At 34.7% G+C, this 288,358-nt stretch overlaps 3 protein-coding genes across 17 annotated transcripts; 2 read left to right on the top strand and 1 right to left on the bottom strand.

The window, feature by feature from the left end:
• Nucleotides 1-61,918: 61,918 nt before the first annotated feature.
• On the bottom strand, nt 61,919-224,882 carry NPY5R (neuropeptide Y receptor Y5). 12 transcript variants are annotated; one of them, XM_031941522.1, is made up of 10 exons: nt 224,744-224,882; nt 223,810-224,035; nt 218,967-219,036; nt 215,694-215,792; nt 185,241-185,298; nt 162,160-162,291; nt 84,176-85,493; nt 78,021-78,097; nt 76,238-76,353; nt 61,919-65,073 (listed from the first exon to the last, which is right to left on the bottom strand). In XM_031941522.1, the coding sequence occupies exons 8-10, from the start codon at nt 78,037-78,039 to the stop codon at nt 62,866-62,868; spliced, it is 2,343 nt and encodes a 780-aa protein (XP_031797382.1). In that variant the 5' UTR covers nt 78,040-78,097; nt 84,176-85,493; nt 162,160-162,291; nt 185,241-185,298; nt 215,694-215,792; nt 218,967-219,036; nt 223,810-224,035; nt 224,744-224,882; the 3' UTR covers nt 61,919-62,865. The 12 variants fall into 12 exon arrangements, 8 of the variants coding, with proteins under 8 accessions (XP_031797382.1, XP_031797384.1, XP_031797381.1 ...); XM_031941524.1 differs by lacking the exon at nt 224,744-224,882 and adding an exon at nt 211,393-211,418 and having other exon boundaries at nt 223,810-224,233; XM_031941521.1 differs by lacking the exon at nt 224,744-224,882 and having other exon boundaries at nt 223,810-224,233.
• Nucleotides 85,727-90,406, top strand: NPY1R (neuropeptide Y receptor Y1). The gene is made up of 6 exons (XM_012552131.3): nt 85,727-85,944; nt 86,149-86,230; nt 86,804-86,935; nt 87,698-87,834; nt 88,441-89,244; nt 89,367-90,406. Exons 5-6 carry the CDS (start codon nt 88,549-88,551, stop codon nt 89,811-89,813), a joined length of 1,143 nt encoding a protein of 380 aa, XP_012407585.1. The 5' UTR covers nt 85,727-85,944; nt 86,149-86,230; nt 86,804-86,935; nt 87,698-87,834; nt 88,441-88,548; the 3' UTR covers nt 89,814-90,406.
• Nucleotides 224,353-245,928, top strand: NAF1 (nuclear assembly factor 1 ribonucleoprotein). Of its 4 annotated transcripts, none has more exons than XM_031941531.1 (10): nt 224,353-224,518; nt 224,889-225,824; nt 229,321-229,468; nt 234,665-234,758; nt 234,867-234,872; nt 236,339-236,421; nt 236,738-236,895; nt 237,054-237,105; nt 237,642-238,455; nt 238,818-245,928. In XM_031941531.1, the coding sequence occupies exons 2-10, from the start codon at nt 225,319-225,321 to the stop codon at nt 239,228-239,230; spliced, it is 2,274 nt and encodes a 757-aa protein (XP_031797391.1). In that variant the 5' UTR covers nt 224,353-224,518; nt 224,889-225,318; the 3' UTR covers nt 239,231-245,928. The 4 variants fall into 4 exon arrangements, with proteins under 4 accessions (XP_031797391.1, XP_031797390.1, XP_031797392.1 ...); XM_031941530.1 differs by lacking the exon at nt 224,353-224,518 and adding an exon at nt 224,584-224,715; XM_031941532.1 differs by lacking the exons at nt 224,353-224,518; nt 234,867-234,872 and adding an exon at nt 224,585-224,715.
• The last annotated feature ends 42,430 nt before the right edge of the window (nt 245,929-288,358 follow it).

Below are 288,358 nucleotides of genomic sequence, written 5' to 3'. Positions count from 1 at the left end.
TTCCCCAAAACAGCCAGTCCTTCAGCAAAACACAAGATTTATGGTTTCCTAGGGCATATTTGTTTCCTCAATTTGGTGGTCACTCCTCATGTCCATCTCATTCCTCATGTGGCCACTATCTCTTCTTGTTCTAGTCTCAAAAATATCTAGTCATTTCTCTGTCCATTTCACAGTCTTCTCTCAAAGCAAAGCACAATCTAGACAGCATACAAGAAGTTTCAATAATAAAGAAGCTGACTTCAACCTTAGTTCTTTTAGAACAAAAAAGTGCTAAACCCAAGCTGCAGTCAATAATTAACCTGTGGAGCTTAATCTTATGGTGGAGAGTAGCCCCACAATTCTTCACCTTCATCTGTTCACACCAGACAATGAAGTTAAAACTAGAATATAGAATACCCAAGTCCTGGGCTCTATATACCCCCTTGGTACTAGGCTAGAAACTGATTGTGTATATATACACATATATATACACACATACAATGGCAAAATAAAGCAGTGGAGAGAGCCCTGACCCTGGAGTCAGGAAAACATGAATTCAAACCCAGCCTTGAATTCTGGCTATTTTAGAGTTCATTGTGATTTTTGGCTGTGTGATCCTTGATAAGTCAATTAACTTGTCTGCTCCAGCCTTCTCAACTGTAAAATGGGGATAATAATAGCACCTACCTCCCAGGCTTGCTGTGAGGATCAAATGAGACAAAATTTGTAAAGTACTTATGCCTTGGGCATATTAGGTGTTTGATAAATGCTTATTTCTTTTCTTCCTATTCCCTTGGTCCAAATTGCATTCTTAATACCCAGCTTGGACTCTAAATTCTGACACATTTTTATATAGAAAAAAACACTCTTATTTATTTTCTCTTGCATGAATGAACTTCTAAAAACCAACTTGGTACCATTTGAACAATAAATTTTGCCTCCACTTTGATCTGACCTGGACCTTAATCTTAGGACTCAGAAATTGCATTCATCCTTTCAGTGTGAACTGCTCTACCTGCTACTCATCATTACCTTTAGATGACCTGTCCTAATTATCTAATTATCTTGGCTTCCCTGCCCTTCCCAGCCTTATCAGACTGATCCAGTTCCACTCCCAATCCTTGCCTCTGCTAATCATAGTGTCTTATATATAGTGTCTATATATAGGTGCAATATTCTTATAGAACTATATTAAGTACTAAGTACATCTACTGAACTAGAGAACTATTAAGCACCATGCTAAACTAGATAACCATTGTCTTTATCAATTCCACTGACTTAACACTTTGTAAGACTCCTTGTTTCAAGTTCAGAGTTCTGGCCCATAACATCTCCCACTTTATTTTGTTTTACAACATAGGTGGTCATGCCCTCCCTGGCTTCTCAGGGAGGTGAGAACCCCAAAAAGGAGGTGATCATACCTTCCCTGACTCCTCAAAAAAAGGGTGAAAACATCAAAAAAGGAGGTGATCATGCCCTCCCTGACATCTCAGGAAGTGAGATGAAAACACCAAAGGAAAATGGGGGATCAAACCAGATTAGCGGGTTTCTGAATAAGTAACACTTTAATGAAAGATCATGAGCTAAAGCAGTAGCAGTATAGCTATTCAGGAAGGTATCAGTTGCCCTTCTGGGGATCCAATGTGCCAGTAATAATGCAAATTTAGAGGAGTACCTCCAGAGGGGGTGCTATACATGGAAATGAGATGTTCCTTTTTATCCTTCTGTACCATTTTCTTCTTAGGTATAGATATTATGAATATTGTTGAAAGGTAGTATTGCCTTTCCTGTTCTTCAAGGTGGTTCCTAAAGGCTCTTATAATAAATCAAAGTTATTATTCAATCCCACTCTTAAAATTCTGGATACAAGGACCTGGGTGGGAACGGGAAATAGAAGTAGGAACTCCATGATGGCAGGATGTTATAATGGAAAGAATGTAAGACTTGGGAATCACAAGAGAAATGGGTTTAAATCCTATTCTAATACTTTTTAATTGCACAAATATAGGCAAATTATTAAAAATCTCTGAACCCCAGGTCCCTCCTTTATAAAATAGGGAGAATAATATCTATAGGATAAGAGGGAGGAAGGAATAAGCATCTATATAATACATAATATGTGCCAGGAATTGTGCTTAATGTTTTTCAGATAAAACATTTGACATGACAACTTGCAAGATAAATATTGTTATTATTCCTATTCTACATTTGAGGAAACTGAGGAAAACAAAGGTTAAGTGATTTGCCAGGGTCACATTAGTAGTAATCATCTGAGGCTGGATCTGAGCTCAGTTCTTCCTGACTATCCATTGCACTACCTAGCTGCTTCCACGTTTTTGTAAATATCAAATAAGATAATATATGCATATACTCTACCAGGATATATAGTAGCAAATTAACAGGAATCAGGGAGTTATGTAAACCAAACAAAGGTTAAGTAACTTGTCAACATACCAGTTTCTTAAAAAACCAAGGGTTCCATATCCTCTTTTTTATTGTTTTCTGACTCTTCTTGTGCTGTTTTGGTCCATTATATCAGACACAGAAAAATAACTATTCAATTCAATTTGATTCAGTTCAAATAAAATAGCTTCTTTTGGCCTCTCAGAATATAAATTCCCTTAGAGCAAGGACTGTTTGTACTTCATCCCATTCCATCCTAATTTTTTTAGCAGATCACATTCTTAACCATCCCCACCCTGCCTCTGTTGAATTTTCAACTCCTTCCCATAGACTGATTCCTTTCCTACTGCTTTCAAATATGCACAATTTTTTTCCATTCTTAAAAAAACAAACAAAAATTTAGATGCTTTTTGTCCTCAAGTTATCCTATAGCTATTATTTCTTACTTAGTCAAACTTTAAGAAACATCTACCTCCTCTTATTGTCTCTTCTTTCTCTCCTTTCACTCCGACTGAGGTTCCCAGTTTATATGCTCTCTTCTAATTACATTAGCATAGGTGTGAATCTTGTAGAACTATATTAAGTACTAAGTATATTACTGAACTAGAGAACTATTAAGAACCATGCTAAACCAGATAACCATTGTCTTCATCAATTCCACTGACTTAACACTTTGTAAGAATCCTTGTTTCAAGTTCAAAGTTCTGGCCCATAACACAATATGGTATTCAACTGTGATATAAAATTAAAAACACCAGATTTGGAGTTAAAAGATCCAGGTTCAAATTCTAACTCTGCTATTTAGTGTCCCTCTGATGTCACTTAATAAGTCATTAATATTTATCATCCTTAATTCTCTTACCTATGAAATGAGAGTTTTGCAATACATAGTCATTGAGACATTTTTCAGCTCTCAAAATCATTTATGATCCTGAGAAAACCACCCAAACTCAGAAGACAATCAATCCAGGGTCTCTAAGTAGTAGCAAATAGCATGCTATTTTTCTAAACATGTGTAAATAAGTTTATTATGAGTGCTATGAATGCAGGATCAGAAATAACAACAGATCATTGTAGGTAAGTTGATAATTATTTCAGTTTAAAATGCCCTATCTTTCAGGGTCTGCTGAGCTAGAGGAAAGAAAAACCCTGTTCAGAATACTAAGGCAGAATACTAAATTAGATGACAGCATTGTTGAAAATTTTAAGGCAAATTTTATATGAATTATTTGTAATGAGGTAGTCAAGCAATGGGTGAATGTGCCTGATACTTGATACCAGAACTATCGCTGTAAAATTTCTATGGTTTTGCATCAAGCCAAGTATAGTTCAAGGCAATGGAATTTTTCCACTGGGTTTTTTTTTATCAATGCATATAAAATACCTCAACTAAAGTTCATCTGATGCTTTGTCTTAGTGTTAAGCTGCCTCTGAGTTCATGAAAGCTATGCAAGTAGAGAACATGTTGTAGGTATTCTACCAAACAGGAAAAGCTTCAGTCATGGTCCCGGTGATGGAGAGGATGTCTCTCATTCAATGATAAGCCTGACTAGCTTCAGTGAAATTCATCCCTCAGAGCATTTGTCACAAGGGGATTAAATTTGGGGAATCAAGAAGTCTAGCAATTTATCAAAACTCCAAGTCAATCATAGAGGGGATTGTAATCTATACTAGTGAGGGATTACACAGAAATAAATTCATTGCTCCCAAAAATTGCCTGTATTTATATGTTAGACAGCTGAATCAATTATTTTAATCTTTCCCTGACCCCTCCATATATAGGGTGTCTGGGGTCAGTGTAAATAATCTGGCTTTGAAACTAATATTGACCAAATTAAATGGATAATTACCAAAACCACATTTCATTTAATGCTTTTTTCCTCTTATGATTATTGGACTAGTCCTGTGATTCCTTTGATAGTTGCTGTATTGACAGAAGCAAATATGAACTTTACTGATAGGTATATAGTGTTTTAAGAGAGGTACCTTGGGGAAAGGGAAAGAAATGGAATGGAATAAGCAAGAGAAAGAAATGTGGCATAATGGATAAGATATTGGACATAGAGTCAGGAGACTTGGATTCACATCTCACCATTTGATGTTATGCAATTGTAGGCAAGTCATTTAATCTATCTATGGGAGATGCAAGATCTATCTCAAAAACAACCTGAATAATCTGCATAACATTAGTAAAATCTATATTTCAGAATTGCTATGAGGAAAGGGCTTTGCAAACCTCAAAATACAATACAAACATAATTAACATTTACAAAGTGGGGGATAGAGCCAAGACGGCAGAAAGTAGACAGGACATTGCCTGAGCTCTCCACAGCTTCTCTCAGAATCAACACTAGATCAAGCCTCTGAATGGATTTTGGAATGACAGAACCCACAAACATTTGGATGTGATAATTTTCCAGTTTAGGATATCTTTTTTTTTTAATTTAATAGCCTTTTATTTACAGGATATATACATGGGTAACTTTACAGCATTAACAATTGCCAAACCTCTTGTTCCAATTTTTCACCTCTTACCCCACCCTCCCCTAAATGGCAGGATGACCAGTAGATGTTAAATATATTAAAATATAACTTAGATACATAATAAGTATACATGACAGTTTAGGATATCTTGGAAGGACTTCAGGAAAGATAAGATTTGTCTCAAAAGGGGAGGGGAAAACATGACCCAGCACAGGCATGGTACAGGGAGGTCCAGCACAGGGAACATAGTAGAAGGCTCCTAGCCAAAGTACAGTAGTGTTGCAGTGTTGGCTATTGGTTAAGAAAGTCAGTAGACCATCAGACCTCCAATGCAACTACAGAAGGAAAATTGTGAGCCTCTGAACCCTAGCAGAATAGGCAGGACTTGGCCAGGCACACCCAACATAGTGGGGAAGCCTGAAGCACCACCAGTCCCAGCTCATTCAATAAGAAGCTCTTGTCACTATTCAGAGGAAGCTTAGGATAATCTCCCCTGTGCCCTGAGAGCAGACCTTAATCTTTAAAAATGAGCAAAAAAGCAAAATGAGCTCTGACCATAGAGAGATACTGTGGAGATCAGAAAGATCAGAAAACAAACCCAAAGGCAAAATTCTGTCAGGTAAAGCCTCAAAGGGGCATATAAACTGGTCTCCAGTTCAAAAAGCTCTCTTGGAAGAGTTTGAAAATAATCTAAAAGAAAAATGGGGAAAAGAAATGAGAGCATTACTGAAGAGTTATGACAGTTTTTTGGGAAAAGCCAACACCTTGGAAAAGGAAGCATTGAAATTGACTGAAAAAAACAATTCCTACAAGATGGCAGAGTAAAGTCAGGAAGCTACTTGAACTCTCCCAGTTTTCCTCGTCACATGAAACCCAGCCTCTGATCAGAACTGATGGAATGAAACCACTCTCCAGCTAAAGATAGAACAAAAAACTTCAAGAAAGATCTGTCTCACTGGGCTAAAAAGAGTGTTCAGCCCAGATCAGGTACTCTGAAAAAACTGGTGAGGCGGTCTTAATCATAGCAAATCTTCAACTAAGACGCTCAGTCCTAGCTCAGTGAAGGAATAAATCAGGGGGGCAGCTTCAAGTCCCAGATCAGAAGGCAAACTGGGGAATCAGGCTGTTTCTTGCATTGAACAGGCAAAGCTATCTCCTCCAAACACAAAGGACTTCTGTGCTCAAAGCCATGGCTCAGAACTGCACAGGAAGCTTGCGACAATGCCCCTTTTACCTCAGGAGCAGAGCTCCACCTTAAAAGTAAAAAAGAGGAAATACCAAAAGAAAAGGAAAGAAAATGATCAAGAAACAAAAAAGTACCTTGACCATAGAAAGCTACTATGGTGACAGGGCAGACCAAAACACAAACTCAGATGAGGACAGAATGTTCACAGAAGAAATCTCAAAGAGTGAATTCAATTGTCCTCAAGCCCAAAGAGACTTCTTGGAAATGCTCATAAAAGACTTCAAAAGGCAAATGACAGAGAGAGAAGAAAAAATGAGAAAAGAATTGAGAGGTGTGCACGAGAGAGTCAACAATTTGGAAAAGGAAGTTAAAATTGTCTGAAGAAAATAATTCTTTAAAAAGTAGAATAAATCAAATGGAAAAAGAGATACAAAAAATAATTGAAGAAAATCAAACATTAAAAACGACAACAGGGCAAATGGAAACTAATGACTATGTGAGACAGAAAGAATCTGTCAAACAAATTAAAAAGAATGAAAAAAATGGAAGAAAATGTAAAATACCTCAATGGCAAAACAGCTGATATAGAAAATAGATCCAGAAGAGAAAAGTTTAAAATTATTTGCTGACCTGAAGGCCATAACCAAAAAAGAAAAAAGAAAGAAAACAATTCCCTAAAACACAAAATTTGGGGTAATATATGTACTGAAGAAAACAGCTTCTTAAAAAATGAATTTAATGAAATGGAAAAAAACCCACTGAACAAAACAACTCTTTTAAAAGTACAATTGGCCAAATGCAAAAGAAGGTTAAAAAGCTAACTAAAGAAAATAATGCTCTAAAATTAGAACTGGACAAATGGAAGTGAATGTTTTAATGAGACATCAAGCATCAGTCAAATAAAATTTTAAAAATTGAAATGAATAGAAGAAAATATTAAATACTTCATTGGAAAAAAACTGACATGGAAAATAGATCTAGGAGAGAGAATCTAAGAATTATTGGACTATCTGAAAGTCATAATGAAAAATAGAGCCTACCCAAATCTTTCAAAAAATCATCAAGGAAAACTTCCTTGATGTCCTAAAACCAGGGGGTAAAATAGCTATTCAAAGAATCTACCAATCATCTTCTGGAAGAAACACCAAAATGAAAACTCAAAAGAATATTGTAGCTAAATTCCAGAATTATCTGATCAATAACAAAATACTGCAAGCAACCAAATAGAAACAATTCAAATACTGAGGAGTCCAAATCAGGATTATCCAAGACCTAGCAGCTTCCACATGAAAAAAATTGATATTTTGAAATATGATATTCTGGAGGGCAAAGTAACTTGAACTACAACCTAGAATCAACAGAAAAATTATGTATTATCTTTCAGGGGAAAAAGATGGACATTCAGTGAAATAGGAGATTTTCGATCATTTCTTATGAAAAGATCAGAGCTAAAAAGAAAATTTGATATCCAAAAGACTCAAAAGAAACATAAAAAAGTAGCACCTTGGATACCTTAGAATCAGCTGGAGTCAGGATAAGCAAAAGTTCTTAGTCTTTATTCTTGGTCTTTAGAGGAAGGATTGAATTGGATGGAAGTAGAATCTCTGTGACCTCCTTCTTCCTCATCTATCACCAAAGTGACTCTGGCTAGTCTTACTCCACCCCCTAGTCCCTCCTACAATTCTCTGCATACACCAATTATCAATCCAGCACAGGATAGTGGGAAGGGCCATTCCCCAAGCACATGCCCATAGAATATTGTCAACTGGTAATTAGCCTTAAGTGCTCAAACTGACCTCAGTGCATTGACTCAAGAGTTTCAGCCCTCTACAACTATTTACCTTTTATGTTTGTCTTTGGTGTTTTATAACTTCTCTGCTGATCTACTGACTTGCAACCAGGGAAGAGTAGCCAACACTGCTGATAGATTCCTCTCCATAGCTTCTCCACTACATGGAGCCCACACCACACTGGGACTCTACATTGAGTCTGTGTTCAGCCTGTTTGCACTTGGCTTACCTCACTTTGTGCCTAATTGAAACAGACCTTCTCTGGAGATCTTTGAAATTGTCTTCTGCTGGTAATTTGTTACACTCTTGATATTTGTGGATTCTGCCAGTCCAGAGCTAATTCAGAGGCTGAATTTGGTAATTAGTGCGAAGGTAGTAGGAGAAGGTCAAAAAGAAACATGTGTCTTCTCTGCCATCTTGGCTCTACCGCTGAAAATACATTTTTTTCCTTTTGTCTATAGCCACAGGACTTAGCTTAAAGCACAATAGCTGACACATATTAAGCACTTAAATGCTTATTGTCAAAGCTCTTGATTGCCAGGGAGCTTTGATTTACCTATCTTCCCACATTCAACTTTTAACTAAGCTTCACTGATGGAGCTATTGTAGAAGAAAAATAAAAATACAACATATTGCAAGCCTTAAAATGCTTTATAAATGGGAGGTATTATTGTGTTCAGTAAGAACAAACATTTAACAGACATTTTTAAGTGAAGCATACTAAATAGAGAGCTATAGAAGCCTGGCATACATGGGATCAAGACCTCATAAGACACATACTGGCTGTCAAATCCAGAATAAATCATTTAACTTCTCAGTGCATCCAGACAACTCTAAAACTGTAAGAATATAATTCTATATTACCTGGGATTTCCTAGAACAATGAAATCATAAAGCTGGAGCAAAAAACCTTAAACTATGAGTATGTTGTGCCTGATACTAGTAAATCAAAGACAGATACAACACAGGTATTGCTCTCAAGGAGTCTTCTATCAGAGAAGAAGGAAAAATATAGTATGTGACACACATTAGCATTTAATAATTGTTTATTTCCTGCTTGTATGCTTGAATATAAGAACTCAAACACAGTCAGTTTGCAACCAAATTTCCAAATTTTCAATATGCATTCAAGCATTATTTTTTTTCACCATGAAGAGATTTCTAAAGGGTATCTCATGGCTTTGCTCTTTTGATACTATCAGCCATGAGGATTTGTGAGAAATTATGGCAAAATATGGTTGCCCAGAGAAGTTTATCAATAATGTACATCAGTTTCATGAAGGTATGCTTGGGGTCTGGATAATGGACAATAATCTCCTGCTTTCTTAGTCATCAATTTAGTGAAAAAGGGCTGTGTGCTTGCTTCCATGCTTTTGAGCATGATATTTTCTGTGATGTTATCAGATGTCTTCAAAAAGGACAAAAATAGCACCAAGTTGTGCTGTACACACTAATGGTCATTTTTTTTTAAAACTTAAAGGCTACAAGCCAAGACCAAAGTAGAGAGAGTCAATGCATGACTTTTTGTTTTCAGGTGACTGTACACTCAATGCAACAACAAAGTATGACTTGATTCTCTGCTGGCTTGTGCTAATTTTGCCCTAACAATACCAAGAAAACATCACCATACCATCCATACATAGAAACATCAGTTAAAGTAAATGGAGAAATTTTGAGTGCTATGGATAAGTTCACTTCACAATTAATTCTTCAGAAATATAAACTAGATGTTGAGGCTGATACACTCATTATCAGTGCTACTCAGTGCTTGAGAGTCTCTGAAGGAAAGTGTGGGAGAGAAGAGGTATTAAGTTACCTGATTTATGGAGCTGTTATGAGATTTCATTATCTACCACCATCATGCTAGGAAACTGAATCACTTCCGTTTGAGTTGCCTTAAGAAGATTCTGAAGATCACCTGGCAAGGTAAGGTTCTGGATACTGAGATCCTTTTTTGAGCTAAACAACCAAGCATTCAAACTACATTGTAGAAAGCGCAACTCTGATGGGCTGGTCACATCACTTGAATGTCAAATGTACATTTGCCTAAAAGATTATTTTATGGAAAACTCATACCAGACAATAGCTCACATGGAGATCAGAAGAAGTTATAGAAGAACATTCGCAAGGTCTTTCTGAAAAACTTTGGAATTGATTATATAATGGGAAATTCTAGCACAGAACCACCAATATATCATACCTCTATCAAAGAATGTGCTATGCTCTATGAGCAAAACAGAATTGCTCAAAGGAAACAGGAGATGTGCAAATTTAGAGATATCTCCCATTCCAAATGCTTATGTGGACTAATTGTACCTCACTTATGGTAGAGGAGTTGGTCTGATCTTCTATTAGTCTGGTCAGCCAGTCAGAGACTGTAGTTTTTGATCCTGACACAGTATTGTCATTTTGGTTCTCTTTGAGAAGAAAGGGCAAAGATCTAGCAACCAATTTCCCCATTCTCACTCAGTCATAGCTAATCTAAGAGGTAAGTTCTATCCTCTGGGAATCTTCACCAGAAGTCATACTTAATATTTATGCTTAACTACATCTTCAAAGTATTAATTACCTTCTACAACTCACTCTCTAATTCAGATATTCATAATTTGGGATCCATAAACTCCCAAAAGTTCTATGGGTAGATTTCAAAGGGTTCATTAATCTGTTTTTAGAATTTTGATAGCTAAACTTCAGTATAATTAACTTCTCTGTAATTCTATATATTTGAATTTCAAAACATTATTTTGAGAAGAGGTCCCAGACTTCACCAGCCTACCATGAGGGTCTATGACATACACAAAAAGGTTGGTTAAAAACAATTGCTCTAGTCATACACTTTCTCCTGGGAATTTTATGTTTTTATTGATTTAATACCCCAGTGTCCAGCTTTCATTTTTTCCATATGCTCTCAACAATTGTTCTAGACTTCAACTGTTCCAGGGAACAGTTTACTAGCCAACAGTATTCGAGAATCAACAAGGAATTATCCCAATATTTCCTTTAGGTAATTTGTAAGTTGATCAGCCCTTAGGAATATTGAATTTTACCATCAGATAAGTTCAAAGAGGCTCAATGGAGAGAAAGTCCAGGTAATGATAATCCACTTTTATATGGGGCAAAGGAAGGGATGACATGAAGAAGATATTCCTTGAATTTGCCATAAAAAGATGAGCATTCCTAAATGGACATTTAGGGGAATGCATTCTAATAGCAATTCTAATATCTAACAATTCTAATAACAATAATTTTTATTTTTTATTTTTCCAACAATAGTATTTTATTTCCCTAAATATTATAGTGTTAAACATGTACAATTCTACTAAACATATTTCCATATTTGTCATGTTGTGCAAAAAAATCAGATCAAAAGGGGGAAAAAAAACATAAGAAAGCAAAAGTAAACAAAAAAGGTGAAAATATTATACTTTGATCCACATTCCACTATAGAAACTGTTTCTAGATACAGATTGAATTTTCCATTCTGAGCCTTTTGGAATTGTCTTGGATAACTTCATTGTTGAAAAGAGCCAAATCCATCACAGTTGATCACAATATAATATTGTTGTTGCTATGTACTATGTACTATGTACTCTAGGTCTGCTCACTTCACTTAGCATTGGTTCATGTAAGTCTTTCCAGGTTTTTCTGAAACCAGCCTGCTCATCATTTCTCATAGAACAATAATATTCTATAACATTCATATGCTGTAACTAATTCAGCCATTCTCCAACTGATGGGCATCTACCCAATTTCCAGATCCTTGCCACTACAAAAAGGGCTTCCACAAATATTTTTGCACATGTGGGTACTTTTTCCTCTTTTATGATTATTTTTGGGAATACAGATCCAGTAGAGACACTGTTGAATCGTAATATTGAAAAGTAATAACTAACATTTAAATAGTATCTACTAGGTGCCAGGCTTTGTGCTAAATACTTTACATATAACATTTCATTTGATCATCGTAACAACCATGGTGCTATTATGATCCCTATTTTATAGATAGAGAAACTATGGAAGGCAAAGCTTAATTTTCTTATCTGTAAAATGGTGATAATAATAGTGCCTATCTCCCAGATTTGTGTTCAAATGCTATAACACTTAAAGATTTGAAAATCTTAAAGCACTACATAATGCTTTTTATAATCATATATATACTACAACCATAATCCCAGATATTATTTTTTACTGGACCTTACCAACTACCCTATTACTGCTGCCTAATATCCTGCAAGTCTTATCATATATACTGATTCTATGTCCCTACTGTCCTCTGGTCTTATTATACCTATTTAAGTTAAGGAACTCTGGACTTAGCAACTTCCCACAACAGACCCCTTGCGATTTCTAATTCTTTCCTACAGCTAATTTTCATTTCATGTGCTGTTTCTTCCATTAGAATGTGAACTTTTTGAGAACAGGGGCTTGCTGACTTTTTCCATTTGTATCCCTCATGCTTTGCATGTACTAATAATTAATAATAAGTGAAAATTGAATCTGAGAGAAGTTAAGTGACCTACTTGGATTCATATGACTAATAAATTTCTAAGGCAGGATTAGCATTCTGGTCTTCCTGATTCTAAGTCCAACACGTCATCTCCCACACCACTTAACTATCTAGTAATACTTCAATTCATTAGAAAAGTGGGATCATTGACTTCTACCTCATTAAAATCCCGTGAGCTGTCAAGAAGCCCAAGAAGTGAAATGAATGAGGTAATCTTCAGTTATGACATTCTTCTTGCTCAGCCAAGTGCAAATGAATTCTGAGATAGCCCAGGACAAGGGGAAAAGGAAACACAGAGTAAGTAGATTTGGGGGGAAAGGCCAGGGTAACTAGATTTCGAGGGAAAGAACAAGAGATAATGGCATGGCAGGCAAGATCAAGAGAAAGATTTTTCTTTTAAAGAATAAAAGAGACTTTAGTATGTTTGTAGTCTGAAGGAAAGGAGACAATAGAAGTGTGGAATCTGAAGATACTTGAAGAAGGATGATAGATTTAGCAAAATCATGAGAGTTGGGTAGTAGAAGGAATTCAGTCCAATATGATTCAAGTCAATTCAACAAACATTTTTTAAAAACTTACAATGTGCCAGGCACTTACTTTTTTAGGTTCTAGAGATATAAAATGAAAATGAAATAATCTCAGCCCTCAAGGAATTTGAATTCTACTGGAGGGAGATACACTGGAGACTCTACTGGAGGGTACACACATAATCTGTGCAGATAGCACATTAAAAAGTATCTGTAAAGGTTAGACAATATATTTTCAGAAATTAGAGTGCTTTAATACCTTGGGACTTCAGGGGGGATCTTAAGTAGGACTTGATACTAAGTTATGCTTGGAAGAAAGGACATTAAGGAATCTAAGAAGGGAATAGAGACTGCCATTCAGATATTGAGGATAGATTATACCAAGGTTACACACACACACACACACACACACACACACACAATGGCAGATAGAATCTGTGGCAAGGGGAACTTCTCAGTAGACCAAAGTGACTAGTGTGGAAAGTCCATGACACATAGCTATGTGTCTGAATGGACTGAAGATCTTTAGTAGCCATTAACTTTAGAAAGAAAAGAGACTGAGACTGGAGGAAAGTCCTGGAGAATGAATGAGGATACTGTAAGACTTAGGAACAATAGAATAAAGGGATTGATGGAGCTATTTCAGACTCTTCTCGGTAGAATAGGGAGTGAGGTTAATTTCTGAGAGTGAGTTGGGGAGAGAATTGGGTTGGGATATTGAGAAGAATAAAGAAGGTAGGTTGTATGACTGAGAATCAATAAGAGATAAATAAAATGGCTGTTGCACATGGGAGTCCTACTGATATTAGACATCATGTGGGCCCACTTATCATAGTGTAGTGACTTTCCTACAGTTACACTTGGCCCCTTTGGGATGGAGCCAAGGAGACCCATGGTGGGAGTTACCCAGATTTTATGATAAATTTTCATAGTTTTGTTAGTTGTCGTCATCATTGTTATTATTCCTTTACTGTCTCTGGCTTAATTTCCCAATCCCCAAGTTCCCAACCCCCTTTCTTTGGCTCCCCCTGCTGGCTTTATCACACTGTATTGAAATTTGTTTCAAATTTGTTGTCTGCACTACTTTCTTCCAGAAGAAATTTGAGTCCTTAGTGAAATTTCACCCAATTTGTACTCTAGACATCTGTAGGAAAAATCAAGAACACAAGTACAAGCACACCAAAGACCCTCAACACCATATGCAGTTGGTTCAAGCAGTTGAACTAGTTTTTCCTACTTTGATCTAAAGTCCTTTAGTTGTTTGACTGTACTTAGAACCTCAATGTGTATAATTATTTTACTTTTATAAATTCAATATATAAAATCAGATACTATGAGTTGAATTTTAACTATTATGATACTACCCTACCCTTGCACCAAATCATTGCAAATAAAATGTAATAGTCATATAACTGCCTAAAATTTATACACAGAATCCTGGACTCAGTTTTAGGTCCCTGATCTTAGCCCCAATTTACCTCTTGAAACTTACCAGAAAAACTCATGCCATGCCTATATAAATGATAATAAAGGGGGGGGAAGATAATTTGCTTACAAAAAAAATACAAGATAAATAATAGGAAAGAATCACTTTCATAACACCTGAAAGAATCCTACTTTTAATCTCCAGTTTGAAAATATCAGTTTTCTCTACTTCCTCTGTATTTTCAGCATAACAGAAGAATAGCTTAGGAAATATAACCATTTCCTATTAAACTTTATAGTCTCTTTGATACACTGAGAGGATTTCTTAGTCACTCACTAGAAGTGGTAGTGGACCTGTCAGGGTGTGTTAGATTTCTCAGGGTGCACTAAAGGTTCGGTCTACCCTCAAGCGGCAATAAATAAATAAATAAATAAATAAATAAAAATAAAAATAAAAGAAAAAGAAAAAGAAAACTCTCTAGCTATTTTTCCTCCATCCCCTACTCTGTCTCTTTCTTCCTCCTATTCTACTCTGAATATCTCTCTTTCTACCTTCATGCCCTTTCATTTCTTCTGTTTTCCTCCTCATAATTTTTAAAGTAACTTCATTATCCTCCAAAAACATTTAGAATTTTAGGTGTTTTCATTTCCAAAAAAGATAATCCCCAGTCAAGGAAATAGTATAATTCCTTATATTTATACTCCTAAACCAGAAAAGTATCCATTCTAATCCTTTATAAAAGCATAGAACCATAGAATTTCAGTTGAAATAAATTTTAGAGGTCATGAAGTCCATCCTTTCTCTGAATCTAAGAATCCTCTTGATAATTACTGACATATATTCATTAAGCCTCTGACTGAACATTTCATGTGATGGGAATTTAACCATATAATTAAGCAACTCAATCCTTTGCTAGAAATCTCTAGCTATCTGTAAGTTTAAAATCTTATATTGGATATTACTGAGGTTGCTACTGCTCTTGCTGTTATTAATAATAATGCCCATTATTATTCATCATAAAAATTGAATAAAAATTCTCCTCGCTACAACTTCAATTTAATCAATCCTAGTTCTGACTTGTGAAATATCATGGCTCCATTCTCTGTAATATCCCCTCAAACATTTAGCAATACCTATAATATGTCTCCTCTTCTCTAGTTTAAGCATCATCATGAATCATTTTTGGTATGACATACTTTCTGAATTCTTCTCTATCCTAATCATCTTAGTTCAGACACCTCTAGCTTGTCAATGACCTTCTTAAAATACAATGTTGAGAGTTGAATAAAATATTTTAAGTCTAGTCTGAACAGCATAGAAAATTATCTCCAGATAGCCATATACATCTATCCATTAACACTTCTATTAATACAGTCTAAGAATACATTAGATGTGTCCAGAGCTATTAGACTATTGGGCCAGAATAAATCTGTGAACAATGAAAATGCCCACATTTAATTCACATAAATTACTTTCAAGTCAGGTTATCCTTGTCCAACTATGGCATGTTTTAATCCAGCCCTGGCATAATAGAAAAAAGCATCAAAGTTGGAGGCAAAACACCTAGATTTATAAACAAGTCCAACAATTTACTAACTTTATGATGGTATGAATCTTTTTTGTTTCTGTGTTTTAATCTGCAAAATGAATCTGATGGATAATGCAACCTACTGTAAGAAATCTTTTAGATCTCCATCTTAGATGCCTTAATATTGTAGGAATTTATTGAAGGAATTTATTATACAAGATAATGTTTGAAAGAAGCACACTAACATCCAGAATTATTAGGAAAAGCTTTGAGTAATACCCAAACAGAGAAGAGCCTTGAAAGAAGCTAAGGATTTTAAAAGGTAAAGGTGAAGAGGGTATGCATTCCAGAGATGGAGGACAGTTTGCAATGAATCTGGGCATTATGGAGATGGAAAGCTGAGTTCAGCAAATAGACTAGTTTGGCTAAAATATAGGGTATATAAAGAGTAATAATGGGAATTAAACCTGGAAAGGTCAGTTAGAACAAGATGGTTGAGAGATTTAAATAAATATAGATCATAGAGAGTCTGTATTTTATCCAATAGGAAATAAGATACCCTTTAAAATTTTTGAGCAAGGGAATGTCACAAAAGTATGCTTTTGGAAAATTAATTTGGCAGTTATGTGGAGGATGGCTTGGAGAAGGGAGAAACTGGGAAGAGAAAAGCCATTTGAGGCTGTTTGAGGCTGAGTAATCAAGATTCTGGCCTCCACTTCTTACTCAATGGACTATTCCAGCTCCTCCTGAAAAGCACTCTCATCTGTAACTTCCTCTGCTGTGTGACTGCGGGACTATTATTTCATGACATGCTTAGGTGATGGTTATTTCACTCCTTGGAGTTCTCTTAGTCAGAAGTCTTTTCATTTGAGAAATGCATCCCACTTGTGATCCCCTTTGCTAATTGAAGAACTCTATTACAGTAGTTCCCCAGTACATTCTTATTGTATGCCTATTTCTACTTCCCACTCTCTAAATTTTTCCACCTTCTCTCCAGAAGCCTTACCTGCAACAGAAAATCATGTCCTCCATCCAGATGTCTTTTATGTGTTGCTTAATTAGAATGTGTTTTGCCCTTTGTTTCTATTTTTATTTCTAGAAGTTTGCCCAATATCTGGCATATAGTAAGCATTTGATAAATGTTCTATCTATCTATCTTTCTGTTTGTCTATATATTTATCTTTCTGAAGTAGGATGGATAGTATATGTATGGAAAGAATGGAATGGATATAAAAAATGCAATGGGAGAACTGTTGAGACCATATCTAGTTAATATATAGGGGATAAGGAAGAAGGAAGAATAAAAGATGACTAACATTGTACAGCTCAATAACTAGAACAATTAAGAAAATAATTTTTTCTCAAGAGAAAAAAATTTTTTTAATTTAGTGAGAAAGAATCCCATTTTTAGGACTGAGTTTGAGTTAGCTATGGGATATTCAGGTAGATATGCCTAGCAAGCAGTTGGAAATATGGGACTAGTACTCAGGAGAGATGTCAGGGCTGGATATGGTGAGCAATGTGGCTGAGTCCTGGTAATATATGTGATAAATAGTATGTATTATGGTTCATCATACCAATCAATCAGTGGACTTATTAATATTTACATTAATTTCAATGGCACTAATTGCAGATTATTAAATGTAACTTCCATTCTTGCCTTACCATAAGACCTCCATAAAAAGGTCTTTCTCTGAGGCTCATAAACAGTAAAGCCCTCTGGCTACCCATCATCCATTTGCTATCCCTCCCTTTCATTACATGATCAACCTACCTCCTTTTCTGAACATACATCTCTTAGCTGATAACTTTTATATTAGTTACTGAGCTGAAGTCATCATTGACAACATACAACAAACTTATGCACACAAAATGTTTCTTAGTTAAACTTTGAATCACTGATCATTTTAATTCTCCACAAATCATCATCTGCAGCCATAGAACATCACCAGAAAAGTTTTAAAAAGATGTGTTTCATTTCAGGGTGTAGCTTGGGTTCATTGAAAATACTACATAATTTTGTTAAAGCAATCAAGTTCATTATCTTCTTCTTGTATACATCTCGTATATGTCTGTAATGTTCTGTTCAAAATATATGTGATAACTATCAACTTTATGTGGAGATCTGAAAAACAGGTTTGAATTTACATCCGAGTCAGACAAAAACAGTGAATTTTTTCCATCCATTTTTTCATCTGAGATGGGTGTTAGTTTAAAATTTGGTGTCATTATGCTTCTCAGGAGATTCTGGGGTGTATTAAATACAATAAGCACAGTTTATTTACAAAGACCATCTGGAAGACTTCTTCATTTATAGAGAATTCCTCTTCCATTTGCAATGGTTATTGTCTTTCATTTTCGAAGAGAACCAAAATGATTGAAATCACTAGGCTAGAGTCAAATAAATGTGTCCAACTATAGCTGATCAGACCAATATGAGCTTAGAATGCTTTGTCACAGATCAGACACAAATAGTCCCCGAACATTTAGGGTGGATTCTCTAACTCTGCACATCTTGCATTTCTTCTGAGCCAATTCAATTCTGCTTCACTCATACACCAAAGCACCTTCTCTGAGGAGGGCACACCATGCTGGGCAGTTCTGTGCCAGTGTCTCCCACATCATACAATAAACTCTAAAGTTATTAAGAAAAACCTTGAGAATGTCAAATGCCTTCAATGAGGACAAACATGGCATCAAAGTCAGCTATCCCATTGATAGTAAATTCTTCAACTTGAAAAGGCAAGCAAAAACTAAAGTGAAGGGAAATTTGGCGCATGATTTTTTGTTTGTAGATGATTGTGCCCTCAGAGCAGTCTCTGAAGCTGAAATGCAACAAAGTATGGAAGAAATTCTTTGCTGCTTGTGCTAATTTTGGTGTAACAATCAATACTAAGAAAAATCATCCAACACCACACCACCCATATCAGTTACAGCAAATGGAGAAATTCTGAATACTGTGAATTTGCAATGGACATCTTACATGACAGCAGGGCACAACTTTGGTGAGCATGCATTTTCCTGATTTGCATCTCATGATACTGAAAATTAGAGGACTGACATTATTTGGAGGAACATCTTTAATGCTATATTTTATACTGTGAACTCTTGTGTTCTTTTCATCTTCCAGTCAATTATGTGAAGATGTGTTAAATGCCACTGGTAAAAAGTCTTCCTGTTCCTTTCTCATATTTTCATAAAGGATACCTTTGAGATATATGTGTAAATTTATATATATAAATGCACACACACACATATGATTCTCATAAAGATTTTTAAAGGAATAAGAATGATAGAATATAGTTCATTTTGAATTATTTCTTTCAGTAGTAATACTTCCCATGATTTGTTATAAAGATCTTCTATTTCCTTGGTGGATTTTTTTTCAAATATATTGAAATTCAGATCTTCAGTGTCTTTAACTTTGTGTCATATGATCCTTTGTTAGATGCATATATGTGTATATGTATACATATATAGACATGCATACATACATATACATAGATATATGTGGGTATTTATTTTTGTATCAAACTTAATTTGATACAAAATTTGATACAGCTGATTTTCCTATCAATATTCTTTATAGTCTTATTTATTTCTTTACCTAGCACATAAGGAAATAAGATTTTGGAGTCTAAGTGTGATAGTTGCACTGTCATTGATGAAGAAAATAGTTTGTTATATAAATACTGCCAAATCCATTCAATTTTTTTTCTGTTTATTGTTCTCTATCCAGTTTCACCTTTAAGTGCTCTTAGGATGATAGGGCTTAACTGGATCTTATGCCAAGATTTCTGTAAGCTTGTTTTTCCTTCGTACTTCTCACTGTTTTATTAAGCAATACTACTCATAATCTTCTCCTATCCCTTATGAATATTTTAATATAGATTTTGTTTTTACTTCCATTCATAAGTACAGGTATTTATATATTAATAAAAGCGTTAGAAAAGACAAGATTAAAACAGGCACATAAGTTGAAATCAACCAAAACAAACTCCAAGATCACTAATATTATGTGTCTATGACTTCTGCTCCCCCTAATAAATTCTGTTATTTGTCATATATATATATAAATGTATATATATATATATATATATATATATAAAAGATATGTATATTGACTTAAACATACTTATACCCATACTGACCTCCTTTTGACAATTTAACTGGATGAACAATGAATTTGTTTTTTACTCTCATGATTGTAATCAACATATATCCTTTTAAGTCCATTTTCTCTTTTCTTAATCACTTTATGCAAGTCTTTCCATATTTGGCCTTTTTAAAAAACATAATGATATTCAATTACAGTTATAGATTATAATTAATTCAACCATTCATCAATTGGTAGATATTCAGTTCGTCTATAGTTTTTTGCTACAGCAAATAAAGCTGCTAGGAATATTTTTATCCAGATAGGACTTCTTTTTCTTCTTTCAATTATCTCCTTAAGAATATAATCATAGTAGTAGAACAATCGGGTCAAAGGGTATGTGAATTTTGGTAATTTAGCATATAATTCCACACTGTCTCCTTAAAAAGTTGGGCTAATTCACAAACTCAGCAGTATAATAACATGCTTGTTTTTACCCCAGCTGTTCTTGAATTGAATTTTGTCATCTTTTATTATTTTTGTCAATTTGATGGGGGAGGGGAAGTAGTAGAATTAAAGAGTTGTTTTAATGTGCATTTCTCTGATTATTATAGGAAAGTTGGAACATTTTTAAAATGTGATTCTTAATGGTTTGTGTTTTTTCCTTTCAAAAAATACTCCTTTGACCACCTAGCAATTGGGGAACACATCTTAATCTGTCAGTTTGCATTAATTCTTTATATATTTTATATGTCAGGAATGTCAGAAATGTTTGATATACATTTTTTTCCATTAGTTTATTTCTTTCCTTCTTATTCTGGATGCACTGTTTATAATTGTATGAAAGTGTTTTTTTTTTTAATTTTTGCATAATCAATTTTATCTCTTTAGCATCTCATAATTTCCTCTGAGTTACAATTCACTAAAGATGTATATCCATTCCAAAATTGTAAAAGATTTTACAATTATTTATTCTCCATGGTATTTTATTATTATTATTATGGTCATTGATCTTTAAGGAATTTGTTGTGGTTCCGTGGAGTAACATTTTGGTTTAATCCTCTTTTTCCCCACTAAAATGCTAACTCATATTTTTAACAACTTTTATTTGCTAACAACTCATTTTCCTCAATTTTTTTATCCTAGGTCTTATTTCATACTATTCTACACATCCAGCTATAGTTAACTGTAGAGGGCCAGAACTGTAGAGAAGTCCTTTAGATTTGATAAAGGTAAAGATATTTGAAAATATTTTCCAAATGGAAATTTTTTCCCTACTAAATGGAAAATTTTTCCAAATGAAAACTATCATCAACCACTATTATTGAATACTGAATGACTTTGGAATTAGCTTTTGCAAAAGGCTTGCTAATGGTTTTTAATAAATTCAACCTAATAAGACTACACACCTTTCAGTTTGGCTAAGATGACAGGAAAAAATAATGATAAATTTTGGAAGAGATGTGGGGAAAGTGGGCTATTAATACATTGTTGGTGGAGTTGTGAACTGATCCACAACCATTTTGGAGAGCAATTTGGAACTATCCCCCAAAGGCCATTAAACTATGCATACCCTTTAATTCTGCAGTGTCTCTACTGGGCTTGTGTCTCAAAAGAATTATAAAAAGGGAAAAGAACCCACACATGCAAAAATGTTTGTAGCAGCCCTTTTTAAAGTGGCAAGGAACTGGAAACTGAATAGATGCCCATTAATTGGGAAATAGTTAAATAAGTTATGGTATGTGAATGTTATGGAAAATTATTGTTCTATAAGAAATGATCAGCAGGATGATTTCAGAGAGGCCTGGAGAGACTTATATGAACTGATATTAAGTGAAATGTGCAGAAGTAGGAGAACACTGTTCACAGCAACAAGACTATGTGATGATCAACTCTGATGGACCTGACTCTTTTTCACCATAAGATGATTCAGACTAATTCCAATAGACTTGTGATGGAGAGAGCCATCTAGACCCAGAGATGGCTCCCCAGTCTACAGGGACTGAATGTAGATCACAACATAGTATTTTCATCTTTTTGTTGTTTTTTTTGCTTGCTTTTTTTCTTTTTCATTTTTTTCCCTTTTAGATCTGATTTTTTCTTGTCAGCATGGTAAATGTGTAAATATGTAGAGAGGAACTGCACATGTTTAATATATATAAGATTACTTGCTGTCTATAGGAAGGGGTTAGGGGAAGGGAGGGAGAAAATTTGGAACATAAACTTTTGCTAGGATGAATGTTGAAAACTATCTTTGCGTGCATTTTGAAAATAAGAAGCTATTATTTTAAATAAAAGAATGAATGAATGAATTCAACCTGAAATGATAAGGTAAAATAGCATTTATTTACTAAACTTATCCTGGGGGGGTATAGTAAATTTGATGGCAACTTACATTGTTTGAATTGAAAGTAATGTCAAGCTGTCTTATATATTTCATATATTATCAAAAGTTAAAACAAGCTCTCCATTGCCACACAAAATTTTAATGGATATGTTTTCTGATCTCAAACTATAGTTCCAGTATTAGTACTGGTCTTAAGATCACAATACAAATGCATTGAGAAATTTCCATATTTCAAAATTCATTTGTGCAATTTCAGAATTTCCACTTACCTTTCAATGGAAAATAATTAATCTGCTATGTAATCTGCAATGTACTATAAGGAAATGTTCAAGAGAATAATCTAATAGAATTTATCAAATGTCTTACAGGTGTTGAGTATACGCAATGAAAATAATATACTAATGAACTGATGTCAGCATTTGATAGTACCTATGTGTGAAAAGACATTTTTGAAGATGAAATGAGTAAAATCTCATTACAGATCAGTATTAACAACAGAACATTTGTAATTGATTTTGATGCTAAATAACATTCATTTTGAACCCCAATTAACTAAAATGTTATCCTTCCCCCAAAAAAAACTCTAAAGAATTCTTTTTCTTATTCACAGGCATTTTAAATGTAATTAGAAGTAGAGCAGCTAGGTGGCGCAGTGGATAAAGTATCAGGCTTGCAGTCAAGAAGACTCATTTTCTTTAGTTCAATTCTGACCTCACACACTCCTCATTTATAAAATGAATTGGAAAAGGAAATAGCAAACTACTCCACTATTTTTGCCAAGAAAATTTCAAATGACTCAAAATATTACAAAAAGTAAATGTTGAAAACTGTCTTTACATGTAATTGGAAAAAAATATGTTTGAGGAAAAAATAAAACACAACTCCAAATGGGATCATGAAGAGTAAGACATGACTCAACAACAACAACAACAATTTTTAAATTACATCAATAAAAATTAGGGAAATTTAGTACTTACATACAAATATAGTATTTACATAATGTACTTGATTTTGCCTCTCTGCCCACAAGACCCAAGCTATCTAACCCAAAAAGCCAGTGGAGAGCTGTTTATCGTAACTACAACACCAAGATAACAAAAAACTAAGCAAAATGAACAGGCTAAAACTAAGTCTTTTTATTTTCTATCTCCATGTTTGGGCAGAGATCATAGGCCTCAATTTTAGACCAGAATTTCATTTTGAGGTAGATATCCCCAACATCTTCTAGTGTTTAGCATATAAATTAATTTAAACTAGAAAAAAAGTAAGCTTAGGCATTTAGGTCATTGTTTTCTACTTGTTTTTATTACACAAAACTCTTATTTTAGTGCTATATTTAGTCTAGCAAAAAAAAATTTTAATGTCTCTACTGTAGCAGGGTATCGGAATGAAATTAATTCTTCCCAAGATGAAGGAGATAGATCCAACACAGAACTGAGAGTGGAAGTTGCATGTGTGCACAATTGATATTAGGAATTTACATAACCAGACAAGGTGACCTTTTAAAAAACAATTGTAGAATTTAATTCAACAAATATTTATTAAGTACCCATAATGTTCAAAGCACTATAGTTAGCATGGAGATATAAAGAAAAATAGGAATATTACATGCCTTCAAAGAGATATTATATTCTACCAGGAATATAGACTATTAACTCAGATAAGTTAAATAGAAAGCTACAATGTACAATCATCAATTAGGTTGTCATTATTCACCCATATGCTACTCTTTGTGATCCCGTTTGGGATTTTCTTGGAAAACATATTAGATTATCTTTTTTGGCTCATTTGGCTGATGAAAATCTGAGGCAAACAGAGTTCAATACTCTGCCAAGGATCACATAACTGGTAAGTGTCTGAAGTTGGATTTACATTTGCAAAAATGAATCTTCCTGACTTTAGATCTAGTATTCTATCCACTGGGTCACCCAGCTGCATTCATGAATTAGGAAATAATTACAATAGTACATATGAGAAATGTTAAGTCCCTGAACTAGAAGAGTATTTGTGTGCCTGAGGCAGCTAAGTGGTGACTGGAGGATTTGAAGTCAAGAAAAACTGTTCAAATCCAGTTTCAGGATATTTCATAATTATGTGACTGTGGCAAGTTATTTAATCTTTGTTTGCCTCAATTTATTTATCTGTAAAATAAGGATAATAATAGCACCTACCAGTCAGGGCGGTTGTAAGGACAAAATGAGATATTATTTGTAAAGTGTTTTATAAGCCTTAAAATACTAGGTTATTGCTAGCTATTATTATTTGGTGTAAAGAAAATATTTTTTGAAGGTAGAATAAACAAGATTTGACACCTGATTATATATATGAATGAGTGAAAGCAAAAAGGTAAAAAAATCAATTTGAGTTTGGAATCCTGTTAACTAGAGGGATGGATTTAACTGTGACAGAAAATTAAGAAATTTGGAGGGAGCAGGGGATAATATGTATGTTTTATTGTTGCTGCTGTTTTCCTTTATTTTGGTTGGAAGAGGAGGATGTGTTCCATTTTGGACATGCTGAATGAGATAGAAATGTCCAGGAGGAAGGTGGAAGTGTGAGTCTAGAATTCAGAATATAGATTCTGGTAGTATGTATAAATTTGACAATGCAGATGATAATTGAACCCACAAAGGCAGTTAAGAGTATAAAATGAAAGTTTGTAAAGAGAGATCAGGACCTAGGACAGAGCCCATATTTGTATATGAAAGGATGATTATCCCATAGCAGACTCTGCTAGGGAGTGATCAGACAGGTAGAGGAGACCCAAGAGAGAGCAGAGTCGTAGAAACATAAGCCTGCTTCACAAATTTCTTGATTACCACAATTTTATTACATAAATATTCTATGCATTGTAGGTATCCTCATAAGGATACCTGAAGTTAATTTTAATTATGAAGCTAGTCACTTTTCCCTAGTGGTACATTCATGGTGAAATTATAGATTAATATTGAGCAACCAAGGGAAAAGGCAAAGATTCTTGTTGGTTTAACTTGCAACTGCTATATTAAATAGTTTAGTTTTGCTGCAAAATAGTCTCTCTTTTAAATATGTCAGTGTTCTTACTCATGCTGTCAGTTGCCTATAGGCAGACTGAGGGTGGTAATTAGAATAATTGGAACAGACTCTATAATACTATATGTCATATATTACAGCTGAAAATTTATCATTGTTAAGTTGTAAAGTAATACTGTCATGCTTTGTATTTAGAAGTTTTGTTTTTCTTTGTTCTATTATTGTATGGTTTCCAGTTAAAGGTGAATTAGCCATTTTCTATTATGTTTTTATGAATGGTAGTATGTAGTGGGAAATCCTTGATTTTATTGACTGCCTCTCCCCAGAGCCATCTATTCAGTTTAACTATACCAGTTATACCTTCATTAATGACCTATTAGCAACAACTAGAGGTAAAGAAAAAAGGCCTGGGAGTAAACAAATGGCCTCTTTAGCAAATGTTTTAAGACAGCAATTACTTAAAAAGGAAAGAATGGACAATTCAGAGTAGTGGAATAATTGCTGAACTTGGTGTCAAATAGGCTTTCTATCCCATCTATGTAAATAACTGCATGATTTGAATCTTTCTAAGCCTTTGTTTCCTGTCCTATAAAATGTGGGAAGTTATACCTTAGTACAGGCATGAGATACTATTTGCCAGAGAAGGGAATGTATATAGACGGAAACAACTGGGTTACATGGAAATTCATGAATCCAGCATCTGATGCCAGAGCTCTTTATCCACTATTGTATTTATCTACTATTGTGTTTAGTTTTGTCTTCTTACCCCAAGATTGGTGCATTTGTAAGAAGCTCTATCTCCCTGTCTACCTTGGTTTTAAAGCACATAACCCATAATATCTTTGGACAATCTAATGGTTGGATCTTTATTATCTAGACAAAAACAACTTTCTGGGAATGGTTTTGCATGTAGCTTGATTTTCCTGAGCCAGACAGATTCAATAAGTGGTAGTAGTAAGGTGGACCAAAAGTGTGTCTATCTTCTTAAGCCCTTTCTTGCATGAGTACATCTATGTGTTTTCTATATTGCTCAGTAAACCCCATAGTTAGTTTACTTTATGGCAGATGTGACACTATCTGTATTCTTTGAAATTGTCTACCTGACTAGTATCTTAAAAGTTAAACTTCCATAGATCCAGCCCAGAGAGGACAATTTTCCTCCATTAGATTGTGAATTCCTTGAAGTTAGGACTGTTTCTTGTTTTTCTTTATATCCTCAGTGCTTTATCACAGAACCCAGCATATAATCGGTGCTTAATAAATGTTTGGCTTGATAATACTTTCAGCTGGCATTGGTGCTTTGCCAATGTGGAGGAGTGAATGGATAGAATTCTGGGCTTGGAGTCAGGAAATTCTTGACTCCTACCTTTGACACTTCCAAGCTATTTGATCTGGTAACACTGGATGATGATAATATTAAGATTATTTATCTTACAGGATTATTTTGAAGATCAAATGAGATAATACATATGAAGAATTCTGCAAAGCTCAAATAGTTATATAAATGTTAGTTTTCATTACATGATTTTTCCCCTCCATGTTTGAACAGCAAGATATGTTTTGTTTTGTTTTTCAAACTGTTTACTGTGAATGATCTTAAAATATTCAACATTCCTGACTACATTTTTAAAAAAATTTTCTTCTAAAGTAAGAATCTTTCAAAAAGGGAAAGACATTTAGTGGGAAATGATCTGCAATAAACAGTGGAAAAAATCAGTCTAATGCAAATAATGTGTTTTTGTGGAACTTGACTTTGGGGGAATCCTTGGATAACTGTATCCAAGATTCAGCCAAGTGTTACATAAGGGACTCCTCCAAAGTAAATGTTTCAAAAACAATATTCTTTCAGAAGTAGATTGAAAGATGTTTCCAGTGGGAAAGAAAATGGATAGAATGTTGAAAAGCTTCACCATGGGGAGTAATCTCCAGGCAAACACATATATCAAAAAAAACAAGCAAAAGGTTTTAAGAAGACAAAAGTTAAAGGCAGTCCCAAAGCAGTCTGGTGAAATGGAGAAGAGATTTGAAGGTAGAAGACCTGAGTTTGAATCCATGTCACTTAATTATTTTACCTTTATGAAACTTAGTTTCCCCAGAAAAAAAATGAAAGTGTTGGATTGAATAACCTCTAAGATCCTTTTCAGCCATGATGTAAGGAATCTAATAAAATCTAAATAAAATGAAACCTGCCTGAGGAAAAAAATATTCTATATCTTTGTATTTGCAAGTTTTTTTTTTCAAATTTGTCAAGAAACCTACACATTTATTTGTGTTATTAAAAAAAACCTTTCCTTTTTTTCCCCTTCATAAAACTGGGTCCTCTCTTCTAGCCTAAGCTGGAAGTATGGGGATTATTGATAAGACAAATCACATGACTGATGGACGTGAGAGCTTTGACTGCTCTAGTTCTGATCTGAGGCAATCTCCCTCTTTCTTAAACACACACATACACATTCCCTAGCTTTCCATATTAATGCCAAAGATGATGCAGGCAATCACATAATACACTATCTCTCACAACACTCAAGCTCAAGGGATCCACTAGCCTCAGGCTCTTTAGGAGCTTGAGAATGGTTCTGCAATACTATATTTTGTCTTTAAAAATAATTTTTCTTTAACGTGCATCAGAATTCAACAAAAGGAAGATTGTATTTGTGACAAAGCACATATTTTTATTATATTTAAAATTTTTAAGTCTTTTCTCACAAAAATAGGTAAGTTAAGCATTGTCTATGACAATATTGTTTAGGGGCAATGCTCTTTTCTAGCTATCATCATGGGGCAGCTAGGTGGCCTAGTGCTGGAACTAGAATTAGGAAGTTTGGTAGTAGAATGTTGTACTTAGTAAACATGTACCCTTAGCTTCAATTGGCTCATCTGTAAAATGGCATAATAATTATTCTTAACTCCCAAGATTGTTTTGACATTCAAATGAGGTAGGATGTATAATCATCCCATTACAACAATTTGTTCATTTCAACCTAGTAGAAATATAATATATTCAATCCTGTCCCTTCTCTTTGGATTTAAAGAGTTTATTTTAGATGAAAAGTTCTGAGTTCAGAAACAATTACTTAGAGCTACCATTAAGTACATTCCCAACATTTAGGTGGAGGTAAGGTTTCCCACCTAACTTTATATTTATGTCAATTTTTAGCTAACCTTTGGCTTCCTTTTGGTTGATACACAATTCAGTTTATTGGAATCATTTGAGTAATAGAACAGTAGATGAGATTATGGTGGCTGTAGAAAGATTGTTGTTGTTTGACCCCCATTCTCCAAGAGGATCATGATGTCAGGGAGGTGATATCATACATGTAAGTGAATTGGATTTAAGTGAGGGAGGACTGTGCAAGTTCACCAGCCTCACTTTCTCCTCCAGAGTCATCTCAGTTCAGTAGTAAGATATAAATCAAGATGAAAAAGACAAGCAGAAAGGAAGGGAAATTAATAAAGGGAGTAAGTTTTTTTTTCTTCTTTTTATTTATTTATTTATTTTAATAGCCTTTTATTTACAGGTTATATGCATGGGTAACTTTACAGCATTAACAATTGCCAAACCTCTTGTTCCAATTTTTCACCTCTTATCCCCCACCCCCTCCCCCAGATGGCAGGATGACCAGTAGATGTTAAATGTATTAAAATATAAATTAGATACACAATAAGTATACATGACCAAATCGTTATTTTGCTGTACAAAAAGAATCAGACTCTGAAATATTGTACAATTAGCTTGTGAAGGAAATCAGAAATGCAGGTAGGCATAAATATAGGGATTGGGAATTCAATGTAATGGTTTTTAGTCATCTCCCAGAGTTCTTTCTCTGGGCGTAGCTGGTTCAGTTCATTACTGCTCCATTGGACATGATTTGGTTGATCTCGTTGCTGAGGATGGCCTGGTCCATCAGAACTGGTCATCATATAGTATTGTTGTTGAAGTATATAATGATCTCCTGGTCCTGCTCATTTCAAGGGAGTAAGTTTTTCTTGAGAATTCCTTCAGCTTGGGTCTTCTTAGTTGGGGTCTTCTTCATTGAGATTCTGGGAGAGTCAATGACTCTACTCGATGTCTCTCTTCTCTGTTATAGGCCAGTCCTTCCTTTGCTTCTCAAAGATAAATTAGTAATTACATATTTGCTCCAATTTTTTGAAACTAGATCCTTGGTTTTTGTTCTGAAATAATTTTTCCTTTAGACAAATTCTTTAGGGGATAACTAATTTCTCACACAGTTTGATTTACTATAGGAGATATACAGGCAAAGGTCCCAATTGTTTGATTCACTCAAATGTAATTATTTTTAAATGCATGGAATAATAAGTAGTTCCCTGCCCTCACACGTGTAAGGTACTTTGCAAACCTTAAAACCTATATAAATATTATTATTATATTGGTTCTTTCTCCCAAATCCAAATTCTATGGACATTTCCATTACAGATGTAGCCAGGACTCAAAAGGACATGATTGCATTTTTCTGTATATCGGACATGTTCTGAATGTTACCAAAAACCTTCCCAATTTTTAGAAAGTATCTATCTATTGGGTTTCTCTACTCAGTCTTTGGGGAAATTTAAACCCAAATACTTTCAAAATCATTAGTAAAACCCAACCCTTTTGAGGATGAAGGAAGAATGAAAGTTCAGTTGATTAATAGAGAAAAATATATGGGAAAATTATGAGACAGCTCATTGGAATTATTGATAACAAGAGTTTCCCTTTTAGAACTGAAAGAACAAACTGTATGGTTAACTAAGAATCGGTATACATCCAGGTCAGGTCACTGTGAGTTCTGAGATTACTGTTTCTAAAAATCCTAAAAATGTTCAAATTTTTTGAAGTAAAATGTCAATAGTGATAGTAATAGACTCTAAGAGTTTAATGTAACCTAAAACATTATCTTGTACTCCCTTTTTACGATGGTAAAAAGAGAAATATAAGGAAATTGAGGACCAGAGAGGTTGTGATTTTCCCAATATGATACACTTGGCTCACTAGGATATGAAATCAGATCTTCCAGCTCCTAAAGAAAATAAATTTTGTATTGTTTAACTCCAGTGAAAATAGCAACAATAATGAGCAATTATTATTTTATGGCAAATTGGGCTTTCAAAATTACTTGTGTCAAAACAAATCTGTAAGGTAGCTAGTGCAAATATTTTATACCCATTTTATAGATAAGGCAATTGAGTCTCCGAGAGCACATAATTACACAACTAATGAGTATCTGAGGCAATATTATGAACCCAGAACTCCTGATTCCAAGTCTTGTACTTTTTCCACTATACTGTTACCTCTCAAATACCAGAAATAGAATTTTGAGCTAACAGAAATAGAATATTGAGCCCTTGATGTCACATCATATTTTACAGGTGAGAGGTACAATAATAACCATAACAATTTAATTTTATATTTATTAAATGACAACTACATGCTAGACATTGGAGATAAAAAGATAAAAATGAAACCTACCCTTAAGTTTGCTACTGGGCTTTGCAACTTGTATGTGGACAAGAATTGACAATATAATTTGAAGAGGGAGATAGCCTTAACAACTGAGGAATCAGGCAATCTAAAATTTTTTTTCACTTTTCTGGCTCAATAGAAGTCTTTCCATATTAAAAGAGATTTTATTCTTTTAGAAAGGAAGTGCTTACCCTTTTTTGTGCCATGAATGACCTCTTCAGAATAATCTTTTACAATTCATTAAATAAAATACACTTAAAAAGGAACCAATTATATTGAAATATAACTATCAAATATTTTTTTAAAAACCCAAATTCACATACATCAAGTTGAGAACTTTTATTTCAGGTCAATTTTATTTGCTATTATATACTATGGATATAACCCACATGTGTGTATAAACATATATGTGTGTGTGTATATGTGTGTGTATGTGTGTGTTTGTATATCTTTCTATCTGTAAGTCATTCTAATATAGTGTTGGTTTTGAAAATGCCAATTTGTCCAAGAAAATTGATATATTTGGGAATATTTCTACCACAACTTGAATTTCAAGGAGGCTTCTTTTTGATTTCTCCCTCAAGATACAGCTGGAATGCCGACAACTTCACTTTTTTGCAATAATTCACAAGCTACAATATTCCAATGATACCCATTCCATAAATAAATTCCAGGTCTTTCTCAAGATAAAGTGCCACATTGATTGTAGATCTTCTGCTGTCATCTGAGCTATGGGCTGAAAAGGGTTGGTCTTTTCCCTATGTTTGGGCCACCCAAAATTTAGAGGATTTTGCCAATCCTGAGCAGCTACCCAAAACTGTGGACAGCTGAAATCCATGGATTCTGTCACTATTTATTGTAGTATTTTTGAATTTCTTTACCTTTTAATATGTATAAAACTATGCTTTTCAAAAGTGTTCTCCTAATGAGTATTGTGTCCATCAGTGCACAATATTGTACCCCAATCCTATTTTTCATATAAGACTAGTGATTTTTATTGTATTGGTTTGCATAATGGGATTCTTTTGAGGGAATATATATGACCTATTATTATATAACTGACTGTATATGTATCTATATAGACATTAATGCAAACTATATAAATATATATATAATATATAAATTTCCAGCAAATATGTATATACATTTGCTGGAAATTTACACACAAACACACACACACTGAATGATTTGCCAATCATTGATATTCTGAATCAATGTTTTATTAGATATAAGGAAATCTTGGAATGAAAATTGCATTCATCTATGAATGCAGATCATCAATTTCTCTATTATTTAGAATTTTAAACAATTAGACAACATACTAAAATTTGGGGACTGCAATCAAAGCAGCAGGAAAATTACACCTCTAAATTCTTCCATCAATAAAAGAAAGAAAAGAAGGTCAATAAATTACGCTTGCAATGAAAAAAACTAGAAAACAAATTAACATCTCTCCTCATTAAATGTCAAAATAGAAATTCTGAAAAATAAAAGAACATATTAAGAAAATTGAAAGTTTAAAAATAATTGAACAAATAAAACTGAACTTTTTTTTTAAAAAAAAATGGATAAATCAAGTATTTTAATTTTTTTAAATAAAGAAGATCAAATAGCCTATATCAAAAGTGGAAAAGGTTAAGGCAAAATCAATGAAGGTAAATAAAAGAAATTTTAGGAGCTATTTTAATAAACTATATGCCAATGAAAATAACAATTTAAATAAAATAGATAAATATTTGCAAAAAAAGGGAAATTGTTCAGATTAACCAAAGAGGAAATAGAATATTTAAATAACCCCATTTTAGAAAAAAGAAATTGAACTAATCATAAATAAGTCAACTGAGGGAGGAAAAATTTCTCAGGACCAAAATGATATCAAAGTAAATTCTACCAAATGTTTATTTTTTAAGTATTTTAAAATAAAATTTATTTAATATTTTAAGGGAGCTTTTTACATTTAGTTTTTATTTTATTTTTCTCATTTATCTATAAGCAAGAAATTTTAAATACTCATTTTTTAAAAATGAGTTCCAAGTTTTTTCTCTCTCTCTTGCAGCTTCCCTCTTCTTGAGAAAACCATTTGATATAGATTACATCTGCAGTCATGAAGCCATTTTCATATGAACTATATTGCAGAAGAAAACAGACACCAAAAAAAAGAAAAAATTTATAAAACAAAATAATAGCAAAAGTTAAAAAAAATGTTTCATGTTTCAATTTGTATTCAGATACAGTCTCTTTCTCTGGAGGTGGTTAGCATTTTTTATTTTTCATACATAGACTTACAAAGTAACCAATTATATTGAAATGTAACTATCAAATATTTTTTTAAAAACCCAAGTTCACATCCCTCAGGTTAAGAACCTTTATTTTAGGTCAATTTATTAGCTATTATATACTATGCATGTAACCTACATGTATGTACTACATATATGGGTGTATAAAAACATATATATGTGTGTATGTGTATACATATGTATATCTATATCTTTCTACCTATCTGTAAGTCAATTCAGAAATGTTATGCATAATTTGATATTATATATAACATGAAATTGTATTTCTTTCTTTTCCAATGGGTAGGAGAGAGGTGGAAGGAAGGAAAGAATTTGGAACTGAAAAGGGAAATAAAATTGAATTTATAAAAAAGAATTCCTCTTTAGTTCAATCTGCCATGCTTTCAACTCCTGGTCTCTTGCATACAAACATCTGTGTAAGGAATGGTTTGACTCCCACTCTTACAGCTGTTAAAAGTTTTATGAGGTAGAAATTCTCTCTTTTTCTCCTCCTTTTTCTTTTTTTAAATAAAAAAAGGATTGAAGTATTAAGGCAAGAGACAAGAAGGTGAGACATTAAACTACAAGTAACTCTCTCACACATGCATTCATGAAACAGGAAGGAGTTGTCAATGCTGAAAGATGAGCATCCTGATTAACAGAGATCCTATTAAGTGTCTAGTCATCATTGGATCTTTGAATGGCTGTAAGTAAATGATACTTCTCCTTTGTCATAGAGTGGTGTTCTATTCAAAGAAGTCCTATCTGGGTATTTTCATGTAGGTCTCCTGTACCTGAGATTTGTAAACTTAAAATAAAAATTTATTTTGATAACTTCAAAAAATAGAAAAAAGAAAATCAATAGTAGAAAAAAAAAGTCATTAACATTCACATTTTACTTTACATTTGGTATCTCATTTGATCCTGAAAATAATCATAGGAAATATATTATTAGTCATTTTAGAGATGAGAAAATGGAAGCTTATTTAACTCCAAACTTACTGATTTACTTCCAGTCACCTAAAAAAATCTCAGATACCAATAAAAGTTTTCTTCAGGCAAACTATAGCATCAAAACTATTCAGGAATGTAGACAAAGTGGACAGAAGACATTCATCTTTTTTACTTGAATTACCTGGCTCATTCATTTGCAAGATCACCTAGAGAAAAGCTTGCAAATTTCTAAATTACATTGTTGCCTGGTACAAAGGACTGTGATTCAGTTCCCAAAATACAGAGATGAAAATGTAAGTTATAATTTTAGCCTGGAGACATTCTGCATGGTATCTTCTTGATGCTAAATCCAATATTCTATTTATAGTATTTCATTGTCTGCAGAAAAATAAAGGGATGTTTAACGAATTTAAAGCTTTCAGGTATTTGTACTAAAAAGAGAAGAACTTAATGAAAAAATTGACATGTAACATTCAAGAGAAATATAAGGTAGACATTAAAGACCAATTATAAAGGACCCAATAAAGTCAAACTGTTTACTTCATATATGGAAAAATGTTATCAGTACTCTTGTGACTATCACCATTATTTGGGTAGTTTGATAGAAAGACTTAGGCTGAGCTGTGTATGATAGAGTGATTCTAAAAAAAATAATAAAATTGTAGAGAGAGATAAAAAGAAGTAATTATTTCAGACAAATGAAGCATGAAAGGAAGAACTGATACAAAAGAAGCAACTGGGGTAAAAGGTTGGTGGTACAGGAACCTTACTTTCATTGGAAATGGATTAAAAAAGGAGCAACAAATACATTTAGGACATAAAATTTTTCTAAATTTAGAAAAAAACAAGGTAAGAGGATTGGATAAAGGGGAGACTTTCAGAAGGGTGTGTAGATTAAAAATTAGGAAGGGATAAGGGATAAACTCTTAGATTTAGGTAGAAAGTAAGGGGAGACAATAAGGGAAAGGCATTTACAGGGATGGATAGATTAAAGAATAGGAGGGCAAGATAGCAGGTAGAAGTAAATTTTATGAGGGAAAGGAATAGAGTAAATGGGGCAAGGATAGTGAGGAAAAATAGAATGGAAGGAAATATACAACAAGTAATTATAACTTAGGATGTGAATGACATGAGTTTATCCATAAAACAGAAATGAATATAATAGATTAAAATTTTAATTCAGCCATATGTTTATTTCAGACACAGAGATCAAAAAAAGAACAGGAGTAGAATTTAGCATGTTTTTAAAAAGCAAGGATATCAATCATGATCTCACACAAAGTAAAAGCTAAAAAAAAAAAAAATTTAAAAAATAGAGAAACATACTATGTGTCAGCGATATCACTCAATGTTGTTTTAGATTATTTAAAATAACTAGACAGCATAAAATACCTGAGAGTATATCTGCCAAAACAGACACAGAAACTACATGAACATAAACATAAAACATTCAGAACAAAGTCAGATTTAAATAATTGGAATAATATTCATTATTCATAATTAGGCAAAGCCTAAGTAATTAACTTTTGGCTATAGACAAATATAGGTATATGGCAGCTTTTTTTAGATCTGCCTCACCCTCCCTTTCCCAAATGGAACAAATCTAAAGATCTTTCTCCTCAATGTTAATTGGTGTGCATATAAGAATTTTTTTCCTTTCCCCCCAAAAAAAATTATTTTATTTTACCAAATACATATAAAGATAGTTTTCGACACTCATTTTTGTAAAAATCTTGTATTCTATTTTTTTTCTCCTTTTCTCCCTCCCTTACCTCATCCTCCCTCTCAGGACAGCAATCTGATATAAATTAAATATATCAAGTTCTTTTCAACATATTTCCATATTTGTCATGCTGTCCAAGAAAAATCAGACCATTAACAGGGGAAAAAACACAAGAACGAAAAAAAAAATAAACAAAAAGTTGAAAATCCACATTCAGTCTCCATAATTTAATCTCTGGATGCAATTGGCATTTTCCATTCCAAGTCTATTGGAGCTGCTTTGAATTATCACAATGTGGAAAAGATCCAAGTCAGAGTTGATTATCATATAATCTTATTGTTACTGTGAACAATGTTCTCCTGTTTCTGCTCACTTCATTCAGCATCAGTTCATGTAAATTTGTCTAGGCTTTTTTGAAATCAGCCTGCTTATCATGTCTTATAGAATAGTTACAATCATATTATTCCATTGCATTCATATACTTAACCATTTATCAACTGATGGGCATACACTCAATTTCCATTTCCTCAATGGGAGCCACCTGGCAGTGGCTGCTGGAGGTCTAACTCAGATCTGTGGAATGGATTTCTTCATGTGAGAAGATGATGATGATACAAGGAGACTGAGAGGCAGTTGCATTGTTGGACTTCTCTCCTCTTCCCTTTTGCTTCTAATTTATTTCATTCCCAATCCATAAGGAACATCTGCAAAGGTTGCTTTGCAACTCTTTCAAGTGTTATGGTTCACAGCTGTGGAGGTTCTCTTGGAGAATTGACCTGCCCCTTCACTTAAGCATGGTCCTTCACAATTATCTGTTTTTTGTTTGTTTGTTTGTTTGTTTTTGTTTTATGGGAGTGTGATTATTTTTCCCCCACAGCATGGTTAGTAAGTTTATGCATTACCTGTTATCTAAGGCCACATGCTAAGATATCTGAGTCCACATGCTAGGGAGTACAAACAGCACTATAGCAGGTATTGAAGTTTGTGAGAAATCATGGAGGCAAGCTTTCAAATGGAGAAGAGGATTTTAGTCTGAACACGCATTTAATTCTCTCAGCAGTCTTCTGGCTCGGCCCTTTGATGTGTTAGCCCATTTAATTAACCCGACTGAAAAAGTATTACCCCTTGTCTTCTCCCTTTCCTTCCCCTCCCACTCTCCCAGGGTTACAGAAGAAACTCTGGGGGGAGCCTACTCACAAACAGCTCTCAGGTACTGCAGCTTAGTTTCTTGTGATTCTGGTGCCATATGTTGCAATATGGGAGCCACCTGATTCCAAGCTCTGTGACCCCAGGCAAGTCATTTAACCCCAATTGCCTAAAGGGGACAGCTAGGTGTGAAGTAGATAGAGCACCAGCTTTGAAGTCAGGAGGACCTGAGTTCAAATTTAGCCTCAGACACTTACCACTTCCTAGCTATGTGACCCTATGCAAGTTACTTAATCTCATTTGTCTTGTTTCCTCCCCTCTCCTCCCACCCCCCTTTCCCCATCATCATGAACTGGCTGCAGGCATGGAGAGATTAGAGAATAGGGGTCAGTTTCCAGCAATAAGAATACAAACCTATGGAATTTTTAATACAGTCAGAAATAGTACCCAGTGAGTGTTATCAGGTAACATATATCTTTGGCCACAATAACATTTCCTCCCAACCCCCCCCCCCATAGAATTTAAGTTTTCTGGTAGTAGAAAACATTTCATTTTTGTTTTTGTGTCTCTACCATGTAGGGTAGCTGGGTGGTGCAACAGATAGTCAGGTCCAGAGTCAATAGGATTGGAATTCACATTTGGCCCAGATCACTTACTAGCTGGGTTATTTTGAGTAAATCAATTAACCCTGTTTTCCTCAGTTTCCTCTTCTATAAAATGATCTAGAGAAGGAAATGGCAAGCCACTTCAGTATCTTTGCCAAGAAAATCCCTAATGGGGTCACAGAGAGTCAGACACAAATAAATTCCTTGCATCTAGCAGTTTTGGAATATTCGTGGTGCTTAAATACTGACTAAAGTGAAATAAATTGAAGACCATTTTCCAAGGTGTAGAACAGTTGCTAAAGTTTCTAAACCGATGAAATAAAGATTGTAGTGTCCTTCTAGAAGTCCCTGTTTGGGTGCCAAAATGTAGTGTCCAGATTAGCTCTCTGGACCAGCCTTGATCTTAGTGGAGGAATGGAGGCAGGAGAGGGTCTTATTTCCAGTCCTCTCAGCTCTTAAATACCTCACTCAGTATGATTACATCATTACAGCACACTAAGTATGTGCAAACTAGAGAACCATTATTTCATCAATCACACTGGGTAAACACCATGCTCTAAGTATCCCTTGCTTCAAGTATAACACAGGTGGTCACACCCTCCTTGACTTCTCAAGAAAAGGTGAAAACACTAAAGGGAGGTGATCAAGTCCTCCCTGACTTCTCAGGAAGGGAGGTGGGCACCAAAGGGAAATGGGGAGCCAAACCAGATATTGTTAGTCGGTTTCCTCTGGGCTGAAGGGTCTTATCCTTACCCAGAATTCCCCCACTACCTGCGGCCTCAACACCTTGCCAGTATAAAAAAGTATAAAAAATATATTTAGGTATATATACATCAGTGTGTGTGTGTGTGTGTGTGTGTGTGTGTGTGTTTGTATTCTCTAATGTTACAATAAACAATAGCCAATAGCCAATAAACAGTGATCATGAAGTACCAACTGTATGCCAGGCTTTCTACTAAATCAGGGATACAAAATACCTGTGAGAAATAATTCATTTGGAACCCACCCTATTTCAATACGTTTTAATCAGTTTGATATGATTTCATAGGGATAGTGATTATAACTTCTGTATGTCAGGCCCCAAAGCTGTGAACTGTCAGTTGTTAAGTTCACTTGCTTGATCCCATGAAATGACTTGAGATTCTTCACCTATTTTTCCCTTGTTATGGTGACCAAATTCAGCATGGCTTTACATGGAAAGCTCCCCAATTAATTTTTGTACCACACTCTCTCTTGTCCAATATGAATAAGTGATCATCTATGACTGTCTTACCATCACTTAGTCAGTGGAGATGCCCCATGATTCACCCAATACAAGACCCCCCCCCCCATGACATTCAATTTTTAGCTGGTATATCAGTTTTGACCTAGAAAGCAAGATCTATCAATCAGGGGGATTCTATATTTTTATAGCTACTCTTAAATATTCAGGTATGAAATTTGGCATCAACCTTTATAAAAATAAGGACTTGGAAGAAGAAAGCATCTGAGACCATGAAGACCTCTTCATCAGAGAGGACCATGGATTTTTAATAAGATACCATTGGCCCAATGCTCTATTTCAATAGGTTTTCTTATAGGGTGGGCAAGTATAATTCCCACATAAGTAAATAAATAAATGAAAGTCCCAGTCCTCAAAAAGCTTACCAAAAAAATGGGAGAAGACAACACAAAAAAAGAAAGCTAAAAATAAGGGGGGTAAAAAGGGGAAGGTAACCAGCTTGGAGACATGGTGGAAAAATCAGAAATGTCAGCCAGGTAGGAAACAGGAGATATTATGAATAGAGCTGCCCCCTTTATTGAAGATTTTGGAAATCATGGATTTACTCTTCAATCAGAGGTACATATAGTAACAACAGGACTCACTGGATCTTGCAGGATGATGAAGTTTCCAGTAATGACATTCTTTTTCAAACATCATTATTGCTAACTTCCATTTCTAATTGAGCCCCCCCCCCCAAATATAAAGACTTAGGAAAAGAAAGAGAAGTAAAAAAAAAAGTAAATATAGACAAACAAAAAAAATGTATATTTGTATTAAACACACACTCTTTTATCATTATTTATCATTATTCTTTTATCATCATTTCTGATGCCTCTTTTATCATTAGACCAATTCTTTTTTTAAGATGTTATTTCCTTTGGTATTGTTTTTGTGCTTCTCTCACCAAATTGTTAATTCTTCCCTCCACCTTCATTATATTCTTGAATCAATCTCAATTCTTTCCCCATTTTCCCCTACCACTCTTATCTCTTTCTTTAACTCTTCCAGGAGTTCTTGGTGGTCTTGTATCCATTTAGTATTTTTCTCTAACCTTTGCTAATAGTTAATTTGACTTCATTGCTTCTGAGTTTGTGTCTTGATCTTTATTATTACCAGAATAGATTTTTAAGATCAAGTTCTTTTTGTTGTTGTTGTTGTTGTTTGCTCATTTCCCCAGATTATTTCTTGACTTTGAACTTTGTTAAAATTAGGCTCTGCTTACCTGAACATGGGAAATAATTGTCTCGGGCTTCAGGATTTTTTGTGCTGATGTTTTCAATGATTCCAAATTTTGGAATTTCATGAGTTTTTCAATGCTCCCAAGATGATGTGATCTGGGGAGAGCTGGGGCCATTGTTCTCCTGATTTTCATAATAATCTTTACCTAGGAAGGACCCCCTGTTTCCTTATAGCCAGAAATATCAGCACTCTGCTTAGCTTTGTAACTGAGACCAAGTCCCCCTATGCCCCTAGCTTTGACTGACCTCCAGTATTCCTCTTCTTCCTGTAACTGCAATCCAGAACTTTGGCTATATAGTTGCCAAACACAGACCCTGTGCCCCACATCTAATGTCAGCAAAATGGACCCCTGTAATCTCTTTCTGAGAAGTTGTTCAATTCCCATATTGTCCCTGGTCTGAGAGCTCCCAAAGTTGCTGTTATTTCTACCACAGCTGCCTCCAAGGCTTACCACTGGTATTCTTCCATGAGTTCTCTGGGTTAATACTCACCCTATTGTCACAGACTTCTCCTGCTTATCTCCTAAGTTGTCTTGAGTGGAAAAAAGATACCTCGCCTTGATCTTTTGTTAGCTCTGTCATTCTATAATTTGATTTGGGGGATTATTTTAAAGTTATTTGGAATCTTGGGAGAGTTAGGCTAAGCTGCTGCCTGTATTTCACCATCCTACTTATACTGTGATATCCCTAGGATAACAAAATCATAGATATAGTTCAAAAGCAAACTTTTTTGCACTTTCATAGTATGGTCAATATTGAAGTCAGATAGACCTGAGTTTGGCATTTATTAGTTACATATGATGCTAGATAAGACTCTCACTTTCTTCATGCCCTGGACAACTCTCAAGGCTATGAAAGAAATTTCTGAACTAGTCACATCGTAAACATATGAAATCATTGCTTGATCAGTGTGATGAAAGCATGAACAACAGAAATTCATATCTCACAAAGTATTTTGTAGCTCATTGTCTTTTGTTCACAACAACTTTTTGATATTATCCCATTTACATATGACAAAATTAAGGCTAAAAGTGGCAACAATATATTTAGTCACATAGTTTTAGAGATGAGACTTGAAATGGAAGGAAAGAAGGAAGGAGGGAACTAAGGAATGAAGGAAGGGAGGGAAGAAAGAAGGAGGAAGAACTACCATCTTCTTCTGTCTCTTCCCACATTAGTCTACTTTTCAATAGGGCGTGGGCCTTTGAAATATAAGGGACTTAAGCCTGGGCTGGGACATGATGAGGTCTGAAAAGGTGGAAGTCCTTTCTAAAAGAAAGATTGAGGAAGGACTCTCAAAAGACAAATAACTGCTATATGAGCCCAAGCTGGGACTATGTGTTTTAGTGAAAGGTACCACTGCTTTTGATCAAGACTTTCAAATGGAAACAGGGTTATCATGTTCAACCAACGGGCAAACTGCTATCTTTTCATTATCATGTTCTTTCAGGAATCAGGGAAGTGAGTGCTCTCTGGTAGAGACTTACTATTCTTTGAGGAAAATCATCAAAATAAGGGCAGGGGGCAGTCTGTGCAAGTTTCTAATCAGGATACAAATATAAAAAGAAAGGAAAGGATGCAGGAAAAGTACCAAAAGAAAACAGTCAGTGATGCAATTTGACTCCCTAGTTGGAAAGAGGCTAATCTAGAATGAGATCTGAGAAACCTAGGTCTTAGGAACTGAATGGAAGATTGGAAGCAACAGTCTTGTCAAAAAGTCCAAGTGTAAAATATAACTTTTCTGACCAGCCTCCCCTCCTCAAATCCCAAATTATCTTTAAAAGTTATAGCTTCTTATGTAGACATGTTAATGATAAAATTATGCAGAAAACCTGTCCGTGGAACTGTTTACTATGGAGATTTTGCTACCTACTCAGTAGGTAATGGTAACTTGGTTAGTTATATTCAAATGGACAAATAGTTATTCAACTCCTACTATGTGCAAAACACTGGAAGACAATGTGATAATGGGGTGGGGGGGATTGAATTTAGAACTCAAAGTCAATATTAAATCTGATCATTCCAATAGAGCAGTAATGAACTGAACCAGCTACACGCAGAGAAAGAACTCTGGGCAATGCCTATGAACCACTACATAGAATTCCCAATCCCTCTATTTTTGTCTGCCTGCATTTTTGATTTCCTTCACAGGCTAATTGTACACTATTTCAAAGTCCGATTCTTTTTATACAGCAAAATAACTGTTTGGACATGTATACTTATATTGTATTTAATTTATACTTTAACATTTAACATGTATTAGTCAATCTGCCATCTGGGGGAGGAGGTGGGGAAAAGGAGGGGAAAAATTGGAACAAAAGGTTTGGCGATTGTCAGTGCTGTAAAATTACCCATGCATATAACTTGTAAATAAAAAGCTATATTTAAAAAAAAAGACCTCCTGACACGAATAAAGTACTCTTTTCCATTAAAAAAATATTACATCTGATCTCTGACAATAATTGTGGCTGTGTACAAACTACAGAAAGTAAACCTTAGGTACCTTAGAGATCTAACAATATCCTGTAATTTACCAGGGGAAAAATGAGGTGCTACCACTTCAATATAGTATAGTCACAGGAGTCCTCAGGTTGGAGTGAGAGAAGTCAGGTTTATGTGAGTCATGGAGTTAAAGCTAAAAGAAAGAGAAATAGGAAAGAAAGAAGGAAGGAAGAAAGAAAGGAGGAAACAAACACATTCTCACTAGTATTAATTTTTTCCAAATATATGAAAAGATAATTTTAAACATTCATTTTTGTAAAATTATGTGCACCAAATTTTTTCTCCCTCCTTTCCTTCCCTTCCTTCAAAGACAAGGTTAAACATGTATAATCCATATTTGCCATGTTATGCAAGAAAAATCAGACCAGGGAAAAAAACCCACGAGAAAGAAAAAGCAAGCAAACAAAAAAAGTGAAAATACTTTGCTTTGATACACATTCAGTCTCCATAGTTCTCTCTCTAGATGTGAATGCATTTTGTATTCCAAGTCTATTGAAATTGTCTTGGACCATTCCATTGCTGAGAAAAGCTAAGTTTATCATAGTTGATCATCACATAATTTCACTGTTACTATCTATAATGTTCTCCTTGTTCTGTTCATTTCACTTAGCATCAGTTCATGTAAATCTTTCCAGGATTTTCTGAATCAAAATACTCATCATTTCTTATAAACAATAATACTGCATTACATTCATATACTATAACTTATTCAGCTATTCCCCAGTAGATGGATATCCACTCAATTTCCAGTTCCTTGTCACTACAAAAAGAGTTGCTACAAACCTTTTTGCACATGTGAGTCATTTTCCTTCTTTTATGATCTCTTTGGGATATAGACCCAGTAGTGACACTGCTGGATCAAAGGGTAAACAAACAAGCATTTATTAAGAGTTTACTATGTATCAGGCATTGTGCTAAGTGCTTTACAAATATTATTTCATTTGATCCTGATAATAATCCTGGGAAATAGGTTCTACTATTATCCCCATTTAACAGGTCTAGAAACTGATGCAAAGATTTTCTTGCCCAGTATTACACGACACAAGTTTCTGAGACTACTTTTCCACTTACATCTTGCTGAATACAGGTCTAGAGCTCTATCCACTGTGTTCTCCTTTTTCTGAGATGCCTACAAGGGTCAATTAGAGATTATTGAATCTAATTCCATTCTTTTAAGAATGAAGAAACATTGAAGCAGGTTAAGTAACCTTCCTAAGCTTAATCTGTTAATAAATATCTGAAATATGATTTGAACCCAGCTCTCCAGTACTCTTACTCTCCATTGACTATTCTAAAATATCTCACAAACTTTGATTTACTTTACTAAATAACTTAGATCAGCCAATAATCTCTCTAGACCAATCCATGAAAATATAAATCCTTTCCTCAAGTCCTTTCTAAACCCTGAGTTTTTCTAACATCATTTAGCTAGTAAGTGTCATTTAACTTTTATGTTTCTCAATGAGGGTGAAAAGTGAATACTTTGGAATCAGGTAGACTTGGTTCCAAATCTACCTTTGACACATCCTAGCTGTGTTCTCTCATCATTCATCTTGACCTATGTATTGGACTCTAATGGTTCTGGATAAGAAACTGAGGCTGATGACTCTACACAACTCTGTTTCACTTCAATTCAATTCATGTACAATTTGCAAACGAAGACATCATTTACCTGATGTTACTGGAGGATATCTCAAGAAGGACAAATAATAAACAGCAATGTCTTTCATCAAGTGCTGAATCTCTCAATGACCCTGGTAATTCTAAAATTACAAAAGTTACCAATCTGGAGTGTTTCTTTAACTGAGAGCTCCCTAAATGGATGAAATCACAATTCTAGGCTGTGAGGGGAGATGGGAACCTCAGTCTACTTATATATTAAATGAGAGTATACTACTACTACTATATCAAAGGTTTGCTCATAAGACAGTACCCTATAAATGTGAGGCAATACACTAATTGGGAAAGGGTTAAATAAATTGTGATACAATTTAATATAATGGGATATTACTTTACTATAATGAATAAATGACAAATAGGACAAACACAGAGAAGTATAGGAAATTTACATGAATTGATGTGGAATGAAATAAGCAGAGGTAAAAAAAAAAAGCAACGGTATCCACAATGACTATAATGTAAACAGAATAATCATTAAAGAAACTATAAGTAAATATTGCACAATTATAAAGAACAAACATGACTTGAAAGAAGAGAGGTATGAGATGACATCCCACATTCCTTTGCATATTGCAGTGAGCAGATCTAAGAAAACAATATGCACAATGGCTACAATGTAAATGAAGTATAATCACAAAAAAATAAGTAACTATTGCAATTAAAAAGCAGTCATTCCAAAAAAGAGAGCTGACAAGTCACCCCTTTGTAGAGGTGGGATGGCTACATGTGTTGTGAAATATTCATATTTTCTAACATTTTTAATATATATCAATATTTGGACTTTGATATATTTTATGTAATTTATAGATTATATATGGTATATATGTACATAAATGATTTTGTTTTCCTCTTCTTTATTTGTCTTTAAAAATACTATTTATTTTATGGGAAGACTCTCTGGGAAAAAAAGGGGGAGGAAGAGTAAGAGAAATTATGATTATGTGAAAAAATGTAGCATCAATGAAAACTTATTTATGATGTGAGATAATATAATTACAAAGATTAATAAGACAGTTTATATTCTACAATAAATGAGTATTCTGTAGAATGGTATATCATTGAAAGTGCGCAAGATGAATTGTTACCTGCTTTCTATAAAATGGAAACATCTAGAAGCAAAAGCTAAATTAAGGAAGGGAATAGTTTAAAACTCCTTAGCTTAGGAAACTTTCAGGCAGTTCTTATCCAAGCTGGCAGCTAAGAAAAAAGCCTAGAAGCTAAGGCTAGAAGAAACCACATCAATTCATTAACAAATTGAAATACAAGGCATCTTAATGGGTAGAGAGCCCTGAACGAGAGTTCAGAATACTAGTAAATCACTAAAGTGCTTTGAAGACATGTTTTTAAAGGATGGGATGGGGCATAAGACCTATGATTTCATTGGCTTAGGGAAGTCTCAGAGGAAATTACTCTACCAATATTGATGGATTGGCATTTTTTCTCTAACTCACATCTGGGGCATTGAGAGATTAAGTGACTTGCCCAAAGTCTCACAGTCAATATTTATAGGACATATAGGTTAAAATCAAGTTCTACTCTGAGGCCATCTCTCTACCTAGCACATCAGCTGATTTGATTCAAGATGTTAAAAGGCCATATAAATGTCAGTTATCATTATGTAACCAGACTCCTGACAGGAGATGAGAACTCAGCTAGGGAGAATCCTTTGCAAGCAATAAACATCTTTCCCACCCAGGCAGCTCATCTCTTCTCCTGCATGTAGCAGTCAAAAGAGACACAAAGGACATAAAACTGTGAACTGAGATATTCTGGACCTGCTGGAAGTATAGCAAATGCTTGGTACAAGTGTAAGTTGGAGGTAAGGTCAAGGAATAGAGACACTAGTCTGTGGAGCATAATGATGCTGGGATGCTAGCATACCACTACTCCTAAAGATGCCCATGAATCTGAATGTAGGGAGTGGAAGAAGCAAAGCTAGGTACGAGATAAGATCACCCTTACCCATCATCTGGTAGCTTTCTATTTTCACTGATTTTTCTTGCTAAGTACTAAACTCTGTTGTTTCTATGCTGTTAAAGGATGGAAGGTGCTATCAGCACCCTCTTAATTCAGCACAGTAGGGCAAAGCTCCAATCATCCCACCCTAGTTCTGATTCTGATCTTGGAGGACACACTCAACATTAGCTAACTGAATCTTGCCATGAATCCTTTACCAGAGTCAAGGTATGAAATGTAAATTTTACTTTCTTCCACCTAAAAATATTGTCACTTAATCGAGTATTTATTTAGTGCCTTCTATGAGATTAACTCTCTATTATCCAATTGTCTGATAATGACACTGTGTACGTGGTATGAAGCAAAGTCCTAGATACACCATAAATATTCCTTTCACATTTCATCCACAAAGATACTATCCATGAACTCATGGGGGTGGTGCAAATTATTACCTTTGCCTTTAAGAGTCATGGGCTTTCTTCAGTTTCTGCTATTTCATTCCAGATTATTGACTTTCAAATTTAACCTATTAAGTCCTGCGGATTTTTTTTTAGCTTCCAGTGTGTACCACCACATTAGCCTTTGTTATGTTTTTCTGTATCTTTAGAGAGTTCCTTCTGTCTGCTCTACATGAAGTCCTGAGATTTCAATTTACCAGCTGATAGGTGTTGAATTTATCCTAATATCATTCATTCTTTATGTGTCCTGCCCAGAGAAGCTATATGATTGTGAGCTCCTTGAGGATAGGGACTTTTCAATTTTAGTTATTGTATCCCCACAGTACTTAGCATATAGCGGGTGCTTTAAAAAAATCAAGTTGAAAATCCTCCTTTCCTTTCAAGTTGTGATCCTTTCCTAGGTTCTAATAGCATTTCCTACTGGAGACAGAGAGGCATAGTGTAAAGAATGAAATAAAGAGGAAGGTTTAAACCCTAGTACTTCCTATAGAATCTGGACAAGTCAATTCCTGCCTGTGGCCCTGTTTTTTCAAACGTAAAATAAATAAGTTGAATTACATGATCTCTAAGGTCCTTTTGGGCTTAAACGGTCTTTAACATGATGAGTCTAACAAGAAAAGCATATGCAGAATAACAATTACAATAATAATGATAAATGCCTTTAATGGACATAAACTCATGGATCACTTAAAATTTGAGCTGAACATCATTCTGCTGTCACAAACTATAATCTACAGATTATGCTTGCTTTATACTTTGAACTCATCAAAGAGAGGAGTTCTTAGGGAATATCTTTATCTACTAATTAATAGATATTTTGTAGGTTTTACAGACTCTGTAGATTTTTCCTTTCTTACTTTTGTGCCTCAAATCCAAGGAAGTCTTTTAATCTTAATATCCTGTTAAGTACTCAGTGCCAAGATGAGAAGAGATATCTATATTTTATAGGTCAAGACATCCTATTTAAAAGCTTATTTGTTAGTGTTTTTTTAAAGAATCAATTAAATGTACTTCTCAGATGATTCTGCAGTTATTAAAAATGTAGCAGCAATCTACCATTATGAAAAACAAGAGTTCAAGGATGGTTTTTAAATGAGATCAAGATTTCTTTCTTGCTTGCTTAGGATTTATGAGTCTTTGCAGAATCTACAAATTCATAGCCTCTTATGAAGCCTTTATTTCACCACACTTGTTGTTTTGATATTCTTTTATTTGCCAATTCTGCCCTTTTTACAACCCTCTCTCTCACACACCTTTTTCATCTTTATCCTTACTGTGGGGAGGAAAGAGGATAGAAACTAAACAATTGCTCTTCTTTCTCCATCCCATTTTCTCCATAATGGGTTGATCTACATCTTCTCTTCTTTCCTTGTTCATAGGATCATAGAGTCAGAGAAGGAAAGAATCTAAGATATCATGTAGAACTCAGGTCCAAAGAAATTAATTTGCTTGCCCAAGGTCACAAAGGAAAGGTTAGAATGCCTAAGAGTATTGAAAACAAATGATTGTTGCAGAAATCTCTGTATTTTGCAACTGGCTTTTTATAAAAAGCACTTTTTCAAATGAACAGCAATAACAAAAGAAGGCTCTTTACTTCAATTTAACAATTTAAGCACCTAATATATACTATGTACTGAAACAATGTTCAAAATTAAGCAGTTCTTGTGTTCAAATGACAGAAGCACAATTTGAATCCATGTTCTCTGACTGCTAATCTAGAGCTATTACCAATACACTATGTTATCACCACTTTTTTTGGTCTTTGGACTTGACTTTGGGGCATATTTAGACAAATGAAGGTGCTGAGATGTAACTGGAATAGAACCTTCCTTCCATTTCTGAGGAGTCATCAGTCTGTGACTTAGACTCATTAGAGAGGGCCATTATCAGTGAGACTCCAGACACTTCTTGGGCTTTGATCCTTAGAGGTGAAAGTAAACCCTTTAAGATTCCCAATTCTGCCCTCACTCTCAAATCCATAGTCATATCCTCCTAAGGTCATTTGGTTGTCCCTCTGCTGCTTAAGAGGAATATTAGCCTGGCCAACTTTCTTGGCAATTTTGTTGGCTGCCCCTTTCCTGGACATATCTTCAACATCATCTTTATCACTATTATAGATCTGATTATGTTTTATAGAACTGTTTATGTTCCCTGAGAGGGTACTGAGCTGATCTAGAGGGACCAGGGATTCAGTTTCTAGAACAAGCTCTTGCTTCCTATATTGAAAGGAGAATTCATTACACGGATACACATAATTAAATTTAATTAAATTCAATGAGGCAATAGATGGATACTGGGAAAGATGGTGCATGTGTCCCAATGTTTGGCACCTTTGTCCCTTTAAGGAACGAAAGAAAATATGGCTGGCATATACAAACCTGGCCATTAAATGGTGTACACCATTAAATCATGGTTGACTTCCTAAAAACTGACCTAAAATTGTCAACTTGCTCTTCATTTCTTTAAGTTTTTTCTTAGCTTCTTTGACCCTGGAACTTCTTTTGATAATTCTTCAGTATAGCTCTAGTTTTTGACTTGCATATTGAGTGGGGCTTTTTCTATCAATGCTCTTTATTTCCTCTGTTGATTAGCTTTTCATCTTCTGGTTTGTTTATTGTTTTTTTTTTTACATCATCTTTGTTTTCTCTACTTACTACCATCTTGTGCAGAATAATTTCTTGACCATCTTGTGCAAGTCAGGAAATTATTCTGAAGACCCTTGATACAAGCAGCTTCAATGCTCCAGAAAAACTAAGGTTGGGACATTTTCCACTGGGGTCATGATTGAGTGGGATGCAATCATTCAGGGCAGGAGAAGAGGGAGAAGGGCTTGCTTCTTAGAGGGAAGGGATGCTAAGAAATGAGAAAATGACAAATGTCAGGAGTATGCTGAAATCAGCTCACAGGCTTAGGAAAATTGATTGCTAAATTTTTAGTATGAGGATTTGCCTCTTAGAAATTGGCAAATACTACAAATCAGAGCATGATTTAATAATTTATTGATTGTCTAAACTTAAAAAAGTGATGAGGGAAATGTTAATACTTACTGGGTCTACTGCAAATTTATGCTAAATAACTTCATCTGGGTTCTTCCTATTACTAGGCAAAAACTTTGCTAATTAACTCATTATTCTACTTACCACAAAGGCTCTTCAAAACATTTCTCTGTCTCTGTCTCTCTGTCTTTCTTTCTTTTTCTGTCTCTTCTCTTTTTCCCTCCCTTTCTTTCCCTTCTCCTCCTCTTGTCTCTTGTTGTTCTTGTTGTTCTTCCTCCTCCTCCTTTTGTTCTCTTCCTCCTCCTCCTCCTGCTGTCCTCCTCCCCTTCCTCCTTTCTTTCCTCCTCTTCCTCCTCCTCTTCTTTCTCTTCCTCCTCCTCTTCCTCCCCCTCCCTTTCCTCCTCCTCCTCTTCTTTCTACTCCTGTCTTCTTTCTTTCTTTTTTTCTTTCTTTCTTTCTTTCTTCTTCTTTCTTCTTCTTCTTCTTTCTTCTTCTTCTTCTTCTTCTTCTTCTTCTTCTTCTTCTTCTTCTTCTTCTTCTTCTTCTTCTTCTTCTTCTTCTTCTCCTTCTGTCTCTCTCTGTCTGTCTGTCTCTGTGTCTCTGTCTCTCTCTCTCTCTCTCTCATTCTCTCTCTCTCTCCTTCCCTCCCTCCCTCTCCCTCTCTGTTCTCCTCCTACTTCTCTGAACACTTCTCTGTTTCATTTGCTAGATCTTTGCACTGATCATGTTCAATAACTGAGAGTATTCTTCTGGGATCTGTCACGAATACTCTGAATTGCCTGCATATAATGCATATAAAGAGATAAGAAGAGCTCGGATCCAATAAAATTTAGCACTATTTCTAAGGTATCATGTTAACCTCATTGAACACAGGATTTCCTGATTCCACAACACTGGTCCTTGCTAAACTCCACTGCATTGTTTCTCTCACAAAGACATATATTGGCTGTTTCTAAGTTATTAGAGATGTGGACTTTTCCACCTTAAGATGTGAATTATTTTGCAAGTGGTACAGAAAGATGATTGAAATCAACTCTGTGTATCTATTGATTACCAGACTTAAGGAAACAATATTGGGTCTCTTCTAAAAGGTATGTTGCTTCTTTAGACTTGGATTAGTTGCTTGGTAGAATGGGCCAAGTTACTAAAGATCTGATCAGCATTTTATTCTTCCTTTACTGAGCTAGGGAAAGATCCAACTTAAATGGTCTATAGTGACTTAGGTCCCTCCTCAAGGCATTTATCCCAAGCCTGGAGAGGATCTTTACATAAGAAAAGGCAAAAAACTTTTCTGATTTAAAATTTTCAGATCATTGTCGCAAATCATATATAGTTCAATAGATATAAATTTCATTAATATTCAGATATCTCTAATAAATTATGGGATCAGACAATCATGCATCAAGTACTGAAAGGGAATTTCAAGGCTTTTTAGGTTTCCCCTATCACATATCTGACAATACTGATCCAGTTTTTGCACGCAGATGACCAACTGGAGAGAAAACACAATTCCTAATGTCATGTCTTCCATTGTCAGTTCTAAAAATCATGTCTAAATTGACTTCTTTGCAAATTTCATACATTGGTTCTCATTCTGATCCCTTAGATCAAGCTAAACAAAGTTAATCACTCTAGTGAATGACAATATTTTTTCTCCCTTTCTTATTATTATAACATTTTATTGACAGAAAATATGCATGGGTAATTTTTTTTTTTACAACATTATCCCTTGCACTCACTTCTGTTCTGACTTTTCCCTTGCCTCCCTCCCCTTCCTCCCCTAGATGACAGGCAGTCTTATACATATTAAATATGTTGTAGTATATCTTAGATACAATATAAATATGTGCAGAACCATACAGTTCTCTTGTTGCACAAGAAGAATTGGATTCAGAAAGTAAAAATAATCTGGGAAGAAAAACAAAAATGCAAACAGTTCACACTCATTTCCCTGTGTTCCTTCTCTGGTTCTCTCTCTGATTCTGTAGCTGATTCTGTCCATCATTGATCAATTGGTACTGAATAAGATCTTATCTTTGTCGAAAAAATCCACTTCCATCAGAATACATCCTCATATAGTATTGTTGTCGAAGTGTATAATGATCTCCTGGTTCTGCTCATTTCACTTAGCATCAGCTCATGTTAGTCTTTCCAAGCCTTTCTGTATTCATCCTACTGGTCATTTCTTACAGAGCAATAATATTCCATAACATTCATATACCACAATTTACCCAACCATTCTCCAATTGATGGGCATTCATTCATTTTCCAGTTTCTAGACACTGCAAAAAGGGCTACCACAAACATTTTGGCACATACAGGTCACTTTCCCTTCTTTAATATCTCTTTGGGATATAAGCCCAGTAGTAGCACTGCTGGATCAAACGGTATGCACAGTTTGATAACTTTTGGGGCATAATTCCAGATTGCTCTCCAGAATGGTTGGATTTCTTCACAACTCCACCAACAATGCATCAGTGTCACAATTTTCCCACATCCCCTCTAAGATTCATCATTATTTTTTCCTGTCATCTTAGCCAATCTGACAGGTGTATAATGGTGTCTCAGAGTTATCTTAATTTGCAATTCTCTGATCAATGGTGATTTGGAACACTCTCTCATATGAGTAGAAATAGTTTTATCATCTGAAAATTGTCTGTTCATATTCTTTGACCATTTATTAATTGGAAAATGGCTTGATTTCTTATAAATTAGAGTCAATTCTCTATATATTTGGAAATGAGATCTTTATCAGAACCTTTAACTGTAAAAATATTTTTCCAGTTTGTTGCTTCCCTTCTAATCTTGTTTGCATTAATTTTGTTTGTACAAAGGCTTTTTAATTTGATATAATCAAAATTTTCTATTTTGTGATCAATAATGATCCCTAGTTCTTCTTTGGTCACAAATTACTTCCTCCTTCACATGTCTGAGGGGTAAACTATCCTATGTTCCTCTAATTTATTTGTAATCTCGTTCTTTATGCCTAAATCATGGACCCATTTTGATCTTATCTTAGTGTATGGTGTTAAATGTGGGTCCATGCCCAATTTCTGCCATACTAATTTCCAGTTTTCCCAGCAGTTTTTGTCAAATAGTGAATTCTTATCCCAAAAGTTGGGATCTTGGGGTTTGTCAAACACTAGATTGCTATAGTTATGGATTATTTTGTCTTGTGAACCTAACCTACTCCACTGATCAACTAATTTGTTTCTTAGCCAATACCAAATGGTTTTGGTGACCCCTGCTTTTTAATATAGTTTTAGTTCAGGTACAGCTAGGCCACCTTCATTTGATTTTTTTTCCATTAATTCCCTTGAAATTCTTGACCTTTTGTTCTTCCATATGAATTTTGTTGTTGTTTTTCCTAGGTCATTAAAATATTTTCTTGGGAGTCTGATTGGTATAGTACTAATTAAATAGATTAGTTTAGGTAGTATTGTCATCTTTATTATATTCACTCGGCCTCTCCAAGAGCACTTAATATTTTCCCAATTATTTAAATCTGACTTTATTTGTGTGGAAAGTGTTTTGTAATTTTGTTCATATAATTAATTCCTGACTTTTCTTTGGTAGAGAGATTCCCAAATATTTTATGCTATCAACAGTTATTTTGAATGTAAGTTCTCTTTGTAATTTTTGCTGTTGGATTTTGTTGGTGATGTTTAAAAATGCTGATGATTTATGTGGATTTATTTTGTATCCTGCAACTTTGTTAAAGTTGTGAATTATTTCTAAAAGCTTTTTAGTAGAATCTCTGGGGTTACCATCATCTCATCTGCAAAGAGTGATAATTTGGTTTCCTCATTACCTACTCTAATTCCTTTAATCTCTTTCTCGACTCTTATTGCCAAGGCTAGTGTTTCTAATATAATATTGAATAATAGTGGTGATAGTGTGCAACCTTGTTTCACTCCTGGTCTTACTGGGAAAGGTTCCAGTTTATCCCCATTACATATGAAGCTTACTGATGGTTTGAAATATATGCTCCTGACTAATTTAAGGAAAAGTCCATTTATTCCTATACTCTCAAGTGTTTTTATCAGAAATGGGTGTTGGATTTTATGAAATGCTTTTTCTGCATCTAGAGAGATGATCATATGGTTTTTGTTAACTTGGTTATCGATATAGTCAATTATGCTAATAGTTTTTCTAATATTGAACCAACCCTGCACTCCTGGTATAAATCCTACTTGGTTGTGGTATATTAGCCTGGGAATGATTTTCTGTAATCTTTTTACTAATATTTTATTTAAGATTTTTGCATCAATATTCATTAGGGAGATTGGCCTATAATTTTCTTTGTCTGTTTTCAACCTACCTGGTTTAGGTATCAGTGCCATATCTGTGTCGTAAAAGGAATTTCGTAGGACTCCTTCAATCCCTATTTTTCAAATAGTTTATATAGCACTGGAATTAATTGTTCTTTAAATGTTTGGTAGAATTCACATGTAAATCCATCTGGTCCTGGGGATTTTTTCTTAGGGAGCTGATTAATAGCTTATTCTATTTCTTTTTCTAAGATGGGACTGTTTAACCAATTTACTTCTTCCTCTGTTAATCTGGGCAAGCTATATTTTTGAAGGTATTCTTCCATTTAATTTACCGAATTTTATTGGCATAGAGTTGGGCAAAGTAACTCCTAATTATTACTCTAATTTCCTCTTCATTAGTGTCAAGTTCTCTCTTTTCATTTTTAAGACTAACAATTTGATTTTCCCCTTTCCTTTTTTTTAAAAATCAGATTTACTAAGGGTTTATCTATTTTGTTGGTTTTTTTCATAGAACCAACTCTTAGTTTTATTAATTAAGTCAGTAGTTTTTTTTTTTTTTTACTTTCAATTTTATTAATCCCTCCTTTTATTTTTATAATTTCAAGTTTAGTGCTTGACTGGGGTAGGGTTTAATTTGTTCCTTTTCTAGCATTTTTAGTTGTAAGCCCAATTCATTGACCTTCTCTTTCTCTATTTTATGCAAGTAAGCCTCTAAAGATATAAAATTTCCCCTTATTACCACTTTGGCTGCATCCCACACATTTTGGTATGACGTCTCATTATTGTCATTTTCTTCTGTGAAGTTATTAATTGTATCTATGATTTGCTGTTTCACCCAATCATTCTTTAGAATGAGATTATTTAGTTTCCAATGACTTTTTTGTCTATTTTACCTTGGCTTTTTATTGAATGTAATTTTCATTGTATCATGATCTGAAAAGGATGCATTTACTATTTCTGCCTTACTGCATTTGAATTTGAGGTTTTTATTTCCAAATATATGGTCAATTTTTGTATAGGTTCCATAAACTGCTGAGAAGAAAGTGTATTCCTTTCTGTCTCCATTTAGTTTTCTTCAAATATCTATCATATCTAATTTTTCTAGTATTCTATTTACCTCTTTGAATTCTTTCTTATTTATTTTGTGGTTTGATTTATCTAATTCTGAGAGTGCAAGACTGAGATCTCCCACTATTATAGTTTTGCTGTCTATTTCTTCTTGCAACTCTATTAATTTCTCTTTTAAGAATTTAGATGCTACACCATTTGATGCATATATGTCTAATATTGATATTGCTTCATAATCTATGCTACCCTTTAGCAAGATATAGTGCCCTTCCTTTTCTCTTTTAATTAGATCAATTTTTGTTTTTGTTTGATCTGAGATCAGGATGGCCACCCCTGCTTTTTTGACTTCACCTGAAGCATAGTAGTTTCTGCTCCAACCTTTTACCTTTACTCTGTATTTATCACCCTGCTTCAAGTGTGTTTCCTGTAAATAACATATTGTAGGATTCTGACTTATAATCCAGTCTGCTAACCACTTCCTCTTTATGGAGTTTACCCCATTCACATTTATGGTTAAAATTACTAATTCTGTACTACTTGCCATCTTGTTAGTCCCTCCTTATGCTTTTCTCCTTTCCTTCCTCCTTAACCCCCTCCCCAATATTAAACTTGTGAGCACCACTTGCTTCTTACAACCCTCCCTTTTTAGTATCCCTCCCCCACATTAGAGTTCCTCCCCTTTTCTTACCCCTTTTCCTCACAATTTCCATATTCCCTTGCACTTAGCTTACTCCTTCCCTTTTCACTTTTCTCCTCCCTCTTTTCAATGATGTGGAGAAGTTTCACCATAAATTGAATATGTCTAATATTTTTCTGTTTAAGCCAATTTTGATGAGAGTAAGATACACACTATGTTCATCCCCCTCCATTCTTTCTCTCAAATATAATAGGTTTCCTTTGCCTCTCTGTGAGATGTAGTATCCCCACTTTACCCTTTTTCTGGTACAATTTCCTTTCTACCTCTAGTTTCTAGAATAAATTATACATGTATTTTTTAATATATCTTTATAATAGAAATTTAGTTCCCAAGATTTCTTTTTACCTTTTTAGGTTTCTCTTGAGTCCTATACTTGGAGATCAAACTTTTTTTTAAGTTCCGGTTTTTTCACCAGAAATAGATGAAATTCACCTATTTCATTGAATGTCCATCTTCTTCCCTGGAAGAAAATGCTCATTTTGGCTGGGTACCAAGTTCCTTAGCCTTTCAGAATATCATATTCCAGACCCTTCAGTCCTTTAATGTGGATGCTGCTAGATCCTGAGTAATCCTTATTGTGGCTCCTCTATATTTGAATTGATTTTTTTCTAGAAGCTTGTATTATTTTTTCATTGGTCTGATAGTTCTGAAATTTAGCTCCTATCTTTCTTGGAGTTTTGATTTTAAGGTCTCTTTCAGTAGGTGATTGATGAATTCTTTCAATGTCTATTTTACCCTTTGTTTCTATGACAGCTGGGCAGTTCTCTTTGACAATTTCCTGGAAAATAGTGTCCAGGCTCTTTTTTCCATCATATTTTTCAGGAAGTCCAATAATTCTCAGATTATTTCTCCTAGATCTATTTTCCAGATCTGTTGTTTTCCCAAGAACGTATTTGACATTTTTTCCCATTGTTTCTTTTTTTTTTTTTTTTGGTTTTGCTTGACTGAATTGTGGTGTCTCCTTGAGTCATTCAATTCTATTTGTTCAATTCTCATTTTTAATAAATTATTTTCTTCACTCACTTTTTAAATATCTTTTTCTAATTGTCCAATTGAGTTTTTAAGTGAATTGTTTTGTTCTATGGAATTTTTTTCCATTTTGCCAATTGTTTTTTTGTTTTTTAGAGAGCTATTTTCTTTTTCCAATTCACTAATTCTGTTTTTCAAGGATTTGATTTCTTTATCCACTCTATCTTTAAATGAGTGGGATGACTTATCTAAACCCTCTTTCCAAGCTTCCCTTTCCTTTTTCCATTTTTCTTCTATCTCTCTTGTGAGAGTCTTTTAAATGTTTTCTATGAAAGTCTTGTGTGTTCAGGACCAGATCATATCCCCTTTTGGGGATTCATCTGGAGATAATCTGTTTTTATTCTCCTCAGGGGTTAAAGTCTGCTCTCTATCCATATAGAAGCTATCAATAATTAGAGCCCATTTTAATTTTTTGCTCATTTTGTCAAAGAAGAATCAAAGAAAACAAACTAACCAAAAAAGCAAATGCAGTCTGCTTTTTTTGGAGGAGGGTGGGGAGGGCAGGATGGTATTACCAAGCTTCCTCTACAAACTGCAGGAGGCAGCAGTGAGGCACTATCAGGACAGCAATGACTGCATTGAGTCTGTGCTCTGAGACTCTGAGAACATGCTGAGACACTCCAGGTGGGTGTGGCCAAGTTCTGAGAGACTCTAGCTTTTTTTTTTTTTTTTAATAGTCTTTACCCCCAGTGTTTATATCTTCTCTGCTTATTTACTGGCTTGCCACCAGGGCAAAGTAGCCACACTGTGGTAAAGTTCTCCCTGCAGAAATGGCTGGAATCACACCCAGTGGAATCACACTGGAATCACAGTGTGAGCTGCCTTCCATACTCTCACTGTCTGCTTGTATTCTGTGCCCTATCTAACTGTTCCCACATGTGAGTAAAAACAGACCTATTCTGGGGAATTTAGAGAATATCTTCTGTTAGTAATTATTTGAGGGTTTTTTCCGTCAAGCACTAATTCCAAGGCCTTGTCATGAAATAAAGTATTCTGAGAGCAAGATGGAGCTTAAATAGATGTGTGTGTCCTCTCCACCATCTTGGCCCAAATGACAATTCTTAAAAAAAAAAAAAAAAGTTAACATTTGTCACCTCTAAGAACAAAATGACCAAAGAGTCATTTGCAAGATTTTGCAACCACTTATTAATTGAAAACAAACAAACCAAATAGAGAGCTCATGAAAATTATCAAAACTGCAGCAAACTCTAAAAATAAAATAAAACCAAAGGACTAACAGTAGTTGTAAACAAACAAACAACAACAACAAAAAAAAACCTTTATTCTATTGGAAGAAGAAAACTAGACTCAGGTGTGAAGAATCCTTCTAGTAGGAAACCCAAGTTAGTGTGGGCAAATCTTAATAGTAGTTATGCAGGGCATTATAGCCCTGACAATGAGGGGTAATAGCAACAATGAGAGGGGTTTTCTTTAAGCATACTTCATGACTGGAACATGGATGGCACAAGTGCTTGTCCAAGCTCAGAGAGCACCTTCTGAAACAATTCTGGATTTCACTGTGGCTGTTCCTTCTTGGAGTGCACACAAAGGATTTTTGTTATGACAAACGCAGAAACAGCTTGCTTGCTGGGGTTTAGCTCTGGAAAGCAGAATGTCTCCTAATAGTAAAAAGAGAGGGATGGTCTTGGTATGCTGATCTTGACATGATGAATAGCTAGTACTGGTCTTTTAGCAACTCAATGGCTAGTATGTGTGCTAGAAAGTCCAAAGGATTGGAATTCAAGAAGATGCAATTATTAAACATCTTAGTCTGGCCAACACTAATAATGAGTCAATCACTTTATTTATCTGTGTCTCAGTTTCTTCATCTGAAAAATGAAATCCATTGGATCTAGTCTCTACAGTTCCTTCAAGTTCTGAAATTCTAAGATCCTTTGCATATGAAAGTGGAAAATCTGCTACAGCTAATGAATGTGGAAAATCCACTGAATATATAAATAGCTTCTCATTTTCAGAAACTTTGCCTCATATCAAAGGTCCTTAATCTGGGGTCCATGAATTTTAAAAATTAATAACATTTTTTGTTTCCCTTGAAATAAATAATTCTGCATTATACATTTTAAAACATTTTTTGAGAAAAGCTTCATAGATTTCACCAGATTGCCAAGGGGTTCAATAAAACAAAATTAAGAAGCTTTGGCTTAGGTTATTTTCTTCAGGGGTTAATGGTAAGTAGGCATTGAGCATAGAAATGAATTCTTCATAAAGAATCTGTTCACTTCTATTTGTCAAAAGAGACAGAGATAAAAACAGGAGACAGAAAGACAAAGACAGAGACAGAGACACACACAGAGAAAAAGACAGAGAGCTATACAGAAAGACACAGAGAGATACAAAGACAGAGAGACAAAAACAGAAAGTTTCCAAGTCACTGCCCCAAGGACAATGACTTGCTGGGAAATCTTGCCAAAATGAGAAAATCCTCAATGTGGCTGACATTTCTCCCTATGAGAGAAGCTGGGAAGAATAACTGGAGCTCCTGCATATTTTGCCTTACTTGCAGAAAGGGAAGATGAACTTGTTTTAAAGATCACCTGAGTTGGGAGGAGACGCTTGCATTCAGTGTGTTAGTATGTTTTTATTCCCTTTGCATATGGGATTGAAAAATTAAATATAGTAATGTCTTTGGACATTTTATTAATTGAAATAAGGCAGGGATAGGACCAAGGCTAGAGTTTTACTTGAAGTAGAATGAGGGCTAAACCATGATCTGATTAGGCAAACCTGCATCAACTCCTTGGATGGCATGAAGAGTTGTTTCCCATGGAACTGGGAGAGAGGAAGCTCTCTAAGAATCAGAGAAAGTTTGATGGTTGCTCCAAGTGTTGCCTCTAATAATGAGTGGTGCCAAAAAATAAATGTAAGCATTTGTTTTATAGTCTTTTGGTTAAATAAGTTTGAACATTGCTTTCCAGAATTCCCTTGTAATGTATTTATGATGTTGATTCTGAAAAGTTAAGAATGAATCCTCATCATTTTCCTTAATAACCTGTAATTATTCTACCATTTGTTATTAAACTTCTGTGTTTTAGTAATCTGTCTTTATAGACTCAATAATGAGTCTATAAAGTAATACTTCACAGAATCACAGAATCTAAGAATTGGAAGGGACCTAAGAGAACATCTAGTCCAACCAAGAGCTCTTAAACATATCCATCAGCTTTTTATGTAGACCTCTGATAAAAGGAAACTCATTACTTTCCAACTCTCCCAACTGAACTCATTTTTCTTTTTTGTAACTAATTATTTGGAAATTTTCTCTGACATCAAAACTTTAGTCTACTTCTGTGAAATCTTCACTCATTGCATTTATTCTTTCCTGTGAGGGACAAACAATATAGATCTAATAATGTTCAGCATCACAGTCCTCCAAATATTTGAAGATAACTAGTTTCTCTGCAGTCTTTCTCTTTCTACTTTAACCATCCCAAGATTTTTTGGCCAATCTTTATGTGATGGGAACTTGTGGCCCTTTATTCTCTTGCTTACCCTCATTTGAATTCTTTCCAATTTACTCATGTTCTTTCTAAAATATGGTGTCTTGTACCAAACAAAATATGATTTTATTCAGATATGATCTAACCAGGGCAGAGTAAAGCAGGATTATCTCTTCCTTTTTCTTGCTTCTTTTAATGGAGTCTAGATTAGGATGCATACTTTCTTAACTTTTCTGTCACACTTTTGTCTCATACAAGGTTTGCAGTCTATTAAAATCCCCAGCACAATGAAAATGAAATTATTTCTAGTTATTCTTTCTCCCTGTGATTCCCCACATTGTAGAGTTTTAAGAGTTTGAGCTTTCAGCCTTTCTTTCCATGAAGACTACCCAACTCCCTTGATCACTGTAAGGCCTTTTTCTGGACTTATGTATTTTTTCATCCAGTTCTTGATGATCTACAATTATAGGACACACTCATAGCATAGATAATACGTTTCTAGAGACTGGTGAAATTCAGGATATCAGGTGGGAAGTGATGAAGTGGATGCATTGAGTCCTTTCTTTAGATATTGAATATTTTAATTATCTATGGTATAGCTGTCTTTCTATAAGATTTCATCAACTCCTCAGTACCCCCCTACCCCTGACATGTCATGGGACCCCTCTCTACTTCTTATTGAAAGAGAGTAGCTAGAAAGATTGGGCAGTTCCTCTCATATACTTTTCTTAAGGCGGCTGCCAAGGACAGGCATCTCATTACTTCATATTCATTTGTGGGTTTCTATCACACCCTCAACCCCCCCTTTCCTCTTTTAAGCTTCTTTTTGTACATTGTTTTCCCCATTATATTATAAATTCCTTGAAAGTAGGGACTATCTTTTACCCTACGTTGTATCTTAGTGCTTATCACAGTACCTGGCACATAAACACATATTAAGTGTTTATTAAGTGTGAAATATCACAGTATTTCATTGTGAAAATGTAGATAATCTCCAAACTCCAATTTAGCTAATATTTAGATCTTCATACCTAATTAATCAGCTAAGAGTTTTTCAAAAGGAATAAAGCTGACTATTTGAATTTCACTTTTACATATTCCTCCTATACATTCTCCATGAAGATTTGGAGGAACAAAAATAAAAGTGGGTGCAAGAAAGAATAGAAAGGAAATAGCACAAACAATAACCCTTGAATAACTGGGTTTGATTAAACAACCATTTTGAACAAAATTGTAAGAAAATTTCTTCTTTAGCTGACTTTAACTGTTTTGTTCATTTGGCTTGAAAGAGTTGGGGAAAACATCTGAATATTCCTAGAGTTACCTAAAATCTCTCACTCTCTTCTCATTAATATTTGGATATTTAAAATTCTTAAGTATTACTGCTTATAGAAGTCAAGTGAATTTCTGATATTAAAAAGTTTTAGACCTCTGGACCACTCAATTTTGCTAGTCTGGTGGAACTTATCTATCATTCTCTATGAAATTACCTGCTTTGGGGTTTTCTGAAAGTGACCAATGTCATTTTTTTCAAAGGGCAATGAAATTTGCTGGAGTATTGGATAACATGGACCAAAGGAAGTCCTTTTGACTTAAAAAAAAAGTAATATTATGTTCCCAGGAAGAAAATCTACTTTTCCTATGCACACCTTAAAGACAGTATGAAATATACCTATGGCTCTCTATATATTGGGTTAGAAAGAAAAAGTGCTTGAGCTAACTTAAGTTCCAGATCCCTTTTGATGTTTGAATATCATGTGTTTAGTGCTTTGAACTACTTGATTCAGTATGAAATTGTAGTTGGTCCTAAGACTTTGGAGAATAAAAGGCACACATGAAACCATGACCTTCATTGCAGTAACATTTAATAGTATATTTCTGTACAGATATATAGCCAGAGAGTTTTAGTCCATCTTTAGGTTACATCATTAGAACATAAGGTCAAATTAACCATCTGACACAAATATAACTCTAGGGGGGGAAAACATTTTGTTTCCATTTAGGTGTTTCCACAGTGTCCCCTAACTCTCAATACAATGTACCTCACTTAAAGCATAACTCTAAGGGGGGGAAAACATTTTTTCCTTTTAGGAGTTTTCACAATGTCCCCAAACAGTCAATACAATGTACCATCTCTTAAAAGCACAACTCTAGGGATGGAAAACATTTTTTTTCCTTTTAGGAGTTTCCACAATATCCCCTAACAGTCCCCAAACAGGTAATACAATGTAGCATCTCTTAAAGAATGGACGTCTCATTTAGCTATGATTCAACTGTCAAGAGTTGAATAGTTTCTGCATTTTCACAGAATAGACACAAAAACACACAATCTTTAGTTGTTACATCAAGAAACACATAAACAAGAAGTCTTATTTAAACATCACAATAATAATAAATTTACGTTTTGTCCATTAAATATTTTGCAGGTTTTCTTTCTTCTCCAATCCTGGGATGATGACAATATTTAGCTGCTTGTGAGGTACAGATGAACTAATACACGATAGGACAACATTTTACAATGAAGTTGCAGTTTGATTGACATTCATGATTCTGTTACACAATATCTACATGAAATGGTCATATTATATAGCGGGTCAATAAATGATCTTTTACTCATTAGGCACCAATAAATTCATATCCAGAGCATCTTTTTCTCCTGCATAAATAAATCTGCATGCAATAAAATATATTTGTTGTAAAGCAGCCATAAATATATATATATATGTATATTTTAGAGAAGCGTAGCTTGTTCCTTATTCAATCTTTAGAATGGCATATTCTAAACATAGCAGATTTTAAACACAGCGCAGAAGAGCCATCAAATCTGCTTTTATGCCATTGTTAAGGAACCCATATAGAACAGGATTAAGGCAACAAGACAACATACCAAGCAAATGACAAATACAATACACCAATCGGAAATGCCTATTAGACAGAAGGCCAGCATTAAAATCAGTAACGACATGGAAAAGATGCAGAGGCATCCAGCTGACAGCAAACACAATTATCAGAATGGTTAAACGATAGACGACTCGGCGAGATCTCTTTCTGATCCTCGAGATGGAGCGGGATATGGTCAACATTTCCGGCTCTTCAAGCTGCTTTTCTTCAGGTTTAATCACAAAGCAGATGGGCACCCCAGGTATGATCTTACTGGCATTGGTCAGCTTGCATCTCTCAGGTTCTGCTGCTTCTTCTTCTTCTTCTTCAATCTCTTTGGGTGGTACCTCTGGAGGAGGAGGAGGATGTCGCAGAACAGGTACAACGCATGACTTCTTGTTGGACTTGCGGTGTTTTCGGCTTAGTGTATAGCTCCATCTTTGGAACTTGGGGAGTTGAATGTGGTGTCCACTGTTCTTGGCCGCGTAGCCTTGCATGTCTTCCAAATCATCATCTCCATTATTTGGGTCACTCAGCTCACCCAGCTCATTCATCTCCTCCATCTCCTCCATCTCATACATCCCATACATCGAACCCAACTCTTCAATCTCTTCAATTTCTTCAATGTCCATTTCCCTCATCCCCTTCTTTCCCCTCCTTCCCCTTTTCCAGCTTCTTCCCCTCCTTTCCTTCGTATCCCTCATCTCTCTCGGGTCCCGCATGTCTCTCCTGCCCCTCCTCTCTCTCGGGTCCCTCATGTCCCTCATCTCTCTCGGGTCCCTCATCTCTCTCATTTCCATCGTGTCACTCATGTCCTCTATATATTCCATGTCTCTCACATCCCTCACCTCTCTCGTTTCTATCATGTCTTCTATTTCCTCTGCATCTTTCACATCTCTCATATCCCTCACATTCCTCGGGGTGGTAATTTCTCTCATCTCAATCATTTCAGTCAAGTCCATCACCTGTTGGACGTCATCCATGTCTTCTAGTTCTTTCACTTCCAGCATTTCTCTCATTTTCCTCCGTCCTCTCCTGCCCATCCTCTCTCGCCTATCTCTCCTCTCTCTCAGCTCTCTCTTCAGCTCTCTCAATTCCATTATGTCTTTCATGTCCATGGTGCCTTCTAGGTCGTCTATATCATCCAGGTCATCATCGTAGTCATCTTCCCTGTCACTCGGATCCCTCATGTCTCGGCCCATCATCTCTTTGGTCTCCCTCATATCCTTCATCTCCAATGTCTCAACCATGTCCTTCTTCCCCTTCTTTTCTCTCTTCTCTCGTTCCTTCCTCTCCTTCTTCTCCTTCTTCTCCTTCTCCTTCTTCTCCTTCCTCTCCCTCTTCTCCTTCTCCTCGAGCCTCTTCTTCATCTCCCTAGTAGACATCTTGCAAGTAATGCTCCGGCAAACACTGGTATGACTCACAATCAAGCAAATCAAGGGCAGTATGTACTGAACCACCAGCAAACACAGAGAGAAGGCAATTCTATACGACTCTTTTGGCCAAGCCTCAATGCACACATACTTAGGGGCCGTGGTATTTGTACCATTATTCCCATTGGGTTCTACAAGCCTGTAGAAGATGGGAAGAGGGGAACAAATCACAAAGCCAATGGCCCAAGAAAGGCCAACCAAATAACAGCCTTGTCTGATGGTCAAACTTTTAGAAAGGGGATATTTTATCCTTTGGTACCTGACAATAGCAATTGAGATTAAGATTAAAGTTGAAACCAGCACCGATGTACATTGGAGGAAAGGCATAAGACGGCACATGAGTTCACCGAGCACCCACTGATCTAGCAAGAGGGCAGACAGCGTGAAAGGTGAACAAAATAGCACGACCAAGATATCAGAGAAGGCCAAGTTTCCAATGAAAAAGTTTACAATCGTCTTTTGTTTGCACTTTTTCATAAGGGCCATAAGGATAAGCATGTTTCCCATGAACCCAAGCAAACTTATGGTGGAATAAAGCCCAATCACAAAGACCTGCACATCATCGAGGCGAGTCTTATTACCACCACCACCCCAATCAGGATCATAGGATGCCGTGGCCATCTCGGTGCCGTTCTCACTTGTGAGAGTTCGATTATCATAGTCTTCAGATTCTAGATCCATGGCGTAGCCCTGCTTGAAACCAGAAAGATACTGATTAGTAAGGTGGGAAAAGAAAAAGTTTACGGGACTATAAAACTACATCCACAGAGTGAAACAAAACACTTTAGTTCAATTTTCCTGCCAGTACTTTGTTAAATTTGCAGGCAAATCACTGACCACTTTTAACTCATCCTCAGTGTAGTGCTACGTATGCCAAGAAAAATCATAGTAAGTTCAAGTCTTTCATCTTTTCTAATGTATGACACTATAGGATGCACCATTGTCTTTTGAAGTACACAGGAAATGACACTGAGTCTGTGTGTGTGTGCATATATGTAGGAAGATAGGACAAAAAAGAGATGATTTTTTCAGGCATTCATTAAGATAGTTCATTGGTCAACAGAACCAATATTTATAGGTCCCAGATAGATAAATTGAGTTTTAGAAAAATCAGTAGATATCTATTTAAATCAGGACCTAAGGGCTCAGATGTCACTTCCTTGCACACAATTAATGCTTAACAAATGTTTGTTGCACTGAATTCATGAAACTTTCTGTGATTCTCCCAAATCAGATATGATCTCTCTCCATCAAACCCACAGAACTTAGTGTTTCTCATGTGGCATTTATCACATTCTACATTGTATTATAGCTTTTTCATGTGCTTGTCTTCGACCCCTTACTAAAATATAATAAGCACTTTGAGGACAGGAACAGAGTCTTGTTCATCTTTGTTTCCCCCAGTGCTCAACAGTGTCTTGTGCAACAAATGGATGGATGGATGGGTGGATGGATGGATGGAATCACATAAAAATACCAATAACATAAACATTATCAGATTTAGGCTGTGTCAGTAATAAGGCCTGAAAAACAGATAGCAAGATGGCAAAAACCATTCAGTGACTGGTCTACTCAGTCCATCTTGATGAGTTATAATCACATCATGTGTTAGTATGATCCATAAACAATAGTTTTGTCATACAGTAGCCTTTTTGTTCTTTATATATCAATTTCAATCAGTCAAAAATTACTAAATTAATTAAATCTGAGGCCTTAGTAGGCCTTTAACAAATTCTGCATAATCCTGAACTGTATTCCTATACTTTTTATTTGAACTTGGTATAAGAAAAATAGCCCATAACAAAACTGGATACAAAATTAACATCAATATGAGATTCCAATACTGTTTTAAGATTCCAAATTAAGTTAATACTGGTACATTATTAAATATATATTCCTTGAATTTTGTATACATTGTTCATATGAATAATCCTGAGAAGTGGAGAACTAAAATTGCATAGAACATATCATTCCAATATGAATGAGAATTAGGGGGAGAAGGACAATTCTCTTTTTATAACACCACCACCTTGCTAGCCTCCATCTCCAAGGATCTCCACATTATTTACACTGAAGTCACTCAATAAACATTGAACAAACAAATGAATGACTGATTTGCTTTTACCACATTTTGATACATATAGCTAGCAAGAACATATTAAAAGAAGAGACTTCTGAGTCTACTAAAGTAAATGGTCTTGCTCAGATTATAAAGCAAGCCAGTGATGCATCCAAAAAGAGAACGAAATTCTTAGTCCAATAGTCTCCACTCCTAGGCCCTGGTGCATTGCATATCCATGAACAAATGACATAGACTTCTGTGTTGCACATATTACTTTGAAACTTCAGTGGATCCAGGATCTCATCATTGTGGATACTCCCTTCAATCGTGAAGATCGTAACCTATCCATGCCTTCTTATCCTGTATGATTCTTGTCCATATGGTGCACTGGATTGGAGGAACTGGGTTCAAACTCTAACTCTACCACTTACTACCTGTGTATTTTGGGCAAATCGATAGCACAGAGAAGGAGAACAGACAGGTAGACCCAATGGCTATCTTTAAGTAGTTGAAAGGCTAACACATACAAAAGATATAAAACTTTTAAAAATCATCATAATATTTAACAAAACAATTTCATGGCTTCAGGTTAAAAAACTTGTGGACTAGATAATTTCTGAGGTAACTTCTGTCTTAGAGATTCTATAATTTTATGAATTTATTTTCATAAAGATTTTAGAAAGAGAAAAAATTAGGCATATGGGTCAGCTCCTGATGTCTTCCTGACTATTGTTTGGGGAGGAAAGGTAATAATACTATTTGTGGGTTTTTTTTCATTGTTTGCTCTTTTTTATCCTATGAAATACCTTTAAAACTGAGCCAAGTACTACAAAATTCTTTGGCTTCCAGCATAGATTTCATCTGTATTATGTGTACCTGAATCTGGTCCACTCACTCTTCCTGAATTCATCTTCTTAGCAATCATTTCTCCTTCCTTATATAATCCTTCAAGTACTGGTGTATTTAGAGTTCCCTTATGGTGACCCCACTGTTATTGTTATTGATAGCAGATTACTAGAGAAACACTAACAGATCAGTTTCTTTTTCTACATGACATTGTCCTTCCCATTCCATCTATAAATGCTTCTGAGATGTCTATCTTAATTGGTTCTCACAACCAGCTTTCTGCAATCTTGTTTTCTTTTTCCCTGCTTTTCATTGTTTTATGATGTAATATTCCTCATAACCCTGGGCCTTACACTTGTAATGTTTTACAAATTAATTTGTATGCTAAATTGGTGTTTCCTTTGGCTACCATGTTTCTCCACTTGGCAAGGGCAAGGGGATCATAGATTTAGAGATTAAAAAGGAGTTGAACTAACCCAACTCACTCATTTTACAAATGAGGAAACTGAGGTCCAGAAAGTTTAGATAACTTATGCAAAGTCACATTGGTAATAAGAGGCTCAGATAATTTCTGGGCAGCTAGGGTCTCTTCACTAGAGTTGCTGTGTTAGATGAATTAAACTTTGTTAAGAAATGGTTATTATCAAAGTCTAATTTTTGCCTCTATTTCCTATTTTTCAGGGCCAAATGCTTGCTGGAATAGATCAAGTTAGAGCTATTAAAATTGCATGCACTGCCTTCTTGTCCTTTTTATCCCTTCACCAATCAAAATTTAATTTGGCATCAATTGTGACCTTTACTCCAATTGGTTGCTGATTTGACTGCATAAATGTAGCAGATTTTAAAATCATTCTTACATTTTGCAGTCTATGGGCTTTGGATTTTTCAATTTCTTAACCCTAAACCACATTTTCTAGCCTATTTTGCCACCATCCTCCCCTGTGCCTACCTTCCCACTGACTTTACCAAGTATCAAGGTATATGTGACTTGGTTTGGAGGGTCCTGTCAAGTTCTTCATAGAATTTCTCTACCTCTTCATCCTCTGCAACAGATGTTGGTGCAGGAGATGCAATTATCTTCACGGTGTTCTTGTTTACACTCATCATGAGCACTGCAAGGCAAGACGACCAAGTTTCCCATGAAATGGTGTTGCTTATGGCCTGTGATGCACAAAGAAACCAACTCCACCAACTCCTTTATTTTCCTCTCCAAGGAAAACCTGTAAATCAACCTTCCATTTAGCTGAAAATTCTTTACATTTCATGATTTCATTTATAGTGAAAATGTCAACATTAGTATTTCAGTTTTTCCAGCAGTACATCAACTCATTGGTTTTAAGATAAAGATCTCACAATTAGAGTATAAAAATTAATTAATGCTTATAAAAGAGTCTAAAATTGTGATTCTTAGCACTCGATTCATTCTCTACTATTCCACCATCATCACTGCAGAAAAAAAAAGGGGGTTATACAGACTGAAGACCATTTTTTTAAATTTCATGGATCAAGTTGTAGCCAAGGAATTCATTTCCTAATGACCAGCACTCCTGTGATGAGCCTCTGTGAAATCAGCTAATCTAAGTCTCTGTAATGGTCAGAATCCCAGTGGCAAATTGTCACATAGAACATAAGAGAAGTCATTTGGAGAGAAGGGGATCAAGAAAAGTTGGTTTGGGAACTTCTAATAGTAGAATTACATACCACTATTTCTACTGATTCTATGATGAGTAACTTTCTGGAAGTAAATTACAATCTCGTCAGAGACAAATTAACTCATAGATTCCTTGGATTCCATTTCAAACTAAGCAGTATATGTCATTGTCACTGCTTTAAATGTAAAAAAAAAAAAAGTTTGACTCATATCAAAAGAAATTTAAAATGCTAAATAGTCCTTAAATCTTATTTTTTAAAAGCTCTTTTCTATGGACCACATATGTTTAATATAATGTAATGAGTGGTAATTTGATTTTTGAAATAGTTCAAGTCCTGGTCATTAACAAAATAGAAAACTGGATATTTGTCCAAAATTATCTAATCAAACTCATTGAATAATTTCTATCTCTATACTTCATTTTTTTGACTAAATAAATCTGGCTTTAGTCTGCACATCAACTTTAAACATGTGTTTATACTTAATATGAAATGCCACGTGTGTCATGCTATTTATTTCTATAAAAAATTTTTCTAAAAAAAATTTAATTTGTAAAATGAAAGGTGGATTACTTCTGTGGAAGTATACTTCCATGAATTCACTATGCAACATACTACTCCCTTAAACTCTCTGGGCCTCAGTTTTCTCATCTGTAAAATGTTTGGGTTAGATAAAATGATTTGTTATTGTTATTTGTATATATTTGTATTATATACAATTCTTTGTATTGATAAAATGTTATCAAACTCTAAACATTCTGTGTTTCTATTAAACTTCATTTCCAAAATTCAGCTGACCTTCTAGACCTGAACTAATTTATGATCTTCCTGATGTTTAATTTTCACTTAAATTCTCTTTTTAACGATAATTGTTCCATTTCTCTTTTCTTAATTAACTATCTAGAATAAAAGTATATTATGTTTCTAGCTTTTAAAACATTAAAGAAATGAGCTATTATCTAGATGGTAGATTAGAAGTGGGGTAAATATTCTGCAGAAGCTGATAGACTTATAGACTGCTTGATTGTATGATTTGGTGATGTTCCTTATATAGACAGAGAAACATTAGTGGCTATTAAAAGATAGAGAAAATGTAAAGTGGCTGTAATAATAAACAACTTGGCTTAAAGCACAGGATTCAGACTACCATCAAAGAATATGATTCAGGAGGGAGTCCAACTTAAGGTCTTCTCTCCAGAAATGGTTAATTTTACTAACAGTTTAGAATTCTAGATAATTTTTGCTTTAGTTTGTAAACATAGCTGTTATCTATTATATAAAGGGGCTAAAATTCAATAGTTAATGTTTTCAATGAAATAATTTGAATAATGGAATGGTATTTATCTATTTAATCATTTTAGTAATATGAGGAGAAAAAGAGACAAACTATATACATAAATATGTATGTAAATATATATTATAAAACGCAAAAAAAAAAAAAAGCATTTTAGTTTTCCTGACTTCAAAAGCCAAAAAGAAGCCAAGCCAGAAGACCTGGACTGTAGTCTCAGGTGTACCACTTGCTAGGTTGGAATTTTGATAGTTAATCTGTCTGAACCTGAGTTTCTTCACTTATTAAAAAACAATCAGAATAATAGCCATTTCTTCCTACCTTACAGAATTTCTGAAAGGATTAAATGATAAATGTGTAACAATGCGCTTTGAAAATCACAAAGCATTTCACAAATGAAAACTATGATTATTGTTGTTGTTTCTCAGCCATCCCAAACTAGGCTGAAAACACCTATTCTGAAATAGTTGCAGAATTCAGATTATTTTTAGAAATTTAGAAATGTCAGGCTACGCTATTCATCTTCTCTTTTTCCCCCTGTCAGGATGGTGTAATAAAAAAAAGTGGACTTTGGAGAAGGAAGGTGTTCCAATTTGACATCTATAAGCTGTGTGACCTATGAGAAGTCACTTACCTCTATGATCCTCAGTTTCCACATCTGTAAAATGGGAATAATAATACTTACACTATATCACAGAATTGTTGTAAGGGAAGTACTTTGTATTCCTTAAAAATCTGCATTAATAAAATGTTAATTTTGAAAATTAAACAATTATTAAACAAATGATAGAATTTAAAATTTTCAAATATAAAGTATATGATCCAATATATTACCACATGCTTTCTGAAACATAATTATGGATCTGAACCAGATTTTATGTGACATTAACATTATGCTTTAAAATGTGTAAAACATTATAAAGTACAGTATCTGAATTACTTACTTTGATGAGTTTCCCAACTCTTTTTGTTATTTCCCACCTCCATATCTCAGATGGGGGTTCTAAGGGAAGAGTTTTAGGAAACCTGAAATGTTATATGAATGTAAGCTATTATGTTGCCCCTTTTTTGAGCCACTTCTGATTCAAAAATTAGGTGTGTCTTACAAAGTGAATGCAACACAAATTGTCATTTGGAATAATTTATTTTATATTAAATGGTGTAGGCAAAACAAAAACATTGAATTTATTTTATCAGTAGAAAAACAGATTTTGCTATGACCTTGGACAAATCCAATCTTAAATATGGTCCCTTCCTAGTCTAAATCCTAGAATCATATGATACTTGAAATTTTCCAAGATTTCCCTTTAAATACAAATATTAGGAAAAAGGGAAAATGAAGAGGCAGGAGTACCATTTACTTTTTAAAATAGGGAATGATGAATATTTTTCACTAAAATTTTGTTTTAGGGTCTCATTGTGTGCTGGAGGTGTAATGGACTTCTAAAGATTGTGCCAGTAGAACATAAGCTGAAAAGAATAAGTCTTTGTAAGCCCCAAAGGCTTCCAGAGTGAAAAGGATTGTATGGCTCTTGTCCAACAACCAGCCTAGCTAAATTGGAAGAGGCTCATCACCAGGAAGGACATAGGGTAATGAATTTCTCAGGCTACAACAACTTACAACACCTACTAAAGTCAAAAGGAGTGGCAATCTGCTCAGAGGTCATAGGGTGCACACTTCAGAAATCAGTTTTTTAAAGAATTAGAGTGAGCATAATATCCTGAATCACCATCAGCATTAATGCTGACTCACCCACACTCATTGCTATACAGTTTGAGTGTTTTTCCTTCATTTAGGTATTGGAAACCTATTGTATCCCCTTCAGTACGGGGATTATTCAAAGATTTTGTGTTTCATGGATGCTTTTATCAGTTTGGTGAAGCCTATGATCTCCTTATCAGAATAATATTTTTAAGTGCACAAAATAAAATACATAGGATTACAAAGGAAACCAATCATATTGAAACACAATTATCAAAATATTTTTAAAAACCAAGTTCAATGACTTTAATTTAAGAATAGCTGCCTTTATAAAAGGAAAACACATTGATCAAAGAGATCATTTCAGTTTTGAATTTGTAAACCCACTTCCAATATAATATAGCAAATGCTTATGGAATAATTCAAGAAATATAAAAACAAATGTATGCCTGTACATACATTTATATACATCTACATCTACATACATCTATTTATCTATTTCTCCATACACACACAATCAGCCTAATAACAAAAGAGCCAAATTCAATTTGAAAACTATTCCTTAAGTTAACAAATTTTAAAATTCACAGGACACTAGCAAAAAACCCATGATAAAGTTTTCAATATGGAGGGGGAGGGTGGGTTAAGCTTTTTTTTTTTTTTTTTAATCAGAGACTCCATTAGTAATTTATTGAAGTCTGTGGATCACTTCTAAGAGTATTTTTAAATGCATAAAATTAAATCCATAGGATTATAAACATAACCAATTCTACTAAAATACAATTACCAAAATATTAAAAAACAATTTCTTACATCCATATTAAGAATCCTCAATGTCAATTGAAAAGAGCAAATATTAAATTAATATTACTATTAAATCAAATTGATTCCCTTTATATCAATTAGTACCTAGAATTTTTTATTAATAATGGGAGATAGAATTAGACTATTCCAAATTATAAATCAATTTCCCCAGTTAAAATCAAGGATTTTCAAGCTCTATTAACTCATTACAGCCAATAACTTGATATCACAGAACCAACTGCTCTCTTTGAAGTCACTAATAATTTCCTTATCACAATAATATATTGACATATTTATATATATATATATATATATACATATTTAACATATGTATACATAAAATCAATTATTGTTATCACTCTGGGTCATAGACTCTAGAGTTAGAAGCAATCAAAAAGAAAATCTAGACAAACTCCTTCATTTTACAAATGAGGAAACTGAGATACAAAGTACAAAATGGCTTATTCAAGATTACTTTGGCACAATATATGCAAAATTACAATTATAGCTCATATTTGCATAATACTTTAGGTTTTACAAAGCTCTTTTCTCTAGACTCCATTAGCTAGATATTTTATCAAGGACTATTTTCCTTGATAAACAACCTAAGGAACCAAGAGCCGACATAACTTGTCCAGGGTCATACAGCTAGTATCTGGGACAAGTCTCCTGACCCCAAGGTCAGTATTTTTTTTCCCCCAATTCTTAAGCTTTTCATGATTATCCCAATTGGATATGAACTTTTGAAACCTCTCGTATCATATTCTTTGTTTTTTGATTGATCTGTTAAGCACTTCACATTTTATTTTATATTACCTTTTTTGTACTTCTTCATGACCCCTAATAGACTGTCAGCTCTTTGACAGGAGGTGCCATGATATTTCATCTTTGTATGCAAAACACATAGCTAGGCACTTTGAACATAATAAGTGCTTAATACATTTTTGGTGAATGCTCTAAATAAAGCAATTATAGTACCAAAAAAGACTCATATCAAGTCCTTTATGTTTTGGAAGGAGCATACTTAGATCCTGGGGATTATCTGTCCCAAAAGATAAAGAAACTAGAATACCACATATTCAACAATTTTACCTCTTCCTGGAAGACTTCCCTGATTAACCCCACCCAAATAATCAATTTTTTGAGTCTGTGTTTTTGCTCAATAGGAACTTTGTTTAACTTATAATTTTTTTCATGAAAGTCCTTTCATTAATCTTTTCATGAAAGTTTGTGATCTTAAAGTCCATCTTCTTGTAAATTGGAATTTTAAACAAGGGGAACTATCATAATGGAAAACAACAAATTTTTTATTTGCTCTTGTAATTTAGAAATATCTAAAGGTTTTTTTCCCCCCCTTAAATTTACCCCATGACTTGTTCCTCCTGAAAATTACAATTTAAAAACCAATATGGGAAAAAGTCATGCATTATTTTTTTTTTTTTACAGTCTTCTATATCACAATCCTATGATCACCAAAAAGTATCACAATTATTGGGGTGGGGGCATTTTTGCCATACATTAATACAACTATGATGAAACAAATATTTTGAAGTTAATTAAAATATTGTGATGAATATATGAACTTTTCTGTACAATTTGGGATTTAAACACATGAAATATCACTTCAACAATTTTTTGTCACATATACCAATACCTTTATGTATATTGACATACAATTTTCAATTTCCCTTCTCATTTATGCTTTTTATTCCCTACATTCACAATCACCAGCCTGAGAAAATAAAGTCAAGACAATCAGATGCTATCATTTTAATCTTCAGACAGTCTTCACATGCTAACTTAGTATCAGAACATTACTCAATTTACATAGACCCTTCAATACTGAGGAGGAAAAAAATCTCAGGCATAGAAAAAGATCAATACATAGTTGATGAATGAATGAAAGTGAAAGAAATATTTTAAAACCACCTTTAAACTGTGGCTTCCCACAGTTGTATTTCAATATTTATGAATGAATCTAAATATGATACTGAGATGAATGGGGTTTTCCTGATTAGAACCTGAAAAAGCTTCAAGTATATCATAAGAGAAGTTAGCACTGAGAAAAGAATCAGACTTGAATTTACTCAGAAACTCTGAGTAATTATCTTAATCACAGGAACCTGCTTATCAAATAAGCAGGTTCCTGTGATTAAGATAATTATTTGCTAAATATTATTTCATAAAAAATGTCAAACATGCAAAAGTAATCAAATATATTACATTCTTTTCTTTTTGATAATTACCCCATTAACAAAAACAAACAAACATTAGCATTTTATTTTATCCCCCAAATTGTACACAGACTTTTTTTAAAAGCTAAAACTGATGACATTTGAACTGGAATACATTTCTAAGATTAGAATTACCAACCCACCACCTCTTTTTCCTTCGTTTTGCTCTCCCCCATTTCTAAAAGTGCTCCCTTCCATATTTTAAGTGATATTTGAAATTTCAATCTAATTTTGAGGCGGCAGCATTTTCTGTTGGTAGACTACTCTCAGTGCGCCTTATTCTTACCGGCCCTTGCCAATTTCCTTTTAAAGAAATACTGAAAAGCTCTGAAGTTTTCGGTTCGGGTTCCCTTTTTCACAATTTGCTTGTGAATTTGGGGGCGCCCACTGTCAGCTGCTTTGTAAAGCAGGACAGACAATCTTTTAATCCTGATCCAGATGTTGGACAGGTTTTCAGCTGGAACCCCTGGAGGGTTGGAATCGCGACAGCGGATGGCATTTTCGGTTTTTATGGGGAGGGGGGCGACAGGGGGAGGTTAAATAAATTCAAGCTGTCATCGGAATAAGAGCTGGATGCAATTTTTAGGGTCATTTAGTCCAACTCGTTTATTTTATGATAGGGAAACTGAGGCTCAGGAAGTGTTAAATGACTTGCCCAGGATCATAGAAGTAGCAAAACCCATATCCTCTGGTTCTAGAGAGAGCGCTCTTGCCCCGCTGATGCCCCGCTGACCCTTTTACCGGGATTTTGCATTTAGACTGCAAAGAGGGGCTACTATCATCCAAGCGATTTCTGTCACACACACACCCCCCCCCCCCCCCCCCCCCCCCTTCCTTGCGGAAAAACTGCTACCTGCGCTAAAAATGTTCTGGGAACTCTGACGCTCCCGCCCCGCTATTGCATTTGGTGAGTTTGATAACTGGTGCGATCTTCCCACACTGAGAGATCTGCGAACTGGTTATTTCTCCAGTCTTTTCTCGCTTTTTCTTCATTTGCCTCCTCGGGCCGTCTCATCCCTCTATTTTTTGCCCAGTTCTCCCTCTAGCCTGGTCTTCCCTCCTGCCGAAGCCCAAACACCCGCCTCCGAACCGGCAGAGGGGTGGGAGCTCCTTCTGCCCCTCCCCGACCAGAAGCCGTTTTTCCCGCGGCTGCAATGCCTACTTGTTCCCTCAGTGGTTCCGAACTCCCAATTCTACCACCTTCCCGGAGCCCATCTCCCCAGCCTCCTGCCCGCCTGGAAGGTAAGTGGCTGGTTGGGACTCACAGGAGACTGTACCTCGAAGCGCCCCCAGCCGCTCGCGAGGTCTTCTAGTTGCCCGGGTACCGGATCCAGCTTGGCCAATGCGCCTTCGCTCCCGCGCTCTCCAGGAGCGGAGACAGCTGGAAAAGAAGCCGGAGAAATAGGTAGCGGGAGGGGAGGGGAAGGGGAAGGGGAAGGGGAGGAAGGAGAGGTGATAATGGTGATGGTAAGAAAGGGAGAAGGATGTGGGGAGAAAGTCGAGGAGCAGAGATTGATAAAGAGTAGGGGGGGAGGGGAGGGGTGAAGAAGGAGGATGGGAGGGGTAAGTGGGAGGATAGGAGGGGGGAGGAGGGAGGGGGAGGAACGAGCGGAGTGGAGAAGAGAGGACCAGGAGGAGGGAAGGAGGAGGCAGAGGGGAGGGGGGAAGACGAGAGGAAGGGGGCGGAGGGAGGAGGGAGGGGGCAGGCGGCAGGCGCACGATTTGGAAAGATGTCTCTGCGGGCACGATCCCGCTGCCCTGCCCGGGACCCCCAGGGACCCTCTGCGGGGGAGCCCGCTCTGTAGTAATCACTTCCCAAATCCCAGCACCCTGCGGCTGTAGCCGCTACGGCAGCCTCCTCCTGAAGGTTTGGGATTCTCGGGAGGAGGCTGATGACTCTGTCACCGAGGAGCCGATGCTCCCCTTATCCCGCTCGGGGGGTTTACAGGGTGCCACTGGGCAAGGGGAGTTCAAGTCCTTCAGGTATTCACGTCCCTAAGGCAACCTGCAGAGCACAGCGTTTGCCCTTGCATCGCTGCGTCAACTAGCTTAGCTAGTCTAACTTTTCGGGGCGCTAGCAGTAGGGAGCTCTTATGTGCCTTCCACATTCCCCCTGCCACCCCAGGGTCTGCATAAGATACCCTCAGAGTCCCGCGCCAAGATGGGATCCCCTGGTGCTTTTAGGTATCGAAAGCTAAAGCTTGTGATTAAGACGTTTTTTTTTTTTTTTTTTTTTTTTTTTTTTTTTTTCTTAATTTTAAAAGCGCATTAATAGAAGGATCCCGCTTTCCTGTCTAAACGGCCGGGATGTGGTTAGAACACGCAGGGATGGCGTGAGGGGGTACCTAAGTCAGAGTCTGGCGTGACTTCAGATCACCAAATTATTCTTAGGATTCCGAACACTAGTGTAGTCCGGCAGAAAGTGCAGCCGAGGTGTGATGGAAGCTTGCCGGGACTATTTCCAGTGCAAGTTTCGGGGTAGAAAAGGGGGCATAAAGAAAAGCTCAAAAATTAGAGTTGCGGGCTTCGCTGGGATCGGCCGGCTATGAACACTTGTCTCCGTGCGGTTTCGCTGTTGCAGCGAGTCATGACTTGACCCGGACTTTGGCGTAATGTTAACGTGCGTCTGTCTGCGCAAAAGGAAGAAAGGGGTTTCGGGTGGGCAGCCTTACAACTATAGGATTTAGACGTGGAAGGGGCTCTGGAGATCTTGTCTTCTACCCCGCTTTCTACACTTGAGGAAATTGAGGCTAGAAAAGTGAAGTGACTTAGTGTCCTCCCCCCAGCTAGCGGATATTAGAGTGGGAAGACCCCTAGTCCCAGGAAAAAAGTGAGGCTTGTTTTGCCCGTTAACTTTTCCCAAGTGATGGGCGCTGTCTGGTACTTAAGTTCTGAAGCATGCCATATGCCGCGTATATGTGCCCCTGGGACAAAGAGGTCATGCTGGCGAGTTGTCAAACCCCGGGAAGAATTTCCCCCGAGGGGAAAATGCAAAGTCCACCAATGTCTTTGGGGGTAACCCACACTGCTGCGGCAGCGCGTTCTTACCGAAGAGTCGTCGCAGCATAAGGAGTCTCTTGTTGCTTGGTTAAGTGGTTACCATTCCCCAGATCATCTATGGGGACCTGTTAGATAAAATCATGCAGAAAAATCCAACTTTATGACTTGGTATCGGATCAAACCAAAGGCATGGAAGTGAAGTTTTAAACACCTCTGACACTTCTGCCCCTCTTTTATAAAGTTTTATTTCTAATTAACCCCTTGTCTCCCACAGTTTTTAACTGTCATCCATTAGAACTGGAAGTGAGGGGAAGCTTGGTGGATTACATTGATAAAACCACCTGCAGCAAAGAGAAACAGAATACCGGTAGACTTGAACTAGATTAGACAAGGGATTCAGTTTGCAGCCCTCTGCCCCATCCCTGGTCTCAGTATACTGTTTTCCCTTTGATATAGAGTTTTTTTTGGGGGGGGTCTGGAATTTTATTGGAAATCTGTTTTTCCCTCCTCCATATCATCCTATGAAACAAGCATTCTTTAACATTCTTTTGGAATTTTTTTTAATCCTATAATGAAAAATTTCATCATAATCACCTAAAGAAAACATTTTCTATCATAGAAATTAGAATATTCAATCTATAAGGTAGCATTTCCCCTTCCTCATGCAACTTTTATTTTGCTTCTATAAACTTTTACAGATAAAGCAAATGTTATTAATTAATTCAAATCAAATAAATTAATATTTATTAAGTGCCTAATATGTGCCAAGCACTGTGCTAATTAGAGCATTAAAAGGAAAAGTTAACATAATGAAAATATAAATTAACTTACCCACTTTCCCCATCACAGAAACATATACTTTTGAATAAATGAAATGATCTAAATTGTGATTTCAAATTAAATCTTTAAAAAGATAGTATAATTTGTTTATTGAACTTAAGGAATCAAGACTATTAAGGATTCTTTTTCATAAAAACATGAGACTTGTGAATTGCAAAAATATACCAAATAACTTTTTTCTTTGCTTTCCAACCTCATATTTCCTTGAGAATTGCAAAAACAAAACAAAAACCCCAAACCTTTAGCATTTGTAGAATTCATTAAAAAAAAAAAGTTTATGTAGTTCAATTCAAATGAGATAGAGGTACAAAATTAACATTTATTTTTTTTCTATTCTCTATATCCATTCAAGTCTTAGAAATTTTTTATTTGAAAAATTAGTTTGAATCCTGTTTGTCCTGCAAGGTAGGTAGCCCTTTTTCCAGATGTTCTGATTTCTCCTGAGATAGGAAAGAAAGCTTGAAAGATCTTATTACTTTTGAAGGTAGCTTCAGACCCTTAAGGAAAGTAGAAAATATTCTCAGTATTTTGGATGCTATTCAACAAAACATACTCAAAATCTAAATTTGGATTAAATTTATAAGTAACTGGGCCCACAACTTTTATCAAATATTTTCTTTCATTTTAACACAACTTGAAGACAGAAAAATCCTCTTAGTTTAGGGAGATTATGTGATCAGAAAATAGACTGAACAATATAATACTATGAAAATTATTTGGTAGGCTCAGAACTATTTCTAGAGAGAGATTTGAGAATTATGAAAAGTATTGGATGGTAGAAACCTTTCCCAGTTTCAGCACTTACCAGCTCTATAACCTTAAGAAAGTTATTTAACTTCTTAAATTTTGTTTTTTCATATGTAAAATAAGGGTTAAAAGTCTTAAACTATTAACATAATATGAAATGTATTTTAAAAGGCATTATATAAATTAAATTTCTGCTGTTTTCCAATAATTTTATCATTACCAAATAATATCCTTAATACTTAAAAAAAAATTAGGAAAAGGTCAATGCAATAAATAATTCAAAGATGGTTTTTAACAAGGTATTTGCTATACTTACTCCTTGGAGATATAAAAATCTGTCTTATTGACATATATATGTAACCTCTAAAACTGACAACTATTGTAGTTTTATGGAAAAAATAGAATTTCCTTAAAGACCCTCTTATGCCTTATATGCTCAGAATTATTTTTCTAAGTAATCCAGTATCAAGTCTATAGCTCTAACTGGGCACTATAAATGTTGCACGATCTTACCCCATCTCCCCCAAATATAGTAACCCAGCAAAAAAAATAAACTCTCCATAATCACAATCTTTTTTAACAACATAAAAACTTTTAAAATAAAGCACTAAAGAATTCCCATATCTAATTTGCAAACCTTTTAATTCTGCAATCTCCTCCCAAAAAGGTATTGGTATTAGTATTATTGATATATTGGTATATATTATATAATATACATATACATAGATACATGTAAAAAGGAGATTGAGGAGAAAGGAAGAGTTCATCTATCTGTAAGCCTTTTAATTTATATTAGTTATTCTGCATATCTCTCTCCTTATATAAATATACATGCAGGCATTTCCTATACATTTTATATAAAAGCATATCAATATATACCTATGTATATGAGATGAATCCTTGTAATACTTTCTTCTCTAGTATTTGGGATTGGCACTAGACTAGTTATTTGATGAAGAAAAAGTTACTTATTGGCTTTGGATTTCTATGCTTTTCCCTTTTCCTCCTCTTTTTTGATTTGGCTAGGTATTTCTCTTAGATGCAATCCAAAATACCCCCCAAAAATTCCTGCTACTGAACAACAACAACAACAAAAAACTGTTTATTTTACAGATTTTTTTTATCAACTTCTTTAGTCCATTAATTTTTTAAGATTCAAATTTTCACATGTTTTTAAATTTTAAACCTTTCCTACAAGTCTAAAAATTTATGCTAGCCTAAAAATAACTTTACTATTTATATTGGCAAGAGAATTAAATATTTTTTTCATTCCTTTTTCTCTTTTTCTTTCTTTCTTTCTTTTTGAATGGAGTTTTAAAACATAGTTTTGAATAGAATTCAGTTAAAAAAAAATCCTGGGCAGAGATAAGTACTGTTGAAAAGATAAGCCAGAATTCAAAGCTTGATATTCTTTAAAACAATTTGTACTTCCAGAAATACATTGAGCATATATGTTTACTTATATCAGGCTTTGGTCACATATTGATATCAATTATTCAGTTCCCTTACTTTGCATTAGATTGTGCAGCTAATTAAAAACAAGCAGAAAACATGGTCCCTAGCTTTGAGAAGATGCAAGTGTCAAGGGGGAAAATAGAAGAAACATATACAATTAGAAAAGCTCAAAAGAAACAATGACAATATAGGAGAGATGTATTATAAACACAGGGAGAAATACTGCTGTAAAGACATTCAAAAATTGAGTAAGTAAAGCAAACAGGTCATTTTAATCTGGAATTTTGAAAATCTATATCTCCATAGTCATAACTGATTTGTTTTTGTTATTTTATTTGGAGGAGTAGTTTGGTACAGTAGAGAGAGCATTGGAATCAACAGACTTGAGTTTTGGGGTGGGCTCTGACTCCTATTAGAAGGTATGACTTTGAATGAATTGTTGGATCTTCCATAACTCAAGCTTCTTAATTTTTATATGGAGTTAATATTTGTACTTCCTATCTTCCAAAGTGGTAAGGATCACATAGGATAGGCTAAGTAATGTATATACAATGCTTTATAAATGTAGCCAAGTGCTATAAAAATGAAGATTTTTATTAGTACTTTTCTCTTTTCATTGAGCACTAAATTTGGAGTGATTAACTTGGAAGTTTCTTCCTGGCTAGTTCATTATGTGGACAAGGTTGATATCTCTTTGATAGGTAAAGGTAACTTTCTTTGCTGATTTGCTTCAGTAAGAAGGGTTAAGTATATATATATGTCTTTAATAGAAAAAAAGTAGCAAAATCAAGCACTTGGTTAGAGGTTAAATTTTGATATGTCCCATGCCATGTCTAGTCTCTTTCGGAACTCTTTTACTGGTACACAAAATAGTCCATCCCTTAATCAAAGATTTACTTTCTTTATATTCTTTAATTAGATATTCTAAGAGACAGTATCAATATCTTATCTACTGAGCTTTCATTAAGGGGACTGGAGCTAGACTAGTTATTTGATAAAGAAAAAAAAAGGCTGAGGCTACTGAATAAACTCAAGATCCTAATACTCTTGCCTACCATTCTGCAATTGAAAACTCTAATTCAGGCCCATAAAGAAGAGAATAGGAAATGACTAAAAATATGGTTGTGAGATATTAAAATATTTAGCCATATTTTTTTTTCTTGAAGTAAAGCCCTTTTCCATCATTTCAACTGTAAATAAAACCAACAAATAACTTTGGTCTTCCATATATATAAGGGAGATGCTTTTGAAGTTGAATATGTGAACATGAATAGGCTTAATGCATTATTTTGACTCAACTAACTTATTGGTTTATCTAGATAAGTAAAGTTAGTTAGAAAGTCAGTCAGAGCAGTTTTTGACTGAAATAACCCAATCAGTTCCAACAAAACCAGTCTAGAAAGACTCAGTGGCCATCTTCAGATATACTATCATAGAGCAGACTAGTTTCTGTTATCAATACTTTTTTCATTTGTGGTTTTCACTGTGTAGGTCCCTTAACTAATCATGCCCTTGTATTGAAACCTAACACCATAGCTGTCTTTCAGCAGAGATCCATCACTGAGATGTTAAAAAAAAGTTGAAGGGAGAAATAATAGATATGAGCATAATAACAAGCTTTCAATTAAAGTGGGCACAACCCATCATTAGGGTAAATAAAAATTAGTTAAACTGTTGCCCAAGAAAGGACATTTAGACATGTCCTTTAAAAAATGTCCAACAAAAGAAATTTTCACAGAGGATAGAATATTAAAACTTGAAGCTAATAGAAAAAGAGAAAAAAAAAGCCTTCTTAATTAAAGATATCAATGTCTACTTTGGCCTAATTCAGCTTAATTCTGTTGTACAAGGTTTAGTGGTCAGACTCTTATAAAGAATGCAAAGGAAATGCTCTCTAGGTTTTTGCAGAGATTTTTAAGAAGGTTTTTTCCTTCCCTTTGCAGAAGCACCGGGAGAGGCTTTTTATTCATTTTGTAGCTCCAGAATATATGTTCCTATACTCTTTGGGGCTCCAAAGTCTGATGAAGCTTTACCTGAATGTTTCTTCAGTTTTAAAGAAGTTAATAATCTTGCTCTAGAAACAGGGATCCTATTTAATAGACAGTTTCTTCTGAGCTCGAAGTATCTTTTTAGTGTTAACTCTCCCATACCAACTCATGGTATAGATATACTGTGTTATTCTGCATCAAATTATTGAATTATCCTTAATTTGCAAATGAGAAGTCTTAGATGATCTCTCTTAAGGATCATATAATCAATGGAAAATGGAAAATGGATTTAAAAATACTTCAAAAGATTCATTTTCTCATGGCATGAACAATCTTTTGATTGACTATATCAGTATCTCCATTTCCATCACAGAATTTCATTCAGAGAATATCATTTTTTGGTACTGGTTGTATTGCTTCCAAAGTTTAAGAATAAAACTTGTTATATATTTTTAGTTGTTTATATAACTAACAAATTCACTTTTAATGAAATGGCAAGAGAAGAGCAGCATTACAAGGATTTCTCTGTGCCTGTCAATAGCATTGGACTATCTTGAAAGTCAAATAATCACCAAACTGTCTTCCTGAATTCCAGATATTTATAGAAATATGGCAACATATCATATAAAATTTGCATTTTAGTAAATAAGTAAATTATTTTCCTTGAAACTTAAACATGAAAGCTGAAAACTATCAACAAAATATGATTGAAATATGCTTAACTTTTAATGATGGAAATTTGGGGAAAGATTGCTTCAAAATCTAGACTATGACTTAAAGAAATAAAGAATAAATAGAAGAGTAAAAGTTGAGTATCTGGTCTTAGAAAACTTAAGGGTCCCCAAATGTAGCCTGTATTTTCATCAGCTATGAAGGCTTTTCTGGCTACAATTAGGAATCTGTCATTTTTACCTGTTTAACCCTTGCCTGAATTTTACAAGTTTCCTTATGCTAGATTTATGCATTTTTATATTTACATTGCTGTTCTATACATAATTCTATTTTTCTGTTCCATGAAAGATTTGTCCAATTGCACATGCATTTGTTGGACCCTAGAAAGATTCTTGTAAAAAATTAAAAAGCCCACATACAAATATACACATATATGCCCATGCATGCATACACATCATTATCTCCATAAAAAAAAAAAAAAAAAAAAAAAGATTTACTTACTGAGAATCTTCAGTACATCAAAGATGGGAGCTTTTTCCAGGTGAGCACAAATTGAAGTTCCTCCATGCGTTATTAATGAATATCATAAGATGCTTTGGATAAGAAAGGTCATCACCCTGGGGTCATGAACCTTCTGCTGAAGAGCCTTTATGAATTCTGTTAGTTAGATAAGCTGGTCCCCTTAAGAGAGATCCAGAGTCCAGGACTGGGACCTCAAGCCTTTCTACCTTGGAAGGACCTGTCTGATTTTACACTACACTGATTTAGTCTTTGAAAAATATCTATATATGTATATTTATATATATATGTATATATATACACACACACAAGCTGTAAGACTTAAAGAGTTGTTCAGCTGATAGCTGGGCTTTAAAAAGACAAGTAGGATGTCTTTCTTAGCAATGCAAAGCTGTAAGAGTCCTATGTCTCTTGGAAACTTTTTTTTCCTGGTTTGAAGACAAAAGTGGAAACTTGATGTTAGAGAACCACCACAACGGGGAGAATTTTTACAATAGAGCCAGCCCTTCACTCTCAGAGCCTGGAAAACCACTCTGAGCTGCAATGTCTTTATCAGCCAGCCTTTTCTGACAATTCGGTTTCCTGGCAGTTTGTTTTAGTCATCGGGCATTAGGGCTTCATTTTCGGCATGACAGACACGCATATTCTGACTTTTCCTACAGCAGTCAAGACTTGTCAAAAGCCTGTGGTGCTTGCCCAGTGCTAACTCAGAAGACGACTCAGGCTGCCCTTAGCAGGGTCTTGCCGATTCAAGTGTCTTCAAAGTACAATCGGCTCGGTTCTCCTCAGTACTTCGTAACTGTATACCCCGGCAAGAGCGCGTTTTAACCCTTCCTGCCCGGGGAGGGACCCCTCCTATTTACAGTGCTACCCCTCCTCCCCAAAGTAAAGCACCTATGCTAAGGGACAAAATCAAGTTGGTCCCTCTCTTTGCAGCTAAGAATACGCCCTGGGGGTCAATTCGGCCTTCTGGTTCTAGTAAGGAAAAGAGAGATGTCTTGTCCTGGGTCCACTGCCCTTACTTTGCAAGGGTCCGTTTTTCTCGGCTAGGAAGTGGCGGTCACAGTGTGCGTGAGCGCCTTACTGACCTTGACCGAGAGGTAGCCTCGGAGAGCCAAAGGCGTTTGGGGCTCGACAGCCGAGGGGAAGTACGATATGCAGAGGTGCGATTGCAAGCAAAGAAATATGATTTACTATTATCCGTCTGATAATTCCCCTGGATTTTGCGGTCGGTAAACACTCTACTATGCGCATCAAGTTGACCAGCTCTTCATAATTTCGGCCACAAGGTGGCATCGACCTGCAAACAAAATGGAAATACAGTAGAATTGATTAAAATCCTAAATTTTCTTCCTAATAATTGCCTGGCTGTCTCTGAGTCAGGGGGATGTGGATGGTTTGTGCCCATTTCTCCTATGTGTATTCATGTATGTTCATAACTGACACCCTAGTTTCTCTTCTCAGTTGCACTTCTTCCAAAATTCCTAGGCAACCCTCCCCCTCCCAGACAAGTACTTTAAAGTGGGAGGGGGGGTTGTTGCGGGATCTTCCGCCACCACTCTGGTGCTTGCAGCATCCTGCGATACTTTGGCTAAGGAGGAGTTCAGCTTTAAGGGGGCGTTCCCAAACCTGTCCATCAATCTCCCTTAGGCTCCCGAACTGAAGAAATACCCCCGACTCCCTACTCCCTTCTCCAGTCCTCACCATCTTGTTCTCTTGGAAAGAGCTGGACAGATCTTCTTCAAGAGGAGGTAACTCTCCCATCTCCCTTCAAAGGGGATTGATGGAGAGCGGGGCAGACGGGCGGGATAAGCAAAGGCAAGAGAGAAAGGGGAGAGGAGAAAGCTGGCGATCTCTGGGGAACAGCCGTGGGGTAGCTAAAGTAGGATGAAGTTGGGAGCTGGGGTCTCTTAGAGGCTCGACCTAAGGGTTCTCTCTGCTTTTACTGCTTTTAGCTGCGCTTTTCTGACTCCCGGGCTCGGGGGTTCCCGACGCTGCTCTTGGTCCCTGCTGGGACCTGAGCTGTCCAGCTTGAAGGTTTGTGCAAGTTGTTTAAAACCTCTTCTTATCTCTGGGGGTGAAGGAGGGACTTGAGAGGTGAGAGAACTTAGGGCAGCCCTGCCAGGCGCGACTAAATGTGGCTCTTAGTTTGCACTTCACTTTGTCCCAATTTCTTTTTTATTTCTCTTAAAATCCCAGGGCAGCATCCCCTGATCGCTTTTGGGGAAACTGAGTCTGTGGTCTTTCCCCTTCTAAGCAACTTAGCAGATGTTTGAGTTGGGGGCGTGTGGAGGGCACTTTGGGAGCAAGTCCAGTCACCTGATTATCTATAGCTGACAGTTTGTTTGAGGAGAGTGAGGTTTACCTGAAAGCTAGACTTTCAGGGACTAGACAGAAGCATAGTCCCATTCATCTCCGACGACCCCACCCAGAAAAACTATGCCCTCCTGAATGGTCCAGGTTAGTTATTGGGGATGGGATGAAAATGGGTATGTTGTAACAGGGATATTTAGCCCAGTGGTGTTCCTTCCCAGATGAGCTAGTGGGCCAAAGGTGTTTTCAGGGTTAATCTTGGCTAGATAGAGAGAACTTAACTTTGCTTCTTTCCAGATCTGATACCTCTCCTCATTATCTTCTTGTCACTGGTGTCATCCCTGTCATCACACAGATACCTGAGCTCTCCAGAAATAACCAGAAAATAACCTCTCAGGTGCATTGTTACCTGTTTTTACCTTTTGATGGGTGAGTGAATTATTTGTGCTCAATGTGTTTGTTCTTCTTTTGGGGGCTGCTAAAGGGATCATGAAGAAAGAGAATAAAGTGAGGGGTTGGGAGGTTGGTATAATAAGATATTTTCCTTCGTTTTATGGATTGAAAATGAATTGAGATTTATTAGGTCTGGTTAGACAATTTAATTTGTGGGGTGTGCATACAGGCAATAGATCTGGAGTTTACAAAGTCTGAGGTTCCCAGATGGAGAAATATCATTTGTTAGATAAAGTTCAGTTGGTATTTTTTTTAAGTCCCCTCAAATTTCAACTCCAAAGGATCTTAACTGTCTGTTTATATATTTGGGGGTGTCGGTTGCTACAGTAAATACTTGTCTTTTTTGGTTGTTCAGAACCAACTGTCAGCTGAACTAATTCTCTCTCCTACAGTAAAGTAACAGAATATTATATAAAACTAATGAAGTAGCCCCAATTTTGCATCTTAATTCACTTTTACTATTTTTGTCTTTTCTTTTCCTAAACAAGTAAATGGTGAACTATCCAGCTTGGGTGTTCATCAAAAAGGACTCCTGTAAATTCAGGATGACTTAGCAACTTGTGATTATATATAATTTTATTTTTAAATTTTCCGAGGATTAATTACACCATGATGTTTAATTGATTTAAAGGCATGGTTTTTATAGAGCTTCCCCCCATTTCTCTACCCCATTCCCTATTTCTCTTGTTGTTGATATGCTATTTTCTAAAATGTATATGTTATGTTATTTTCTTTCAGGAATGTGAAATATGTCCCCCCCTCCCACTCTTTCTGCTTTTCCTGATAATTCTCTTTGAAATTATCCTGAGTTGAAGATTGACTTTTAACCCAATATCATTGTTGATTTAATCAGCAAGATGGACAAGTGCTAAAAGGTATGATATAGCAAAAATATTCTCATTGATAGATAACACTTTCATTCAATACAGAAAGAATTATTCACCACAGAACATGCCACATAAACTTTCCCTTTTACTGACAATCATAATAGGTAATAATATACTTTATTTCTTCCATTTTTGCCATCTTACCGGTAAGAGTTAAGATCATAGATTTAGGAAAATGGGATTAAACCTCCCTCACATTACAGATGAGGAAATGAAGCATCACACAAGTTTAGTGACTTGCCCAGATTATACAGAATATAAATGGTAGCAATGGGACTTGAATCCAGATCCCATGATCTATTGAACCAACCATTAAAGCAATCCAAACCTAATAAAAACCTCACAAACAAACAAAAAGAAAAGGTAGAGTTATGACCTATACAAAACAAAGAAAAAAAGGAGCACAAATAATTAGTATGCAAAAGGCAAACTCCTGTTTGAAAGAATATGGGTGCAAGTATTTATACAATCTTGGCTTGCTCAAACACTGACTCCGAAAAAAGAAAAAAAAAAAAAGCAGAAGTCACTCTTTGGCATGACTACCAACCCCAAAAATCTAAATTAGTAACAAATTTGCATACTTTCTCTTTACAGGTTATGCAAGATTATCGAGGAAAATGAAGAGCTTACAGCCAGTTTTTGTAAACATACTTTACATGAAGATTGAACTTCTATAAAGAAAGATAACCAATTAGCACCAAAATGAATTACACATTGTTTCCCTCTTTTTTCAACGAATCTTTTCTTAACCATACAGACACCCACCCCCCATATGCACCCATTGAAGAGAATAAATGCCGTGTACCAGTAACCATGGTATTTACAATGGCATTAGCTTATGGCATTGTCATACTCCTTGGGGTCTCTGGAAATCTGGCCTTGATAGGAATTATCCTAAAGCAAAAGGAGCTGAGAAATGTGACCAACATTCTGATTGTTAATCTGTCCCTTTCTGACCTTCTGGTATCATTTGTATGTCTGCCCTTCACTTTTGTCTATACCTTAATGGATCATTGGATCTTTGGTGAGGCCATGTGCAAGCTAAACCCTTTCGTGCAATGTGTCTCCATCACTGTCTCCATTTTCTCTCTGGTTCTCATTGCTTTGGAGCGCCATCAGCTTATAGTCAACCCTCGAGGATGGAGGCCCACAAATATCCATGCATTTTTAGCAATTGCCCTGATCTGGTTCCTCTCTGTGGCTGCCTCCCTGCCTTTTGTGATTTACCAGGTGCTGACTGATGAGCCATTCCACAATGTCACTGTCCCAACCTTCAAGGACAAGTACGTGTGTTTCGATCTTTTCCCTTCTAATGTGCACAGGCTATCTTACACCACTATTCTCTTGGTGCTGCAGTACTTTGGGCCTCTGGTGTTCATTCTTGTCTGCTACCTCAAGGTAATAAAATACTTTTATTCCCTAAACAAATATTTTAATCTCCATTTCCCCCTTAATTTCACTAAACAGTTCTTCTGCCTGAGTTGGAGAACATTGGTATGTTTTTGTTTTGTTTCCTACAGATCTATATTCGACTAAAGGAGAGGAACGACATGATGGACAGGATCAGAGAGAACAAGCATAGAGCCCAGGAAGCCCGCCGGATCAACGTGATGCTTTTCTCCATTGTGGTGGCCTTTGCCATCTGCTGGATGCCTCTGACCATCTTTAACACGGTGTTTGATTGGAACCACAAATTGATCTCCATCTGCCACCACAACCTGCTGTTCCTCCTGTGCCACCTGACGGCGATGATTTCCACCTGCGTCAACCCTGTCTTCTATGGGTTCCTTAACAAGAATTTCCAGAAAGATTTGCAGGCTCTCTTTCGTTTCTGTGATTTCAGGTCCCGTAACGAAGACTACGAGACCATCGCTATGTCCACCATGAATACCGATGACTCCAAGGCGTCTGATAGGCAAGCCTGTGGTGAGGCCTCCCAGGGTCCTGGGGAGGAAGAAGAAGTCTGAAGAGGATCTGAAGTGGGTGAGGGTTACAGAACCCAGGTGACAGCTGTTTTAACACCAAGCACAACCTGTCACACAATTCTGTAACCCTCTCCTCCTCTAGGATGTGTGGCTTTGCCTATATTGTCTTGATGGTTTAGTTGTGGCTGTAATTGAAGTAAGCTCAGTATGTGCAGATCTTGGATTTACTTGTGTCAGTTGTTTCTGTCCAAACTCTCAATACTTACGGTTGTATAACGTATTTGTGAAACAAATATAGGAATATATAAGACATAGATTACATTTACTTCAATGGAATATTTAACAAAAACTTGATTAACAACATATATATAGATATAGATATTAATAACATCATAATATTTTCATTAATGATTCTACACCCTGTAAAGGAGACAAGAAGGACCATCCTGAAAAGAGTTCATTGACTTTGAAATCATATAACGTAGACTACTGCAGAGGAGATGCAACACTGGCATCCAGAATGTGAGATTTTTTTTTTAGGAGAGAGATTATTTTTTGCCAGTTAAGACTGGTCTTAGTACCCATCTAAATATCCATGTCTTTAATACTAATTGATTAGATAGAATCTGATGCAACATTTCATGAAAAAGAAAACAAAATCATTTCTCAACTGTTAGCACAAAAAAATAGGACATAGACACATATTAAATGAAATCTTTCCATGACTCAAGATTATTTTGTAACATGACTACAAAAATTCTTCAGAATAATTAGAATAATATCTAAATTCTTATAATTACAAATAATATACAAACATATACATTTGAATGGAAGAGATCTCCTCCAGTAGAACCTGTTTGCTATTTGCTAAAAAGCCTGGAATGTTACAAAATGATAAGAAAGGGTGCCTATATTACATTGAAACACCAAGTATCATGTAACACTAAGAGACAAGTAAAGGACCCTTGGATACAGTAATTCAATCGAGGGTGTAAGATAATTACATAAAATAATTGAAATTCTTCATATCTTGTATGCACTTCTAAACAATATATTCTATTGAATGTTAAAATGACTATGTTAACAACTGACAAATATATATACCTATATACTCAATAGATGTACACCTATCAACATATACCTAATTGATGTATCTCTATGTTGGAATGATTATTAAAACTAAGAAATAAAGAACTTAAGAAACCAGCACATCAAGAAACCAAGAAACATTTACTTGGGAGAACACCACACATCCCAAGTTATTTCTATAGACAACCTGTAAAACATTGGAGTGTTTGGTTTGAAAATCTTGGACAATTCTAATAAAATTGATGTTGCATTGACTTAGTAGTTTGTCTCTTTTACTCTGGTGGCACTTTTTTTTCTTTCCCTAGGGGAACAAAAAGTTTTCTTTTTTTAAGAAACACACTGATCTCACCCATCACTATATTTTTATCTTTGAAAAAACCAAGTCTTTGTTTTATTATATAGAATTCACTTTCATGCTAAACAAGATAGCTATAGTAATTTGAAGAAACTATGTATCTCCTTGCATCATAATGACTGCAGAAACTTTCTTATCCCCATAGAAAATAATCAAAGTCTGGTCTTCAGATAAAATATTGGCTAATTTGAAATTAAAAACCTAATACTGACTTAGACATGTTGATTCTGGCAGAACATGTTAGCATTTTCCCCTATCAAAACTTAGAATTTGAAAGTACTTAATATAGTTCTAATTTAAAGTACGAATAAGGAACTCCTTTTTTTTTTTCCCCTTTGGTAACATTGCTACTTGAGTGTGGCACTTACAATGTGGCTATTTGTCAGTTCACTTAGTGGGGATGATCACTTCTAGGATTTGCATTCCAAGTTACAGGCAGCTAGCTCCTTAACTATGAACAATTAACTACCAAATACTTCTCTTTAAGTTCAAGCATTGCTGATTTAGCAGGTTAGAAAAGATTGAATATGGTTAATATTATTATCAGTTCACTTTTATGAGCTCATTTTACAATGGAAAGGCATTTCACTCACAGCAATCATCTGAAACAAGGAATAAATAAGAACAGTGACTTACCGGACTAAGGTGCCCTATAAGTTTAGTAAGTGGAAGAGTGAAGACACCTTATTTTTGATCTTTAAGTCTACTTTTCTTTCAACTACATAATGCTGAACACAGGTTATCAGAGGCAAAGAAGGAAAGATCAAACTTCAGAAATGCTCAATTACATTCACAGTGTCTTCCCACCTTAGGAGATTTAAATGAAAAAAATTGGGGAGATTCACATTCCTCTTACTTCAATATAATTAATAGATTGAATGGAATGATCACTGAAGTCCTTTATAATTTTTCAACTATATGATTCTAAAATAATAATTAATAATCATTCACAGTAGGTTTGAGATACATTCTTAATGGAAATACCTATTGTATAGTGCATATTAAAGTGTGCTGCATTTTCTTTTAAATGTCTGTTCTTTACACAACTATTTAGGCAAAACAGGAAAAATTAATACATTTATACTTTGTAATAGAGTTATCAAAATAAAAGTTTGTGTCTACATAAAAAGAGTAAGGGTCTAATTTATGCTGTTAAATAGAAAAGATTTTAAAGTTAAGACTACTGCTGCTTTGTGCTAATGAGATTTGGGGGCTCTCTGAATTCAAATTGGCTTTTCACTCAACTCCCTGCTGAATGAGCAAGGCATACTTGTCATCCTCAGTGGAAGGTCATTGGGTTCTATATGCTTTCCTGACTCGGGCTTTCTGGCAAAAACAAGGATTGATCCTTAAATTCTTTGGAGGAGGGTCATGTTTTATTCTGATACGTTTTTTATTCACTGGTGCATGCCATTCTCTTTGACCTCCTATGCCCAATAGCATGCCAAAGGAACAATTTCAAGCTCATGAACTGAGATCCAGTGAGTTTGGAAAAAAAAGAAAAACACCAAACAAGCAACTTATTTACATTTCTTGTTTGGCCAACAACATGCCTTAATAATGTTAAGAAATAGCTAGGGACTGGGACTTTATTCTTTTCATCTTATATGTGGACATAGATACAGACATTGCTTTTTCTTTTTTGGCTAACTTTATGATTACATCAGTTTGAGGAACTCTGTAGAAACTTCCTTCACAAATGCAGATGAGAAATTCCTTTTTAACTTATAATATTAGAAAGTTGCATGAGGCTACACAACCAGTTTATGTCAGATGCTAGTTCACATGAATCCTGGTTTCCTGACTCCAAAGCTGGTTCTTAATATCCTATACCATTTTGTCTCTTCTAATAGCTTAACCAAAAAAATAGCATAAGATTTTGTCTTGAAATGTTCATTCTCCCAGTTGCTTACTGAGAAAAGTTAGTTGTTAATTTCTGATTCTCCAAAGTAAAATGAGTACAATTCTAAATGAAACAAGGAGTTAGTCTTATGAAGTTCTAGGAAGCTTCTATTCCAATGGAGTTTGCTGTTGACTTCAATCCCAAAAAGTCAGTGAAATCTGTCAATCAACCAATTATTCAATCAATAAGCATTTATTAAACATGTACTATGTGCCAGGCACTGTGCCAAGTGTTGGGAATACAAAGATAGAAGTCAAACAATTCCTTCTGTCAAGGAGCTTACATTCTAATAAGCAAACAATGAGTACACACAGAAATACATATTGAATAGGTTCAAAATCCAAGGTGGTTTTCAGAGAGGGTATATTAATAGCTAGGACGATCAGGAAAAGACTTCTTGAAGAAGGCGGCACTTGAGCTGAGTCTTGATTCCAAAAAGCAGAGGTGAGGAGAGAGTTCATTCCAGGCTTGAAGGACAGTCAGTACAAAGGCACAGGGATGAGAGATGATAGCAGATGGAGTATCCTGGGTGTGGAACAGCAGGGAGGCCAGTATGTCTGCATCACAAAGTATGAGGCAGGGGATGAAAGGGACGAAGAACTGGGAAAATAGGAAAGGGCCCAGTTTGGGAAGAACTCTAAATGTCAAACAAAGGAAATTATATTTGATCCTTAAGGTAAAAGGGAGTTTGTTGAATGTGTGTGTGTGTGTGTGTATGTGTGTGTGACATGATCATACTTGAACGTTAGGAAAATTGCTTTGTCAACTGTGTGAAAGATGGATTGCATTGGGAGTTTAAGATAAGGGAATCTAGAGAAATACATGCTGGGGCTTACAGAAAGGAGGAAACAAGCATTTGTTAAGTATCTATGTGCCAGGCACTATGCTAAGCTCTTTATAAATGTTATCTCATTTAATCCTCACAACAACTTTGTGAGTTAGGTGCTATTATTATTATCCTTTTATATTTGAGGAAACTAAAATAGGCAGAAGTGACTTTTCTAGAGTGATACAATCAATACATATCCGAAGCTGGATGTGAACTCAGGTCTTCCTGACTCCAAACTCAGCTATCTATCCACTATACCACCTGATACAACAAAGCTAAGGAAAAAGAAAGAAAAAACAAAAAGAAAAACCTCTCTCCTTCTCTGTCTCTCTCTGTCTGTCTTTGTCTCTCCTTTTCTCCCTCTGTATCCACTTCTCTGTGTCTGTCTCTGTTCTCTCAGTCTCTCTGTCTCTCTCTTCTTCTCTCCCCCTGTCTCTCTCTTTTTGTCTCCCTCTCTCTCTCTGTCTTTGTCTCTGTCTCTCTCCTTGTGTGCGTGTATATATAAATAATTGAGAGTCTATATTCTTTTTTATTGCTATTATAACTTACATTTACATATTAAATGATAAGAAACTAACCACCTCTCAAAACAACTCATTCATTCCATTTGGGGACATCTGTAATTATTAGCACTTTTTCTTTATGTTAAACTACAATCTGCCTTCCTGGAACTTTCACATTTGCTCCTTTTTCTGCCCTTTGCAGCTGAATAGAACAAATCTAATCCTTTCTGTTGACAACCTTTCTTTTACATTTGAAGACACAATTATGTTGCCCATATAAGTCTTTCATTTCCAGGCTAACTAACCTTAGTTTTAAAAACTAATCCTCTTAAGCCATAGTTCTTGCCCTTCTCTGGATGTACTTCAGTGTATCCATGTTTTTCCTTAAATGGAGCAACAACCATTAGGAATACAAAGAATACAAAGAACTTAACACAAACTCCCAAGGTGCTTTCACAAGGGTAAAGTATAGTGAAGGACAATTGCTTGCCTCATTCTGCATTCTTGATTTCTCTTAATGCAGACCAGATAGGATTGGACACTACATCACATATTTGACATTTTTTTAGTTTGCAGTCTAATCCATTATCACTTCTAGGTCTTTCCCCTATCATTAATTCTAATCTAATCTATCACCTTCACTAATACTCTATTTGTGAGGTTGATTTTTTGACACAAATAAGACAGTATGGGGAGAAAGTCCACTGGCTTTGGAGTTAGAGAACCCTGGTTCATATCCCATATCTCTGATTCTTACTATTCCGTGATTTACATAAACTCCCTAGATCTCAGTGTCATCAACTATATAATCAGCATGATGGTAGTGGTGGTGGTGGTGGTGGTGGTGGTGACTGACATGGCTTCTAGCTCTTGATCTATGATGATTTGATATTTATATTTACCAATTTCTGTCAAATATGATTGGGATCTTTTTGGATACTAATTTTGTCATCTATTGGTTATCTCTCCCAATTTCATTTAATCTACACATTTGAATTATATATTAGGTATACTAAGTGATTGATTTTAAAAAAACAAACTACTTATCAACACAAGTCCAAGAACCAATTCCAATTGTGTTTCTCAAGAGATTCATTTCCAAAGTAACATCAAATCATTATTAATTTCTCCTTGGGTCTGAATTAGGTTTTGAACTGATTTAACTGTACTCTTACCTAGTCTATATACTCTCATCTCATAAATAAGGATAGAATAAGTCATTAAATTCTTTATAAATATCTACAGTGTTTCCCTGATCTATTAGTCCACTTTTTAAGATATGGAATGAAATTATTTTGTCATGACTTGTTCTTAATGAAGCCATCTTGATGTTTTAGAGACTACTGCTTCCATTTCTCATAAACTATTTATTTAATAATACATTATAGAATTTTGCCAAAAAATTAGGTAAATTAGGACCTTCTAGTTCTATGGTACATCTTCTCCTCAAGCTTTCCAAGTCATTCGGCAATCATATCTGTCAATTGTTTCAGTATCCAGATAAACTTATGGAGGGTAACTAGGAATTCTCTTACCATTTCCTTTATTTGAGCTTTGAGCTTCCTATTAATCATTTATTTTGTTCTGCTCTGTGCAGTTAAAAGGCCAATTTCCTTGGAAGAGAAAACAAAAGCAAAATGTCTTCTATTATTTTTTGTCTCACTTCTTACCTAAACTTGAATCACTGAATGGTTGTTGCCTCAGACAAACTGAGACCTGGGAAAGACTGTAGCTTAAAATGACCATGGTATCCTGCTGCATTTGGGATCATTGTAATTTATGTCTTGGCATTGGACGTGGATGTCCCTGGAGGACTAGAGAATAAGGCTGATGATTTTGTACAAGTGTGCCTCACTTAAATCCAATTTTCTTACAAGTTAAGACATCACCTTTCTGATGTCCTTGGTCTTCTTCAAGAAGGAAGGACAAACAACACTCTATCCACTAGAACAGAATATCATCCTAAATTCTCTAGTGCAGCTAACCAAATTAAAACATAATTGAGAAATTTTAAGCCAAATAAATAAAAATAATATGACAGATAATGCTAATTTGTGGTTTTCTAAGTAAATACGTGAGATCCATTTTTATTTGAATTTGATACCATTGCATTAGAGCACCTAGCTCCCATATGTCTAAAGTTCCCCTCACTATTATATTATACTGCCACAAGAGGCTTAGGTTGTCGTTCTTGAATTCCTCCTCCATTTTCTCCATTTATCCAAGTAACCTTTAGTATATCTCTGTAATAATACCATTTTTGTTTCTGCTTCTAAGGATCCTCACCCAAATTTTATGCTATTCCTAAATCATTCTCTATATCATAAAATACCATTTCATACTCTTCCAAAGTCATATTCTTCCAGAATCCTATTTCAATCATGAATTCCATTCTATCAAGTCTCAGAAATACCCATTAAGTCAAATTTACTTCTTTACATTAAAAATGCCAGTTGATATGTTTACTACCGGTATTTTGTGCATTTGCATATAAACTTTTAAGATCATGAGTTTTATTGTTGTCTTTTTTTTTCTTGAAAATTATCATTTGTGAATTGCTCGTCATTTGTACTACTCTTCTTCTAATATACTCACTGCTTTCTATGGTACTCCAGGACCCTTCACACTCTATATCTGGGATTCTACCATGAGTGTGTTTATTCATTTAGTTATTTAACAAACATTCATTAAGCATCTAAGGACTTTACCTTGATCTACCAGTCTAGTAATCCTATCTAAAATGAAATGTTATTTATCACTTTTTGTTAATTAACCTAAGCTGGTTCTTAATAATCATCTTTTTTTTTCTTTATCTCTTTTGAGTTCTCACAAGCTGTTCTATTCCAGATTTTTTCCAAGAATCAATATCAACCTCATGGACTTATATGTGGAATCTACTTGTTTTTCCTTTCTGAAACTGGAGAAATTTTCCTTTCTCTAATCCTGAAGAACTTCTTCCATTCTACATGATTATTTAAATATAACCAATATAGGTCCAACAAACATATATTTAAATTCTTGAAAACCACTAGGATATAATTTATCCAAAACAGATGGTTCAAAGTCATTTAGAGAAGTCAGGTGTATTCTTGCTATTCTATCATTTAATCTCATGTTTCAGTTCCTTGAAATAAATATATTCTCTTTTAGGAATACAAATAAAGATCAGGAACCCCTATTAAGATTTCAGGGCTAAACTCTTAGTGGAGGGTCATTGCATTTTCAGTTACATTTGCATTTTAGTTTTTGGAGACAGAAAATACCTTTTCATTGGAGGTGGTAAAAAAGAAAAAAAGAGTCTCTTTTTGGCTCTCATGGTTGAAAGTTCAAATGTAGCTCCACACGGAAGCAGATAAATGCTCTCTCTTTTTCACCTTCACCACTGTGATTCAACACTGAAAATGACATAATCCAATCCTTCATGTTATTTCATTCCTTTCATAAGGAAATGCAATTTTGTTGTTCTATAAATGTTATTGAAGTTTATGGGTATATAATTTCCTAATCTAGATAATAAATTCATCAAGGATAAGAATTTTGTCTTCAGTCTTTTATATTTTTTTCTACAGTGTCTTTACACTCTTTTTCTATAAGACAAACAAAAGAAGTTGTTGCTTTCCTGAAAATGATGAGTATCCACCCACCTATTCATTAATCAAACCTTTTAATTGATGAAATTCTGGAAATTATCAAATATGAGGGTGGGGGAAAGACCCAAAAGACAGAAGCCTAGATGAGTGAAAAGATGATAGTATCTTCAACAAAAATGAGGATGATTGGAGTAAGGGTGGATAGAAAATGATGGAGTAAAGAAAAAAAGGTGCTTATGGCAGACACCTTCTTTTCTTAGTAAAATAGGAGGAAAAGTCTTCAGATGAGTGGGAGTGGGGAGAAGGTGACATAAGAAGTTTGAAGCCATTGTGGAGAATGTGTGAGAGAGTCAATCCTTTTACTAAAGGACTGCCATGTTGAAAAAAGACCCAGTTTATATTTGATAAGTGAAATAAATAATAGATACACTTATGGATGGGTGACTTTTCCCAGTCTCATGAAGCAGCCATGTGAAAGCAGAAAATGGGGTAAGTAACCCAGAGTTGAGGTTCATCAAGGCATCCATGGAAGCCTTGGTGATTGAACAAGAGAGCAAAGGATGATATTTCTCTGGATCAGATAATTTGAACTCATTGAAGGCAACTAGGTGATTCTTGACTCTCCTTACATATCTATTCCCTATTAGCCAATTTTTGTTCTTTCCAAGCTAGAGAACACTGTCCTTTATAGAGGAAAATAAGATAAAAATAAAAACTAAACAATTCTGTCTTTTCTTCAGCATTTTTACCATAATTCTATCTACCTCTGGCAAGTCCTTTCTCTTCATGAAAGCTTCTTTTTTTATCTCCAGAATGACTAACAATAACAACAACAAAACCTTTTATCATCTAATTTGCTTGCCTCAGTTCGATTAGAAATTTCATGCTCTTGACACTACTCTTAATCAGAGTTTGCTATTCTTTTGTATTAATTCTTCAGTACTTTCCCTTGAATTCATCTTTCAGGTTGATTTTATAGTGGTTTTATTATTTTTTTTTTGTTTAATCTCTTAGTACATTCTGCTTTCAAACTAACATCTCCCTTGATAATGTATTAGTTGAGGAAAGATTTGGAATTTCAATGCAACAAGAATTTTCTAAGTACTTGCTATGTATAAGACATTATATTATGTACTGGTAATACAAAGACAAAATTATGCATTGTTCTTGTCTTCAAGGAGCTTATATACTACTGGAATGATATATCAGTCAAAGATATATAAAAGAAAGTACTAGTCAATGGTCAATATCAATAGACTTATCAAATCCATAAATTTGTTTATACTTCATGTGTATTTGTTTAACCTTCCATTATTGAAGTTAATAGATTGGTTTCTGCCTTTCATCAATTAGCTCGTACTCATCAAACTAACATAATTAAAGAAACAGAATTGAGGTCAACAATACTTGTTTTTTGATTCATAAAAGTATACTTGTTGAGTTTGATGGCCTTTGTAAAAGATAAAACTTGTGAAATTCAAACACACTTTCACTTATTATAGGCAGAAACACTTAATCTCAAGGATTCATCTGTCACCTCCATGCAGGTGACTACTAACTCCTTATCTGCAGCTTTAATTCAGACAACATATTTAGCATGAACTCTGAAAGAAATGGTGCTATGTGGTGGAAGAGACACAAATTAATTCAGGCAAGATGATAGTTTGTTCCCTCATAGAATTATCATCTTATAGAAGAATAAGACACATGGTTAACAATGGCATAGTTGGAAAAGAACTAGTGGAGAAGGAGAAATTGAAGATACATGAAAAAGATGTTTTTTGGAGGGAGATGCTGGAGAAGGCAAGAACAAAACTTATCAATGATACAAGGAAATAGATTAACTTTAGTGATTTGGAAAGATAGTACTTCTTTGTTAAGCATCTCTGATAAACTTTAGGTTGCTGAGGTATTCACTGCCACCATATTCAATAAGCTTCAACTATCTCCAGGGGTCCTCAAACTATGGCCCGCGGCCAGATGCAGCAGCTGAGGACAGTTATCCCCCTCACTCAGGGCTATGAAGTTTCTTTATTTAAAGGCCCACAAAACAAAGTTTTTGTTTTTATTATAGTCCAGCCCTCCATCAGTCTGAAGGATAGTGAACTGGCCCCCTATTTAAAAAGTTTGAGGACCCCTGATAGGCTCTTTAAGGTCAGCAGCTGCTCTCTTCTACCACTGATGATTGAGTTACAATGGCTAGAACATATAATCCTGCCTGCGAGAACTATATCTTTTTTTATATATACATATATATATGTATAGATATATAAAACAGTTATATGTTTTATATATGTAACATATAATTGACTGGGTTAGCCCAGTCAGGCAGCAGTCAACCAAAGCTAGCTAGCACAATGAAATAGGATAAATGAATTTGGATAAAGCAGTCATAGTACCCATCTTTATCTCCATAATGTTTACTGACCAGCAACAAAACTTATTGCTTTGAACAACACATTGCTCCTCTGTTGCTTCTCTTTGCATAGCATTTGTTCTGTTGTTTCTCTACAGTAAATAGAATAGGGATATCTATTTTCTGCAGCTAGAAGAAAGCTGGTGTTATCGATAGAGAGAAATTTTAAGAAATAGAAGAGAAGAATTAAGAATATCCCCATCCCAGTCATATATTTATATTTAGAGCTAAAAAGATTGCTTAGGGTCAAGTATCCCAAGCTTGCATTTTACTGACTTGCCTAAGTTCATACAAAAGAACACATACCACAGCTTGATTTCAACCCAAGCCCTCTGACTCTAAATATAATGCATTTTCTTCTGAGTGAAATAGGAAGTAGTTATAGTATAATTAGGGGGTTGAAGATATAAGATAAAGATTGGAGTCATTGCCACAAAGCATCAGTCATAAAGAGCCAATAAGGTTATAATAGAAAGATTGCCTTGCTGCAGTAAAGGCCCAACAGAAATTATATACTAGAAATTTGTATTGATTGAAATCAACATCCATTTCCTGATTTTCTCCACTGATATTCAATGGTCCTATGGGAGCCAAGAAATCAGATCCTGGGGGTTATCCAGGAATGGAAATTAGCAGATTGGGAACAGAGAAAAGTTTAAGGAACAGGATATACTAGGGCAGATATTCTCAAATATTTACTATCGCAGATTCCTTTGGGTAATCCAATGAAGCCTATAGACACATTCTTAGAATAGACAAATGTTTCTAAATATATAAAATAAAATACAAGGGTTACAAAGAAAACTATAATGAAATGGCATTATGATAAAAAATAAATTCATACATTTTAGATTAAAAATATACCGGATTCACAGGTATTGGCTAGTGAAACATTAAAGTTATAGCTCATGGAATCAAGTCTAGATATAAATGCTGGCAAAGTTAGAGTAGAAGAGATGAATAGGGAAAATAAAAATGGGTCAAGATACCAGAAGCTTCTCCTCTGTCCCAGTAGCTAGTTTGTTCTATTGTCTGTCTCCGAAGGAGCACATTCTTTCTCCTATAAAAATGTCCAGTGATTTCTCATTCATATGAAATTAAGTCTAAATGCCTTATTTTGGCAAGTAATGTGCTAGATATATAGTATGATCCCAATTTACTTTTCTAATTTGTCCCATTTCTTCCCTTTACCCATGCTATGTTCAATCAGAAATGTAACATTTCTCAAATTTTCCCCTTGTTTTCCCACTTTACTGCTTTTTGCTTATACCATTCTCAAGATCTATCTCCCACTTTCCATCTACCATCCAGTCTCTACCTTTCGAATTTCTGCCAATATTTGAAGGTCCAAAACAGCTCCTACCTTTTCAATGAAGGCTTCTCTGATCCACCAGGTTAGATGTGATCTTTCCCTCCTTTATACTTATATTCTACCTTGTGTTAATGTTACTCATGCAGAGTCATCTAGCAGAATGTAAGATGATGAAGGGCTGGGAATGTACTCCAGAGGATCTAGCACAGTGAATTGCATTTAGGAAAGACTTGCTCAAAAGACCCTAATGAAATGAACTAATTCTTGGATGACTGTGTAGCCAACTAACCAACCCTACAGGGCACTACAGAGCCCCAAATTTGCTTCTTATGCCAATTTGGTCGCAGCTTTTGTTCAACAAGAATTTCTCATCTGAAAAAAAAATGTTCAAAATCCCTGAAATGGAAATTAAATATATCTTTACATATACTTTGCAGTATATCTTTACATACATAAACTAGAAAATATGCTAAAACATGGAGAATCTCATTGATATATGGAGGCTATGAGAAGATAGACAAACCAGCTTACTACTTGTGGGGTCATGAATTGATTGAACAATTCTTGAAAGCAATTTGGGAATCATATGAAAATTATGTTTTGGATTGCTGAATTATACATTTTGGATAATATCATGGAATTGTGAAATTTATATAATCATTGTCAAAGGCAAAGGGTACTTTGGAATAAGAATCACTATGTGGAATTACTAAATTGTTCTTAACTTTTGGCTCAGAGATTTCACCCCAAATAATCAGACTCCTAAGGAAGCTGTTGACAGTAAGAAAGGAGCCCGTATCCATTAAAAAACGTTAATAGCAGAATAATTTATGACAACAAAAAGTTAGAAACAAAATACGTGCCCAAAGATTGAAGATGGATTGAAAAAAATATGCTGCAAAGATGACAAATAAAAAGAATTCAGAGAAGATGGGAAGACCTATCTGAAGCAATTCAGAATGAAGAAAACAAAAGCAAAAGAATAATATACAAAATGACTGCAATAATATAAATAAAATCATACATAAGAGGCAACAACACAAACACAAAATTCAATATTAGTACCACATGTCAGAGTTTAAAAATCAAGCTAATCATTTTTCAGAAACATATTAGGGGTAAGGAATATATACATATTTTTCAGGAAGTATTTGTTGTATCAAAATAAAATTTATGAATACAGTTTAATAAAATAGAAAAGTTCCCATTTCCCTCCCAAGCATCTTCCAACCAACAAATAAATCTTCCTGTTCCTTCCTGTTGGTCTATAGATGTTTTTGTAGTTTAGGAAACATTTGTTTTAAATTGTGCTTCCATTTGAGATAGCAGAAGAAATGGGGTAGATAAAAACGATATGTGGGGCATTATCCAGATGCTTTCTGGGAAAGGCAATGATGGGATTGGAATTTAATAAGGATTAGAGAGTTAATAGGTGTCCAGTTGGGATAAATTGTAGAAATGGTCACTCTTTCTTCTCTGCTAATTGTTTTTTAGACTAGTCACCCACATTGCCCAACAAGAGGCCATTCCTAAAAAATTGAGTGTGCTTCAAAAGAAGCACAACAGACTATTAAAAGCAGAATATATGATAATGATATGATATGATAAGAGTATTGCATTTCAAATCATAAGACCTGGGTTTTTACTGTGGCTTCAATACTTAACTAGCTATTGGATTCTTTAAGTCTCCTGACTTCCCTAATCCTTTCTTTTTTTTTTTTTTTTTCTTTACAAACTGGAATGAGTAATATTTGAACTATCCATTTCACAAAGCTGTTATGAAGAAAGCACTTTACAAACCTTAATGCACTTTATATAAATGTGAGTAATGATTAGCATCATTGCTAGCACCATTCCTGGCTAGCCCTCATACATCCACCTCAATGTTTTACTTACACTTTGCTCCAAGCTATTGGTTTCTCCCTGATTTTCTGTTTGGATCAACTCCAAACAAAATTACCAAAAGGAACAGGATATCATTTTTTCATTGACCTCTGTTCTTGTTGTCATTCCTTCTGAAAATCTTAAGTGGATTTTGACTGGCAGCTAGGTCATTTATTATCTATAAAATGTGATTAATAATAAATTTGGTCTAATCTAACTCCCTCAATGAGCTTTTAAATCATCATCATTCACTCAATTATCTTGGAGCTAAATCTCAAAGGAGGTGTTTATTCCTCTATCAACCTGGAGTCAAATATATTTGCCTGCATTGCCTGTGATGTTGATTCAAACCAAGCTCCTCAGGATAACAGCGAAAGTGAATAGATCACAGAACTTTGAATTACTGCTGGAATGGTACATGGATTTACAATTTTATTACCATCTTTTTGTTCAGAGTATTCTCCTCTGTGCAAAATATGGGTTCTGCATCATTTATTTTCCTCTTCACTGTCATAGGTGTGGGTATGTTGGTGATATAGGGGGAATCCTGATTTCAGTTATGACCTGAATTTTCAAATCATAGTCATAAGAAACTCTTGCAGACACTGAAAACCTGCTCTTATGTAGAGAAGGCTCTTTCATTGAAGGCTATTCCAGTAAATCACAAGTTCTCATCATTTCTGCTAAATTGGAGGATTGATTTGCTTTTTTGTTGTTTGGTTTGGTTTTATTTTGTTTTATTGTTGTTTGTCACAAGTCATGAAGAGCATTCACTAAGGAAAAGAGGAAATTACAATTGATCTCCATCACTGGAGGGAGGACTCACTAAGATGAAATAAGTATTTTTTTGGAATTATGAAGCCAGAAGAATCAAATAATTAAACTCTTGGTGACCAAACCAGTGATGGAGGGACTTGATATAGGTTAAGATGAATTGAATTGTTATTTAATCAGTGTTTATTTTAGCATAAATTATACTCTCACAACTTCCCTTGTTCATATTCTATTATTAATATTTTTATGTATGAAGTCTTCCTTTCCTAGATTCCTCTCCTCTTCTTAATGTCTTAGGTATTGAAGAGAAGCCTATCCCTTGACTTAACCTAATTCTCTCATGTACTATTTCATGGAAAGGATTTGAGAATTATAATATATCTCAATGGCTTATTATTAAATTCTTAAAAAAAAGCCCAAATCATGAGAAACATGACAACATATTGGCCATAAAACTAGGGAGTACTTAGTATCAATATTAAAAGGTATTGACACTTATGAGAACTTTATGAACAAGCATACTGAAAATAGATTTATTAAAACAATATAAATTGAAATCCTGTCTTTATCTAATTCAGTACTTCATGGGTATTCTTATAGCATTCTACACCCTTTTTCAGAAGGAGAATAGAAAAACAGAAACATCTTTTTTTTGATGTCTTGAGATTTCTCTTTTTTTTTGTAAAGAGATAGACTTACCTTTTTCTTCTTAATGCCCTATTTTAAAGTTACCAAATAAAACTAAAAGCATCATTCTCCTGGGCAATGGAAACCTTGAACCCTGAGGCCATCTGTCATTGTGTGTGCTCTCAGAACTATAAGCAAATCAAGTAAAGCTTTCTAGTGCTTTAAGACATGCTTTGAGGTAGCTTGGTGACTTAGTAGATAAAGTCAGGAACATAAGAGCTCATAACCGGCCTTAGAGACTTATTGGTAAGACTGGGTAAATTACATAACCTCTTTGAGTTTCAATTTCCATGTGTATAAATGGGGGATAATAATAATATGTTCCTCTAGGGTAATTGTGACAGTGAAATAAATTAACATATGTAAATGGCTAAAAGTGTTACAAGATACTATTATTATTATTATTATTATCATTGAGGATTTCCTGATTGTTTCCAGTTCTTTCCTAGCCAGTTAATTTTCTTTCCCTTGATGTTGCTTTGTACTATTTTTATACAATTATACAAGTATTCATTGACTTATCTGTGTATCCCCCTAAAGGAAGATACTGATTTGTTTTTGGCTTCATTCATCTCCAGTGCCTAATGTGGTATCAATATGCAGTAGGTACTTAATAAATATTTGCTAAATTGACTTGAACAAATTCATACAGCATATGGAAGCACATAACTTTTCCATCATCAAAGAAATATTTCCTTTGAAATTTGGTGTCCAAAGGAAAACTTTCAAAATTGCTGGGGCAATTACTAGATCACAGTAGCTTTGCTACCTGTATTATCCTGGGCAAGTCATTTAATGTTTATGGACCTGGGACCTCTAAAATTCCTTTCAGGCTTAACTCTACAAACTACGTATAAGCCTAGCAGCACATTAAAAATAATTTTTCTGTTCTTATATCTGCTTAAAAAAAAAAAAAAAGGCTGCCTTGAGAATCAGATAGCCTGAATTCAATGTCTAACTTTGACATTTAGTACCTGTATGATCTTGGGCAATCCATTTTACTTCTCCAGGCCAGTTTCTTCATCTGTAAAATGGAAAGTTGGACTAGCTGGTTTCTAAGAGTCCCTCCAACTCAAAATTATGATGCTAAACTCTTCTTAAAACAAGACAAAAAACCTAGGCAACTATTTGGCTAACTTTTCAGTTGACTTCTCTATCTCTCCTTAAAACAAAACAAAACAAAACCACAATCTTGATCATTTAGCCTCTTTTCTCTTTTCCTAGGTGAATTATTCTCTGTCAACACCTAAAGTCCAAAGAATTTGTTTACCTAATGAGAAAATTCCCACTGCTCTATAGGGGTGAGCAAAATGATTATCTGAATCATGACAATGAATTTTTCCCACCTAGAACTTAGGCATGAAATGGAAAGAGAGGTCATTGACAACATGGAAAAGAAGAAACTTTTTTTTTGGAAGCCCAAGCAATTATTGATGGCATGCAAAGTGAAATTTAGCAGAGGATTCCTGTTTTGAGAAAGAAGAGAGTTGAATCCATTTGTCTGAGAAAGTCAGATCTGTTTCTACAGAAATTTTCAGTTCAATCTGGGGTACAAGGAACAATTATTTTTGTGGTTAGGTATTCTCATCAGGTATACTTACGCATTTAGTTTAAAAATGGACCAGAGCTCCAAGAAGCATAACCAAAGCTGTGTGAACAATTTCACACTTCATGAAAGAGTAGAAAAAACAATAATATATCTGAAATAGATTTTTTTTCAAAGAGGGGGAGAGAGAAAAAGACTGACCATGGCATTTTTCAAAATTTTTGGTAACAATGAAATAGAATTTTTATTTATTTTGAATTGTGGTTGAGGAGGAGGGAAGAAGAGAAATACCGTAAAATCCATGGCAGGCCTAGAAAGTAAAAGTTTTCCAAAGATCCTTCTTCATAGGTTCCTGTGTTCAGGAGTTGGACCACCTCCACAAATCAGGCCAGCAAATCCCATTGTTGATAAACTATTAGACAAAGTTCCAGGCGTGATCAAATTGACAAAGATGATAAAAGACAGAAAAAGTCAATGTTGGAAGAGCTGTAAGAAGATAGGCACACTAATACACTATTGGTGGAGCTATAGATTGGTCCAACTGTTCTAGAAAATAATTTGAAATATTAAGAGAAAAGTCATTAAACTGTCATACGCTTTAACTCAGTGATCATACTACTGGGCATGTAACCTAAGGAGGCCAAAGGCAGAAGAAAAGAATCACACATATCAAATTTTTCCTAACAGCACTTTTTGTGGTAGTAAAAAAATTAGAAATATGGTGCTTTTAGATTAGGGGAATAGCTGAATAAATTGTGATATATGAATTAATAGAATATTATTGGAAATGACAAATATGAATTGTTCAAAAGAAAGCATATGTGAATTGATACAAAGCAAAGAAAGTAGAATCAGGAGAATACTATACTTACACTAAGACTATATGATTACACAAATAATAAGTAATATTAAAATGCATTTGAATTTAGCTTAAATGGGTTGTCCTTCTTGGTCCCAGAGAAAACAGAAGATGAAATGCGTTTTCCTTGAGCTTGGTAGAGAGTTATAAGATTGTTGGTAAGAAATGTTCCATCTAATATAAGATATGGTTGTTCGGTTGTGGTTAGATGTCTTGCTTTCTAACTAGCAAGTATTCTATTAGGGAATGTACATCGCAAGATGACTTTTATGAAAAAAAAATCACACTAAAATGTCAGAAGTATTACATTTGTCTCTGATTTTCCACTCTGTATTAAGAAATACCTATTCAAAGTAGGAAAAATAAAGTGAACTAATCTTACAGACTACTATGCAAATTGGGAAGTAGTGTGATATTTGAGCATTAGAGTTGGGAGTCAGAGGATCTGTATTCAAATTCCATATTTGCCATTTAGTAGTGATGTGATCTGGACAAATTATTTCTATAGATCTTGGTTTATTTATAAAACGAAGGTGTAAAATGGAATTGTAAAATGCCCTAACTTTTAGCATCCTATCATTCCTTCCATAGACACTCTGGCAGTGAGTACTGCCCTCCATACTTACTTCCCCGATCTTGGTGTGAGGTAGTCTTTCTCCATGCATCAATCAGGTTTTTATGGAGGTTCAGGCTTCTTTCTGGCCATGATCAACACATGTGTGCCCAGAGATAAAATAATCATCAAACAGTCTCAACTCAAAGATTAGAGTTCACCAACCTCATTTACTACCACTCTTCTTGCTGATATCTCAGAAAGTGGACATTGTCCCTATGGTTCCTGTCTTCTCTTTCCTGAACTTCATGCTTGTCTGCTTTCTCAACTTAATACAATTTGCCTTCTTTAGCTAGATTTCCATTTCTCACGCTTCCTCATTAGCCCAATCCCATTACTGTCCATGTGCCAGTGTGACTCTCACTCAGCTGGCCATAAAGTGATAGAACCTAGAATGTAAAATACATGGTTGAAGAGGGGAGAGGGAAGAATAAAGGGAGGAGTAAATCTGTAGTAAAACTGTAATGATTCAGAACTTTACTGATACTCCTATTCCTCATCTATTACGTATATAGCTCCTTCATATTAAATAATTATTATAACTTCAAAAGGATAGAATGATTTTCTACTTTCAGATTTTGTGCAGAGGGCACAGACTATTACCACAGAATTCTTCTCTCTAGTAGATATATATTCTCAAATGAAAAAGATCACAGAATTTTAGAATTAGAAGAGATCTAAGAAATCATTTTGTCTGACCCATTTGCTCCACAGATGAGGAAACTAATCTAAACAAGATAACAGATAAAGAACTCTGTGTAGTTAGCAGTAGATGACTGGTTCAAAGTTAGATTGTTCCCCAATGTAGGATCTCACATCCCACAATCTTCCTATTACACCACTACGTGAGATTCCCATGGAATGGAATCACATTTTATATTCTCCTCTTCATATCAAGGAGAGAACCTTTCTTAAGGTTGATTTTGAGAATAATCAGAAAGTAGAAAAAGATGGAATAAAGTGCTTCTGAAGTATACTTAAACAAGAATTTTGGGAAGGAATCATTGGCCTTCATCCTAGAAGAAAAGACTTTTTAAATGTATAGATTTTATAGATTGCCTTCAGAATAAATACTTGCAAGTTCTAATATCAATCTTTCAATATTTCATATTAAGTTATAAACTCTTTGAGGGTAAAATAGTCTGATTTAGTGTTTGTGTCCATGTTTCCTAGAATAGTGCCTTTCAACCATACTTTTAACACCTTTAAGAAGTCAGTATTTTCATTTGAGTGGGCTATTACTACTTTCATAGCAAAGTTTCTTGGCCAGTTAGTAGCCAGGCTATGAGTCACTGTGACAAAAGTTGTAAATCCTTGGATAGGCAGTTATCTGGAGATGAGCCTCTCCAAACTAAAAAGTCTTTTAATGGACAGTAGTTTGTTTCCTGCTTTACCCCAAGACTTTTCAGCTTGTCAGAAACTCCAAAGTTTGCATTCAACTGCCTAGTCCAAGAACTGCTCCATATCACAGTGAAGTATTAGAACAGAAATTTAATGAAGATCTTACACATGGGAGATTAAGAGAAGTTCTTATTATATTAGTATAATTGATACTGAGAAAAAAACACTTAAGTAAATCAACTTAAAAGGGAGAACAATATTTCATAGTAATAAATTTATAGAAGGGCTAATTAGTACTTTATATTAAAAAAGCAAAATTTATGTAAATACCAATCTTCTTTTTAATAAAATTGACTTTACAGTTGCAACTATGTACCAATTATTAAGATGAACAAAGAACACAAGTGTTGATTTGGGGGGAATAATTTTTTCCAAAGAAATGATATGATAGCATGATAAGACATTCTTCATTTCACATTTGACATCAGAAAAAGGCTCATTGTTGTAAAAATATTCAAAAGCTTTATCAATTTTCCCAGGCGCCTCTTTAAAAACCTTTAATATTAAAATCATTCTCTTTTGAAGTGCTTAACAACAATCAGTAAGAAACTAATGGGCAGAGATAGATTCTAGTATTAAATAGGGAAGGATGTTTGAATGGGGAATTAGATAATTCATTTATTAATTTGTGTATGTGTGTGTGTAGGTATGTGTGCATAATGACATTTGTTTACCAATGTCGAACACAAAATGATTGTATGATTCTGTTCAAATCACTTAAATTCTCAATGTTCCATGCAATTTTCTCTAAGATTAGAAGTTTCAGAAAAGTTTCCTAACTTCATTGGTAGGAAGAGTTTCATTACATGAAATTAGCTACACCAATTAAATCAAAAGTCTGGACCAAACAAAAATCTCAGAACTACGGTGATTCAGATGATGAATTCTCATGCCCATGTATATGACAAACATTCAAGTCAATTATAGAACTTGTATATATGTGTGTGTGTGTGTGTGTGTGTGTGTAGATGTACATATATATATATATATATATGTATATATATATATTCTTGTCATATTTCTTGACCTCTAAACAATACTATATATGAAATTAGGATGAAGGTATCTTTTAGTTTGAATGATGTGGGAATCTTTGAGTTATGCTAGCAGTAATTGTTCAATAAAGTTTTGGTTAACATTTTCACCATGCACACTGTGATTCTAAAGGGGCTTATATCTTGTTTATATAGAATGAATGGGCACATTATTCTTTTGAAATTTTCAATTAATTCATTGAGAAGTTAACTAAACATTTATCAATTACCTCCTAAATCTTCATGATCAAATTTTGTTTTGTTAGTAGACAGTGGTTTGTTAAAGCTCCACTTAATGCCTATTTCAGGACCAAAAATTAAAGCATTATCTGGAAGTGTAGGCTCACTTTCCATATCAGCAAAAGAAAAATGTACCAGTGAATTACTAAGAGATCATAGCATGACAAACTGCCTCTGCCTTTTCCTTTTATGCCATGAGGCCATCCTAAAAAGTAAACATGTATGTAATTGGCCTGTGGTATAATTTAATTTTACTGCTATCACTTCCTTTGCCTCTATGCAATCCAATCCAACAAGCACTTAGCAAATACATGCTATGTGTGAGATCAAGGGCAGCTTGGTGTAGTTGATAAAGGGCAGGCTTCTGAGCCAGGACCATTTATGCTCAAGCTCTATCTCTAAAACTATATGCTTTGTGATCCTGAAAAAGTCACTTACATTCTTATTACATCCAAAAAACTCTCAAATACAGAACAGCTGAGAGTCAACAATAGTAGAAGGAATTTCTCAGTTAAGAATGTCTTACACTGATCAAATCCGAGTCCAAATTCCCTCAGCAGTAATAGTCAGAGTATTTGGCTAGATGCTAGAAAAAAAAGAGAAGGAAAAAACTCCCTGACCTAAAGACCTTACATTCTATTGGAAGAGCTTGTATTTTAGTGGCCATGTACTATGATTTAGAACTTGCTGTGGTTTAAAAGTGACAACCACTTTCTAAAGTTTTTAGTTTTGTTCAACTTTCCTTGAAGTTAGTAAGCATATGTTAAAAAAAAATGAAAAGTGGACTTTTCACAAGTGATATTTCTATTTTCTTTTTCTACTTGTCAATGTTATATTTTTTATACATAATCATTAACTTTAAGATTATCAAATAATTGATTATTAATTACTTACTCTTTCATTATATTGTGAATTGTGCTCATTCTACAACTAATAGACTAGTTTTTTTTTTCAGCTTCCAATAAAGCATGACTCATAGGGTCACAGACCTTTGAAGCAACCCAGTCCTATTCTCTTGGTTTATTTATTGTTTAACGCCTTTTGAATTGGCCCCATCAGAAAAGATGGGAACCAAATTGAAAACATCTCATATCCACAAGAGGATCTATCTACTGAGGAATTATTTTACAGTCATAGGTTAGAATAGTTGGTTCCTGTAGTCCCTTATAATTCTGAATTCTGTGATTCTTCAAGTGCTCCTGATTTTGCCTTCTGCATCCATGCCAAAAAAAGTCTAATCCCTCCCTTCAACTATCCTTCAAATTTCATGTTCATGCTACATCTTATCCTCTGCTATCCAAATATCTCAGTTTCCTTAAGTCTTGTCTTTATATGCAATGAATTAAAGATTCTTTATTGTTCTGATTGCCCATAGACACTCTGGTTTATCAATACACTCCAGTGCCTTAAATGACTTTATTGGTGTCAGTATTCACCTCAACAATGCAGATAGCAAACCATCCTTGCCTGCCATACTGTGGAACTCTCATCCATGCCCTTCCAGCAGGCTAGAGACCTCTCTTGTGTTTTCTTGGTATTATTGGTATACCAGGACTATTTACTGGCTGTTTTTTACTCTTGCTTTGTGATCAAATCATCTTTGACTTTCCCACTTGCACGTATCTCTGATGACATCCTATACACCACTTTTCCAATATAATTCTCTTACATTGTATTGTATTGTATTGCCACCTGCTCACATCCATCACGTGCCTTTCCTCCATTATGCAATGGAGAATCCTCAATTTCAATTCTTCAGAAACAATAGTTTTCTATGACTTAAAGTCAAATAATGTCACTAAAAGGAATGGTGCTTAAAATATACACTACCTGATTTAGGAAGAAATTGGGGAATAAGGGGTATCAATTAAGAACATTGCCCAATATTCCAAAGATAATCCAGCCTATTTACTTCTTTTATTCATTTCAGGACCCAGTTCACAGTTCATTTTCAGGGTCTAAGATATGTGTACTCATGAATAAGCTCTACAGGTTGTCCAATGAACTAGATATCATACTCTAGACAATATTGATTTTTCAACTACTTGGTTTTCCTTTATGGAAAGTTAGATCAAACTCTTTTTGGTGATAATGAATAAAATATATAAGGTTCTACAGTTTCCTATCTTTATATATTCAGCACAATCTCATCTGTAAATAAGGGGGTCTAGAAAATTTCACCTATAGAGAATCCTTCTTGAATATGGAAACTACACTAGATGCTTTTCAAGATGGTGAGAACTTTGGTGAGGGCATATTTCACTTGATCCTTTCTTCAGCTGATATTAATAATCAAAGGGCTCATTTGGCAAAGTGGTTTGAGAGCTAATCTAGAAACCAGAAAGATTCAGGTTCTTTTAACACATATTAGTTATTTGATTCTAAGTTGTTTATTTAGCCTCTCATGGCTCTATTAAATTCACTAAGACAAGGTTTCTAAATATATTTTTATATTATAAATTCCTTTGTCAGTTTGGTAAAGACTATGAGCCCCTTTCTAAGAATAATGTTTTTAAATAAACAAAATAAAATACATTGGATTGTAAGGGAAGTCAATTCTATTGAAATATAGTTGACAATATTATATATATATATATATATATATATATATTTCTTTTTTCCCTTAAGGTTTAGAACCCCAGTTCTTGATGGGGAAAAGATCTTGTTATGAGCATCTGTATGTCCTTTCCAATTTTATGATATAATATTATCCTTCTAATTATATCTGAGATGACCTTGGAAAGATTTTACCAAACTCCTTTAAGATTATTTTATCCCTATAGCTTCTTGCTGTTTTTTTATCAGGTGGTTTTGCTCATAATTTTCCAAAAATCGTTCTTTGTTAGATTTTTACAAATGAGTTTATGTTGTAACAGGGTGTGCTCTTGGTCGTTATCTTTTTGTATCTATCAAAAAGTTGATTAAGCAGTTCAGATAGAAATCTTGATTGAAAACCATCTTTTTCTTACTTTTTTCTCTTACGTTTGATCTTTGTCTTACAAAATAAACATTCTAAATATAAAAAGATAGATAGCTGATTTAGGGAAGACTCCCCATCTTTATCTGTTATAAGTTATTTTTGCTCTACTGAGATATAACAACTTTATTTTTATGATTTTTATTTATTTTACATAATACTTTCTGAACTTTTCTGATTTAAAAACATTTATTTATAAGTATGAGATTTCTTTATAATCTATCACTTACTTCACTCTCTGGCTAAACCAGTAAACATTTTTAAGCCCTTGGGATTCAAAGAAAGTCTCTGCTTTCAAAGTGTTCATATTATTATTTGGTAGATAAGCATGCAAACAACTATGGAAAAGCAAGAGATAGAAAAGATAAATTGGAGATAATCAGTAGAGGAAAATACTAATATTAAGGGTATTAAGAAAAAGTTTCTTGTAAAAATTTTAAGTGGATTTTAGGTGGAACTTGAAGGAAGCCAGGGAAGCCAAAAGGCAGAGACAAGGAAGGAGATCATTCCAAGCATGGGAATAATCAGTAAAAATACATTGAATGGTAAAGAAGCTAATTTAACTGAATCACAAAGTACATGGTAGGAAAGGGAATAAGGGATGGAATGAACATTTATTAAGTGCCTACCATGTGTCTAAGCACTTTGCAAATATTGCCTCATTCAGTCCTCCCAATAATTCCATGAGTTAATGGTATTATGATCTCCATTTTACAGTTGAGGAAACTAGACAATTAGAGGTTAAATGACTTTTGCAGGATCACACAGCTAATGAGTATCTAAGGCTGGATTTGAACTCAGTTCTTCTTAATTAGAAGCTCAATGTTCTATTCATTAGTTCCACCTAACTCGGGTGGGGAGTAGGGGAAAGTGTAAGATGTAAGAAGACAAGAAAGGTAAGGGTGGGGTCAGGTTGTGAAAGACTTTGTATACAGAGGATTTGATATTTGATCCTAGAAATTATAAGTAATCCCTGAATGTTATTGAATGGGTGTGTGTGTGTGTGTGTGTGTGTGTGTGTGTGTGTGTTAGGTATGATGTCTTTACTTTAGGAGAAATTATAAGTAACCACTAGATTTTGTTGAATGGGGGGGTGTTAGGTATGATATCTTTACTTTAGGAATATTAGTTTAACAAATGGGTAAAGTATGAATGAACTAGAGTGGGGAGAGACTCAAGGATCTTGGCAACAGATGATTAGCTATGAGGAAAATCCCATTTCAGACTTTAGGCAAATCCTAAGTTTTTGGAGCCTCCAAAAAATTCTGAAATACATTTAATTACTGAACACTGAACATAAAAATCAGATTGCCATAGTTGAACTCACATAATAGAAAGATTCCATTTCTTTTCCTACCTCTGATAATGAATAGACGTATGACCATCATTGAGTGTTTTAGCCACTCTGAGGATTATAGAGCTCTCTAAGAATTTAAGATATGGATAGTATACGGCAAAGTTCCCACTTCAAATCAAGTCAGAGCCCTTGTTAAGTGTACATTACATTGGAGTACACTCTAGCATTGGTGAATGCTCAATAAATATTGTTAATGATTTACTGGTTAAACAGTGTGGATCAGATAGGCAATATGGAACACAGAAAAGACAAAACACCATCTTTTTATTTTCTATTTTTGAGGGGAAGAGAGCAAAAAGAAACTAGCATTTATTAAGTACCTATTGTATGGACTAGGTGCTTGATGAGTACCTTTTATAAATATTATCTCATTTGATCATCATAACAATCCTAGTAAGTAGGTACATTATTATCCCCATTTTAGAGGTGAGAAAGCTAAGGCAAACAGAAGTTAGTTAGGTTACTCAGTCAGGATCTCACAGCAAAAACTGAGGCTAGATTTGAATTCAAATCTTCTTGACTCCAACTCTGGTGCTCTATCCACAATGTTCTCTAGCTTTCTTGGCACCATTATCTCGACTATCATTTTATAAGTTAGAATTTTTAAAGTTCCAACATATGGGGTTGATTATTTTCTCCTAGGCACTGTGCCTAAGAGACCATTAGTTGATTGGCAGTGCTTAGGTATAACTTCATGGCCCAAATGATCATATGTTCTTTAGGAACCAATTAATGGGTCTCAGAATGGAACACACAATGCTAGTTAGTTATTGTGTTTGAATAAATAATACAACTCTTTACCAAAATCATAAAGTTTTATAGTTCTTTATTTAATTTTCAGATATTTATTTTTTAATTAATTACTAATGTTAATAAATTGGATGGAGTGGTACAAAACCTGTCTTTTCATTGCTGTCATGAACTGAGGAAACTTTTTGTACCAGATGAGATACAAGTTGCCCCCTTCTCTGCAATTCATACCACTGGAGAGTTAACAGAGGGAACTGAAGATTAAATAATTTGCCCAAACAATGAGTGTGTGTCAGAGATGAGATTGGAACTCAGGATTGTTTATTGTTGTATTTTTGTTTCCTGACTGGTCAGGTATCTAGAATTGCCATTTATTGATGATATATTTAAAATAATTGTATTGTGCATTTTAGAATAATATTTAATGAAAAACCAATAGGAAGCAATGTAGTCTAATTGAAAGAGTATGGGAATAAGAATCATAAACTTAGATTTTAGTTCTAGCTTTGATGCTTAAGAGTTTTGTGACTCTGGATAAATTATTTTCCCTCAATGGGATATAGTTTTCTCATTTATTTTAAAAAAATGGTGGGAAGGAGGGTAGGTAGGAAGATGGGCTAGATGGTCTCCAAGTTATGTCCTAGCTTTAACAAATTGGATGCACAAATATAAGTATAGTCATTGATTCAACAAATATTTATTGAATGTATGACATATACAAGGCATGATGGTAGTATAAGGAATGCAGAGATAAATGAATTGTTGTTTTAAATCTAGGTTTCTGACCTTTGATATCTGTGGCTTAATATTTTTCCAACAATTAGTTAAATGTATTTCAACAACCTTCTTAACTAATTTCTGCAAGCTTGTGTTTTTAAAGTTTTTGACCCCACACTTCACAAAGAGCCAATTCATTACCCACTCCCCAACCTTAACTATTAAAAACACATTTAGGCAGAATATAACAAAGTTTTTTCTCTAAAAGCAGAAAGCAATTCTTTAAAAGATCATGATTTTGAAGCCCCTAGTTAGCGCTACAGATTCTCAGGAATTATGCCATGGCTTCTTTTTTCTTCCAAGCAAATTAGAATCAGTAAGAGGTTCTTGCCATTTTCTACCCAAGGGGTGGAAATCAGCCCCTGCTGAATAGGAGTTTTGTTTCCATGCTGCCCCAGAAGACTTACAATAGAAATGGACTCTTAGTACCAGTCATCTTCACTGAAACTCCTTCTAGGAAGCTTCAAAAAAAGGAGAAGGGGTGGGGGAGACTGCCAATAGAGTTGATTCAGGGAGAACTTTCTCAGGCTATTGGCATATGGGGAGTCCCGCCAAGACTGACTGACCACATTCTTCATTTCTTTTCAGTTGGGTGACAAGGGCAGCCATTTCTCTAGGGAAGGTTTTGTATAGAATTATAGATTCACTGAGCTAGAAGAGAGATCAAGAGGTCTTCTAATTCATTCCCCTGCCTCTGAACCCATCTTTATTCTTTATTCCTGAAAGAATGTTTATAATTTCAATGTTAAATTTTAAAGTTTCCTCACAGTTCCGAGACATCTTCTGAGGTTCTTCCTATTTTATCTTTAGTATTGTGATTGTTAATTCTCCTATCCTCAGAGATATTTAGTCTTACTCTATAACCTGCTGTAATTGAGGTTACACAAAATTAGTTCTTTTATCTTTTTCTTAAAAGGCTAATTTTCAGTCTGTCACTATGGATGCTTTTTTGTCTCACTGCCCTTCTCTCAGGTCTGTCTGAATCATAACTCTATCGGGGCTGGAGGAGACCTTGAGGGATATCTAGTTCAACTCTAATTTTATAGGTGATGATTCTGAGGACTATAGAGTTTGAAAGATTGCCTAGATCACAGAGGTAGTAAATGACAGCCAAGATTCATATTCAGATATTCTGATTCTAAATCTAGCTAAAAATCTAGGTGATTTTGGCACCACACCACACTGGAGAAATGAGCCAAGACTGAGAAGAGTGAGTCTTCTTCCATTTAAAGTGAGTATACTATAAGCCATTGAGCTTGACTTTGATTTCTGGGGAAAGTCTAGGATATATTATTTAAAGTAATGACTAGTGAATGTCTTGTTTTAATGGTGATCACAGATTCAGCATGACTTCATCAAGAATGGGTTTTTCTAGCTTAATCTCATATTCTTTTTCACAAGGTACCAGACTGGACAAAATATCTCACACTATTCTTATGAACAACATGGAGAGATGCGGGCTAAAAGATAGCTGGATTCTGAACTTTGTTGAATGTCTGAATACAAAAAGCAGACATTGATGATTCAAGACTTTGATGGTTCAAGTCAAATAAAAATTGGAAAAAGACAAAAGATTTTGATTATCATCATTTTCTAGAAAAACTTAACTGATATAAAGCTGTCATCACAATGTGGAGGCTAAAAGAGCTAAGAAACTTCTTTAGCCAGCAAACATTTTATTTCACTGCAAGCAAAAGCAATACTAGCATGTAATTCAAACTTATTTGTAAAATATTATGTAAAACACTAAGGAAGAGGATCCCAGAAGTTTATGAGTAGTATTATCTCATTAAACAGAGGACTGCAGTAGAAGCAAAAACAAGACTATAGAAAATTTGGCAGGTAATCTGAATGAGCTATGTTGACCTAAAAGCATTTATAGATGAATCAATTAATCAATAAACATTTATTAAGCACCTACTATCATGCCGGACACAGTGCTAAGTGCTGGAGATAAAAAAAAAAAAAAAGGATGCAAAAGATAATCCTTATCCTCAAAGAATTCATAGTCTAATATAGAAGACAACTAAGGAATAAATGTATACAAATGAGCTATATACAAGATAAATAGGAAATTAACAAAGGGAAGGTGTTAGAATTAAGAGGGACTGGGAAAGGCTTCCTATAAAGATGAGATTTTTGTTTGAACTTAAAGGATGCCAGAAGGCAATAGATGAAGATGAGAAGGAGAAGCATTCCAGGTAAGGGCAATGGTCAGAGAAAATGTCCAAAGCTGAGAGGAGAGTCCTATTAATGAAACAGTAAGGAGGCCAGAACATATGGTGGAGAATATGGTGCAAGAAGGCTAGGAAGATAAGAGGGAACTAGGTTATGAAGGACCTTAAAAATAAAACAGAATTTATATTTGATCCTAAAAGTAATAGGAAGCCACTAGAGATTATTGAGTTGGGGAAGTGACATGATCAGATCTTTACTTTGGGAAAATCACTTCAACAGCTGCATGGAGGGAAAAGTGGAGAAAGACTTAAATCAGGCAGATCCACCAGTAGCTTATTGTACTAGTTCAAGCACAAGATGATACATAACAGCCTGTTTTTAAATGAAGACATGGGAGAAATTTTGCAAAAGTGAAATCAATAGGCAGTGGAAAGAGACTGAATATAAGTGGGAAAATGAAAGATAGTTAGGGAATCAAGAAGGACTCCTAGGTTGCAAGCCTGAGGAACTGGAAGGATAATGTTGCTTTCTACAGCAATAGTAAAGGCATACACCAAGTAGATGTAAAAATGAAACCAATTTCTATAATGTTTCTTTAATTTCTATGATGTTTTATTTTTGTCATAAATATCACAGTAATCTTGAAATTTTGGCTCTAAATATCTTGGTCAATTATATGTTATACAAGTAAATATTTGGGGAAGAAGAAATCCTTGTGAGATTATTTTATAAAATGTCACAAGCAAAGATAGACACCAAAAGACTGAAGAAAAATTACAAATATTAATTCTAAAACAAAACAAAACTCACCTAATAAAGGGAACAGCAGTATCTATCAAGTCATATATTATTCTCAGTTGATAACTTCTCTGTAAAAACTGGTCTACATGCATATTGAGGGAATTTTAAATTAAAATATAATTTGGGAATAGGAAAGCTTTCAGAAAAGATTCTTTACAGTAGATCACATCTGTAGTCACACAATTGACTGAGAGGTCCTAAGAATTCATTCTTTTTTATTACAAAAATTAAAATTGACTCTATAAGGCAAAACACAATCTGTAAAGATCCTCCTTCAATAAGAAATATTTTGTGTATATGTGAAAATCACAAGATTGTTTGATAAATGCAACTACTGAGATAATTCTGTTTAGGGACCTTCCCATTATTGCTGCCAAGCAAAGCACAATACCAAAAAATATATGCTTAGCAAAGGTGTTTGCTATTGACATGGAGGTCCTGAGTAAAAGTCAAATAGAAAAGAGATTCTTGTGAGTGGTAAGGTTCTTCAATTACTCCTCTTTGTGGATAATATTGTATTGATTGCATCTTATCCCAACCATTATAGAACTTTGTCAATGAGATCCATTCTTAATCAGAAAACAATCCACACAAGGAAGCTAAATGAATGAAAATGTCTATTGTCCAGATTGTGACATGCATTATATGGCCAATCTACTAAGTAAATATATTAGTATTTATCTGAGATAGGAATTGCTGATGGGCAATGAATTGGCCCCCAGAATTGAACAAAAGGAAGACAGCAAGCTAGATTACATTTGAAAAGTTGAATAGAGATTTTAATGATCTCAGGTTGTTCCCTGGCTCATAAACCATATTCTCCCACAAATATTTTCTTGATGATGCTATGTGGTGGATTTATCATAGCCTCAAAAGAATCAAAATTATGAATGTACTGAAAGCACAATAGATAGATACATTGTGGATAGAAGTAGACTAAAGCATATTTACAATGCCAAACTAACCTCAAGGAGTGCTGTAATGGATAACATTAAGGAAATGTGGAATCAGAAAAGAATGTGGAAGAGTAATATGATGACAAGGGAAAAAAGGACACAGATGGACAAACAGTGTCACCTTGGCAGATACCATTCATCTCCGCTCCATTTATGTATCGCATCTTCATTCAAACCCTTATCTCTTCTCTCCTGCACTATTGCAAATACCTTCTAATTATTCTCCTTGCCTTCAGTATTTTTTCTTTCTAATCCATCCCCCATGCAGCTGACAAAGTCGTTTTTTAAAGTATATATGAAGTATCAAGTCATTCATTGCTTAAAAGTATCTTTTGGTCCACTTTTGCCTCTGGATAAAATATAAATTCTTCAGCTTAGCATTTCACATAGCTTCAGACTATCCTTTCAGGCTCATCACACACTATTCTCCTTTACAAATTTCACAGTCCAATCAAAGTGGCCAATTTGCTAAGCTCTGTCTCCAGCGCAAAATTATGGTCTCCTATGAAGTGAATTTATTCTTTCCTTACTTCCCCTTTTTAGAATCCTTAAGCTTTCTTCAATGCATTCAACTTGTTATCGACATCTTTTCTCCCTCTTTGTTTAATTTTTTCTATTATATTTTAAGTTCTGTACTATCTCTCTCCCCACCTCACACTATAGAAGGTCACCATTTGATGGTCTACCTCCTAAAGGAAATCTGAGGAATTGGTGCTATCCCTCTTTTCAAATTATCTTATTTTTTTTTTTTACTTATTTGTTTACGTGTTACAACTTCAAACAGAAGCTACTTGAAGGCTCCTTTCACTTTTGTCTTTGTAGCCCTTGCACTAAACATGGTTCATCAAACATAGTAAGTACTCATTGAAGTAAATAAATTATTCAAAAACCTCTTTCTACTCTCTCTGTTGCCCATCTCACCTCATTTTTGACATTTTAGTTACTTCTGCATATGTTGTTTCTATTCAACATACTATGAGTTTCTTAAAGACTGGTAATTATCTCAGTTTCATAAGACAGAGGCTTAATATAATTTAAATGTGAATATAAAATGATGGAAAGAGTATTTATTGAAAGTATAGGTCCTTCACTGAGAAATATTCATTTGAAAAACTTAGTTCATTTGGGAACGAATATAATCTTCAGTGTTCCTTATCTCATAGACATGTAACAAGTCCTGAGTGCCAGGACTGGGCTAGGCCTAACATAGAATCAAGAATTATGCTAAAAAGCGATGAAATACATTTATCCAGATGTTTATAGGGCCCATTATATTCCTTTTTGTAAATTAGACATCTTTAGAAATCATAACACCAACATATAGAGAGAACTAATTGGCTCTGTACATATGTTTGTCTGGAAGGCGGCTAGTGATTTCTCAAAGGGATAATGGTTAAATGTCTATCACCTAAATTATGGCATAATAATTCTCAGCTTATTTTATTATGTGGTGAAAGCCTGAATCTTTCAAGAGCAAGGTAGAAGTCACCAATCTTTCTATTCTGTGCCCTAAAAGATTCCCAGTGATTATTATTAATACCATGATAACTATTCTATCCTGTCTTTTCTATTTGAGTACTTAACAGTCTAAAATCTTGTGTTGGCATTTAAAATCCTTCCTACCTTTCCAGTCTTCTTACAATTTATTCTTCACATAATCTAATCCAATGACACTAGCCTCCTGCTGTGCCTCTCAATAGATACTTCTTTTCCTGCCCTGGGAATTTTTACTGGATGTTTTTCATACTTGGAATACACATTTTCTCTCTTCTCATCTCTACCTCTTAGCTTCCCTGGCTTCCTTCAGGTTTCAGGTAAAAACCCCATCTTCTGTAGGAAGTCTTCCTATATTCTGATGCCTTTATTCTGAGATTATCTCCAATTTATTCTTATTTATACATGGTTGTACGCATGTTGTTTTCTCCCTAAGTCTGGGAGCTTCTTGGAAGCTGAGACCCTCTTTAGCCTTTCTTAGTATTTCCAGTTCCTGGCACAGTACCTGGCTCATAGTAGGTACTTAATAAATGTTAGTTGACTGATTACTGGGTACTATGGCTATAAAAATTAAAAATAACACTAGACTCTACTTTGAAGGAATTTAAATATTACTCTAAGGATAACAAAGGAAAAAAGATTAAGAGAGAAAGAGGCAATAAATGCCTATTCATCATATAATGGAGGATTATGCTTTTTATATTTATTTTGAGTTTCTAGCACCAAGTGATTAGCTTGTCTAATTTCCCAAGTTCTAGTAACTTCATTCTTAACCAGTCTAGAATGGCTCCATTTATCTCTGCTGGATGCCTACAATAGAAAGACTGCTTTCTTGGCTCCTTACACATATCCCAAGACCACTTTGGCTCTAGCCCACAATAACAGAGAAGGACCAGAAGCTCAAAAGTAGAATAAAAGCTTATAGTGACAGCCAAGTTCCCAGGTCTCAAGCCACAAGCTCAAAAGCAGCTGCTCTCATCATGGACTTGTTAAATGGAATTGTTATGGATAGATGTTTGGTAGCCCCGGGTTCTATGTATCCTGTCAGTCAAAATCTTATTTAAACCATAGATTATGAGCATTATCCAATGTATTTCATTCTTTACTAGTATAACAGATAACATGCTCAGCTCATAACAAAGACAGTTTAATGAAGTAGCAATGCAAATAAATAATAATAGCATGTTTCCCCCTATAAACCCTAAAATAATTCTCCCACAACTACTCACATACTCAGTAGGGAGAATAGATCTCTATATGAATTAAATATGGGAGATCCACATAAATTGATCAAATGAGTATATATAAATGCAGAAAACACTTGTAATGCTATTTCAAACTCTTTCTGAGATGATCTTTAAAGGACTCACGAAATAGCAAAATCCATCTCTGCCTTTTTACTTTTCAGGCAAAATTCATGACTTAATTATGGTCCTTGAATTAATTTTCACAAACTACCATATATAGGCTTGAAATGTTTACAGTCTTTAAAGCAAAATGGTTGATTTCACAAAAAAATAATCTGTCAAGAAGCACAGAGTGCATTTGATATAAATGATAGGTTGGAACATAATTTTCTCCCTTAAGAATCACACTGATTTTTGCATCTAGAGAGTCACAATTCCATGAAATAAGTGAATAGTTAATACACAGACCAAGTTTTCAAGGGGAAATATCTGTCCAAAGATCTGCTCATGACATTAGAAAAGGGTAACAAATATCATGTTTGAGAAATGGACCAGAGAAAAATAGTTTATCTAGAAATAATTTGTCATTTTTCCAAATGTAAAATTATGAATGTGGATCACCAAACCAATCTAAAAATGTCCCAGCAGGAAAAGGAATGAATACTTTTTGTTGCTTAAAAAATTATCAAAAGTATGGGACTAAATGCATAGTTTTTTTAATTAATTATGTTTAATGAATGATTGGAATTGCTCACAAAATTGCTGGTTTAAAATATCTATAAATTGCCCTGCCTTCTTATATGAAAAACTACAGGAAAATTCTGGGGTTCCTTGTCCTCCCTTGTCTTACCTTACTTGTCAACTCACTCTTTATGAGAATGACTAAATTGGATTTGTAAATTATGGAACTTTAGAGCTGGGAAAGACCTCAGAGGTCATCTAGTTCAACTCATACCTGAAAAAGAATTAGCACAACATATCAAATAAGTAGCTATCCAACCTCTCCTAAAAACTTCTAATGAGGAAAAAACTCACTTTTCTCCTAAGAAAACTAATTTCACTTTTAAGAGCTCTAATTATCAAGACATTTTTTCCTTAGTTCAAGCCTGAATTTGTCTCCTTGTTCTTGGTTCTTCACTCTGGGCCAAATTTTTCCTTTATATAACATCAGTTCAAATACTTGAAGACAGCTATCATGTCTCCTCTGAATCTTCTCAGGAAAAACAAACAAACAAAAAAACATTCCCAATTTCTTCACCCAACCAGTATAAGGCATAGACTCAAAGACCAATCACTATTCTGTCCCCTGAATAGACTTTTTCCCCTGAGGCAATTGGAGTTCAGTGACTTGCCCAGGGTTACACAGCTAAGAATTGTCCTGTTATCTGAGGCTGGATTTGAACTCAGGTTCTCCTGACTTCAAGACTGGCACTCTATCCACTGTACCACCTAGCTGCCCCATCTCCTAAATATCCATAAGCTTAACAATGGCCTGCTTAAGTTGTGATATTCAGAACGAAACACAATATTCTAGATGTGGTCTGACTAGAGTTCTCTTTTCATTATTCCAGGACTTCCTTTCAGTCCAAGATTGCTTTAGAGAATTCAGGTTGTTATAGTAAGTTACAAATGAAAATGTTATAGTATAGAAATGTTATAGTAAGTTACAAATGAAAATGGGCAAATGAAAAAGTGAGCCCCCAAAGCAGGCTTATTCTTAATCATTTCAAGGCAATGGGGAATTGGGTGAGATGTTACCATAGTTCCAGAATGTTAAAGTTGCTTGGGAATGCCCCCATCCAATGCATCAAACTGTGTGACCAAAACACAAATCAGAAATGCTACAAACAATTCCATATCAAATGTCAAATTGGCTACTGAGGCTCTCAGATATCAATCTAGAATTGCACAGGTAGAATTCATTGTATCTTCAGAAGATAATAATTATAGGCTGGATTTATAGCATCTTCAGATGATGATGACGATGATGATGATGATGATGATGATGGTGAAGGTGATAATGGTGATGATGATGGTGATGATGATGAGAGCCTGCATTCATAAGGAGAAGGGATGGAGAGAGGTTGGATAATAATCATTTGTATTCATATAGCTCTTTCATGGTTTTTATATACACTATCTTATTTGATTCTCATAAACACCCTGAGAGGGAGAGCAACTAAGTGGTCAGTGGATAGAGTGCTGAACCTACAGTCAGGAAGATTCTTCTTCCCAAGTTAGAATCTGGCCTACTTACTAGCTGTGTAACCCTGGGCAAATCTCTTAACCTTTTGCCTCAATCTCCTCATCTATAAACTAATTTGGAGAAGGAAATGGCCAACATTCCAGTATCCTTCTTAAGAAAATCTCAAATGGGAGCACAAAGAGTCAAGGACAACTTAAACAAGAGAACAATGACAAGATATGTACTATTATCAATTCCTTTTAAAGATGAAGAAAATCAGACTCTGCGAGGTTATTTGTCTGAGTTAACATAGCTCATCAGTATTTGAGAAAGGGTTCTATTCCTGTCAAGCCAAGTGTCTTTTCCATTATGCCATGCTACCCAACATATTACTGTGACCCACCATCCCAATATGGTTTACTAAAAGGATATGGATTTCATTTCCCTCAATTACTTAGTGTTCATTTGTAAAGTTCCTAATACATATTGCATGATTGCCATCTTCTAATTTATCTAAATATAAAATAGAACAGATGGCATTTTATTTATACCTCAAAAGGCCACAGAGCAATCTTTATATGTTATTGGGGGCCCAGGTGAAGTTCCATTCAATTTGATAAATATTTATTAGGCAACTACTGAGTGAGAGGCACTGTTCTTAGCACTGAGAATAAAATAGAAATGGAAATGATATTTGCTCAGAAATTCTACTGAAGCCCACTTAAATATAAGTACCTAAGAAAGGGTTGAGGGGGAATGTTTTTATCAATAACCCAAAGGACACAATGGCTTCAGATGTCCAGGATAATAATGATCTTGTCCCTTACAGAGAGCTAGGCAGTGTTCAAATTACAAGATATTTGACTAAAAAGAGTTGGTAAAGTAAAAGACATTCTGGTTTCTTCTAATTAATATTAGTAAACTGCAAATCATAATATTACCTTTGGCAGTGTCCACTTGTTAACAAAAAACACTTTAATAGAAAAGTGCCATTGAGAATAGGGTCTGTGATTCTTCTTAGTATATTGATCTACTCAGTGGCAAAGGAGAAGGAACAGAAAAAAAAGCTAATCATGGTAATTTATTTCACATGTGCTCATCAAAGCACTGATAAATTTGACAAAAGGTTGTGTTTTGGAGAAACTATCTTTTTTTTTTCTTTCAAATGGATAGGAAGGACCTTCTACCATAACAGTGATCACCAATGATCTGTCTTCACTTTGACTTGACCAGAGAACCAACTAGCTCTTGGTTGAGATGAACTATCAACACATGAATACATGAATGAATATGAAAGCCTTTGTTAGGCACCTACTCTGTGCCAAACCATGTGTTAAATATCAGGGATGCAAATATCAAAGCAGAACATGACCTCACCTTTAAAGAGCTTCCATGTTAATGGGAAAGACAATATAAAGAGGGGGATGGTGGCTAGAAATTTGGAAAACTACAGGGGTGGTGTGTGAAGTCACTAAGGACTGGATTAATATATTTTTTCCCATAGCAATGGCAGCATGATACTCTGCCATCTGAGTATATGAAGGTATGGTACTACAACTAGGAACTGTTATGCACAAGGTACTACCTAACTAGTTGGGGCAACTGTCATGCAAAGTAACCTCAATTAAGAGGAAAAGATTGGAAAGGAAAAGATCACAGAACACTGGAATAAGGCAACTGCAGTGGAGGTAGGGGGGAGGACCAAATACCACCCTAAGACTTAAAAACAGAGACCTTTCCTTGGACAGTAGTGCAAGGATGTTAGGAAGCTCATAGGGATGAAGAAGAAATAGGGTATAGCAAAGGAGGAGCTCATCTTAGTGGCTATCCTGTAATTTTCTGTTTTAACTATTAACTATTAACTAAGTGCTAAGCTCTGTGACTTCTAACTTCTGAAAGACAGCAAGCACTGTCAGTGTCTTCTAAATTTAACATCTTGGAGCAAAGCCCTGATAAACTTACCCTAGTTACACTTCTGTGAAGAGTCCTATGGATTTTCCTTTTTTGAAGTGCCAAAGGATTCCATGGTGAATGGCACAAATACTCACACTGGTGTAACTGTCTTGAAACCAGAAGGTGCTCAAACAATGTTTATTTATGTTTACTGGCAGTATTTCTTTAGCAAACTCTTCTTTTTCATGTTGAAAGAATCCTTCTGAATTCAATTTGAATCAACTTCTATTAACTACTTATTATGTGTCAGGCAATAGCCTCTAAGTCCTTTCCCCTAATGTTCTCTCTACCCTGTTATTACTGTTGGTGGAATAATGTAGCAGATCTTTCTGTTAAGGGATGCTGGATATGGCTATGAGCCAATTCCAAATATCACCAATCTTTCTAAACCCTAAGAATCACGAAGTCATATAGACTTTGCATGAAATGCAGATACAATTAGATATTAGAACATGTACTATTTATTAGATGTTAGAACATATCTGCCTTAATTTTAGTGTCTGCCCTCTATTTATTACTTCCTATTTGTCCTGAATGTAGCTTGTTTGGGCATGATTCTTTGTATATTGTCTCCCCCATTAGACTGAAAATTCCTTGAGATCAAGGATTGTCTTTTATCTTTCCTTGTCTTTCCAGCCTGGTACTGAGTAAGTATTTGATAAATGTTTATTGGTTGACTGTTGATTCTATATTCTACTTTTCTTCCAATTACCAGAGTCACAAGTTAGATATGAGATGTGGTTCAGTTGCTTAGGTCTATCACTCCTATTCTTGAGAGAGAGAAAAAAACGAAAGACCTCTGAAGGCAGAGACCAGTGAAATCATTCTGTCTTTGCCCAATTTAAGGTTTGTCTTTTAAACCAAAGCAAATCAATTCAATTTTTAAAAAATTAATACCGTTTAGTGCCTAAAATATGGTAGGCATTGTACTGTTAGAGGCAGCTAGGTGGTGATAGACTTGGAAGCAGAAAGACTTCAAATTGAATCCTGACTCAGACACTTACTTACTAGCTGTGTAACCCTAAGGAAGTCAGTTAATCTTTTAAAGTCACCTGGTAATTCACTAAAATGGTAAGATGCAAAGCAAATGCTGATCTGTGTGGGTAGAGAAAGTTTCCTTACTGGAAGATCCCTGAAATGTTGAAATCATGATGGGGAGGAGGGGCGAACAAGCGGGAAGTGAAATGTGATAAGAAAGTTAGGTAGAAGTCAGATTATGGAAGGCTTTGTTCGGAGACTCAGTATTTTGTTTTTTATCCTATAGGCAACAGGGATCCACCAAAGATTTTTGAGTAGAGGAATGATATGGTCACAGTTGTATTTTAGGAAAATTAGTTTGTCACCTATGAAGAACAGAATGGAGAGGGAAGTCTGGAAATGGGGAGATTGATTAGAGATTGCAGTAATCATGAGAGAGGTCATGTGGGCTTGAACTGGAATGTTGTCTATGTGGAGGGAGAAGAGGATAGGCAAGAAATATAAAGCAAAATCAGAAAAAAAAAAAAGACTTGGAAACTGATTGGATAGAGATAAAGGAGAGGGAAGAGGCAAGGCTACAAAGCTGAATGTAGAAAGATGGAAGTATACTCCAAAGAAAGGGAAATTTGGAGGAGGGACAGATTAGGAGGAATGTAATTAGTATATCTATTTCTTTACCTTTTAGTTTCTCTGCCATTCCTCTAAGACTATTTCCTTATCCCTCATTGGCTTCTTGTCTCCCTTTTTTAATATGTTCCATTTCCTTGGGAAAGACCAGGACTGATTAAGTCTTTTTTAGTGCAGGAAAAGTGAAGTCAATACAAGAAGGTATGGGTGTCTGTGGAAAACATGTAGCCCTTTGTATATTACAAGAAATCTACAATGTGACATTAATATAGCCCCTAAGAAGACAGCATTCTATTTGTATCAATTACCCCTAGACAGTTACAATAAAGGCTATTTATTTTAACTTGTTAATTGAGCTGGTCTCAGCAATGATCGATGCTTTTCTCAAATTCTCTACCCTTATACATTTTTCCTTTTTCTTGACATGAGAAACTTGGACAATTTTCTGGGTTATTTCTATTCTTGCTGTAAGGTTTTGAATTTGCTTTTTCATTTCCCATGCTTTCATTTTCTGATGCCCCTTCCCTCCGTCTTTCTTCCCTACAATCTCCACCTACTTTCTCACCTACACAGTAAAATTGCTTCCCAAGCTAATTGCCTGAATGTGTCACAAGATGACTCAGGAAGCAAATATCAACCTTGGTAGTGTGCAATGAAGCCTTAATTTACATATTTCTTTCAGATTCCCCTCACCCTTTCTTCTTCTTTGCTCCCTATTTCCATCTCTCCCCAAGCTTTTATGATTTGCCTCCCCTCAGTATGTCTGATCAAGGCATGCTGTCTAGTTATTGTACTTTCTACTTTGGAGTTTTTTCTTAAGACCCAGAATCCACCCCTAGTAATCCTTTTCTTTACCTATAGGTTCTGAAATTTTATCTTTAAAAAAAGTCTTCACTGACTAACTAGAATAAACAATATAATCTTCTTTGCCCTGTCCTGCCTAAACAACAATTTATTTATTTATTATCTTTTTCTCTCTTTTGGTTGGATGACCCCCATTAATATTGGTCACTGCAATTTGTGAGCTCCTAAAAGATAAAAATATGTCCATTTAGAATGGTTTATACAGAAGACCATAAGTGTTCTGAGAGACCATCTGATTCAACTTCTTCCCTTGGAGACCTTAAGTGACTTCCCCAAGTATCCTGAATTCTGGAAATTAATATGATGCATATACATGTCCTCTAATTTCAAATCAAATATTCTTTTTACTACACAATGCTACACACTTCAACACTAGCATCAAGCAAGATGCAGAGACATTTAAATCCTTTTTGATGGTGCTGGTGACAATGTTGATGTTGATCAAAGGATGATGATGACAACGATGGTGGTGATGATGATGGTGGTGGTGAAGATGATGGTGGTGGTGATGATGATGATGATGATGATGATGGAGTGAGCCAGTCTTTGAACCAAAAAGCTTTTATATTTTTCATTCATTCATTGACTCATTCATTCATTCACTCACTCCTTCAATTATTCATTCATATGATCATAGCATTTGAGGACCTTAGAGATCATGTAGTCCAAATATTCATTTTGCAAATGAGGAAAGAGAGCAGAAGTGATTTGCACAACATCACACATGTAGTAGGTGGAACAGTTGGGACTAGAATCCAGATCTCTTTATTCCAAATCCAGCACTCTGTCCACTGTGCCCAGCAATCACTCATACTTTGCTTACCTGTATTTATGACAAGGTAGATTTCTATTGATGGTAATGGAGAAAAGGGACTGGAAAGTGATGTTTAAAAAAAAGCATCAAAACACCATTTTCAAAGAAAAAAGGTGATATTTGAGTATTAGGCTAGGTAGACTTTGGGTAGGGAGTAGGAATAGCAGGAACAAAATATTTTAAAAGTGCACATTCTGGGTAGAGGAGGCTGAACTGACTTGGACTGGAGAGTTAATGCTGAGAAATAAATAATGGACAAAGTTGGAGAGGTAGCATGAGATCAGGTTCTGAGTGAGGGAAGGGGGAAAAAACCACAAATAGGACTGCCAGGTTTTTGAAACAAAGATGCTTGGCTCTTGAGATTGAAATGGTCTCCAAGTAATTTACCCATACAGACTGTATTAACTTTTGACTTAAACTCTCTCCTCAACATGAAACCCAAAGTTATAGGTTTAGCAACCCAAGAGTTATTAACCACCAAGATGAGGTTGCCTTGGTTGGCCCCTAACTTGCTAACCTCATCACAGGTCAGGGTATTTCTTCCCTGCCATCTTTGGAGACAGAAACCCCCTATTCAGGTGGCAGCCTCAGCTTGGATGCTGCTAGTGCTCTTTCATTTTTTTCCTTTCTCTATCTTTGAGGCTGAAAGAAACTCATGGTTCCCTCATGGGAAAAACCAAGCACAACCTCTCAAGGACACCTCGAAAACTTTTGTTCAACTGGCACCAAAATGAATTTTTTTTAATTCTTTTGTTAAACGAATGCTATTTCAATTCAGATCATGCAAGAACTTTCTGTTCGTTTGCTGCAGATGTTAATGGCACTTTCAAGGCCAGACCTCCCCCCTTCTCCCCACCGTCCTCCTCCAGGACTGCTTAGGCGGAAAAAAATAGAATGGAAGTAGTTGTCCATTTCAGATGAGTGGGGTAAAAAGAATTATTTAAAAAAAAATCTTCTGTCCCCAGGAAATGTTTTATATTTGTTATGGATAGTGGAAGATTTTTCAGTTACTGCCTTTAGATTTCTAATGAATGGCCGTCTATAGTTTGTTCATCAAAGCATCATGTGATAATATTTGGTCTGTTTTCAATTATTTAAAGTGTCACATTAAAAACAATTGAGGAATAATCTGTTTCTCAGAGAAACTTTTATTTGAATGGCTCATGTCTTTTGGAACTTAAATTAAAATTTGACATTGTTCTGAATATTATTTGTCAAAAAAGTTTGGATCATGAAGGAAATACTTGAGACTATATAGCCTTTATCTATATAAGATGGAGGTAGTGAGGAAAACAACATTTTGGCATCTACAATGAAGACCAGATATTATGGAAGAAGGTGTAAAATGGCTTAGATGGGAGGCTAATAATAACTGAAACAGGGACAATTGATCTTTATATGGTACTTTAACATTTTCAAAGTTCTTTATATCATTAGATTGTCAGCTGCATGGGAATAGGAAGTGTCTTTTGCCTTTCTTCATATCCCCAATGCCCAATGCATGGTAGGTGCTTAATACTTATTGGCTGATAATTCATTATATTATTTGAGCCTCATGACAATATTATGAAGTAGGAACTGCCAATATCATAATCACTATTTTACAAGTGAGGAAACTGAGGAACAAGAATAATAAGGAACTTGTCCAATCATATATTTAGTAAGCTTTGGAGGGGAAAATGGAGCCAGATTTCCCTGAATCTTAAAGTAATCATTCTTGTGGACCATATCACGTTTTTATTGAGTGATTGAAAGGTATTATGCCAACCTTGAAGGGTTAAAAATATGAGAAAGGTACAATTACTGTCCTCAAGGAGCTGACCATTTAGAACAGGAGTTAAAACAGATACATATATACATATGTCAATATAGAATTTACATTTATAGCCAATGAGGCGGATAAGGAATAGATGAAGTGAGAAGAGAGAGAAAAAAATTTTATGAGGAAAATGACATTCAAAATAGGTGTTGAATAAAGGGAAGTATTTTAATAGAAATAGAGAGGAAGGGGAAAAGAGAATACAAGCATGGCATTTCATTTGAATGGAATAATATCAACAAAGCTATGACATGGGATTAAGTAGAATAAGATCAGTGAATAGGTATTTTAATTTGTCTGAATTGTAGGGTAGTAAACAGTACACAGAATCTACAACCTAGGAATTCAAAGAAGTGATTTTTTGGGAATTCATTTTTTATCTTAATTTAATGAATTATCTTGATAGCTGATTTTCTAGGTTTTCCTAAGCAGGAATTAGCAAATACGTTATCAGCAAATTGGAATAGTTTTGGCTCCTCTTTTTCTATCTTTATGTCTTTAAATTCTTTCATATTTTTTGATATTGCTAACATTTGAAGAACTCTGCAAATAGCCCAGAAAGAAGATATTTTTGTTATAATTCAGTGTTTCTTGAAAAGCTTTTTTTTTCTTTGTATATATTGCTAGATTTTGCTTTGAGCTTTGAATTATTTATCACTACAAGTGGTCCTTTAATGCTTATACTTTGTAAGATGCACGAATTGATACATAATGGGGGAAAAAGAATAATCAAGAACATAATATACATTTTTACAATGTTATAAATAAAATCAACACTAAACTGTAACTGAATTCACATCAGTCAACAAATATTTATGAAGAATCTTCTATATGTCAGGCACTACCTCCTAGATGTTGGGGATATATATGCAAAGAATGAAGTAATCCCTACTCTCAAAATTATACAGTACAATCATGGTTGCAAAGAATAAATGATGCGGCAGGCATATTTGCTTTCTTTTAGTAACAGTAGAAAACTATGGATATGGAATATGCCATATGCTGTCAGATGGGGGTGTCTGGATGGTCATTTTTTCTTAACTATTTTTCTGAGTTATATGGCATGAATCAATGCTAGGGGTAGGGAGGTATATGGAATATTACTGTTGTGGGGAAAAGTATATCTAGCTGGCTGTCATCTAGCCATCATTTATTGGCATGTGTATATCTGTTTGCCTTTATAATTGACTAGTTGTTTTATTTTAAACCTAAATATAAAACCTGTGGCTTTGGAAAACCTGAAGATCTTCAAGACCCACAAAATCACATACTCACCACACGTTAAAATTTCATCTTTACTTAACCACAACCAAATGGGCACTATAAATCAGTATGCAAAATAGGCAAATATACCAAACAAATTCTATCTAACATATATTCATATTAGTATTTTTCAAATGCATGTAGGCCAGGGTTCCTTTTCTGCATCATGGACCTCTTTAGAATTTTGTTGAAATCTAGGAATCTCTTTTCAAAATAAAAGTTTTAAATAAATTTTAATAATTTAATTATTTTCATAATTTTATTATTATTTATTTGTATATTATAATATATAATATAATTAAATATAAATTTAATAACAATACATTTAAATAAATTTTTAATAAATAAATTTCAGTTGGAGATTGGTGAAAATAAAGACATATTTCCCTTTATTTCATATCTTTCATTTATTTCACAGGCTCTCTAAATTCTATCTATATATATATATTAGGTATCCATTTGCCCCAAGTTAAGAACTTTCAATGTAAACATAAGTTAAAGGAAATGATGTTATAGTGGAAAGAGCACTAGATTTGGAATCAGGGCTGCGTTCAGATCCCAGGTCCAATACTATATGCTAAACATTTCACCTCTTGGGCTTCAGTTTCCGTATCTGCAAAATGAGAGGACTACCCTAAATTAATTCTAAGATCTCTTCTAGCTGTAAATCTATGATCTGATTGAGATTAATGAAAAAAGTTTATTTAAAAAAAAACTAAATTCAGAGGAAAATTTTGCACTTTTCCCTCCTAATAAATTCATACTAATCATACAATTACCATAATGAATATTTTTAAAAAGCACATTCATCTTCATTTGGTCAGCCCAGTGTATCTCAAATAATCAACATATCTCAAACTAAGCTTTTTCTCTTTTACCCTTAACCACCATCTCCTTCTGACTCTTATTTCTTTCTATAGCACCACTATTCAAATGAGAATATATACATACACATATCTATGTCTATATAGTACTTTTCATATCTTAAAACACTATATAAATAACTATTATTATTATTAATTACCCAGTCTCAGGTTTGAAATCTTGGTGATATGTTTGTCTCCTTCTGCTATTCATTCTTTCTCTCACACATACATTTTTTTATTTAAATAGTTACTATGCCTTTTCAGTTTGAAATCTGTGATCTCTTTTCTGTCTCCTTTATTCTTATTATTGACAGTAACTCAAATAGAGGCTCTCATTACTATCTACTGAGGCTATTAAAATGGCTTCCAGTTTAGTTTATTCACTTCTATTTATTGCTCTTTTTATTTTTTCCTAAATCACTCAAATCAATCCTCCTTTTATTAGGTCTGATTGCATCATTTCTCTATCAAAAAATAGGAAGGACTCTTCCTTCTGTTTTTTTGTGCTCAGAATTTTTTCCCTCCTTTACGTCTCCTCTTAAATTTCTACCTATATGTGAATGCCTAACTTAAATGACAACTCTTCTATGAAGTCTTCCCTGATTTCCCTTTGAGTAATACTCTTATGCGTTTCTGAGAAATGTCATATGTATTGTGTTAGTTTTCTGTTTGAGTTTCCTAAAGATTCTAACCTTCACGAGGACAGGGATCCCAACCAAATATGTATCTCTTCCAAAGCCCAGTGCTCTGTATACAGGTTATACTACATGACAATATGTTGGACAAAATATTTGTCAAATAGTTGGATGCATGCATGAATGAATGGAAACTGAATATATTTTAGTGGATATTATAGAGGGGTTCTTATTTCAGGTACTGTGATTCCTTCTAAATCTGACAACCTATGATTTTGTGTATGGGAACAGCGAAGATAAGGTTGGAGAAGAGAACCTTACATAGTAGAATTTTATTAAGTGGTAAAAAAACAACTAAGTTTTATTGTTTTTTACTTTTGTTTATAGCAAGGGATTGCTATGATTAAAGCTATGATTCAGGAAGATTATAATGGCAGCTGATAATACAGAATTTAATGGATAGGAATAGATCAGTTATAATTCCATTGTTGTTGGCTTTTTTTTTATCAAAGAGTTTAAACTGATATCTAAAATAAATTCTATTGAACTTTGGTTAAGTGGACTTCTTAAATTATCCAAAACGCTTTTGTTACCACATTTTAAGGACAAAGAAAAATTGCATTAATGTGAGGGAAAATTTTTTCATGTTACATCTTGGGGTCTACATATGTTTAGTACAACTTATGTCAACATTTTTGTGAAGAGTATGTAACACATTATGATGACATACTCTGTGATGACAATTGGTATTCAGAATGTGGAGTTGGGGAAATTTCAACATCTTCAACATTTAGGAAAAGTTCAGTTATGGTCAGAATACTCAACTTTCTCTACCAAGTCATACCCAACAGAAAAGGGCTCAAATACATACAAGACCAGCAATAAACTATGTCTGTCACCTCAGAACCAGCATAGCTTAGTTCACAGGGACAGTGTTATTCAGTGGAAAGAGTTCCTGAGTCAGTATTCTGGAGTCTGAGAATCTGTGTTTTCACTACATGACTCTAAGCAAATTCCTTCATGTCTCTGGGCTTTAGTTTCTTCATCTATAAAATAAAGGATTTAAACAAAACAGCTTCTTTGACCCCTTCCAGCTCTAGAACTATGATCTTTAAAGAGAACCTAAGCATCAGGGGGCTGGCTATGCTAATCTATTATTAAAACCTCAGAGAGGTTTTGATCTGCTTTGATGAACATTTCATTGATAGCAGATCTTTCAGAGACAAAAAAAGGCAAAAAACCCACTAATTTTTGAAAAAAATTTTCAGAAGAGTTATTAAAAAATTTGTTTAGTTCATAAAATGAGACCAGAACCTCCCATTTGCCTGACATTCTGATTGAGGTTTTATTATAGTATTTTAACTGGTTTTACTGAGTTATTCTACCTTCAAGTGCTACCCTGAGGCAAGGGCATGACATAAGATTCTCAAAGACCATGCACAGCAGCACATAAGGTGCCTTATAATCATAATATAAATTCTATAGGATTCTGTCATGCTGGAAAGGCTTCAAGCAATGTCTTGGTGGTAGACTGAGTTCACTGACCGAGAATCCACAGAAGGATGAACGCACTGGGAACAAAGGCCATATATGAAATGACCCTGAATTGTAGGCAGACCTTTCCTGATTCTGCCTGAATCAGGATGGATTGGCTTTTAGGAGGTACTAAGAATGAAGTCCAGTAAGCTTCAGTAACTTATTGAAAGCCACTATTCTTTTTCATTATGTTTTACAATCTCTTCATGAAGTTAATTGGTATGACTAGAATAATCTGATGTCCAAAAGAATAAAAAACAACATTAAAGGTATAATTGGTGAACTCACCTGTTAGTCTTGCAGCTTTGAGAAAAGGAGGAGAAAGGAGGTTGGGGGAGGGGAAAGACCATCAATTAATTCTTCCTAAGTAATTCAGTTTATATTCTATCAGCAATAAATAGCATCTGTGAATGTAACTTCTTGAAGAAAAAATTTTCATTAATGTCTTTATATCTCCAGTGTTTGGCATAGTGTCTGGCACATAGTAGACACTTAATATTCATAGACTGATTCATCAAATGTCTGGTGGAAAAAAAGTTAAAGTTTCCACTTGCCTAAAGATTACATTGCCAATCATAAGAGCTAGTTTATTCTTAAAGTCAATTTAAAATTTATATAAGGTAGAAAATTAAAGTTTTATATTAAAAGTATCATCTAAATAACAGAAGTTGGGGCAACACAGTATAGATGAAAGGAGGTTAGACTTGGAATTCTAAAATCTGGGACGCTCAGATGGTTACTGAACTTAAGTTTCCCTTTCTAGAAAATGACATTTAAGGATACTTATACCATCGAAGTAGGGAGCAAGTCTGGCAATCTTTTAAAAGCTATACAAATTGGAATTCTTACAGACACAGAATCGAAGGATGAAAAGTCCTAAGTTTTAAGTAGCTGTATTTACACTGCTTTGCCATCTCTGTGTCTAGTTCATTTCATCAAATGAGATAAAAACAAATTTTTAAAACCTGGTTTACCTAATTGGAAAAAAAAAATCCCAGCCACACCTAGACCATGGATGTATAATCTCTTGGTGTGTCAAGACTAAAAAGGACCTGATGATCATTCCATATAAGGATCAGTTGAAGGAACTAGCTAAGTTTTAGAAGGGAAATGGCTGTGACATGTAAGAGACATTGAACTTCTTTTGCTTGGCCCCAAAAGGAAGATTGAGCAAAAATGAGGTACAGATTTGCATTTGGTTTAAAGCACTACTTTCTAAGAATTAGGGCTATTGTAGAAATGGGTTATGTCGGAGAGAGGGGGTTCCTTTTGTCTTCAATTCTTTCAATTAAGTCTTCAATTAAAGACTGAATAATTATTTTTCAGTTTTACAGAGGATATGCCTTTGTAGATGTGTTTTAAACCAGGTCACTTCTGCAATCATTTCCATGTCAGAAAATCTGAAATATTGAAGATATTTGAGCCCAGGGTATTTTAATTCAAAGCGTGTATTGCAATATTGTAACAATTACTATCTTAGCCAAGAATTTTATTTGGGGCAAACAGGATGGTGGTGGTAAAAGAAAGCCTTTATGAAACCTTACATAATCATGGACTTAAAAAATAAAAATAGAACTTCAAATTCCTTTTTCAATATAAATTGTATTTTTATATTTATTGGGAAGTACAAGGATTTAAATATCTTTTTACCTCTGGAATAAAATCAGTTTGTCATGTAAAGTTCTTCACCATCTGGCCTTTTTATGCCTCTCCAAGTTTCCTTATAACCAAATACTGCAGACTAGCCATACTGACCTACCTGCTGTCCTTCACACATCAAACATCATCTCCAGTTCATATGAGCCATTCAACTAACTGTCACTCATACCTGGAATTTTTTCCTCCTTCTCCTCTTTCTGGCACCCCTGGCTTCCTTTAAAATTTGGTTCAGGTGCCACTTTATACAGAAAATCTATGTCTGTTCCCTTTCACTTCTAGTATCTTCTTGTGCTTCCTGTGCAAAGTTTCTCAGTCTCTGCTTTGTATGTGATGTGCTTATGTTGTCTTGCCAGTTAAAATAAAAAAGTCAGGGACTTTCTTTTTTTGTTTCTGTATCCCCAAATACTAGCACAATAACTGGCACATAGTAGGTGCTTAGTAAATGCTTAATGATCAGATGACCAGAATAATGAGAAAATAACAAGAAAAAAATTAAATTAATTTAAGAAACCACAAATTTCTGATATACATTCATCAACTTCTGGTATTTACAAATAGTTAACTCCCTAACCAGAAGATACATATATATGAAAATTTTTATAGTAATGACCAAATTGTCCTACTTTAAAGTCTTTAACTCCCACCAAAAAAAAACTCCCAAAACCAAACAGAAAATCAAAACCAAAACTGAATCCAAAGTAGAACGAATATATGCACTCAGTAGTATGTAAAAAATCTAAATAAGGCAGTTAATACCAAATAGTTTAGATCTGATTTAGGGCCCTTAATCATGAAAAGGTTAGGATTTGTTCTGCAGTTTATCTATTAGATTTTCTAATCTGTTAAATGGAAAAAAATATCTGATGATGCTTAAAAATCATCAGAAATCATATTACTTACTGCAGAATTGTAAATAGAAACTATCTAAAAATTTCTTTAGCTATGCTTTTCTAAAAGATATGATCCAGAGGAAAATAAACTGTCTTGCTACTATGGAGTAAACCTCCAAAGTGGTCTTGTCCTCTTGACTGGAATTATGCCAGAACAATGAATATTTACTCTATTTTGAAAGGTCTAATAGGAAAAAGATTCTACAATTACTCTTAGCAAACCTTCAGAATCTAGAGAGTTTAAGATCTCATCACTCTGGTTGGAAGAAAACCAAGTTCAAAACCTGCCTCTCATTCATTCTATGTGACCCTAGGGAAGTCACTTAATTCTCAGAGCCTTACTTTCACCACCTGTAAAATGAGGCTAATAAAACCTGTCAAACCTGTATTACAGGGTTGTTGTGAGACCAGCATAAGATATAAGATCGTGTATTTAAAGCCCTTTTAAAAACATCATTGCCATTCTTCTTGCTCTTGTTTGAACACTTGTATTCTATCAAGGAAGATAAAGACTATTTGACTTTTAATCTTAATCTTGTAATTCTTGATGTATAGTTGGGACTATATAAACTAAAGGAGTCAATAACCAAGAGCATTTAATATGTCTTATTTTTCCAAACTGAACTACAAGTGCTTTCTCAAGTCCCACACAGAACCTTAAAAATTTCTAAGTGCTTAATAAATGCTTGTTGAATTTTGATTATATGTTTTAATTCTTTTTGTGACCCCCCTCAGTTTTTCTTTGGCTATTTCATTTTAAAAAATGTCATCCCATTTACTTATATATCTTTTGCTATTGTTTTGAAATTGCAGAATTACTACCAAAATTTACCTTTTTTTTTAAATCAACAACATGTTTCTGTGTATGGTGTGGTAGTTAATAATCTAGACTTGAAATCTAGAGACCTTGTTTAAATTCCAGCTCTTAGTTATATGGCTGGACAAGTCACTAAATTCTAATCTTTAGTTTTCTTACCAAAAAAAAATTAAGATAATAACACTACCTCCCTCTCAGTGACTGTAGAGAAAAGCATTTTGTAAAACACAAAACACCATGTGAATGTGGGTTTATTTTTATTTTAGGGCCACAGGCAAAATTTTACAAAATTCTCATCTTTCCCTTAATTTGTTGCCCCAAATGCCCTTTACTTAAACATGTAGGAAGAGGAAATAAAAGTATATTCATAAACCCCTGTGTACTAAGTCAATTCAATTCAATAAATGGTTTTAGGAGTAAAAACCAATTACTGTATAATTTAGTTAAGAAGTTTTAATTATGCTTTGGCTGCTTGCATTTTTTTTTTCTTATAAGCTCATTTGTATCCTACCCAACTAAACAACTATAAAATGAACCGTGCTATTTATACTACTTCCCATTACTCAGTTAGATTCTGTGTGCGTTTTTCTTCCAGTTTTGTTCAGTCTTCTATATTCTTCCTAGACTTGGACTGAAGTGCAAGACATGTTTGACTTAATTCTTTGGTAGAATAAAGTAAACTCCTTTTAACTCCAGGGAAACTAAAACTCCAAAGAGATGGACTTAGGACTGAAGTGTTTGCACCCACGAAACCCACTGGGTCACTCAGATAACACTGGTTTGCTCCACAAGTATCCCCATGTTTTGCTCATTAAGATGATTTCAAGCACAGTGCAGTTAAACACCACCAATTAGAAAGCTGGAATTTAGGGAAAGCCAGAAAAGCTATGGCAACCTATTGAAAAGCAAATTGAAGAAAACAGAGCCAAATTTCAATTACCTATGCAAAGTGAGCAATCCTCCTGGATTGTCCTCATCTTTTCTCACCCTTCATTTTTGCCATTTGTTTTGATTTCCTTTTTCAATCAATCATTAACATTTATTAAGTACCTATCATGTACTGGGCACTGTGTTAAGTAGTGAAGATACAAGTTCTTTTAAGATTTGTAAAGTGCTATAGATAGCACTTAGGAAAAAGTTTCTACTTTTGAAGCTTTTACATTCTATCACCCAAAAGGTAAAGGACTAAAAGTAGAATCAAATTAATTGAGATGAATTTCAACTCATTCCCCCTTCTTTAAAATGAAAAAGGGAAGAACGCAAAATGAAAAGGTAGAATTCAAAGAAACCAAAGGTTTTAGTAATCTAACAAGAATAAACTATTTTGTTGCATAGATAAGGCTTTTCTAAGGAATTCAAGCACTTACCCCAAAGCTGACATTTCCATGATGAAAATCATTAGTTATCCACAGAGGGGTGGGGACATTTTGACAGCCCCCATACTTCATGATGCCTTTCTTCCAACACTGAATAAGGGGAAGGGGGAAGCGAAGAACAGGAGACTGGCTGGCTGTGTACTACAAGGAATGAAGATAAAAACCAAAGTGGCACCATGTCACTTCTCTATCATTTAGCTCTGGATCAGATTATCCCAGAATGATCAACAAAGGAAACCTTGAAGCAGCATATTTCAATGGGAAAAGAAATGTATTAGCAATCACAGGTCCTGTGTTCAAATCCTAGCTCTGTGATTCACAACCAGTGTGATCATGAGAATGTCAATTAAACACACTAATTCTATTTCATCTGGAGAAGAGTTTTGTACTAACTACTTCAAGAATTGTTCCAAGGAAGGAGTTTTGATATACTTAAAGGTATGCAAATAAATGAACTATTATTCTAGAGAGGGAGAGGAAGAGAAGCCAGGAAGAGCAAGGATGAAAGCCAGCTTGCCAGGTTAACCAATATACCATCTTTGTCCTTCTCCTCCAAAGGCTCATAACCTCCTCAAAGTCTGCCCAGAGAAGAATCTTTTTACTGGTTTGTGGAACAGAGGTCAACACAACCCTGTGTTTCTCTTTCTAACAAGTTTACCTGCCCACAAGTGGAGGGGAGGTAATTAAGAGTTTAGTTAAGTTACAGCCATAACCTTTGATAATTTTTGAATACATCTGTTAAAACTTTATCCTCAAGATTAGTGCCTACTTCCTTATTCATTAATTTTTTCATGTGGAAATTTCTTAGCATCTTATAAGTATTTCTGAATATGTATTTAAAAACGGACCACAAGTTTCTCTATCATTCACTGTTTTTGAGTGACATGTTGAGTTTTAATATAAATTATGCAATACAAAGAAATAAAACAGTATGGTCGAGTTGAATATGGACAGGAAAGTGGTTATGTCAGGAGTGATGAAGATGAAGAGAAGTCACAAGTTGGCTTGTTCTTGCATGCTGTAGGAAGACCCAGCTTATGTGCTGTGTGGCAAGACAGGCTCATGCACGTCCAATCATGCAGTGAAATTCTCAATAAGTAGCAGATTGTTCAGTCAGTGCCAAGTGTCACTTTGTAATCATTTTTTCCAATCCCATTTTCTAATGTTTTGTCATTTGAAGATGCTCATACATATTCTTTAAATTCTCACAAATGTATGCCTCACAAATGCATCAATCACCTGAATGATATTTATCATATATACATATATATTTATATACACATATGTATTATACACATATACATATATGTATATTGTAATAAGCTAACTTTTAACTCCAGAGATGAAACTTTATTTGTCTAGTTAAGAAAGCATATGAACTTTATTAAGATTATAAAGTAGATGCTCAGGATAAGGCTTGAACCCCTCACTTGTTCTGTATCTCTTGTGTTAAGATTACTAACTGGCTGGATACATGGATCTTGTCACATGCCGTTTGTAGTTCCTATGATTTGGAGAGAACAGAAAGACCATTCAGCAGATTGCTATATTGGCTTAACAAATATATCAGGAATTTCCTCTAAATCTAAACATACTATACAAATCCATATCTACTATAAGCTGTAAGATCTCTATTTAACACAATAAAGAACTACCTGTATTGAAACCACCAGAAACCTTAAACTTGGATGAAGATAAAATTGATGATTTATACTAAAGAGGTTTAGCAGGACAAAGTAGGAGAACAGCAACATGGTGATTCTCCCACTTGAAGTAGCCTTTTTATTCCCAGGTCCTCATTTAATAACTCAAGCAGACCTAAATAACCTTAGTCATGTTCTTTTGTTGTTGTTGTTTAAAGTTAAACCTCTAGCTTTTAAGAAAAAGAATGGAATCTCTTGAAAGGGGGCACCAAAATATATTCAAATATGAAACAGCTCTCAAGGATCAATAAATTAAAAAGGTATTTTTAGCGTATCAGTGGAGAGCTGAAAGTGAGTACTATTTTACTAGGATTACAATTTGGTTTTATATATATATATATACATACATATACAAATATATTACATGTATGTTTTGTATATATGTATGTATGTATATGTATCCAACACTGCTGTTTTGTGAAGGGTTATTTCTGTCACTACAGTGACAAATAACCATTACATCTAAAAAAAAAAAAGGAAAAAATACTGGCTTCAAAATAACGAACCAATTCCCAGAAAGGAAAATGTGGTAAGTTAACCACTGGTTAATCCTGAAAAAGTTTTCTTACCACTGCTGCACATTTAACTTGGTTTTAATGAAAAATTTTGTCAAGACGATGGATCGAAATGGTGCAGGTTTTCTTTATCTGAAAAATAAATGTCCAAAATCAGTGAGACTAAAAACAATGTAGGAAGATTTGTGGGTCCTCAAATAAGGTAAGTGATAGAATGCAATCATTTTGAAGAATAATTAAAGTTTAAGGAGATGCACGGAAATAATTTTAAAAAGAAACCCAAATCTTTTTTTGGGAGAGGGGAAAAATAAAAGACTGAAAATTAGCAAGAAACTAACTATAAATGATCTTCAAAACTATAAAGCTTTTGACTATATAACATATCTCTCAAAGTGGGATTTACATTTTTACATTTACTTTCTTGGATTTATATTTGGATTTCTTTCCAGAAAACCTAGATTTTAAAGAGAGATGAATAAGAGGAAAGCTTCCATCAAGAAATATTCATAATGGAAAAGCAAAAAGGGCATCCTAACTGAATATTATTAATATTGAAGCAAGACATTCCATAAGTGAAATATCAGTAGACATCTTCAATAAATAATTTTAGGTAAATAAAATGGATACAATTTCTAGGCAGGAAAGAAAAAAATTTCTATGAAAAACTGGAAGAGACAAAATATGAAATCATATTTTTGTGGGTGGAACCCTAAAACACCAGTTTTGTCGTTTTTCCAACTAATTGACTCCTCTTGTAGATGTGAACTTTTCCTGGTCTAGGCAGCTCAGGATTTGTGCATTGGCAGGGGATGTTGTTTTCTTGATTTGATCACCATTGTTAGTCTTATGGAAACCCCAGGTAGTCCTCCCACCTGATATAGGATTCACTTAAGTATGCCTTTACATATGAATGGTCATCCTGAAAGGATGGATACCTATAAAGATTTCCCTTAAAAAAAAAATCCACCATTTACAGATATGACTTTGCCCTTCTTAAAAGATTATAAATTTAAAGAAGGGGCTAGAAAAAAAAGAGGAGGGGAAGCCTTCCCATGGCTACAACCTTTGGGATGTAGCTGTGGCTACTGTAGCCCTATGATCAAAAAATCATGCATCTGACTGGGGTCTGGGAGCTTTTCTGCAACTGAACCTGCATAGCAATGGCCTACTAGGTACCAAACTAGGGACATTGATCAAGAGGATCCTAGTTCAAATCCCAACTTTGTTATTTACTATTAGCTATGGAACATTAGGTAAGTCACTTTATTTTCTAGGTCAAAAGTTTTCTCATCTATTAAAGGAAGAGGTCAGACAAAATGACTTCTTGTGAATAATTTTAGGTCCCTATCTATGAACTCATATTTGGAAAAGGGGGAGGAGAAATGCTTCAGAAAATGTAAACATTTTTGTAGCCTCCTCTCTTATATTTTTGTAAAGATAGGTATGAGTTTGGGGATGTGAAAATTATATCCTTTTACCCATAGAATTAGAAGTTGTGAGGAAAAGTAAGAGAAGGATCCTGGCAAAATGGATAAGAGAGATGGTCTTGAAGACATGGGTTTAACTCCTGCCTAAAAATAATCCCATGCAACTCACTTTGGCACTTATTATCCCTCCAGGAAACCTGAAAGGCCATAAAGACTGTGAATTGTAGAACAGATGCCACTGAGAGTATTCCTCACTGACACCTCTTTGTGGGGAAGTAAAGGAGGGAAGGAACTTGAGGGAAAACAGAAATGGCTCAAACTCTGAATATCTGTTCTAGTCACCCCAAATACATGGTACGGGAAAAGTATGCTGGCCTTGGAGTCAGAACTCCAGCTCCTATATTTACCACTATGTGGTTGTCCTATGCCAGCTACTCAAAAGTTCTGGTTGTCCTATGCCAGCTACACAAAAGCTCACCTCTGATGTACTCATTTGAAAAATGGAGATGAGAATCTTTGCACTAACTACTTTACAGAGCTGGAGAGAAAGCTTTTTATAAACCTTAAGAAACAAGTAACCTTAAGAAAAAAGTACATTGTTATCTAGAATAGATCTCATCTCATACCTATTGGTAGAGTGAAATCCTGAGAGGTGTGTGTGTATATCATTTTTATGGCATTTATTAACATAAATTTGGTTTGTTTATTCTCTTGGAAATGATTAAGACACAGAATCTACCTGTTGAAAATAAGTTTTATTAGAGCATAGAAAGTCAGCATTTTGTATTGAAGGATTTCTCAAACTTCTGGGGCTCAGAACCCCTTTATCATCTTAAAAAAAATGCTGGACTTAAAAAGTCCAAAAATCTGGGGCTAAATCTCATTCTATATGCTATGAGACATTCTATAGCATTCAGCAGACATTCAGTTAACCTCTGAATCTTCACTTGTTAATTTGTAAAATAGGAATGGGAAGTCATATTTATAGTATTATACCTCAGAACAATGCTTTGAGATTCAAATGAACTGGAAAGGGCTTTTTAAACCCTAAAGCAATTTAAGAATGGATATTATCCTAAATTAATATTTTACTGATAATTATAAAGAATGCTGAAGAAATAAAAGAATGGACACAAGTAATGACTGAGCCATATCTTTAGAAGCATTCAGTCAGAGGGAATAGGGAGCTTTGACCAACTTAAGTTTTTTTATCATTTTTTTTTCCTACTTCCCAAATAGTGTTCTCCTTCTCTGGTAAGCTTTATATCCTTCATTTTTCTTTGAAATTGAAAGCTGTTAGTTTTGTCTGCAGTTTTGCTTTCATAAAGCAGTCTATATCTATTATGACCAAGCATTCTACTAAATTTTCCCCCCAAAAGTCATAGCTAGATTGTGATTTCTATGCTCACATAGACTATTTTCCAAACTCAAGCAATTTTCAAGTTAACCTTTTATTTATAGCAAATAGCCACCTTTTCTTTGTTGTTTTTTTCCTTTTTTTGTTTCTTTTTTATTCATTCATTCACTCCCTGCTCCAGATTCCCTATAGTAAGGCTGGAATCAGAGGAAGTGTCAGGGAAGGAGTTCCATGGGAGAGAAAGGAAAGGGTAAAGAACAATGAAAGTAGACAGGGACAGAGACAGGAACAGAGACTCAGACAAATAGGATGGAGACACTTTAAATAGCAGGACAAGAAGATGAGTCTAACTTTGTGGGTTAGGGTTTAAGTAATGCTGAGAATTTAGCAAACCTTAATGAATTCCCATTTCAGAGGGTTGGGTCTTCATTGTTTTTTATTGCTTAACACAGGCAAAAGGAAAATTATTTAAAAAAATAAATGAATAAAAGCTGATGATAGCATTCTCCAGCCCGCTACTAGTTCTCCTAGTTAGCTCTTGTAGAGGTAGTGGTGCATGAGGAAAATGCCTGGACTGGGAATCAAGAAGTCAGAGTTGTAGACTGGGCTCTATTCTTAACTTGGGCTTTTTTTGTTTTCTTTTCTCATCTGTAGAGTGACCATTTTCCTATATTGTATGTAGAAGGTTAATCTGGAGAACCCCATCAACTAGAGGAGGCTAAAGGAAAGAGGCCACTGTGTGGGACAAGTTGGAAAGAGTCTAACTGTGCTTCTTGGATAGGGCAAACACCCCCACAGAGAGAGTGAATACGAAATGACAAAAATCCGCCATATATGTTTCCTCACAGGGGAATAGGAGAAAAAGAATCTGGGTCTGCTTAAGGGGCAATCCACTTCATACGTGACCCATGAATAACTGTATTAGTGGGTTTCCAAAACTACATTTGCTTTTCTTTATGGATCACCTGAGGATCCAGGGTCACTGATTTCTTTTCTCCAGTAAAAAGGCCTCAGATTTCTATCCTGCTCTACTATTACTTTTAGCTAAGAGATTATTTCTCTCTTTACATAACTGGATGCAGGCACTTGCCTATTCTCATTTGAAAGCTGATTTAGGCTTTTTCTTCACTCTATCATTGTCTCTCCAGTCTTTTTCATCTTTCAGGCCTTTAGCTATACAGCAAAGGAAACATTTAATTGCAACCTGCCTCTTATGCAATTTGAGGCATGGATTTAATCTCCTCCTAGGGAAGAGGCTTTGGATGTCACTGCTTCCCCATGATTGTCATTAGTAGCAACCTGAAGGAAGATCATGCATCATGCCTATGAACCCCTAATCCAGGAGCCTCAGTTTATTCTTAGCTTGAATTTAGTTTTGGTAGGTGTGTATACTCCTAATTTAGAAGAATAGTTCAAAAGGATAGCTCTGATCTGACTCTGAGCCTGAGCCCAAATCCATCAAATCATCCTTGATAGAAAAAGAATCTTTCAATGAGGCTCTTCCTACCTATCAAAGAGGCATCATCAAACTCCTATAGTCCTCCTCCATCTTTCCATGGGAAAATGGAAACAAAATCAATCTCATACAATAAGACTGAACCTTTTCAAGTTGGCCAGTTTCTCCTAGTCAAGCCTGTATATTAAAAATGCAAAACCACATGATCTTTGATCTTTTACATCCTCATTCTTATATCACATGACCATAAGATCACAAGGGTTAGGATGCTGTTATGCCACAGTCTCTTTTGAACTATTCTACCTCAGTTTCCCTGTACTAGTTTCCCTTGTCTCAGTTTCCTTAACTGTTCCCCTTAGTTGTAAAACCCCCCTCTGGTCCATTAAGACTGAGGACCATTTGCTCTAAGATTATAAATTGTTAATGTAAGACTCAAGTTAAGGGGGAGATTAGACTTCCAGGCTCCTCCAGCTCTCAGGAATTTGTGACACTCTCCCTCTAAAATATTCCAAGAGATAAGACTATCCAGATACCTCACTGACATCTTTACTTCTGTTTATTCAGACATCCTAACTCAGGCTTCTAGTAAGAATTTATAGCCTCCCCCCATCCTGACAGAACCAAATGGATCTGTGAAGAAGTTTCCAGTTTCTGTCCCCTTCTTTGTCTGTAAAAGGTATTTAAGGATTTGGGATTCTCCCATTGATCGCTGGATTCTTTGAGATGACAGTCTCGTTGAGCTCTGGGACCAACATGGATCCATTGGTCCCAGTATATCTCTCCATTTAATAAACTATTGAATTGGTCCCTAATCTCTATCTGACTGGATACTTTGAGACGAGAGTCCTGTCCAGATAATTAGGCTCTCCCAATTAATAAAATATTAAAAACTCTCTAATCTCTCTCCTGCTTTAGTTTTTCCAGCATTACAATGCCTTCTGCTTTTGGACAGTTGACTTGTAAAGTCCAATATATTCTTTTGTGTTTCATAAACATATGACAGCCATTTCTCAGGTTTGGAGAAGATAGAAAGACCTGCCCTCCTATGACAATATTACCCCTCTGTCCCCTTGTTCAATGGAAGTCTGATTTAGGATTATTTCTACAATACCTTTATTGTCCAAAACAACAACAACAAGAAACACCACCAACAAGAATGAAACAACAACCACCACCACCACCACTATCATCAAACAGGGGATACACAAGTCTGACAAAGGACATTCCTCTATAAAACTTAATTAAAAGGATGCTTTTAAAAAAAAAAAAAAATTGGGACTATCCTAGAAAATCCAAGGTGCATAGGCATTAAAGATAACTTTTAAGAGTCAATTTAACAACAATGAAAGAAATCCTGGTTATGGATAATCTGTAAAAACCTAAGTAATAGACATAACTTGACTTATTTCTTCCTGAACCAAAATCAGGCTACATGACACAACAAAGTGTATATAGAGTTCTGGCCCGTTACATATATATATATTTTAAAACGCTTTTCCTTCTCTGACTTCAGGATGGTCCTTGAAAATCTAAGATATATGGTTACTACAAGTATGAATGATTTTGGAACAAATTAATTTTTTTAGATCAACTTTTCTAATTATAGCTTTCTTAGACTAATGTTAAAATTCATTTTCATTCCTTAAGCACACACTGACTGGTAACAGGCCAGGGAAACAACTGGGTGTATGCTGGGGAGCAAAGGAAGCTGTCTGGGAAAGAGGCAGTGCAATTCGGTTACCATGCCATATGTCCCAGATTTCCTGGGACAGTCCCAATTTCAAGAAGAGAATGGACACTTTTAACTAGAGCTTACCAAGTAATTTCCTTTGTCAGACCACAAATTCTGATTTTGGGCATGGGAAAATATGTTCCCAGTAGGTACAGAAGAAGAAGCAACAAAGAAGAGCACACAGATCTGAGTTCTAGTCCCCATTCTGCAAATAATTAATTTTACCATTTAACATAAATTTGTTGGGGATTTTAAGTTCTTTTCATGCTAAAAATCTTAAATTACATCTAAAATTTTTCTATCACCCACTACTGAATGACACATGAATCTTAATATATACCATGCAATACGAGGCAGTAGTAACAATGTGTGGCTTTTTGAAGGGGGCTGAGGTGGTGGTGAAGTCACAAGTTGGCTTGTTCTTGCATGCTGTAGGAAGGCCCAGCTTATGTGCTGTGTGGCAAGACAGGCTCATGCACATCCAATCATGCAGTGAAATTCTCAATATGTAGCAGATTGTTCCGTCAGTTGTGTGCCAGGTATCATTTGGTAAACAGTTTTTCTACCCATTTTCTAATGTGTTTTGTAGCTTGAAGATACTTATATACACTTATTAAATTCTTAGAAATATGGGCCTCACAAATGCATCAATCACCTGAATCAATATATAGCTATCTTGTAACTTGATTAGTTACAGAGATGAAACTTGATTAGTCTAGTTAAGAAAGCATATGAACTTTATTAAGATTATAAAATAGGTGCTCAGGATAAAGCTTGAACCCTTCACTTATTCTGTATCTTTTGTGTTAAATTACTAACTGACTAGATACATGGATCTTGTCATATAACATTTGCAATTCCTATGATTTGGAGAGAACAGAAAGACCATTCAATAGATTGCTATATTCACTTGACAAATATGTTGGGAATTTCCTCCAAATCTACCATAAGCTAAAAGATATCCATTTTACAAAGTGAAGAATTACATGTATCAAAACCGCCAGAAACTTGGAACTTGGATGAAGATGAAACCGATGAATTCAGACTGTACTGATGAGGCTCAGCATGACAAGGTAGGAGACCAGCAACATGGTGATGCCCCCACTGAAGTCACTTTTCCATCCTCAGATCCTTATTTAATAACTTAAGCAGATCTAGTGACCTTACTCATGAGTTTAATAATAAAAAAAAAAAAATCAGCTAAATCTGTAGTTTCTATAGAATAAGTTGGAATATCCTGTAAGAGGGCACCAAAACATGTTCCAAGCATGACATTTCTGTCAAGAAGGACAAAGCAGGAAAATATTCTTGTTATCTTTATGGGGATCTGAAAGTGATTGTTCTTTACAACTAATAGTGTGCCAAATACTGCTGCATTATTTGTGAATGGGAGAGGAGTGACAGAAATAACCACTACATTAAAAAAGCACTAGCCTCAAAAGAAAGAACCAAATCCCCAAATGAAAAATGTGGTAAGTCAACCACTAGTAGTCCTGAACAAATTTTCTTACCACCGTTGCACATTAAACTTGGTTTAATGAAAAATTTTGTCAAGGCGATGGATCGAAATGGTGCAGGTTTTCTTTATCTGAAAAATAAATTTCCAAGAATCAGTGAGGCTAAAAACAAAGTTGGGGTATTTGTGGGTCCTCAAGTAAGGGAAGTGATGAAAGACAAACATTTTGAAGAACAGTTGAATAAAGTTGAAGGACCTATATAGAAATCATTTAAAAAAGGAAACCAAAACTTTTGGGGGGAAGACTAATAAAGGCAGAAAATTACCAAGAAATTATCAATGACTCCCCTAAAGTCCTATAAAGTTATGGGATGCAATATGTCACTCAAGATCCATTTCTTGGATTTACACTTGGATTTCTTCCCAGAAAACTTACTGCTATTAGTGATAAGCATAGATAAGGAAATCTCCACAGTAGGAAAGTAATACTAGGAAAGTATATTGGGCTGACTACTGTTGGATGGTTAAGGAAGAATATTCCCCAGGTGAGATGAGGCGCAATAGAAAATCATCAGTAACTATATTTTACATGAATTAAATAGTATAGTTGTTTAATAAAAAAGTATTTTCAAAAATACCAAACTGATTTCTGTGAAAATTCTGGATAGTAGATAAAAACTGAAACTATGCTTTAAAACTTGCTACAGTGACGATACTACATAAGATCCTCATGATTTTATGAGTAAGATAGAAAACAAAGCCCTATTGATTTATTTGGGTTGTGCAGTTTTGTGTGGTCCCAGATTAGCCACTTCACCAGTTTAAGGCAATATTTGCTATGAAGATGTTGATTTTAGAAGCCTTTTTTCTAAATTTTTTTTTTTAGATTTTAGAGTCTTGTCTAAAATTTTATTGCAGATGATTTGTGTATAACTAAGACTGTAGTCATATAGCCCTACAGCTTTTAAACCATAAGTACCAGATGCAAAACTGTGAAGTTACATTCAAAGAAACACCACAGGATTCCCCTTTGCTCTTTCAAATCCTCACAACAACTCCAGGAGGCAGGCTTTGTAAGTATGCAGGCTTACATTCATTTAGTAGATCATCTGTTAGAGCCCCTCACATTTTGCAAAAGAGAAAGCTGAGGTCTGGGGATTTTAAATTTCAAGGTTTCATGGAGAGCAAAAAACTGAATCAAAATAAAATACAAGGTCTACATAAGGAATAGGAGGCTGGAAAGTGACAAAATTGTCTAAATCCATATGACTATTAAAAGACAAAAATGTAGAACTTAGAGCTTTTTTCAATTCATTTAAAAATAATGAATCAGGGGTTCCTCCCATCCAAGTAGCTAAAAGCTCAAAGGATACTAGGCCTAGAGTAAGGAAGACATGAGTTCAAATCCTGCTTCAGACACATAACCTCTATTTGCCTCAGTTTTCTCAACTATAAAATGGGGGTAAATGACAACTCCTAATTTACTGGGTTATTGTGAGGATCAAATAACTCTTTGTAAAAAGCTCAGAACAGTACCTGGATCATAGTACATGCTCTAGAAAGGTTTATTCTCTTCCTGCCCTCTCCTCTGATCCCTTGATTCCTCCTCTCTCCCCCTAGATCAGCTTTTTTGCAACTAGTAGGCAACCCTAAGGTCATATTTGACACACTAAAAAAGGTTAAAGTGTTAATGGCTGGCTCCCAGGCAAATGTTAATTTATGGCTGATTGCTACTTCTGAGGAGGAAGCTCTTCCTGGTGCTTCTCAGATCTTACCAAAGAGGCAACCTCCCCTTCATTTGAGAGAACTGTACCGCCAAATTTGACATGGAGAAACAGGCTGGATTTCTCTGTGTCCTTTACAATCTGGACGACCTCAGATTAAGTCACGCTTAGGAGATAGACTGGCACTGGGAGCATCTCTGATACCTCTTTTTCCGTGCCAGCCTCTTTTGTTTATGGTGGATGTGTTTCTGATAGGCCTTTCACAGGTCTTCCTTTGGTTGAAGAAATGAAGAAGACAGGGAAGAATGGAATATAGAGCTGTAGAATAAGGAATCATTTGAGGACTTCAGATCTTAGATAATGAACCTGAAGTCCTGAGAGATCTACCTTTTCTTTTAGGTTAAGTTTATGACTTACAGAAAGTCATAGTTGAAGTCAGATTGAATCTAGACCTTTGGACTAACTCCACACCTGGAGTTTTATGCCCCTTCTGTCGCAGTCCCAGACCCCCCCCCCCTCACTCCAAGTCTACTCCCCTGGGCTCACTCCATCATTTCTGTTGCTAGTACCACCCCTCCTGACTATTCTGTCTATATGTGATATTGATCTGTGTGTCTATCCTTTTTCCTCAATCGAATGTATCCCTCTTGAGGGAAGAATTATTTCATTTTTCACTTTTATCTTCCCATAGAGCCTGCCACACCAAGGCTCTTAACACATGCTTATTTAGTAAATTAATGCTTTTATCTTCTAACAGCTGTCTTTTTAAAACCAATACCAGAGTTATAGGAAGCTCCTTTCAACTTGATCAATCTGTCTTGGAAGAGCTAACCTCAAACTCACCCATCCCAAGAATAGAATGGTAACCCAGCAGAATCCTGATTGTCTGTTCAGGGTTAAACAAAAATAGCATTCAAGGCTTCATTCGAAGCAAGGCTTTAATGTCTCCCAAGGTCTTTTCCTAGCACCTGTTACTTTATTATTCTTATTATTCTCAGTTAACTGCTTTCCTTATACATTTTTCTTTTGCTTTTATCATTTCCCCCCACACAAAGACATATATATTTAAAATAACTTAATAACTTATTTACAAGACTGTATCTTAGCAACAGTGGCACAGCATTATCTAAAGCAACCAAAGCACTTGGTCATAAACTATATTAGCAAAACCACTTAATGGGATCAGTTTAGTCTTCCTGAGATACTAGGAATCCAAGGTGTTGCTGAAGATTAAAGGCAAATTTTTCAGACCTAAAATGTTTCATCAATGAAGCTTGACATTCAATAGCTAAGTATACAGGGAACTCCTCTCCTTCATAACCATAAATTCATTTTTTAGCGTGGGGCAAGACCTTTAGGGATAATTTGGTGTCACTCCTTCATGTTACAGATGAGAAAACTGGCTAGGAAGGATTGCTCTTTGTCCAAGGTCACACAACTAATTCTACTTCCAGTTAGAAGTCTAGACGCGTTAGTCCACTTACCCCACTAGGCATATATCCCTTAATTTATGGGGGGGGGGGGGGATATTACTTTAAAAGGAGGCTTTTAGGAATTTAAATGTTAATTAACATGTCCTTAATAAGGGTTTTACTGGATCTATCTTCTTTTCTTCCTGAGAACTTGTATTGAGAGACCCAGACCTCTCCATCTCTCTCCTCATTCTACAGTGGGGACTGACCCATTCCTTTGCAGGGTGACCCATCATTAATCAGAAGCAATGGATTTTCATTGATCTATGCCACTTTTCAGGTTTAATCCCTCTTGTGACCAAAGACACATATTTTAGAGTTTGAGTTCCAGCTCAAATCTAATGACAAGAGTGCAATTAATTGTTCCAGGTGCTAATTGATCCAAGGGGCTCAACAATTATTTCATTACAAATACAAAGGAAGTGAAACCCATGTCCTGAGATGGAAACCACTTGCTCAGTCACAGAACATCGGACAACCATCTTGCACTCACTAAAATAGTGACTGACAAGGGATTATGTCTCTGAATCTGAATTTTCAGTTCATTATTCTGACCAGTCATGCTGCCTTGCTCATGTTTTTTATAAATATATATGGCAGGCAAAGACTGAAATCAAGCAAGGAATGCTTAGTTTTATACCCTATTGAGAAATGGTTAGGTTCCCTGTACTACAACTATTGAATTGTGGGTTTTTAAGAAAAATTAATTCATATTAAATCATGAATAACTTTAGGTATTAAATAGAAAGAAGGTAATATAAATGATTATAAAACAAAAACAATTATATAGTTTTTACTGTGATAGGTATGAAAAGACTAAAAAAAAAGTAAATTGTTACAAAAATATAAACTCAGGTAATAGCTAGCACCAACCACCACTTTATACTCTGGCCTTTTGTCATATTCAGAAAACACTGCATTCTTGTTAAAGAAACTTCAGTAGCTCCCTAGTACTTTCCTATCATCTCTCAATGATAAAATTCAAGGTCATCTACCAGGTATTTGGCTTTAAACCCCTTGTAGTGGCTCCAAACAACCTCTCCAGATTGATTTCACATTTCCCCCCTCACAAACAACATTCCAACTTAACTAATCTACCAAATAGAACCTTCCTTCTATTTCCCTGATTTTTGCACACACTGCCCTAGACCTAGTCACAAACCTTCACTTCCAGAAATCCTTAGGAATGGAAGACTTTAAGGCTCTGCTCAAGTTAACTACCTTATATACTTTCCTTTGATCCCCCTAGTTAATAGATCTTTTCTCCCATCAAATTACTTTGTATTTTTCATTTCCTTATTCATATACATATTTTCCTTCCCCTCATTGCACAAGTAAATCAAATTAAACACTTTGGGGACAAGAACTGTTCTGTTTCTGGTTTTGAATTCCTAACTCCAAGGAGTATCTTACATAAGAGTAGATAACCAATAAATGCTTATTGAATTGAATTTTTGAGCACAATGATTAACTCAGTCTTTTTGTTTCATGATAATAAGATGTCCATTGATTATATGTCTTGCACTAGAAAATAGTGTTCTTCTAAAGCATGTGTTAGTATTTTTGCAATGACATCACCAAACTCCTTCATCATGGTATGGTGATGGACTTGGGGTTTTTGAAAACTATGCCAGTGGAGCATGGCCCTTTGGTAGGCTCTCAGTTCATGGAGACCCAGCCTGACTATGTTTAGAGAGATTCAACAATGAGAAGTTTGGCTCACTGCAGCTCATTATACCATTCTATATCAATAGAGAGGTATGTATGGCAAACTCAGTCTGCCTCAGGTTTGTCCCCTGGTACTTTAGGTCTGATACTGGAAAAAGAAAATAAGATACTGATAGATCCTTCAAATGTTAACACAAGCCAGAACATAGAAAGGATACAGAACTCAGCCTGGATAGATGAGTCCCCTTCACCTCCATACAGAAAACCAGGAGTGCAGGATATGATGACTGATGTGGTCTTGTTTGGGATATCTGCCAAGTCAGAAGCACCTTGATTCCATAACATGGGATGTTTATGACCAGGAAGCCATAAGATTATGGCTTGAGGCTATTAGAAAGCTGCTAAGATCCCTGTGGTTTGAATCCTTGGCCCAGTCATAAAGTCTTGGGGACTGTTGACTTTCATAGCAAGAGTTAGCTTAACCTACATACATGGCTAGGTGGGGAGGAATCCCTATCATAGGAGGAAGTACCCATATGAATTGAAATAACTGATATTTTGCCATATTGCCATATGTTTTCTTTTGATAACCTTCTGAAGTAGGGTAGTTATTACCAGTTATTATTCCCATCCATAAACTGTGGCCCCGACATACTGGCCTATTTGCTTTTTCTTAAACGACTTCTCCATGCCTTTGCACTTCTTGTTTCCTAGGCCTGGAATTCACTTCTTCACGTTAACCTCTTGAAACCCTGGTTTCCTTCAAAATTTAGCTTAAATTGCTCCTTCTACATGAAGTCTTCCTGAGCTCCTCCTCTTCCTGAGCTATCAGTATCCTCCCTCTCAAAACTATTTTGTCCTCCTTTTGTGTATGTTGTCTATGTCATTTTTCTAGTGCAAGATCTACTTCTTTCCCTTTTGTCTTTATCTTCTGAATGCTTAGCGTAGTACCAGCCTGGCATATAGTAGGTGCTTAGGAAATGCTTGTGACTGATTGGCAATCTTTGGTATTTGAGGGTGTGACAAGAACAAGTCTCTTCATCTTGCTATGCCTTCCAGCTCAAAGTCTAAAATTTCTTTTATTGTGGAGGAGAAACTGAGGGCCCTAAAGAGAAGGTGACTTGTCCAGGTCACACAGCCTATTAGTGGAAGTGTTTAGACAAGAACTGAGGTGTTCTCACTCCTGGCCCAAGCTGCTTTCCACTAGACTATGTTGTCCTAAGACATAAAGGTCTGCAAACATTGAGCTCTTCCATGTTTTGTAAGGACGCACTTGCAGCCATTGACTTTGATCACATGCAATGTCACTCTTTAACAATGACAACCTTAACATGAAAATATGCAATCCATTACCAATTAGTCACACGTAAACACACATTTTCAGAGTTTATGTTGACTTTATGATTAGAAAATAGCAGTTTGATCCACAACTGCCAGTGTATAGAAATTATCAGATCACAAAGTTTTTTCTTCATTTCTCTATCTATTCCCCATCTCCTACCCCCACTCCCCCTTTTAGGAGAAAATTCTGAACTCCACACTTAGATATTAATAACAGCTTACATGTAAAGAGTATATTGCAGTTACAAAGCACTTTACCTCACTCGATCCTCACAATAATCAAATGTAAAATGTAGAATTGGAAAAGACCTTATAAATTTCCTTCTCATTTTACAAAAGAGGAAAATGAGGTCTAAATAAGTTAAATGAATGTTCAAGTATTATTATTACCCTATTTTACAGATGGGGAAAGTGAGTATCAGGTGAAGTGATTTCTCTAATGTGGCAAGGTTAATAGATTGTAAAAGAATTAAAATTCAATTGATCTGGCTACAAATCTAGGATTCTTTCCATTATATTATATTATCTCTCAGAAATTGTCATAGCTTCAGGCCTCAATGGCATTTGAACTCACAACTCCTTGTTTATAAGGTCATTGGCTTTAAACTCTGGACTACCAATTAAAGAGATGGACTTTCAATTATTTTGCTTACTCTCATGGGTATCCTCCTGCATGATGGGTAGCTTTTCCTATTCTTTTCCCTTATTTGGTCATTTTGGTTATGTGAGTTTCTCTGAGAAGATTACTCAAGTACAGAGTCTATAAAATGCCTGTTACTAATTCAATATTTTATTTTCAATGCATCTTGTCTGCCATTTTTCAAAAATGTCTATCTCTCCCAACTAGTTTTTAGAAAGATCACTTTTTAAATAAAGTCGATGTCAGGAATGACAGCTTGTATAACTTCCTATCTGTCCTTTCTGTGTAGTTTACATGGAGAAGAAGGAGACGAGGACATAAAAATTATGAAGAAAAAATTCCAAGCCTGATCAAATCTTGAGGAAAAGTCTGGGTCAAGAAGAGGCCATCAGAGGCTGTCTTTGTGAAGACAGATTTGGCATATGCCAATAGAAATTAAAGAAGTCAAGAAGACAAAGATGTGGAGCGGGTGTAGAAACAGTAGGAATATATAAATTGTTTGTAAAGTCTGAATATGAATGAGGAAGGGGATAAAGTAAACCAAGATCTAATTGATTTATGATCTAATTTTAAAAGAATACAGAGACTTCTCAGAATGTTCCTTCATAAATCTACATGCTACTCCTATTGAATACTACCCAATCTCATTGTATCCTCTGGAGCTCTTATTCTATTAGGCCTTGTACCCATCTTTAAGAAATTAACCTATTCTTAATTGTTTCTGTACCTGTTTTCTCCTAATAGATTGTAAGTTCCTTAGAATTTGTCATTTTTGTCTTTACAAGCCCAGTAGTTGATACATAATAGGCACTTAATAAATGCATGTTCAAATAAATTGAATAAGAGGAGACACATAGTTTTAAGATGACAAGAGTGAATAAAATAGAACTTATTGAAATGGAGAAATCTATTTATATTTAAATGTAGCAATAATAGTTTATATAGAGAAAACTATTAATGATGATAAAAGAGCTATAGGAATAGGGGTAATAAGATCTAAAAAGGGATTTGGGGGAAGGGAGTGATATTTAAAAGAGAAGGACCAGTCTTTGATCTGACATGGCAATTTCCAATGGTCATCTTTTCCAAGTTCAACCCATGGAAGAAGGAACTCATTACTATACCATATTCACTGGCACTTTTAGCATTGCTATCCTTTTCACCAGTGACCAAACCAATTCTCAACCTTACAAAATTTAATATTTTGATTCTTTTTCTAATGCATGTGAATTTTCAAACATCTTAGAAGAAAATACAGTGCTTAGCATAATGCCTGGCACATAGTAGATGCTTACTAAATGTTTGTTAATTGAATGAAGGCACAGAACCTAGACATTTGCAGTTCTAAAATTAATGGTACTCATATATAATATGTTGGTTGATATTACATAAGAATCTAAGGACTTCTAATCAGAATGTAGTCATTCTTTTCTCTACCTTTGGATTCTTTCATATTCACTACATTACTATATTGCTACTCTTCTTATCCTAGAAGATTAGTACTAGGTATAATGGTTCAAGTTGAGCTTTGCTGTGTTTTTATAATAAAACTCAACCAAATAAACAAAATGGTTAAGAAATGAGAAACAAGGAAAATTTCCCAAGTGAATGAAAGAGCCAAAACTTTTAAGTTTATTCAAAGTAGTGTTTTCTAGATCTTTAGCAACTCCCAGGATTTAGAGTAAGAAGGGTAATTTGAAAGGGATGAACAACTAAAAACTACAACTCAGAAAAATTAAGTAACTTCATAGGGTCACAAATTTAAGAGTAGAAAGAGACCTGAGAACATTTAGCCAAATCTCTTCATTCAAAAGATCCAGAAAGAATCTGACTAAAGCTCCAGAGGAGGTAAAGTTGGGCTCAAAATGTCAAGTCTCTTTATTACAAAGGTCCTTCCATGGTGTGGATGAACCTCTATTCTTCCTTTTGAAAACCTAGAAATTTAATGTCAGTGAATGGGAAGAAAAAAATCAGAATGCTTCCTATTTTACATCCCATTTACTTCTTAAAAGAAAGGATATATAATCCATTACATTAATGAAGACTGTTAAAACAATGGCATCAAACTGCAGCCATAAAATAAAGATATGAATGAAGGTGCAATGTGACTTACTTATCCAATCCACCCTGTAGTGTTTATTTTGATACTATGCAAATAAGTCTTTGATTGGATTAGTCACAATACCACCAGGGGGCATATCACATTTTGCAAAGAATTCCTCTTGTAAAGGATAGTAACTCATATCAAGTCTATAGCAGTGTTGGAACCATTTGAGTTGAAGTTTTAGCTCAAAATGAATTTTTAATCCATGCAACTTTGTTGAGAGAAGTCTCATTCACAATTTTCTCCATGTTTTTCATGGTCAGTGCTTGGATTGTTTGTTCACAGACAAACATCTTGCTACTGATTTAATAGAAAGATCAGAAGCTGTGATTTGCCCTCCTCTAATTAATTCTTAATTAACTTGCCTAAGCAATGTGCAATGCAAGTCCAAGACTCTTGCCCACTAGAATTATAATGGGAATTTCTAGTTCGATGCTTTTAAAAAATTGCACTAAGTAAATGTGTTTAGTAGTTCTATCTTGAGTTCTAAAAGAAGCCATTAATTATGCCACCCTGAAAATGTACTTTTAAAAAAGTCTGTTATAGAAATTCAAAATATCTACCATGTGCAAAATTTACCATATCTAATTGTTATTTGGTATCTTCAAATTTAGTGCTAAGTGCCGATGATTTAGAAGCAAAACTCTCCTTTGTAGACATACTTATTCCATGGAGCCAGAGTTATGTGAATCACTTTTTAAATATATGAAAACTCTATATTTTAGGATTGTGTTGACATTTTCCTTTATTTCTAGAGATTGAAGGGGAAAAAAAGAGGCTTCTCAATATAGGGTGTAGCAGGAAGAGCTAAACCAAATTTTAAGAAGAATTCCCTGACTTTTAAAGATTCCAAAACACTGAAATGCATTATTAAGGGATATAAGGTTATAGATTTAGAGCTGGAAAGGAGTTTAGGAATCATCAAGTTCAGATCAGACACTGAAAATACTACTTTTTTGGTTTGAAGAATTCAAAAACAAATATTTGCTGCCTACTATATACAGAACCCTATGCTAGTCTAGAGGGAAAAGCAGAGTAGAGTTAAGAAGAGAAAGGCAGCATAAAGTAGTGGCTCAGATATAAGACTGAAGTTCAAATGCCATTTCAAATACAGTGTGGCCCTTGAAGATACAGTGGTTCTCAATGTTAAAGAGGTCATGTTTAAAATAATAAAAGAGGGGCAGACTCTACTAGTAGTTGCAACTTTTGGCCTAAAGATTCATTTTATTAAGCCCTAATCTCATCCTAAGGTAACTGATCTCTGGTATAAGGGTCTTTTAAATATTTTTAATAATAATAAAAAGTTTATTGTTGCCTTCTCTTTTTAAACCACCATAATTTCCCTTAATCACTGCACCTTTCCATCATAAAGAAAAAACACTTAAAACAAAATCAAATGACACAGTGAACGACTGATTATATTTTTACCTTGTTCCACACCTACATTCATTCCCTTGTCCTATCTGCCAAAAAGTATATTTCATGTTAAGTTCTATCTAAAAACAAGATAGTTTATTACAATTTATAAGGTACTTTATGGAACAATATGATCTTTTGGTTCAAAAGTGTAGTGAAAAGAGAGAATAGATAAGGAACCAGAACTAAATAAAGTTTCAGCTGCCCTTTATCTTGTGACCTGAGTTAAATCTCTTCACTTCATAATCTCCCATTTTTTAATATGTAAAATGGATATAATAATACTAAGTTCACAAGGGCATCATGAGGAAAGTGCTTTGTGAACTGCAACCTGTTGTATGAAATGAGTTGTTATTATAATTTTGATTCATCATTGATTCAGTTAGACTTTATGCTTGATTGATTTCTGTATAGGCCAATTAGCTATTAGCCTTAAACCCCAAACCAGTTGTGGGTCAAATATGTGCCATTGGTTGTGAGTGTTGATCAATCAGTCTAAATCCCAATCCACTAGTAGAAATGCATGCCCTGCTAATCATAGCTCATGTGATTAATCTGTACACAAAAGCCAGCATGTTCTTACCTCACCTCCTACTCAAGGACAGTCCAGTTCTAACCCAGGTCTGGAGATGCAGGGCCCGATCCTAGCAGGTAGTGGTGATGGGATATCCTCCGGGTAGTCCAATAGCACAGTCCGGGTGTGACTGACCTGAGCCTGAAGCAAAAAATCAAAAATTCATAGAATTGTAAAGTTTGAAGGGACTTCAGTAGTTATCTAGTACATTCCAAAAATTCTCTGTGACAATCAACAATTATCAATGGTAGCCTCTCTCTGAAGATCCTCCAGTGAGAAGAACTCTCTTGCCTTTTAAGATAGCCTCTTCAGTTTATGCAGAGCTCTGATAGGAATTTCCTCCTCACAAGTCTAAAGTGGTTTCTTTCTGAGTTGTACAAATTGTTTCTTATTCTAATACCTGGGACCAATTAATCAAATCCCTTTTTAAATATGACTGCCCTTCAAATACTTGAGGAAGGTCTAAATATTTTCCCTGGTTTCTTTATATAAGCCTCATACACCATCGGCTCATCCTGCCCTCAGAGTTGCCTTTTTCTCAAGACTGGTAAGCTTACTGATGTCATTTAGGATGTTCCAGATACGATTACATTTGAGTAGACTACATGGTTCCATTATCTCCTTATTCCCAGAAGGCACGCCCATGTTCACATGAGAGGTCATATTGTTGAATCAGCTATTGAGCAGTCAGTCCACTAAAGCCCCAGATCTTTTTCAATTGAGTTACTTTCTAACAATATCTGTCTCTCTTTGCCATAAACTTGATTTGGTGATTTGGAGAATCCACATGTTGAATTTTGCACTTATCCCAATGTAAATTTTCCCTAGATTGATATTCTCCAATGTTTTAGCCTGTGAATCTTTTGGAATCCTGACTGTAATAGCTTAGGAGTCATCTGAAAATTGTATAAACATGTCTTTTTACCTTTATCCATGTCAATGAGTGCTGGGCCTGTGATTTTGGGAGTACCCAGTGCACTGTCTCCCTACAGGTCTGTACCTTCTCTGGAGTCTTTTACAGAGTTACCCAAAGAACTAGGAGGCTTAATGACTTGTCAAATATATAGCCAGTGTATGTCATCAGCAAGACTTTAATTCAAATCTTACTTGCTTTTAGGCCAGCTCCCTATTCACTCTACCAATGCTGATCCTCTTACTGACAACCATTAATTAGAATATTGGATAGTAAAGGGTCAAGCACAGCTTCCTGGAATACTTCACTGGAGTTCTCCTGACAACTTCTTAAAATCCATCGCTTTAAAATCAAAAAGGATCTTTACAATTTAGGAAAATGAGTTTCTGAGAGGCTAAGAGAATTGCCTGAAATCACACAAGCAGTAACTGACAGCTGGATTCCATCCAGGTCCTCTAATGTCAAGCCAGTAGTGTAAAGTCAAAAAAAGAACTTAGATGGCATCTAGTTCAACACTCTCCTTTCACATGAGGAAACAGACTTAGGGAAATTAAGTGCCTTGCCATGATTATAAAAATCATGTCAGAGGTAGGATTTGCATTCAGATCATCTGACTCCAGACCATGTTTCTTTGACTTGACATTGAATCATGAATGACTAGTTTCACATCCATCTACTATCTTCTATTATCACTAATTGATGTCTCTTCAACTTTTACAGAATAGGTACAGAGAGGTTCAATTAATTAATTACTTAGGTGCATATATCACAGAAGAGAGAAATTATTATTAATAACCAATAATTTGAGAAGATCCAGTGAAATGATAAATGATGAATGAATGATGAGTGAAATCATGGGCAAAATGAAAATGGAATCATACCCAAGTCAGAAAGGCTTGGAGGAGGAGCAATGGCAAGCCTAATAGCCTATGCTGGTTTTATCACTTACTATGTGAGCTGGGGCAAACCACTTGAGTATTGAAAGTCTGAGTTTCTCTGTCAGTAAAAGGAAGGACTTGGACTAGAAGATACCTAACGTCCCTTTTATCTCTAAATCAATCACAAAAGAATGAAACTAAATCAACTTTATTTGACTGTCAATACATTTTTCAGTAAGGATATTAATGAGGTTGAAGTTTGAGGGTTTTCAGAGATGGAGTTACATGATTACACTAGAAAAGTTTTTGAATGGCCATTTTCTGAAATGTCAAAAGGAACAAATAAGAAATGAATAAAAATGAAATTAAATAACAAAAATTTTGTTGTAGATCAGTAACCAGAGTTTTGTGTTATTGTTATTTTTCTTTAGCAACACTCAGGAAGCCAGGACTCAAAAGTAAATAGTTGACACAGTGGATAGCTACCTGCTCCATCTGGAGTCAAGAAGCCCTGAGTGTGAATCCATTCTCAGACACTTATTTAGCTAAACTAATTATTCAGTCATTTTCAGTCTCAGTTTCCCCATCTGTAAAAAGTTTTTAATAGTGGTTCTTGTGTCAAATTATATATGTCCATATGTTGTATATGTATATATACATCTATATGTATATATATTATTTATATAAAATATATACACATGATTTACATACCAAACATTTTACAAACTTTAATATACTATTTAGATTTTAGCTATTATTATACACAGGATGGCATAGTAGACAGAACACTGGATTTGGAATCAGGAAGACCTGGGTTCCCTGGTCAAGTCCTGTAATTTATTTGTGTTTAATTTCCCACATCTATAAAAGAAAGCTTTGGATTCAGTGACTTCTGTGGTTCCTTCTAACCCTAAAGTTGTGATCCTCTGAAAATACATTGGGGGTTATTCAAGGAAAAAGCAAGAGAGAAAAATACAGAAAGCTAAAGGAGCAAGGATTCTAAAGTAGTGGCAAATGTCCTGAAAACCTGGCTCAGCATACTTAAGAAGCCAAGTTATGAAATAAATAATAATTATGATGATGAAGATAGCACTTATTTAAGGTCTGTAAAGAACTTTACAAATATTCTCTCATTTGATCCTGACAATCCATGAGGTAAGTATTATTATCTCCACCGTACAGATAAGGAAATTGAGGCAGACAGAGGTTAAGAGACTTGCTCAATGTCACACAGCTAGTAAGTGTCTGAACCCAAATTTGCCCTTGGGGTTTTTGTCTCTTGGTCCAATACTCTATTCATTATGTCACCTAGCTCATGGATCTAGGTTAAAAGGATGAAGAACAATGATGGCATGGTGCAAGACAAGAGAGAGAAAGCTTTTTGAGGATTGTTCAATAATCAAATGTTCAAAGTTGTAGGGAAAGGAGAGAGCCCTTCTTCTAAGTTGTGATGTGGCTCAGCAGAAGATACAATCAAAGAGCTACGAACTTCCAAAGAGAAAATAGCAGCAGACAAAATTTGTATTCTCAGTTAATCCCTGCTTAATGAAACATTAGCTTAATTCTTCTTGATAATACATGCCTAAGAAATTGTGAATAAAAAATTGAAAACAACTTAACAGTTTTCTGTATCAGAAGATTAATGCATGATAAAAATACATTTCTTCAAAGATGAAGGTATATCACTAAACTTAATAAAACACTAACAAATAAAGTAGTAACTGTAATATAGCAAAGGTCAATTTCTTTATAATTTTTTAAAGATACAACCTTGGTATCAATTTTATGAAACTTTTTGACAAATTACAGTTTTTATCTTTCTCAGGATTAAAAAGATCACAAGGTATTATAAATACAGCTATTTGTAGAAATGTCCCACACCAAAGGATATAAGGAAACCTCTTCCCTTGATGGGACCCATTCTATTTCTTACCTAGAATCATTTAACAAGGATTAAAAGTGTTTACCTCATGCCAAACACTTTCGCTAGGGCCCTAGACAGGTGGAATACCAAAACTATCACTGTTCTCAAGGACTTTACATTCTCTTAGGGGCAGGGGATACTATATTTATAAAGATAAGTAAATGAACTAAAACTCAAAACAAAACGAAACTATGGATTCTAAGAAGCAAAAGTGAGGAAGGAAAATGTTTTTGCCATAGCTAGCCTGTTGCAAAGATAGGAAGGTGGGAGCAACTAGCCAGTTGGGGTAGAAACAGAGAGGGCATGAAGGAGAAATGATGAGTTTTAGCCTGGGAAGAGAGCTTGAAGCCAGATTTTCATAGACTTTCCATGCCAAATAGAGAAAGTTTGTATTTTATCCAAGAGTCACTAAGCTGCTTGAATGGAGGTATAATATGGTCAAACCTGTGCTTTAGAAATATCAATTTGCCTTCTCTGTGACAAATGGAATGGAAAGAGGAAGACTGGATGCAGCAAGATCAATTGGGACACTCTTAAAAAACTCTAAGGAAGAGGGTATTAAATTATTTGCTCCTCTTTAGGCAAGGAATAGACTGGGTCTCATCAAGGGAAAGAGTTTCTAACTTTTTGCATGGATGCACCTGTAAACAGCTGTATTTCTAACACCTTATGGTCTTTTTAATCCTAAAGTGATTTTAGATTGAGTTGTGAAGAGAATTTGAAAGCAAGAAATACTGTAAAGGTGGAATCTGCAAAATTTAACAATTGATTGAATATGGGGATGACAAGAAGGAGAAGGAACTCCAAGTGAAGATTATGGAGGTTAAATATAGGTGACTGGAAAAATAGAGATGTCCTCAACACAAATAAGAAAGTTCCAGAGGTAGAGAAGCTTTGGAGAAAAGAAAATGAGTTGTTTTGGACATGGCGAGTTGGAGCAGTCAATGGAATATCCACTTGGAAATGTGCAGATGACAATTGGAGATATGCAGCTATGTAGAGAGGGTAGGACATCAAAACATTCTAGTAGTGTGAAGGTAGTTTGGTGAAACAGAAAGTGTGCCAATCGGGAAGTCTACATTCTGTTACCCATTCTTCTGCAAACAATCTGTCACTTGGGGAAAATAAGTTCTTCTCTGTAAGCCTCAGTTTGCTTGCTCCTCTATAGGATGAAGGATCTAAACTGGATCATTTCTAAGTAACTAAAAGCTCAAAAGCTATTGAATACACTACAACATAAGCAATTAAGTGCCTACTACATATAAGACAGTAGGTGCTGGAGATACAAAGACAAAATAAAAAAGCATTGCCTGTTCTTATGGAGCTTCATTATGTAAATTCAGAGTATTTTGAGAAGTGTAATGTATCAAACTATAAGGACAGAAAAGGGCCATTGAGAAAAAGCTCTGTGTTTTTTATCAGGAATACATTTTATTTCTCTCTCACAACTTCTTTTTAAAACATATAATTTTACTGGTTCCATATGCAATTTTAGTATACTCAACTACAGGGTGGATGGTAGTTGATAGTTCTTAATTTTAAAAACATGTCTCTAGATTTCTATACTTAGGAGCTTAAAGTCTGACCTTTCTCAGTGCAATGACTAGGATTTACTTCATAACTTTCCGATTACAAATATGTGGACTCTGAATTGAAAAATAAGTTGACTAATTTGGAAAATTAAAAAAAAAAACAGCTTTCTTGTTAACCGAGTTTTGTATTTCAATGATATTGTCTATGCATTTGTTTTAGGATCATAGAATCTAGTAAGCCTCTTGAAGGGAAGATCTTTGTCACTATTATGTATGTATCTCTATCACCCAGTATACAGTAAGCACTTAATAAATGTTTGTTAATTAATTAGTTTAATTGTATGTTAACTAGTTTATCACTGAAATGGCTGAAAACTGAGCCAATTAATTTTTGATCTCATTTCAATTTCATATACATTTTAAAATAATGATGATCTTGTAAACTGAGTGAATTACATAACAAGAGGGATGGACAGTCTGGGTACTATATAGTTATTCCCTTCATGTCCAGAGAACAGAGTACTGGATAGCCCCCTGGCAGGCCTGCATAGATTTTGAGCTGCATTATCACATTAGTGAGTCCACAAATTCAATGGGAGTACTGGAGATCACCCTAAGTAGATTAATTTATATTTACATTGGGAATATAAATAAGAGATATCTATTACTATCTCAATATTCCATAAAATGTTAAAGCTAGAAGGCACTTTGAAGAACATTCAATCTATATTACTATATGATGAAAACAAAACCTAGCAAGGTAAAGTGACTGAAATCTAAGTTTCATAACTATACTACAACTGTCCGTGTTCTTTTCAGTATTCTTTGTGCAATCATTCCAATACATACTTTGTTGTATCCATCTCTTCTTTTAGATATTGTGTATATAGTAGTGTTTTTTTCACTGTTATTTCATGTCTTGCCAAATTTTCTGTATGTCCCACACTGATCAATCTCTTTCTTGCACTACAGTATTCCATTACTTTAAAATGTCAATTTATTCAGTCATTTCCCAATGTTTGATTATTACTTTAATCAACGGATTCCACTCTTGCTTGCAGTGATATGGTCAGGAGGACTGAGAGTGTTTGCTGTCAGAGAAAAGTATTAAACTTATCTATTAGCTTTTACCTAAGAAATCATAAGGATTCTCTCTTTTATAAGTCATACATAAGGGAAAATAACATTACCACCTTTCAATTAACAGATATCTGAAATTCTCGTTGAGCTCCCTGGATTAAACTCACTATATAAACGCTAAGCACCACTATTACATATTACGACACTGTTGTCTGGAGCCTACTTCTCATCATGTATGAGACTGTATATATTTGCATTTCTATTTCATCACTTTCTTTCACAAAACTAAGCTCTCCAGACATTAACTTGACAGATAACATGATCAAGTCATCAGTTTCAGAGTGGCTCAGTAAGTTTTAAACTTCTTAACAGAAATATTTCCATATGCATTCAGCCTTGGAAATTTTCTAGTTTTTCCCTTCATAAGGAATTTTGTCATTGACTGATCTACAGATCAAACACATACATTTTCAAGAAAATTTTACATAGTCAATTACATATGTAAAAGAGTCTTTCCACAAATAACTCAAGTATCCAAATATATTAAGACTGTCTTGCAAATTACTTTAGAAAATTTATACAAAAATCATTAGAATGATTCTAAGAATAGGACAAAGTATCACCAAGAGGCTGCTGTGATACTATGTTACCTTCTAAAGGAAGCTGAGTTGTAGAGTGGAAAGCAAGATAAAGCATGGTTTTATATCTGTCATGCTTTCTACCATGGTTGTCCCACAGGGCTTTGTCCTGGATCCCCTTCATTTTTTGTTCTAGTCTCACATGTAGAGGACCACAGATAGTAGGGGAACTCTGGGTAAGATATATGACCCTTCACCCTGGAGGAAACATGCTGACAATGTCTAGTTTGGCTCCCCATTTCCCTTTGTTGTTCTCATCTTCCTTCCTGAGAAGTCAAGGAGGGCATGACCACCTGTGTTCTACTTGAAACAAGAGACACTAACAGTAGGGTACTTACAGTTAGCACTTATTCAGTGTGATTGATGAGATAATGGTTCTCTAGTTCGAACATACTTAGTGTGCTCTAATGATGTAATCATACTGAGGTATTTAAGGGCTGAGAGGACTGGAAATAGAGACATACCATTTTTGACCATTCTCCTACTGGCTCTCCTGCCTCCTGCACTCCTCCACTAAGATCAAGGCTGGTCCTGAGATCCTCCAGAGAACTAGTACAGACATTACATTTTGGTGGCTGAACAGGGACCTCCAGAAGGACACTACAGGCATCCACATTTTAGTTTCAGTTTTACTACAATTTCACAGGGCAATTTTGGGGGAAGTCACATCCCATTTCTGAGATGCTATTAGTTTCTTCATTCTAACGCTGAATTTTCATTTTTTAATGGTACTTTAAATGTCTCTGATCAGTAAGGTGATTGTCCCTTGATGGAGCATCCCAATGTCTGTCTATGCTAAAGAGGGGAAAGTGGAAGAGTAATGATGGGAGGAACTTACATTCTCTAACTTTTCATTCTTATCTCTACCCAAAGTTTGAACTTCATCACCTCTCTTCCTAAATCTACTTTTTTTCCCCTCCAACCTAGAATTATCCTATTACCAGAAGAACTGACTTTGCATTCAGTATTCTTCCTACCATGCCACTTTGCCATTTAACAATTTAGTCAATTAGTCAGTCAAGAAGCATTTATTCACTCCCCATTAAGCATTGAAGATAGAAACAAAAGGCAAAAACAAACCTTGTCCTCAAAGAGTGAATGTCATAATGGGAGAAAAAAAATTGTAAATGAGAGATACACAGAAGAGTTCTTGGGGTAGAAGAAGGTAATCTGAAAAGGAAAGTTCTTAGCAAATTGAGGGATTAGGAAAGATATTCTGCATAAAGTGGATGAATGCTGAACCTTCCTGGAAGTCAAATAAAGAGAAGGAAGAAAAAGTGCAAAGGCATGGAAATGGAGTGTTGATTTTGGGGAACTGTACATATGTCCCCATATATTTAAATTGCACAGAGAATGAGGGGAAAAAAAGAGTTAACCCGTGACATGGCTGGAAAGGTAGGAAGGGACCAGACTGTAAAAAATTTTCAGTGTCAAACAGAGGAACATATTTGATCTTGGAGGACATGGTCAGAGCTACATTTTAGAAAAATCATTTTGGCAACTGAAGAAGGAAGAACTGGATGGGGGCAAGACTTGAGGCAAGAAGTCCAGTTACTGGATCAATCTGTGCAAGAGGTTATAAGAGCCTGAATTACAGTTGTAGTGGTAGGAGTGATGAGTACAGACTATTTATGAGAGAAAATGTGAAGACAGAAATGACATGATTTGGAAATGGACTGGGCATGTGAGGTGAGAATTAGGTAAGTGGAAAGTTTGGAAGGTGGGGAACAGAATTTTAGGGGAAAAGATTACAAATTCTGTTTTAGATATGTTCAGCTTGAAATGTCTGGGGAACCTCCAGTTCAAGATGTTCAAGAAGTTAAAGAAGTATGACTGTAACTCAAAGAGATGAGTGCTAGATATATAGATGTGGGAATCATTTGCATAGAGATGACAGTTGAACTCATATGATCTGATGATTTGAGCATATGAGACTAGAACAAAAAATAAAGGGGATCCAGGACAAAGCCCTGTGGGACAACCATGGTAGAAAGCATGACAGATATAAAATAAGAAAGGGATAGACTGAGGAGTAGTCAGACAGATGGGAGGAAAACCAAAATAGAATAATATTGCAAAATCTGAAGGGGGAATTATAGAAGGAAAGGATCAACAGTGTCACAGATTACAAAAAAGCCAAGGACGGGATTGAGAAAAGGTCAGTAGATTTAGCAAGATGACTATTAATGTAGGAGACAGGTTCAGTTAAATGATACCAGAATTTTTCTTGTACAGATGATAAATGTGGAAATATATATAGAAGAATTACGTATATTTAACATATTTTGGATTTCTTGCTGCCTAGGGGAGGGGTAGGGGGAAAGAAGGGAGAAAAATTTGGAACACAAGGTTTTGCAAGGGTGAATGTTGAAAACTATCTGCATATATTTTGAAAATAAAAAGCTATTATTTGAAATGTCAAAAAAAAAAAAAAAAAAAAGATATCAGAAGCCAAGATAGGGAAATGAGAAAAGAATAAAAGAATATGAAAAAAATCCACATGAAATGCAGCACAATGATAAATGAAGAACCAGAAATTAAACACAATGTGTAATTTTTATATTTTGCAAATTGAGCTCTTCCATTGACCAAAATATACTGTACTGTAGAACCTAGTACCTGACAAACAGATAGACTATGATTCCTAAATACTTGCAAAAGGAGCCCAAGGCTGGTAAAGAATGGAATTTAAAATCAGGATGACCTATAAGTCAAACTACTTGGTCTCTTAATTATAGTAAAACTAGCAAAGCCATACATGAGTACATTTGCACCTAGGGCAAACATAACACATGTCTCAAAAGGTATTCTTAGGTAGAGAATGAGCTGAACCCCACGCTACATAGTACATACTACATATAAGCAGTGAAGAAAGCAGGCTATGTAGTAGCTTCTTTTTTAAAATAAATCTTGAAAATTAGGTACTAAAAGTCTGTTATTTTTTTCCACATTTGATATTCAAGGGTGCAATTATGGGTTGCAGTACTAACTCTTATTGAAAAAAAAAACAATACTTTTTGAGAGAGGGCTGAAAGGTTGAAGTCTATTATTTTCTCCCCCCTCAAAAAACAAAACAAACACAAAATAATCTTTAAAGAACAGCTAAAATTTACAATTGGAAGAGATTTTTTTATGTATATTATTTAATTCAACTCCTTCATTTTACTAAGGGAGAAAATGAGACTCCAAATAAAGGAAGGTACTTATCCAATGTCTCAAAGAAGAGTTGATCAATTATTACTGAAATGAAGCTGATTATTGAGATAGTCAAATGGCGCCAAAAATCTAAGATTCACTGATTATTAGAATTGTAAAGGACTATCTTGTCTAACTCCTTCATTCTATAGAGGAAACAGAGCTCCAGAGTTAGTAGCAAAGCAGAACTACAAGCCAAATGTCCTGATTCCTGGTAAAGTACTCTTATTTCAGTCCAGTTGCTGAAATCTGATCTTTTGAGATCTGGCCAAAACTTATTCAAAGATGCTGTCCCTTTCAAAATAAGAGACAATGGATTTATGGCTAAGAAGCACCAGCTAAGTAGTGAGGGGGCCCCTTTATTGTTCCCAGGTACAATCTAGCCCCAAGCTCCCTGAGTTCATAAAGTGGAAGGTACCTGAATATGACCTATGGGGGGGGGGGGGGAATAAGATGAGGTTCGATGTAGTTTTACAGATAGTCAACATATGTGCTGTTTTCTAGTCTAGTGTTGGATGGTACATTGTCACTGTTAATTGCTCACATTATAAGCACTGGCCCTCACTACTTGCCTGGAGTTCAAGTCCTACCAACTTCAGTTTCTTCTCTTTGTCCCCACTCTACTGAGCCAGAGCTACTCCCCAGTAGGAGCCACCTGCTTCTCAGCTGTGAACAGCATCCTGTTACCAGACTCTATCTCCCTCCTTATTCTTTAAAGGTATACATATTCCGTAGCACCCTTGAAATTTCTTGATGTTTGGCACTAGTTTCCACTCTAAAGAATAAATACCCAAACCATTCAAATAAACAGTATTTGAATGTCAAAAATGAATGAAAAAAAAAGAAAGAAACTGTTTTGTTTCTGTAGAGCTGAATCAACAGTGTTTTCTTGTTTCAAAAATAATTGACCAAAGTATTTTTTTAAATCTCAAAGAGAAAGCTACTATAATTTCAAAGCTTTAAAAATAATCCTGGACACGTTCTTTTAAATGTTGAGAAACTCATATCTATTCCATCCGATAATGAACCATTTATTTTTAACAATCTGGAAACAGTAGGTGATGTGAGCTCTTTAACCATTTCTTAATTATTTTCTGGGATAGTGAAAGATAAAAAAGCTATAGTTCTTTTAACTTCTTCTTAAAGGCAGATACTGTAGACAAAGTAATGAATTTCATTCAATATTATTTCTGAATAGGAATTACTATGGAATTATGTCTAAGATGGCTGCACAGATGAAAAAGCAGACAACTCAGTCCAACATACTCCCAGCAAAAACTTAAAACTTACAATGATCAGAAAGTTCAATGAGAACCAACATTGACTTGTCCCTCCCCCAAAATCATATATACCCACAAAAAACCATCCAGAAGATTAGGGACACTAGGAAAGTAGACTTCTGGTGAAGCCAGGGCCTAGGCAGGGGACCAAGTTGATATACTCCAAGAGAGATCAGAGACAGGACAGAAAAATTTCTAGCTTGCAAAGCTCTGTGTCCAGAAGCAGAAAATCAGAAAGCTTCAAAGTGGTTTAAAAAAAAAAAAAGATAGAAGGGAAGGAAGGAAGGAAAGGAAAGAGAGGGGAAAGGAAGGGAGAAAGGAAAAAGGAAAAAGGGGAAAGGAAAAGGGGGAAAGGAAAAAGGAAAAAGGGGAAAGGAAAAAGAAAAGGAAAGGAAAGGAAAAAAGAAAGGAAAAGGGAAAGGAAAAAGGAAAAGAAAAAGGAAAGGAAAAAAGGAAAGGAAAGAAAAAGAAAGAGAAAGGAAAAGAGAAAGGAAAAGAGAAAGGAAAAGGAAAGAGAAAGGGAAAGGGAAAGGGAAAGGGAAAGGGAAAGGGAAAGGGAAAGAGAAAGAGAAAGAGAAAGGGAAAATAAAAGGAAAGGAAGGGAAAGGAAAGGAAAGAAGAAAAACAGACAAAATAGATTAGGACTTTGGAATCTTCAGGGAATAAGTGACCAGATCCAGGGAACTCTAAGGTACTAAGTGCTTTGTGTTTATATGCCATAAAGGGCCCTAGAGACCCAGTTCTCTGAATCTCAAATAGTTAGAAGGTCATAACCCCAGAAGGCATAAGTCAAGGAAGAAATCCATGATAAGCTCAGATATGGCCAATAACATTTTTTTTACTTTTTTTTTTTTTTCTGATTTCTTTTTTTTTATAGCTTTTTATTTACAAATATATCTATAGGTAATTTTTCAGCATTAACAGTTGCAAATCCTTTTGTTCCAACTTTTTCCCTCCTTCCCCTAGATGGCAGGTTGACCAATACATGTTAAATATGTTAAAGTATAAGTTAAATACAATATATGCATACATGACCAAACAGTTATTATGCTGTATAAAAAGAGTCGGACTTTGAAATAGTGTACAATTAGCCTGTGAAGGAAATCAAAAATGCAGGTGGACAAAAAGAGAGGGATTGGGAATTCTATGTAGTGGTTCATAGTCATCTCCCAAAGTTCTTTCCCTGGGTGTAGCTGGTTCAGTTCATTATCACTCTATTGGAACTGATTTGGTTCATCTCATTGTTGAAGTGGGCACGTCCATCAGAATTGATCATCATATAGTACTGTTGTTGAAGTAAATAATGATCTTCTGGTCCTGCTTATTTCACTCAACATTAGTTCATCTAAGTCTCTCCAATGGCCAATAACATTACCCAAAAAAGGCATAGAAGGATCTGACCTTACTCTGACACAAAGCTCCACATTTAAGAACTAAAGAAACAGATGAGTAACCAAAGAAGTCCCTGAGTAGCAGTAAAAAATAGTTCTGTAGATATTGAGATCCCTCAAATAAAAGTTCATAATTCCTTAATTGCAAGGAGAGACTCAAAGGAAAAAAAAAATTGGATTTTATGTAAGGACTCATGAATATTTAAAAGAAATTGAGCAAAAAATAAAATAAAAGTTCTGGAAAAAAGAATTAGAGGGAGCATAGAGAGGTTAAAAGAGGAATTCGTAAATCTTATCCAGGAAATGGATTTCCCGAAAACCAGAATGACCAATAAGAAACCAATGACTCCATGTAACAATACAAAAACAAAATAAGATGAAAAAAAAAAAATGGGAGTAAATGAAAGTTGACATTAAAAACTGACTTGGAAAATAGTTTGAGAAAAAAATATAAGAATCATTAGATTCCCAGAAATCCATGGGTGGGAAAAAAAAACCCTAAATATATATTACAAGAAATCAGGAATAAAAACTGGCCAGATGTATTAGGAGAGGTAAAAGTAAAGACAACAAGAGAATATACCAATTGATTCCTTAAAGGAATCCCCAAAGGAAAAAAAAAAAAACCCTTGAAATCTCATGGCAAAATATAGAGCTCCCAAAATCAAAGAAAAAACACTCTAATTTGTCCAGAAAGAAGCATCTCAAGTACCAAGGAATCATAGTCAAGATCACATAAAACCATGAAACTTCTACTTAAAAAGAAAGGAAATCTTGGAATAAAAATATTCCAAAAAGCCAAAGTAATAACCTTACAACCAAGAACAATTTACTCTGCAAAGCTGAGCATAATTTTACCCCGAAAAGGATCTTTAATAGAAGATTTTCAAACATCTCTGATGAAAAAAGGTCAGAGCTGAATAGGAACTTTGAAATGCAGATACAAATAAGAGAAATCTAAAAAAGTATATTAATTTGAGCAACTGAAAAGAGTTTCATAGTGATGTAATACTAACATTCCAACATGAAAAAAAGAACCAAGTCCCTTAAGAGACTTTACAACTTCAAAGAGTACTGGGGAAAGTTAAGAAAAAAAAGAGTTCCTGATGAATTGGTTCTGTTCTGCAGATTTAGAAAGAGAAAGGGAAGGGAGGGTAAAAAAATATTTTTTTCTATATAGAAAGAAAGAGTATAGAAAGAAGTGGAGGTAGAAATAGCTATTTCTTATAATTAGAATATGTAAGAAGTCTACAAGCAATGTATATGTGAATGTGAAATAAGTTGTTTGTCTAAGGAAGCATTCTACTGCAGAAAATATGGCAAATTGTATACTGTCACTTTGTTATATAGAGAGCAAGAGCTTAATTTTTTTCCCCTGTGCTATCAAATTGGATACCTTTTTTTTTTTTTTAGCAGAATTATTTACTTCTTTATCATGCCATTTTTAAGAATTAGGTTTCTTACTTAGTTCATCATTTTTTTTTTTCTATTCTCAATTATGATTTATACCTCATAGGAGAAATTACAAAGGAGGGAGTTAGAAGGTAAGAAGATAATTGCCAGGAAGACAACAATCAAAAATAAAATAAACTTCCTGATCTTGATGAGAAATTTTTTTTTTTTAAAAATGAATTGGGGGTGGGGTGAAGAGGAAAAGAAATGGGAATGGCAAAATACATTGTAATATGTAAATGGAATGGAATAAAACTGAGAAATAAGATTTGACAAAATAGATAATTTTAGAAAATCCTCCTTAGTTACCTGATAGAAATGAGCAGAACCAAAATAAGAAAAAAAAAAAAAAAAAGAAACAAGTTATACAAGGACAGTTAATAGTGTAAAGAAAAATAACTGAAATATTTAATAATCCTAATCAATGCATGGCTAACCATATTTCCTAAGATCCTATGGTAAAGCATGTTGCCACCTTTTGACAGAGAGAGGTTAGACTGAAGGTGAATAAAAGGACATACTTGTTTAGATTTGGCTATTATATGTATATGAATTTATTTGCTTGAGAGCAGGGAGTTATCAAGAGTGATGAAAAAAGAAAAAAGAAAAAGGGCCATTGAAAGTTTTTTTTTTTTTTTTTTAATATGGACAGATGAGAACAAAATAAAGTTCAGAAGGAAGCACAGATAAGCAGGATAGTTTTCAAAGTAACAAAGAATTTGTTATCTGCCTAAGGAAAACAGAATGAAATGGAGATTGGTTTCATGTAGAATTCTCTTTTTATGTTCTGAAAAGTTCTTTTTTGGCTTTTGAGTTCAGAATAAAAAAATTAAAAGAGGATTAAAAACTGAGGAAGAATATAGTCATAAACAAAGGTAATATAAAAACAAAAAATATCAATTACAATTTAAACATTAAAAAATCAGCCTTTGATTGCTAAAGATTGCATCTCACAAAATGTAAACAGACAAGACTTGATTTTTCTACCTCCTTGTTTTAATCTTCATTCTTATCCTTGAGAACAAGAATAGAGCAATCCTACAGATTCTAACAACTTTAATACTTTATGTCATTCATGAAACTGTGATTAGGATGATTTATATTTGGCTAAAATTAGATAAAATATAAACATTTGGTTTTTGAGACTTCTGTGTGATCTTCTATATAGTGTGCTACAATTTAGGGTCATGAATATCCTTTTCCCATTACTCGTGTGCTCCTGAGTCCGGTGAAAAATGAATTAACTAAAAGTTTCAGTCCTGGTTTATTCCAGTGCTTTAGGAATCATACTTATAGACACATGGTCACTACGAAAGAGCTATAGATTAAAGGACAATATGGTATCCTTCTACACATGAGAATAATAACTCAAATCTAAATACAGTCATACTGTTCATTTAGCTTGCTTAAAATTATTGAATATCTAAACTTCCTTTGAGCTCTGGACTTTATAACACACATACACAAAAAAACATTTTTATAGGAAGAGACAGACAGACAGAGTGAACTCTCTCTGAATTGATCTTTACCTCCCTTCCCCAGTTATGCATTTATTTTATTCATCTCTTTCCCCCTCAAATTCACACTCTATTCTGATATCACTGCACAGTCCAAATCACAAAGGGGCCCTCCGGCGGTAAACACTTTTGGTAATCCATGAGGAGATAAGTTTGTAAATGTCTATGTATTCAAATGCCTACTACCAATCACAGGGTAAAGAACTATGTTTATGGAGGAAAAGTAGATGAATAAGAAGTCATTCCTGCCTTCAAGAGATTTATAATCTAATAGGGGTTTTAAGGCAAATAAACAAATAACCATCATATAAAATGCCACTCATAATACAGGTAAATGTAGTGTGCTTTCTAGAGCCCCCAAACTGGGGTGCCAAAATATACTGTGCTTTCATGTGTTAACTATAAGCACCCTGCTATAGATATATAAATTCCTCTTACTGTAAGTATCCCTTGCTTCTAGTAGAACACAGGTGGTCATGCTCTCCCTGACTTCTCAGAAAGCCCTAGAATCCTTAGGGAAGATGGGAAGCCAAACCAGACATTGCCAGCAGGTTCTCTCTGGGCTGCAAGGTCTTATACCTTACCCAAAGTTCTCCCACTATCTGCAGCCCTCTACAGCTACATAGGAGAAACAGTCACAGAACTAAATAAAGAACTAAACAAGTTTAAATGGACATAGAGATATTTAGGCAACAACTTAAACACTTTCTTTTTAATCTAAATACAATAATTATTTTGATTCAAATTTGCTTTCCAACTTGTGGGCTTTATGGATCAATGAATTAACTTTTAGAATTATAAATTAACCTTTAGAACAGAAATAGAAGGGTTTATACTATGTCAAAAGAAATTTTGACTCTGACCTAAAGGCAAAAATAAGCAAAGTATTTTTTACCCATGTCACAATTAGTCATGTTACTTCTTCCTTAACATAAATATATACCTACACAGTAATCCAACTGAATATTTATTTCATCAAATTTTACAGTTCCTAACCAGAGGTCACTGATCTTTCTATTACCTTTTCATTTAAGGCAAAATAATTTGTTTTAGCTACATCTAAGATTGGTAATTGCTGTCTTTTCATTAATATTTTTCCTTCATATTGATAAAAAGATTTTGATTTTCAGTCTATGCTTATGTCATAGAAATTATGGGAATGTTAGAGATGAAAAGATCCTTAAAGATCACTTGATGTTTACCTCCTTCATTGTGTAGAGAAATAGGCCCAGAAAAAGATTTGACATCCAATCAAAAAGTTGTAAATTACTGTGTAATAATAATATACATAAGAGTTGCATATTATGACCAAAGGATATCTTAATGATCACATCAAACTCACTACTTATCTTTGCCTCTGATCATCATGGTAATAATATATGTAGATTTTTTTTTTCTCACATTGGGATTGTTAGATTTTAACTTTTTTTATTCTACCAATTCATTTGACTAACACTGTTCCTTATCTTTTTTTCTTGTGGATGTTAGCTATATGAATTAGCTAATAATGTCTATTAGATAGCTGTAAAGTTGGTCTTATGTAGACTCACTCTTAAATCTTGAGATCTCTGTCTATATGAGTCTCCTTACATCCTTAGTATCGCTTGACCCTTTAAACAAAAACGGCTTGAGTTCTTTTTGATTTTTTCCTGTCCCTTTGTTTATATTCTCCTTACTACTAATCAAGTCAGATTACCACAAAGGCCTTTGTAAAGGTCTTTTTATTGAACTACTTCCAATTGATGTTCCTACAGATGGCAAAACAATCTTTATTTTACACAGTTCAAACTTCTCTCTCTGTTGGGCATTTTAGTTCTCTCACACCTTCTTAACCTTATTTCATATTTCTCTCTTCTCTTCCCTGCTTTGGTCAACTCTGGTCCCAAAACATATACACCCTACTCTTATACCTCATGTCCTTATTCTAATTGTTTCATATATGTGAAATGTTCTTCTTCACTTTTTTGTATACATGCCCACCCTTTAAAGACTAACACAATGTCATTCCTACAAGAAACCTTTCCTGATCTCTCTGGTTGGTAATGATCATCATCCTTGGGCCTCATTTAGCATTCTATTTTTATCTTTAATATTATACATCATGGTAATATTTGTGTTATCTCATTCTTGTACTAGACTATAAACTTCTCCAGGACAAAAACTCCATCTTATTTATATTTTCCTTTCCTCAAGTGTCTAGTACAGCTCAAATACCTATTGTTCACATAGAAGGTGCTTAATGAGTATGTAGTGATTGACTGATTGTTCCAAATCAGTAAGACCCTGGTGATGTAGTATGAAAAAATTGTAATTCCAAAGGCATTCTTGTCTGAGAAACACCAAAGGTCTTCCATGATTGTTAGAAATTCAGTTATTGCAAAGAGTAAACTATGATCCATGTTGCTTAATTGCTGCATTTGTATCAATTAAAGCAAAACTGCATTCTGCTTGCAACTGCAAACAACACAAATTGGTAACAGTTGTTTTGGTGATGATATTTTTTTCTTAAATTCAAAGTAAGAGTGAACATGTGTTGTTAGAGACTGCAAACTTGAAAATAGTTAACTTCTTTTTTAAATTTTAATGTTGTTAAAACTTAATATTTTTAAACTTCAACATAATCAACTAAACTTCCTATAGACATTCAAAATAATTTCAATACATAAAATAAATGTCCATTTGGGTGGTTTTATACCTCTTTCCCCTCTCTTCTTGCTTATATCTAAAATATAAGAAGGAAGGAAGGGATGGGTGATTTCTTTTTCACCATTCTACTGGGTTGAGAGGAGAGCAGGATCATGACACAAGAAAAAGGAAGCAAATCCTACAGTATTTTTTCCCTCAAACTTTCGCTTTCTAAGGTGACCCTGTCTTCCCCTCATACCTTCTTCTCACCCCTAATCACGAGATGTGTGAGGTGAAGTGAGCCTCGTAGGGAGGATGAGAAAAGGCAGCTGCAAAAGGTGATTGGGATTGATTTAATTGCTCTCCATTGGATGCAGTGCCTATTTTCAGCCTATTGTTTTGAGTTTAGACCACTACTGATGATGTTTTGAGGGTATATGTCCTTGTAGCTGCAAATCTAATGAAGGTAGGTTTTCTTGAAATATTTCCCCTATTTATTTCTACAACTTTTGGAAGAAATTTCTATTTCATTGTTGTTTATGACACTCAATTTTTAAAAACCAGAAATAATAAAATAGACCCAAAATGTTTACAAATCCTGTAATTAGATAAAGTTCAAGCAAATGAGTCGAGATTTTTTTTTTTCCTCTTCCTAAACCAGCCCTTAAACTTGAGTCTCACTTCAAAAACCTACCGTGATTGGTAGATTCATGCCTATCTTTACAGGATCAATTAGAAATTTTCAACTATCTACTTTTTTCTAGTTTTCTCAAATTTCCTACTTTTAAAAATGGGCATTTTTGCAATTTGGTCAATTGGCTCACTTTTGCCAACATTCTCATTAAATTGGCTATAGATATAAGATAAAATTCAGAAAGTCATTTTATGCTGCCATAGTTGATAGGAAGCTTTTTGCCGTCATCACTGGTTAAATTATGCACACTGAAATGAAGAATATAATTTCCCTAAATTATAATCATATTTTTTCCCTGAGTCTTGGGACTTCTCTGTATTGTTGATGGATCATTACCTTGACTTGTGCTAAATTAGAACAGAAATTTTGGAGTGTAGAATCCTTAAGACATCAAGAATTTACAAGCTATGAGTCTAGGCTTTATCAACCCACATTAAGTGAATGCACAAGTTCATTCTTATTCTTGCTATCCATACCTTGGAGTTTACTCTGTTGACTTATTATTATTATTTTTTTTTTTTGCTGAGGCAATTGACTTGCCCAGGGTCACACAGCTAGGAAGTGTTAAGTGTCTGAAGTCACATTTGAACTCAGTCCTTCTGATTTCAGGGTTGATGCTCTATTCACTGTGCTACCTACCTGCCCCTGACTTTTATTTTTTTTAACTCTAAATCATTACTAAGCCAAAAAGAATATTCACGATAGAAAATGAATGCTAAAACCTATCATATGAAAGGTATCTTGTCTTTTATTTATATAAAAGAGGAAAGAGGAATGGAAAATGATATCCTGGCACTGGTCACACCAGGGAGAAAGCAAATTATATGCAAAGGAATAATAGCAACTACTCAGAAAAACTAAATTAAACCAAACAATTCTTCATGGAAAAGATAACAGAGTTTTATTTTAGATCTTTTTTATAATATACACAGCCTTAAATATTTGTTAATTTGGAAAAACTCAGATGAAAGAATAAATCAATGTTATAGCTAGAAGATTATCTTTCTTCAACATTTAATGGATCTGTGATGTTTTTGTGGGATGCCTTTTGTGATCTCTTCAATTTGTGTCATTCTTTTTCATGTTTTTAAGCAGATTCTTTATAAAGAAACTTTATATAGAAACAATATATTCGAGCCTTTTCTCAAGATCTTTTTACATTTTATGAAAACAATAAATAGCAGGTCTTTTAAAAAATGTATTTTATTGACTCTTAAGATAGGAATGTCTATTCTTGCAAAGAAATATTGTTACTTATGTTTAGGTACCACAAACTTGTTAACTGTCCAAAAGTGCATATTTCTATCTTGCAAAGAATCTTGCATTTGGAGCCCAAAATCCTAGGTGAAAGTCCTCACTCACCCAATCACTATGCATGTGACATAACCTCTCTGTGACTTGGTCATCAAAAACTGAGACTACTGGACTAGATGATATCTAAAGTCCCATCTAGTTAAAAAAAAATTATGATCCTGTCACCTCAATGAACAAGATAAAATTTAATAAATTGCTAAAGCCTTTTAAATTTATTTTCTGTGATGTGACACAGTGGTAAGAACTTTTCAGTCTTGTCTCTTTGTTATCCCATTTGGGGTTTTTTTTGGGCAAAGTTACAGGAGTGGTTAGCCATTTCCTTCTCCAGCTCATTTTAAAGATGAGGTAACTTAGACAAACAGTGTGAAGTGACTTGCCTGGCTTTCCACAACTAATGTCTGAGGCCAGATTTGAACTCAGGAGGAGGAGTCTTCCTGACTCCAAGCCTAGCACTCTATCCAGTTGCCATGGTAAGAGTACAAAGAGCACAGGATCTTAGCTATAGAGCTAAAAGGGACCAACAGTTCAAGCCTAGAATTAAACAACTGAAAAAACCGAGGCAATGGGAGCTTAAATGAATTGCAATAAGCGTCAAAAGTATGATTAAAACGTGGTCTCTCTGACTCCAGAGTCACTTTATGCCACTTACTTGGAAACAAATCTGCATCTTAAATCTGAAGTCCTGGGCCCTGCTATTAAATGACCCTGGGCAAATACACAAAGTCTTGTATAGTCCCTTTTCTTGCAAAATTAGAAAGGCAAACTGGATGACCTGTACAAATTTTTCTGGATCCTGAACTCTACACCCTTTTAGGAAAAAAAATTCTTAGAAGGACACTAGGAGTATAATTTAAGAGTATCTTAAAGAATCAAACAATTTTTAAAGAAAGTGTCAAATGATCCTTTTCTTTCTAATTTAAACATTCCAAATTCAATATCAATAATAGTTTTGTAGTTGAAAAAGAAATGACATCTCCCCCTGCAAAATATGATACATTTCAAATTTTGTACCAAAATAATCATTTTTTTTTTGCAACAACCGCTCCAGTTTCATATACATAGTAGTTAAGCCAACAATAAATGTGTCCAGTTGGATTCCACTTTTTGACCCAGTAAAAATCAGTACCCAAGATTCTTTAGTAGTTTTCCTAGTTTATAGAGAAACTCATATTTAACAACTAAAAACTCTGAGAATATGTTTTGAGTTTTTGAATGGTAATGCATACATTTGGGAAAAGCAGTCATAAACCAATAACCAAATTTTGCAAGAGCTTTGCAAACTGATTTTTGCTAATAGGTTTTAAGGTGAAATTCCTATAAGAAAAGATGTCATTTCTTTGATGGCAGGGGTTGGTCTTACGTAAATTGTAAAAAGACAAGTGTGTATTTTCAATTACCTATTGTTAAGTATTGAGTAGATGGTCTCACTTAAGATGAATGAAAAGAAGTAGGGTAAGTATACTTAATGAAGTATTCTTTTTACAATATCATAATGATTGTGTGGGAAGGGGAAACTGCCTTTCATATACACTAATGACTGACAGTGCACTTATCTCAAAAGTTTAATTCATTCTCTTGTGGCATAGGATATATTTTAATTTTTCTTCTGATGCACTGAATTTCCAAATTTAAAGGTTTCTAGCTAAAACATCTAGGGACTATAGAAATTGTATTCAACATGTAAAAAATGTTTACTTGGCTCCTGAGTTCAATTTTGATTTATCATCTTAATTGTATAAACACTTTTAAAGGTTTGGCTAATGTCACATTTCCTCTTAGGAACTCTTAGGCCAGTTAAAATCAGTCAAAAAAAATTACACTAAAATAGGATTTAAATTGAACAAGCATACAATCATATCTCAGATCCAGGTCACATGTAATGGATTTAAAAAAGATCATGGAAACTTCTTTATGAGAGGTAGCATTTGATTTGAATCTTGAGAAATGGGTACTATTTTCATAGGTAGATATACAGGTGTTGTTTATAGCATGAGTAAGAGAGAAATAAGGGATGAATGTGGATTATACTTGGAAAATGCCTACTAATCCACTTTGATGATACTCTTAGTGGACCACTCAAATAGTCTTGGAAAGGTACACTGAGGCTAGATCCTTAAAGACCTTAAAAATTAGATATTTTTTCAGAGGTTTTTGTTCACTGGAAACAAGTAACATTTACATATATAGAAACAACTCTTTATAATGTAAATATCCTTGAACTATTTCTTTTTTTTTTTTTTACACAGGAAAACATGTTCATATTTGAACAAGGAAAGAAACATCTGGCCTAAATATGTATAAATAATGTTTTTAAGAGACAGAAAAATTTCACTGTTACCCAACTGGCTCCTAAGATTTAATGTGAGAATTTGGAGAATAAGTCTTAAAGGCATGCATTAGGCATATACATTAAGTTGTTGTTATTGTTATTATTACATAGTGCCTTAAGGTTTATAAAGTTTTCTTCAAAACAAGGAATGTGACAAGTTGTCTAAAAAATATAAATTTAAGCAAGGTAATCAGAGCACTTGAATACATTTGTGCAAAACAGCTTTTATAATCAATGGGGAGGAAAAAATAACATAGTTTTGCAGAATACAGAAACATAGAAATGACTAGTGGTAATCTTTTAAACCAAATATTTTTACACATATTACCTTAGTTTTCAGAGATCAGACTTTCATCAGTTTCAGCCATCTTGAATAAGGGTCAAATCTAAACATAAAAGAGAGAAAGAAATAATCTGAGAAGAAAATAACAAAAATAGCCAGCAATCTAATGATTATTATAACTTAAGCCTTAGACTTAGATTCATCTAATCTCGCCTCATCATTTTATAGCTCAGGGCATGGAGGCATAGAGAGGTGTAGTTATAAATGTACATTGTAGTTATGATTTAAACCAATACGTCTTAAAATTCCAAATTCAATGATTTTCCCCATACAATAAGCTGCTTAAAATGAATAAGTACAATAGATGGAATTACACATCTCCAGTAAGAATTTTTTTAAGGGGAAAGGCCTATGTAAATATTGTCAAGAAGGCTAAAACCAAGAATGAGCAGAAGTTTGTCAAAAAAAGGCTAAGAATAACAAAGCTTTTTGAGTTTTCTCAGAGAAAGGAGAAAAAAAAAAAAAACAAGACATATAAATAGGACAATATTACAGTGAAAAAGTAGAACTAGCCAACACCTACTTTTCTTCTCCCCTCATCAAAAATAATAATATCCAAACTAAAAAGAGTAGAGCTAAAAGGATTAAGAGAAAACTATAACCTAAGAAAAGTGTAGAGATTGTTTGTTTGGTGGATGTCCTTTGTTCTCAAAGAGGACCAAAATGATACTAAGAGTCAAGTTACAGCATATCCGACTATGGCTGATCAGACCAATAGGAGCTTGGAATGTTCTGCCATGGGTTGGACACAAATAGTCCCTATTAACATTTGGGGTGGATACTCTTAATTTTATGCATCTCATGTTTCTTCTGAGTAATTTCAATTCTGCTTTGCTCATAGAGCACAGCACCTTTTCTGATGATGGCACACCATGCTGGGCAGTCCTGTGCCAGTGTCTCTCATGGTTCTAAAGTTCTTAAGAGAGACCTTGAGAGTGTCCTTGTATCACTTTTTCTGACCACCTTGTCAGTGCTTGCCTTATGTGAATTCTCCATAAAAAAGGCTTTTTGGTAATTGTACATTTGGCATTTAAACAATGAGTTGTGCTCTCTGCAGTACAATTGGAATGCTTGGTTAGTTTGAGAAAGGATCTCAGTGTCTGGAACCTTATTCTGCCAGGTGATCTTCAGAATCTTCCTAAAACAATTCAAATGGAAGTTATTCTGTTTCCTGGCATGGCGCTGGCATGCCATCCAAATTTCACAAGCATACAATAATGAGGTCAACACAATAATTTTGTAGATCTTCAGTTTTAGTAGTCAGTCTAATACCTCTCCTCTCCCACAGTTTCTTTTAGAGCCTGCCAAACACTGAGCTAGCTCTGGCAATGTGTGTCAACCTCATCATCAGTATGTGCATCCCTAGAAAGTATATTATCAAGCAAGGTAAGAGAACTTCTCTATAGCATTCAAAACTTCTCCATAAACACCAAGAAGAGAAGATAATTGCCAGAAATCCAGTAATTTTGCTCAGATGAATTATAATATAAATATAAAAGAACATGCATCTTTGAGATCTTTGAGAAATTATGCAGTTCAAGTTAGATCTCACTGAACTGAAATTAGAAAAAATAGCAGAATTTTCAGTGGGAATTAGCTTGATTGAATAAACCAGGGACTGCAAAACAACAGTTTTCTAGAAAAATTCCATAATATATGATTTGTGAACCCATAGATAAGAAAATGGCAATCATTAGGAGATAACATGGATTCACTATAAATAAATAATACGATATCAACTTAATTTCATTTTTTCAATACAATAACTAGAGATAGATCAGGAAAAGGCCAACAAGTTATTTGTATTTCTGAAAAGCAACTTAAAAAAATCTCTTAAAATGAAGTGTGTACTGGCTCACTGTTAAATTTTCATGTGATTATGTATATCTCAGAAACTAGCAAACATTACAAATCAGGATTTGGTTTATTATTTTGTTGATTAATTAGTTTTAAGAAAGTGGAGAAAATATTAATCATATTAAGATTAAAGGCTTGACACGTGTACATATACTTAAGTTTTTAATCAGATCTTCAATACAACTCCATATCTTTCACCATCCTAGTTGCTATATTAACTTATCAATTTCTTTTTTCAACTGTGATATTCATACTAACTATAATTCTCTAGGTGAAATCTGATAAGGGCAGAATACAATGAGATTTCCCCTTCACTCTTCTTGTAAACCATGACCCTCAAAATACAATCCAGGATAGAATAAGCCTTTTTTGTCTGAGAGCAACAATGCAATTACTCTGAATTCACATTGGCTTTTTTTGTGGGAGGAGGGGAGTATTTTCACCTACATTATTGTAACCATCATTTTTCAAGTTCATTCTGTAACAATTCAAGCAAATTTCCTTGTTTTCTGAATTCCTCATATTCACAATTTTTTACAGTGCAATGTATTTCATTATGTTCTTATACCTTATTTTTTAAAAATAAGAAGGATCCACTTGGTTTCCAGTTGTTGGTTGTTATGTTTTTGGTTTTTTTTTTTCTGCTGCAAAAAGTGCTGCTACAGATATTCTGGTGGGATATTAGGGTTACAGGGTTATCATAATGCTTTCCCAAATATTGTGCAACAAAGACTATTTCTGACTTTTATCATTTTCCCCAATTTGATAGGTATGGCAGGAAACCCAGTAAATTGCTTAAGGAAAGAGATCATTTAATTTTTTTTTTTCCATCTCCAACCTAGCACAACTGCTTATACACATAGAAATCTCTTAATATTGTTGATTTTAATTTCATCTCAGAGTTTTTGTTTATGGTGAGCATTTAGTGATCTGCACATTAATTGTTCTTAAACATTACCGGCTCATTAAGTTCAATTCAGCAAATATTTATAAAGCATCTGCTATAAGAGAGACCCTAGTTTAGATACTTGCGCGAGAAGACAAATGAAAAAGTGTAGCGAGGGGTTTACATTCTACTGAGGGGATACAACATATACACAGGTTAAGTAAATGAAAAGCAAATTTGAGAAAGGGGTTATTACAATCAATTAGCTAGATCAGGAGAGCTTTCCAATAGGAGGCATCAATGAGTTAAAAACTGAAGGAAGATAAGAATTCTAAGAATCATAAGGAGATAGTATAGTATGACAGGGGTGAGGAGGGCCATAGTCACTAGAAAAGCCTATTCAAAGGAAAAAAGAGACATCAGAGAAAATGCTGTTTAAAACCAATATGCCAATTTTGTCATGATACAGATATGAAGGGAATTAATGAGAAGACTTGGGGCAGGACAAGTTGGGGTCAGATAGTAATATAAAACAAACAAATTTTTCCTCACTAAATAGGGATAAATTGTATATGTGTATGTTATTTGAAAATAATTGTTACTCAATTTTTTTTATATTTGTGCTAAAAAAAATCAAGCAAATTTTGAAGAATGTTATGCTCTATTTATACAGTGGTCCTCAAAGTGTTGTCCAAAGAATTGTTGGGGTCTCTGAAACCCTTTCAGAGGGTCTACAAATTCAAAATTATTTTTTATTTGTAATACAGTAAATAGCTATAAATATAACCCATGTGAACAAAAACCCTTTGAACGGATCCTCAATGGTTTTTTAACAACATAAAAATACTGAGAACAAAAGTTTGAGAACCACTGCTCTATTATCATTATGTTGGAGTCAAATATTCTAGGCCAATACAAGGAAGGGGTTAGCTTCAAAACTGGGAAAATGGTACCTTTGGGACAAGATCAACTTTCCTGGAAAATATGAGCCACTCGGAAGTCTTAGTACATAATGTTGGGTTGGGTAGGAAAATTCTCCGTCGTTTATTCCATGATCATTATGAATATATTCTGTAAAATTGGGTACCCATTAGAAAACAAGCTTCTTTAGGTCAAAAATTTTAATTTTTTTTTTAATACTTTCAAGTGCTTGGCCCAATGTCTGGAAGGTAGACTTAATAAATGCTTGCTGATTAACTGATAATCCATCTATTCAGATGTAGCCTGAGGTTTCTGATTATACACTTTTCATACTACATAATATTTCTATCAGTGATGCAGTCAAGAAATATTAAGTGCTATGTGCCAAGGACTGTGCTGAGTACGCATTATTATTACACAATTGACAATATAAAGAGTTAGCTATAAATTATAACACTTCTGACTATTTTAAGTATTAAACAATTGGAAATAACAAATATTGGAAAGAATGTAGAAAAATCAGGACATGAATGTACTGTTAGTGGAATTGTGAACTACTCCAACCATTAAGGAGAACAATTTGGAACTAAATCCAAAGGAATGTAAAATGATGAATATCCTTTGACTCAGCAAGTTCACTTGTGTTCTATGTGCCAAAAGATATATGGCATTTTTTTTGGTTGTCAAGGAATTGGAAATTTGAGAGGTGCCTATCAATTGGGGAATGCTGAACAAGTTGAGGTACATGATTATATTATAAAAATAACAAATTGTTTTCAGAAAAATATGGAAAAACATAAACTGATGCACACAGAAGTGAGTAGATGTAGAACACCATACATGGTAAATTGCCTTTTATCAACGATATAGAGATTTAAGACAGTTCTAATGGACTTAAATGAAAAAAATGCTATTCATTTCCAGAAAAGTAATTGATGGGGTCTGAATGCAGACTGAAGCATGGTTTTCTTTTTAAACTTTGTTTTTCTTGAGGCTTTTTTGTCTGTGTTTTCTTTAAAAATAATAATATGGAAATGTTTTGCATTACTGCACATATATAACCTTTATCAAATTGCTTGCTTTAACAGTGAAGGGAGAAGTGTGGGAGAGAATTATTCAGAATTCAAACTTGTAAAAGAACAAAGATTTAAATTATCTTTATATGTAATTGGAAAAAATAAATTTTTGATTTTTAAAAATTAAAGAAATGATGAAGTGATGGTTTCAGAAAAATTTGATTTATATGAACCGATACGAAGTGAAGTGAGAACCAGAACACTATTTCAGAACAGCAATATGATAATAATATCAACTTAGCTATTCTTAGCAATACAGTGATCTAAGACTGTTCTGAATGAATTCATAATGAAAAATACTATCCATCTCCAGAGAGAACTGATGAAGTCTGAGTGCAGACTGAAGCATAACTTAATTTTTCTTGCTTTGGGGGAGGGAAGCATGGCTACTAAGGAAATGTATAATTGATATCACATTTCTTGCCTTCTCAATTGGTGGGAGAGCATTCAGAATCCTATTTTTTATAATGCTAAATAATTGGATTTTTAAAAATTGTATAAAAAAGAAAATGTACACGCATAAATCTTTTTTCCATGAAAGCCAAGAAAAGAATCCCTTACTATGTTCTTTTATGCCTGGATAATGGTTGATATCGGAATGCCAGTTTAAGCAACAATTGACAAAATGATACAGGCCCTTCAAAAGAAAGAAATATTTACTGATCTTAACAATATGTGTAATGCATAAACATTAGATAAAATTTTTTCAAAAAACAAATTTGCACAATACATTTTATTTACACTGAAGTAATGTTTAGGATATGCCTAATAATGCTGTCTATACAGTATTTTGTGCAAGGGTTTAAGAAATGATGGATCCAGTATTCCTGTTATATTGGTGAAGTATTTCTTTTAAATTTACTTTTATGTCCACAGAAAAATAAGATATGATAGTTGTCCTTTTCCCCTAATCAAATGAGAGGAAAGAAAAAAGAGGAAGAGAAAAGAAGGAAAGGAGGAAAAGAGAAAGTCTGAGATCTTTGATTCTTTGACACCTAATCACATAAGGGAACCTAAATTCTGAGCTCTCTTGGAACAGATGGTAATAACAATAAAACAATGTCAGCAGAGAATGCATACTTGCAAGACTATTCAGTCAAAGTTTTCTCCTGGTCAGTAGTGTAGGCATAGCTAAGCAGGAGATGTTCTGATTATAATTTTAAGATTATTTTTTAAGGGTTGTCCCTCCCAGTCTTTTTTTGCAATTTGATAGCTTGCCCTTAAAAAGGGCAAGAAATTTACAAATATCAAAAAACCCCTTCTGATTCCAATTTTAATGTTTCAATAATTTCCTTTAATACTCTATAATTTGGTAGATCGTATTTTTGTTAATATTTGTTTTAAAATAAAAAACAAGGAAATTATAGTTTTCTATGTACTCTTGAATTTTGTTCTACTTTATATAAATTCTATCTAAAAATTGTTTAATATAGACAAAAGATGTGTATTTTTCTGGCCTCCCCCTTCCCTCTCCCCCCCCTCCAAAAAAAAAATTTAGCCCAAGAATAAAGCCCTGAATCTAATGAATCTTAGACATACTTGTCTACTGAAATGACTGTTTTCCACATCTGGAGAACACTACAGGTTGCCCTTCAGTGAAAAAAACAATGGAGTTATATATCCAATATGACCTTTTTCCAGGCTTCAAAACATATGGCAGGTTACTAAAGACTGATTTATATAAAAGAATGGACCCAGCTGTTTTTCTAATTTTATTTGAAATTTCAGGAAAACTAAAAAACAAAATGCAGAAACTCGTGTCTTTTAATTCAAAACAATAACAAAATTTTTAATCTATCAATTCTGTGAAGTTACTATTATAGTATATTTTTCCTTCCTCTAGGTGGTATTCTGATGCTGCTGTCCTCCCCTTTTCCCACTTTCAGATTCTAGGTTTCCCCTCAACAGTATCCATGTTCAAGATTTCTTTTCTCCTTCCTCAACACGAGAGGTTGCTTGCCTGGGTCCTATTGCCTCAGAAAACTGTTTTGGAAAAGCAGGGTGATCTGGGGAGAACTAGATAGTCAGTAAAGACCTACTTTTGAATGCTGTTTCTGATATTTGATAGTGATGAGCAAGTCACTTCATTTTTCCAAGTCTCAGTTTCCTTGTGTGTAAAATGGTGATAATAATACCAGTACTACCAATCTCACAGGAACATTGTGAAGATCAAATGATGTGTTTATAAATCTTAAGAGTTATTATAGGTTTTTTTTTTTTTAATTTTCCTATTCTCCCAGTATCCCACATTTAATCTAGTAATTTATGGAGCAATGAGTGAAAAGAACAAAATCCATGTTAATTGGCTAATTCAATGCAATTTAAGGCAATAAATATACCTCTCTAGAAGTGTTTATATTTCAACTGGGAATTACTAGAATCAAACTTAAGTCACGGGAATTATTAGAATCAAACAAATCAAAAGAAAAAAGATGCAACCCCCCCCCCCAATAACCCCTAACAATTCCACCTTCTAATGGATAAGATTTTCAGATAAATTTTAGGAAAATCATGTGGGGGAAAAGCATTCAGAGACAAAGGGTCTTTTGACAGCTTTCAAATGACAGGCACTCCATATAAATGTAAAATTTCTCCCATTGGCTAAAATATGTATATTAAGAGCTCAAAGTAAAAAAAAGTTCATACTTCAAGATATTCCATTTAGGATGTAACATACTCATAGCAGCATATGCATTGATTTATTTAAAAATTACAACCTATATAATTCACCTCAGTCAAACATGCTCATTCTGTCTTTTACGTCCAAGACCTAATACGATAAATGAAAAAAGTAAAGAAAATACAGCATAGGTGGTCAAGAATGTTAACCAAAATGTAAATGCCAAACCAGAATGAACCACATAAATGAACTTACCATTTCCAAATACCCCTTTCTATAATGGACTGTGAACTGATTAAAAAAAAAGAACCCAAATCAACAAAATCTACCCACTTATCAAAAAGGAACCCAAATTATACCCTACAGCTTAAAAAAATCAAATGAGAATTAAAAGAATATCAAAATTACTTCTATAGTGAACTTGAAAATGATCCTTAAATGAATTTTGACTGGGTTTCTACAGGTGCACTGATGAGTAATGGCTACCCATCATATAACCATGTTAAATTTAAGAGCACAATCAGTAGGATCCCATAATTACTGGAGAAGCTGAAAAAGGGACATGTCTAATAATAAGAGTTATTATCCAAATAATCAAGATCTCTTTTAGTGGACAGATTTTGAAGCTACATAATCACTGTCAATACTGGAGCTACAGAGGGATTCATATTTGGATCAAATAGAAGGGGTTATGGACAACAGCAGAAAATGTTTTGCATTTTTCTAGTTCTTTGAGATATAGAGAAATTGACATTCACGTTCCTAGGATCACACAATAAGTAATTGTTAAGAGCTGGTGAGGGAGGGGGAAACATTATGTTATCTCTTTTGGAAAGTAAAAGATATATCTGGGACTAGGTTATAGAATCTTATTTCTGAGACTCAACTTGAGAAGCTTAGGCTCCATGGATTAATGGTTTTGGTCCCAACAGTAGTTGCTTATGATGAACTTGATTTTCAGACCCATGATGATAGATTAGCTACTCACAATTATAGGATTTAGATTTGGGTGAGCCTTCAAGAGATCATCTTATTTAGCCTAGTAGTTTCTACCCTATTCAAATAAAAGAACCCTTCTCTGTTAACAAAACCAAACCTGTGTGACTGCCTAATTATAGTAGTTACATTGTTAGTACATGTCCCTTAACCCCACTGTCACACAATGGGTTACACTGTATACTTCATTGTAATCATATATAAAGAATTTCTAAAATAGGTTAATAAATTTTAAAGAACTTCTGCTTGAATGTTGACCTTTCATGAGTATTCCATGTAAAATAAAGGTTTCCTTCTCTTTCTCTGAATAACATAAATGGACTCTTAAACCAGAAAGGAATTATTAGGTAGAAATATCTCCAGAAAAAGAAACTGGTATCTTATGATTACTGAACCAAATATGCTTAAGTATAAAACTGTATGTTTTATAATTTCCAATATATATTTAATGTAAATTTTTAAAAGGTTCAAAACAGAATTATTCATAGGCAGGCAGTATGGTACAATGTAAATGGTACGGGATTTTGGGCAGATTTTTGCCTAAATCCACAATGCTATGTCAAGAGCAGTGTTCCCACTAAGTGTATGTAGCACCTTTGTCCTGATATTCAAATGGTGGTGAGACATAACTATTGCCATGTAGGAAGGAACTTTCCTATTCCCTGGTTCTGAAGAGCATATCATCATATCTTAATTAGTAATCTATTTTCTGCAACATCACTTTGAATATCAACTTTATTTGAATTAACCATTGCTCTAAATTTTTCCTAAATTTTAAATTTGCCAACAAATGACAAAGAAACAAACAAACAAGGAGATAAATGGATATCGTTCTCTTTCCTGTCTCCTTGTATTCAATCTGAACATGGGAGTCAAGAGCCATTTGTGTGTTAGGGTAAATAGGGACCAACTGGGGAGTGAGGGATGGGCAGATAAAAATTAACTGTTGAGATTATCACTTTAAACTCAAAGTGATCAAAATTTATATCCTTACCATTCCAATTTTTTTTTAAAGTATTTTTCCTCCAACATCTTTCTGGCACTGATAAATCTCTTTTTCCAAATTATTCAAGGTCTTCCCCCTTTCATGTGTTGTTTTCAACATTAAAATGGAAGATTGAGGACAGAGCTTTCTGCTTATATCTGTATTCCTAGTGCTTAGCACATAATGCTTATAAATCTATTTCTCTATCTCAACTATCATGAGAATCTATTTTCATTTATTATCTATCATAACTATATCTATTCTCAACTTCCTCATACATTTTTAATGAATCACCAAATCTTGCAATTTGTTCTTTTCTGTCCATTTCCCTGGCTACAATCCACCTATCACTAACCCTGAATTACCACATCATCATCCTAGTGACATTGCTGCTTTTAGGTTCTCTCTAGTCCAGTCTTGCACACCAGTACCAGACTAGATTAATCCTTTAAGACAAAATTTATATCATGTTCTCTTCCTTAAAAGTTTTGTAAATATTTCTTCTCCATTTTCTACTCCATCAATTCTTACTGGCTCTTTCAAGTCCCTCCATAATATAATTCTCTTCTGTCAGTCCAAGATCTTCCCTTCCCTTCCTCTACTCTATCTCTATTCCTTTATTGTATCTTCCATGCTAACAAGGCTGGTGTCTTCATCACACAAAGATATTATGTTCCTGAATCTGTTGTCATTATTTATGTTATTCCCCTGGTCTAATATACCCTCCATTATTCCTGTTTTCTATTTAAATCCTATTTATCTTTTGAGGCTCAGTCATCTCAAATTCTCTAGGAAGCCTTTTCTTATTCCTTCAGCCCACACTGATTTGTCTAAAGTTCCACACTATTAACTCATTCTATAATAATAATTACATATTATATAACTTAGGCATACATAATAATGTACATAATATAGTGTATATATTACACTAGTTATAGCCAAATTTTCTGAAAATTTAAATACACAATCTAAGAAAGGTGGGGTTTTTGGTTTTTCCTTTGTTTATATGAAGTTTTACAAAAAAAAAATTAAAGTCACATTTAAAAAGTCCCCCAAAATGTGTGAATATACCACAGAATAATCATTCATTAAGTGAGTTCCAGTTCTATAAATAATCTTGAATTTAGTCTTGAAGAGTTGTCTGGGACAGTGGGAGAGTAGGTAACTTGCTCCAGATCAAGGATTATGCAATAGGTCTAAAACTTGAAGAGATCTCAAAAGGCATCCAGTGAAAATCTTTCTTTTTATAGATAAAGAAATTGAAGTTCAAGTAGGTTAAATGAGTCCAAGCAGTAATGAGTTAGAAAACCAGTATTTGTCAGTCAGCAGTTGAACTCAGGTGTTCTTGATTCCAAGGTTCACCTTCTATTTGGCAATCATTTCATATACACCCCTTCTAAATTTTTCTCTGCACCTTTGACTTCTGTTCTACGGATATTTCAAAATCTGGGCTGGACATCTCTACCCTGCTATCTCACTAGTACTTACAACTTAATATGTCCAAAAAACTGGTTTTGTTTTTTCCCCAAAACCTTTTATTTTTCAATTTCTGTGGATGGCAGCACCGTTCTCCTTGTCATCCAGCCACAAATCTGTAATTGTCTCTGAATTTTCTTTCTCTTTCACTCCTTACAACCAATCAATTGTCAATCCCTGTGGATTCTACCCGTGAAATATTTTACATCTTTTCCTACTATTAAATGCCTCCCCAAACACCCAAGTTCTATTTCTCATCCCTTCCAGCCAGGTATATTTAATTCAACAAGCATTTATTAATGCTTTTTTCAGGATAGCAAATGATTGTTTTAAAAAAAAAAAAGGATAAATAGTGCCTAGTCTCAAAAATTCAGGGTAAAGAAAAGTAATCTGAGGAGGAAAAAGTTCTAAATATCTACAAGAACTAGAAAAGGTTTTCTATAAAAAGTTATCACTTAAGCCATTAAGAAAGAAACTAAGAATTTTAAGCAGTGGAGGTGACTAAATTATATTCTTAAGAATGGGAATGGGAAGCCGATGGGACAACTAATATGAAGCCACAGAAATGGGGCGAAATACTGATTTCATGAAACAGAAAATAGACTTGTATGGCTGGAATTTAAGATTGTGGAAGTCTGGAAAGAGAGGATATGGAACCAGACTATGAAAAACTTTATTCATTGGTTATCCTGCTTCCTGTCTTAAGTCATTTCAGTCATGTCCAACTCTCCAAGACCCCATCTGAAGTTTTCTTGGCAAAGGTATTAACATGGTTTAACCATTTCTTTCTCTAGCTCATCTTAAAAATGAGGAATTAAAACAAACAGGATTTGTACCCAAGGTCACACAACTAGTAAATATCTAAGGCCATAACTGAGCTCAAGTGTTCTTGCCCCCAAGGCTGAGGCTGTATGCACTGTGCCGCCTAGTTGGACTGCTTCTAGCCTATCCATTCTCTAATTTTCAGGGAAGAGTCATGGAAAATAGTAAAAGATATCCAATATTCTTCTAAAATTTAATTCTTTAAATAAAAATAAGCATATTCATCTCTTTACTATGCAAATTTATTTTGTCTTTAATAATGGTAAAATTATATGAATACCAAAGACTTGTTTTAAAATAAACTTATGATTCATTATAAGTAAATGTTTGATTTGTATAACTATTTCAAATACCTATATATTTACCCCAGGTCGTGTAAAAATTTCTCTGGCAAGAAGGGGTTCAAGTAGAAAGTTTAAGCCCTGTTCTTTTCTAACTTTCCCATTGTTGCCAAAGTTATCTTTATAATATATAAATCTGAGCATATTTGCCACAATCATTTGACACTTTGTTCATACTGATGAACATTTAAGCTAGAATCTTTGAAATTACCAAATAAAAAAAGTTAAAAAAAGAAATTACCAAATAAGTAATTTTTTACTTATTTGATTTTTTAAAAAAAGTGTATGTTGGTATGTGTGGATATATACATATATTTACAGCTTTCTTTGCAATGTCTCATCTTCAATGAATAGTCTTTTAAAAAGACATTTTTCAGTGAAAGCTAACAACAAATATTGCTCTTTGAATATATGAAATGTTGGCAAATGATTAACACAGTAGGTACAAACTGTTAATGTGTTCTTTGTTGTTTCTTTGGTTTTTTGTTTGTTTTTGGCAAAAAACCATTAAAACTACATTTCTTTTTACCTGGCACTATTTTTGATCCAAAATAAAAGTTTATAATTAAATAATTTTAACCACACTTTGAGTAACTTCCAATTACACAAAGAGGAACTACCTACAATAGCCCTTGGAAATATTCATCATCATTATTACCTTTGCTTTGTGGCATTAATTGCTGGGATTTTCACAATCTCAGGACAGTGTTCAATCTTTAGCACTAAAACATTGTGTCTAACAGATACCCCAAAAAGTGGACCCTCTATTAATTATATACATAACTATGTGCACAATTTTAGACTTGCAGAATATTTACTGGTTATTATGCATCATTTTCATGAGTTATTGTGATGTTTCTTCATTTGATTCTCCATCTTTTGTGATTTTCAAGCTTTTGTAACGAGTCTTTTATTATAATACTGATGTTTTGTTTTCAAACACCTAAGCTATCTATAACATTTAGCAGTTTATAGAAACAAAGAGACAGAATATTCTAAATCCCAGATATTTTTTCTTCCTATGTGACCTTGGGCAAGTCATTTATCCTTCCTTGACCTAAACGAAGAATTTAGCCTAGTTGATTTCTAAGAGCCTTTCTAGCTCTAGCATATGATCCTATAAATGACAACTATTTGGGAAATCAAGTGTATATGTTGATATAATTACATACTTCTTTATATTCATTTTCTAGTTGCATTCATGTATTTTGTATGAATCTAGTATATTCACTGTCTCCTTTTTTATATCAGTACACAAGATCTTTGAAAGCTGGGATCGTATCTTATTACAGGCCAGTCTCACTTTCCTACAAATTGTATTCCTGGACACTGTAAGCAGAAAACAATGGTAATGGTTGGTTTCTAGCTTCCTTATAATTATTTCTTCTACTAAAGTCCTACCTTGATTCTTCAATATGACATGGAGATGACCGTGGTTCTCGAAGACTATGCAAACAGAACATACTCTGGCAGGTTCCACAAAGCTAACAAAAGGCTTTGAGAGTAGCTCTGTTGACCAACCAACAGTTTGAAGACCCATTTCAATAGAAGTTGGACCACAACTGATGACTTTTTTTGATCACAGTAAAATGAATAAAAAATGAAGGCTTTTTACTACATGAAGGGGTTATGAAATGCATTGGTGAAAGGAACAGCTATACCAGATGAAATCATGGGATTTTTGAAGTGAGATGGACATTTTTATATTCAACCTTGAAGTTAATAGCTTTTGAACCAGATGGCAATATTTAAAAGAAAAAAAAATGTTTTGGTTGTGTTAGAAGGACAACTAACTTGTATACATTCCAACTCCAACCATTTTAGTTTTTGAGTTGAGGGAAACTGAAAAATAATAATGTTGAAGTGTAATGAAGGTTAAGTGTAGATGTTCTTTAAGTAACATTTGACTAGCATATTTATGAAATATGGAATCATGAAAACAGGACTCTTAGTACCCACATAGTATGAAATCAAGAAATACTTGACTCACAAGGGAAAGAGGACAAATTATGGGAGAAAATAGGTAGGTTTCAGGTGGGAAGAAATGAAGGAGCATCATTTTATTTTAAATCACATTTTAATATTGAATCTTTACCATTCCAGCTCCTTCCAAATTTTAACATTATATGACACTTTGATTTGAGGACACAGATACCGGTTAGTAACATCTATGTCACATTCAGGAAGTAAATAACAGTCAGTCTAGCCTCAAGGAATATTATCTAGATATCAAACATTATTTTATTATCTGGTCAGATCTATATGGACACAACTATTTAGCTAAATGGAGGTAGAGGAAGATGGTGTAACATTGTTTTATCCCTTGATATTAACTAAGAGGAAAAAAAGGTCTTGACCTGAATTTTTTGTCCTCACAAGATGGTTACTAATTTTTCCTTTTCATAACATTTTTTGCTTTTGAAATTTGGCTTTTGCTTACATGAAATACTTTTTACTATCCAGCTTTGACTAAAGTCCTAAGTATTAATGCACTATAAAAAAAGGGTCTCACTTAATATAGCATAAGACTTTTCAAACAAATACATGTATTCCTTACTTTTTTTCACTTAGGTTCTTAGAAAAGGAAATGGAAATTGTAATCATGTCAAATCCAATTTTCCCATCAAAATAGTGTAAAAAAGAATTGTTTCTAAGACCTACTATACAACATTTATCAAAATCACCTCCCCAAAATAGTCATCTGTAAATATTTTAAAATATATTATAATAATTATAAACATAAAGTATTTATATTTATTATAATATATTGTGTATTATAACATATTTGTATTATAAACATAAAATAAATATAATAAATATTATTAAATATGCATATAAAGTATATACAAATCAAATAAGGCAAAATGGCAACCAAGCACATAAAATTTATTTAATCTATTTAAAACTCTTGATCATGGGCAAGTATAAGTTTTATGGACCTCAGTTTCCTCGTGTAAAACAAAGATTTGAACTAGATTTCTTACATCAAAAAAGCTAGAAAAAGCTCTGGATCTTGTCAACTTTTAAGAGCTACTTTTCTATCTTATGTTTATATTTCTAGCACCTAGTATGATATCTTGCACACAGTAGGTACTTAATGTTTTGCTGAATCAAATTTGAATTATAGTATCAAAATCAGTAAGTGAGAATGTGAATGAACAATAAATACATTCAATTCTCATATTCAGATATGGAAGGATTGAGTGGCTGATTCTTGAATAGGCATTTTTAAGGACTTTAGAAGTCCCTCAGTTTTTGTGAACAATTTGACAGCATTAAAAAACAAAAACTGTTCCATTTTCCTATAGAAAAGCATACTGCATTGGTGGTTATTCTATAGTTTTGGGAACAGCTTTCTTGAGTTACTCTTTGGCTTTTACTCAGATGTTAAACAAGAATACTAGTCTTTAAAATGCATGGAATAATCCTTATTTTATTCTGAAATTCTTATCCTTTTATATATTCATCACTACTTTTTGGCTTCATAAGTCTCATGGTTTGTGTTTAAATGATGACCAAACAAAAAGCCTCAACATTGACTGATTTTTGAAATCCAATGTTAATATTTCTCAAGTATTGCACTTTATCATCCAATGTTGAATTGCAACTTTCACTAGAAGACTATTTTTCTTTTATCTATCATTTTAAAGAAAAAATTGTGTGGCTGTAAAGTAATGAGATGACAAAGATGTTGTAAAAACAAATAAATAAAAACTCATAAATCTAAATTCCCTTTTGGGAGGTGCTAATTATTCAAATGTTGGTATGATTCTCAAAACATTTTAATGCATTTTTTAGAATTGCCTTTAGAATTTCCCAACATCGAAAGTAAGTAATAGTATCTTCCTTTCTTCAATATCCTCAATAAATCTCTACTTGATTCATTTAATTCAGCTTACCTTTACACTCCCTTCCACCTTCCTCCTTCACTTGAGCAAATAGGCAAAAAGACCACAGAAGTGTATTGCTGAACATATTCTGGGAGAGAGATTATTCAGTATAAAAGAGGTGTGGTGCCATACTCAGACTGATAGCCAGGGGGAGTATGAAGCATACCACCTTAGGAACATTCTAAGTGACCTAAAGTCACTGTGTGCTGAATGCTTGCTGTAAAATTAGATAATGGAAATAACTGGCTATATACCAAATGTGAATTATCAAATAAGATGAGGACTGCCTAAATTGTTATCTTCTACTTGGATCCAGCCATTTGTGATAAATATTTGGTTTTTTGTTGATAAAAATTATAATAATAAATCAGAGTGTGGGTGTGTATTTATTTGTATTATGGACCAGGGTGGAATGACAGAAATAAAAAAAAAAATTAGATGTGTCTCTATAAAAATTTTTGGAAAACTAGAAAATTTGCTTTTGGAAAAGAATTTTTACATTTCTAACTTTTGAAAAATTTTAAAAATATAGAAGATCCTTTTCAAACACTCTTTCTGTTTAAACTCAGGGATTAAAAAAACAGATTAGCATCCTAAATAAGGGAATATTCAACTAATGAAAGTCAGAAGCCATTACAGGCATGGAAGGTTGATTTTTTTCTTTTATTTTTAGTAGGGCATTTATGACATTATTTCAATACTCAATACTATATGAGCAGTACTTCTACAATACCATAATCTCTTTATGACCTAATAGTTGTCATAAATTATATGGCTAGAAAACCTAGTGGCACATTCTAGTGATTGGTTTTTCAAAAGTAAGTTAGGCTGATTCTTGGACAAATTGTATATTCTCGTTTCTTGCCAGTAATGGAGGCCTTCCTAAGTTTAGTATAAAAAAAGTTTCTGTTCCAGTGGCATAGCCCTGATAACTTCTATACTGATACAATGGTACAATTGATTAGATGACATCTTTTCTCATAAAGGATGTGATACACAGAAGGAATTTAGGAGATGATTTGGTTTCTCTCATTAATAAATGAGAAAACTGAAACTGAGAAATCTAAAATGATTTACTTAACTAGTCACTATCTGGAATAAGATTCAGGTTTTCTGACTCTTCAGCATAGTACTTTCCCTCACTTCTTAAACTATGTATGGCCCTAAGCAATAGGAGACCTAAGACTTTCTATAAACCAAGCCACTTAAGATACTGAAAAGCTGTTACCATACATTTCTAATTATTACCTTTAAGACCCTTTTTAGTGGAAGGCTAAGCTATGCTATACTGTTAAAGAAGAGAAAACAGTGTTCTCTTTACTCCCTTTTATATTATCCCAGGCAACCAGGGTCCTACATAACCCTAGCAAAGGAACTATTGTTTCAGAAGTGGCAAAAGTTCAAGTACTCATTATTACCCATCATATATATAATTGCTATTCATACATTATTCCTGTTTTTAGAAATGTACCTTCAGGAGTATGCTATGCTCCTGGAAACATTTCTTCTTTTATAATTACAATATAATAATGAGGTTGAGAAAGTTTTTGCAGTAGAAGAGAGAAAAGAGCAATATTTTCAATTCAGAAGAATTAAATTCAATAAACATTTATTAAAAGCCTACTATGTGTAAGCAATAGGTTTAGACAGTTGACATATAAACATGAAAAAGCAATATCTTTGCTCATAGGGGAAGAGTCTATAAACCACAGAGAAAGTGAGCTTACATTCTAAGTTAAATTGTGGAATATATTATTATAAGGATTGTTTGTGAATACTTTATAAAGAAGTAGTGATCCCTAAAAACCAACATAGTTTTAACTAGAAAATGACATTCCAGGGAAAACATCTTTCTTTTTTAAGTTTTATTGGTATCTTTTTACATTATTCATTTTATCTCGTTTCTTTGGAATGAATCTTTTCTTGTAACAAAATAATCAAAAACAAAGTGACTACATATTATAAACTGTCCTTAGTTCTGGTCCTTCTGCCACAAAGAGGGCAAAATGATTCTTAAGATAATTTTGATTTATTTAAATTCTTTAGACCTTGCCTCGATCTCCCCCTGCCCAGAATTTCCCCCTTCCTCCTAGAAAATCTTCATAACCAAGATTTTTTTTTTAAAGGGAAAGAATATTTTTGAAAAATAAACAGTAAAATCCATCAAAACACTGAAATAAATCTGACAATATATGCATTGTTCAGCAGCCTCAGATTTGATCTCTATAAAGGAATGGGGAGAGGTGTCTTCTTACATCTCTTTTTGGGGGCTTATTCTTTACTTTTTACAACATTCAGTTTTAATTGTTTTGTGGCTACTATTCTTTTTATTCCTGTTGTGATCGTTATGTATATAATTTTCCTTGCCCTGCTTATTTCAAGACATATCAGTTCATATAAATCCATAAATTCTTCTTTGTATTCATCATTGTTTCTTACAACATGGTAATATTTCTACTTTTGTACCACAATTTATCTTCCCAATTGATGGATATCTATTTTGCTTCCACTTTTTTGTTTTTGCTACCAAAAAAGGTTGCTACAGACATTTCATACATGTAGGACCTATTTTTTTAATGAGTGCCTCTAATTATATGCCTAGCAATAGTTTCTGGGTCAAAGGATATGGTTAATTTTGCTCATTTTATTTGTATAATTCCATTTCTTTCAAAGAACGATTTGGCCAAATCACACCTCCACCAAAAAAGACATTTGTAAAGCAGTATGTTTCATTGCCTAGTCTCTAGTACTTCTAACAGGTTTTTAGCTAAAGTTTGATTTTTCTTTTAGCAATACCTTCATTTACATTGTGTACATTTGTCACTGTGGATATTATTCTCTTCATTTGACTTAAGTTTGTTCTGCATCAGTTCGTGCAATTCTTCATGTTTCTCTGACTTCAGATCTTCAATTCTTACTGCATGGTAATATTCTATAACATTCATATTATTATCTTTTTCAGTCATTATCCAATTAATGGGTATCTACTTTGTCTTTATTTCTGAGCTACAAGAGTGTGCATATATTGATTTTGTGCATATGGTTAACTTTGTTTTTTTAATTTCTTTCTGTTGTATGTTATAATGGTAGGATTTCTTGGGCCCAAAAGAACAGCTCATTTCATTCATTGCTTTTATTGCATAGATCCAAATTACTTTCCAGAATAGTAAGACTACTTCATAGCTCAACCAGAAATGCATTTATATATGTTTATCTTCCCCCAATTCCTTCAACATTTACTATTCTTATCTTTTGTTCTATCTGCAAGTTTACATTATCTGAGGTAAAATCTCAAAGCTATTTTATCTGAGTTTATTACTAGTATATATTTGTAAAAATTTGTAATTTAAACATAAAATAAAATGGGCACTTCTACATACATAACATACATGAAACTAGAATTGTTATATACTTCCAAAGAAACTTCCCCCCCACTTTTGCTACTCCATCTCTATCCTTTACAGCCCTTCCCATCAATTCTCATGGAGGGTGGTGAAGAGGAACTTATAGCATAGTTAATCAAAAGATATTCTCACATTAGTTTTGTCCAAAAATCATCATTATTTTAGTCATTATGTACTTCATCATTAGTCTTCTGGGATGATTGGTGATTGCCTTTATTAGCATTCTTAAGCCTTTGAAAATTTTTCTTTATATCAGTGTTATTATTTTATTAAATGTTCTCCTGGTTCGGTTCTCCTGGTTCGGTTCACCTTGCTCTTTATTTCTTTAGGCAAGTCTTCTCCTGTCTCTTAAAATGATCTATTTCACTATTTCTTATAATGCATAATAATTCCAATACATTCACATATAATTTGTTAGCCACACATATCCAAACTGACATATCCATTCTCCTTAGTTTCCCATTCTTTATTATAACAAATGGAATTGCTACAAAACAATGTATCTATGGGTCTTTGTATTCCTTTATCTCTATGAGCTATCTAGGCAGGGGTATGCAGAGGTTTAACAATTGGCTCTCAAGCTGTATGCATGCATGACACATTTTAAAGTTTAATCTGCATTAACATTTTTCCACCCCTCTAAACAAAAAAGCAAAGTCTGATCTATTGCATTTGGCAATTTGCTCACACAAAATTTAGCAACTGGTTCTCATGAGCCAGTTTAAACTGGTTCTAGTATATCATCAGTTGTAAGCCTAGTAGGAGTACTGCTGGGCCAATGGATATGTAGAGTTTAGCAACTTGGGAGAAAGGGAGTATAAAGGAAGGGAGTATAGTTCCAGATTAGGATAATTTCCAAAATGATCAGGATAATTCATAACTCTAAACGAATTACTGTGCCTTTTTTCCCATACCCAACTGACTTTTGAGGGGAGGCCACATTTGATTGATCTGATGACTATGAGGTGGAATCTCATTTGCTTTAATTTACATTTTTTATTAGTGATTTGGAACATTTTTTTAATATGGTTGTTCAGTCTTTTGAAAGTTGTTCATATCCTTTGACCATTTCTTTGGGGAATGGTTTTGGAATCAAAAATTTTGAAGTAGCTCCTTATATATCGTGTTGGGAGATAGTTATCAAAGGAACTTATCTACAAAATTTTTTTTCTAACTATATTGGTTTTCTTTGTAGATTTTTAAAATATCGAGTAATGAAAAGTCTGCTTATCTTCTATCATCTCTATCTCATTTGGTGAAGAACTCTATTCCTATCCATAAATCGGAAAAAGTTTATCCTTTTCCCTCTAATTGTCTATATTTTTTTTTCTAAGTTATATATTCATTTGGTGCTTAACATGATGTGATATATTGGTACATACATAATATCTGCAAGGCTGCTTTCTAGCCTTCCCACAACTTTTTCTAAAGAATGAGTGCTTACCACAGGACATTGAGTCTTTGGAATTACTGAACATTTTACTACTGAGTTAATATGCTTCTGCATACCATGCAATTAATCTATTCCACTTATCAGCCTATTTATTAACCAGGCCCTGATAGATTTGATGATTACTACTTTGTTGTTAATTTGAGATATTGCTGGGCCCATTATTTTTTTCTTGTTTTATTAACAACTAGATTTAAATAGTACCTTAAAGTTTCCAAAATGCTTTACAACTTTTAGTTCACTTCAACATCACAACCACCTTTGGAATTGGTGCTATTATGTTTCCCAATTTACAGAATGAGGGAACTGACTGAAAAGGACCATATCTGTAGTCACATTTGAATTCCCGTCTTTTTAACTCCAGATTCAACATTCTATCTACAATACTATCTATCTGCCTCTTCATAAAATAATCCTTTGGTATACTGTTTGGAAAATGGCATTGAATAATTAAGTTATTATTTTGTACCATTTCAGGTGGTCATTTATAGTTTGAAATTCTTTTTTTCTTAAACCAGAGTTGATGTTTGGGGCAAGGGCCCTTAGTTTTGTCTTCATAATAAAAATCATCCATTTTATCTTTTATGATACTCTTTTCTTGAGTTGTGAAAGGTCCCAGATTTCTTTCTCTAATTTTCTAAATAGGGTTTTAGCATTTTAAGTCAGGTCACAACCATTTTGAGCTTGAGCGCAAGATATAGGTCTACAGTTCATTATTTTCAATTTTCCCAACAGTTCTTTTCAAAAAGGAATTCTTAGGTCTAAGTAATTCATGCTCCTTGGTTAAGCTTTGAATGAGCTCTTGGTTGTCAAATACTGGGCATCTCTTTTTGATTTGCTTAGACTATTCCTAGCACTAATACATACTGCTTTAATGTAATTTCAAATTAATGATTCACTATCTTCCTTAGTATTTCCCATTTTCTTCAAGTGCAGAAATTTTTTCTTCCAAGCTTTTGTGTGGCTTCTCTATCAAGTACTTCCTTTGTAATTTGGTCAATATAGCACCAAACATATATATTTTAAATACTATTGTTATTTTTATATTAGCAATCTAACCAAAGAGTTAATATCTTTTCCAATTATCTTTTTTCTTTATTTACATAAATCTTGTTTATGTTAATTCACAGATATTTTAATTCACTGTTTGGCTTAGTTTTTATTAATCCTAAATAAAATTATTGATATAAAACCCTACATAAAAATCCAGTTTCTATTTTATTCAATAATTTGCAGGTTTTCTAGGTAAACTAACATTATCTGCAAAGAGAGAATACATGCCTTTCCTGCCAGTTCATTCCTTCAATTTTATCTTACTACACAGTTAATATTTTTAGAAGACCTGAATGAAAGCATAAATGTCAAACTTTTTAAAATTTTAGATATGAAATTAGAATAATATTGTAGGATCCCTTAAAATAATTGCCATAACTTGTTTGGTGGTTGCCATGATTTTTATTATGTGTAATTGTTTCCCTCCTAGAATTTTTTTCTCCATTCTTCCTCTTAAAATTCAAATACATTGATAGTGTTTGCTAGAAAATGCATAAATGTTTTTCACCTGTGTTCAGAGATTTGGTGAACTGGAAGCCTATTACCCATCCCTTGTAGAATTTGAATTGGTTCCAAAAGAAAATCTGTAAGAGCCTTTATCAGATTCCTCTTATCTTAAGGAATCTAAGGCCATCTCTCTGGCAACTGGTAGGCAATTAAAAGGGAAAAAAGTTTCTGGGCATACTCATCCATAATGACTGGTTACAATAATATCAATACATGTGTAGTTACAATTACTTCTAGTTCTGTTGTTTGCACTTATATAATCATCTGAGATGCCCTGCCTTTACCCACCTTGTCTCCTTACTTATAATTTCATAGATAATGTTGTATGAGGGTCTCAGTGACCATTTAGCATCTGGGAAAAGGGATCCGAGTTATTCCTTCACTATTGTTAACAGAGATCAAGTAATTGGGTAGTTTTCCAATCATATCTCATTTCCATCAACTATCCAAATGCTCCAAGATCACAAAAAACATAGCTGGAAGGGTAGCAACAGATGACATCTTCTCCACCAATTAGCACTCTAAAGCCCCTGGGCACAAGACCATGTATGTTAGATAGGGCTTTTATAATACAAAAGTGAAAAGCTGTAAAGCTATTTTGTTTAGACAAAGACTTTAGATTCACACCACCCTTTTACAAATGGTAAAAATAAAGCATTGGTTGTAGAGTCAGAAAGCTTAAATTCAAATGCTACCTCTGGTCCTCAGCATGTTATATGACCCTAAGCGAGTCATTTAACCATTCTGAAGCTCTTTTTTTTTTTTTTCACCTGCAAAGTGAGGAAGTGATTGGACTAGATAGTCTGAGGTCCCCATTCCAACTTTAGATCTATATAAGCTTACAAACCCTTCTTGATGCCTTCATCCACTGAAAAGCACACCCTTTACTAAATCTTACTTGGACAAGAAAATCTTATGTGCATGTTCTCATTTTCCCCTCCTGAATGTGAATGTTGATTTTTCACATGGAAATGCTTCTACCAAATGTGACTGGAGAAACATCAAATCTCTTAATAAAATGATTTCACAAAAATAAGTTATATTCAGATTGCTTTAGTGAGTGGCTCTATTTCAGGGAAATAACACTGTACAAGAAAGTCAGAATTCAAAAAGATCTTGATTGTCTAGTACAATGAGCTAAATCTAGTAAAATGAAATTAAAGATGAGTAAGAAATAGGAGCAATGGCTATTAGTTGTATAGGCAAATTTTGGCTCAAAAATTTCCTAATGATTAGTAATATCCAAAAGTAGAATGAACTGTTTTGGGAGATGTAATAGTTTCCATGGTCAGTTAAAGTCTTCAAACTAAGTTAGCTAAATGATTCAATTGTTGAGAATGGTTCCTATATGGATTATAGACCAGATGGACTCTTGAGGTTCTTTCCAACTCTGAATGTTTGTCAGTCTATGAATTGGCATTTATCTCTCAAGATAAGGGAGTTGATTAAGAGGGAACAAACAAACTTGAAAATGTTAACTTTGTCAAAGGGGTAAAGGAGAAGTCTTGACAAAATGCCATTGGGAAATTGAAGGATAGAGATTGACTTTATTTGAAACGAAATTTTCATGGAGGTATAACCTGATCTGCCTTCTTAAAGAAAGATTTCAATCACTAGAAATGCAGTAGATACAAGCTCTTTGAAGATAGGACTTAAGTTTTGTCTTCTTATTCTCAGCACATGGCACAAATGCTAGAATAGTACTTATGATACTTAAAATGAATTGAATTAAAATGAGCAAGTGCAATTGAAGTGTAAGGGAGGATCACAAAAAAAAAAAATGTGTGAAATGTGGTAAAGTAGAGAATGAAATCAAGGATCAGCTAGCTATTCAAGCTAACTGAAATGTCCAACTGATATGACGAAAAAGAGAGTTTGGAGACTGGAGCCAGATTGAAGTAAGCCTTACATGTCAAGATACATAATTTTTATTTAATTCTACAGGCAATAGGGAAACAATGAAAATTGTTTTTTAATGTTTTATTGAAGCTTTATTTTACATTGCTGTCACTTTCCAAAAAACCCACCCCCAGAAAACCTTCCCTTGTAACAAAGACAAGCAATTAAAACAAACCAACAACAATTACCTCATTATGCATTGGTAGTCTACTCCCTCTCCTAAAACACAGATTTTTCCACATGGGAAGAATTGGTCAGAACCAGACAATACTTTGAGAAATATCCATTAGGAAAATTATTTTGAAAGCAGTGTGAATGATGGTTGGAGACAAAGACTATGAAGAAATAAAAATTTATTGCAGTAGGTCAATAGAGATGAGGGTCTAACAAGGGGCTATAGAAGGAATCACAAGATATAGAACTTGGAAGTACCCTTGGATGTGCTCTAGTCCATCTTCCTTATTTTACAGAGAATACATTGAGAACTGTATAAAATTACATGGATAGTAAGCTTCAGATAGCATATTTATTATCTGTATAAATCTGGACAAGTCAAATCTTAATTTTTCTGGTGATTTATCTTTATGTGTCACATGAGGAAGTTAAACTAGATGGACTCTGAACTCCTTCTCACTCTAGATCTATGTTCTTATGATTCAAATTCAAGACTTACATGACCAAAATGATCAACAGACTTAAATATATAACAGATAAACTAGTCTAATAATTTCACATCATGGGTAAGGAAACTAAGGATTAGAGGTTGGTTAATTTTTTCTATGGTCACATATCTAGTGGACCAGAGCCAGAGTTGAAATTAGGTTATATGACTCAAAATTCATTGCTATTTCCCCAATACCGTGGTGTTCACTTAAGATAACATAACATAGAAAGGGGAATCTAAATGAGTATGAGTAGTAACTAAGTAGGAAACAGTCAAAAATAAAACTAGGTGTTTTTAAGCCTTATTGACCAAGGAAATAAGGATGTCTTGAAATAAGCTGGGAAGGATGACAGTTTTGAGGGAAAGATAAGTTATCTTAGGCTGAGATACAACTTAGATACCTCTGCTGTAGATGTACAGCCGGCAAATGGTGATGCTGGAATAGGATTTCAGTAAGAACTAGAGCTGAATATAGAGATTTGTGATTCATCTACATAGAGCTTATTGGTGACAATTAAAAGAAATGAGATAAGGACAGACCCTTGAGGAACACCCATACTCAAGAGTTCAGAAATAAGACAATAAAATCAATTTGGTAACCAAGGTGTGTGATCAGGCTAGTAGGAGAATCAAGAGAAAGCAGTATTATAGAAAATTAAGGGGAAAAAAGAAGAAAGGACTCAGTGTCAAATGCTGCAGAACAGTTAAGGATGAAGACTGAGGAAAGGTCATTGGATTTGCCAATTAGAAAGTTTTTGGTGATGTCGGAGAAAGCAATTTCAGTATTAGGTCAAGTCAGGAGCCAGATTTTAAGGGAATGAGTAGTAAGTGGGTAGCAAGGCAGTGGAAGCAGAAAGTGAATACTAATTTTTCTTTATGATTAGCAGTGAATGGCAAAGTTGGGGAGAGATGTAAGACAATATCTTGAGGGAATGACAGGATCAAGGGAAGATTGTTGTTTGCTTTAAAGGATAGAAGAAATCTGAGTATAATTGTTTGCAGGAAAGAGCTAAGGGAGGAAGAAATTGATATAGCTGATATAGCAAGACCCCAGAAGGGAAGGGAAAAGAAGGGATGGGATCAAGGCTACAAGTGTCTGGCTTAAGCCTTGGCAAAGAATAGGGCCACTTCTTCATCTGAGACTGGAACAAAGGAAGAGATGACAAATGACACAGGGTTCTTCAGCTTCTTCTGTTATTCTTTATTCTATTCTTCCATTTATTAGAGTAAACCCCTCAAGAAAACCCATTTTCTACTTTTCCCTCCCTTGCCCCTACTTTCCCACCTTACCTTTTCATCCTTCACTCCTCTTCTCCCTCCACATAGTTTGAAGTAGTGGATGGTTTGGAGCGAGTGCAAGAAGGGAAAGTCAAATGGTTGTTAGAGGATGGTAGGAGCCCCATTAAGTTCTCACCTTTATCTACCACAAGCCTTCATATGAAGTGCTTGAGTGTGGAAGTAATAATGACCTGATCTGTTTGTGTAGTTCTATGTGTTTGTAAAAGCTTAAAAGAAAGTGCTTCAGCATATAATTGAATTTTTTTTTTTTTTTGCTCTCAACCAAGTAGGATCCTTATTTAGAGATTAACTTTTTCTTAACTCTATGACATTCAGATGACCTAAAATGATAATTCATCTTGATAATTTTAGCATTTTACTCTCTTCTCATTGGTACAATTAGCAAACTCACTATTTAAGCATGATAAAACATATTTTAGTTTTGTATGAGATTGCCATTGATCATGTACAGCTACTATTAGATTTATCAGATAAAATTTACAAATATATCTTTTGAATTAATGAGCTTAACTATATTAATAGTAATTGCTGACTTCATATTTATAGATGCTATAATATCCACCTTTATTTATTTGAATTTTGAATACATTCTGAGTTTCTATATCTATACAGTAGAAACACTCATGATTTTTCAACAAAGATGATTGATAAAATGATTCAGCAATATATGTGTGTAGGTGTTATTTCATACTCCATAGCATGTGGGCATTATTTGTGATAAGTCAAATCAAATAAAAACCTTCCATGTTTCAGGACAGGAACATACAGGGCAATACAATTTTCAAATCTTTCCAGCTCTACTAGGAATTCATTTTTTTTACCCATAAACTAGCACTTTTTCCTTGAAAAGATATGGAACCATTTCCTGGACAGCTGCAGACTTAAAAAATTTTTTTTAATACTGCCCATTCCATTTGAACCAACATCAGCTTTTCAATGAGTTTTAGTGATTATTGTAAACAGTACTCAAACTATCCAGACCTTTTCCAATTTCCAGATTATTTAATAACATATAGACTCCATATCATATTAGGGACCAGAAATGCTGCTTTTCTTCTTTAAGGTTGGTTAGCAAAGTCATTAGCAAAGTAAACAATTGGTAAGCATAAAGAACAAAGCAATGGCCTTATACTATAAATCTTTTCTAGAAAATGAAGTTATTATTCCTGAGCCATCAAATGGATGCTTTTAAAAATTAAAGAAAAAATTAGTAATATATGAATAAGCATTAAATGAAAAGATGAACATTTATAAAAAGGCACACTAACAAAACACTCAACTTTTTAGTTAGCATCCTTAGAAAGTTTTTGTAAGCTATAAGTATCAAGAAGTACTTGTTAATTCTTTGCATTTGTTTTGATTTAAAGCAATACTAATTTATTAAATACCACATATATTAAAAATGACATAGTTCCCACCTTTAAGGATATTATAATCTCATTATGTAGATGAGACTTGTATTTTAGTAAATATAGCATAAATAAGAAATGTTTTAAATTTAATGAGAATTTGATAAAGGAGGAAGAAAATAGGAGGGGAAAGAGACAGAGAGGGATCATTTCTGACTACAGAAATATAGGAAGGGAATGGTACCTGAAGTGTACCTAGAGTAATAATAGAAAATGATTTCACTGGGTGGGAGATGTACCAGGCCTAGAGCATTATATGTGCACAGAAATAGACATAGAAAACAATTGGTTGGAATCTGAGAAAAGATATTGGTTGGAATATGCAATAGAGAATATAGAAAATAAGGCCAGAGGCTGACTACTGGGGGGGGGGGGGGGGGGGGGGGGGGTGGAAGAGGGAGAAGAATTAAATATCCAGCTCTATGAACAGGGGAGTATGATCTTTTCATAATTCTGCATTAGGAAAATTAACCTGGCAAAAAGGATGGATTGCAAAGGATAGAAGTTGGTAATAGGGAAACTAGTGAAGTGGCTACTATAATAACGTAGGTGAAAGGTTTTGAAAATCTAAATTAGAGTGGTGTCAGTGTAACTATAAGATAAAGAGCAAATCAAATGTAAGATTGAGGGAGAGAGAAGAGTCAAGAATGATTTCCTTATATCTAATCTTGGTGACGGGATATTAGTGACATTAAGAAAATTGGAGAAGTGTATTGGTGAAAAGAAAATATTTATAATTCTTTTGTGCTGATTTAAAGTTACTAAAATATATTAATTTTAAGTATAATTTATATAATTTAAGTGTAATAACAATATACAGATTTACTGGGGAGGGGAAGTGCTTATTTTAGAACTGCAACAAGGCACCTATATATAATCTATAAAAATGTTTTTTTTTTTTAATTATTCATCATCCTTTTACTAGATTACATAGGAATGTCAGAAGGGAGTAAATTGTACACTTGTCAGCATACAAACAATTAAGCTATTCTTAAGAAATTAAGAAATGTGTACTTCCAAATTTCCAAAGCCTTTCTCTAATTTAGCTAGATTTACTTTCCAATTTTTTTTTTTGTTGTTGTTGCATGGCATGTTTCCATAGCTACGCTTTAGTGAGATAATAATTGTATAGGTTGATCATAATTCCAGAGAAATAGAGAATAATATTTTAGAATATTAGAATATTTGACTTGGTACAGTATTAAAGCAAGTTATTCCAACCTATGGAAATTCTTTTAAACCTTAAAGATTTACTGATTGCCAGAATACCAATATACTTTTTAAGGCATAAATAAAACTAATTGATACTCCTCTTTTACTCCAGTTACTAACCCTTTTTTTTATTCTAGTTGCTAACCTTAACTCTATTATTAATACCTGAACTAGTTTTCCTAAATATGATCAATGATAATGAGACTGAAAAACATCCTAAAATTATTTCTTCCCTTTGTCAATGTGTACAATTGATATTCATCTATCAATAATTTTGTCTTTGGTTATTAAAAGCAATTGTTTAATGGTTCAAGATTATTTACTTAATTTTCTAGAAAAAAAGGTTTGTAAAACCATTGCTCCTTACCATCAACTTTCAATGATCCCTTAATATAAGATCAATTTTACACTATGTTATATAGGTATTAAGAATGAGAACTGGCCCTGCAACTACATTGGTAATGGGAATTCTCAGAGGAGAAAACTCCTCTAATAATACCAATCAACTCCATTCACTGGAACTTATTTGTCTTAGATAATTCCCTGGAGCACTGAGAGGTTAAGGGACTTGCCCAGAACCACAAGCCAATATGTACCAGGACATGAAATCAGGACTTCTAGTGTCCAAGGCCAGTTCTTTATTTACTATATATACCATGTTGTTACTTCTATTAAAATATCTCTTTTAAATGGCAGAATTCTGGATAATTTAAGTGCTGATCACAGTATGGATCACAATAGATCATTGTGATTATTTTAAGTGGACTGGGAAATAATAAAAAAATCTTCTCATATTAGCATGGACCAGGAGGAATTGAATTCATTCACGTCTTTGAATAGAAAGGGTAGGTTTACAGGCAAAAGCATGGATTCTTAACAAAGATGAGGCAAGACATGCAAATACCCCAAACAAAATTTCAAAACCCATATGCTTTTGTTTAGAGACTTTGAGTCTTCACTGTAACACATGAGATGGAATATGGAATTTGGAGGTATTAAAAAGTATGAGCATTTACAAATATTAATATTTCAACCCTTCATTAAATACCAGAACCTGGATTCTTGAAGATCATCCAGGAAACAAAAGCTCAGGCAGGTTCTACCAAGATAAAGAAGCTTTGAATATGAGCCAATGATGAAAACCATGTCTTGTCTTTTAAGAATGAATTAAGTTCAGAAAGGCTCCTTGAAAAGATGGTAGCTAGTTGCTTTTGTAGGGGATGGAGGGAGGAAAGAGCCACATTAGCTCATCAAGCCATCTATTAAAGTATGGCTAACATTATAACTCACATCACTAGAGGGAGTACCCATATATACCGATGACATTACAGATCTTTTGAATTACATTAAAATTCCTCTCATATTATACTTTATATTGTTTGATATGCTCTAGATCCCATCTAATTTGCCTGACCTTGGTTTGGTTTAAAACCCCCAAAATCTGTGGAATAGGTGATAAATCTGGATCCAAATCATGTGATAGTATCTGCATTGATCAAGATTCAATATTTTGAGCTGCTATTTAATTATCTGGGTAGACAAATATAATAATATCAAGTTATTCAAGTTCTTAAATAATGCTTTTTTTAAGACTCTTAAAAATACATATAAATACTCTTCTTTAGGAGTCAAAACCTTTAGTCCTACCTAGTTACAATCAATAACAGTTACCTGGAGAAGCCATTCCTGAAGGTATAAGACCAATTCAGCTCCCGATCCAGAGCCCAAATCACTGGCTCTCTTGGCTGCGATCAAACCATTGGCAGTCACCTGGGGAATTGATTAGTGAAGGCTCCATCATACAGACAATCTAATTAGAACTGTGAAGCTGTTACTGCCTGTCCACTGTTCTTCATTTTCTATGGCTAAGGAATCTCTCCAGCTTACTTCCTAATTTCCTATTCCTCTCAAACTCTTATCCAAAATGTACAGCTCTTCCAAAAGATTATTTCCCATTACTTATCTTATCCAAAATATTTACTTCCCTCTTTGCTTTTTCCAATAGTAATACCATGACCCATGTTAGCAAACTCCTCCAAATTCCCTATTGCCCTCTGCAACACCTATTCTGTTGTCAATAACAGACTCCATTTTATTCTCAGACTTTTTTGCTTGTTTTTTTAACCAAATTCTGGCTTTTTCAGAAGGAAAATAATTTTTTATTTTTTTCTGATTGCAATTGGGATTAAGTGACTTGCCCAGGGTCACACAGCTAGGAAGTGTTAAGTATCTGAGATCAGATTTAAACTCAAGGCTGGTGCTCTATCCACTGCGCCACCTAGCTGCCCTGGAAAATCTCCCCCTTCCCCCAATATCCTTTAACAAGACTGTCCAAAGCTAACCACTTTCCTATTTCCCTTGCCCTGTTGTGCTAGAAGGAATTGTTCTCTTACTGATATTTTCAGACTTTTATTGGTTCAGACCAATACTCAAAACCCTATTTTTCTTCAAACTATTCAACTAAACCATACTGATCTTTGTCACTGCCACCAACTAACCTGCAAATCACTTTCTCACTTTTAATACAATTTTTCTTGTGCTATACTATCATCCTAGGTGACTTCACTAATCATATAGGTAACCCTTCAAATACTTCAGTCTCTGTTCCCTAACCTCTTCAATTTTACTAACTTCCATCTTCACTATATTCCAGTTATTTAATGGTGTAACACTTAAAACTACTGAATCTCAGAATTACTTAATTTTCTTTTTTTTTGACTGACTAGACAGTGTCCTATTCTCCAACTTTCACATCCCCATTCCTTTTGAAGTCATTGTGCCTTCCCTAGGACTATCGGTTCCCTCTCTATTTTCCTAGTCATTACCATTGTTCTAACTATGCTCAATGTATTTTGTTTGTGACTCTACTTCAGTCTTAAATCCCTACCTCTTTTAACATTTCATTGTTCACTTTCTCATAATTTCAACCCTGGGAAACTTCATTTTGTGCCTCTACATTGCTAACTGCTTGTGGGGTAAGAACAGACCCCTGAATAAATTTTGACTTTCCCATCTTCCTTACCACTCCCTTTCCTACCCAAACCATATAATCATTTGCTAAGTCCTAATGATTCTTTCTCATATCTCTCTCTTGTCCATCCCATCTTTTTGACTTCTACTACTACTACCATCCTCCTTTAAGTCTTCATTTCTTCTTTCTCACACCATAACCTTCTTAACTATTGTTGGTTTCTCAGGGTCTTCAGAACACTATTATATTCTCCTTAGGATTCATATCCTTCCACAATCTGACTCCAACTTGGCTTTTTCCTATACTAATCCCCTTCTTTTCTATGGATCCAACAAACTGGATTATTTGCTATTCTCTGATCTTATTCTATATTCTCCCACAAAGTGCCTCCCTGTTTGAAATGGATCCCCATCTCTCTCTTGAACCAGGAATGTACAATACAATCCCATCTTTTAAAATAATTCTTTTCCCATAAAATGTGGTTCAAACATCCTATCTTCTTTGATACTGATCCCTTCTAAACAAGATGTAATATGTTCTTCTATTTTTTTTTCATACCACACTTAGCTCTCCCCTATGTATTCAAGTGCTAGCCTTGGAGTCAGGAAGACCTGACTTCAAGTTCTATCTCTGATCCATACCAGCTGTATGACCCTGGACAATTCATGTAGGCTTTTAGTGTCGTGAAGCAATTCTCAAAGACAGTAAATTACTGAAGAGGTGTTGAGCATATGTTGAGTAGAGGAAGTTTCCTCACAAGTAATTCCCTACTGAATCCGTATCTCCCCCCCCAAAAAAAAAAGAAAAGGAAAAAAAGACTTTTATTACAATTATTTGTGTGCATTTCATGTCCCCTACTACATTTTAAGTCTCTTGAAGGCAAGGACTCTATTATTTATTTTCATATTCCCAACAAGTATCAAAGTGTTGCATGACCTATGTGTATGAATACTTAATACATATAAAACATTAATTGGTAGTAACACAAAGACAAATAGGTTGATTTTTGTAAAACATTTATAGGAAATTAAGACAGTATTCATTAAATATAAAATAACTTTAACAACTATAATGTGATAAACATGATTTTCACATGCACAGAACATTTCAAAAGATTTTTTTTGGGGGGACTCAAAAGAACATATTCAAAACAACAATATGATAGAGCAGAATGACTATTGTGCTGGGAATTAAGAGCATCTGACATAAGTTTCACCAGTTGGGGACACTGAATAACTTATTTCATCTCTCTGGGTCTCTACTTTGTAAGTGTCAAATGATGAGGCTAGATTAATCAGTGGTGGTCTACAAGGTCAGCCCAACAAAAGCCAAGGCCACAGGATTTAAGAGTTGTAAAGTGTATTAGAGGGCATCAAATGGTACCTTTCAATGTGGCTATCAAGAATTCCAGAATTTCTTACTCTATATTTGGATATAATGTTGTGAAACAAGTATACTATAGCAAGTACTCAATGTTACATTACATAATCATACAGTTAATTACTAGAAGTAACATATAGTGTTGTTATATCTTTAAGTGTTCTAACTTTAAAGTGAGATATCTATCTATCTATCAATCTATATATATAATTACATCCCCAAGGAATACATCAATTTACACAAATGAAAGGACTAATTTATTCTTCAACTCTAATCATCCAAACAGCACCATAGCCCATGGCTTTTGCTTGCAAGAAAAATATAATTAACCGAATTCCAAAATGGAATGGTTAGACTAAGCCTATAAAGACCACTGAATTCAGAGTCTATGGCTTTTTTGTGTGTGACTGTGTTCGAATCCTCAATTCTTCATACACTCATAGCTCCATAATAACAATTAAGTCATACTGTTAATCATAAACATATGTATATCTATGTGTGTATATATATAAAATATAAATTCTATTAGTAAATATACACTTTCTTCCCCAAACTTGGTTGCAGTTATTTGCAGATGGGTAGAAAACACCTACCTAAATGAGAACAATTTCCTGAAGTCTTCCTCCCGAACGATTTCCTATGTCTGTATTAAGGTGCAATTGCCTAAAAAGAAAAAAAAAAACATATATATATATATATATATATATAAATATAAATAAAATTATCCTTACTTTTGTTAAGTTTTTTAAAATATTGTGAAACTTAAATATTGATAATTCGGATATTTAGCTCTTTTAATAAGCAGCTGAAGAAAAGAAATTGGTAAAAATATTTCCTTGGGCAACTAATTTTCCTCCTCTGGCAATTAGGGAAGCCATGTATAAAATATTAAGTTTTGGGCATAGACTAAGATGTTATGACAAATCTGAGAAGGTGTGTTTAGAAGTTTATGTCACACAGATTGTTATGACTACTTTTTTATGTGATTGTATAAGGTAGGGAATTCAAATATTTGAATTAAAATCTTTTGCAGAGACTATAATATAACATTTGGATAAAATCAAAATTGTTCAGATTAAAAAGCACAGTATTGTCAACATTAGTTCCAAGAATAAAATGAATTTTTGCAAATATTTCCTATAATCACTAAAATGAGTTATATGGATTATATGTGTGTGTGTGTATTATATATATATATAAAATATATATATATATATAATACATATAATCTTAAAAGATGTAGATTTGTTTACCTAGTGCATGAATCCAATGGGATTGTAAAATATGTACCCTTTCATATTATCTGTTTACAAATAACAAATAGATTGTCACCTCTTCCATGCTTACATAGAGCTAATCTAGTTATTTACAAATATAGTTTCCCTGAAAATGAGTTTAAATACATTTATAGTAATAGGGAGCACAGTGTTAATCCAAACTGAAACAATCTTGTAGAGGTCAAAATTCGAAACTAAAAAACAATATATTATTATAAGAAGTGATTAAATACATTGTATTCATCAAATGTGAAAGATGAATCCAGTAGCAAATGGCTACATATTATATAAAAAAAAATAATTACTGGAACACATTTATCAATTTAGATTTAGACATTTAAATAAAATAAGCATTTTTAAATGCCCACTATGTGCAAAGAATTGTATTAAGCTAATGAATTTATTTTATTGGACAACTACAGAAAGGCAAGGTATTTATTATGAAGAAACCCTTCCCTTCTTTGGTCTCCCTTACAAATTTGAGCAAATGCTTTCAAAATGGTTGTCTTTGGCAAGAACAAAGCATTTGCTTTAAAATATTTCTTTCACGGGCAACAAATGTTGACATCTGTATAATAATCACCTACTTTTTGAAGATTTCACACTATTGGCTCAGCTTCTTACAACTTCCATCTTATTAAAAATAAAACCTTTTTTTTTTAAAGTTCCATTTATATAACTGTAAATATGAAATATGGACAACAATGGAAAGGCTAATTCTAAGAGACAGATCTGTTGACACATTTGGAAAAGAGGAAGGGAAATATTTATTTCAGATATGACTGTAAATAAATTAAATTAAACAAAGCATTCATTTATAAACTTGTTGCATTTAATCATAGCAAAGTACAGTATCCAGAAAAATAACTGTCACATGTGGCAATTTTCATTCTGCGCTATGCAGTTGCTTAAATGGTACTAAGATGACATAGCTTGCAATAAAAGGTTGGAAGTAGATAATTTTAAAAGTCTCTACAAACTATGAAATATAATTTAAAGTATTTATCTGCTTTGGTAGCTTTTGGGGTGGGGGGAACAGGTAAAGGGGTTAGGTAAGGACTTGCTGGTGAGAAACAAGTGGCACTGCAGTTGGTTACATAAGCACATATATATGCATGTCAGGTTCTCATGTCGCCCTCTCCTGAATTTCATGCAGACGGTTGGTAAACATCAGTCTATAACGCCCCCACAGTCTTCATCCCTGTCTCCATCTTGGGTACCTTGATTTCATATATTCGTTTCCTCTCAATATTTAATGTACAAAGCTTTAAAAGGTACAAATAATGACTTATTTAATATAGAATCTCAGACCTTCATAGTAGTAAAAGGACTTCAGTGGCTATATAAACCAACCCTACCTGAATGGTAACCTCATCTACAATTATCCCCAACAAATACAATTTCCATTTGAAGAAAATAAACTGTAGAATTTATTTAAGGCTACAATGTGATTAACCAACCACCATTCTCTCTACAGATGGACAATCTATTATTACAGAAATATAAGTCTAGCAAATGTTGCACAACATTTTGTAGTATTCAATGCCAAAGAGTAAATCAGTTGTTCCTACCAAAGGGAGCTAACAGAACTAGGGTACACTCTAGTGGAGCTCTGTCCAAACGACTGAGTTATATAAGGATCAATGATCTATCTAGGGTTTCTAAGAGACTTAATCTCTTCCTACTAAGAAATCTTTTATTATCACCTTTATTACTGTAAAAGAGTTCTAGAATTGTCGTATCATGATTAATAAGCAGTTTTCAATGAATATTCAGTTTAAGACATATAGAACAATTTTAACACATACCATCCTCAAAAACCATAAAATGCCAAAAAGAGAGGAAAATCAGGGTGGGGCAAAGTTTGGTTTCTAGTTCAACCCTTATGCTTCAATACTGAGCAATTCTTGATTCTTCCTTTCTAAAAAGTCTAACTAATTCTACTACTGAAATAATTCTTGAAATTCATCCCTTCCTTTTCACTTCCCCCACCATTTTTCAGTCCTTAATGAGTATAACAGTCTCTGAATTGGTCTGCTTTTCTCCAGTCCATAAGAATACCTGGTTGCCAGATGTATTTTAAGATTTCTACTCAGTCTATTCTTATATTTGAAAACCTTTTAATGGTTTCCATTGTTTAAACTCCTTAGCCTGGCCTTCAAGGCCCTATCATATATCAGTTTTCTGACCTTGAACAACAGTCTCCTTAACAGTCATGGCTTTAAATTTAAATATAACCTTATTTTATTCTTCATCAAAGCATATTCTCTTTTTCTTTGCCTAATTACACTTTTTAACATATTTTGAGACTGAACTCAAATATCACTTTATCCAAGATAGCCTTTTTTAACATCTTCCCCCCTCATATGTGTGATATCAATGTGTGATTACACACATTTGTTTTGTAAAACATGCAAGTAACAATATGAATTATAACTACATATATTGTTTTATCCCATTACTAAGCTATATAAATTCTTTGAGGGTAGGAACTATCATATCTTTTTATGTCTCCCAAGACTCAGCAACAAGTACTTGATGAAATTACCTGTTGCTTTACGTGCATTTTTATATAAGCATCACAAACAATACAGACCCCTCCCCCTTAATAAATACTCCCAAATATCAAACCTCCTTTTATCTTTAAAGGTAAGCTTAATAGTAAGAATGGCAAATTTCATATATCCTTTAGAGTATAGGACCCAAAGGAGGATAAAAAAGGTTTTTTTTTTTTTTTTGCCTTAACACATAAACATAAACAAAAAAGCATTTTTTTCTTACAAATGCCTAATACATGCTAAATAAACATTAGAATTATTTTATACTCATGTTTCCCACTCAAATCTATTGAATCTTTTAAATTATCTATACTAATCAATCACTGATTGATTAACTGATTGATTTCAAATTGTCTTTGCTAATGAATGAGAAACAAAATACCACAGATTCTAGAGGGTTTTAGAAGCCAATTATGATGTTGATTTACTTTCAATGGGTGGCATTCAAAAGATTTAACTAGAAATCCAAGACACACCAAAGGCAAATACAGAGTTAAACTTAATGCAGGTGCAATGTAACAAAATCTTTGCCACTAAGAATATTCTTCCTCAAGGATTACAAATACCGATTTTGTCACATATAAATCTCTTAATTATTGCTCTTACTTTTGATAAACATTTATAGTCACTGAACAGCAATTCCAGCATTAACAAATTCAATACCTTAACAATAAATATGAATAGTTACTTTTTAAAATTCAAATTTTCTTTTTCATTCCATAGTTGTCTATGTTTGCGTCTCAATTTCCTCAAATCTTAAGAAATCCTATTTGATTTCATCACCAACCTTAGAATTATGCACCATCACATCTCCTCTAATCCAGAAAACAATCTATTGCCAGACGCAATTTTCCAATCCGTCATTTCATTAACTCATGCAAACAAAAATTTCCTTAGAGCACTTTATTTTTATACTATTCTTATGAAGTCACACATTATATTCTTATTACTTCATCAGCTTATAATCCCCTCAGTTCCTAAAGACTTCATATATTTTGGTAAAACCGAAATTTTAATTGGAAGAAACATTCACTCACCTGTGCAATAATTTATAATAACCTACTGAAAATGCATCAAGCCTAATCTCCCTTTCATAACTTTCTTGTTTTTTTTTTTTTTTAATAACCTTGCCCAACCCATCCTTATTTGGGAGGACAGCTTTATTTACTACTATTTCCCAACAGGAAGCCTTCACTCCAGTTGGCTTGTTCTCATTATTTCATGAATGTGCTATATTTGGTCCTGCCTTTACTTAGGATATTTTTCTTCACCCAAAATAACCTGACTCTCCCCATCTTTTCCAATTCTAGTCATTCTTTAAAGTCTTTTGACTCAGAAACAATTTTTCTACGGAAAGCAAAACAAATACGCAACTCTTTACTGTTCCACGAAGCTCTTAGAAGCCCCTTTTCTTAGTTCCTCAAGACCCCCACACCGCTATAGTCGACATCGCATAATTTTCCCTTTCCCCGTATCATTACTTAATTTACCCAAGAATCACGTCTTTATGCGAATCCTCAATTTCCCCCTCCCCTCAGCAGTGCAAAGCTGGGCACAGAATAACCGCTCAATAAGTATTCATTTTGTGGTCGCTGACATACCTGTGGCCGGAATGATGCCCTGACAGGGAACCAGAAAGTGCTGCCCTCACCACGTAAGCACTTCTCAGCGTCCCCTGCTAAGCGTCCATATTTACGTTTCCTAGGCAATGGCATCCCACCCATTCTGCGTAAGAGGGGTCGTTGCAAAAAGGCGGCCTACTGTTCTCCGCACTCCCGGCAAGCTTCCAACAATCCATCGGACACCGCTGCTGCTCTCTTATAGATTCTGAAAGAAAGGTACACACTGTGAATATAGCGGCATCACAAAAATTTTGGTGAAATAAGCTACAAAAACGTTTTACAGCATAGCAATCAGGCCTCTAAAAATCCACCGACTCATTGCCCTCTTTCCCAGAAGCGCCAGCTTCTGGCATGATGACGCCATTGCGTTCTTCAACGTGACCTCACGTCGGGGACAGCACCAACGTGCTGCCAGCTCAGCAGCCATTACGTCACCACGTTCTACCGCAACGCATTGCCGTATTGCGGCAGCGTACTGCGTATTCTATATACAAAATTTCCCCAGCAACAGCCTGGCCAGCCATGTTGCGCCGGGTCATGCACTACGTCATCTTTTCCGGAAACTTTTCTGGCAGGACAACTTAGCAACTTGGGTGCCGTAAACTTTTAGAGGAAGTAAAAGTCGACGATAGCAAGTGCCATTCTTGGGTGCTTAAGATCACACTGGTGTTTTAGGGTACCATTACGGGTTAGTTTTTAACCCATTCATTGCCTGTACTACTCCTTGAAATGACCTATTCGAATGCTTTCCGGTTCTCAGGTTTCCGCTTCCGCCTTCTTTAACTCCCCTCCCTACCCCTAGTGCTTAGGCCGGTTTGAGCTGGTTGAGGCTGGTTCCGTCCCTTCAGGCAGTGTGTAGGAGACTCTGGCCACCCTGCTGCCCTCGTGAGTCTAACCGCTTTCCTTAGTTTACCTCTCTGGTCTTTTCTCCTCTTTTGGGAGCGTTCTGGCCATTTACTTTTCTAGCCTGAGGCCACCGGGGCCCAAGTTCCAGCCCGCCTGACCGCCTGCTCCTAATTCTCTCCCCCTTTCTCCTCTTTCCTCCTCCCTCTCTCCAGGCTCCTAGCGGTTCGATCTCTCCTCTCTTCTGAGCCCCGCCCGGAAGTGGAGCTGCTTTCCGCGAGGCGCGTGGCGCGTGGCGCGTGGCGTGCGTGTGCGTCTGCGACCGGCAGAGGGCGCTCGGCTCCCATGGTCCAGCTCGGTGTGTGCTCGCCTGCTCTCCCGCCCTCCCTCCTCCCCGGCGCCCTCCCGCCTGCCCGCGTGGCTGTTACCGGGTGAACGCGTGAGCTCCTGAGCTTTTAAAAGAGTCCTCCTCCCCTTGCTCCTGGCGCAGACGTTCCACTTTGGGGCGTCTGTGTCCGAGGGCCAGCAGGAGGGTCTCCGGACCCGGGAAGGAGAAAGGGGGATAAGAAAGTTAAAGGGGGTGGGGACCAGCGAAAAGTAAGGGAGACACCCCAAGTGAGCAGAGCGGCCCAACTTGGGCGCGGGATGGAGGGGAAGGAGATGGAGGAGGCAGAAGGGAAGGAGGTGGACGGGACAGAGGGGAAGGAGGTGGACGGGGCCGAGGGGAAGGAGGAGGAGGACGGGAAGAAAGGGATGGAGGAGGAGCCCGAGGCGGAGGACAAAAGCATTAAAGTAGAGCCCGCCGGTACTGGTGAGACCCGTGCCCGTGACCACGACCCCGAAAATGACCCCGATGACGACCCCGACCCGGGAGAGGGTCCGTCCTCCCTGATCCGAGACCCCAAGGCAGGACTGAGTGAACCCAAGCCGGGACCCAGCCATAAGGTCCTTGACGATGACGAAGATGACAGCGATGATGAGGATGAGGATGAGGATGAGGAAGAGGATGAGGATGAGGATGAGGCCAACCTGTCCCTGGTAGTCTGGGAGCAGCCCCTCAAAGTGGGCAAGGAGGAGCCCATGGACTACGATGACGACTGCCTGCCCGGACCCAGCCGAGCCAAGCCCCTGCACAATTGGGACTCAGCCAGGTGTGAAAAAGAGGCCCCCCCAGCCCCCGAGGCTTGGGCGTGTGGCCTGGGGGGCGGGCGGGGCGGGGGGGGGGGTGCGTGCGTGCTCCTCGCTAGGGCTCCTCTCCCCGAGGCCGGGCTCCCTCTTAACCTGTTGACATCTCTTCCCTTCCAAACCCGGGCTAAAAAGTGTGGGATGAGCCCCGCCTTGTCTCTGAGTGCAGAGGAGCTTTTGTCACTTGTTGCGTTTCTGAGCGTCTCTGTGTCTCCTGGAAAAAAAAGCGTCTTGTACTCGTTCCCTACTTAAATTTCTGGGCTTGAGCGGTAACTTTGGGAAAAAAAGGGCTTTGCGGGCTTTCTCACTGACTTGCCCGCAAAACCATCGATCTTGAGGAGAAGCTTGGGATGGCTCCTGCCACGCTTATTTCTCCCCCCAAAACTGTTGTTCTCCCCAGGATTACTGTGCCCAGACACCTCTTTGCCCAGGTCACAAATGAATGCATGGGGCGAGTTTTCCCTTCCCAACTACGCGGCTAAAAATGCTTCGTATTTGTAAATCGAGGTGATGTCTGGCATGTTTCTCCTCCGAGGGTTGAGTATGTGGGAAAAACTTAGTTTTGACTGCATTATATTAAAAAAAAAAAATACTTGTCTATTGGGGCGAAGAGCCCTCTTCTTTTTCTCCCATGACATAAGTATTTAGCAGTAAAATTTTAACTCCCCCTTCAAAATTCTCTTCTCCAAGTACAGTAAATCCTTAATTGGAACAATTGAGTCTCTCTTCTCTTGTCAGAATTTAGCGCTTTTTACTGTCAAAAAATGCTTTGTGGCTCTTAATGGGGTGAATGGTTCTTTCTTCTGTAGTCTTATTCTTCCCCTAATATGTTAGCAATATCGTTTGACACCCTTCCAGGGGGAAAAAAAAACCCCGTAGTTTAGGGGCATAATTAGTCTGGGGGATTAACTTTTTTCCCAAAGTCACAGGAATTTACAATAATTGCTCATGTTTCTGCCTTACTGGTCCCAACACCAAAAGTGCTTTTCAATTTTTAATGGGGTGCTTAGTCTTCCTCTGTTCACCGGCGTAACTGTTTTGTCATATATGTTGTTTTGCCTTCCTGCAGTTCTTGCAATCTAACCCACCAAAAAAATGCATTGTAATAATCCTAAATTGAGCTGATAAACCTTCCCATTTTCTCACCAAATTATAACACACCTTTTTTTTTTTTTCCATTTCTCTTACTCAAAAAATGTTTTGCCATCCTTGATCAGAATGACCTGTTGGTGGTTCTTCCTTCCAAATTGGGGAGATTTAGTTATTCTCTGTACTTCCCCCCAAAATGCTTTGCAGTCCTAAATTGGGGCAGTTATTCTTTCCCAAGTCCTGAGTATTTAGCAGTATTTTACTCTCCTGATTCAATTCCTTTCTCTTGAAACTTGCTTTTCAATTCTTAATTAAGTGATCAGTACTCATTCTTAGTTACAACTCATTATTGACCTTTTTTTCTGTGCTTTTAGCCCTCCCCAAAATTGCTCTGTGATGTTTTATTGGGGTATCTAGATGTCGCTTTGCTCCTCCCAAATTCTTGACTTTTAATTTCCCATTATAAAAAGTGGTGGGATTATTAGGCATTTCATTTTCCCTCACCCCAGGTTTTGTGTATGTAGCAATACTTTTTACCCTCCCTTCTTAAGTCTCATTGCCTTAAAAAGGAGGGTTATAGATTCTTAGGGGTAATCACTCCTACATAGCTCTCCCAATCATGAATCTTTTCTCTCCTGCAGCAACTCTACCCCACCCCTAAAAAAAAGTACTGGGGAGTGCTTAATCTGAGGGACTATTTTGCCCCTCTTCTCTAAAGTGGAAGATAATTAGTTATTTTGCACTCTGCTAACGGATTCTACCTCCACCAAAAAAAGTGCTCTTTGATCCTTAATCGTTAACTCCTCCCCTTTTCCCCTTAGTTATTGGTTAAGCTTCAGTCAGAGCTGTACATTTATATGGTAGCAGATACTTTGAGCAGATTGAAAAGGAGGGAGAGAGGAATCTAGTCTGGAACCAAGATATTGATACTTATTTTTTTTTTACAGCTTATTGCAGAAACCTTACATTGCGCCTAACCCTATTGAAACCTTTGGTGCTTGAGTACCTGGAGCATTCCTCCTTTGCTAAATTAGTTGAATTTTACTTTGAGATTTATATTGGATGGTGAAAGTTAATATATTTTTTTCTGCAAAATTTCATTGATTTAGTGTCTTCAGACAGAACGGGATAGAATTAATAGCTGACAGCATTCATATTTAGTACTTAGTTATTTTTTCAAAATGCTTTGCATATGTATTTTCATTTTCCTCTTAGAGCAAAGGATTGTTATTTTAATAATTATAATAATAATTCCTGTAGATTCCAGTTTCCTCATTTGATGAGGAAATTTATCTCAGAGAAGCTAAGTGATTTGTTTTTAGTTTTACCTGATAAAAAGTGTTGTATAATGGAGTCGGAACCCCAGTTTTTTTGGTTTTTTCCTTTTCTTTTTCTTTTTCTTATTCCCAAGTGCCATGCTCTTGACACCGCAGAAGAGATAGATTTTTTGTGTAGGTTAGGGGGCGTGGTCCAGGATTGGCACTTTACCCTGATTGACTAGCGGACTGGGTGCAAGGAGGAGGGTGGGCAGGATGAGGGGGCTGGGCGTGATGAGGGGGCTGGGCTAGAGATAGTATATATTGCCAGTGCAGTACTGCAGCATACTCCACTTCTTGGGAAAGAGAAGGAAACTTTCCTTCTCTATCCCTCCCTCATTCTTGGGCTAGATGAATTCTAACGCTCCTTCTAGCTCTGAATTCGATCTTAACAAATTCAAAAATACTTCGCAGAAACTTAGCCGATGTGATGGCACCCGAAAAAAAGTGAGGTTTCACTAGGCTAGCCCCGACCTTTTAAGCATTTCTGTATGCTACTGATGGTACCTTGTCAAGTCTATGAAATTTCATCAGCCTTTGCTTTTTTCGGGATGGGGTGTGCATATGCCTATTTAAGAATCCGAGTCCCTGAAGAGGGCAGGTGAGTTAAGGTCCTTCAAAAACTCTGTAAGGGAAAATATGTCAGAAGGGGGCTCAGTATTTGTCAGGGGAGAAAATACTCTCATAGTTCTGTTTTTCACTATATTTAGTTGAAGTTAACATTGTTGAAGTGAGAACTGAAAGATTGCAAAAGGAGATGGAAGGTAGGTGTTAATTAAGTGCCCAGCAAATTGGAAAAAAAACTTCAGACTGGGCAGGAGATAATTTCTCTTGACTGAGAATACCAGTTTGTTTGTTAGAATAGCCACCAGAGGTACATTTTTTTAGAGGTTTAATTCATGAAATCTTCTTAAGGTAAGAAATAGAAGTAAAACAGGTCTTTTGAAATAGTAAAGCAAGGATTTTCCAGTTTGGGTTTGAGTAAAGTATATTCTGATTTTAATGTTGTGGAAAGAGTTTACTAAATTAAATTGTGACTTTTTTTTTTTCCTGACAGCGACTCGGATTCTGAAACCTCAGCAGCCTCCTGTAGAATTCGAGAACTTCATGGCCCAGATGATGAGGAAGAAGAAGATGGCCAGGCTTGTGCACCAAAGCAGAAGAGCATCTTCTGCTTTAAAAAGAAAGACATACCTGCTGCTGATGTAAGATCTGAGTTCCCTTTATTTCTTAATATAATTTCCCAAACACACTGAGCCCATTTCCCACCTTTCTACCTTAAAAGGCTCAAAAATAAGCCTTTTAAAGGTGTTGATATCCCCGAATTTGCCTTTCCTAATCTTTGAAATTGAGGCTTGATTTAGACTGGGAATCTCTAAGGACCACTCAGTTCAAATATTCTATACTACTTATTCTAAATTTCCCAGCGCCGAGGCAAAGAAATGTATCCTTCCTGCCTCTTAGCTGTTACTGAAACTTCCCCATACAGACTATGCGTTCTATCCATAGGTAGGGGAATTGGGCTCAATAATAATGGGAAATCTTTTTTTTTTTTTTTTTTTTTTTTTTTTAGTTAAGACAGTTCAAGAAACAGACAGAAAATTGATTAGATGTTCATATTTATCTTTTTTTCAAAACTTTAGCAGCGTCTTTTAAGAGACTTGGAATATATCTAAAGATGACTAGGACTCAATATAATTGCAAGAGTGTGGTCCTGGCTGCCACTTCTTTGTTTTGGGAGTATTAAAACTAGCATCAATGAAGCTGCTTATTTCCTGTCTGCCTCTGTTTACAATTACACTTCCAGATAAAAATGTATATCTTTTAAAAGCAGTCATAAAGACCTTTAACTGGTTCTTTCATTTAAAGAAATTTGGGGTGTTAAAAAACATCCAGGCTCTTACACACCTTATTGATACGTAAAATTTGGTTGAATATAACCTTGATCTGTGACTGCCTTGTACTAGTCCTAAAAAGGCATTAGTCAACTTGTAACCAAAAAAAAATCTGTTTGCCTTTTCTTTCATAAAGTAACAGATCGAAAAGAAAAAAAACAGCAGTCTTTGTCATATGTGACTAGCCTTTTCCAGTCAGAATTTTCTTATCAAGATAGTTTTTACTATAATTTCCTTAAAGTTTTATAGCCAGGCTTCTGATAGACTCTGCATTTTTAATGTGATTGTCATTTTTTTCCTTCAACGTATTTAAAAATACAAACAGAACACATGGCATAAGCAGCTAATTAAAAAAAAAAAAAGCTTCACAAGGGGAATGTTTATTTAAGGAATTCTATTTAAATAGGTGCAACTTAATTTCATCTTCTTAGGTCTGTTTCATATTGTTTTTTTGCCTTGTAGAATAGGGTTACTTGAAAGGTAGTAGGAAATTTGTTTGCACAGGGCATACTGCCACTGAGGCTGTGGCAGAGTCTAACCATTAGGCTACTTAACTGCTTAATGGAGAGTTTACTTGAATGATGTGGAATGGATTACGGTTTAATAAAGTCCCTGATGTTTTTTTCTTTTTTTTTTTTTTTTTTTAATTTGGGAGAATCTGGAACCTTGTTTTTTGGTGCCTTGGTTGGGAAAGGGGTGTTCAGGTTGTGGTTGGGGATAGTATTTCAAAGCCTGCTTTTAAGGATTATTTGCTCTTATTTTTTTTTATGATTGTGATGGAGGCTGATTTGGTTATCTCGACTGTTATCTTGTTATTTTGCTACTGGCATGGTTGCTACTTGCAACTTGTATTTATTTAATGAATCCTTGTTGAATTAAATTATATATTAATTTCAGGTGTACTTTAATCTATCAGAAGTTAAGATGAGTTTTTGCCTTTGTTTAACAGATTTTGTTTTTATTAAACTTTAAACTTAAGCCTTTTAAATGGGTTTAATTTTGGAAAAAAAATTAACTATGACTATTTCTCTGGTCACTAAATTAATAAAATCCTTACTTGTTCTGAAGAGTGAATGTCCTCCCAACTATGCCGTCCACCCTTGAGGTGTGATGAGTAACCTATTTGGCCATCTTAGGCAAGAGGAAAAGAGCTGTGTACTCACTAAGGGAGAAAGGGAATTTTTCCATAAGTGAACTGGATTCCATTCCTGATATAAGTAGCAAAGATGGAAGGAGTGATCTAAAGAAATTCAAACAAACAAATGATGTGTAGAAGGGCCAGAGAAACCATTAAAAATTAGCTTGTGTCTTTTCGAGAGTTCTACAAGCAAATGTCTGGGATTCAACTGAGGTTTCTGAGAAAGATCTTTAAAACAGAACTTGTAGAAACCCAGTGCATGTAAAAAAAAAAAAAAAAAAAAAAAAAGGAGAGCTAAGCAGAAAGATAAAATTAGGTTATTTGGGGAAAAAGGTGTTTTAATGGTTTTTTCAGGTCTTACCCATCTGTGAGAGTGAAGGGGCAACAGCGTTGTTGACTTACATTTAATTGCATTTCTGGGTACATCAGATGTGTTGAAAGAATGATTAAAATGATGGTGCATTCATATAGTTTGCTAAGTATTTTCCTGACCACAACGCTAAAAATTACATAGTTTTAAATATGTGATATTTCCCCCATTTCACAAATGAGGACATGGGAATTCAGATTAAAAAGAAACAAACGAAAATTCTACTCTACAGGATCTGTTTTGAATGGAGGCCATTTCATAAAGCCTATTGTGTTTTATTCTCCAAAGTCAACAAAATTTTGACCATCTTTAGAAATGATATTGGGGGGGGGGTGCACCTATCATAAGTGAATATCACATTCCTATTTACAAATCTTAAATGTCTCTAGATGATCTTCTAATTAAAATTAAAATTCAAATGGCTTAGCTAGACATTTTTGCCTTTATACTGTTGGCCGCAAACTTTTCATAACCTAACTTATAATTGTATAATGTAAAAAACATATATTTAGACTACATCCCTTAGATCTTCAGGTGATGTCATAAACAGCAATGACCTTCCACAAGTCCCTTAATTTCATTAGCTATTGGACGATGGAATTGAAGCAGCATTTCTTACTAAAAACAAATATGATTCTTACCAAAAAAAGCCCCCAAAACCAATAGGGGGCACAAGTCCTTTGGTAGATCAATAACATCACCTTTCTATATGAAAAAAGCGTCTTAATTTTTATGAAGGGCTAAGTACGTATTCTCTTTATTCTGTAAAAAAAATTACATTTTGCATCAACATTAGCACTTTGATCTTTAAAATGGCAATAATAGCACTTGTCCTACCTGCTAAATGAGTTCTAGGATTAAATATGGGAAATTGCATTTTTGATGGTGAAAAGACTCTGGACATGCAGTCAGGACACTTGACTTGGCAGTGATTAGCTTTGTGACTTTGGCTTTGGGTTTCTTATATCTGAAAAAGTTATAATATTTACGTTTCATCTTTATTATGAGAAAAGCACTTGAAAAACTTAAAAACACAATAGAAATATGGATTTCTTTGTTATATATATATATATGAAATGGTTTTTGGTGAATTGTCAAAACAATACAAAGATCGGGATTAAATGACAAGAATCATTTTTCAGGGTGTGGTTCATTCGAGTGACCATATAACTTGTATTCTTGCTGTCCTTTTTTTTTTTTTTTTTTCCCAGTATCACATTGCTTAATATATTGTGAGATTTCATCTCTAACCAAAAGCTTTCATATGAACATCTTGTACCCTACCCTAGCAGAGAAAAGAACAAATTCCATTCCTCATAGGAAAATGAAAATTAGCCCTAGTGGCTAATTGATCATAACATTTGATATAGGCTAACCCTTACTTGCTTAATATTCTGGCTTTTGTGTATTTTAAAATGGGGCCAGATTTGAGTTAAGTGACTCTGGTAAATTAAAAGTGACCTAAGACAAATAATACTTAAGTGCACATATGCCTCTAAAACCTAGCAACTAAAACAGAATGGAACTTTTTTTTAGTTAGTGCTAGGATTGTACTTGTCTAACATTTATTGATCGTTTGAATCATAAGCAGCTATAGTCACTTCATGTGGCTGCCATATCATTTCTAATAGTGCTTCAAAGATACACTATTCTAATTGTTAGTTTTTTCCCCACTGAAATGGGGAGAAAATCTCAATTTTCTTAGTTTATTGCAAACCATAATTCTGGGGCAAGCATATTTTTTAAACATGAAATAACTTTTCTATGGAAATGATACATGCTGCACAAGTCTTAAAAGACTTAGAATTAATTATGAGATGTGTTTGTGTAAAAAATATATTTGACTTATGGATATACAAATAAATCAGAGTTGTACATTTTGTAGTCTTTGCAATTGAAACAAGCAGGTTGGATGATTAAAAAGTTTTCTAACTGCTACCCAGAGTTAGGCAGTCCATTATAAGGTACAATAATATCTTATTATTATAAGGTATTCTCTCTTAAATGGAGAAAGACTTGGGGAGGGGAAAACATTCTCCTTGTATGTCCCACTTAAAATAAAAATGCAGACATGCCTTGCTCAGTGAAAATATTTTTCTTAATGGATTATTTAGACAATAATTCTCTGTGGTCCAAAAGCAATAATTTCCCTAATTTACTAAAGTAAAGAGCCCCTTTTGTGCATTTAAAATATGATTCCATTTGGAAAAAGTTGTTTTTCAGAAACATTGTGTAAATCAATGAATTACAGAAAATTGTTTTTTATCTTTTAAATTATTTTTGTTACACTAATTTTGTTGTTGTTGAGATGGGACTTTTATATTTGTTTTGGATTTTTGTGAGCTAATTCTCAAATATATTCTCATGGCCTTTTGATCAGTGACAGTAATTTTGGAAAATACAGAGTGAGAACTCTGAGGGAGGTAATAAGAGTTAAATAATAAGCATTGTCTTTTCAGAGGAAAATTTAATGGTTTAGTATGCTTCTATTGGCACAATGCCTAACAGCGTCGTGTACAATTAAACATTTAATTAATTAATGTTTTTTGATGATGGTGTCTAGATAATCAAGGGATTTTCTAAGGGAGTTTATTAAAGTGCTCTCTAGAGTTGTTGATAAATTAAGATTAATAGTGTAGTTAAAGTTGAAATACAAGGTCCAGACTGAATTCTTTCTCTCTTCAATGTGGGTTTTTTTTTTTTTAAACCAGTTTTTGGGTGTGATAGGATGGGAACAAGTCATTGATCCAAAGCTCCATGCATTCTCCAGGGTCATATGGATCCAACTATATCCTTAGTAGGAAAGTTCTCATCATGTCATTAGGAAAATGTTTGTAAAATGAGGAGGCATGACTTGAATTGCTACTTTGTTAAGGTTATCATGAAATTCATATGAGATCATGTATGGAAGCCTTGTAAACATCAAAGTGTTGTTATAAGTGTGAGTAGTAGATTTCCCTTTTATTTTTAGTTGCTAAATTAATACTTTTATTTGTAGGCACCTGCTCCAGCAGATGATATGACTCTCATTCTGCCTGAAAGTGTTGACCTACAGCCCTTTGGGAGGGTTTCAGGTATTATCGAAAAACTAGGTATGTAAAATATTTTGTTAATTATATTCACTATTTATACTTAACTGTTTGACACATTTTCTTAGTGATCTATATTTTCTTTGTTATTTTATCTTGCAAACAATTAAGGAAAAGGTAAAAAGGATTTTCTTTATATTTAAGTACTGTGATTTTTGTACTGCTCTTTAGGAATCGTGAAATTCTTGGATTCTCTTGGTTTTATCAGTACTTTACATAAAGTTACACGATTTTCAAAATTTCAAAATACGTAAGAATTTAATATACCACTTAGCCCAAAATATGATGAAGAAAAATACTAAATGAAGTGATTTGTCATCACAGTTACCTGTGAGTCAGGTAAGAAGTACATAATTACATTGATGTTGAAGCATTGAAACTTAAATAATATCACATAGCAAAATCAGAGTTAAAAATAGAACCCAGATCTCAAGAATTGGAGTTTTCCCTTTTATGTTCCTTGTCATTAGAGAAAAGATTATTTGCAAGATGAAAAGCATAGGCTCAAACCAATCTTGGATTGCAAGTTGGCTTTCAGTACCTAGTGATTCTTTACATATTTGGATGTGATAAATATCTAGAGTCCTCCAAATTAAGAAATATAAAAACATTGCTTTTGTCATATAAGACAAACTGTTTCTTCCCTCATCCTCAATTTTATTTCTGGCTCCATGAGACCCAACCCTAAATTTGTTAATTCGATGATTTTATTGGCCTGTAAATAAATTGGGTACATTACCACACATAAATATTTCATCTAACAAAATTAATTGTATTTCATCTAACAAAATTAATTGCATTTTCAAATGGATTAACTTATTCCAAATATGTATGTAAAAGTATTATTTCTTCTTTGCATTTTCTTGTCAGGATTTTATTAGATCAGTATTAGGATGTATTAGATCAATGAGAGATTCCAGTGGGTCTAGATTTAATTTTTTTTTTTTTTTTAAGAAAAAAAAGTACAATGTAATCAATAGAATCTGGGAAGTTCAAAGAGATGGCTGTGATGAAAAAGACCACATTATTGTGCAACTCATACCTGCTCTACCACCTATGCCAGCAGAAGATGCTTTGAGTCCTGTAAAAGCTTTTCATGTGTCATCAGATAATGCCTGAGGGCAGGATAAAAGGAAATACTTGAGGGGGGTGGGGATGAGGATGGGGGTGGGAATGGCTGAAGTCTTAAATGTAGGAAGAATTTCTAAAAATGAAGGGTTTTTTTGATGCTCTAAAATGTTTCAGGTTTGTTTTGTTTTTGGTTTTTTGGTTTTTCTTTTTGCTTTTGTAAATGTCCAAAGCTAACATTTGTTGACATATAATATGGTTGAATTCATACCTCTAAAAATTTTGTGATTTGTAGGGTTAGCTATGCCTTCTAAACAGCAAGATCTCTTCTTAGCTAATAGTATACTTCCCATATCCAAGAATAGGCTTTAAGTATAAGATCCTGCCTTCAATTGTAGTTTTAACTTGCATTGAAATTATCAGCTTTAACATTACATTTACATTTACATCTAAACTACCTTTGACTAAAGTTTCTTTTAAATACAGCTAATTATTTCTTTGATCTGGTTTTTCAGTGATAATTGAATCTGTGACTGACCTACCACCAGTTTGTGAAGATAGCATGATCTTTAAGAGCAATCGACATGCTGCTGGAAAGGTTTGTATGGATTTTTAAAAAGAAAATTTTGCCCAATGTATTTGACAGTGTCATATTGACAGATTTTTTTCCCTCCTCCTATAACTGAAAAAAGACATTATAATTTTCAGAGTGAGTAGCATTAAGGATACAGGTCTCTTCAATAACATACCTACTTCCTTGAACACTCTATTTGAATTATGTTAATATTAACAATTGCCTTTAAATCTTCCTTGTAGAAATATTATCAAATTGAGTTTAAAGTTAAGCTGACTCTCATTGTTTGTTGTTGTTGTACATTTTGATGTTCACTCCTCTTCTTATGCCCTACCCTCAGATTTTCGAAATATTTGGGCCTGTTGCACATCCCTTCTATGTTCTGCGGTTCAGTTGCATGGAACATATCAAGAGAAAGGATATCAAAATCCGGGACATCATGTATTTTGCTCCCTCGATCCAGCATTTCACTCGCTACATATTCACAGACAGGATTAGGTAAGTATTTCTTAGCATAATTTTAATTGGCATAAGTACATTTCATGGTTGTAGTGATTGTATTTTTTATATTGTTTGCTGTTTGTTTTATTACTATTTTCTCTCTTCCTTGACGATATATCGTTACACAATATGCATTGCTTTTTTTCCCTTTCTAGGGATAGGGGTTCTGATGCTTCTTGGAAGAATGACCTAGAACCACCACCTGAAGTAAGTCCATTTTTTTCTGATTTATCACACTTTTAGGGAACCAGACCAGTGATTTCATTAATGTTAACAACTTATGAATAAACATGAGAGTCAACACTTTCTCTGACACTTCATGACTTGGGAAGGTTGCCTTAAAGCAACAAGAGGTTCTAAGAATCTTGGCAGGAATAACATAACTAGTATGTGTGAGGGGCGGAAAGTGAAGCCAAGTGTTCCTGGCTTTAAGGTCATGTTTCTATGCAGTAGTAGGTAGGTTAATGGATTTCCAAGATGGTTTGAAACTTATCTTGCCAGTTCATCACCAAACACTATGAAATGTTAACACAAGTATCATAACCATCAACAAACTAATAGTTCTCATTACTGAAATCAAAATCAACATTGCTGAAGTTGGTGAACTTGAATTTTGCTTATTTAATTAAAATAATGCATTTTTTTAAAAAATGTAGATCTGGAATCCCTAATATGCATTAATTGCTTCAGGGATCAATGGGATTATCATGTAGTTTAGGGTAATGTACTTTTTCATTCTACAGGCTGTTGATTTCAGTGATGATGAAAAAGAAAAAGCAGCTAAGAGCAAGAAGAAGTACTACGGACGGAATCGGAAGAAGCAGAGGGCAGAGTATAGGTCAAAGAGCAGATCCAGCTACAGCAGAGATGGTCGCAAGGGTTTCAGATCAGAATCCAGGCACCTTGCCATCCAGGACGTTAGGCAGGAGGAGGCTCAGGAGGAGGCTCAGGAGGAGGTTCAGGAGGAGGCTCAGGAGGAGGCTCAGGAGGAGGCTCAGGAGGAGGCTCAGGAGGAAGCTCAGGAGGAGAAGCAGGAGGAGAAGCCGGAGACTAGGCAGGCTTCTCGCCAGGAGGCTAGGCAGGCTTCTCGCCAGGAGGCTAGGCAGACTTCCCGCCAGGACACCAGACTGGGTGCCCGGGAACGAACAACTACCCAGTCGGAAAACAGACAGGGTGCACACAGAGATCAGAGGAAAGGTGGCCGACAGGATCAGAGAAAGTCTAGCAGACATGAGCACAGGCACTCCAACCGCCATGATCGCAGGCAGGATCGCAGGCAGATGGTCCAGCATGATCATAGGCAGCTTCTGCAGCAGGAGTTCCGGCAGGAATACTGCCAGGAGTTTGGGGGTCAGGAATATGGCCAGGCAGAATTTGGGCAGGTAGAGTATGGGCAGCAGGAATTCCCCCAGGAATACCAGGAATTCCCTCAGGAATACCCACAGGAATACCATGCTGCTGCCGCTGCTGCCCCCGCCACAGCTGCCACCGCTGCTGCTGAGTACAACCAGGAGTACAGACCTGCTGCTGAGTACCGGCCTGACTATCAGAATCTCGGTGTGTAAATGTAACATTACTTGGGAATTGCTTAGTCCAGAAAATGGATTTCACAGCAATTTAAAAAAGTAATACGAAAAATCCAGAGCTATCTTGAATTCTTTTTCCTTCAAATGTTTTAAACCCATATGCTTTCTATTCTGTAACTACTGGATATGGGAAATGATAGGAAAAATCACAGAGAACGAATTGTTGGAATTTTGTTGCCTTTTGAGTAAGTACAGAAGGTCCACTGGGGAGAAAAGATATGCCTATATATATATATATATATATATATATATATATATATATATATATCTTAGTTGTATTAGAATTTTGTTTTGTTTTTGCTTTTCTGTATATGGCTGTTTTTCCCTTGCTAGGTGCTTATGGAGGAGAGGCACCTATTCATTGGTGCCCCCAGCCTCGAGAGGCTGGAAGGAGCTGCTACAGCAAACGCGAGTATCACCGAGAATTCTCCCGGGGCAGACACCACAAGTCCAGCCACTCCAGGTCCCAGACAGCGGGGCAGTTTTACAATGCTGAGCACAGGTTGGCCCAGGATGCCCCTCCCTCTCTGTTTGCTCCTCAGCCCAGGCAAGACAATTCTCTCATGCAGCATTCCTATCAGTTGGCCCCTCAGTACTTTGACATGCACCATTATCAGGCTCACCCCTCTCAGCATGTGGCTTGGTCTGGGCTGTCTCAGCATGTGCACAATGCACCTTACCAGCACTTCCAGGGCCATCACTCTAGGGGTGGTGGGCACTGCTCCCACTATAGACCCTATTACTAGACAGATCATGTTTCCTGAGCTCACTACAGAAACAGATGACAGAGCTCCTCAAAACAAACGTGATTCCTTAGTCTAGTTACAAAGAAAACAAACTTGATAGAGATTAAAACACTTACTGTAAAATAATTCATTATTCAATTGGCAAATATTTGTGAACTGTAATGAAACAGTGACATATACTCTCCTAACAAAAAATTAGATCTCAGATTGAAAAGAAAACTAAAGTCCAAAACAAAACTCTTTAACAACTTAAACTTTTAAATTATGTGTCATTATGTGTCACTTAACCCTTTGATTATAATCCTAAAGAGGTTTTTTTCTTCCTCTCCCCCATAGTATAGATCTAAATAGCAGAAATAGACTACCTTTCATCAGAGATTAAACAGGTTTTCATCATGTTGAACCATTGATTGACTTAGAACGATTGTGTTAAATTGAGCAAAATAAGATTTTGAAGTCCCATTGAGGATATATGGGAAAATAAATAAATAAAGTTTGTTTGTTTATTTTAAACTAAATGTACTTATTTGGAAATGGCTTTTGTTGATCGATCGTAAAATTTTCAAAAATCCTGAACCACGTTGATTTTTAAAATTTAGCAAATGGAGATGACAAGAAAAAACATGCATTCTTTGGCAATTAAAGATAACTAGGTATTGTGGCTCAAATACAGTGGCTGACATTACTTGATTTTAGGATACGTACAAGAATCTTCACCGTCTTTACTAAGTTGGCCAGTCTTTAAAAAAAACAAAAAACAAAAAAAAAGCTTCTAAGTGTGAAACTGTGTAGTATCCATTCTTCAGTGAGAATCTTTATAAAATTTACTTATTTGGCTATCTTCCATTCATTAAGCATTCTTATGATAAATATTACTTTCCCACACATGTGAGGTATAAAATCAGAGGCTTTAATAGTAGTCAGAACCAGTCTGGGCTTCAGGTTCCTCAGACTGAAAATGACAGTCAGACTTGAGAGGTAATTGATAAGGTCCCTCAAGATTTGTGAGGGCCCTCACAGGACCATCTAGGACATGCTCTCATTTTACCAATGTTAGAACTGGCTCTGGAAGGTTAAATGACTTGTTCAGGGTCACACAGGTAGTACAACATCTATGCAAACAAACTTAACAAACAAAAATTAAAGCTGACAAGAACCACAGTCCAAATAGTACTACCTATGTGACTTTGGACAAGTCAGTTAATGTTTCTGAGTCTCATTTGTGAAATGAGAGTGCAGGTAGGTAGTTTCTGACCAGCTCTAGATCCGAGATCCTAATGGAGCTTCATGAATTATCTATCTAGTCTAGTCCTCTCATTTTAGAGTAGAAGAATCTGTAACCCAGACAGGCTGTGACTAGTGCTTTCTTGAAGGTTCATTGCATTGGCAATTCTAGTTCTAAATTCTATCGGAAAAAAAAAAATGTGTTCTTAGCAGAATTTATCTCTATCCACCCCCAATTGAAAGAAAATGATTAGAGCATAGTACAGTTGATCTTCTACCAAATAATTTATCTTGGGGAAAAATAACTCGAGATCTGCCATACATTCACAATGTATGTATAGATACTCCATTCATTGAAACCATTGGGTATTAAAAAGACAGACTAAAATTTTGCATAGCTTATCTATGGCAGTCTTTTTTCTTTCATCATTAGATCTGAAATAAGAATACTTTTTCTTATAATAAGAGTCCAGCCATGTAATGCCATTGTCCTAAATTTGAATAGACTTGTTTTAAATCAGTTTTTGCAGACCATTTCTATGATATGAAATTTAAAAGTCCACAAGGAATTTTTGAAAACCCTGTACAAGACCATATTACTAAAATGTTAGGCAAATAAAATCTGGCAAATACTTTCTTTTAAAACATGAGTTATGGGTTCATAGATCTGGAAAATTTATACTGAAAGTGGCTGAATGTAGCCAGTTTGAATCCTTCCAGGGTAAATGCACAGCTATAAAGGTAAGTTAATCATTTTTTCCATTATCCGTGCAAGCAGCAAAGTAATAGCCTAATTGTGCTTTCAGGTGAATGTTGTTTTTCCATACATTGATCTACGAAACATATATATATATATATATATATATATGTATATATCTGTTAATTGTTTATATATCTTGGATACCAAACTGTCATCAGAAAAAAGTTGATGCAAGATTTTTTCCCCATTCAACTACTCCCCTAATCCCAGATGTACAGTGCATCTTCATTTACAAGTATACAACATTTCACTTGACATTCCTAATACCATTTACTTCACAACTTGGTCTATAGCACAGGTGAAAAGGAACAAACAAGAAAAATGTAAAAGTTAAAAAAAATTAGTGGATTGATTTCGGATAGTTATAAGTTAACCATGTAAGATACTGTCATTTATATTCTATTAATTAAAAAGAGGCCTTCTTACTCCTATCAAGTCCCATCTTTAAGAGAAAGCTTGATGAGATGAGATTATCCTGAGGCAAATCAAATTGTTGGTTGAGTCTTTATGGAATTAATCATATTTTACAGGATCCAACATTTAATGAATCAAACAAAATCATTTAAGAACCCATATGCACATGGGACATGAATTTAAAAAAGAAAAAATCTAACAGGAGAGCTCAAGGCCTATGATTAAATTTAAAATCTGACAATTCACAAGTAATACTTCCTAGACATCCCCTCCCTTTGAGAAATTCACAAATATTAGATATTGTTTATTTTAAAAGGCTTTTACCCTTTTTAGATTTTTTTTCTATTCACTATACCATCATTTAAAAAAATTTATTTTTGAACATGCCATGGGAAAGAGTATATCCTTAAGGGTGGTACTACAGCGTACTAAATGCTTAATGTCATCAGAGCATTGTGAGAGGCGAGGCAAGTCATCTTGTACCTCTCTAAGCCTCTAGTTTCCTCATCCTTAAGATGGGGATACTAATACCTGCAGTACTTACCTCACAGGGTTGTTGTGAGGGTCCAAAGATTACATAAGCTCAATTAAAATCTTACCATCTTAAAGTGTTACACAATGGCTAATTAACTAAAAGTCTATATTAAATATTCTTCACGCTGCAGTGGGAAGACAGTTAAATGGCATGCCATGCATACATATTTACAGTCATAATTCCCTAAAATGCAAGGGGGTCCTATAGTCCCTCTTGATTCCTAAGCAATTAGAATACAATTTTATTAATAATTACCACATACCACCCCATCACTCTTCTAGTTTAGTTCATGTGTTTTTTTTTTTTTTGAACGATACCATGTATGATTATTTTCCAGTAAAGTTGAAAAACCTTTAAAATCACAGCAAAACAAATTGAGACTTAAGTGATTTCCTCAATACTCTCCCTCAATGATTGAAATCATATCAATATATAACTTCAATTTAATCTAATTAAATGTATTTCTTAACCTGTACCAGTTTATTTAATATCTTTTAAAATGGATGGTCAGTGAACTTCTTAGCAACTATACTCTTGCATGCTATAGAATTAGGGGCATCTTGGTTTATGTGTTGAGTATCATAGCTGCCAACTTTTTGACTGTTTATGAGATTGAGTGGATGCTGGATCAGAAATATCTATATTAGAAAAACTATTTTATCTGGTTCAAACAAACAAACAAAACCTATCAAAAGTTAATCTAACCAGCAGGTCCCTTATTCCTGAAGGGGGACTCTGATTCCAAACTCTTCAAGATAAATAAAATGGCCTTAGAAATGTTTACACTGTGAGTAAATCTTAGCAGAATCAGGATAGTTGAGGTTTGGTTGCATATAGTATTAAAACAAAATACTAAGTGTGAGCAAGTACTAGAGATGTATATGCGCATACCAGAGGGAAAAGGAAATATAAAATCAGAATAGTATTCCATGATCAAATTTTCTTTTGAAGTAAATGTGACATGAGTGAACTCAGAAGAATAAAAACCAAGTTATTTTGTTGCTTATGTGATAATCTCTCATAACTGGTTTTTTTTTTTTTTTTTGTGGAGACAGATGCCATTCCAAACAGAAAGATGATCTTAGGATCATAGGCAAGTCAGATACTAATGGAGAAAAACATACAAAAAACAAGCCCAAAGCAAAAAATCTGCTTGTTAGCATAGAACCCCAATTAAAGAGTGATAGATAGGTGAAGGTGGTCTCTAACAAGTTTGGTGAAAGAAAACTCTAAAGGGTTCTTAATTGTCCGCTGGAGTGAATGCGCTTTATTCTACATCCCACTGCTATTGTTAAGATACACTTGCCTGCACTGTCGAATATCACTTCTAAGAGATGGTTTGACATTATTAGGTTCAGATATACAGATTGTGATAAATGTTGCTACCCATTCAAAGCTAAGCGATTTTTATTTAACGTATAATTTTCTTTTTGGCCAAATGTAAATACCAACATTACAATATTAAGTATGCTGTAGAGTATATGTAATCAAATGAATTTTAATAATATTTAAAAGTTAAAGAAAATAGCTAGGCATTAATTTGATCAATACTGTCAAGTTTTGTATGTTTGTAAATATATTGAATCAGAAAAATGCATAATACCACAATCCCGGGTACAGTCGTTTTTTTCATAGATGGCAGCTACTCAGCCATGTTCAGTTAGTGTGACTTACATCCACTTGATTAGAAGCTTTTAAGTGACTGGCTGTGTGATTTCTAAAGTGGTCAGGAAAACTTTGCATGAAAGTATACAGATGCCTCTAGTTCAGATGAAACATCAGTCTGCTGCTGAGGAATAAAGTTCAGTTGAATGCTTGGACCCGATATCTTATTGTTAGTATAAACTTTCCATATTCTTAATATGAACCCACAGTTCAAAGCCAGTCAATTATATAGCAATGAATCTAATGCCTCACTGTACCAATTTTAGAAGTATTCTTTAACATTTATCGACATATTCAGTTTCCTAGATTGTTGAGTTCAAATGCATCTGTGGCGTCTTAATTTCATTAGTTTGACAATTATAAAAGGGGAGACTTTAAATCGAGAAGCAAATTAATGTTCTATTCATGTAATTATTCTACATCATAATTAGGAAAATATTTATAGGTATTGTCTTACTTTATTGCCAAAGATTGCACAGAGATTTAGATCTCTAGAACAAATAAAAGATGTTAAGAATTCTAAAATGAAAGCATTATGTGAAATTAAGTTTACACCCAAAGGGAAAAAAAAAATATAAATAAATCCAAATTTTGTTTAAAAATCTGTTGATAAAAAAGCTTTTCTGATCTTGATAAATTATATTCTTAAGTAGATGTAAGATTGATACAACTATTTGGTTTTTTCCTCATTCCTCCCTTCTTGTCCTTTAAATCTGATATTAGACAAATGTCACATACACAAAAAGTTATTCTTAGGAATTTGCCTGTCAAATAAAATGTTTGAATATATATACCAAAACTATTTACCTCAGAAATATTTTACAGTAAGTTTTTTTCCCCTTAGAATCTACATTTTGTCAAGGCCCACCCCAAACCTACTTTCTTTATCAGGCCTTTTCTAACTATTAAAAAAGGACAATTATGTAAACTCATAATACTTCATCTTTTACTTAATTGTATGCTGCCTTACAAGGATTTATTCATTGTTCTGAGTTGTAATTTAATCTTTTATGTATGTGTGTATCTTTTTTCCCCAACTAGATTTTAAACTACTTGAGGGTCAGGACCAGACATGTACTTCTCTATATAACCTCACAGCACCTAAATTGGTACTATATATATATATATATACTAACCCTTCTATGAAATTTATTGGCTAATTCTAACATTTTTGTGATCTCAAACTCTAAAAGATTTGCATTGGTGCTGAGGGGTTGTACAAAGGCTCTATAATCATCCACAGAAGGTGGCTGTGTGCAAGAGATTGTGAGAGAGAAGTCAGTGAGTATCTTCCTGGGTGCTCTCTTTGGGCCGTTTTGCTCCTTATAACAACATTGCCAGGCAACTAGGATCCCAGATGCAGATTGCTTACTTCAATTTTTAATGGAGTCCACTTGTCCTGTTGAATGGGAAAGTGAAGTAGTGGGCTGGACTAGAATTTTCTGACAACAAGATTCTCTGAAGTAGAGGGATGCATTTAAAGGAAACACCATTAGTGTTTTGAATACGAAAGAAAAAAATCGAGTTGAATTATATTTTAAACCATTTTCCTATTTTATGGAACCTCTAGCAGTTGATTTGAGGCAGAGTAACTCGGGCCTATGTCTCATGTACTGCTAGTCCAAATTAGAGCTCTGAAATGTTTGTGTTTTTTTTGTAATTTTCAAATAATTATGGAGTGTCCTTTTCCCCAAAGACTTCAAATCAATTTTCAGATGTCCCATTCTCATAACTAAATGAGATCAATGGGTGTCAAGTCTTAGACATTAAATTTTCCTTAGCATCATGTCTAAGAATTTCCTTTACTGAAGTGGAGGTCCTTGTAGAGGAGCAAAGAGTGAAGATCACTGAGTGAAGCAAAAGCTCTCTCAAATCACTTAGCACCTCTCAGGGCCTCAGGGTCCTATGAAATTGGCACAATGTTAAAGTGTCAAATGTAAATTGTGTATCTTTAAAAGAAGGGTCTATGTTCCCTTCATGTGATAATAATGTGTATTTCTGTGATGTGTAATACTGTAAAAATGCCAAAAACAAACAAAAAAAAAAACAAAAAACTGTGAGTAAATGTAGTTCTTTAAGTATGCCAAAAAAAAAAAAAAACAAACAACCCAACCCCCAAACCCTCTATATCTTTACCTTCAATGTTCTTGTTAAGCGCCATTAGTTTTAAGTGATTCTTAGATTGTCTTTCTAGATTGTCAGTAGCTACTTACTACATTCTTGGCGCTACATAGATCTTAAACTGATACTAATATCTATGTTAAATGTATCTTTCTCTATTTGGTGTTAGTTTTCTTTTTAACTATAGTATAAGTAACTGTAGAGTAAACTATAGAGTAAAACTCTATGAAACTCTAGAGTTAAAAACCATTTGGGGCTAAGGGCTATATTGCGATTGGTGCTGGTGAATTTGTGCCGTAAACGACTTAGTTATCCAACTAAGTTATCGTCCCGTAAATCTGTTGTGGAGTGCCGTAACACAATTATATTATGCATGTATATGTTGATATCTTAAATGTTTATCAATGTTTAAATGTTAAATAAATGCTCAAATAAATGTTCACAAAATCAATGAAATGGAGTGGCGTCATTTATATGCCTTTTTGATTTCTCTCCCATCTGTCCAAATTGGTTCCTCCTCAATTGAATGGAGAGTTTTCCAATATAACTATCAAGTTTTTTTCAGTTTATTGTTACTTAGATACTTTAAATTAATTTCAAAAACTGATAAAGTTAAAAACTTTAATCAGTTAAAAACTGATCCCTAGAAAGGTCATGAATAAAAATTTTCTGAACAAAGAATATCTCATTCCCACTCTCATACCACACAATCTTTAGTGTTATTAGAACAATTTTTTGTTGAAAATTCTATAAATTTTGAAACATAATTTTACATCTGTCTCTGGTTAATGTTCTTCATTCCAAATCTACAAAAGGAGGTCACGGCTCACATGTTATAGGTATCTGTCCCAAAATGTTTGATTGCATCATTGAAGTCATACTTAGTACAGCTTAATTTCAGACAGTACAATATTTACTCATGGGGGAAATCACAGTGAGATGTTCAAGTAAGGGCTGTGGGAAGAAATGTTTTTTTGTGAACTGGGGAGTTGGGGAGCATAATGGGAATATCATTTTCTGGGAGAGAAAAAGAATCTGAGGGTAACCTATAGTTTAGTATGTAGATAGATTAAAAAAGAAAAAAAAACACATTAATAAAGCTTCTTCCATAAGAACATAGCATTAGAGAATGGAGCAGTGAACTTAATCCAGTTCATCTAAGGATCACTAAATTGCCTTGTCCGTGTTCAATGGCAGATGCTGTTACTATCCTGTGAGTTAGACATAGAGCCATCTTTTGGTGCAATCAGTTTTGACCCAAAGGCTGACATGAATGGAAGCATACCCAGGATACTGTGGCCATCACCTAAATCAAATATCAACATTTGCAGTGAGGTGTATTGATTGCTCACACCCACTGCCTAGCCTGAAAAATCAGTAGCAAAGATGATGATGGCTTGCCAGCTGCCATCCCTATTGCCCCTTTACACACCTTTTCCTTCATAGGAAACAGCTGTAGCTTTACTCTTTCCCTAATCTTTGTCATTTTATATTTTGCCCACTGTAAAACTTTGGTGGTTAATATTTCCTTTATTCTAGAATCCTGTTCTCTAGGTACACATGGTCCAGATCCAATCTTGGGAGCATTTTTCAAAATCATAACTCCTTGGCTTATAGCTCTACTCAGAGTTAGTAGGTACTCTTAGGAAATCACAATATAAGAAACTTGGCTCTTGGGTACATCTCTACCTGGTCCCTGGCTCCCATAAAAACACTTGAGGTAATAATATATTTTGGGTACAGTATAATCTTTATTCCACCCACAGAAAATGACCATTTTAGTTGGTCATAAAAAAATCAATAGAATTCTAGCCTCTCCGAGAAGAGTCCACTTTCTCTAGAGCTCTTACTGTTCTCTGGACTCGATGCCACTCTGTGAATTAGCCTCACCCCAAAAGGGAAATAAACTTAAGAGTTGCTAGAGGAACTTCTACATTACTAAGTCCTTTTTTTGCTTGATGAATATATCAAGCTTCTATACTCATGATATTTCTCCGAGAGATTTGATTTCTGAGAGGGGAAATACACCTGCATCTCTAGACAAGTAATGGCCAGTGAATCCCACTTCACTCCAGATACCTGTATAGGCATTTAGCCTGACAGCTTGCATTTCCCTTCCCTATTTGATCCCAGAATCCAAAAGATTCTCTATTGTAAGCAGAAATCCAAATCTTTTGCTCCTATGTTATGGTTTTAGTTCCTTGATACTCCTCATTTTGTGGACCCATATACTTTATTCTTTTGTTTCCAACTGGATAATACTGCCCAGAGAGCCTCTTCTCTCCCTGGAAGGTTGAACTCCAGAACTTCTACTCTTGGAAGCCAATGAGGTAACTAAAAACTGGTTCTTTCAAAAACTGAGAAGATTGTATATCTGGAACTCTTACCACCTGACAATGTCGTTTCCTTCTACTTGTGCAGCATAATTGAAAGAATCATGCTTCTGTCCAATATGTCTAGATATTTAGAGTAGAAGAACTCTTATGATAAGTCTTATGATTGAGGCAAATCTCTCTTCTTCAGGGCAGGAATTAACAGCTGTCAGAGTATGAAAGCTCTGACTTCTAACTTAGTTTTGTTATATTCAGATGTGTCCTCTTAAAAGAGAAAAGACAGAGAATACTGTGGTTTAGATGACCATCTGTTTATGAGCTCAATATGAAGGGATATCTCTGCTTCACAATAGGAAAGCCAAACAAAACATGTCCAATAAATCCCACTAAGTTTCAATTGGGCTAAACAGATATTTGAAAAGCAAAGCTTGAAAATTGGGCTTACTACCCCATAACCACATCAAGTTGATGAAAGAACTCTTCTGATTAACTCTTTCACCTATCAGCTTCCTATAATTTGCATGTCTTAAAAATCAAACCAAATTTGCTCAGGGTTGTTCAGTCTATATGCTTCTGTCTCTGAGGACCTAGGAAGAAAGCTCCATGTTCTCTGACAGGTCACAAAATGAAATAGTTGACCTCTTTCCTGATTGCCTTCTCCAGTTCCAAGTATCTCCCCCCACCCCCCAAGGAGTTTTCATCAGTGTACTCCAATGCACAGTTCTTAAATGATCTCCAAATTAACAATCTCATGCAGATCCAGAGCTTTTATAAATGGGTGGATCTTGCTCAACACATTATTCTGCAAAGTTTCTTTAGGATCATTTATACCTCAGTCCTTGCTAAGACTATTCCAAACCTGGGAGGATAAGGTTGGATACATGAAAACAGAAATGAATAACAGAAATAATTTTTTAAGCTTTCCTCAAAAGAAGGAAAGGATTCGATGGCTTAAGAATAAATCAACCCTTCTCCTATTAATCATAGGGATCCTGGATGATCCTTTAATTTATAACCCATGATGTGGTTCTCTTCAACAATTGGCAATTCCAATTGTTCAGTAATGAAGAGAGTAAGCTATACCCAGAGAGAGAACTATGGGAAATGAGTGTGGACCACAACATAGTGAAGAACAGTATTTTTTATCATTAAAAAAATATAATATAACCCACGAAAAGGTTCTCCAAGCCTTGTCTGATATATAGTTGGAATTCAATCTCGAGAGTGAACAGAATTGTCTCTGTGACATATCAGAATATTGCTTGAATATATCTCATGTTTAACCCTCCATAGATGGAAACAGCTCTTATAGAGGGTTTATAGCTTCTATAAAAGCACTGATCATATTAATGCACATTGGATGTAGTATGTTCTTTATTCCATTCCATAGAAAAGGTGGAAAAAGCATATAGTATCTTAAGGAACTCACAATCAATGGAATTCTGCATTTTTCCTCCAGACATAATAAACTTATCCTTACTCAAAAACACTCTGTAGATGGAAAGAATGTGATTCAAGCTTGATAGAGGGGTACCTCCCTAGGAACCAGAGACTGTTGATAGGTAGTGCAGTTGAAATCAAGATCCTCAGATGCTAAATAGCTGTCTAACCTCTGCCTTAATTTCTTCAACTGTAAAATGGACATTAAAAAGTCGCATTTCAACCCAGAGACCCACCTAGCCTTTTGGTACTACCCTGAGGATTTGGGCTTTCTTAAAAAGGAAATAAATCCTGAATGTGCTAGAGTCACTTTTGTTTCTTATTTTTTCTGCAAGGTTCAAACAACTCAGAAATAGCAGAGAAAGTTCAAATACTTTAGTTCCCCATGCTATGGCTTAGGTATTTTGCTCTTCATATTTGGAGTCAGAATTGTGATCCTGTTGTCTTCTACTACCCCGTTCATTCCTACCCAAGAAGTTTTTTTCTGTCCAGAAGTTCTCATGTTCTTTCTTAAAAGCTGGGTCACAGAATTCACAAATAAAGGGTTGGCAATAAGGTGACCTTAAGGCTAATGCTGCTTATTCACCTCTAAAATATATAGAGAACTGACTCAAATTTATAAGAATACAAATCATCTCCCAATTGATAAATGTCAAAGGAGATGAACATACAATTTTCAGATGAAGAAATTAAAGCCCTTTCTAGTGACATGAAAAAATGCTCTAAATCACTATTGTTTAGAGAAATGCAAATTAAGACAACTGAAGCATCATTTCATACCTCTCAGATTGGCTAAGATGTTAGGAAAAAAACAATGATAAATGTTGGAGGGGATAGGGGAAAACTGAGACACTGACGCATTGTTGGTGGAGTTGTGAACTAGCCCAGCCATTCTGGAGAACATTTTGAAACTGCACCCAAAGTGCTATATCCTTTGATCTAGCAATGTCTCTACTGGCTCTATTTTCCAAAAAGAGCATAAAAGGAAAGGGACCCACATGTGCAAAAATATTTGTAGCAGTCCTTTTTCTAATGGCAAGGAACTGGAAATCAGAAAAAGGACTGCTACAAATATTTTTGTAGGCAAGGAACTGGAAATTAAGTGGATGCCCATCAATTGGAGAATGGCTGAATAAGTTTGGGTACATGAATGTTATGGAATGTTATTGTTCTGTAAGAAATGACCAGCAAGATGATTTCAGAGAGGCCTGGAGAGACTTACATGAGCTGATGCTGAGTGAAGTGAGTAGAACTAAGAGAACATTGTACATGGCAACAAAAATATTATGTGATAATCAACTATGATGGACTTGGTTCTTTTTAACAATGAGGTGGTTCAAGGCAATTCCAATAGATTTGACTTGGAAAGTGCCATCTGCATCTATGGAGACTGAATATGGATTGAAGCATAGTATTTTCATCTTGTTGTTTGTTTTCTTTCTCATGTTATTTTTTTTTTTACCTTTTTGGTATGATTTTTCTTACACAACAAGAAAATATAGATATTAAAATTTAGAAAAAAGTTTTCCTTGACACCACCACCCTTAATGTTAATGTTTTCTCTCTAAGATTATATCTAATTTATCCTGTATTACATCTTGTTTATACATTTAGTAGAGTTGTTTATGGATTGTTTCTCCCATTACATTGTAAGCGCCTTAACATTAAGGACAGGTTTGTTTGTTTTGCTTTTCTTTATATTTTCAGTGCTTAGCACACGTTCTGGTATATAGTAGGTACTTAAAAATGTTTTTAATATTGACTTGACTTACAACCAAAAATAACACCTAACAAACCTGAGGATAATTTTATATGGGAAAAATGAAAATTTATTTTTAAAACATTTTCTAAATATTTTCAATAAAAGAAATTAGAAATACAAACACAAGAGTCCATAGAAACCTAGTAAGGTAAATTTATTTGAGCAATTAGTATAGGGCTAACATTCTAATAAAGGGAGAAGAAACAAAACGAGAGGGGGAAATGGCTAGTACTACCTAGAAACATTTTAACTTATTTTTTATCTTTATGGTATCTTTTATGTCTAGAATCTGTTGCCCCAGAATTCTTGAACTTCTTAATAGGGAGGGAATCTTGAAACTGTCACTACCCTAGAATACTTTCTTTCCTTTACAGGTTGTGGTATAGGAATTTGCATTATTTGTCTCTGTTTCTTATAGTCACCTGAAAGTATCATGCTTCTGCAGAGGTGGATTTAGGTTCTTAATTAATGCACTTGGGATCCAAGAAATCTCTCCAATCAAGGGCCAAGATTTGATCTATTAATTTTGCTGGTTTCTGATCTGTCCTCTAAAAACAAAAGCAAGAAGGCAGAATGTATGTCGAAGATTTCTTTTTATAGAGCAATATAATCAAAGTTCAGAACTCATGTTCACACTCATTGCAACCTCAATCAACCCCCCTATACTAACAAGCTGCCTGCCCTTCTACTAAAGTTCTTCCTTTCAAATTCTCTGGATTTTATGCAGATCACTAAAATCTGGGATTTTCCTCTCAAAAGCTCCATATCTCTTGATGCTTCTCTGGGCTGACTGCTTTTTTTCTCATACCCACCAGCAGGAAGGTCTTTCTTCTTCCACCATCACTTAACATTCACCTTTCTTCCTCTAAAATTCACTCTGTCTAGATCAGATCTTTTTTTATTATTATTATAGCTTTTTATTTACAAGATATATGCATGGGTAATTTTTCAACAATAACCCTTGCAAAACTTTCTATTCTAAATGATCTCCTCCTTCCCCCCATCCCCTCTCCTAGATGGCAGGTAGTCCGATAAATGTTAAATGTGTTAAAATATATGTTAAATTTATGTAATTATGTTGCTGCACAAGAAAAAATGAATCAAGAAGAAAAAAAAACCCTGTGAAAGAAAACAAAATGCAAGCAAACAACAATAGAAAGAATGAGAATTCTATGTTGTGATCCACACTCAGTTACCACGGTCCTCTCTTTGGGTGTATATAGTTCTCTTCATCACTGACCAATTGGAACTGTTTTGAATCATCTCATTGTTTCTAGATCAGATCTTTATTATTGTCATTTTATTTGTTGTTCAGTTGTTGCAGTCATGTTCAACTCTTTGTGAGCCCATTTGAAGTTTCCTTCGGAAAAATACTGGAATGGTTTGACATTTCATTCTCCATCCATTTTGCAGATGAGGAAAGTGAAGGAAACAGGGTTAGGTGAACCAGCTTAAGGTCACACAGCTAATAAGTACTCGGGGCCAGATTTGAACTCAGGGAGATATCTTCCTGACTTCAGACCCAGCATTCTATATGCTATATCATCAGGGTGCTTTGCTGTCACATAGTTCCATAAGTTAAGTTCATTTGGTTCAAATAACAATCCTCATCATCAATCCTTCTTCCTATCTTCCCATTTCAACCACTCTATCTCAAATTTTCACAGGAGTGTTCATATCATATGCAGATCTGATTACATTTTATGCTGGGTACAAGAATTCTTAGTTATGGTTACAGTTAGACATTCTAATTTAAAAACAAGATGTTAGCCCCAGATAGCTCTCAGGGGAGTTTAAGTACAGTACCATCTAGTCTCAGCTGTGAAATTCACAGTCCTAATCATTTTATCATGTTATGATATTTCATTTGTTATGTTCTCCCTTTCTTTATAAATAAACCCTAGAATACTTAGTGGTCTAAAGCTGATGGAGGCTGGGAAGTGGGGAATAGGAAGAGGGTGGGGGAGAAGAAAGTTGTTTGGAGAATTGGTTATCAAGAAAAAAGAACAAAATGGGATAAGTAATAAGGGGTGAATATAGCAGTGTCTGAATTCAAGAGAGAGGACAATTAGACTTAGGGATGGAGAAGTTAGAGGACTTGGGACCTTCAGTTAAGATTCAATAATTTAGCTCTGAATTTATTTTCCTATTATCTATGCCACACATTTTATTACTTACATATACTTTTAATATTATTCAAATAAAATTCATTGTCCTCAGGGGAAGAGAAACCCTAACTTTAAAGAGGAGGTAGAGTAGTGGTGATTTGAGCAAGGATTGTGTGTAAAAGAATAAGGAAGAATTTTGTAATTTGCTCAGGCTGTATTTAAAAAGCTGACCCTCAAAGTTTTTGTTTTTGTTTTTGTTTTTGTTTTGATTGGGGCAGGCTGAAGAATATCTTGACAAACAACTTATCATGGAGAAAGGCTAAGGATATCATAGTTTTGATTGCACCTGGACGTTCATTGTTCATTCCAAAGGACTGATTTCTTGGTTGGGAACTATGCTGGCAAAATGTGAACATTTTATAAGTCAAGGAAAGCAGAAATTAACCAGAGCCTAGATATCGGAAAAGCATCAGGATGAGTTCTTAGAGTATACTTCCTGGTGGGTTCCATAGAGCATGTGCTGATATATCCCTGTATGCTTCTAATCCAATATTTTGTGAAGATATAGAAGCACCTACTTTTGGCCATGAATGACTGATGGGGGATATTGTGAGGTGACCAGGCTTGGTGCAGGGCTGGAGGAGCTATGACTTGGGAAATACTGAATCAGAAGTTGTAGAGGACCACAAATAGTGGGGGAACTCTTTGTGATAAGACCCTTCAGCCCAGAGGAAATCTGCTAACAATATCTGGTTTGGCTCCCCATTTTCCCTTTGGTGTTCTCACTTCCCTTTGGTGTTCTCACCTTTCCTGAGAAGTTAAGGAGGCAGTGACCACCCATGTTATACTTGAAACAAGGATACTTACAACAAGGTGCTAACTCAGTGGAATTAATGAGACAATGATTATCTAGTTTACATATATTTAGGACTTAGCATGGTGATGTAATAGTTCTCTAGTTCACACATATTCAGTATGCTGTAATGATGTAATTGTAATGGGGTATATAAGAACTGGGGACAGGCAGACAGGAAGACAGACATATCTTTGACCTTCCTTGTGGTGGCTCTCCTGTCTTCATCACTAAGATCAGACTGGCAGACTGGCAGAGGAGACTGGGTCAGACTATGACAGACACAGACTGGGAAGGGGATCATAAAGACTTTGGATTTTATTCCTTATTATTCTCATGATGTTTATTCTGCTGAGACCAAGGCTGGTCCCAAGGACCTCCAGAAAGCTAACTCTAACACTACAAGAAGTGACTTTTAACAAAAAGATAGATAGTAGGTAGATGGGTTGATAATGGACACGCAGAGATAGAGGGATGGACATAATTAAATAGATGGATAGACAGATAGATTAGATATATGTATATTTACACACATAAGTATGTACATTTGAAATATTTAAGAATGCTAATGATACATAATGATATAGATGTATATGTATCATTGGTGTTCTTAAATTTTTCAAAATAGTTTATTTAATAAATGCTTGCTGACTGATTTTGGGCAGTTGATAGTGTAATTGCACGAATTAATACAGTCTGACTGGCTAAAGCTTTGAACCATTGTAAATATTTTGTTTCATTCAAGAGGAATGGATGGTGTTAGGTGTGTGTGTGTGTGTGTGTGTGTGTGTGTGTGTTTTGGGAAGACTGATATGTTGTATGTGTATTCTTTTCAGATTATATGTGGCTGAGCATCTAAAGACAGAATTGACCAGTAACAACATTGGGGAATTTTGAAAGATCTTGAAGGCCAGAAGAGGTCACTCTGGCAGTCCTAGCTAGTAGCTAAGTCTATCTGAAAGTAGGAGGAGGGAGAGAAAGATGAAGAGGAGAAGGAGGAGGAGGAAGAGGAAGAGGAGGAAAAGGAGGAGGAGATGATAGATATAACAGTATCTATAAACAAATGTGCAAAAGACAGAAATCAGAAGATTGTGGTGACTTCAGAAACCTTCATAATGAAAAGAAATTCAAACCATGTACTCTAGAGAGTCACCTATTCTTAGCGCATAGGAGAGAACTACACTTGAGGGATGACTCCTGAAGCCTCCACCAAGGGAGAAAAAGAATCTCAGGGCCAGAAATTTTGACACACTGCTTGGCCACAAACATTTTTTCTTATGCTTGACAACTTTTGTATTTTATATTTGGGTTCACTGTCCCTGGAAATCTTGTAAGGAGAGTGTGCCCTCTAGTTTAGGAAGATGTTCTTGCTATAACTTCTTGGTAGATGCCTTTTTCCTAAATGTTGAGTCCATTGGTTGATATTGGAAAATACATTTAAGATACAGTATTAGGATCCCCCAACCCTTCATGATCCTGGGTGGGAGGAGTAGGATCCTCCTCACTGAGAACCTAACCTATGAAAAGAAGAAAGAAAAAAAGAGGAAGAGAAGAAGTGGAAGAAGAAAGAGAAGAGGGATAAAGGAAGAGAAGGAGGAGAATGAAGAGGAGGAAGAAAAGGAAGAAGAAGACGAGGGGGAGAAAGAAGAAGAAGAAAAAAGAAGAAAGAAAATGAGGAGAAGGAGGAAGAAAAGGAGAAGGAAGAGGAATAGCAGGTGGGTAGAAGGAGGAGGAGGAAGGAAAAAGAGAGGAAAAAAAGGGAGAAGGAGAGCAGAACTTTGGGACATCCCTATACTTAATGGGTATGGCATGTTGGATATCCAGAAGAGTTTCCAGTTCATGATTTGTTTCCTTTCTGCAGTATTTTTTAGTTAGAATTTTTATTGTTTATATGGACTTTTTTTTTCGAATGGGACAAATACTATTACAGTCATATTATTCTTTTTTTTTTTTTTTACAGTGATCTTGAGCCACCCTATGCTGATATAAAACAAAAGCTGATTATGGAAAATGATCTGGCTTGTAATTTCCTTGTTGTAAGCATGTGGGTTGAGGATGCTATTAGCCACTGGAAGTCCTTCACTTGTTTCTTCCTGTGATTATTTTGGAGAACTTTGGTTCAAATCCAGCCTCCTACATTTACTAACTGTTTGGCCCTGAAAAGCCCATTTTCCCTCTTTATTTCTTAGCTGCTTCATCTATAAAATGAAGTACTTGGATTTGGTGATCTCAGACGTCTTTTCCAGATGGATATTCAAGATAATATGATCCTACGGATTCTGTATGCAGGATCTCTGCATCCTTTTCTTTTTCATCTCCATCCACCACTCCAAGGATGCTTTTTAAAATACCAATGGTACTGAAAGTAGCTGTGGGTCCTTTTCGTTTTCTCTTTTTATCTCTCAGGAAGTTGGCCACGGTGGCAAAATGATCTAAACCTCTTCTGATTATTCCTCCACTCCTACCGTGGACAGTACATCTACCTAATAATGTTCACTCCTTTCTCACCTCAGTCCAAAAATGCATGTAGCAGCTTATCTGATTTCTTTCTCTCTGATGTGTTTTGGTATCCAGTAGTAGCATCCAGACCTCTCTCTGATGCTATTTTTAAGAGTCTGTGTACTGTTTGTTATCCTCTTTTCTTTTTTCTTTATTATTTATTTGTGTCATTTTCACTGGGAGCAGGGGTAGAATACTTCTTGTTCCTTTTTGTTTTTTTAACTTTATCATCTCAGAAATCTCATCAATAAGACTTCTTCATCCAGACTTTATTATAATTTTTATGACAAGAAAATGCCTGTTGGTGAAGCATATTCCCCAACTCTCAGTAGGTAAATGGTAGATCAGAAGCATGAAATAAGCCATGTATTGTCAGATGTGACCAATGTATTGGTTTCTTTTGTTTAAATATACTCTTTTTTTTTTGAATGAGAATGAGGTAAAAAGGAAAGCTTTGGAAGGTGAAAATGTTAAGAAAAATTGAAATTTGGAGGATTATGCTTAATAGTTTAGCATGTTCTATATTCCTACGTTCCTTTCCAAAATGAGGGAACACTTATGAAACTATCAACAGAGTAGGATAGGAAGAGAATAGAATTTTCCCAAATGAGAGAAACTTTTTAAGATAACATCCTAGGTTATATATATATATATATATATATATATATATATATATATATATGTTTTTTTTAATGGCCCCTTAATCTGGATTGATACTCATAGATTGTCTGCTTCTTGTAGATATTCTTAAAACCTTTTGTCTACTTAATTATCATTAAGGAATAGAAAGGAATAAGCATTTATATTATGCCTATCAAGTGCCAGAAATTCTGCTAAGTACTTTATAGTTATTATCCCACCTTGTGAGGACAATGTTGTCACTATCCTCATTTTATAGTTAGGGAAACTGAGGCAATTAGAGATGAGATTTGGTCAGAGTCACACAACTATTTAGAATATAAAGTAGGATCTGAATTCTGGCCCTTCTTATTCTGGACTCAATGATTTATGAGCTGCACCACCTAGAGGATATTATTTAGTTTTTCTCTCTATCCCTAGTACTTATCTCCATTCCTAATACTTAGTAAAGCTTATTATTTAAATTAAATTAAATTTTTAGGTTAATAAAATTCAATTTTCTCCCCTTGCAATCCCTTCCAAACACCGGGGAGGGTGGGTAGGAAAGCAAAACCTTTATCACAATATACATAGTTAAGCAAACAAATACTCATAGTGATCATGTCCAAAAAATGTACTCTACTCTCTATTGTGATCAAAGTAGTATGGTTGTTGATTCAATCCATAAAATCATGATTGATCATTTCATTTACCAGAGTTCTTAAGTCTTTCAAAGTAGATTGATTGATTTTGGGCAGTTTGTTATGCAGTTTCCAGTTAATGTAGTTTCATTGTCTAGAATCATTATAAATAACTTGATTTTGTTTCAGTCAAGAGCATGGGTCATGTTAGATATTACTATTAATTCATCTAAGGAAATGTCTAAAATCATAGCATTAAGACATGAAACCATAATTTAAAATTATGGTAAGTAACATATCTGAAATACAAATTGACATACTTCTCACCAAGTTCTTGTGAATTTTATATGCTGAGACTTATGACTGAAGATGATGGTGAAATTTGTACCCACAACCCTACATGTCCATCATGTTTTTTAGTTTTAGGTGCAACAAAGTGGATGATTGATCTTAACATGAAAACTCTTTAGACCACATGTTGTCTGGAGGTACCACACGATTCTTTCCAGTGCCTTCTGTTGTGTTTGCCTTAAAATAAATTAAAAATCTCTCAGCATATTAATCTCAACAATTGGGCTGACAGCAAAATCTTTGATAAATTCCAAGGCAACTATTTGAAGTATAATCTAACAATAATTTCTTACTTGACATGTCTAATGGTAGCTTTCCAATGCTTTTATCTTTTTCAAACAGGATCCTACATTTATCAGTAAAAAAACATTGGGATGTGTTGAGAAAAAAATGCTAAACTTAGTCCCTAGAAGACCTGGGTTCAAAAGCTACCTCAAATTAGCTGTATGATCCTGGGACAAATAATTTAACTGGTTTCTCCGGAGGGACTTGGACTCAATCACCTCCAAATTTCCTTTTGTAAAAAAAAGAAAAATCCCAAGAAACAGCTTTTGTGTAATTAATAATCAATTTATTAATTAGCCTAACCAGCAAACAATAAAATGAGTAAGGAAAGATAACAACATGAGAGCCCCAAAATCTTAAATACTGTTGGAAAGGGAATGTCCCTGATAAGTGAAAATCAATCAAGTTATTGGTGGGAATTTAATGAGGACTTGGATTGGAAGTCGTCGGCTCCTCTTGCTGAGAACTAGGCTTGATCATGAAATTCAGGAACCTCCAGCAATTTGGAATGGGGGTTACTTCTCCATCCAGACCACTTTGTCCAATTTTCTCCTCCATAAACTGGGTTACTCTAAACTTTAATGAGAGGTATAAGCACATGGGCTCATTCCTCTCTCTGCCCTCCCACTCCAAAAACTGATCCAGAATAGATCTAAGTTACACTTTAAACAGATTAGGTCTCTTAATTGGATGGTGTCCCACCAGCATTGAAGAGTATATTCTCTGAGGACTATGACAACCTCATCAGTCAACTCTTTCACAGAATTGACTTTTTATAGGGACTGTGTGTTAAATGAGAAAATAAAGGAGAAAACCTTAGATCTTAATTTAATCATTGGTTATTAACATAATAGCAAAATAATTTCTCTCACTTCTAATATTAAATTTATGAACCTTTTTGTTGAGTAGCAATGATGAAGAGCTGAGAAATGAGGAAGGCTTCAAGATAACAAACCTTAGGGAACACAATATCCTAAAACTGCAGCAATTCTAAAGAAACAAAAAATACGAACTACAGGGCAACAATCCCAGTAATGAGTCCTAGATAGCTAGATGGGTATTGACAGAGAGCCTAAATTATTATATACAATCTGGAAGCCTAGCTACTCCCTGAGGCAAACAAAGAAGAGTGACTTTGTTTTTAAGTAGGTCTTTTGTTCAAGTAGACTTTTGATTACAGTCCCATCCTAGATGGAGGTTTTTAGTAGAAACCATCACAAAGACACAGTGACTATATCCAATCAGGAAGCCAAGTTATGAAGTCAAATCCCCAGGTTATAGTTCCCCTATAAAAGGACTTAACTGTATTTCAACTTCATTAGGAATTTAGCCAACTAGTCAATAGTACATTCTTATCTCATGGTATCTTTCTCCTTGTTATAGGTAATTCTTTTGGAATTAGTCTGCTTGCTGAGAGTGACAATAACTAACTACTTTTAGGGTTAGCAACCATAATTCTACTTTAAGACTTCTTCCTTAATGATGTTTTCTTTTTAATGGCATTTTCCTTAAAAAAAAAAAAAACTCTTAAGGATTTAGCCCACTATTAATAGCATAATAAAATCTTTGCCCCTTAATCTGGAGGTTTATTTCTTTTTAATTCTTTTGAGACAACTCATGACACTAGTTCATAACCCCAGTATGACTTTTTGGGATCTCACCTTGTATCCTATCATTTGGTGGCTAATCCCATTGTTTTGGTGGCCTGGTACAGGAAGAATGTGACTGCATCCTGTAACCTCAACACCAGCATGCTAAAGGGAAGGAAGAAAACAAGATGTTTATATAAGAAATTGTTATATCTAGCTACTTACTTAATTCAGGCAATATTTCTCAACTCTAGATTAATTTTAATAACAATTTAAAGCCATTTTCTTACAATAACTCTTTGAAGTAAGTGGCATAAGAATTACTAGCCTCATTGCACAGTTGAAGAAACTGAGGACTAGAGAAATTTAAAGACTTACTTACATAATAAATATTAGCAATCAGTATTCAAGTCTAATTCCTGACTCCACATCCAGAGTTTTTTTTTAAATGTATACATACATATTACTTCTTTTCTATGTAGAAAAGAAAATGGGAAGAAGCAGGCATTAAAATCATTAGACATAGCTGATTTCATAGGCAAGCTGTTTCTACTTTATCAATAATAATATTTCACTATCAGCTAACTTTGAATGAAAAGTTAAAATTTTTATACAATCAATAAACAAAAAAAATTTCAAGAAAGAAAGACAAAATCAGGACACTAAAATTGAGTAGGTTTGATCAACTTTGCCATTGAGAAAGGATTATGGACTATTATCACAATAAGAAATAAATCTGAAGAACGTAGGGAAACATGGTCCAATACAAAGTATACAGAATCAGGAAAACAGAATGACAATGATTATAATGTACATGTAAAGAACAAGAGCAACAACATATCTAAATTAGTCACTGTATAAACTTGGATCTGAAAAAGAAATACAAAAATGCATTTCCCATCTTTCTTTTTCAGAGGTAGTACTATGGATATGGAACACTATTTATACTGTCAGACTTGACTGATGTATTGGTTAGTTTTCCAAACTATTTTTCCCTCTCTTTTATTTATAATAAGGGATAGTTCTCTGGGATTAGGGGATATATGTCTGTCAATCTGTTTTTCTCTTTCTCCCTCCACATATTTTTCATATATATATATATATATATATATATATATATATATATATGTGTGTGTGTATACATATACACCCACACATGTATATAAAAACAAAAAACACAAATGCCTTTGTTAATGACATCAGTTCTTTTATGCATTCATTCACTCATTTTCTATTTTTTGTTCATTCAAAAGGTATCTAATGAAATCCTGATAGGTACAACATACTTCACTAGATGCTATGTAGTATGCAAAGATGAATAGAAGTAGATGAAGCAGCCAGGAGTCTAGAGGGAGAGATAGGAACTTGAACATGATTTGCTAAGCAAATCAAACCACCACCAATACCTTAACCACTATCTAACCTCAGGCCCTAGGGGAGACAGCCTAGGATCCCAAACCAAAGAGCCTTTGAAATAGTACTGCTCCTGTCCCAGTGTCTTTAGCCATTATCTTAGAGAGGATGCATCCTAGTGGAGATGCAACCTGGCAATTGCTTTCACAGGTACTATAGCCATATACTCTAAAAGCCCAGAAAAGAAAATTCTTGCCACTGCAAATGTTTCTCCACCTGACATTGATATGATTTTATCAGTAGAAGTGACATTAAGGAAAAAGCATTATCATTTGCTTTTCTGCTGCAGTCTAAGGACCATGGGACCTTTCTGTAGAGGCCGCAGATAGTGGAGGAACTCTGGGTAAGATATAAGACCCTTTAGTCCAGAGGAAACCTGCTGACAATGTCTGGTTTGGCTCCCCATTTCCCTTTGGTGCCCACCTCTCTTCCTGAGGATTCAGGGAGGGTGTGATCATCTCCCTTTGGTCTTCTCACCTTTTCCTGAGAAGTCAGGGAGGGCTTGATCACCTGTGTTCTGCCTGAAGCAAAGACACTTACAGTAGGGTGCTTACAATTAGCACTTACTCAGTGTGATTGATGAGATAATGGTTCTCTAGTTCACACATACTTAGTGTGCTCTAATGATGTAATCATACTGAGGTATTTAAGGGCTGAGAGGACTGGAAATGAGATTCTCCATCTTTGACCATTCTTGTGGCTCTCCTACCTCCTGCACTCCTCCACTAAAGACCAAGGCTGGTCCCAAGATGCTCCAGAAATCTAGTCCAGACACTACACCTTTCCATCTGATTTATAGCTAAAATCTTGTACTGTCTCTCCCATTAGAACATCAGCATTTGGACAGCAAGAACTATCTTCATTTTCTATATGTAAACTCTGAACTTGGCACAATGCTTTGCACAAAGTAAACGTTTCATTTCATTCATTTATTACTTGATAGTAGAAATAACATCAAAACTGGTTTCAAATACTAGCTAACAAATGTCTTTGTTATCTTGGAAGAATCACCAAATCTCTCTTGACCTTAAAATCCCCCTCTTGCCTATATAAAATGAGAGGTTTGGACTTTCCACTCTTGCCCTCATGGAAGGCTAATGGGGTGAAATAAGGCATCCATACAGATAACTATACCTCAAGCAGCAAGTATAACAATAAGACTGTGTACAAGAGAGATCACTGGTCATTTTGTGTCTGGAACATAGACACATCTCAGCATGAATGCGGCTTCATACCCAGCAAACCCTCCAAAACGCCATTTGATCTTTACTGACATTTACTTGGTAGACACCAAATTAAGCTGCATGGGCTGCATCATTGTTTGATCTTTGCTCCTTAAACAACAACCAAATAGTATCCAGAAATTAAAAAACCTTTTATCTTTCGCTGTCTTGTTTGTCTTCCTTTCCCACTTTTTATATGCAGTGCTTGTGTTTTTATAAGGTCAAGGCAAAGTTGGTGATTAAATAAACTTTGTGATACCTGCAGTAATGCTTGCAAAGGGGTTACAAGGCTACAGAAAGACTTGGTAAAAACTCTGATGTTTGACTAAGACCATTATGGAGATTGCCAACATGAGTAATTCTGATGTTTACTCCTCTGTGTCGTTTTATAATTGAGGATATCTTAGCCACAGTAACTCATGTTTTCAGGACCCAGATCTCTGTCTCTCTATACTTGTCTCTTTTGTCTCTGTTTCTAGATCGGTTTTTTACTCTGTCACTAATTGCCTCCCTCTCCATCTGTCTCTGTATCAATCTCTTTGTCTGTCTCTCTGTCATTGTCTTCCTCTATCTTTTTCTCCAGTCTCAACTTGAAGAGAAGAGCAAAGTTCTAATGAAACAGAGACATATATTTTCTTTATTCCTCTCTCACTTCTAAGAATTCAGTGATTTACTATTTTATAGGAAGAGTAAAAAGCAAATTCTAATTGAATAAAGAATATATATTTCTGGTAAAATTTTATGAATTGTTCTAAATCTGAAGCAGTTTCCTTTATTTTCCAGTTTCCCAATTCAAGATTTGAATGTTTGTCTTTTTCCCTCCCCGGAAATCATGAGAAATTGAATAGTTCCTTCTATATAAAAACAATGTTTCTCTAAAGGTTCAAACAAAAAAGGTAGTTATTCTGATTGTTAACTTAAGGAGGAAGAGGGTCAGGAGATTGAACTGTGCAACTCCTATGTTCAATACTCCAATTACTCCTCTTCTATCTTAATTCCATATTATCTTAGAATTTTTTCACTTTCTTATATAGATGTTGAATCTTTACAGCTGGACTATTTAGAAGAAGACTCGTGTTTTCTACTTCTTTTGTAAACCATGGTGCCAGGAACTGTGCTGGAATTATGGTACATTCTTAAAATTTAAAATTTGGAAAGCATTGCTTTTTTTCCCCTTAATTGAGACAAATAAGATTTACTTGAAACCAGGGCTTGAAGAATATCTTTATCAAGATTATCTTACAAAATGAAGTGGAATTTGTATCATAGTTAGTTATTTGTACTTCTTTCCTCTCCTACTCCCACATTAAATTGCAATTATTTTGAGATTGTGGTCCATTTTGATTACATATATGGAAAAAGGGAGAAAGATTGAAAAGATGGAAAGCAAAGTTACATAGTGGATATTGAGATAACTATGAAATTGGGAAGACCCTAGGTTTAAGTTCTGTCACTGATATATAACTAGCTGTTATTAAAATAGGCTATAGGCAAGTAAGCAATAAGCATTTATTTATTAAATTCTTACTGTGTCCCAGGCATTGTGGTAAGCATTTGGAATACATTTACAACCAAAAATCTAAATCTAGTCCTTGGCCCCAAGGAGCTTATATTTTAATGGGGAAGATACCACATAAATGAAAACTAACTGAAGGGAAAGGGGAGAGTGGTGAAGTGAAATAAAGCAATCCCAGCTTTATGGAGTCCCTGAAAAAAATTCACTAGTAGAAGAAGGGGCCTAGCATGGCAGAAGGATTTTCTTTGATGAGAAGATCCCATGAGTCAAGGGAATTACAAAGTGGGAAAAATAGCATAGTGTGGTGGGGTGAAAAAGTCTGGATTTCAAGTTTTAGTTCAGTCAATTGCTATTTGTGTGACGTTGGATAAATTGTTTAATCTTTAGGCTGTTCAATTTTTTCAACTGTAAAAACAGAAGATCAGACTAGTAGACCTCCAAGGTTCCTTCTAGCATCAAATCTTGTTTAGGTGTGTCCTCTTCTTTTGACTCTATTTTAGGGACTTCTTGGCAAAATACTGGAGTAGTGGGCCATTTCCTTCTCCAGCACATTTTACAGATGAGGAAACTGAGATAAAGTTAATGATTTGCCCAGGGTCACTTAGTAACATCTGAAGAGGCCAGATTTGAACTTATGAACATAAGTCTTCTTGATTTCAGACCCAATATTCTATTCACTGTACTATCTAGCTGTCCTGCTTTATATCTGGTTGTCATAATCCCTTAAGTTTTTTTTTTTTAACATACTAAAGAAACCTCTAAGTCTATAATATATAGAAAAATAGCATAGATAAGGGAATTTGCACATTGGGTGTTCTTTAAACTGGAGACTTTATATGTTGGGGAAAAACATATCCTAAATAAAAAATGTTCTTTTAAAAAACTATTACATTCCTAGCTCCAGTATTTAGTAAGTACTTAACAACTGCTTGATAAATGAATATTATGTTATATCATACTGTAATGGTATATATTTTTGTCATGTGCCCTCACTTTACATGTTTTTTCTTCAATTCAAACAAAACTGAGACATATCTAGAAATGAACATTTTCATTACTGAGGGAATTTAATTGTATTAAAGCTGCCTGAGATGGACAGCCATTTCTAAGTTCATATCTAAACCACCCTAGGCTCTAGGCGCATTAGTTCATTGTCTATTGAGCGGGGCAGTGTCTGGTCAATGATTGAAGGAGGGACATCCAAGAAAAATTCATGGTGCAATGGAAATGGTCTGGGTGACCTAAAACCTTAATAGCGATCACTTAGCCCTTATGAGAGTCCATGACACTTGAGTCTTAGTGATTAGGAAAATGATTGTTTGTGCCAATTTGCTAAAATCCAATTTATATAATTACATTCAGCAGCACCACAATTTACCCAGTGGCTTGTTTTCAGCATTTTTTGTCACATTGGAATTTCTCAGGCCTCAGTGAAATAAAAGTTCAGTTGAACTTTTAATGATTGGCCTCAATATATCATTCTTTCCTGGGTTTATTGAAAGTTGTAATAATGCAGAGATTAAGAAATCTCTCCCTTTCTATTTGTAGTAGGCACTCTCCATTCTCATTTCTAGTATGTCCTGGTTTATTCAGGGGTGGTCTCAGGTGTGCCAAAGACTGAAAAATATATTGGAAATCATTAATCTTATTCAAAAATTATAAATACAAGGGGACATACAGGCAGGGTGCTCAAAATACCCTGAATGTATTATGTTAAAACCTGGGGAAACAAGTTTGTTTATTCACAATTCAGCTTCAAGGCAATAGTTCTCATTGTGCCTTAAATCCCACTATAACCCCTAAAAGAAATTACTTTGTCTTCTTTTCAGAGGATGTTCCATTATCCTCCAATCCATATTCTAGGGCTTATTAGGATCTTTATTAAATTCTCTAGATCCAATGAATAGAGAAAAATTAAAATTTCAGCATTAATTCATCTGAAGAACATTCTATTCATTATCCTCTGACTACCTCTCAGAATATTTTCCTTTAAGTATGTGATAATGGCATAATTGCCATGTATTATGCCAACTTGGCATAATAGAGCAGAAAGACAATTGGCTTTGGAGTAAAAAGATCTGGGTTAAAATCCAGCTTTTGGTACTTCTTATGCAATCTTGGATAATTAATTCCCTTTCTGAGCTTTAGTTTCCTCATTTGTAAAATAAAGGGATTGGACTAGAAGGCCTTTGAGGAACCTTTCATCTACAGGCCTTGAACTGTAAGATCTCTCTTGGAAGCTATTATTTTTGGTGGGCCTCTGAAAGATCTGCCCAAGTAGCAGTCCTCCATTAGTGCAAATAACCCATCAAGATAATCATTGAACCTTTGCCCCAGTCTTTTTCTTACCTTTTCTACCTTAGCCTTAGGATTCCAGTACTGACTTTTGGCCACATCTACCAGACTGTGATTGGAGAAGGGAATAATCATTTATTCAGTACCTACTTTGTGCCCAGCACTATGCTAAGTGATTTAAAAGGTATTTTCTTTTGGTTCTCACAACAGTTCTGTCAAATAGGTGCTAGTATCCTGTCAGGTAGGTGTTAGTATTATTTGCATTTTATAATAAAAGAAACTAAGGCAAGTAGAAGTCCATGGTTCTTTCTTAGTTCTATGTCCTGTTTGAGTTGTTAGTCTAAGATTCCTTCCCATCTACCTCCATTATCCCACCTCTTGACCAGCTTCAATTTCCACACTGCCCATCTTCTCAGTCTGAATTAAAAAAAAATTCATTAAAGCACATATGACCAGATCCATATTGTGTTCTCTGATCATTCATCACACCTTTCCCAGTGGGATATATCAGCTAACTCTTACCCATCTGTGATCTTATCAATTGATGCAATGGGACACAGTCACCTGATCATTGACTAAGGCCTCTGTATGTACCCTTTTCTGGTTCTTTTAACTTTCCAGATAAGACATTCACTTTTGAACCTCCTCTTGGGAGCTCTTAGAGGAAAATAATGAATCTGGCCAACTCTTCCACACGAACTCTTCTCTCAGTTTAATTGTGAAGTAGAATGTTTTAATTGATTTTATTTAAATTTGAAATTCATTTAGATAAGAGAACACTAATGTAAATGCAATGTTGTGTACTGCAAAGCTTTTTTTTTTTTTTTAAATAATTTTCAAAGTACTTTGTAGCCTCAACAGCAGTCAAGTAATTTTCAAAGTACTTCAAAAACAAAGGGTTATTTTCAGATGGGTCATTAAGCTAAATCAGTGGAGAAATTTACTCTGGCTTGCACTAGCACCCATACTGTGGTTTATGGAAATGAAAATCTAGGGAATAGTGACTATTTTCAATCCCTTTCCTTGGATAAGGAAATCTGTGTATTTATGCTAGGTTATCTAAAAAGATAGTTGGGACGTGGGAAGGTCCAAAGTAAAAACAGGAGTCCCATGGTCTCTCTGGCATGGATTCTGATTGATCTGTATCAACTCTTCTCCTATGAGAGTCTTCCACATTCTTTAGCTCACTCAAGAGAAGACCAAGCTGATTCCCACCTCTCTAAGCAGGATGACTTCCTTAAACCTAGTCAATGCATCTGTAGCATTCCCTAAAGGGGAAAAAGGAAATACCTCTGGTGCAGAACTTTGCAACATTTCTTTTTTTTTTTTCCTTTTTCTTTTCTTTTCTTTTTTTTTTTTTAAAGCAAATAGTATTTTGTTTTTTTCCAATTAGAGGCAAAGATAAATATTTTCAATATTCATTTTTAATAAAATTTTGAATTCCAAATTTTTCTCCCTCCATCTCATCTTCCCTCTCCAAGATGGCAAGCCATCTGATATAAATTATACATGTGCAATCATGTTAAACATTTCTACACTAGTCATATAGTAAAAGAAGAAATAGAACAAAAAGGAAAATGCACAAAATCCAAAAATCCACAAAAAAAGAAAAAAAAATCCACCAAAAAAAGTGAAAATAGTATGCTACACTCTGCATTCAGATTCCATAGTACTTCCTCTGGATATGATTAGCATTTTCCATTATGGTCTTTTGGAATTGTATTGGATCATACAATATTTCATTTAAGAAGGGTTAAATTCATTATGATCCTACAGTACTGGGCTTAATTTTCCTCATACCCTGTATCTCTCAACTTTGTACCTTTGTATTTATTGGTCCTTCAAGTCTGGAATGCTCTTCCTTCCTACTTGACCTTCTGGATCCTGCCCATTGTTAGTGCCTTTCTTCAGAAATTATCTGTTATTTACACTGCATATATCTTGTATATACATAGTTGTTTGCATTCTGTCTCCTTCATAATGTAAACTCTTTGATAGAAAATATCATGTTTTTGTCTTCTTTTTGTATCTCCAGAACTTAACATTGTATCTGGTACCTAGTAAGTATTTAAAAAATGCTCATTGACTAATTAATTGTTTCATTTACTGTGTCACTACATCTGTAGCGTGATGAATTGTATTATACAAGACTTGCATGATGCTGATCACCTTCTTCTCTTCTTTCACTGCTGGTGCCTTTGTGCATTTCATTAGCATGTTATTTTTAGTGACTGATAATCATAGGAATCACTTAAAGCAATTTAAAAATTAAAATGCAGCTGGAATTTGCTATCTCTCCCCACTTAAAACTTATCAAAATGACCTTTAAAAGGTTTTGTATTAAGTTAGTATCAAGTTGCCTTCAGGAGAGTAGAGCAAAACCATTTGTTGACTATAAAGCTAAAAATATTATAAAGCTATAGATTATAAAGTTATAAATAATTAGTAAAGCTCCGAGAGTTCACAGCAACTACACTGGCCATATTTACTATGCTCTCTTAGAATATTGGAACTGAATGACACCTTTTGGTCTACTTTTGCTATTCATGGATTGAAGGAAGTACAGTATCCCTACAGAAAAGTTATTATGGGAAGCTCCTGACAGAGTCTTCTCTAGGTGGAGCATCTGTCAGGGTGGGCAGCTAGACCACAATGAGGATTGAACTAACTGAATTATTAATCTGTTGCTGAATGGGGATAGTAGATACACTGGTTTAGTGTATTTAGCCAGCACTAAAATTGGTGTCGATAATATTCAGATAATTTTATCCTCCAGACACTGTAGTTATGTTTGTGAGATTGTTGTCACCCTTAGAAGCATAGATTTAAATTTTGGATGGGACCTTAGAAGTAATTTGGTCCAGCTCTCTTGTTTAATAGATGAAGAAACTGAAGTACAGTGAATTTAAAGACCTTGTCCAAAGTCAGACAGGTAGCAGAGTTGTGACTTACACTCAGTTTATGATTCCAAATCTAGTATCTTTGTCTCCTACATCTTGAGATTATTATTTCTCTTTAGACATGGAGAGTCTGAAGTATAGTGGTGCATCCAAGTAAGGAATGCTCTCTGTAACTGGAAGTTGAGTGAAAGGTTAGCCCTAGAGTACATGGAATGTCTCTTTGGGAAGTGTGAGAGAAGGGATCCTGGGAGAAATTTTGGTGATATAAAAAGCAAAGAAGATATTAATAAAAACATATTTTAAGGAGAACTAAAATTATAGAAGTGAAAATCATCTTTATGGGAGAAACAGCAAATGGAAATGGGAGAATTTCTGTAAGTGGGTACCACAATTACTGACCCAATGTCATGTAAATGAGTAATATGCAGAGTAATTTTTTTTAAAACTTTGGCAATATACTGCTCAGTAAATATATATGCATGAAAAATTCTGTGAATTGTAAATTTGGATTCACAGAGTTTATAGATAAAGCTAAAAAAGATTAGGACTAAAGAAAGTATGGAAGATTTGTATGATTAAGGATCTACAGATGGAAAGAACCCTAAAAGTAATCTAGTTCAAAACTCTTATTTTACGGATGACATAACTGAGTCTCAAACAACTAAATTATTTGAATAAGCTGATTCAGGTGTCAAGGGGAAAAGCTGGGATTCAAACGTTTAGGTCTTCAGATTTCAAAACCAGTAAGGTATATGGCACTTTGTACTCATAATCTCTCATCTCTCAACTAAGAGAAAGAAAATGAGTTTCATTATTAGTTCTCCAAGTAGAGATTGGTCATTACAATTAATCAGAGTTCTATTGGATGACATTAACTTTTTCCTTTTCTTCAATTTTTCAATTCAGCCTGAGGATTTTTCCTCAGCAACACAGATCCAATTTGATCAAGGTGGTAAATGGGAAGAGAGGATTGAGATTTACTTTACAGAAATTCATTTTATGGTCAAATTTTCTAGAATGTCACTTTTGATGAAACCAATTTAAGGTTGTTTAAAGTCTTGCTAGGAGATTATTTTGAAGCCATCCAGAAGCAGAAATGTTTTCTGGCCAATAAGACAAAGAATTTTAGAATTGTCTGTATCTGACGCTAGCTAGAAAAATTCCTAGCTGCTCAGAATGTGCTAAGGGAAATGTTTAATGAGTTTTAAAACTTAACCTTTATTTGCTAATAAGGTATTGATCAGGAAGGTGGAGGGAAGCTTGGAGTGTGAGAGTTCAAAAAGAAAAAAAAAGCCACCAGCTGAGAAAGCATCTCAGACTGAGGGAGAAAATCCAATAGGTGTTTTTGAAATTTCAGATTAGATATGTAGTTACATAATTTGTTTTCTCTCTTACTTTTGTTTCTGTATAGAAAGTTAGGAGAAGCAAGAGTTGGAAATAAGAAACTTAGTTTTCTTCTACCTTCTCTTTCCCTTTCATACTTTGCAATGGAAAGAATAAAGCAAAAGTCATATTGTCCAAGTTGTGGAGGAAGCTAGGAACCTTTACTCCAAATGAGAAATGCATAGCATCTGGAGGTGGGAGTGTATTTGGAGAATGTCTAGCTCAATTCTCTCACTTTGAATGTTAATAAAATGAGGTTCAGAGAACAGAAATTACTTATCAAAAGTCACATAGGGAGTAAATAACATAGTTTGTAATAAAACTGACTTCAGAGCTTTCTATTAGCCAGAGGTATCAAACCCAATAGAAATTTGGACCACAAAGGTTTCTTATGGGATGTATATTGAAGCCATATATTAAGATTATCTATGTTCTATTGTATTTTTATTTATTTTGTTAGATATTTCACAATTCCCATTTTCATTGGAATTTGAGTACAACATAGAAGTAATATGTTTGATACCTCTAAACTACATGCTATCTCTCTGAATTATTCTGAAGATGTCTATATTAAACATGGGAAAGAGAGAGATAAAAATAAAATTTAAAAAGTTAGACTTTCACAATTAAACATATATAGCAATCTCATGTGGACTACTCCTCCAACATGACACTTGAATTGGCATATTGCTTCCTTACATTCTAAGGATAGCGGAGAGTGGGTATTCAATCCAATCTCATGAGCACCCATTCTTGCGCTTTCTATTAAATAGTTCACGAGTAGGTATAATTAGCACTCAGCACAGTTATTTACTGAGATGTCATGGTAAAACAAAAACAATAGTTAAAAATCATCTTTTCCCCATGTAAACGAGGCATCATTTTAGACAAATACACATAGCACCTGTGGGAAAAGTAGAAACATATTTAGAGCTCAGTGTAAGGAAAATGTAGGGAACATAGAACATAGAATAGTTTGCCTCTCAGACCTGTGGAGGAGGAAGGAATTTGTGACCAAAGAAGAACCAGAGATCATTATTGATCACAAAATAGAAAATTTTGATTATATCAAGTTAAAAAACTTTTGTACAAACAAAACCAATGCAAACAAGATTAGAAGGGAAGCAATAAATTGGGAAAACATTTTTACAGTTAAAGGTTCTGATAATGGTTTCATTTCCAAAATATATAGAAAATTGACTCAAATTCATAAGAAATCAAGCCATTCTCCAATTGATAAATGGTCAATGGATATAAACAGACAATTTTCAGATGATGAAATTGAAACTATTTCTACTCATATGAAAGGGTGTTCCAAATCATTATTGATCAGAGAAATACAAATTAAGACAACTCTGAGATACTACTACACACCTGTCAGATTGGCTAAGATGACGGGAAAAGATAATGATGAATGTTGGTGGGGATGTGGGAAAGCTGGGACACTGATGGTGGAGTTGTAAACGGATGCAACCATTCTGGGGAACAATTTGGAACTATGCTCAAAAAGTTATCAAACTGGACATACTCTTTGACCCAGCAGTGTTACTACTGAATTTATATCCCAAAGAGATCTTAAAGGAGGGAAAGGGACCCACATGTGCAAAAATTTTTATGGCAGTACTTTTTTAGTGGCAAGAAACTGGAAACTGAATGGATGCCCATCAATTGGAGAATGGTTGGGTAAATTGTGGTATATGAATGCTATGGAATATTATTGTTTTGTATGAAACGAACAGCAGGATGATTTAAGAGAGGCTTGGAGAGACTTACATAAACTGATGCTAAGTAAAATGAGCAGAACCAGGAGAGCATCATACACAGCAACAACAAGATCATACAAAGATCAATTTTGATGGATGTGGCTCTTTTCAACAGTGAGATGATTCAAACCAATTTCAATTGCACAGTGATGAAGAGAGGCAGTTACACCCAGAGAGAGGACTATGGCAACTGACTGTGGAACACAAAATAGAATTTTCACACTTTCTGTTGATATTTGCTTGCATTTTTGTTTTCTTTCTCAGATTTTCTTTTTTCCTTCTTTCTGGATCCGATTTTTCTTGTGCAGCAAGATAATTGTATAAATATGTATACAGATATTAGATCTAACATATATTTTAACACATTTAACATGTATTGGACTATCTGCCATCTAGGGGAGGGGATGGGGGGGAAGGAGGGGGAAATTTGGAACAGAAAGTTTTACAAGAGTCAATGTTGAAAAATTATCCATGAATATGTTTTGTAAATAAAAACCATTAATAAAATAAAAAACACAATTGAAACTAGTTTGGCATACAGAATGAATCTGATTAAGGGAAACATATTTATATCTACATCTAAATCTATATTTATACTCATCCATCCTTCCATCTACCCATTAATCTATCTTTTCATCCACCTGCTATCTATCTATCTATCTATTTATAATTTAGAACTAAAAGGTACTTGAGTACATCTGGCCCAGTTAAAACTGTCACTTTGCCAATACATACTATATATATATATATATATATATATATATATATATATATTGCTTAAAAGAACCATAATATTAGATAGTATTCATATAACACTTTAAGGTCTGTGAAACATTTTGTGCGTTATTGAATTTAAGCCTCACCACATAGGAGACAAATTCTAGATATGTAGTTGTTCCCATTTTACAGATAAGGGAATTGAAATTAAATTACTTGCCCATGATTGCATGCTATATTTGACAGAGATAGGATTTGAGCTCAAGTTTCTTTTCTTTATTTCCAGTCCATTCTGTAATGGATCCACAATTTTTTAGTATGTAAATACTTCCTTTAAAGCTGTAGTTCATCACATGTTCATTTTTCATCTAAATTTTGAATTTGGCCCAACCCACAACCCAACTCATCTTACTTCAGCTATTTATTCTCCCATGACTTTCTTCTTTGATTTATGAACTTCTCCCCAAAGTGAACCATCCATCTTTACTTCAAACTCTCCCCAGTCCATGACTACTTAGAGTACTTTTGTACTTTACTCACATAAAGTGAGTTCCCTTTGAAGTTTTTTTATATGTTTCTTCCCATTAGAATGTTTCTTCCCATTAGAATGTTAAGCTCCTTGAAGGTAGAAACTTTTTCCTTTTTTTGTTTATATCTGTATTCCCAGATATCACTTTTTACATAGTACACACTATATAAATATTTGCCTAGCTTTTATCTGTCTTCATTTTGGCTGTGCTTTTCATCAACAAGGAAAGGTTGAAAGCTAAGATTATTCTGTCTTTACCTAGCCTCTCTAATCTATCTGAACCTCTAGAAAGAGGGAATCATTGTCACTAGGAGGGCCTTTCAAAAATTAAGTCTGAGCAGGAGAGACTGAGTTCAAACAATCTACCCAGAATCAGTCAGGAGATGTGTTCTTTTTGAGGTATAACTTCAGTATTGCAATCACAGAAAGCTTGTGTCTGCCTAGATTTGAAATGTCCTTCCAAACTTGCCACCTGAACTCAATGAGGGAGCAGTTGCTTATCTCTATGAGCTATGTAGTCTTAATGCTCTTTTTATCTGCTGTCATCCAACTGTTTTCCTCTCTCATCACAATTAGGTAGGGGTGGAATGAGTCTCAGCAGTGCCCCAATTTGAGACCACCTAAGGACTCTGATTTACATTCTTTGACCTTCAAACACTCTGATCATTGTGTGAGTAATAAATTCCCCCCTGTGGTGCCACAACTGCAGTAGAAGTGGGGGGTTGCTTTAAAGATTCCACATATCTATACCAAACTGTTTGCATAGTCCGATCACAATAACCTCCACAAAAGTCCAATTGTGATATCTAGCCTTTTAGATGAAGGAACCCCGTGTTTTCAAAAGCCATTAACAGGTTATAGTCTGAAAAGATATTTTATACTAACACTGCTATATGAGGAAAATTCTGAGATTTGGGCTTTCAGGCAATTATATTTTCCAATAAATGACTGTGATTCATATAGTTGGAGGAAATACCTGATATTCTAGCACTAAAAAGATTTGGAATCTCATCAAAGTGAATATTTCTTCTAAAAACATAGATTTTAAGTCATCTCTACCTGTCTGTTCTGTGATATTCTTGTTCATATCCTCCCATCATTAAGCCACAGAGGGGCTATTCAAAGTGGTAGAAATCTTTAGCATCTTCTCTCAATGTCACAAAAATATCAAGGGAGCATCTCAACTGTCCATCAGTTATTCTTTGTTCTTGCTCCAAATTGAATTACCAAATCTTTTATCAAACTGTTTCCCATGCTATACAAAGTATTTGCCAGGCTCTATTGCTTATTGAATTTTATGAGAACTTTCAAGAGAAATTTTATTTGGGGTCAAGGTTGATCAGAGATTTGATTCCAAAGGTTCTGGAATAACTTCTTACTACATATGCAAAAAACGTCACCATCTCTTGTACATGTTCAGTAATTTTCTACTTCTGTGCAACCTTCTACAGGAAATTTCCTTAAACCCTCTTTATTCCAGTGCTTTCCTTCTTTTAATTAATTCTTATTTGTACTGTATATAGCTTACTATATATACATATATATTTTTTTCATATTGTCTCCCACAAGCTCCTTGTGGGCCAAAAATGTTTTTTGCCTTTTTTTGTATCCCCAGCATTTAACAGTGCCTAGCACTTAATGGTAAGCCCATAATAAGCAGTAATTAATGATGGATTGATTCACATCATCTCCTCATCTTGAAATGTCATTCATTCTCCAAGGTTCAGCTTAAATATTACCTGTCCATGAAACTAACTTCATCCCAACTACCTTGCTTTTCTCTTTTTCCACATAAAACTTTCTTCCTTTTATAAGCCTCTTCTCCTACCCTCTTTCCTCTCCTTCCCTTCCCTTACTTCCTCCCATTCTCTTTCTCTTACTTCTTTTCATTTTCTGTCCTTTCCTTTCCCTTTGTATACTTATTATATAATATTACAAAGTTTTTTTTTTCCCCAAAGTTAAGAATTAGATAACTCCTTTTAATCTGATTGTGATTCTGGTTCCCAGAAGCAATGCTTTGCAGAATGAAAGATCTGACCAATATGACTATTCTGGAAAAAGATTATAATATGATCCCTGCAATGGAGCAATCTAGTGAAATAGGAAGATGTTCATCATCAACAAGATGACTATGCCATGGTAGACTTCCATGACATAGTGGAAACAATGGAAAATCAGCTGCTATACTAGTATGATAATGTTTGAGTAGTAGAAAAAAGGAAAGAGAATGTTAGGAATCTTGAAGTTTTTAGATATCTCTAAATATAATATAATTGATGGTGCTTCAGATGTGATAACTTGTTCAGTAACCAAGGAGTGGATCTACTAAGGGAATAACTAAATTATTTATTTAAATCTTAACATTCTCATTCTGAAAGAAGCTAGAAGACAAAAGGAAGTTGTTGCTAAATGGAAAGCTGTCTTCCTGGTTATTTTTGGAGAAGCTGTTAACAATATTGGTCTGATTGATTTTATTCTATATAAAGAAATGTCATTTCATGGGAACCTTGTTTGTCTTTTCCTGTGGTACTCTAGATGCAGTTATTGTTGTTGTTCAGCTGTTTCAGTCATGGTCAACTCTTCATGATTCCAGGCATTTCTTGACAGGGTTATTGAAGTGGTTTGCCATTTTCTTCTCCAGTTCATTTTACAGAGTAAAATTTACATTGAGTAAAACTGAGTTTAATGGCTTGCCCAGATCTGATGCCAGATTTGAATTCAAGGAGATTTCTTCCTGATTGATTTCATAAATACAATTTTAGTTGTTCCAACAAATATTTCACATAACAAGTAAAGATACTGCAAAAAATGTGCAATTTATAGTTATATACAATTGTAGTTGTACCAACAAATATTTCAAAGAATAAACAAGTAAAGATACTGTAAAAAATTAAGATTTTTTGGGGGAAGAGCCAAGATGGTGGAGAAAACACACATGTCTATCTAAGTTCTTCCTTATCCTCAGAGTACTTCTTGTATGAAAAGCCTCTGAATTGGTGCTTGACTGTCAAAACCCACGAATATTGGAAGTACAACACATTACCAACAGAAGATATTCTCGAAATTTTCCAGAAAAAGTTTGTTTTTGTTTGTGGGCAGGGATGGCTAGGCCAGGTGCAGTGTCAGGAAAATTGTCAGTGACAGCACAGAAAGCAGGTCTGAGCAGACTAGAGGGAGATAGGGTGTGGTCTCAGCCAGTGGAAACTTTGCAGGGAGAACTTTACCACAGTGTGAGCTACCTTGCTCTGGCAGCAAGCCAGTAGATCAGCAGAGAAGTGATAAACCCAAAGGGTAAAGGCTATAATCCTGAAATGCTAGGGTCTCTCTGGACCTGGCCACACCCAACAAGCACCGGGAGGGACTCAGCACAATTTCAGAGTCTCAGAGTACAACCGCCGTGCAGGCAGCACAGCCATTGCTGTCCCACTGCTGCTTCAATGCTACTTCCTGTTATCTGTAGAAGAAGCTTGATAATAACACACTGCCCTAAAAGCAGACTGCAGTTTTTTGGTTTGTTTGTTTGTTTTTTTTTTGTTAAAATGAGTAAAATGTTAAAGCAGGTTCTAAGTATAGATAGCTTCTATACGGATAGAGAGCAGAATTCAAACCCTGAGGAGACTAAAAGCAGATTGTTTCAGATGAATCCCCAAAGAGGGATTTGATCTGGTTCCCACTACATAAGACACTCATAGAAGAAATTTAAAAAGGCTCTTAGAAGAGAGTTAGAAGAAGGATGGGGAAAGGAAAGGGAAGCTTGGCAAGATGGTTTGGATAAGTCATCCTACTCATTTAAAGATTGAGTGAATAAAGAAATTAACTCCCTAAAAAACAGAATTAGTGATTTGGAAAAAGAAAATAGCTCTCTAAAAAAATAAAATTGGTGAAATGGAAAAAAATTCCACAGAACAAAACAACTCATTTAAAACCTCAATTGGACAATTACAAAAAAAAGTAAACGAAGAAAGTCATTAATTAAAAAATCAAAATTGAACAAATGGAAATGAATGACTCAAGGAGACACCATGAATCAGTCAAGCAAAATAAAAAAAATGAAAAAATAGGAAAAAAATGTTAAATACCTACTTGGGAAAACAAAGAACCTGGAAAATAGATCTAGGAGAAATAATTTGAGGATTATTGGACTTCCTGAAAAGTATGATTCAAAAAAGACACCATTTTTCAGGAAATCATCAGAGAGAACTGCCCAGATGTAATAGAAACAGAAGGTAAAATAGACCTTGAAAGAATTCATTGATCACCTATTGAAAGAGATTCCAAAATCAAAACTCCAAGAAATATTGTGGCTAAATTCCATTACTATCAGACCAAGTTAAAAATACTACAGGCAGCTAGAAAAAATAATTCAAATACAGAGGAGCCACAATAAGGATTATTCAAGATCTAGCATTGTCCACATTAAAGGATCAAAGGGCTTGGAATCTGATGTTCTGAAAAGCTAAGGAACTTGGTATGCAGCCAAGAATAACTTGCCCAGCCAAAATGAGCATTTTTTCTCCCTAGGGAAGAAGATGGGCATTCAATGAAATAGGTGAATTCCATCTATTTTTGATGAAAAAATCGGAACTAAACAAAAAGTTTGACCTCCAAATATAAGACTCAAGAGAAACATAAAAAGGTAAAAAGACATCTTGGGAACTATATTTCTGTTATGAATATATATATAAAAATACATGTATAATTTAGTTTTACAGTGATAATATAAAAACGAAGCTAGAGGTAGAAAGGAAATGGTATCAGAAAAAGGGAAAAGTGGACGTACTACATCTCATGAAGAGGCAAAGGAAACCTATTATATCCGAGGGAAAGAATGGAGGGGGATGAACATAGTGTGTATCTTTCTGTCACCAGAATTGGCTTAAAGAGAAAAATATTAGACATATTCTATTTACAGAGAAACTTCTCCCACCTCATTGAAAAGTGGGAGGGGAAAGGTAAAAAGGAAAGGAGTAAGCTAAACAGAAGGCAATATAGAAATCATTTAAGTAAAGGGGAGGGAATCTAAGGTGGGTGGATGGATCCTAAGGAGGGAGAGCTGTGTGAGGCAAGTGGTGCTCACAACTTTAATAGGGGAGGAGAGTAAGGGGGAAGGAAAGGAGAAAAGATAAGCAGGGGTTAACAAGATGGCAGGAAATACAGAATTAGTAAATTTAACCATAAATGTGATTGAGGTAAACTCCCCCATAAAGCAGAGGCTGATAGTGGACTGGATTAAAAGTCAGAATCCTACAATATGTTGTTTACAGGAAATAAATACACTTGAAGCAAGGCAATACATATAGAGTAAAGGTAAAAGGGTGGAGCTAGGAAAAAAGTCTTCATGTGGAGTCAAAAAAGCAGGGGTAGCCATCCTGATCTCAGATCAAGCTAAAGCAAAAATTGATCTAATTACAAGAGATAAGGAAGGTACTATATCTTGCTAAAGGGTAGCAAAGATAATGCAGCAATAATACATGCACCAAGTGGTGTAGTATCTAAATTCTTAAAGGAGAAGTTAAGAAAGTTGCAAGAAGAAATAGACAGCAAAACTATAATAGTGAGAGATCTCAACCTTGCACTCTCAGAACTAGATAAACCACAAAATAAGAAAGAAGTTAAAGAGGTAAATAGGATACTAGAAAAGTTAGGTATGATAGATCTTTGGAGAAAACCAAATGAAGACAGAAAGGAGTACGCTTTCTTCTCAGCAGTTCATGGAACCTATTAAAAATTGAGCATATATTAAAACATAAAGACCACAAATTCAAATGCAGAAGGGCAGAAATAGTAAATACATCCTTTTCAGATCATGATACAATAAAAATTACATTCAATAAAAAGCCAGGGGAAAATAGATAAAAAAGTCATTGGAAACTAAATAATCTCATCCTAAAGAATGATTGGGTGAAACAACAAATCATAGACACAATTAATAATTTTATCATACCAAAATGTGTGAAATGTAACCAAAGTGGTAAGGGGAAATTTTATTTTTCTAGGGGCTTACTTGAATAGAATAGAGAATGAGAACATCAGTGAATTGTGCTTGCAACTTAAAAAGCTAGAAAAAGAGCAAATGAAAAAACCCCAATTAAATACTAAACTTTAAATTCTAAAATTAAAAGGAGAAATTAATAAAATTAAAAGTAAAAAAAACTATTGAATTAATAAATAAAACTAAGTTGGTTTTATGAAAAAAAAACAACAAAATAGATAAACCTTTGGTAAATTTGATTAGATAAAGGAAAGAGGAAAATCAAATTGTTAGTCTTACAAATGAAAATGGAGAACTTTCAACCAATGAAGAGGAAATTAGAGCAATAATTAGGAGTTACTTTGTCCAACTTTATGCCAATAAATTCGACAATGTAAGTGAAATGGATGACTACCTTTAAAAATATAGGCTGCCCAGATTAACAGAGGAGGAAGTAAGTTGCTTAAATAGTCCCATTTCAGAAAAAGAAATAGAGCAAGCTATTGATCAACCCCCTAAGAAAAAATTCCCAGGAACAGATGGATTTACATGTGAATTCTACCAAACATTTAAAGAACAATTAACTCTAATGTTATATAAACTATTTGAAAAAAATAGGGAATGAAGAACTCCTACCAAATTTCTTTTATGACACAGACATGGTGCTGATACCTAAACCAGGTAGTTTGAAAACAGAGAAAGAAAATTATAGACCAATCTCCCTAATGAATATCAATGCAAAAATCTTAAATAAAATATTAGCAAAAAGATTACAGAAAATCATTCCCAGGCTAATATACCACAACCAAGTAGGATTTATACAGGAATGTAGAGCTGGTTCAATATTAGGAAAACTATTAGCATAATTGACTATATAAATAACCAAATTAACAAAAACCATATGATCATCTCAATAGATACAGAAGAAACATTTGATAAAATCCAACATTCATCCCTATTAAAAACACTTGAGAATATAGGAATAAATGGGCTTTTTCTTAAAATAGTAGCATCTATCCCCAATTTATCCTCAGTAAGCATCATATGTAATGGGGATAAATTGGAACCATTCCCAATAAGATCAGGAGTGAAACAAGGTTGCCCACTATCACCATTACTATTCATTATTGTATTAGAAATGCTAGCTTCGGCAATAAGAGGTGAGAAAGAGATTAAAGGAATTAGAGTAAGTAATGAGGAAACCAAATTATCACTCTTTGAAGATGATATGATGGTATACTTAGAGAACCCCAGAGATTTTACTAAAAAACTATTGGAAATAATCCACAATTTTAGCAAAGTTGCAGTATACAAAATAAATCCACATAGATCCTCAGCATTTTTATATATCACCAACAAAATCCAACAGCAAGAGATGCAAAAAGAAATTCCATTTAAAATAATTGTTGATCATATGAAGGAATCTATCTGCCAAAGGAAAGTCAGGAACTATATGAGCAAAATTACAAAACACTTTTCATACAAATAAAGTCAGATCTAACCAAATGGAAAAATATTAAGTGCTCTTGGATAGACTGGGAGAATATAATAAAAATGATAAGACTACCTACACTAATCTATTTATTTAGTGCTATACCAATCAGACTCCCAAGAAACTATTTTAATGACCTAGAAAAAAATAACAACAAAATTGATATGGAAGAACAAAAAGTCAAGAATTTCAAGGGAATTAATGAAAAAAAATGAAATGAAGGTGGCCTAGCTGTACATGATCTAAAACTATATTATAAATCAGCAGTCACCAAAACCATTTGGTATTGGCTAAGAAATAGATTAGTTGATCAGTGGAAGAGGTTAGGTTCACAGGACAAAATAGTCAATAACTATAGCAATCTAGTGTTTGCCAAACCCAAAGATCCCAACTTTTGGGATAAGAATTCATTATTTGACAAAAACTGCTGGGAAAACTGGAAATTAGTATGGCAGAAACTAGGCATGGACTCATACCACCGTGCACCAAGATAAGATCAAAATGGGTTCATAATTTAGGAATAAAGAATGAGATTATAAATTAATTAGAGGAACATAGGATAGTTTACCTCTCAGACTTGTAGAGGAGGAAGGAATTTGTGACCAAAGCAGAACTAGACATCATTTTTATCACAAAATAGAAAAAATTGATTATATCAAGTTAAAAAGCTTTTGTACAAACAAAATTAATGCAGACAAAATCAGAAGGGAAGCAATAAATTGGGAAAACATTTTTACAGTCAAAGGTTTTGATAAAGATTTCATTTCCAAAATATATAGAGAATTGACTCAAATTTATAAGAAATCAAGCCATTCTCCAATTGATAAATGGCCAATGGATATGAATAGACAATGTTCAGATGGTGAAATTGAAACTATTTCTACTCATATGAAAGTGTTCCAAATCACTATTAATCAGAGAAATGCAAATTGAGACAACGCTGAGATACTACTACACACCTGTCATATTGGCTAAGGTGACAGGAAAAAATAACGATGAATGTTGGTGGTGATGCGGGAAATCTGGGACACTGATGGTGGAGTTATGAATGGATCCAACAATTTTGGAGAACAATTTGGAACTATGCTCAAAAAGTTATCAAATTGTGCATATCCTTTGATCCAGCAGTGTTACTACTGGGCTTATATCCCAAAGAGATATTAAAGAAAGGAAGGGACTCGTATGTGCAAAAACTTTGTGGTAGCCTTTTTTGTAGTGGCTAGAAAATGGAAATTGAATTGATGCCCATCAATTGGAGAATGGGTGGGTAAATTGTGGTATATGAATGTTATAGAATTTTATTATTCTGTAAGAAATGACCAGCAGGATGAATACAGAGAGGATTGGAGAGACTTACATGAACTGATGCTGAGTGAAATGAGCAGAACCCAGGAGATCATTATACACTTCAACAATACTATATGAGGATCAATTCTGATAGAAGTGGATATCTTTGGCATGAGATTCAGTTCCAATTAATCAGTGATGAACAGAATCAGCTACACCCAGAGAAAGAACACTGGGAAATGAATGTGGACTACTTGCATTTTTGTTTTTCTTCCCAGTTTATTTTTACCTTTCTAAATCCAATTTTTCTTGTGCATCAAGAAAACTGTATAAATATATACAGATACATTGTATTTAAGATATACTTTAAAATGTTTAACATGTATGAGACTGCTTGCCATCTAGGGGAGGGGATGGAAGGAAGGAAGGGAAAAGTTGGAACAGAAATTATTGCAATGGATACTGTTGAAAAATTACCCATGCATATGTTTTGTTAGTTGAAAGCTATAATAAAAAAAAATTCAAGATTTTCTGAATTAAATTGATATGTATTTTAATAAATACTTAATACTGTAGGATGGTGAAAAATATATTGGAAAATATGGTTCAGTTATAAAAAAGGAGTGTAGATAAAAAGCCTGTTGATTACTAAGATGCCTCATGGCTATATATTAACAAATACTTATATTGTTCTTTTTTATTATGTACTTAACATACATGAATCTTTCAATGAACAAACACAAAAAGAACAACATAGCATATAACTAAACTTTTGTGAAGTTTAAATGTTTATACACACACACATATATGGTATGTATATATATTATGCACACACATACACACATATGTATATATACGCAATGTACATGGAAATGTTTGTTACTATTGATTCGATGCACTACAATGCTGCTTGAGTGGAGGAAGGAAACTGGTCCAAAATATACCTCAAGAAAGTAGCTCAAGAGAAATAGGTTGAGGAAGAGGTGAGGGATGAACTTCTGAATAGTAGCCATGAGTCTTGAGTTGCAGAAGCTGCACCTTCTCTACTCCTGTACTTCCATCCATAACTTTTGACTTGATGAATCTGATACACTAGTCTGAAAGAAGACTCTTTTTCCTTGAGATGTGAAATCATTTTCTTTCCTAATTTGACCCAGTAGCTTAACTTACTCCTAGATAAAGAGCTTTCATTTAATTAATGCTTTCATAATTGTTTTTGTTGTTTTCATTTTTTTAAGTCTTGTCTAGCTCTTCTGACTCCATTTGAGGTATTCTTGGCAAAGATACTGGAGTGGTTTACTATTTCCTTCTCCATCTCATTTTGTAGATGAGGAAACTGAGGCAAACAGGGTTAAGTGTCTTTCCCAGGGTTATACAGCTAGTAAATGTCTCAGGTCAGATTTGAATTCACTATGATGAGTCTTTCTGACTTCAGGCTTGGCATCTTTTCTACTACATCACCTAGCTGTCCCATTGAATATTCTTTATTTTATTTTATTCTTTAGTTTATTCTAATTTATATAACTTCTAGGATTTGTTTGTTTTTTCCAATAAAAAGGTTTACTATAGCTTTATGTTGATCTTTTGTGTAACCAAAATTTATAGGGAAGAAGTCAAGGACTACTCTCCCTTTTGAGAGCTATCAAGGAAATGGCTTTTGTTATGAACCTAGATTCAACTTTCCAGACTAGAAGTATTTGAGAGGTGGCAAATAAATATAGTCTTAGCCTCACAGTTCTCTTTAAAACAGGAGGAGAGATATCTCATCCTCTGCTTCTCTGTGATTCTAATCTTTCTTTTCTTATTTTCTGTGACCTTCACAAAATGTTTCACTGATATTTTTTTTCTTGCTTTTTTTGGTTAATCATTTTCATTACACACCAACTCCCCTCTAAAATAGAAACCTTATTTATAATCAATACACTTTTTTTTTCAAGTCATGTCTCACTCTTTGTGACCCCATTTGGAGTTTTCTTGAAAAAGATACTAGAGTGGTTTGTCATTTCTTTCTAGTTTCATTTTATAGAAGAGAAAGCTGAAGCAAACAATGTTAAGTTATTTGTTCATGCTAAAGTTGTATTTGAACTCAGGTCTTCCTGAATCCAGGCCCAGTGCTCTATTCACTGTGCTAACTTCCCTTTCATTAAGTAGCTATCAATAAGCCAAGCAAACAATCCAACCCTTTAGCTATATCTGTAAGTCTATGTTTCTTGATCTCTTAAACATTACCTTTCTGCCAACAGGTGGGGGAAATACTTTCATTCTTCTGAAGTTCTGATTGTTCATTATATTGAACAGAATTCTGAAATCTTTTACATATATTTTCTTCAAATGATAGTTGGGAAATACTGAATATGTAAACATAAAATAATATTACAAAACCAAATTTGATTATATTTTAACAATTGGGAAATGGCTGGTTATTGATGTGGGAAGCATTTTAGAAGCATCTATGTATAGTCAGACCACCCACTAATTATAACAAAAATAAAAATCACTGATCAAATTAGAAGATATAAAGGGAAGAAATGACTCATCACTGATGCAAATCCAATCTGGCCTAATTTTTAAAATAAGTTGATGCTAAAAACTGGGAAATGGATGGAGGAACAGACATTGACTCAGGCTATTTTCATTACTGTAACAATAAAAAAAAAAAGAATGAACTCACTGTCTTAGCCAGCAAATATTTGATTTCCTTGTCATTTATTGAGAGGGCAGCCAAAAACAATGTCAAATAGGAATATAAACTAATTGGCAAAATTTATAGGGAACAATTATAACTTCCTTAAAGACATAAGAAGAGAGTTTGCATTTATAATTTTTCTTGCAGGTATTTGAAAACTATATTCTATATCAAACTGAATCTTAATAGTCACAGTTGTTGAAAATAATTCTATCTTTTTTTAACCAAAAAAAAAAACCCTTTTATTCAGTAAAGCAAAATTTCTTTAAAGTTTTTCTACCAATAAGATTTCTTTTAGATAGTTTCTGATATTAGAAATAGTTTATTCTGACTCTTGAGAATGAATTGTAAATTTTCAGTCTGAGTTTTAACACATTGTTAAATTGGTAAACATTTTAAATTAAGGTTCAATTTATTGTTCTGCTGAATCTCTAGACTTAAAAAATTAGTGAAGAAAATGTCATTAATATAGATAACTTAAAATATGTCACATGTACATTTGATTTTTCTGAAGACCTAGTTATTAAACATTTTCCAATATTCTCTTAGGCATATACCATAATCATAACAGATTCTTCAAAAAATATAGCAATGTAAATAATTTTGTTCAATAACATTCCAGTTATTAATATAAAATGTTGCATAAAACAGAAATAAGATTATTCACTTGAAGCATATTTCTGTATCACAAAAAACATACAGCATAGACCCCAAATGGAAGATGGATTACTTAAAAGTGATCAAATCTTCCAGATATTAATGTTTATATGACCTTGTGTTGATGTCTTCAGCCCTAGAATACTGTGGTGCCTCCACGATGAGATCCATAGTCATTCAAAAGAATTCAACTTAAGTATCCCCACAGAAAAACAAGTGGATAAAAAAATCTTTATTACCTAAACTATTATATACAGTTGCACAAACAAGAGTTAGTTTACTACTAACTAGTAGCTTACTACTATAAATACTTTAGACAGATAAAATGTATGGTACTGAGCTAAACCTACAATAAGAAAAGAATAGACTCACTTTAGAATCATACTACAATGCTCAAAAATATCCCAAACTTTTTCCTCAAAAATCAATTTTTGAGTTTTGTTTCATTTTTCAATAAACAAGTATTTTTTCTCTTCTTCTTTACTCTTTCCTATATAAAAGAGGAAAAATTGAAACCTTTTAAAACAACTTAAAACTTAAAACAACTTAAAAGAAATCCCCATATTAATCTAATTCTTAAAATGTATGTTTCATTCTGTATGTTGAATCTATCACCTCACTATTAGATGGTGGTTACTATAAATCATTTCCTGTCATCTGGAATCATGCTTGATAATTACATCAATCAATACATTTTAAGACTAATATTCTTCTAGTAGATACTGTACAACTACGAGTCATAGAATATCATAACGTCTGAAATATTAAAAAATCTGGGTCACCCAAAATGGCACTGGAGAGCCATATCATGCATCTGGATTAGATTGTAATAGTTTAACAATGATAAATTGTGTGGAAGAAGGAGCTTAAGGATATCATTAAAGAGATATATGCCTACAAAAGGGATGAGCTGATCATGTAGCAAGAATAAGGATGAAGCAGTGGACAGCCCAACCACACTGATATTTATATAAGGTCAAGAGACCCCATTCACTAACTATTAGGTCTTTGGAAGTAAGAACCATACTTCTATTATCTTTTATACCTCTCAAGTGTCTTGAACAATATCATAACCCATTAAGTGCTTGATTAAATGATTGCTTGACTGAACCAAGATTAATAGAACTAGATAGCTTACTATGCAATGAAGATTTTGTTGACTTTTGGTTCCCAGAAAATAAAGAAAAAAGGTGATTAAAATTGGGAAAAGAACAATTTCATTCCAGAATGACAAATAGAAAGCTTTCTTAATAGTTAAGCATTTTTGTTTATATATGTCAAACCAAATTCAAGAACAAAATTTTAAAATGATAGGAGTTTCAGATATTAAAAATAAAGCAATAGGCTTTGAAATAATAGTATACATTTCTATAGTTCTTTGAAGCTCATAAAAAATTTTCTTCTTAGCACCCTTATGTATTCAGGTATTAATTCTTTTTATTTATAGCTTTTTATATACAAGATATATGCATGGACAATTTTTCAGCATTGACAATTGCAAAACCTTTTTTTTCCAACTTTTCCCCTTCTTCCCCCCCCCCCTCCCCCTATCTGGCGGTTGGAAAAAAACATTAAATATGTTAAAGTATAAATTAAATACAATATATGTATACATGTCCAAACAGTTATTTTGCTGTATAAAAAGGATCGGACTTTGAAATAGTGTACAATTAGACTGTGAAGGAAATCAAAAATGCAGGTGGACAAAAATAGAGGGATTGGGAATTCTATGAAGTGGTTCATAGTAATCTTCCAGAGTTCTTTTGCTGGGTGTAGCTGGTTCAAATAATTACTGCTCTATTGGAACTGATTTGGTTCATCTCATTGTTGAAGAGGGCCATGTCCATCAGAATTGATCATCATATAGTATTGTTGTTGAAGCATATAATGATCTCCTGGTCCTGCTCATTTCACTCAGCATCAGTTCATGTAAGTCTCTCCAGATCTTTCTGAAATCCTTCTGCTGGTCATTTCTTACAGAACAATAATATTCATATACCACAATTTATCCAGCCATTCTCCAACTGATGGGCATCCCCTCAGTTTCCAGTTTCTGGCCATTACAAAGATGGCTGCCACAAACATTCTTGAACATATA

Source organism: Sarcophilus harrisii, chromosome 6 (assembly GCF_902635505.1).
Source record: "Sarcophilus harrisii chromosome 6, mSarHar1.11, whole genome shotgun sequence".
Taxonomy (NCBI): domain Eukaryota; kingdom Metazoa; phylum Chordata; class Mammalia; order Dasyuromorphia; family Dasyuridae; genus Sarcophilus; species Sarcophilus harrisii.
The sequence above is the reverse complement of the archived record's forward strand: the minus strand, read 5'-3'. Positions and strand labels throughout refer to the sequence as shown.

Coding starts and splice junctions, on each gene's coding strand:
- NPY1R (XM_012552131.3), top strand. CDS start 88,549: ATGAATTACACATTGTTTCCCTCTTTTTTCAACGAATCTTTTCTTAAC. Junction 89,245..89,366: donor TTCTTGTCTGCTACCTCAAG/GTAATAAAATAC, acceptor TGTTTCCTACAG/ATCTATATTCGACTAAAGGA.
- NAF1 (XM_031941531.1), top strand. CDS start 225,319: ATGGAGGGGAAGGAGATGGAGGAGGCAGAAGGGAAGGAGGTGGACGGG. Junction 229,469..234,664: donor AAGACATACCTGCTGCTGAT/GTAAGATCTGAG, acceptor TTTTATTTGTAG/GCACCTGCTCCAGCAGATGA. Junction 237,106..237,641: donor ACCTAGAACCACCACCTGAA/GTAAGTCCATTT, acceptor TTCATTCTACAG/GCTGTTGATTTCAGTGATGA.
- NPY5R (XM_031941522.1), bottom strand. Junction 65,074..76,237: donor GCTTCGAGGTACAGTCTCCT/GTGAGTCCCAAC, acceptor GGTTTCAAGCAG/GGCTACGCCATGGATCTAGA.